The sequence below is a fragment of the Thermobia domestica genome, chromosome 12 (genome assembly GCF_964235325.1).
Source record: "Thermobia domestica chromosome 12, izTheDome1.hap1.1, whole genome shotgun sequence".
Lineage (NCBI taxonomy): Eukaryota > Metazoa > Arthropoda > Insecta > Zygentoma > Lepismatidae > Thermobia > Thermobia domestica.
Window position 1 is genome coordinate 26,758,205 of NC_137465.1, and position 288,358 is coordinate 27,046,562.

General features: G+C 35.8%; 1 protein-coding gene, 1 long non-coding RNA gene and 2 other non-coding genes across 4 annotated transcripts; 1 reads left to right on the forward strand and 3 right to left on the reverse strand.

The window, feature by feature from the left end:
- Positions 1 to 38,568: 38,568 nt before the first annotated feature.
- Positions 38,569 to 138,403, reverse strand: LOC145665690 (uncharacterized). Its single transcript, XR_014127596.1, has 3 exons — positions 136,520 to 138,403; positions 42,598 to 42,703; positions 38,569 to 39,449 (listed from the first exon to the last, which is right to left on the reverse strand). It is a non-coding gene; the product is annotated as an uncharacterized LOC145665690 (long non-coding RNA).
- Positions 43,831 to 43,904, reverse strand: TRNAN-GUU (transfer RNA asparagine (anticodon GUU)). The gene has a single exon. It is a non-coding gene; the product is annotated as a tRNA-Asn (tRNA).
- TRNAN-GUU (transfer RNA asparagine (anticodon GUU)) lies at positions 46,672 to 46,745 on the forward strand. The gene has a single exon. It is a non-coding gene; the product is annotated as a tRNA-Asn (tRNA).
- LOC145666376 (uncharacterized) lies at positions 88,859 to 118,000 on the reverse strand. Its single transcript, XM_081733558.1, has 2 exons — positions 117,509 to 118,000; positions 88,859 to 90,886 (listed from the first exon to the last, which is right to left on the reverse strand). Exons 1-2 carry the CDS (start codon positions 117,511 to 117,513, stop codon positions 89,239 to 89,241), a joined length of 1,653 nt encoding a protein of 550 aa, XP_081589684.1. The 5' UTR covers positions 117,514 to 118,000; the 3' UTR covers positions 88,859 to 89,238.
- Positions 138,404 to 288,358: the final 149,955 nt, after the last annotated feature.

Consider the following 288,358-nt stretch of genomic DNA (forward strand, 5'->3'; position numbering starts at 1 on the left):
TCATGTAGCAATTGATTCGAACAGTGGCCAGATATATGTGGAACTGGGACTACAATTCAATGTGAGTGAAGAAACCATTCGGCAGCACCTCCATCAACTTGGGAAGCACTACAAGTTGGATCGATGGAGCCCACATGATTTGACTCTGGGACAGAAGGCAACGAGAGCAGACACCTATGTTTCTTTATTGTCTGTCTGAGGAAGGAGATATTTCTGGACAGGATGTTGACATGTGATAAGAAGTTGGTCCTGTACGAAGCTCCACGGCGCCGTCATCATTAGTTAGCATCCCATGAACCGGTTCCAAAACAGCCGAAACCACCACCGCACCAGAAGAAGGTCCTCCTTTGTGTTTGGTGGACTGCTCGCGGCATCGTGCATCGGGAACTGCTACCAGCTGGTCAGAGCATCAATGTTGGATGGGAAACACTATTGCATTTGCCATACTCCCCGGACAATGTGTAGTCCGATTATCACCTGTTCCATTCCTTGGACAATCACCTTAGAAGACGCCAGTTCAAATCCCTAGTAGAGGTGCAAAATGCAATTGATACCTTGTTTGTTTCACTGCCCACCAATTTCTACCGCGATGGAATCTATGGCCTTCCAGAACGTTTGCAGAAGGTCGCTGATGCTGCTAGGGACTATTTTTTTATCCTCCAGGTACATCTTAGGTGGCATATCGATGTTCGAAGGTGGTGGGTAAAAGGCGACAGAACTTTATTGGTTACATTTATAATTAGTGGACTTGATCCCCTAGAGCACTCAACGCACCGTATGTTTCGTTTTTGTAATTTTTTGTTATACTCTATTATAGAATTGTGAACTCCACTGCATTATAACCTCTCCTGAGTTCAAAAGTCTACATCCTCCATGTTTCTGCATTTCCTTTCACTTTTACACCTTCCTATATTTTTGATTGTTACAAAAATCACTAGTTGATTCAACGTCGCATTGCAGAGTACTTCAGAAAGGTCTTTTGAAGTAGATGTTATGATAATTAATCCTATTAGAAACGTCTCGGTAGTCCTATATGATTCAGCAACTGACATTTTAACGTTCTGTCAAAAGAAGAGGGAAAATGAACTGCAGAAAAGGTTCAAAGACCTGTAGAATGAAACATTTCTACTTAAAATGTGATTAAAAATCACAGCGCTCGTATTCCAGTGTGGTTTAGTTTTGGTGCACATTTTCTGATCATTGTTTAAAGAGTCATGCTGCGTATTCTACAAGGGAGGAAAGTTATCTTTTTCTTTCTTTTTTTTAAATTCCAATTCAAGATTTTAATCGCCTTGGTGTTCGCCAATTTCAATCCTAACCAACTGTAATGGTTGTTAAATTAAATGCACACCTGTTTAGGGAAAATCAGATTTAATTTCTTCTAAAAATAGAAGTTTCTCTCTAGTTCTTAGACGCATTGAAAACCCCTCCCTTAAAAGTACAAGTAAGTAAATAAAAGCAGACGCCACGTTTCGTGAAAAATCTAATTGATCTATCCGTTTCACAAAATCTCACGTAAAATTTATCCTATTTTCATGAAGCTTAAAATTACCCTCTCCAACCTAAGGCAAATTGCTATTGTTTGTAATTTAAATTCGCAATGAATAAAAGGATAGAAGAGTGTAGTCAAGTTTGTGTCTATGCATAAACAGATAACAAACCAATTTTAAAGTATAACGTACGTGAAGGTTATTCAGTTTGTTTGCTGAGTGATTCGAATGTTCCACTAGTAATTGTTCATTGGAAGTTTTATTATACAACTTTTAATATTTCACTTGATTTAGAAAGTTTATATTGCCCTATTTTGTAATTGATGGAAGAACTTTTTCAAAAACCCAAGACTTTCAGTGTACGGTTTTCTTGAGTTTGTTAAGAAGGAATACAATCCGGATTAGTTAAAAATTGTGTGTGGTTACATATTTGAAAGGGGTCAATTATTTCTGAAGTCTTTTCCTAAATCATTATATTCTTTTTGATATTTTATATAACATTATTTTATATAGATTTTGTAGTTTTTTCATACCTTAACATCTTTCATACCTCAACATACCTTATTTGCAACATGTTTACCTTTAAACCAAATGTTTCTATCGACGTCGGCAATTGTAACTAAATTTTGATCTCGTTATTTTTTTTAAAAAAAACTCATCTTTCTATTATTTTTTTTTATAAGTAACTGTCTTCATTTGAGAATTCAGTTTCAGCTTTATTGTATATTGATTTTATATTCATTTAAAACAAAAAATACCGATAATTACCATAAAAATATTAAACCTAAAAATCTTTATTCATTACAAATGATTAATTATATTTAAATATAAGGTTATTAAAAATATAACCTTCACTCAATAATTTATAAACTTTAATACAAAGATATCCGCTGAATTAAAATCTTGCATGTGATTACCTTTATGAAATATGTTTTCAGTTCCAAGATATTGCAATTATGGTTTCGGTAGCACACGTCCATACGAATCAAACATATTTAAGGTGGATCACTAGGTGTCCTCGGTGCTATGCTAAACACTGTTTGAATAGTGCAGTGTTGCCAGGTAGTGTCGAGTGTTTACTAGTACCAGATAATAAAGGAAGTAATCTTGAAATTCTGCTTGGATACGTACTGTAGAAATTAGTTTTCAACCCTTACTGCCAATTCACAGCTAAGTTCCGCTTCTCGAACTGCAAAGCTAGAATCCAGGAATTAAACGTACAAATTTGGCAACAACGAATTATGGCGTTCTGGGCAAGTTTCTTCTCAAAATCTATTTCCTTTAATGTAAATTAATATTTAAATACTGTAAAATGTGAAACATAACAAGAAAAACGGTCAAACATTATATCTATTTCGTAATAAGATCCTTACTTTAAAATACTTTACACATACAAAAAAAAAAATCATAAAATTGAGCATTTCTAGTAAGATCTAACAGCAAGTGCCATCTTGTGTGCTCATTGTAAAACGAATCAAATATTTTCTTTTATTTGTTACCTTTTCCATATCAGAAGACACAACCAAATGAATCAGTGTCTTGTGTTGTAGCTGAAACAATACTCTATCTTATAGTACAATATGTATAATATGTAACGTTTCATTGCGCAGTAGTTAAGGAAATGAGCTAAAATATGTACTGACTTCCGGGTGGTGATCCACTTAAACATTTTTGCTTTTCCAATAACATATCTAATGCGTTCCAATGTTTTCAGATTTATCCAAGTTCACAATATCATACTCTCGATCATTAGATTTTTTATGGTAATTAATCACTCATAGATACTCTACTAAAATATTTTATCTTTAATTTTTCACCAACATCTCTATATTAGATTTGGTTAATGGCTTTAGTTGTTTGAATTTCTTGGTCTCTAACTTTTCGGCCTCTCTTTCTTTCATCACTTAGTTGTGCATTTTTTGTTCTTCAATTCCTGTTTATTGTTTCTCGCATTAATCACGTCTTCAGTAATAGCTGTTGCGCCTCGTACTAAAGACTGAGCAGGTCCTAACGATGCAAGAATACCAGTTATCGTAAAAATAAATCCACCAATATGTTATTTTAATGAACTTTTGACTCTTTTTATTTGTGTTGTATTTAAAATGATATTCATTCCTTTACCTTCTGTCATTTCCTTAGCTTTATCGTTAGGCAGTTTGTTTTGTCAGTATATGGTCTATTTTTAAAGTAATCAAGTCGTCGAGAGGAACAGAAAACGAAGATCTTTTAACTGAGCACATTTTAGACAAAATATTTATGAAAACATCTATAAAAATTAAAATTTAACAAAACATAAACATATTTAAAAATTCCATTCTGATTTTAATCTTAATTCTAATTTCACTTCACCTTTCAGCGTTAAAGTGGTTTCTGAAGCAGGTTATTTTTCAGTAATTAATGGTGCATCTTTAGCTACTACTCTTCCCTATGCTTTTTTCTAATTCTTTGTCTGCAATATGTCTAAGAGATGTATCTTTATTATCTCTATACTATATATATCGTGTTCTTTATTAGCTTCGTTTAATAGATTAATACCTTTATGTTCTATTTCTAGTATTCCTTGTTGCTTGATTTAAAGCCTACAAAACCTAAATACTGGAATATGAAACTCAGTCATACCTCTCATGTTTAAAATGTTATTCAATAATCCTTTATCATATATCTCATTTGATCCAAAATATTGGTGGTAATGTGTTTAATATTTTTATATAAACTATATTATAAAATTGAAAGTCAATATGTTCAAGACTCTTAATCTCTTGAACTATCAGACCGATCGCGATCAACTTTCAACATAGATGAGATTCGAGCCTGGGATGGTTTTTATCATTTCACTTTGACGGTAGGGGAGGAAAAAGAGACAGATATTTAAAAATGATCAAATATGATCAATATTAATGTCGAATCTATAGTTTTTGGTGTCGCAGAGAAGAACAGAGGCAATTCCGATGCTGTTTAAATCCAAATTCAGCCTCGCAACTTGGAGGAAGGGAAGTTTTATATAAATGATCAAAAACGACTGATATCAGAGAGCGCTTAGTAAATAATAAAAAGTGACTGACTAACGGAACATATTACTAATTTCTTCTTATTTTGACCCAGTGAAGCATATTATTGACACTAGTGACCTTAATCTTTTGGGTCGTTTGGAAGAAATTTTGAGGGTTTAGGATTGATCATGTCTACTATACCGAATTTTTCGTTGTAATATTTTTATTTCGTTCTTTTTTTCTCTCAATTAATAAAGATTACGCTATCTATTAACCTTTGAACATCATTCAACCAAATATATTCTTTTATGAATTCTGTGTATTGTTTCATATCTTCATTTGTGTTTATTTTCTTGGTGAGTCTTTCTTTTCATTTCTTTTTTTATTTCATCCCAAATATGTTTAATGTATTTATCGTATTTAAATCCAAAATTAAATTTACGTATTTTAGTTGGATTATTATTTTGGTACACAGTGTTTGTCAGTAATACGATATCCGTATTGCTTTGTTCATCTTCTTCTGTGACAATTTAAACTCATCTTTATATCTTGCCTAATTTTGGTTTTTAATTACAACATTAAGTCATGTACTGCTGTAAATACTTAATCATTAGCAAATGTATTATTACGTTCTATCTGTACCTCTCTATCTCAAATTGTATAATAACCAATTTTCCCTTGAATTTCTTGTTAACCAAATATGTAAGCGCGTTTTTGTTTAAGTTTTTATTTCTGCAGAGACTGAAGATACAGCTTCTACTTTTGTGTATCTTATTTTCTTTTAAAGTGGAGATTTCATGTTTAAATAATTCTCGTTCAAATGTCGTTTCTGATGGTGTTCTAGGGTAATATACATTTTCTCTTACAACCAGGGCAAGTTTTGTTTTAGACTTTTGCTTTGCTCTCATTTTCTAAAGTGTAAATAGCATCTGTTAGAGCTGTTCTTGCTTTCTGCATTTATCATAGATTCCTTTTTTTATATCTTCTTTGAAATCTTCAATAAAGAACCTTTTCAACTTAATGTTTCTCTCATTTGGTTATCATGCATTTATTATATAGGAAATCTTCGAACGTTAAATATTTGGATGCTATATGTTGAACGTTGAATGTTGATTGAACGTTGAACGTTGACTTCTGGATTGGAGACGTTGACGTTTGCACGTTGAATGTTGGCGTTCACTTTTGAACGTTAGACATTTGCACGTTGAATGTTAGATGTTTGGATGTTAAACGTCTGAACGTTTAGAAATGTTTTTTATAATAAATACCAAAAACGTCTAACCATACATTAAACCATACGTTACATATTTATAAAATTCTTAATCTTGTTTCTATATTTTCCGTTGTTCATTTTCGTTGTCATATCAAATTTTCCAGCAAGTAGAGTATATTTCTTAAATTTCTCGTGAGATATATCTCCCCCAGCACCACTCATTATATACATGTTTAAGCTTAGTATTTTCTTGACTAAATATACAAAAGAAATTAACGTTATGTCTTACTAAACGTTTTTGTACTTTTGAATATGTTTGTACAAGATGAAAGAATCTAAAAAATTTTTGTCTTCGTCTTGTAAAATCATCTCTAACGTTGTTTTGATTTTCTAATATAAAATCATCAGAAACAAAACTTGAGTATTTTTTTACATTCATCATTAGGTACAATTGAATCATTACTAGTTTAAAATATTGATATTGATCTTTAAATTTCTGCTTCTTAAAATCGTTTTTGCAGATGTTATTTAGGCTGATTCATGGTTTAGGAATATAATAAAAATAATTGAATCGTTGAGTTCGAAAACCGGCAATCTCCATCAAAGCTAATTTGAGAGGAGCGACAAACAAAACTAAATCAATCAACATATATCTGACATGTAGAGTTGTTTTCATTTTCGGACCGTAGAACTGTCATTTTTCTACGGTCCAAAAATGAAAACAGTCCTATATGTCAGATATATGTTGATTGATTTAGTTTTATATGTCGCTCCTCTCACATTAGCTTCGATAGAGATGACCGGTTTTCGAACTCAACGATTCAATTGTAATTTAACCAGCCTGGTTCTAATAAAATGTTGAATAAGAGAAAAGTTTTACCACGTCCAGATGGGTATATAATATATCATGTATCATCAGATAATAATTGTACAATTCTCTATTTGGTTAACTTTTATGTAATCATCTCTTCTACGTCGCAATTAAAGTTTTTTTTTTTTTTTAAAGTTTACTCATTTATTTAGAGAAAACCTTTTAAGTGCTCATTTAATTTTTCTTTGCTGTATCTTATATATCTCCTCGTCCATATCTCAGTTTAATGTTATTCTCATTTCCAATCGTTCTTTCAAGGAGTTAATACAATGAATATTACTTTCAAAATCATCTTTCTTCTAGCTAATGTTTAATATAGATGATTGGCCGGTTATTACCGCACTTCTTGTAGCGAAAGACGTTTTTGTAATGGAATAAATAGTGACAGAAATAAATACATTAATAAAACCAATAGTTTCAGATAATAATGATACAGATAAAGTTATTAAGCTATAATGAACATATTTAACAACTCGTATTTTCTTCTTTTTCTTTCATAAAATTGTATTTCAATTCTGAATTATACCTTTAATTAATTTTACTACTTTCTCTCTCAGAATAGTTCAGGCAAATCAAACCCATTTATTTGTTATATAATAAATGATGAATAAGGTTTCCAAATAATAATTAAATATAAATAAAAGATTCTACTATGAATTAGATAATAGTAATTACGAATTAAAGTTAGGTTTGGTCGATTTTTACAGTACATAAGTGACCCCCAACATTAGAGAAAGAAGAAATCGTTTTAAATATGGATAATAGAGAAATTGTTGTTCTAGAAGGACAATAATATAGATTAAGATATCTTAACGATTATGTTGTATTTAGAATCTCAATCTATAAACATTACACCATCAGAAAATAATTTAGAAACAGAATGGAAATAAAAACAAACCGTGAAGATGTAACATTGGATAAAAATAAATGCTGTTTTTGGTTTTGAGCACGAAAATGTTTTAGAAAAGAATACAGTACATATTGGAGACAAACTATCAAAATTTCATCATTTCGACATAATAGATATTCATTCTAATGTAGCTGATGGAATGTTTGTTAAAAGTCGTAACTGTGCACACAGAGAAACGGGAGTTATAAAATTATTTACAACAGATGCAGAGTTTAACCATAGGGTTGTATACAAACCTCTTTATTTGTTATCTTTACCTGTAATAAGAGACAAGATTAATGAAATTGAAAAAAAAATAACAGATGATGATTATAATTCGATTGATTTTGGCGTAAGAACTACAACCGCGGTTTTACAAACAAAAATTATCCGTATAATAAATGGATAGTTTTGAAAATATTCAGAACTATAAATTGCACTGTTGTACATCAAACAGGCGAACATTTAATCATTTCAATGAGCCTAATAAAGACACAGAGTATGACACAGAAGTTAGTAATACGTGTGTCTATCTTCAGAAAGGAGATTGCTATATGGAATTTGAAGTTCTAGGTGACAGGAAGCCGAAAAAACATTCGGTGGAAGTGATACGAGAAAATTTACAAATAATTTATTTCTATTCATGTTTTCACATAATTCTAAAAATGATTATTTTAGTCCTTGACATCAAATGACCAGCTAATGACAGCAGATTGATTGTGATGATTATTTTAGTTCTTGACATCAAATTATCAAGTAATGACAGAAGACTTCTTGTGATGATGATTTTCGTCCTTGACATCAAATGACCAGCCGATGACAACACAGTGTTTATGATGATAATTTTAGTCTTTGACATCAAATTATCAACTAATGACAGAAGACATATTGTGATGATGATTTTAGACCATGACATTAAATGACCAAGTAATAACAAAATGTTATGATGATTATTTTATTCCTAGACATGAAATGACCAACTAACGACGGCAGAATGTTTATGATAATGATTCTAGTTCTTCATATCAGATGACCAGTTAGTGACAGCAGAATGCTAATGGTAATGATGGTAGTCCTTGACATTAAATGACCAGCTAATTACAGCGGAATGCTTATGATGATGATTCAAATTGTTGACATCAAATAAGAAGCTAATGTCAGCAGAATGCTTATGATTATGATTTTAGTTCATGACATTAAGTGACCAGTAAACAATAGCAAATTACTTACGATGATAATTCTAGTACTTGACATCAAATGACTAGTTAGTGACAACACAATAGTATTGATGATGATTCTAGCCCTCTATTTAGAACAAAACGATGAAGCTAACGTTTGAAAAAGAATGAGTAATAATAAAAGCTTAGTGATATATTTTTCAACGTCTTCGAAGAATGTCAAAAATACAAAAATGTTGTTTTCTAATAAAGTTTTTTTTTAACTTCTTTATCCTTATGATCTAATTATCACTTTCCTCAAGTTCATGACAATAGAAACCCTTACGCCAGACTTAAGCCATCCTTATCCACCAATATATATATGAGAAAAGGGAAAAGAAAAGCCTTCTTGTATCCGTCGGATAAAAACCCTTGGATTTCCCAGCCACAATGTTGCTTGGATACTTCGTTGCTAGGCAACCGTCCTTTTCCAGGGTTTATGCTTACCTGGCTTGAGGGTGGACGGTTCACAATCCTAAATATCTAATAGCAGAACACTCAGTCCCTCTTCAATTACATTAACTGACATGTGGATATACGGGACAACTGCATTTAAAAAATTACATGAAAAGATTTAGTAAGATAACACAGTGTGAGCTTAGAGAAAAATGACCAATGGATGTTTAATTTTATCCTTAGATGATGTGTGTGTGTGTGAGAGAGAGAGAGAGAGAGAGAGAAAGAAAGAGAGAGAGAGAGAGAGAGAATAAAAGCAGTCGAAGGAAGATGTTGAAAGAAAATTCTACAATATTACACGTATTAGCATTTAACGGAAAAGTTTTTGTCCACAGCTGATACATATACCAATGTACAGAGGCGGATATAGACCGGGCCGGGGGGCCTAGGTCCCCCAGTTTTTTTTAAATAAAATAAAATGAAATATTTGCGATTCACGTCTAACGGTTATGCCGGATAGGCTAAAGAAGACAGTGATTATGACAAATGAATGAAATGGTGGTATGAAGAAACTAGGAGGAAACGGCAGAACTCCGAGAAAAACCCACGCACACGGTGTTTTTCCAGCACAAAGCTCACTTTTCGCGAGCCCCACTTTTTTGAGTGACAGATATAATTACAACCATCTTCGCAAATCTGTCTTCAACATTGCGTGGGGGGCCTCTTTTTTTTTAATTTTATGCGATGTTCAAAATATTCATGAAGTTGAAAAACAGTGCTGTGGAGCAGCGTTGTCTTCAACATTGGGAGGTGGGCAGATTTAAGGCTTATTTTGGGGGTGGGGATGAGAATCATATTACGGTAGATGAATCTGATTTCTGAGGTAAATCTGTTATATATTATACAGCATGGGACATCACAGGGCTTGAAAAATCTTGCTTGCAAGTACTCGCCAGCGAAAAAAAAAATCTAGTAGCCAGACTATTTTGCTATTTATTTATAAAAATAAACAGTATTTATACAAATAAACAAAAGTCACTTTGCGACACAGTAAACATATTAATACATTTTTATCTTGTTTATTGGCATGTCTCTTTACAAATAAAAAAAAAGAGTGACATCTGCTATTTATTCTGGAATTTATGTTTTTGATTGATCGAACTTTACTCGCCAAATGTAAAAATATACTCGCCGCTGGCGAACAGTCGAGTGGATTTTTCAAGCCCTGGACATCAATTTCATCTTACTTTCCTTTGTGGCAGTCTGACACAAATCATCACATTACTCCCCCCCCCCCCAAAAAAAAACTCATTTCATATCGGATTATTGAGGGGAGACAATCCCTCAGTTACAAGATTGGAGGGGACATGTCCCCCTCATCCCCCCGAGATTTGCGCCAGTGATTACAACTATTATTTGTATATTTTTGAAAGTTTAAAGTAAGCGTTGCCTTTTATTCTTTGGATTTTTTTTTAAATATTAGATATAGTTGGAGATATTGTTATGCAATGTGTAAAACAAAACTTGAAGTCCAAAATATCAAAGTCCAACCTAGCCATAATATCCATTGGGAGAGAGTTAACTTGGAAACTTGTTCAGGATCCATGAAAAATTGTGAACTCATGATATATTTCAACGATAACATTTATATACAGGGTGTCCGAGAATTATCTATACAACTTTACGACGTTATATTTAAAGAAGTTAACGTGATATTTACATGCGGTTTGTTGCATTCAATGCAGAAAGTCTTACATTTTTTCTTTTACAGGCGGTTTTGTGCATTCAATGCAGAAAGTCTTACAGTTTCTTCTTTTGTCTTTTACAGGTTAGCAAACAATAAATGAAGATGTGGACACCACAAGAAAAAGCACAGTGCATAGAAACGAAGTCGGAGACTCAGGTGCAGCGGAATGTAAGGAGCAAGTATGTACGTGATCCTCCAACCAGAGCTACAATCAAAGCTTGGTATAAACAATTCATGGAAACGGGAAGTGTTCTGCACCAGAAAGGAGCTGGAAGACCGGTGTCCCGACAAAACGTACCAGCGACAAAACGTACCACTTGAATTTTCGCGACAAAACGTACCACTTTTGACGACCTGTCATAAATGACAACCTATCATGGATAAATTAAAGCATTTCTGATATTTATTCCACGACAAAACGTACCACTTATATAAATTACAACCTGTCATGGACTAATTAAAACATTTCGGATATTTAATCCGCGACAAAACGTACTACTTCATGTTAAGAAACTACTTCCTCATGAGCAGGTAAAACAACGGCAGTATGAGGTTGAGAAGAACATACAGGTAATGTATCGAGTTGTCAAAGTGCAGAAACTCATTGGTAAAAAGGGGCTTATTTGCCGAGAAAATGTAGCAGCCTATAAACTGAAAAACACAGCTATAGATCATGGAAACTTTTTGGATATTATTCCTTTCTTAAGCAAATTTGATCTTCCGCTTAAAAGTAATTTAGATAAGGTCACCGAGAAGAGTCATATACGAGGAAGTAAGCAGGATAGTGGTCGCATAACTTTTACTAAACACGGTGAATTATGTTTTGAATGCCATCAGCACACTTATCAGAGAAGATATTTCGAAAGAAGTCTCTCAAGCTTCAATAGTTTCTGTTCTTTTAGACACTACTCAAGGTATAGTAGTTTCAGGCCAGTGCTCTGTTGTTTTACGGTATGTTGTTAAAATGGTTGTTAAACAAAGTATTGTTGTCATTGTAAAATGCATATCTACCACAGGCCAGTGTCCTTGCGGTTTACTGCTGGAAATTCTGCAGAAGTTGAACCTTGATATTAAGAAGTGTATTTGAAATTCAACCGATGGCTCAAGTAACATGCATAGACAATATTCGGATTTTTTCAATTCACCTATGATTAGCTACACGTGTGATTCAGTTGATTTTGAGTTTAACGGTCCTTTTAGCAGCGAGGCTATATGAGACGGGACATACTGATTTACGGGAAATCCGAAGCACATGAGCTTCCGCTAGGGATGCATTCGAGTCGAGTCGAGACAGAATATTCCTGAAAAAATTCGAGTCGAGACACAGCTCTTCCAATAGAAAAGTATATATTTTTCGAGTCGAGACATCACTTTTACAGCACATTTTCGAGACGAGACAGTCTCAAATCTTGTCTCGTGCGCATCCCTAGCCGCCGGGAATCGAACCCAGGTCTCCCACGACAAAGGCGCATACGCTAACCGCTTAACTACTAAGAAACTCAGTTACACGTGTGGTGTTACGCTCATATACTCAATCATGTCATATGTGATCTGACAAAAAATTGCATTGATTCTGTGTCATTGTTCTGCTGAATGACTGTGCAATATTTATGAGTGAGTCTTATAAGCGAATGTACATTTGGAAGATCAAATGCTAACAAAGGCGTCTTACAGTTATTGCGGAAACAAGATGGTAGAAAACACACTGTTTTTCAGAAAAAGTGTGGTCATTTTTCGAACCCAAAAAGTGCTTTGTATATAGAGTTGACAATAACAATTAAGAAAATTGCTTCTACAGAAAATGTCAAACCAAAAGCTAGGTGTAAAACGAAAGGATATATAAAAGATCTTCTCAAGTTCAAAACAATTTAGACAGCAGAAATGTTCCTTAAGATATTTCAAGTGACGACCTCTCAGTCAAACTATCTCCAAATAGAGGGTGTTGTTAGTGTAGTCCCATCGGATGGTGCAGACTACTCTGTTCCAACTGAAAGAGTAGAGAGATGATTTTGAATCCGTTAAGAATGCAGCATTAAGCTTTGCAGAATGGGCCAATAACAAATTTGAAGACTTAGAACGTGATTTCTTTTCTTCTATTGACCTATCGACAATTCGCCTTCAGAGATGGTCAAAGATTTTTCCTGTGAATATGAAGATGATGTTGCTTCTATCAAATGACCAGGTACTGCATCGAAGCATTCAACACAATATTGGACATGGTAGTTTTGAGCATTTCTTCAAGATTCAAGAAGCAATGTACTTTATGGATTATTTGGACCCTAGCCACTTCAACCAAGTAACAGAACTTCCAGACGTGCCTTTCGATAAACTTACATATTTTCTGAAAAACTTCAGTTAAGAAGTTTCCAAGGATACTATAAATGTATTCTCTTGGACTTTTGAAGGACGTGGATATCCTTGAAAGTCAGTCTTGATGACGAGCACAACCGAGAAAAAATAACTGTGCTGATAGTGCAAGTGATTCAGAATTAGGAGAAAATACATTTGTTTACAAGGAAAGCGAATGCAAAACGTGTTGCAAAATTGTCCAATGTGCTGCTTTTTAATTTTGCAGAATTGTAATTTGTGCAGTAATACTTCTCCAGGTTTCCAGCATACAAATTTTTATTGACTTTGCCCGTAACTCAGGTAACATGTGAAAGAAATTTTTCAAAATTGAAATAAACTGTACAACGAGATACTTTGTATCGGTTGATAATTACTTGTATCTTGGGCAGAAAGTGCTTCTACACAAGCACTATACCTGATATAATGTTAACTAAAGATAACAAAAGAAGAATGTTTTAATATATGTAAGAAATATACATTATTATATAGTTGGTTGCTATGTAGTTGTTTATAGATACATAATTAACATGTATGATTGCAAGACAGTTTGTGTGAATATACGTTAAAAGAGAATCAACGAATAAATTATCTAACACTTATCATGGACTTGTAATTTCAGCAGAAAAGGTGATAATACTAGTGAATATAATTACGGAAGATATTTTAAGGTGTAAACAATTACTGTCACTAAAAGATATACTTATATTATTAGCCGAACCAGGGTTGACGACTACCTTTGGTGAGTCGTTGTAAAATTTTTGGTTTACCTCACCCGGGATTCTTGTAAATTCATATCCCGAAGTCTAAAGTAAGGGTGAATTTACCTCAGTAAGAAGGTTCATGAATACGAACTCAACTATTCTCAGAAGTGGCAGAGTAATCACAAGAAAAATTATGATCGGTGAGATAGTAGAAAATGAAACTGTTGACAGTGTTAACAACGAGCAAAATATAGCTCCCATTACACCCGAAATGTTGACATTAGAAGACAAAATTTTAATGGCATTACAGCGACAGGAACAAAGCCGAAAAGACGATTTAGAAGCCATGAAGCAAAATTTGGCTCAGATGTCCAACGAATTGTGTAAAGGATTAGAGCACATAGATCAAAAGTCAGAAGAATTGAGTAGAAGATTAGAGCAAATAGATCAAAAATCAGAAGAGACGAAACAATCTGTTATCCAGGCGGTGAGAGACATCACATTACAGTTTGATGAAAAGCTAAAAAGATTATCTGAAGATTGCCAGGATAATTACAACCATGTAATCCAAGAAGTCAATTGTGTAAAAAAGGATTTGGAAGTAATAGAATCTTCTGTTCGTCAGCAAAAGATTCAGGTCACAGATAATTCTAACCAAATACGTGCAAATACTCAATTGATATCTACTTTACAAGAGGAAATTAGGTTAATGATCGTTTGGAGTTCCCTTGTTCACAAGAGATGACCTCGCATTCACCCGCAGCAGATCAACGTGGACCTTACGTTATCTCTTCTTCAAGTAATCCATCCGATGAGGACATTATTTTGGAAAGAATTCATCCAAGGAATACAGATGGGCGGAAAAGAGATGGTGGAACCACGCATAACGCAGTAGGTAGAAATTGTCACTCAACGCGAACACGAAATGGTGAAAGGAATGTAAAGTTAAGTGTAAAGATGAGCGAAATACGTGCTATGAGTAAGTTTAGTGGTAAATGTAATGAAAATGCTACTTCTTTCCTAGAAAAATTTCAGGATGAATGCAGTATAATGTGTATAGATAAATTCCAATATATGAAACTAATCCCTCATTTATTACTCCCACCATGTTCTTTATGGTTTAAAGCAGTACGGGATCATGTCAATACATATGAGGAATTCAAAGCCGCGCTGATTGCAAATTACGAAAACGACTTTTTACTTGCAAACAGAGATGCCACGATTAGAAACCAACATTTTAATCCTCGTTTGCACAAATCTGTTGTTGATTTTGTTGTAAATACGTATAACGAATTAAAAGTCGTAAATCCACTGCAATCGGAATCTAGAGTGATTGCATCTATTCGAAATTTACTACCGTTTAAATTACAACAGATCCTGTTTTCTACGCAGTGCATGAGTTTTAATCACTTATTAATGCTTGTCCAATGTTATGAAACTCAATACCAGGCACTGAATCAGCAAGCGGGAGTAGGTAAAATTAAAAACAATTCAGATCACCTTGTACCTGTTCGTAATCTAAATATCCGTAATGTGAACAATACGGAACATAACCTGATTCGAGCAAATTTAAACAATCAGAACGATCAAAATAGGCAAAGATATGATGGGAATCCACCTAACCTAACCAATCGTGACAATAATTATGTTAGATCACTTAATCGAGGTAGACTCAAAAACAGTCGAAATACATGGCGAAATTCCAGAAATACAGTAAACTACATGGATAGTCGTAATCGTAATTCAAGAGATGGTACTTCGTATCAAAATCAAAACAATGACGCAATTCATGTACAAAATAATGCGGAACATAATCACGATTGTGCAGTACAATGTACTTTATTAGAATCATATGCCAGTACGAATTTAAACTGACTGCAGTTGATGTAGTAAGGGTTAAACCCATATCAGCTATAGATTCTCATGAACATTTATCTTCAAATTTATGCGATAATGTCAAACCCATATCAGCTATAGATTCTTATAAATATTTATCTTCAAATTTATGTGTTAATATTAATAATGAAAACAACCCTTATGACTTTTAGATACTGTATCACGTTTGTTTCAACAAATGATAATTTTCAAATGATTTTAATTCTTTCTTATTAATGTGAATAATTATAGTTCGATTCATAATTGATTAAAAGCAAAGGTTATTTATATTATATTGATTTGTGTTGAAACTTAATTGTCAAAAGAATATGTTAAGTATAAGGTTCATTCTATTAAGCTAATTATCCGACGACTGTCTACATGCGCCACCTTATATGTTACTCGCATAAGATTCTTCTGTATTATGACGCCTTATTGATACGATGTATACTGTAAAATATCATCTAAAGTAATTACTATATAATGCGCCCTAGAAAGACCAAACATTGTTATCATCACTGTTTTTAATAATGATTGAAACTGTTGATCATTGTAATGTGTTTTAAAATGAAATTATTTCTTACGTTTTTGACTTCGCACCCTTCGTTGATTATATTAGTAAGCGACGACGTTTTTATAATAAAAGATAAATATTAAAGGGATAAAAGACTTATTATAAATGTATTTATATAAAGGAAACTTAATGAAGTTATATACGAGGGGCGATCAAAATGTAAAGGACACAATTAATATAATACCATTATTATAAACGGACCAGTGGTTCTTAAATATAAAAATCAAGCTACCTTGTAACTTTTATATTCAGTCCCATCATCGGGCGACATTTTATACAACGAGATACTTTGTATCGGTTGATAATTACTTGTATCTTGGGCAGAAAGTGCTTCTACACAAGCACTATACCTGATATAATGTTAACTAAAGATAACAAAAGAAGAATGTTTTAATATATGTAAGAAATATACATTATTATATAGTTGGTTGCTATGTAGTTGTTTATAGATACATAATTAACATGTATGATTGCAAGACAGTTTATGTGAATATACGTTAAAAGAGAATCAACGAATAAATTATCTAACACTTATCATGGACTTGTAATTTCAGCAGAAAAGGTGATAATACTAGTGAATATAATTACGGAAGATATTTTAAGGTGTAAACAATTACTGTCACTAAAAGATATACTTATATTATTAGCCGAACCAGGGTTGACGACTACCTTTGGTGAGTCGTTGTAACTGAAATACATTAAAAATAGGCTAACGAGTACCATGTCTCAGGAACATTTGAAAACATTTTGTTGATGTCTATTGAAAAAGATTTATTAAAAAAAATATTTCGAATGCAAAAGTGATAGATACAGTAGCATCAAAAACTAGTACACTAAAACATCTGCTAATTTTGTAATATAGTATACATTCTCCTTGAACTTCATATAATATTTTGAACAATTCAGAATAATATACTGATGAAAGAATATCAGGTTTTAATTGTAAATTGTTAATACTATTGACTTACTGTAGAAAGAAAACTGCAATTGATTTGTGACATTGAGATGCTGGTGGCTCTTGTGGGAGAAAGCGCCAGCGCCCCTCTAATAATCCGTCTCTGGTCCAAAGCCTGGATAAAGTGTGATGAAAATCAGCAAATATTCAAATATTGCAGATGCAAAATTCTTGCTGGTCTTGATCTGGCGAGAATCTTGCAGGCATGGTCTTAGTCTTAGCCTTAGTCGTAGTCTTGGTCTTGCATATGTATATTTCTCAACACCAATCTGTTGAACTTTTAACCTTATTTTGGCCGGTTTATATATACTTATCTGCTGTCCTATTAAGTGGTACATTTTGTCGCCTGACATTAATTGATGGTTGATTGGAAGACTCTTCGCGAGTAGCCCTCCAGGCAAGTGGTACGTTTTGTCGCTTGTCATTATTTAAAGTGTTTTTAGAAAACCCTTCACAAGCAGCCCTCAGGGTTAGTGGTACGTTTTGTCGGTGGTACGTTTTGTCGCTAGTACGTTTTGTCGCGTATTCGGAAGACCAAGTACCAGTTAGGAAGATGTGGAAAGAGTGAAACAGGCCTTTGTGCGTAGTCCAACAAAATCTGTTCGCAAAGCGGCGAGAGAATTGAATATGCCCAGGGCGGGATACGGACAAAATCTCGCGGCCGAAACATCGCTGCCCAAAATCTCGCCGCCCAAAACCTCGCGGGACAAAATCTCGCAGGACCAAAACCTCGCGTGGCCAAAACCTCGCCGCCCAAAACCTCGCCAGGCCAAAACCTCGCGTTGCCAAAACCTCTCCGCCCAAAATCTCGCCGGGCCAAAACCTCGCCACCCAAAACATCGCGTGGCCAAAACCTCGCCGCGAATGAAACTTTTCTTTAAAATTTACCCAATGAGTTTCTTAATATGCAATTCCACATTACAAATAATAATAATAATAATAATAATAATAATAATAATAATAATAATAATAATAATAATAATAATATACAAAACATCGTGTGCGTGGGCTTTCTCGGGTTATTCCCGTTTCCTTCCACTTTCTGTATTCGATCATTTCCTTCACCCTGGTCATCTACGTCTCCTTTAACCTACAGGACATAATCAAGGGAAGTCGTAAAAACTCATATATTATTTCATACTTTCATAAATATTATTAGATTTTTGTTAAAATTTTAAGTTTTTGGATGTTCCAAAGTTTACAAAACTACTTTCTTTATGCAGACTTTCTTTCCCTATAACCAGTTTAAAAACATCCTGTCGCCCTACCTTCACATTGAAATCCTTAATACAGAAATAGAATTTTCATATGGTATCGCGGGACTTGGTCAAATACCCGTGATACTTCTTCTGAAACAGCGTCTTTTAAACCGTCATCCTTATCATCTGTTGGAACATTTACATTTTGGTCAGGCGAGATTTTGGGTATGGCGATATTTTGGGGTGCGAGGTTTTGGAAGACGAGGTTTTGGCCCGGCGAGATTTTGGCCCGCGAAGTTTTGGGTGGCGAGATTTTGGCCCGCGAGGTTTTGGGCGGCGAGGTTTTGGCCAGGCGGGCTTTGGCCAGGCGAGATTTTGTCCCGCGAGGTTTTGGGCGGCGAGGTTTTGGCCAGGCGAGGTTTCGGCCCGGCGAGATTTTGGGCCGCGAGGTTTTGGGAGGCGAGGTTGTCGCCGCGAGGTTTTGTACCCAAACCGCCCTGGGCTACGGTTCATGATGTTCTTCATAAACGGCTGAAGCTGCACGCCTACAAGGTGCAACTCCTTCAGGCCTTATTGCCAACCGACAAACCCAGACGTACTGACTTTGCTTGTTACATGCTGAGCCGCATTGAGCACGATAACCAGTTCCTGCAAAAGATTTGTTTCAGTGACGAGGCAACATTCCATGTGTCTGGGAAGTTGAACAGGCACAACGTTCGCACATGGGGATCCGAGAACCCTCATGTAACACGTGAGATGGAGCGCGATAGCCCTAAGGTAAATGTCTGGTGTGGGTTAATGCATAATCGCATTATTGGACCCTTGTTTTTCGCTGAAAATTCAATCAAAGGTCAGGTCTATCTGGATTTGCTCCAGCTTTATGTGATTCCGCAGTTGGAGGATCTGCAACCAAACATTCTGTTTCAACACGATGGAGCTCCGCCACACTGGACTTTAGAAGTTCGAGAATACCTGGATGAGGTGTTTCCCAATAGGCGGATTGGTCGCGACGGTCCGATATCATAGACTCCACGATCGCCGGATCTGACACCACTAGACTTCTTCCTGTGGGGGTACCTTAAGGACATCGTCTTCGCTACGAAGGTAGCAAACCTTGAACAGCTAAAGCAGCGTATCCTTGCTGCTTTTCAGACAGAAACTGATGATTTGCTGCAGCGCACATGGGCTGAAATTGATTTTCGTCTGGATGTGCTTCGTATCACACATGGTGCCCACATGGAGGTGTACTGAACAGGTAAAAAAACTTTAAGACTTTCTGTATTGAATGCAAAATACCGCATGTAAATACCACATTAACTTCTTTCCATATAACATCGTAAAGTTGTATAGATAATTCTCGGACACCCTGTATATCTAGTTACAGGGCAAGAAGGACATTAGTCCGGTACTTTATGATAACAAATGGTGTCACCAGACTTGTTTAAACTTGTTTTCTTTATGCTGTTAAAGATATAATAAGTGTGGAAGCCGTAGTAGATTGAAGTGTATTTTTAATTTCTGTGAAATGAATGATTAAGGAAATACAACATTTAAAAGTAACAGAAATAGTTTAGTTTATTGAAATTATTATCGTGGTAAGTTCTGGTGGATATGGAAGTAATTTAAACGAACTGGGACCTCAATATTTAATTATATATATGTGTGTGTATTAGGGTGTACCGAAAAAAAACTTTTTCTCGAAATGTTAAGGTGGGTACTGTGGAAAAGTGGCCATTTGTGACCAAAAAGACGCCAGATTTTTTGGTGATCGTTTAGGTGGCGCGCATCGACTTTGAAGTTTTTGGTTATGCAACCACGCACAACAATTTCACAAAATAATCATTTTGCCTTTTTTTATGTATTTATTTCTACTTTAAAATCGTGTTTCTTTTGTTCATGGCAAATAAATTAAATTTGTGCCTCAGGGAAAGGGTTCTATGTTGTTTATATCGGTAAAGCGTGAAGAAAAGAAAATAAGAAAAAGTAAAGCGACTTAAAAAAAATACAGTAACAGATTTAGGCGGGGAAGGGATTGTGTTATCATTGTTGGCCAGAGAGAGAGTAGGAGAAGGGGTTGATAGTGGGAAGTAAACTTTGGTACTTTTGTAGGGGTTACAAGGGGGTGGGCAGCAGAGGGGTTTGTATGTTTTCAATAAGAGACGCTTAGTCTGACTTGAGTTTTGCGGCTGTCGACTGCTAGTGTTCTGCGTAAATCTGCAAAACGTGCTTCGACTCAAGAAAAACTACAACGTTTTAGGGATAGTGGACACAAACTCTTTGATATTTGTTCGTGCAAGTGTACCGACCCAGAAAAGTTGTGTAACTGTGAAAGAGTGAAAAAAATGCCAGAAGCAGAGAAACCATTTCTTATGGACCAACGGACGAATAGAAAAATGATAATTGGAAAAGTGGATCCTGAAATGGCGAAAATAATTTTAAAAAAGGCTGAAAGAAGAAAGAACATGTCTGCATCAGAAACAAGTATTTCAGATACTAGTATGAAGAGTAGGAGGACCGAATCTCCGGTAAAAGAAGACTCTTCAAGTGCAACTGATATTTCTGGAGCAAGTGATTCGGAGTTTGAGCCAGTGGCATCAGCCTCAAAGTCAGGAAAACCACAGAAACGTCTAGATCTAAAAGCCGTTGCTTCAGCTGCTTATAGAACAGGGGCTTCGAGGAGACAAGTTGCTCTTATAGTATCTGCTACTTTGGACGATGTGGGAATGATTTCACATGACAACAAAGATAATGTTGTTGATAAAAACAAAGTGGCGCGAGAAATGAAAAAAAACTTCGAGCTGAAATTGAGTCTACATCAAAACCAGATCAAAAACCTATCAGTGGACTTTACTTTGATGGGCGTAAAGATAAATCTTTAGCAAAGGAGCAAAAAGGAGATCGTTTTTACCGAAAAGATGTCTTTGAAGAACATGTGTGTTTAGTAGAAGAAGTAGGGTGTGTTTATTTAGGGCACACAACGCCCTCATCTGGAACTGCCGAGGAGATTAAAAATATTATTTTTCATTTCATTGTAGAGAACAACATTGATTTGTCTGATATACAAGTGATCGGATGTGACGGCACACCGGTAAATACAGGATGGAAAGGTGGAGTCACCCGTTTGATTGAAGAAAAAGTCGGCAAACCACTCCAACACGCAGTTTGTCTTCTTCATTTGAACGAATTGCCGTTTCGTCCCTTATTTACAACATTAGGTGGCGCCACGAAAGGTCCGTCAAAACTTTCAGGACCAATTGGAACAGCCATACAAACCTGTGAAAATCTTTCAATTTGTAAGTTTGAACCTATCACAATCCCCTGGGTGAAAGAAATGTCAGGTATAACAGATTTAAGCACGGATCAACAATATCTGTTGGATATCTCTTCAGCTGTTTCGAGCGGCGTTTGTCCTTACAGTCTAGCGAGGAAAAAGCCTGGGCCACTTGTCCAGTCACGATGGTTAACGACAGCATGCCGTGTTCTTCGGCTGTATGTAAGCACACCCCACCCCTCTGAACAGCTGCAACTTCTTGCAAGGTATATAATGAACATGTACGCACCGGTGTGGTTTGAGATCAAGAAGAAACCATTGATAACTGACGGAGGCCGACATCTCTGGAATATGATCCACTTGTCCCGATTTCTTCCAGACCACTTGAGAAATCTGACTGATAGGGTCATTCAACAAAATGCATTTTTTGCTCGCCCTGAAAATCTTCTGTTGGCTTTAGTAACGGATCAAAATCCAGACATCAGAAGTCTTGGCTGGAGAAGAATTAAGAAAGCAAGAGGATTGACAAAAGGCAAGAGAATACGAACTTTTGTTTTACCAGTCATCAATTTTAATGCAGAGCAATACTATGAGATGATTGATTGGGCTTCATGCTCCCTCCACGAGCCTCCGCTGACCAAGAAGATGACAAATGAAGAAGTAGATGAATACATTAAAAACCAAAAAATAGTAGAATTTCAAGACTTCCCTTGTCACACCCAAGGTGTAGAGCGACTTGTGAAAATTGTTACAGGGGCTGCTTCTTCCGTTTTCGGTGCCAACGCACGTGAGGGCTACATCAAAGCAAAATTGAAATCTAGAGGACATATGCCGACACTTCAAACAGAAAGTGACTATAAAGTTAAAGGAGAAAACTAAAAGAAAATCCTGGCTAGCCTCTTAGTAAACTTCTGTTTACTATGATAATTTGGAGTGGGTGGGTGGGTGGAGCTCGCAGTCCAGCTACCTCCTCGTGATGAGCTCTGGGTTATTTTCATAGCACAATTAGCAATGAAAATAAACGAAGAGCTGGACAGAGACTGAGAAACGGTAATAAATTTGAACGCTGGAAAACCGTGTTTTAGTGTTTTATATAGAGAAACTATCGAAAAAATCAAACTGAAAAGAAATTAGAAAAAATCCATAGAAAGAAAGGAATTTTAGCCGAAAATCACTTTTCTAGCCAAAAATAATACGTAAATAACATATAGGACACCCCCTTGAGGCATAAATTTAATATATTTGCCAGGAACAAATGAGAAATTACTGTAACCTACAAATAATTATTTAAAATAATCAATTATTAAGAATTTTGTGAAATTGTTGTGCGTGATTGCATAACCAAAACTTCAAAGTCGATGCGCGCCACCTAAACGACCTCCAAAAAATCTGAAAAAAAAAATCTGGCGTCTTTTTGGTCACAAATGGCCACTTTTCCGCACTATCCACCTTAACATTTCGAACAAAAGTTTTTTTCGGTACACCCTAGTGTGTATTTAATATATACGATGCACGTCCAGAAAGTAAGTTCCGTTTGGTAATAAAATTAAATTGTGTACAGATACAGAAAAAAAATTTTATTGCACAAAATTCTACAACTCTTAAACTACTTTTCCACATAACTGCCGAAATTTTGCAGGCATTTTTCACAGCATGGCACAAGGTTTTGTATACCTTCTTCATAGAAGTTTGCCGCCTGTGTCTTCAATCAGTTGGAAACAGTTTCTTTCAGCTCGTTGTCATTGTTGAAGTGTTGACCGCCAAGGAAAGACTTGAGATGAGAGAACAGATGAAAGTCGCTAGGAGCACTAATTGTAAACCTGCGGTTTTTCTGGATCTTGTCATTAATCGCGTGAACCAGTTCTTCTGTAAGCAAAGATGGACGCCCACTTCGTTCTTCATCGTGCACGTCACTACGTCCTTATTGAATTGTCGGACCCATCTTCTCACCATTGAATCACTCATCGCATTTTGTCCGGAAACATCGCAAATTTGCCGATAAATTTCACTTGGTTTCACTTTCCTCGCATTCAGAAAACGAATCACCGCTCTGATTTCACAAGCGGCGGGATTTTCAATCAACACCGACATTGTAAACAAGCACAACAAAGCGTACGTGACTGACAGCGATCTCCAAATGGCGCACGTTTCTTCTCCTTGATACAGAGCGTCTACCGCGCATGTGCGGAACTGCGATCGCAGCGCTGCAGCGGAGATAAATTGAAACGGAACTTACTTTCTGGACATGCTATGTATTATAGAGTAAAGGGGGGCAAGAGTACGCGGGGGTTAAGAATACGATTCCCTAAAAACGGGGGAATATATTCGCGCATCGCAATAATGCGTCACGTGGAGTTTGATGTTAATGGCGTCTAGTACCTAAACAAATTTGAGTGTGCTGCGGAAAACTACAAGCTATCTAGGTAAGTATTTATGTTTTCCTAATAGTTTGATATAATATTGGGACATAAGTACTTAAGGAATAACTTACACAATTTTTATAAGGATTTCAAAGTACTGTAAAGCATTAGTTTCTAACATATCCATTGTTTGACAAGATGGAGTAAATTGACTTTGTTCCAACAGTTGGCTGTGCAACATCAGGGGAAAGTCCATTGTGTAGTTAGGGGGTAAGGGTACACAAATACCGACGGGGCAAGGATACGCGTGCGTACTCTTGCCCTTTCGTTTTCAAGGAAAAAAAATCCAATTTAATTTACGTCTAATAATCAAAAAAGAATGTAGATTCCGTTGTAATAGACAGTGACAGCAAGTGTTACGAATACTGATTCCCATTTGTAGCCTATAACGTTAAGAATTCTGAAAAATTCTGATACTTTCTTATGTACGAGGGAAAAATTGTTATTCTAAATACCACTCCTTACACAACAATATCTAAAGGAAACTCATCTAATTTTATTTAGCCTGAAGTGAGTAAAATGAATACATAACGCTTGCCATTAGAGACATTGGGCAAGTCAGGAAGACTATCTTCTGAGCAATCGTAACGCCCCGATCGCGTCAGTAATGCATCAACATAGTGTAAAATTAATACATTTAGGTGAATTATGGATACGACAGGGGGCCTACGATTGCTCACCAGATGATCCTATAAACTTGTCCATTTAGAAGGTGTCTCTTACGGTGTAAAATAAGACTATATATATATATATATATATATATATATATATATATATCTTTTCAGATCATGGTGCGCAATTATCAGAAGCAAACAAATAGGCGGCTTCTTACGTAACAAGAGTTTACAGAAGAGAGAGAGAGAGAGAGTGGAGTGGGCGAGAGCAAGAGGAGCTTCGTTTCAATGTTACCTTAGTAGTTGACAAGCATTCTTTAGAACAAGAAACTGATTAAATAAGCCTAAGTTGGAAAATATACTTTTATAAATGGTCTAAATATTATCTGATTTTTTGTATCCTATGCGTTCTCATTACTGATATGAGGAGAATTAAGGATTTTTCCTTCCTTTGTTTTTCTCAGGGAGAACCTACAGCGTCTTTGGGCACAATGAAGTCAGTATTTAACGAAGGAATGGAGAACGAATTAGTTGAACATATCACATTACTGGAGCAACTCTTCTATTGATTAACTTTAATGATCTAACAGTAAGAAGAATTGTGTACGATTTTGCTGAACGTAACCAGTTATCAAACCCCTTTAGCCAAAGAATCGAATGGCAGGAAAAGATTGAACATTTCCGTCGTAGAATTCAACTATTGCTTTGTGACAGCCTTCAAAGCTGGTCTGGGAAGAGCTCGTGGTTTTAGCAAGCCACAAGTTGAACGCTGTTTTAATAGTCTACAAGATCTTGTAAGAGAAAATGGTTTCCCTCCACAGGAGATCTACAATATAGAGGATCTACATAAATACGATTCCTCATAAAGTTCCAAAAGTGTTGTTGACTAAAAGAAAATCAGTTGTGAATAAAATTTCACGTAGTGATCATGGAGTTACTACCACAACTATTTGCTGCGTGAGTGCATCTGGTTCCTTTATTCCACCTGCATTGATATTTCCCAGAGAACGAATGAAAAAGGAGTTACTCGATGGAGCGCCGCCGAGTTCTGTGAGAATATCTGATTCTGGTTTCATCAACTCACAACTTTTCGAAGAATGACAGCATCATTTACACCAACATGTCTGATCGAATTTGGTCACGAAAAAGGTATTGTTACATCTTGACAATCAGTCCTCTCACATTTCAATCGAGGTGATTTATTTCTGCAGGTAAAATGGGATTGTGATGTTAAGTTTACCACTCCATACCAGCCTAAGTTGCAACCGTTAGATTGCTCCATTTTTGGCCACTGAAATCCTGGTATTCAACAGTGTGTGATAAATGGATGAGGAATCATCCATTCCGCCTAATTACACAATTCCAAGTTGCGATTTTGTTCACTGAGGCTTATTACAAAGCTGCAACCATTAGTAATGCAGTGACCGGCTTTCAAGAATGTGGAATTGTCCCACTGAACCCAGATGTGTTCACTGAAGATTTTCTTCCTTCTACTGTTGATGTCGTAGACCTAAATGTAGAAGCGAGCTCTAAAGATGAAAGCATTCCTGAAGCAACGAATCAAGCAGAAGACCCGAATAGAGTCCAAAACCTTTTATCAGAAGATTCACTGGAAGTACACTGGAACACATGCGGTGCTTCCACATCAAACACTTCTCTGCCAGTTGCTTGTTCTCCATCTGTTACCAAACCTTCAGCTACTAACGCTGGATCCTCACTACAAGCATGCAGGAGTTCATGCGGACTGTCCATTTCAAACAGTCCTCTGCCGGTTGCTCATTCTTTCTCATCTGTTACCAAATCTTTAACCAGTAATGATGGATCCTCACTAGAAGCAAGCAAGAGCTCATGCAGACTCTCTTCTTCAAACACTCATCTGCTGGTTGGTCGTTCGTCTGTGTCCAAACCTTCAACCAGTAAATCTGGTCCTTCACTGGAATTAAACAGGAGTCACATCCTACACTCTTCTGGTGGTTGTCAGTCCTTCTCTGTCTGCCACCAAGCCATCAACCAGCAAATCTCTATCTTCTTGAGGTTAATCTGAGATTTTGACATCCTTTTCTTTCAAACAGAACTTACTTCTGAAATGGCACTCTCCAAACACCAAGGCAAACGTCAACTTGCACTAAAGAAAACTACAATCGAAGAGAACTCTTCAGGTCAATGAGAAACTAGTGTACGAGTGTCCATTATGCAATATCATCTACAGCGACTCTCCAACAGAAGATTGGATCCAGTGAGCAATATGCAATGAATGGTGGCATGAACAATGCACATTATATGCAGAAGTTTGCACCTTCATCTGTGACAAACCTTCAGCTACTAACACTACAAGATCCTCACTACAAGCGCTCAATTGTTAATGTTCAAGGAGTGGGCACAATTGTTATGCTCATTTGGGTGCGTATTCTTGCCCCTTTGATTTCGTACTCTTGCCCCACATACAGGGGCAAGAGTACGAATTTGAATACTTTCATTTTACGAGTTCTAGTTCCTTCAAGCATAGAAGTATACAAAAGTTGAGATCACATTTCTTAAAGCAAAGTTCAAGTTTTGTGTTAAATGTAAAAGTTTTCCGATGTAGCTATTTTTTACCAAAATATATAAGTTTAATTGAAATTTGCGTACTCTTGCCCCCTTTCCTACCATATCTGGGTTCTTGTCCCCCCCCCCCCGAAGTTTTACCTTCTACCTAGGTAGATCCACTAATGCCAATGTATATGATAAATCTCATTGACATGAATAAAACGGCATGCATAAGTATAAAACTTCATGCGCAGTTTTCGAGAAAACGAACAAAAGCTAATTTCTTTTAAAATCAAAAAATCTTTTGCTCTACGTGATTCAATGCCATTTATTAAGATGACTCTGATATTTCAATATATTCTCATTAAATTCTCAATTTTGACATTGGCAACATGAGAGTACGTAGTATGGTTAATGAGCTATACTCGTATATAATATTTAACTCTTAGATCTTAATTACTGTTTCTCTAAAATATTGTCCAAAGAAAAGATACATATGTTAGTACGTTCGATACCAGCTCGCGCCAAGTTAACTTTGGGATGGACAAACACCGTGTCCGTGGGTATTCTTGGGGTTCTTCCGTTTCCTCCCACTTTCTTCATTCCACCATTTCATTCATTTCTCACCATCACCGTCTCCTTTAGCTTAGCCGACATAACTGTCGGACGTAAAAAAAAACTATATGTTTTAATTAGATTTTGACTTTTGCGTAGCAAAATGCGAAACAAATTTAAATTTGCATAGCAATGTGTAATTTTATATTGCACTCTCCTCAGCCAAGAAAAACATTATTATTATTATTATTATTATTATTATTATTATTATTATTATTATTATTATTATTATTATTATTATTATTATTATTATTATTATTATTATTATTTTATACAGTGAAATAATAAACATTTTCTATGCATCACAAACAAATATAATAATGAAAAGCGAAGTAAGCAAACAGTAACAGCAATATTTTAAAAAAGTTTTAACTTTGACATTCTATAGATTGTTTAAGCTGGTAGCTGTTCTCAAATATGTCCATATAAAGCATTTTTTAAATTAAGTTTTGAATCCGTAATGACTTGAAGAAACGGGTAATTGGAATTACGCACCACCAAGTCAACTTCATTTTTTACGATAAAACAAAATAACTTATTTCACACAAAGTCCAGTTTCTATTTATACTGCAACTCGGATCCAATTCGTTTTCCATATTTTAAACATTTTAAACGGAACACTATTTACTTCGTAACTTCAATTAAAATAAGCGAGCATAGCAAAATAGGTATATATTTCTAGGAAAATACTATGAAACAAATATGAAACAGTAAAAGGGCAGAAAAGAGTATTACTAAGGTCCCGAATTTTAGCTAGTAATCTAGTTTTTGAAAAGTAAACTCAAGCCATGGATTTGAAGAATCGATTGATCAACTTTCTTTACAGATAGAATAAAGCGTCGAAGAGGATATGGTCTCTGTTATTAGTTCTACAGTCTGTTTCCAATAATTTGGTTTGTAGTCAGCAGAAGATTGTGTTCTTGAGAGTCAGCCTCAAAGGTAAACATCGGGTGTCCAGGAAGACTAATCACAGCCTCAACTGTATGTAAGATCGAAAGAGATCCATTCTATCATAAAGGAAAGGTATGATCAGTGGCGTATTTAGGGGGGTGGCTTCCGGGCTTAAGCCCCCCCCCCGAAATCTTACTTAGTATAGTAAAGTAAATGAAATATCTTGCAGAATTTTCACATTTCCAGGCAAAGCCCCCCCGAAAGTTAGCAAAGCCCCTCCCGAAACAAAATCGTAAATACGCCACTGGGTATGATTAAAGTGTTTTCTTTTGGAAAAATAGCCAACTTCGGTAATAAATCACGATCATAGATGCATCACATTTTAATATACAATTTTTGGTTTGCAACGCACTTCTAGGATTATGTGTAGCACTGCGATGCGATACCACTTAAATAAAAGACACATACATACATACATACATACATACATACATACATAAAAAATATATATAGTGTTAATGAATTATACCGATAAACTGTAAGAGGTGACTTCTCACATCAAAATAAGAGACAAAGCTCATGTGGACTTGTGGAGAAAAGTGCATACTTTCATAGCTAGGGCCGTCCAAAATCGTGGAAAAGCTAATTTCAACATGTGTATTTCGATTTCGAGAAATCGTCGAGTGGTAGTTCATATCAGCGCAACGTAAAGAAAGTCATACATACGCAATTCAAAAATGCATCTTTCATCAACGTGCAATGGATATGCAGAGGATTCTTCTTAGATAATATAATTCTTAGATACGTATGCTATCAGTAGAATTTTCAGATATGCTCTGACTTTAAGATAAGTCCCAAGTAGGCAAAGCAGACGTTGACAGCAGGAATGCTTCGGTGGGAAGTGGGAAGTGTTAGGGATCCTCAACATCATGGTTTCTGGAATAACGCATGCTGCGATGTTTTCTTTCATGCTTTCGTATAAGTAAAAAAAAAAAAAAAAGGCCTTGGTGGCTTAGTGGCAGAGCGCTCACCTCTCGTGCATGAGGTCCTTGGTCAGATCCCACCTCGCGCCAAGAGAACTTAGTGGTGGACAAACACCGTGTGCTTGAGTTTTCTTGGGGTTTTCCTGCCTCATCCCACTTTCTTCACGCTACTATTTCATTCATTTTTCATCATCACTATCTCCTTTAGCATAACCGTGGGGCGTAAAACTCAGAGATTTCATTTAATTTTCAATGTAAAATATACCGCCAAAAAAGTACATCGCAGTACCCGTTTTTCCGGACACGAGGAACAGTGAAACAAGCAGTTCCTAGCACTTCCAACTTCCAGTCAACGTATTCCGTACCTAGTGTTGTCAAGCCTAACCTTTTTGCCTACTTGGGCTCACCTTAAAATCAAAGCGTGTCTGAAAATTCTATTGAGAGCATGTTTGGAAATTATACCCTCTCTATATAGGAATTAGTCGTATAGCTATTGCATATTGATGAAATGTGCATTTTTGGATTGCGTATGTATAATTTGTTTTACGCTAATACGAACCGCCACTAAACGGTTTCTCGAAATCGAAATAGCGGGTGTTGAATTTAAGCTTTTACACGATTTTGGATATCCTTAGTTCTGAAACTGTGGACTTTCCTCTACACATCCACATGAACGTTTTCTCTTATTTTGATGTGAGGAATCAACTTTTGCAGTTTGTCAGTATAATTCATTAACACCCTGTATATACCAATAGAGTTAGATAACACCAAATCGAACAAACTAACGTACATTAAGGTAAACTCTTATGCTTAATTTTTGAGAAAATGGAATTTAAAAAAAATATCTTTTACGTTTCCAGTAATAATTTACAGTTTTATTTTGCCTGGAAGCAGTGGCGAATCTAGAAGTTAATAACTGAGGGGGCAACCAGAACTCAGACTATGAGAGGTATATCATGAATTTATTATAAACTTCCAAAATTATATAAATAATAGTTTAAATTATTTTTGTCACTCAAAAGACTGAGGGCCTAGACCCCCGACCCCGGGGCTAGATCCGCCACTGCCTGGAAGAAATTTTAGTTTATTTATGTACTGCATGTAGCAAAGTGGGACACTGTATAGCTACGAGTTTAGTCGAACCCATCCGATGCGGATCAAAACAACATGGTGGCAGAACTTCACTTATCATAAGACCGTGTGAAATATTATGCTATGCAGGGTTAGAGTTCCCGAGTAATGAGCGGTCAAATTTTGCGCCATATTTTCAAAAATTAAAATCCCATCTATATGTAAAAATTCGATGGGAACCAAATTTGGCATGGTGGTGGACCTTTGTCTTTTTTTGAACATATCAAATATTACATTGGGCAGGTTGTTTTGATTCCCTAATTATGCACAACCTAATTTCTAAATGACTTGACATAATACAAGCAAATACGGTTTAAATAGGAATCAAAGAACTATCTTGGACAAAAAAAAAAGAAAATACACAGAGAAAAAAGGTATATGGCGTACGTTAAAACGTAGTTTAACTAGGCGTACGACTCGGTTAGGAGAGAAACATTGTACAACGTTCTTACAGAACTTGGAATACCGAGAAAGCTAATTAGATTAATTAAGATATGTTTAAATGAATCCCAAAGTAAAGTCCGGGTACGAAAATTTTTGTCCACAAGCTTTCACGTCGAAAATGGCCTGAAACAAGGAGATGCGTTGTCGCCATTATTATTTAACTTCGTTCTGGAATACGCTATAAGGAAAATAAAAAATAGCAACTAGGGCCTAGAGTTGAACGGCATTCACCAGGTTATGGCATATACTGATTATGAAAATTTAATAGGGGATGATAGAAGAACAAAAGAAAGAAATGCAGAGACCTTATTAAACGCTTGCAGGGACATGGGTTTAGAAGTAAATGCAGAGAAAACTAAATACATGGAAGTGCGTCGGAACCGTAATACAGCAAATTATGGATGCGTTAAAATATTAAATAATACTTTTGATAAAGTGGATAGTTTCAAATATCTAGGATCAATAGGGTATATTAACAGAGGAAAATCATATTCACGAAGAAATTAAATGTCGACTGAAAGCAGGGAATTCGTGTTACTATTCGGTTCAAAATCTCTTGTCGTCGCTAATTCTGTCGAGGAATTTGAAGCTTAAAATATATAAAACGATAATCATGCCTGTTGTTCTGTATGGTTGCGAAACATGGTCGCTTACTCTGAGGGAAGAACATAGACTGAAAGTATTTGAGAACAAGATCCTGAGATGAATATTCGGACCCAAGAGGAACGGGAATGGGGAATGGCGGAAACTTCATAACGAGGAACTACATAATTTATACGGTTTACTCAACATTGTTAGGGTCGTCAAATCTATAAGGCTTAGGTGGGCAGGTCATGTAGCTAGAATGGAAGAAAGTAGAAATGCTTTGAAAGTCTTGACTGGAAGATCAATCGGAAAACGACCATTAGGAAGACCTAGGCGCAGATGGGAGGACAATAATAAGATGGATCTCGCAGAGATTGGATTACAAAGTAAAAACTGGATGGAGTTAGCTAAGGACAGAAGCTAGTGGAGAGCTTTTGTGAAAGCGGCATTGAACCTCCGGGTTCCATAGGCCATAGAGTTAGTTAGTTAGTTAAAACGTAGTTTACGTGTGTAAATCCTGTAATTTTTGGGCTTAACGTACGACACGCCTATATGTAACATTCTACAGCAAACATACAACTGAAAATGTTTGTTTTAAACGTATTTCGTATGTGTTCCGAATAAATGTACTTTCCTTACGATAGAAAGAACTGTATATAGGTAGTCAGGATCTCATACAGATGGACATATATAGCATATACTTGACGTTTGTAACTTTGTCCCGTGCCTATTTTTGCCCATTGTAATTTTTAGGAAGTGGAGAGATATCATAGATATTTTTGGAAAGGGGGAACGATGCTCTCCGCGTTCCCCCTCACTTTTACCCCTGTTGTAGGTAAGAATTTTATTTTCAACACGAACAAAGTTTTTGTACCAACTTTGACTTCGTAACAATAATAGTGACACAGTATATCCTACTATGAGTGCTCTTTGCGATATTAATAATACGACTCGTAAACATGTCTTAACAAAATGAAGGCTCATCATCGCTTAATACTGTATTTGGAATTCCAAGAACGAATTAGAAATAGTAAACTTGTTACGTTTCCCGAAAACTCTCGCTCTTTCCTTCTATGGCACGAGACCTAGGGGAAACGTCCGAATTGCCTCACCACCAGAGGGCGGTATTAGCGAATATTTTGTGAATTGGAGAAATCGTTATTTACAAATACTATAAAACAATGATGAAACCCGCATTGTTTGTTGCTGTGAGATTGATTCTCTTCACACATTCACCCAGAGCGAACGAGTTGATAATAGAAAGAAGTTCTATTGGCAAAAATCCGTTGAGTGCGACTGCTCAGCAAGCAACTCGCGTCTCCTGAATTGAAATACTCGGCTCCAGTTGCTCGTTCACAACACGAGAACCAAACCAACCAACCAGTCCGGCGCGATTTCGATTTTTGTGCTGAAAGGTCAGAGGTCACTGTCCTCTATATCTCGTGTCTGTTGCTTGCACAAAATACTCTGATAAAAATAAATAAGTGCATGAAAAGTGTCACACTATCCCCCACCTTCACTAAAGAACATTATCGATAAGAATTCGCTGCATTTGTTTCGAAAGTTGTTTACTTAAAAAAGAAAGGTAGTTTACGAGGAACAGAAGTTCACTCAACATATCTTAAACTACTTTCAAGTGGTGTAAAGATTTATTTTCGAAATCATATATATATATATATATATAGGGTTGCCATAATCATCATCATCATCATAGGTATTCTGCCTTTATTGGCAGGTCACTTGCCGCAGCTGAGAAGCTTCCATGCTCCACGGTCCTCCGCTAACCTTTTCGTCTTCGCGTATGATCTTTCTGTTTTAATATCATCCATTAATTGTAGTCTCTTTCGCCCCCTCCCTCTCTTTCCCGTCACCATACCCTCTAGGACGTCCCTCATAATACAATCTCTTCTTAGGCAATGTCCCAACCAGTTTCTCTTCCTCTTCCTAATAATATCTAAGTTCTCTTCCTCTTCCTAATAATATCTAAGTTGCCATAATGCTTTGATTAAAAATACGGACAAGCCTTAAAATAACGACCCATCAAAGATACGGTGTCCAAACACAGAACAAATATTTTGAGATTTCTTACCTAAAAATCTCTTTTACAGGTCATCACACAGTTGTTTACTATAATACTATTGGAAACTAACATGTTTTATATTTTTTCACTAACACAAATAAATCATGTCATCAAGGGCGCCCATCAGGGGGGGCAAGGTGGGGCGCTTGTCCCCTAGAGGAAATTGTACTTCAGAATATCGAAAACCCAAGAGAATTTTTACATTAATTACAGCAAAATTTGAACCTATATTTGAAACGTCGCTTATAGTTGCCCCCCTTGGAAACCACAACATGGGCGCCCTTGCATGCCATTAAAATGTATATTAAATTTAACCAAAAGAACCCTGGAATGGAAAAATGAGACACTTTTTAAAAATATAACCTATTTTATTAATAGTAACTAAAATATAAGTTACATGATGAAAACAATTCTTTTCGCCCGAGATTTTAGCGATTCCCGACTCGGAAATTTTCGGCAGCTCCAAAATGTGTCAAATACGGACATTTTTCTATTTCATGCTTTGTACGATACGGAAACGGACACGGACCCAAAAACACAAACATTCCGTACAAAATACGGACATATGGCAACCATATATATATATATATATATATATATATATATATATATATATATATGTAGTTATTTAGTCTTGTTTTGAAGTATAGAACAATGAATTGGTTGGTAGTTTCAGGGTTTATCGTCCCCTTTTTCTCTACTATTAAGGTTATGGGAAACATGGATTTAGAGCTTAACGTATGAGCTCTTATCGCAAATATAATCACCTTTACACCGAAAGTTTTAAGCATTTCATCACAAGAGAGCCTTAGTTTCTGGGCGTAACTACAGAGGGCAAGGTTATATTTACATTCAAGGTGCACCACCTGATCGTGACGCGGTATTAATCCACTTTGCACACACAACTTTATTCATAAAAAAAAGTGATTTTCTTACGCTACGAAACATTGCTGAGCGAGCGTCAGCAAGCGAAGGGAATTAGAAATCCCGCAGGACTCGTTTCACTCCACCTTTACCACAATTTATGGACCACTTAACATTACGTCACAATAGGATGGTGCAACTTCAATGTGAATTTAACCTCACCCAAGTACAGGATTACTGGCTGACAAATGTCCAAGGTACGGTACAATTTTTATTTATTTATTTATTTATCTAAGAAACCGTCCTTGACATTAGAGATTAAAAACAAGGTATGCATTTCTCTAATTATATAGGCCTTTATTAATGCATGGCATCTTTAAATCCTAAATTATGACAGTAACGAATTCATAACATTTTCGCGAGGAATTTTGAGTAATTTATTCGATTGGTACTTAGTAATGAGGCCTCTAAAGTGACAACAATCAGCGAATTGATTTTCAGTGTTGCCACAGTCCTAGCTCTGCAGTGGGCTGAAAAATAGTACCAAATTGAAACAAAAAGGGCTGAATTCATTATTTTATTCTAGTGTAATACATGGCTCTATAACACTAAACTAAAAGAGTTGGAGCTCATGTGTTTCGGATTCCATGTTAATCAGTAGAGCCCGTCTCATATAGCCTTACTGCTGAAGGGGATGTTAAACTCAAAATCAACTCAATTAAAAGAGGTAAAGTTCTATTATGGCCATATTATAATAAAAAAACGGTATTATGGCCATACATCATAAAATATATAAAACAAGGAACAACTTAATCATCTTTGAGTTTGTGTGTAAGCAGTACGTTATAATAAAATATTAAAATATAAATTATTGCACCTTATTCTCGCTTATTTTAAGACCGAAGGAGAATAATAGACTGTAAGAATATAATGTAAGTAAACTGACATTTGTAAAAAATGTAAAACCGGTCCAGGGTCCTATAACCTTCCCTGAATGACATCACAGCACATTATTAACAATTTTAAGCCATAATAGTATCTATTATTCGAAAATGTGACAAGTATTTGTTAAATGGTGTTGAATTGGGTAGATTTGTACCAACTTTTTCACAAAAGGAGCTGAAAACACCATCGTGGTACCAGTGGGCCGATGAATAACAAAAAGGGCTGAATTTGGTACAATTGTACCAAGTGTGGCCCCACTGCTAATTTCTCATCTAGTGCAAAATCACTTGTTTCATGCAGGTTTCCGAAAGTCTAAGCTTTCATGTTGCTTCTCTTTATTTCTCAGATTGGGGAGGTTCATTTTCCACAATTAAAATGACAGTTATAATATCAATAAACTATCTGAGGAGTACCATTGATCAAGAAAGATTGAATGGATTAACACTTCTTTTCATCGAGTAGTACTTGAATAGAAAACTGATCTTTGAAGAAGTAAAGATAACTTTGCCAAAGTCAAAGCAAGAAGGAAGGAATTTTAAAATATGTCTGGACACTTGTTAAACGGACAACTGAAAAGCGCCCCAGGCAAGAACAATAAAATTTTGCTGATTGAAGTGCCATCTCTGGGTCAGGCTTAAAACTTTTCACCCCGCCCTCGTATAGGGAATACAATAATACATTTATAACATTAAACTAGTCAATTTTAAATATACATTATACTGTATTTAGAGTTAAGTATTTCTAATTTGCACGGTATGAAAATAATTAAGTTATTAGAAAATAAAAATCTTTAATTAAGTCGGTCCTTTTTTTTAACATGCACCTCTCATATTTGTTTTTATGCATTTCCACCAAATTGCTTGTATTGTATCGAAGACAGTGGTATCCTGTTAACAGTATACTTCGCGACGTTAATAATATAAAGTTACAAAGAATGTCTTAAATGTGATCGTGCATCTATTTTGAATTGCAAGGATGTATTATACTTGCTACTTTTGTTTGAAGGCTATCGCTAACTCTTTCCTCTTATAGCTCGGAGCTCCTCGAGAGCGGGAATTGAAGCAACAGTACAACTTGATCCACTTACGAAACAGCTCTGGATGTACACTTTAAGGTGCATTCCGTAGCAGACTGATTCATGTAAGTCATCGCTTGGTGTTACATTACAAATAATTCCTTTTATCCAAGTTTATTGCTGTTATAAGACGACCCGCTCGGGAGAGTAATGTTCCCGGAAGTACGTTTTTCGCGCGCTACTCTAGCCAAATGTTTTACGCGCTATCCTAGCCAGTTGTTTTAAGTTGGTTACAAAATTTATATCATGGAGTACAAGGGGAACAAAACGAGCTCTATATCATGGAGTACAAGGGGAACAAAACAAGCCCTGCGGGGCTTGTAACCCGTTCCTACTACTACTACTACTTATTTGTACAAAAGTAAGTAAATCACTTTTTTGAGTATTATTTTCATATTATTTTAATTTAAAAAGTGTTGTAAAAAATGTAGAAAAAAAAACACTTTCCTCGGGCCGGGTTTGAACTCACGCTAAAAGAGCTTTTCGTTACTAGCATATAGTGCTAGCCAACCAGTTTGATTTCTGCTATTTGAATGCAATGTGGCAAGAAATAGATAACGCCAAACAATCAGAACTGGGTTTTTCGTTCCTACTTCCGGGAGCATTACTCTCCTGTTATTCTTTAATTTTATTAGTTTAATTTGTTGAGTTTTATAAGGCAAAGTGTACACTCTGCAGATAAATATTTTTTGAACTATAAAAACATTGGTCAAACTGGACCATGGTTTCTCTATCAGTATACACTTGATAAGAATAAAAGAAGAAAATAATTTAATTTCAAAGAAAGGAAGTAAAATAAAGGAAGAAGCGGATATTGCGTGGACCAATGAACACTTCATGCAAAACCCACTGACCCACTACCCACCGTGACCCACTCGTGAGATACTCAATTTTTCGAAAAAATTCGGACCCCTACTCCCCCTCTTAGGATATATATTTTAATGAATTCAAAATATGATAACACCCGTTGGAATTCTAGCCTTACTATATGCCAAAAGTCATTTCATTTGACTTTGACATTTGTTCGTGATAATCGCGAACACATAGCTACAAGTACATTCAATTTTTTATACTTAGGTATAATAATTCATATATTACAAGTGATTCAAAAGTATTTTTTTCCAGTAGTCAGGTCCTCAAAAAACGCACAGGATGTCTCTCGAAAGCCAAGTATTGAATTCTATTATTATTATTATTATTATTATTATTATTATTATTATTATTATTATTATTATTATTATTATTATTATTATAACAATTACTATTACAAATATCAATATTCAACAGTGCCTAAAGTTCTTTTTCACTTAGATATACTGTCAGGTAATAAATAGAAACCAATAAAAACGGGAGAAAAATCGAGGTCTTGAAAGTGAAACGTAGACAAATTCACCAGTGTTCAAAAGATGCTGTCTACAATGCACTAAGCAGAGTGGGTCGGTGGGTCTGAGTGGGTCATGGTGGGTTGCAGTGGGTCACATCCTGTTGACCCACAACCCACTGACCCACTCACAAATCTTGATTTACTTGACCAACTACATCTTTGGCAAAAAGGGATAAGATGGTGCTATGATAACAAATTCATAATCAATTTAGTTTTTGAATTCAATTTTTATTAAAACATTATATTTTTACAATTTTTTTGAAATGGTTTTATTTTGTATATAGTTTTATATCATGATATCCAGTGTCAGAATATTAGTACTTTAACAACTATTCGCTGTTGGAACACCTAACGTAATGACAGGCGTGCCATTTCATCTGCAGTATGAACTGAAAATTGTGAACTGAAATCAATTCAATACATAAAAACAGTTCTTTCATAAAATCATTTTCAGTTATATGGTCGATTAAGCTTTACAGCGGCAACCGTAGTTATTATTAACCACTAGATATAAGAACACATGACCATTACGCTAAGTGATTTATGCACAAGACAAGAAGTAAATAAAAGTTAGTTTTTCAAATATCACATATATTTCAAGGTGAAAAGAAAAACTGTATTTGTATAAATTACTGTAAAATAAGGACAAATAGTGACAATTTTATTCTGAAATTACCATCTTAAAAACAACATTAATTATTCACGCTGTAGTATCACTTAAGTAAAATATTTATTGATTCAAATCGAATTTGTAACGCCAGAAATGAAATTTTAAATAAGCTCCCACATTCCAACAATCACAATGTATACAGAAATTATTTAATTTAGATTTCTAGTCTCCTTTTAGATTATTCTTGTCAGTACGAGTTATTTCAGTCATGCCGATGTATACTTATAGCTATAGCCAGTGGTGGATCCAGGGGGGGGGGACGATCGCGGCGACTTTCTTATTTTATATATATAAATAAAACCCATCCCAGTTTGGAGCTCTTAAAAGTAGCTCTAAGTAGCAGTATTACAACTCCCTTTCCCCCCGCCCCAGAAGTCCGTCCTGGATCCGCCCCTGGCTATAGCTCTTGTAGACATCGCTGCTGGTTATCCAGTTATTATTAGGATATTTGTGTAGTACATTTCGTGTGCTACCGCTGACGTCACCTGAAAGAAGCAAAACAAGATAAAGTTAATTATAATTAATAATTAATAACGTTATGAAATATTTAAATATATGAGCTTTTAAGCATCGTAGGAATATGTATAAAGATAACAAAGAAAGTTATGTTGTTTTTTTGTTGAGGTCGGTGTTCAATTGCCCCTCACACCGTGAGTTGAATGTGAATGGAGATAAGGTGAAGGCCAGTTGTTGGTGTGCATATTCAACATACTTCCTGGTTGTGGCAGTTTAGTTACACTATGAACGTGCGTAAGGACACAGTGAACATGGGATCTCCACAGCATCATAAGGGCATATATGCTGTACGAGTTCAAACTGGTCAAATACCGCTGCAGCGAGGTAGAAGATATGTCAGGCATTTGGTGAGGGTATCGTGAGTACGCAGACAGTGCAGCGGTAGTTTAACAAGTTTAAGAACGGTGACGAAACACTCGAAGACGCACCACGTGCCGGATGACCAAAACATGTACAAAATGAAGATCTTCAGGCAGCAATTGATGCGAACAGTGACCAGACATATGAGGAACTGGGACTACAATTCAGTGTGAGTAGAGAAACCATTCGCCAGCACCTCCTTCAACTTGGGAAGCACTAAAAATTGGGTCGAGGGAGGAGTCCCACATGAATTGACTCCGGGCCAGAAGCAACGTGTGCAGACACCTGTGTTTCTTTGTTGTCTCGTCTGAGGAAGGACACTTTTCTGGACAGCAGGGCCAGAGGGGCTTACGGGGACTATAGTCCCGGACCTCCAAGTTGACGGGGTCTCCACTCTGATCAAAATTTCAACTGACTGTCTAAAAAGAATCATGCAAGATACAATCATCATCATAAGATAAAAAATGACCAAAAATGAGAAAAATAATTCCTTAATATTCCTACTGTACTTTCACAGAAATGTATTGGGCGAAGCCACATATCCCCTTTAGGATCCCATGGTACAATTTGTACCATACGGGTGTTTCATGGTACATTGCGTTATTTCTCTTCTATTTGAGCTTTTTCGTCCGTTTTTTTTTTCAAGTCCAGAGGCCTTGTAGAAGACATTACGTATGGTTTCAGACCGTCCTGCGTCCAGACATAGGAGGTGATGACGTCACAATTCAAAAATTTATTTTCTCATTTTCTAAGCCTATGTTCAATATTTTTTGGCGGGCTTATTTTTCTACGTAGAAGATTGAAATTTTGCACAAACATTCAGTCCACTGAGTAGTATTTACCAGATTTTTTGTTCCGATGTCAGTGCTAAAACAGGGGAAGAACCAGAGGGCAAAGGGTTAAAAAAGGGATTTTTTACCACAAAAATCCCGTATTTCGTCATTTTCCCGCCTCACATACATGATAGGACCACGTGAGTCATACCGTCTAAAAGGCAGTTCCATTCTGAAGAGAACGACGGTCGAATTATTATTCTAGGGTAATTAGGGCCGTCTCAGTGAATTTTTATCCAAATATACTTCTGTATAGGGGCATGGTAGGGAAATTTTTTCTGTTGGGCCTATTTTTTCACGTAGAAGATTGAAATTTTGCACAAACATTCAGTCCACCGAGTAGTATTTACCAGAAGTTTTTTCCGATTTCTGCGTAAAAACAGGGGGGTCCAGAGGGGCAAAAGTTGAAAAAAGGGAAATTTTGCCCCAAAAATCCCTTTTTTCAGGAATTTCCCGCCTTAGATACATGATGGAGACATGTGAATGGTACCGCCTGAAAGACAGTTCTATTCTGAAGAGAATGATTGGCGGATTATAGTCCTAGGGTAATTAGGGATGTCTCGGGAATTTTTTCCCTGAGATCATAGTGTTTTATGGTACTTTGGGGCATTGTGGGAATTTTTGGTACAAATTCTTTCGCCCTTACTATTCAAGATAGAAACTTGAAATTTGACACACACATTCAGTATACCAAGTACTATTTATCAGATTTTTTTAGATGGCTACGATCACATAGGGGGGTCCAAGGGGGGCCAAAGTTCGAGAAAAAAATTTTCCCTCCGAAATTTTCACTTTGGCATTTTTTCCCGCTTCTGGTATATGGTATGGGCACGCAAGTGATACCATTTGAAAGCCAGCTCTATTCTAAAGAGAACGAGGTATGGACCATGATCCTAGGATAAATAGTGACGATGCAGTAGCTGCTTGACTGAAAGTCTAAAAAATAGCCCAAAATGCCAGGATCCTAAAAGGGATATTTTTTCTAGCCCCGGGCCTTCAGATGGCTTAATCCGGCTCTGCTGGACAGGGTGCTGACATGCGATGAGAAGGGGTCCTATACGAAGCTCCACGGTGCCGTCATCATTCGTTAACATCCCATGAACCTACTTCAAAACAGCCGAAACCACCACTGCACCAGAAGAAGGACATCCTTTGTGTTAGGTGGACTGCTCGCGGCATCATGCATCGGAAACTGCTACTAGCTGGTCAGAGCATCAATGCAATTGTGTACTGCCAGGAGTTGGGCCGTTTTCAAGATAAACTTAAAACTCTGGAGCTAGCACTTCTGAATCGCAAAGGACTCCTCCTGTTACAAGACAATGCTGAACCCCACATGGCTGGACGACCCGGGACACCATTCTACATCTTGGATAGGAAACACTATTGCATCCTGCATACTCCCCGGATATTGTACCGTCCGATTATCACCTTTTCCATTCCTTGGATAATCACCTTAGAGGACGCCAGTTCATATCCCTAGTAGAGGTGCAAAATGCATTGGATACATTTTTCGCTTTATGGCCAACCAAGTTCTACCGCGATGGAATCCATGGCCTTCCAGAACGTTGTCAGAAGGTCGTCGATGCTGAGGGGGACTAATTTTGATTTTCCAAGTATGTCTTAGGTGACATATCGATGTTCGAAGGTGGTGGGTGCAAAAGCGACAGAACTTTCTTGGTTACCTTTATAGTTATGCATTTAAATCTAACTTATGAATCTAGGTATGCACCATAGAAAAGAAGGAAAAGTTAATATTGTATAAGGATAGACACCTGTACATGTTAAAATCCAAATAAACACATTAGGGATTGCAAATCGGACACCATGCATCATAAACAGAATGAACACTCAATAAGCTATACTTAATCTATCCTAACCTAATACCTACTGTAAAATCTAATTTACTATCTAAATTTATACTTACCTGGAAATGCTTAACTTGATACTTGCCAGAGGATTCCATTTGGTTACTTATCGGACAAGTGGTCTACGTCGGATGTTTTCTGTGGCTGTACATCGAACATCTGCAACTATAAAGAAAGATAATATTAAAATATTTGACATAAACTTAATATTGTAAACTATTCTGTATTAATCCATGTAATTAAAATTGTTGATTTATGCTAATAATACCATATTCTCTCTCAGCACGATTCAAACTTCCTTTTTCCATTATACCTAGGTAATATTATATCGTGTAAGCTCACCGTTGTAGATGTACGAGTTTATGGGTGTACACCATTGCTTCGAAGAATATTTAATTATTCTCATTCAATAGGTGCGAGTGCCGACCTGAGTATTATGATGTCACCTCACGTTATCTTATGGGAACACGTGGGGTGCTATTACCACAAGATTTTGTAAAAATGAAATCTTTAAGGTACGTTCCACGATTATGCCGGCTAGGCTAAAAAAAAGACGGTGATGACGAGAAATGAGTGAAATGGTGGAATGAAGAAAGTGGAAGGAAACGGGAGAGCCCCTAGAAAATCCACGCACACGTCGTTTGTCCACCGCAAAACTCACTGAGCTGAGAACGAACCAAGGACCCCATGCATGCACCAGAGTGAATGCTCTGTCACTGAGACACCGGTCCAAGATTTTGTAGACTAACTGCATGTAGATAGTATTAATGTCGATGATTTCGTCGCGGTTAGTGTTCGAAATGAAGGCTACGCTGAAAGAAGATTTTTGCAGTCTGTCCTCCATCTTGAGAGAAAGATTAGGCCATCCGTAATGCTTTTATACCGGAAATCGAACCCAGTACCATATATTTCAAAGACTCAGAGGTAATCATTAGATCAGCTTCGAAAGCTACCATTAATTCTTGTTATAAGTAATGTGATTTGCTGTTGTTGTTGTTGTTTTACAGACTTATTTAAGTGAAAACCCTCACTTAGATTATCAATAAAATTGAAATCAAGAATGTTCACAGAAAACTGTTTCACATGCGTACTTAGCAAGACAAAGCCTACTGGTTAGCTATTCTTATCTGAAAACAGCACACATCTTACTGTTAAGCATAACAACAATTTACATTTAAAAAAGAAATATTTCCTATCAAGTTTACTTTTACGTTCCTGTTGAATTTCCTTTTGCGTTTTGTGAACATTTAATGTGGGTTTTGCTATTAAGTTGTCGAAAAAGAGTAACTACTCGCCCCCAGGGGGGCTCGAACCACCAACCTTTCGGTTAACAGCCGAACGCGCTAGCCGATTGCGCCACGGAGGCCTGCAAGAGTTCTTCTTGAGGGAGCTGAGTGTTGAAGACTTGACCAACTTATTACTGCATGTGACAGAAAATGCGAAAAACTAACCTGAACAAGTGGGTTTTTAAGACGCAGTATATTTGGTTTCTTTTCTTTCTTTCTTGTTTATTTAGTCTCTGATTTTGAAGTAATAGTTCTCGTATAGTAGTTCTGTAATCAGTAGCGTACCCAGGAATTTATTTCGGGGGGGGTTCAAACTAAATATGAAGCTATTTTATATTAAAATTGCTAAAATTGCCCCTAAAATTAGGCTAAATTTTTAAAAAGTCGAAATTTCGGGGGGGGGTCCGGACCCCCGTGTCCCCCCCCTTCCGTACGTCCCTGTCTGTAATGTCATCTTGGTGTTTGCAACATGCTTTGTTTCGATACAAATACGGGTCAATGATTAAATGGCGTTCAAATTCGGGGTCAGTGTCACTATTTTGCTACGTTATGCCTCATCTATCAGGGATATCCCGCTGGAAATTTTCGGAAAGCTTTGGCTGAAGATCGAAAAAATAAAGACATATCGAATATCGAATTTTTATTTCGTAATCAATAGTCTATTGTAAACATATAAGATTTTGAAGATTTTTTCTTCGTTTTGGGCTTGATTTTAGATGCCTTTGTGATTTAGTACTTTTTTTTTTTTTTTTTGACGATGTACATTTAGCTTTTTCAAAAAATTAATTGATGTAGTCTAAAGCTTCATTACGAAGTATTTTGTAACTAATTTGTCATTTAATTAAGTGCATTTGCCAGTTTCTTTCTACGTTGCCTTTATTTTTTTCACAGCACCTTTGCAACATCATGAAGTAATCATGACGCATCAGTGTTGTTGCTAGAGACACAAAATCGGATTTCGGTTAGAAGAATCCAAGATTTATTAGCTCGTTTTCGATATCCTAACCTGTATGTCAGTAGAATCGCAAGGGATCTATTTTGGCCAGGGGATCTTTGACTAGTGAAAATTCTAAAGTGGAAAAACGATATATAAATTACGTGTTTCCTTGTTAACTTTAAGGCCCTTCACAGACTACGACACTTCGTATGTCGAAGACGCGCGACAGGCTGTATCGTCGATTGCTGATACTCGACATACACCCGCGACGCGACGGACGTTAGATCTTTCTTCACGTGTCGCGGGAATGTGACATTTTTTTAAAACCAGAACAAGGGGACAATGCAGTAGCCTGAAGATGGCTGTTCCCCTTCAACCGCAGACTAAATCCGGGGCCTAGTCAATATATTGCTAAATCCACCACTGACTACGAGAGGAATTACCTTCATGCCTCGCGGCCTCTCCTTATAAATTTCATTATGGAGTGCCATGAGGCATCAGCGTTATATCTAATGCTTATAAGACATTATTTTTCATATGTTCGTACAGTATATATATTAAATACACAAAACATATAAAAATAACGAAATATTATAAAATTGCATATTGGTCCTGGCGATCGCAGTTTGTGAATATGTAAAATATATTTAAGAATATCTGGTCATTAGTGCTATTTTTACAGTCTAATTTGAAATAGTAAAGTAAAGCGATAAACAATGCAGTTTTACTGTGTGTTGCAATTTCCGCCAAACAGTTCATTGGCTTGGTACCGAATTTTGGAAAACGTAAGAAAGAACAAAATGTACTTACCGTTACGATTCTTCTCTTTCGATGGTATATCCATGAACTACTGTGAATGCACAACACACTTTTCCCCATGCTTTCGTCTTTTCAATTCTATTGCTATAGGAATGACTGCTGGAGTTCCGTATACTATTAGGTTGTGCCTGAATTTCTGCAATGAAAGCATCTGTATCGAAAGCTTCCATTGAGCTCATCCAGCCCCGTATACAGAGGTGTCTAGGGGGCCGGCCCCCCTAAATTTTTACTGGCCCCCTCTAAAATGTTCACAGTAGGCTTACAAATGAACTATAATATGGTGTTGAACTATATTTTTTGATCAGCCCCCTCTAGCTTTCATCGCCCCCCCTGCATTTTCGGGCTGGCTACGGGCCTGAGGTCATCTTTCAGGATTGAGTATCTGGTTGCTGAAAAGATAAATTGAGGCGCATCTTCGACACACGAAGTCGCGTAGCATGCGAAGGGCCTAACCAGAGGCATTATAATAAACATTTTTATTGTTTTCTTCCGATATATATATCCGGAAAAGTGACGCTCCTTACACCAGAATTTTCACTAGTCAAAGATCTCCCTGCCAAAATAGATCCCTTACGAGTCTACTGACATACAAACCAGGACATCAAAAACTAGCCATGAAATCTAGAGTCTTAACCCGAAATCGGATTACCTCAACATGCTGCCAAAGGCGGAGCAATAATGTTACTTTGTTAGATTTTTTTTTTAGTTGATGAGAGCTGAGTCTATTTTTAAATTAAAAGATTTTGAAGAATGTTTAAACTAACCGTGTCAAAAATGCAAATTTTTAAAAGCAAAAGAAAAAAATGTTGCAAACGTTTATATATATGGCCGTTTATCATTAACTCTTATTTGTCTCGCAATAAAGGATGTTACAAACACCGAGACCTTACGGAACCACTATAGGAGAACTGTTACTTCAAAATCAGAGACGAAATAAAGAAAGAAGATAGAAAGAAAAAAGAAACCAAATATACTGTGTCTTATTCTCTTAATAATCCACTCTTTCAGGTTAGTTTTTCACATTTTCTAAATGCCATATGCAGTGGTCAAATCTCGTGCGCTTCCGCTCCCTCAAGATAAAACTCTCGCAGGCCTTCGTGGCGCAATCGGCTAGCGCGTTCGGCTGTTAACCGAAAGGTTGGTGGTTCGAGCCCACCCGGGGGCGACTGTTTTATTCCTTTTTTTCTTTAGACAACTTTGACAAAATTCGACTTTGACAATATGACAAAATTCGTATTAAGTGTTCACAAAACGCAAAAGGAATTTCGAGAGGAATATTTTTATTTAAGATTTTCTTTTTAATGTAACGAAATTATTGTTATGCTTAACAGTGAGATGTGTGCTACTTTCAGATAATATGGCTAAGTAGTAAGTTTTGTCTTTCTAAATAAGCATATGAAATAATTTCCTGTGCAAATTGTTGATTTTCAAGTTATTGCTAATATAAGTTAGGGTTTATACTTAGATCTAAATAAGTTTCTGTAATTAATTGTAGATTTTCCCTTGAAATTAAGTACTTACGTGCTCTGGTTATGTAGAAAGAATAAACTTTATTTGATAATGCTCAAAAACTTATTTTCACTGTCAAGCGTTCTTTTTTAACATTGAAGTTTTAGGGGGGAATATACTCCTTCTTTTCCGCTGATTTGCTTCTGTGTAGATTAATTCACTAGGCGTTTAACGTGAGTAATACTCTCTACTCGTTGATACTTTCCTCTATTACACCAACGGCCTCCATGAGTGCACCGTCACCATTATGATGAAAACCAAAGAATACAAAGAAATTTCACTATTGAAAACCAATAACCCAAATATACAAACAATCAAGTGCTTGTCTCATTAAGAAGGCCAACACACCAATAGGGATGGGCACGAGCGAGTTCGAGCGAGTTTTCTTTGAAAAGACTCTGCTCGAAACATCTTTAAGCTCGACTCGAAACTCGGCTCGAATTCGGGTCGAGTTGCGAATCGAGTCGAAACCAAAACGAGCCAAATCCTGTTTGTAGTTTCAAGTGCTCTCTTCAAGTATCATACTTAGACAATATAATTATTATCAATACTACTACTACTAATGCTACTTATTATTATTATTATTATTATTATTATTATTATTATTATTATTATTATTATTATTATTATTATTATTATTATTATTATTATTATTATTATTATTATTATTATTATAACGCCCTGTAAAAAAGCTGAAAGATAGTCTGTTTGCATCTGAATACTGAAAACGAGTTGATTGTCGACCTCGATATAATAGTCGTGAAGTCTAGGAGGCAGGCCATCACGCACGAGGTTCCGGGTTTTGAGTTCCGGAGGAGCAAGTATTCAGGCTCGAGCCAAAAATTGTTAAAGTTATAGGGCGCCGGCCAAACATATCTATTCAAAACTGCTCGCCCCGAGCGAGCCGAACTAAGCCGATGACTCACCCTAACAGAGTCCAACCGACCTGATGGCTTACCTCAACCAAGCCGGCTCGAGCCATCGTCTCAATTGAGCCGAGTCGATGGCTCATTCCAACCGAGCCGGTTCAAGCTGTTCGCTCAGTTGAACCAAGCTGAGCCGGTTGACATCACTATCCGGGTTGGGCTTCTGCTTGGTCTCAAAAATCGATCGTATAGGTCTCAGCCTTGATGGTAAGAACTACAGCATATACTTATATTGGTGCTCATAACATTTGAGACTGTATCGTTATAAAAATCTATTGTCTCGTTATCGAGACGAAACGACATGAGAGCAGTGTCTCCTCTCGTGAGCAACACTAAAAGTATTCCACATTACTGCTTACATTTCTCATGGCTTTCGCTTTCCAGTCTAATCAGGCCATGATTTCAAAACGAGTTAAAACGAGCTGAACGAGCGAGCTATTTATCAAGCTCGACTCGACTCGAAACTTGACCTCAAAAACACTGGCTCGGCTCGGAACGCGACTCAAGAAAAATCCTTTTACTCGACACGGAACTCGACTCGAATTCTAGTCGAGTCGAGTTTTAGCTCGACTCGTGCCCATCAATACACACCCACCAACCTTTGCAATGCTAGCACTAGCAAGTAAGACACAGAGATTAACGATGCTTTCCTTCTGAAAGTCCCAGTATGACTCCGCTTATACTGTGGCACAAAATCAAATTGGAGCGTCATTTGCTAATTGGTCAGAATATTCACGTGATTGGTAGTTTTCCTTCAGATATCAAAAAATTGATCAATGATTGAGATTGCTTCCCATCACTTTGCCAGACTAAAGTTAGAAGTGCGTGAGAATATAAACTTTTCTAAAATGCTGAATAAAGAAACCTTTGTTTTAAGTACAAATGCACTGGACTTTATCAAATTCAAGTGGCGCCAGAGTTGCTGCTTCGAAGAAGCTTAATGCTCACAATATAAAATTGAAATGAATGTTTCGTCCATAAAGAAAATATAACTGAATAATTTTTACAAATTCATGTTTTGCTGAAAATTTGGGGTTATGGGCTGTATTATATACTTGGGACAATGAGTCGATTGCAAGAAACCGCATCTCGATATCTCTTACCAGTTTTGCTCTATAAAAAAAATCAGCATTGAAACCGGAAGTAGTAGTAAATTTCAACTATTTCCGGTTTGGGGTATAGTGTTGCGGGTTATGACGAGATGCTCTCTTGAGACATTGAATCGATTGCAGAAAACAGCTTGGCTCTATTTTTGTTCTAGCAACATGGCAACATGGAGATAAGCGTTGAAACCGGAAATGGATAATTTGAACCACTTTTGGTTTGAATACAAGGTTAATAAAGAGGATAGAATCTATTCCTGGGACAAGAATCGATTGCAGACAACCGTTTCTCGATATCTCTTATTGTTTTTGCTCTGTGAAAATTAGTATTGAAACCGGAAGTAATATTAAATTTGAACCAGTTCCGGTTTTAATAGAGTGTTTGAAATAATGATAGTACGTTGCCTTGAGACACTGAATCGTTTACGGGAAACTGTCGCTAGGTTTATCTCATATCTTTTTTGTACTATTACGATAAACGTTGAAACCGGAAATGACTAATTTGAACAACTTCCGGTTTGAATAGAGAGTTAACGGTGGAGAGAGACTTACTCTTGTGACGGTGAATTGAGTTAAGAAACCGAACCTCGATTCATTCATTTCTCATCTTCACCGTCTCCTTTAGCCTGACCGGCATAACCGCGGGACGTAAACTTCAAAGAGTTCATTTCATTTTTTCGACTGTATCTTCCTGTTTTTGCTCTGATACTTGTCGACAGACAGACGAACGGACAAAGTGGTTCTATAAGAATTCCGACGCTTGTGTATAGCATAGTTTAGAAGCCTAATAAAAAGCTGCCCTTTCTTCTGCTTTAGTAAATTCGATTTCCTGTAAGAGATCATTCAATGCATTACGGTGAACGCATTCAACATTCAACACTTCACTAACAAGCTAGCAGAATGGGTTTCCCGCCATTAGTGTGCCTTTAATTACCGAACTATCGCTATCATTAATAAATTATAAAAGTTCATTCCTGAACCAACGTTCCTTCCCGTCAGCGACTACTACAATAGAAAGCTCGTTTCGTCTGTTTCTGCCGAGTTTCCTAATTAACGATGTCTTGCACAAAGCGTTTTCGAACCTCCATGCTTTTCTAAAAGTCACTGAGCATTATCTTCACAAACCGTCTTCCCTTCAAGGTCTAGAAGATGATCCATCTCAATCTGCCACAGAGCATTTCCGTTCCATCCACCACGTACTACAAAATGGGGTCTATTTTCTCTTTCTTGTTCTTTTTCTATAAGCTGAAGAAAACAGTTCTCATCTTTTTTTTTTTCAGTGTTTCAGCTTGAATTTTTAAACTTAAAGTTATGTGAAGCCTTTGAAGTTGTTCTTAGTTCTTAATCTTTATCAATAATGCATGGCGTTCTACCTGATGCTTCCTGCAACGTTTTTGGCTTCTCTGTTGTTTCTGGCTCCTATTTATAACCATAAATATTCTAGCATCAGTTATAAGTTTCCATTGTACTCCAATAATCTCTGACTGGTTTCAAAACTTATATTTATTTTCACTGCTGCTCTACTTTCGCTATTTTCGCTAACACTTTCTCATTAAATAGATATTCGTTCCGTCGCAAAATTTTATCATCATCATCATCATAGGGATTCTGTCAGTATTCATGCTCCACAATCTTCCGCTAACCTGTTCGTTTTCAAGTACGATTTTTCTGTTTTGATATCATTCATTAATTGTACTTTCCTTCACCCCTTACCTCTCTTTCCTGTCACCAAACCCTCTAACATTCCCTCATGATGCAGTACTTTCTTAGCCAATGTCCCAACCAGTTTCTCTTCCTCTTCATAATAATATTTAAAATTGTTCTTTTCCCCTTCACAATTTCTAACACCCTCTCATTCGTTTTCCGCTCGACCCAACTAATTCTCTCCATTCTTCTCCACACCTACATTTCGAAAGCTTCCAGTCGTTTTAACATCATTTTTACGCAGTGTCCATGTTTCTGATCCATACAGTACAATAGCCCAAGGAAGCATTTCATGAGTCATTACGAAGACACGTAGGGTGTTGGGTGTTGAGGATTACATGCTACAGTTAAATTTTGAGCTTTGTCGGCGGTAGTTCACTTTCAGAAGTGCCACTCCTCCTGAATTGGTCTAACTGAAGTTGCCAGAAGAAGAATATTCTTGGAGAAGGCAGCATTTCTCCAGTACCCAAGTTGGCGGAAATGATAGTGATTGGCACAACAACTTGGACAACAGACCCAGGCGTGGTTAGACTGACTTTAACGGCTGAGATACTGCGGGGTGGAAGTCAACGGGAACCATCACTCTATTTTTCTCTAGTTTGCTGACAGCAGAAAGAGAAAAATGTTAATTAAAAATATTAATTTAAATATTAATATTTAAAAAATAATTAATTACGTTTTTGCTTCAGAAAGTACAGATTTTGCATTGTTTGGCCCAATTCTCGTTTCGCCTAACTGAGTATCTCATGTCACAACGACAAATAAATAAATAAGATTTGTGTCCGTCCAGTGGTGCTATTCTAATTTTTTAACAACCGGTTCTCTCTCTCTCTCTCTCTCTCTCTCTCTATATATATATATATATATATATATATATATATATATATATATATATATATATATATATAGGTGTCAAAAAGATAGTATAATTACCAAAATGGGATAACCTGGGAACAAACAGCGGCATACAGCCGTCATAGAACAGTGGGATCAGAACTGACCTTGCCATACAGAAGAAAGCGTACTGAAGGTCATACCACAGTCGGTTGCCCAGTCGTGTGCAAAGCAGACGTATTGACATGTTAGTGCGTCGTGAAGGCTTCAACATGCCACGAGGACCCACATTAGACCCTGTCTTGCGGGGCAGGATAATCGAACGGCTGGAAGCTTGGCAAACACAAATGGAGCTGTCCAGAACACTGAATGTACCACAAAGTGTGATCTCACGGCTGTGGCACAGGTATCAAACCACCGGCAACATCGCACGTGCACCAATTCCGGGTCGCCTAAGAGACACAACCCTTCGACAGGACCGGCATCTGTCGGTAAGAGCACGTCGGAATCGGTCGATGTCTTCACAGCAACTGTCATCAGAGCTTGCAGGTGCTACAGGAGCACGTGTTTCAATACAAGCGAAGTACCGGCGAATGCATGAGGTTGGTCTTTACGCAAGACGCCCAACGTGTGTGTCCTTCTCTCTCGTATGCAGCGCAGAGCCCGCTTGAGGTGGAGCCAAGAATACAGGCACTGAACCATGGAACAATGGGGTCACGCTCTGTTCTCGGATGAATAGCGATTCAGCTTGCAGTTAGATTCTCGACTGACACTGATAAGGAGAGAACAGGGGATGCGCTACAACCTACAGAACATCATTGAAAGGGACCAATTTAGTGGTGGTGGGGTGATGGTTCGGGCGGGCATCATGCTGAATGACCGTACTGACCTACACGTCTTTCAGGGAGGGACTTTGACTGGCCAGAGATACCGTGATGAGGTGCTGGAACCGTATGTGAAACTGTTTCGGGGTGTAGTTGGACCATTATTTATATTCATGAATGATAACGCACTTTGTCATCGGGCAGATGTGGTGGATGATTTTTTTGGAGGAGGAAGATATTCTACGCATGATGTAGCCTACACGACCTCCAGACATGAATCCAATAGAACATGTCTAGGATGCATTGGGAAGGCGGATTGCAGCCCGAAAGCCCTCACCACGAACGATTCCGCACCTGTGTACTGCCCTTCGGGTGGAGTGGCCAAGGATACCGATGGACCTCATCAACAAAGTGATCGGAAGCATAGAACGACGTTGTGCAGCCTGTGAAGCCGCGCGGGGTGACCACACGCCTTACTGATGCTCTTGATCCACCAGAAACTCATTTGTCTTCTCGCCACATACATTTGGTCATTTTCAACTATGGTAAGTTTTGTCAAATAAAGGTAGGTATTGGGACTGTATATTGTGTGTTTTCTTCTTCCCTTACACACTTTTGTCACGCAGGTGTTGATACCACATGAAACGTGCTGACTGAGTTTTATGCCAACGATTTTAATGGTGAAAGATACTACTACATGTGTTATGAACTATATAAATCCACAAGATAAAAGCTGGAACAAAACTAGATGTTGCAGAATATTCTAAACCTTAAAGTGTACCAAAAACACTTTATAAATGTTAAATATCTATGTGTACATCCAACCAACTATATCCTTTACTCATACTTCTTCTTCTTTTTTTGTCAGTGTTGCTAATCTTCGAATTCTAAACTAGTTACAACTAAAAGACATTCCTACCATACTCCCCCTCTTGATTGGACACAATCAACATTTAAGGAATGTAACACAATGAATTCATACAATATATTAACAAAAAGGAACCAATTTGGTTATTGAACGTTTGTAAGTCCCAGATTTTGTTCTGATTTTCACTACTCTTACAAGCTCGTCTTGCCCCTTGTACACCTCGTCGACTACTCCCAACTGCCAGGATAAAGGGGAAAGATTGTCTTCTTTCACTAACACTATAGTATTTGGTGCGTTGTTGCAGTCCATGGAGATAGTCCATATGTATTGTTGCATCTGTTGGATACGTTGCCACTTAGAGAGATAAGTTTCCTTAATATCGGTTATATCAGGTTCAGGCAAACTCATTAAAGGTGAACGAATAAGAAAATGGCCAGGACTGAGATAGCTAGGGTCTATAGGATCACTCGACAAAATGGTGATAGGTCGCGAGTTGAGATATGCTTCTATCTGGGTCAATAAGGTACTTAATTCCTCATATGTGAGTGCAGTATTTCCAATCACTCGCCTTAGATGATATTTCATTGATTTGACGGCACTTTCCCAGAGACCACCGAAATGTGGAGACCTCGGAGGAACAAAATGCCATGTGATGGCTTCTGAGGCAGCAAATTCACTAATATAATCTTGAAATCCTTCTGAAGTGAATAACTTGTATAATGAATTCAACTCATTATTTGCCCTGACAAAATTGGATCCATTATCACTGAAAATATGGGAACACCTTCCTCTTCGAGATATAAATCTTCTAAGTGCTATTATGAATGCTGATGCGGTTAGATCAGTTACTAATTCCAAGTGAATAGCTTTAACTGCTAAGCAAATAAATATGGCTATGTATGCCTTGCATCTGATACGACTTCTAGGTGCACTCTTCAAGATCACAGGACCAGCATTATCAACTCCGGTGTTACAAAATGGACGTGAAGGAGTCACTCTAGGTTGTGGAAGTTGACCCATCAATTGTTCTGACGTTACAGCCTTCAGTTTGAAACACGACAAACATCTGTGTAGCACTGCTTTGATAACTTGTCTAGCACGTGGAATCCAATATTCTTCTCGAAGAGATGCTAAAAGTAATTGTGGTCCAGCATGCAATAAACGCAAATGTTCTGCTGTAATGATAAGTCTAGTTAAATGATGATCAGGAGGGAGGATCAATTGGTGTTTATTGCTATAGGATAAATTAGAATGTTCAAGTCTTCCTCCTACTCGCAAAAGACCTTGATTGTCAATGAATGGATGTAGATCTCTCAATGAACTGTTTTTGGATACGGAACATCCTGATGACATATCTTGAATTTCTTCATTGTAACAAGTACGTTGAACAATACGAACACACGTTTGTAAGGCTGTCTTTAGCTCATAAGCTGATAATGCATGATTCCTTCTTGTAGATTTATGTGTCACATTGTAAATGAATCTTTGACAATACGCAACAACTCTAAGCAGCTTTCCTAAGGTGGAAAACCTTTCCATAAAGTTCGTTATATTATTAATATTCACCAATACAGTCTTGGACGTTATCCACTCCTCTGGAATCCCTATTTCCATCGACGAATCTTCATTATGCCATGACATTGAATCCCTTAACCATTCAGGTCCATGCCACCATAATTTGGAATGCTGTAAAAGTGTAGAGCTTACTCTTCTGCTGATGAGATCTGCAAGATTTTGTTGTGACGAAACATGTTATGTCGATTGTGTTGTCGATGTTATGTCGGTTGTTGTGACGATTTTGTTATGTCGAAACTTTACTAATATTAACACCTGTAAAATTCTCTATATGTGCAATGTTAGGCCTCATCTTGAATATTGTACGGTAATTTGGAATATTGAGGCAAAATATTTTAGTTCTTTGGATTGAATCAGTTCAAAATTCATTCCTAGCCTGGTTAAAATTGAACTTTAAAAAAATAGAAGAGGCGAGCTTGTTAGACATAAGGGTGGATCTTAATCTTATCCTTCTGTCTGACAGGCGTCGGCTTTTGAATTGAATTTTTTAAATGTAATTCTGCATGGAGATTTTGTTCTGGAGAACTTTTTCTCTTTAAAATTTACTCACAGAAACATTAGGAAATTTGTTCCGTTTATTAGTAAATATCCAATTAGGTCTTCAATATATAAAAGTATAGAAACAGCTAATAACTTTTATCCGGTTCTTGATTTGTTTTATAAGAGTTTCAAGAACGTGCGTGAATTATTTTTTAAAATTTTTAAAATAAAGTATGAAATGTCTCCGTATTTTTAGGTTTGCAACTGATTGTCTTAATTTTGTTTTGTATTTTCACTAAATACTGTATGGATTTGTTATATATATATTGTATTTTTTTAAAATCAAATTGTAAGAACCTTTTTAATTCTGTACAGATACACATGTGTGTTCTTATTTTTATTGTATTTTTATTGTCATTTTTGTAAAGTTTGAAAGGTGCCATTTGAAAGATCCTTTTGAGTTTTGTTAGGTTTTTATTCTCTCGTCTTTTATTTTTCTATCATGTTTTCTTTTCTTCTATGCTTAATTCCTTCTTTACTATGAATACTGTACTTTTTTATCTTGGTCATGGATTTTTTATTTCTGTCATATGTAATTTTCATTTTTTTCTATGCTTATTTTATTTTCGTCATTGTTACTAGCATTATGAATCAGTGTATTTAACTTGATTTCTTTAACTTAGAAATATTTATTTTCAATTTGTAATAGCAGCTACATAGTGTCTTTCTGAACTTGGTTTTCTTTTAATATTTTGTAAACTGTTACAACTACATGGTAAATAATAATCTATTTTTGTATTTTATACTGTATACTTATTCTATATGGTATACATTTTCAATATGCATGTTAATTATGCTTATTTTTTTAAATATTGCTATTTTTGTATTTCCCAGTTTGTAACAGATGTTCATGCTTTTATGTTATTTTTCTGAACTAATATTTTATCCATTTCACCTATTTTTGTATGAACAGTTGCATGTTGTTAATTCTATTTCAATGCGCCCTATGATTGTAAAAACATTTAGGGTCCTTGTGGCTGTAATGCTGTTTGCTTCCAATAAACCTATTTCAAACACTATTATTATTATTATTATTCACGCACTTTTGAACTTGCACGGCGAAATTACTCCAAAATATGTTTTATTTCTCTATTTTTTCCTTGATTGTATGTTTTTCCTTTATTAGTCTGCACTAATTTCTCTCTAGGCCGTCGAATAAATGAATTTCGTTGTGCACTTTAGTTCGTTACAAAGATCAGGGCTAAAGTTTGTAGTATTTGACTTGTAATTTCAGCTGGCATGATGGTGTAGGGGTAACGTAATAGCCTTATGAATAATACAGCTAGCTAACATAGGTTCAAATCCTATTCACACCAAAGCTAATTTTTACAAAGTGATTGTGAAGAATCGACTTTTCATACTGAACAAGCAATAAATAAGAATGTGGAAGCAAGCACCTCTACCATGACAGAAACGATTTACGAATGTTAGTTGGGAGACGGCAAGGGAAGTACCAGGACATTCCAAAGACATCATTGATCTGCAGTATACACTTTTCATGTTATTGTTCTCAGAAAGAAACACTACACCATTTGTTAAACAAAGTTTGGCTAAAGCAATCAGTGGTGTAGTGGTAACGCGCTAGATTTCCAAATGGAAAATCTAGGTTCGATTCCCCATCAGGTAGTATGATCTTTCGCATAAAATAATAGCTAGAAACAGAGATTCATCTTCTGATGGAGAACTTACAAGGCATCACTGGTAATATTTCGAGTAAACAGTGTGTGCGTTCTCTATCATACACTGCAATGATAAATATGTTTCGTATTTATATTTGTGCCCCCCTCTCTGTCCTTCTTGACGTTTTCCTATCCTGTTTTTGCATATTTCACTTCTTCTCCTCTCTCTCTCTCACACACACACACGCACTTCATGTTCCAAAGTTAAAACGGAGCAAGAGCCCGATATACCTGGTCGGTAGAATCTAATTAACTGGGAACTACGGTGTCATGTTTTTCATGCTCTGGGGATAACATTTTCTGACAGAAATACTGTTTAAACGCAAGTAAAATCTCTTTTTTTATCCTCTGGGTTACAGAGTCTGAGTCGAATTACCGGGGCCCTACGGATTTGAATCCTCGACCCAGTGATGGTCTATAACCCAACCAACATCATTCGACTGACACGATGATCCGTTTGAGCTCTTAATGTGTTCATTCTATCTGTGCAAATTACGTTATATCCGGAAGAGATGAAATCAATGCTTGATGTTTGGAACAGATAAATCTTCGGAAAGACTAGAAAATGGTAACCTCTGAAATTGTTATTTGAAAACAAAATTTTATTTATACTAGTTCGACACTTGTTCCCATCTTATAATTCAATGTGTTTTATTCACGTTGAAATTTGAAACATGCTACATCTATGAGGAACATAAACTTTTCCTTTCGAACATTTGTAATTTTTCATTACGACTTTTAATATAGGGTATTTCTGATAGAAATTTAGGAGTAAAAGAGAACTCTTCAATTTTCTCTTTCTTTCTTTCTCTTTCTTTTCGTTTCGTTTATTATTATTATTATTTTTGATTCAGTATGCATTAGTAGTCTGAAATAGAGAATATGACTGGGTATATTAGAATGTATTTTGGATCAGTACGTCTAATGAACACTGCTGAATTTGCAATCGAACCACGCGGAAAAAAGCAAGTTTTGACATTATCCTAGATGTGTCTCGGAGATCTGCAGTTTAACTTGAAATTGAGTATGCTATCCATTATGAAAGTGACATAATGACTGTTTAAAGCATCGTTTATATATTCGAATAGTTCTGAAAAATATGTGAAAACAAACGTTATTTCTATATTACTGTTGGATTTCTTGAAACGGAACTTTATAATGTTAGGCTGTTTTCTTACTACGTTTCAATTCGACAGTTTTATATATTCTCCCTTTTCTTTTTCTTCTTCTCTCTTCTCTCTCTCTCTCTCTCTCTCTGTTTCATTTCTGAATCTCTGTGTAATAGGCATTCATTGGTTTCAGTTTTTCATTGTGTTGTTTCAGTTTTTCTCTACATCAACCTATGAATCTTGTTTCGTCTCGGTTTTGTTATTTCATTTTATCGAAACTAATACTTGTGTAGTTTGAAATTAGAATTGCGCTTATGTTGTTAGCTAATTTTAATATGGGAGAGAAGAAAGGAAGAGAGAGAGGAGGTCTCTTTACCTGACATGATTTTGGGATAAGAAGGTGTATATTGTGTGGCCTAACTGCACGGCTTTTGTCGCAATTTTTTTTTATGCGGAGTGTACACTTAAAAGAAAAGGAAAATTCCATACTCATGAACCCATAGATAGCACAGTATGCACCGGATATTCTATTATACGTATTTCCGGATTATCTGTATTCTATATTATAAAATTGAAAGTGACTATGTTTGTGACTATTAATCTCTTGAACCACTGACCGATCTCGATCAAATTTTCAACATGTATGAGGTTGGGACCTGGGAGTGTTTTTATCATTTCATTTTGACGGTAGAACTTGAGAAAGGCGGAGGAGGGGAAATTATAAGAAGTAAATAAAACTTAATAACTTTTGAACCAAACGACCAATCTCGATCAAATTTTTAACATAGATGATGTTCGTGTCTGAGATAATTTTGTCATTTTACTTTAACGGAGGAAGTAGGGTTCGGGGAGGAGGGGAAATCAATATAAGGTAACTGCAGGCATATACGCCAGTGCAGCTAAATACGCCAAGTGTTTACTGCTGGGACGTTTCTGACGAAATCCGCTAGCATGCCCCTCCAATATGTACCAGTCCGATTTGACGAATACTCCGGGAGAAAGTGCTGAGACCGCCTCGCTGTGCAGTGTTGTTTGCTTCGGGAAGGTTCCGTGGAAGGATGTTATTATTTCAACAGAGGTAAGAATCCGTTATTAGTGCCGTGCTGACTCAGAACATTGCCGATTTTTTACAGCAATGTATACACTTTATTTCGTGTCCGTCTAGGAACACTTCGTTTTGTAAGTGTATCTTCAGTATTTGCGATTCCTTGGCTACTAAATCAATACCAAGCATGATGCAGCGAAATACTTGTACGCCATTGCTTATGCAGGACTCACTGTAGAAGACAAAGATGTTTTCATTTATCCCACTTGTTCATGTAATATCGGTGTAGTTCTTTTTAAGTCACAGTACAGTGACACTGTTTATCTTCTTACGGACTAAAACTTTTCAGTTTGGAACTTCATTTCAACTTTGGAAATTATCGTTTTTACATTTTATCATTTTATCTTCATCTTGCACTTTGGTTATTCTATTTTTTGCTTCAACCTTGTTGTGTAGTAGAGGTCTACACGAGCCGGAACTTTTACCCTGGGCCCGGCCCGGCCTGTGAATTTACAATTTGAGGCCCGACCCCAGTCCGAAATATGTTTTAGCATTTAGGCCCGAGCCCGGCCCGAGCTCGTGTAATAATCAAATGAACCCGAAATAAGCTCGAATTACAGAAACTTAATAATTAATGCAAAATTGTATTTATAGCAATTAAAGGTTTAATTTTGCAGTTGTACTTTAAAAGTTCTCCAGAAAGAACGGTGTAATATATATATATATATATATATATATATATATATATATATATATATATATATATATATATATATATATATATATATATCTTTGTACAGTATATTTACAAACTTAGGCCCGAAAAGGCCCGAGAAATTCTATTGTATATTTAAAAATACGGCCTGAGCCCGGCCGGGGTCAGAAGACATATATGCTTTGTAGGCCCGAGCTCGGTCCGAGCCCGTGCAGACCTCTATTGTGTAGTAATATTTGAGTTCGTATAATACAGACCACGTAAGTAGTTGCAAAATTTATAACAGGTTTCTAGTAGCATCCTAGATTTGGCGTAATTACCTGCACGTGTTGGTAAATACGCCACTTTGTAACACTTTTTTTTCTTTTACCTTAGGTACAAAATAGAAGTGAGTCATATCATTGCCACATTTTTCTACACGCATAAAATTCTTCTCGGCACATGTCTTGTTCTTTGTCTTTCATGAAAATTAGAGCCATAAAAAATCAAACACACTTAACATGGCGTATTTACTTGCACCTCCCTCATTTAAAAATAAAAGTGACTATTTTTGTAAGTTAATAAGTATTGAACCACCTGATCGATCTTAATCAAATTTTCAACATAGATGAGATTCGGAACCAGAGTGGTTCTTATACTATATCACTTTGACGGTAGAACTTAGGGGCAGAAGAGTAAGGGAAAGGGAGAGAGATTTAAAAATAAATAAAACTTAATAAGTGTAGAACCACCCGACTGATCTGGATCAAATTTTAAACATAGATAAGGTTCGGGCCTGGAAAGCTTTTTATATTTTCACTTTGACTGCAGAACCTAGGGGAGGAATTTATATATAAAAATAAATAAAACTTAACTCTTGAATCACCCAACCAATCTCCATCAAATTTTCAACATACATGAGGTTCGGGCCTGGGATAATTTTTATCATTCAACTTTGACAGTACAAGAGGAACGGGATATATATATATATATATATATATATATATATATATATATATATATATATATATATGTGTGTGTGTGTGTGTGTGTGTGTGTGTGTGTGTGTATGTGTGTAAAAAAATGAAAGTGACTGCCTTTATGACTTCAGTCTTGAATTAGCTGAGTGATCTCGATCAAATTCTCAACATAGATGAAGTTCGGGCCTGAGATGTTTTTCTTTTCTATTCACTTTGACGACAGAACCTAGGGGAGGGGAACGAGAGAGTTAAAAATAAATAAAACTTAGTAACTCTTGAACCAAACGATCAATCTCGATCAAATTTTTAACATAGATGAGGTTGGGGCCTGAGATGTTTATAATCCTTTCACTTTGACGGTAGAACTTAGGAGATGGGTTGGGAGGGAGAGACACATAAAAATAAATAAAAGTTAATCACTCTTGAATCAACCGACCGATCTAGATTAAATTTTCAACCTAGATGAGGTCCGAACCTGAGATGATTTTTGTCATATCATTTTGACGGTGAGTGAGGGACAGGGAGAGAGACATTTAAAAATTATCGAAAATGACCAATATTAGTGTCGAATCTGACTGATATCGAAGACAGTAAAGTAATAGTAAAAAGTGACTGACTAACGGAACATATTGCTATTTTTTCTTAATTTAACCCATCAAAGCGGGTAATTGATGCTAGTATAATAATAATTATTATTAAAACGATGTCGTAGTGCACTTTCAGAATTAAAGAAATATGTATATGTAACATATCGTTGTATAACTTAGGAAGCCTATAGAACAGACAGCGTTGAATTATTAACAGTCTAGGTCATACTATATGAAAAGATGTGTGTTACGTGTTTGTTTGAATGGAATTCGGAAGCACAATTCCGGCAACAGCGCTTCGGACATAAATTGATCATGTCTGAGTTTATACAAATACTTGAAATCACTGATTTTATGACGAGTGCCAGATAGCATAATATTTAGTGTTTGTAATAGTCCGTGTTTTGTCATCCTCAAGAGTGCGAGGTACTCTGAAGTGCACCAGGAAGAAGTTTAGAACTGAGTTCAGCTATTGTGCTATTGTCCAAATACGTAAACAATATTCCATTTTAGGAGAAATTATTCTTTTGAAGAACGTTGCTAAGAAACAGAGGTTCCATATTTCTGTTGATCTGTACAGAAGCCCTAGAAGACACATTGATTGCTAGTGATAGTGTTTATATTCTGTAAACTTTTGTTTTGTCTCAAAGTTAACTCCGAGATCCCTACAACTATTGATTCTCGTGACGAGCGAACCATTTCTATTGTACGAGGGTCATTCGGAAAGTAAAGAACGTTTTGCGCTAGCGCGTGCGCGTGTTCCCCCACCCCCGCTACCGCTGGGTTATTGACCTGGGCATGCTTTAGCCTCAGTCTAACACCAGCTGCGATCCGGTACGGTCCGTTATTGCTTCGCTGTGCGACTGTAAAATATGCGATAAAATTACTGATCCCGCCAAGTGTGAGGTTCGTGGTGTGATAAGATTTTTGAATGCAAGAAAAGTGCGTCCGATAGAAATTTATAGACAAATCACTGAGGTGTATGGAAATGTAATGAATGAAGCATCAGTTCGTAAGTGGTGCATTATGTTTAATGACGGACGGACGAATGTGCACGATGAGGAACGCTCGGGCCGGCCTTCTGTTGTGACTGACGAACTCAAAGGAAGAATTGAGCGGAAAATTCAAGAGGATAGGCGATCCACTATTGATGGGCTGCACGAATCTTTCCTAAAATTTCAAGAACTGTGTTGTACGAAATTGTCAGTGGTGAGCTTGGTTACAAAAAAAAAAATAGTGCAAGGCGGGTGCCTCGATTGTTATCGGAGGAACAGAAAACCAAGCGAATGGGAGCCGCATTGACTTTTCTCAGCCGTTACCATAAGGATGGCGATGGACTTTTAAATCATATTGTTACTGGAGATGAGACGTGGATTTCGTACATCACTCCAGAAACAAAGCGCCAATCCATGGAATGGCACCACTCAAATTCTCCGAAAAAGCCGAAAAAAGCCAAACAAATTTTGAGCACCAGAAAGGTTATGGCTACGGTCTTTTGGGATCGTAAGGGTGTTTTGCTCGTCGACTACATGCAGAGAGGTGAGACCATAAATGCAGCTGCCTACTGTCAGACGTTACGTCGACTTCGCCGCGGTTCAAAACAAAAGGCGCGGATTGGTGACCAGCGGCGTCATCCTCCTCCACGACAATGCCCGTCCTCACTCCGCGGCATTGACGAGGGACTTGCTTCAGCAGTTTAAGTGGGAAGTTTGGGAGCATCCTCCCTTTAGTCCAGACTTAGCCCCCAGTGACTTCCACCTATTCCCAAAGTTGAAAGACTTTTTGGGTGGAAGCCACTACGGCAGTGATGATGAACTTAAGGAAGCTGTTAGTGATTGGTTCAACAGTTTGGCGGCAACTGTGTATGCCGAAGGCATAGAAAAACTTGTATCACGGTATGACAAGTGTTTAAATTACACGGCGACTATGTCGAAAAGTAACTTAAGTATCACATAGTATGTAACACAAATTTCGACTTTGTATATCAGTTATTAAAGTGTTTATACAGAAACGTTCTTTACTTTCCGAATGACCCTCGTATAAGGTGTGTACAGCCACCAGCAAAAGTATCTCCCCCCTAAGTGCTCTGATTCCATTGGTTGGGGTTCAGCTCACTTCAAGTTGTGAGAACGCCTGGACACATGCAACCCAACTAACATGAAATTTTCTCGGTACTGACAGCAGTCGATAGCACTGAGCCAGGTGTTTATGCAGCTAAAACTGTAAAGTGGGTGACTAACGAAACAGTTCTCCATTCTGAGATGAATCTCTATGATTCGGATCGTGTTGTCCAGTGAACACCATATATTAATCTCATTATTGCTGTGTATGTAATGTATTATTTCGTTATATACTGCATGTTAACAGAAATAAAGATACTGAATCAGAAAATGTTTCAAAGTAGGTGAAAATATCAAATCTAGAACAATAACTGGAAATAAGTTTGTAAATGATTGCCTTCATTGACAGAACTTCTCCAATTCTCCTCATTCCAACATCTTTTCTTTCTGGAGAGGAGAAGGTCGTGCTTGTCACACTGAGTATGCATTGAAATTGATATTGAAACATTTGAAAAAGTTTCAAACTGCCGAGGTTTGAACCTGGGTCCGCCGAACAGAATAGTTCAATACGTTAACCACTTAACTACCGCGCCACTTTAAATTCCACCCAAACTATTAGCTAGCTAAAATCGTTGCATGTAAGACTATACACAAGATACTAATGATCGTATAAGGAGACGTTCCATATGTGAGTGTCACAATGACTTACTCCAGATTTCCTTCTTTAACTCAAAAACAAGTTATATAGACCTTCGTCAATGAGGAGAATATCGCGAAACGTTCTTCCAAGTTGAAGCTACCTCATCATTTTTAACGATGGTTTCGATTTACATTACTACCCTTCCTCACTCTAATTTGTAATTTCCGAAGAAAAAATGCGACAGACATTATTTTCTCATTCTTTGAATTGTATCAGCACGTGTAGAAATATAAAGTTCTAATTTTGTCTTGCGTAACTACTAATTTACTTTCTTATTTTTGTATGAGGAATTTTTAATAGAGTGGTAAAGTATGGAACTCCTATGACAGAGATCTGGGTTCGAATCTCATCGTGGCAATTATGTTTTCTTTATTGGAAAGTATAAATTGGTGATTGTAATTCTGTTATTCCTGTATTATTATTATTATTATTATTATTATTATTATTATTATTATTATTATTATTATTATTATTATTATTATTATTATTATTATTATTATTATTATTGAAAAGTTGAGACTTCGCTACATATCTTACATTTTTTGAAGTTTGATTGGATTTCAAGTCTTTTTGTTTGTATGGAACATATATGGAACGCATCGGAAATAGTGAATTACTTAAAACATTCATATTTCTAGTACTAAAATAAGCATTAGAAATTTATAAGCAGTTGCTGGCTTTGTTTTTTGTCAGTCATATTTTTGACGCATACTAACAATACGCCTTACGTATTCATCAATTGTTCGCTAAACACGTTACGTTTCCAGGTAGTACGAAACAAGATTATACGGCTGACGTCATCTTGTAGTTGTGTTTATCCATTCACTTTTCTATTGCGAGTGTACTGAAGAAAGTCACCTTAACACTACGACCGAGAGAAACTGAATATTTTCCATGTTATCTTACATTAGATGTATCAATATTACAAATGATAAAAATTTCCTTTAATTATCCACCGCGAATCGAACCCAGAACCACCGGGATGTGAAACCAATGCTTATTCCACTATCCTAACAGATCGCTGTTAATTAAGCGGGGAAAATTTGGTTTTAAGTGTCTTCAGCAAAGTGCACACTTTCACAATGCCAATGTTGTAAAACTCTTATTTCGGTCATAATAAAATAAGAAAGTATTATGTAGAAGCAATAGTCAAAAGAATTCAAATCTAAATTGTCACCATGTATTAATGGAATATTCCCATTTAGCTATTTTAAAGTGCAGTTCATACTTTTTCTGTCTGAGATTTGCAGGGGGGATAAGGGGAATTTCCTCCTCACTTGCTGTTTTCACATTTTGCATATTTGAAAATGGAGGCAGAGAGAAAGAAATTGTATTCTTACCATTAACTGTCAATTTGGATAAGTGTTCGTTACTTGCATCTTCTACTTTAAAGTACGTGCAATACTGCATTTAATTAATGCATCACGTGATAATGACTTCACCAGAAATGTTAATGCTCAGAGGGAACTTCATTTGAATCAAAACAAGATATTTAATATTGTATTCTACGCAGTGGCATATTTAACGGAGTGGCTTTCGGGCTTAAGCCCTCATCAAAATTTTTTATCGCTACTTTTTTATTGTTTTATATACTATATATTGCAGAATTTTCACATTTCCAGGAATAAAGTTAGCAAAGCCCCTCCCGAGAAAAGCAAATACCCCCGAAACAAAACCGTAAACACCCCACTGATTCTATGAAATGAAAAACTCAACTAACATTACACACAAATATTATTTTATCCTGTACGGTAGTGTTTGGCAAATTTATACATATGTTTAATGTATCAGACATATTCTACAATCTATTATGGACAAGGGCCCATGTAGAAAAAACAGCTGCTCTGAATGACTTCTGAATGTACATACCTAAATTAAACAAGTTGTCACCAACAGAAATACATAATCTCACACAAAAACTTCTTACTCTGTGTTAAGGAAATCGTTTTATAGCATATTTGCACTGAAAGATGCCTTCAACGTTGCAACTCCCAGAGGCGAGCCTTCGCACCTTTCGAAGAATGCATGCAATTTCCAGCGATAATATCTTTACTCCCTAAGCAGCATAACCTGTAAGCCTGTCTAGCGGTCTGGTGAGGCTCAGACAGAAGGATCTCCGAGTGTTTCCAACCTACTAATTTGTTACCAAAGAAAACGAAATGTTGAGTATTGACTTTATTTTATAAGAAACCAAAGATAAAGATATACGGTAGAAAAGAGGGTAGGCCCGGCCTCAGAGCCTTATACTACGCTTCGTCACTGATTCCAACAGAGTAAAGTTTTAAATTCATATTAACAACTTTTAAAATTGAAACAACTACTAAACCTCAGACTTTGATATTTAACTGTTACTAAAAGATGGGTACGTTCTTAAGAAAGTCATTTTTGGAAGGACACTGCTTTCATTCTTTTAATTATTGCCCGTAATATGATACAAAACAGCTCAAGTGGCCCAATCGGTTCAAAACAAAAGAAAATAGAAAGTCTAACTACAATCTATCCACTAGAAATGTTCCAAAATATTGGTTAAACGGTTAATCGGTTTCAAATCGACTGTGTCGGTTTATTTCAGAAACCAAATCATAAGTGGTTCTGTTCAGATTGAAACATACACTGGATTGAACTTTCTGAGAATATTCTTATATATTTCGAAACAAAGCCCGAACTATATGGAATACTTTCTTTTTAGACCAAGTAATTGTGGATCTGCTATTTCAAGTACGATTTCCCATGTCGTTCTCTTAATAACTTACTTTGGAAGAACACGTTAATAATCAATAAAAATGCAACCAAATTTTGGTTCGGTTTGGTTTCGGTTAATCGTTTGAAACCGGTTGATATTACAAATCGAAACGACGGTTTACGATTTCTCCGTTACGATTACGTTAAATTTCTCATATCTAAATGCTGCAACAACATTCACAAGTACTCATCCACTAATACTTCTATTACTCATTTTCAACAACTCACTTTGACAATTTAGATTTGAATTCTTTTAAATATTGTTTCTATATAATACATGCAAAGTGACATGCAAAACACAACTGCGATGACGTCAGCGTATCAACCTTGATTGGAACTGTCTGGGAACGTAACGTCTTTAGCAAACAATTAATTAATAAATACGTAAAGGATATCATTAGTATGGGTCAAATACAATTGATCAAAAACAAATATTATTGTTTCCCAAATATTGATGTTTCTACTACTTCGGGGGCCGCGGTGGCTCAGTGGTAGAGTCACCTCTGGTGCTTGGGGTCCCGGGTTCGATCCCAGCTCCCGCCAAGTGAACTTTGTGGTGGACAAACACCGTGTGCGTGGGTTTTCTCGGGGTTCTCCCGTTTCCTCCCACTTTCTTCATTCCACCATTTCATTCATTACTCATCATCACCGTCTCCTTTAGCCTAACCGGCATAACCGTGGGACGTAAAACTCACAGATTTCATTTCATTTTTTCTACTACTTCTATTACTGCTAGAAATATTAATGTTTTAACCAAGTCACGAGTTCAGATACGTTTCTTGTCAACAAAAAGACTCGAAACTGAATAATCAAAAACTTCAAAAAATATATGTAGCCAAGTCTCGACTTTCCAATAATAATAAGAAGAAGAAAAAGAAGAAGACGAAATTAGACTTACAATACCAATTACATAAATAATACCTCCTTATAAAAATAATTGCCACGATGGGATTTGAACCCGGCTCTCTGCTGTAGAAGTTTCATTCTTTGCCACTCTTTTTTCTTTTTTAAATTCCTTCCAACCGTTGTATTGTTCGTCAGTGGTACCTCAAGTATTTTCGACTTATTGCAAACACGACAGGGACACAAACACAGAAATATCGAGGACAGTTAAAATTCCGATCTTGCTCTTCAGAGTGATTCGAACCGCTAATGGGCTTCATCTCACAATCTTCAGTAGTATGCCACAAATTACTCATACAAAGATAAGAAAATAACCTAGTTACGGAAAATAAAAATAGAGCTTTCTATTTCTACACACGCTAATACATGTAGTGTACGCAGATTCGCAAATTCTTTTTTGCTTTATTTTTTCTTTTTTCTTTTTGCATTTTTTAAACTGCAACAGAATTCGTATTTCATTTACTTCTTTTAAAATACAAATTCGTGTTGTGTTTGTTGTTTTCTTTTAGTTAGAACGAAAGACTTTTGTCTTCCCGTTCCTCGCATCTAATCTCCCCCTCCGGGGTCAACCACCTGGTAGATTATAACATCCCCTCTGTAACAGATGGGATGTCTGGCTCTGTGTCTGACATATATGTAGTCTTATATTAGTTATATTATTATTATTATTATTATTATTATTATTATTATTATTATTATTATTGTTATTAATACTATTATTATTATTATTATTAGTGGTAGAAAACTTTTAACGAAGTCCATATAATCTGTATGTTTAAAATCTTTTCGTTTCTAAAAGATTCTTTTTTCTGTCCTCAAACTGCAGATGTTATATATGTTATCTTAGAAGGATCTAAAGATAAATTACAGTAAGAAGATCCTTGGTTCAAACATATATAAAATCTTTGTTCTTTAGTAATTGAAACCATTTATGTTCTATGTTTTAAGTGACTCAATGTATGAATATTAAGTGATTCAATGTATGAATATTGTATATCTCGAAGTATACCACTCTTCCAGAGTTTGGGGACCACACATCCAATTACATGGAGTGCATATACACGCATGCGCGCCAACATAATCTTCTCTTCTCATTTAGCGCCGCCCAGGCACCCTATTGTAAACCAATCTTGGTATTAGGAGCATGACGTGTTCCAATCGCTTTTCTCTCCGCCCCACGGAGAAGCACTTTTCTCAGCTGACTTTGCCCTTAGTGTCGTGTGCACACCAATCAGCTTTCCTTTCAGGCTGCTGGCTACTCTTGGGTTCCTCCCCAGGGAACTTTCGGACTACCATGCATGTCTAACCTCTGACCTCACGGTCCGAGTGCAGTGTCTGCACACGCCACAATCATGCACCCGAAACGTAAATTGGTGCCGTACGCAAAGCCGATCGAGCCCCTTAAAAGCTCGTGTTTTTGGCTCGATCGTCGGACAACGTCCCTTTCCTGAGGCCCCTCAAAGTGGTACTATCTAGACGGAGTCCGCAATGTCTTAGGCACGATTTAGCCCAGGATTTTCGAGTAAGCTCCTAGTTGGTCCTAGCCGTCACTCTGCCTCTTACTCTCTCGGCTTCTCCGGAGGCCTCCCTACTCTCTTGGTTACCATCCATACCTTATCCTAGTGGCTAACTTGGCACTCTGTTTCTGAAAGCTTGACGACAGCCAGGGGTCAAAGTTACCTCCTTCGAACTTGGCAATCTACTTTTGAAAGCTAGCTCCAGCCGGGACTTGTGCGCCCAGAAACTGCTAGCGAGCTTAGGAAGTTGATGGTCTAAGTTCTGTCACTCCCCTATTTGATGTGTGCTTTGACAGACTCTAGGTCCATTGCCTAGCTGGCCTAAAGCATACCTATACGATCAAATAGTTACACCTGTGCACCTATCCTTCTACTAGGACTGACTCGTGCCCTCCAAGTCTAGTGAAGTTTTGTTTTATTTTGTGTGTGTTTCTCTGTGCAGTTGATTATCGATTGGAACCTGCCACGTAAGTCAAAACTCTTTACAAACACATAATCACAATTAGCGCCCCAGCTCGTGGACTTGTAATAACATTAGGAACAATAAACTGCAGGCTTACTGCAAAAAAACTTTATTTCTGAGTTTTGCTTTAGAGTGATATCCCAAAGGCTTGGTAACTATCAAGTTTTCGTCGAGATAACGATTCCACCGTTCTCTAATTAGAAGTTAAGTCTTCGGACGTACTTTTGTTGGTGACTGTAAATCATTGAAAAATCTTATCGTTAATTGAGTGTGCAAAGACTCTAATCCTCATAGTAGGAGACCAATGACTTGAGAGAGCCTTTGAGAATATCTTCCCCTCCATCCTCGCGCCGGTTTATGTCTTCGGGGATATTATCGTATCCATTTCCCATATGGTCCCGTAAATTTATGGGTGTGACAAGTAAACTACATGAATAATAGTATTTAAAAATTGTTACATGAATAATAGTATTCTTTACGTTTTTTAATTGATTATATAAATCTTATTCATTTCCCTTAGGTCTACCAAGTATTTATACGAGGAGATTCCGGAAATAAGTTTACTTAGGCGACTATGGACAGAGCTGGGAATGCAAGACCAAAAGTAGCATGTAACATTAAAGATCAGTCATCCCGGAAATTTCAGAGTTTTGCATACGGAAGAAGCGCCGAACAGCTTCTCTGACTTCAGCATTGTTTTAATCACGTCATCCACTCTCCTGACATTTTCGTCTGTAGTGGCCGTACATGTCCTTTCATGTCTCGGCGTGTACAGCACTCGCCCCTCCGTGAATTGATGATACTATCTCCGCATCATTTGTTTCGAAATCACATCAGCCCATAGACTAGCACGAGGCGGTTATGGACTTCTGCTTCCGATACGCCACGTGCCCATTCATAGCGGACAACCGCTCGCACTTTCTCCTTTGACCACGACATCAAATGCTCCTTCTCTCCATATCTACCAGGCTCAGACTGAGAGCCTCATCTTCAATTTGCGCAGGCGCTGCGAGGCGCCATCTACAGGATCGCGAGCGAACGATACCCACCTGTGGCTGGAGGTGTTGCGCGTGCAACCGCAGCCTTATTTTCCCCATTGGCGTTGGCTTTTCTGGGGAAAACGAGAGGGGAAACTTATTTTCGGACTTCCCCTCGTACTTTGCCGTAGAATTAGGAGTGGATTAATCAGTTCGTAAATTTCTAAACGGACTAAAGTTTCTTCATTTCTTATGCAGACGCTTGTTGGTTGTCACCAATATTTTCGTAACATATATTGATCTTATACTAACTTAAGCGTTTGGGCTCTTGCTACAAAACTCCTTGTGATGCAGGAATATGAATAATATGCTCAAATGAATATCTAGGTAAAATGGACCATGGCTGGTGGCATGGTCCTATAATCCAGCTGCCTTAGAGGAAATATAGTGTAATCAGGAATGGTCGATATATTAAACGTTGATCTTAGATGATGGACCAGATTCAACCCCAAGTCGTGGTTCTGAGTTCATGGTAATAATGTGTCCTGTCCTTCATAATCCCAGTGTTGCATAACGATGTTTACAAAGAAACACGAATAGAGTTAAATGAACATTCCAATTTTGCATTCCACGTTTATGTTCTTTAGGCTAAAGGAGATATGTGACTAAGGGAAGTGAATGATGGTATAATTGATGAAATTGTAATATAGAGGGAAACGGGAGAATCCAGAGTACTCGTATCACCAAGGATCGAACCAGGGACCCCTTGCACTAGAGGTGAACCCTCTACCACTGTGCCACTATGCCTCCCTACCTCCACACGTGAGAATTTAAAAGAAAAATTCTCATTATTTCTCAGTTTCTATATACGTGGAATCGCTGATTCTAATTTCTATGCTATCCCTTGAATACTAACTTACTAACTTCTACTTTCTCACAGTATGAAATTATTGGGAAACATACAGGCTATATTTAGCCATTCTGTAAAAAGAATTAAATCTTTTGAGTTTTACATCTCACAGTTATGCCATATGGGCTAGAGAAGACGGTGATGATGAGGAATGAAATGGTGGAATGAAAAGTGGGAGGAAATGGGAGAACCCGTTTGTCCACCACGAAGCCCACTTGCCGCGAGGTGGAATCGAACCAGGGACCCCACGCACAACAACTAAATGTTCTACAACTAAGCCATCGTGGCCCTAACCAGTGCTTCTTTCAAAAAAATGTTCCGGGGAGGCACTGCTGGTATTATTTATTATTATATTATGCACGCATTATTTTGGTATTCTCAGAGCTCCAGGGGGGCAATGCCCCCCAAAAACATGTCTGGAAGAAACACTGGCCCTATCCATTCTGATTTTCTCTAATGGCGTGCCAGATCTCGCTCGGCAAATTTTATAAAATTTTCCCTCAAGCAGAACACTCATACACAAACATATACATTCACAATGTTCTATTGATCTATCTTCAATATGTAAATATTGTTAGTTTATTGGTTATGTTATGTCTAATATAGAATATTGTAAATCATTGTTGATAGAATTGGAGTTTCCATTCTTGTGCTCACTGTTATCGTTACAATTCACGATAACAATTACAATCACGATAACGATTACAATTCGTGAAAATTCAGTGTAGCACCCAATGATTTTTGAATAACACGTATACAGACACAGCTCTAATAAGTAAATATGACAGACTGGAAGAAAACTTCTTTCCTTGGAAAATTTGAGCAATCATTTCCTTATATTGACGACGCGCCATTGGCAATCAGCTACAAGCGAAGATTTACAGAATACCAACGGCAACTTAATAGGGTCTATATACCTATCGTTTCGATGAGGAAGTTGTAAGACCATCCTTCATATGTACTGTAACTGGTTTTGATGTTTTCTAGTTCTCGCTTGAAGACCTGAAGTTTAAGGGAATCCTTCCGTACGTTAGTGTGAGAACCGATCTTCGTACATTTCGTGAGCTACATAAAGACCCCCTCAATGTAGAGAGTAGAATCTGATCTGTCCTCCACACACTGAGTGGCTGAAGTCATGTGAACTTAGCAGGACCACTGATAAATTTCTACAAATTTGATTATTTTTCTGTACCAATCGTTTATACTACGTTTGTACCGGATTGTACCGTAAACATGTTTTGTGCTGGTCTCAAATTCGAAATAATCGAAAAATAAAGTTGTCCTGCTAAGTTCACGTGAACATAGCAGGACCAGAATACAAATTTCTGCAAATCTTAAGATTTTTCTGTTTGTATCATTTGTTCTACGTTTGTACCGGATTGTACCGTAAAACATTTCGTTTGCACCGGTCTCAAATTCGAAGAAATCGAAAAACAAAGTGATCCAGCAACGTTCACGTGAACGTATCAGGACCAGAATACAAATTTCTGCAAATCTTAAGATTTTTCTGTTTGAATCGTTTGTTCTACGTTTGTACCGGATGGTACCGTAAAAAATTTCGTTTGTACCGGTCTCAAATTCGGATGGTCCTCCAAAGCAGGACCACTGATAAATTTCTACAAATCTTAAGATTTTTCTATTGGAATTGTTTGTTCTACGTTTGTACTGGATTGTACCGTAAAAAGTTTCGCTTGTGCCAGTCTCAAATTCGAAAAAATCGAAAAATAAAGTGGTCCTGCTAAATTCACGTGAACATAGCAGTACCACAGATAAATTTCTACAAATCTTAAGATTTTTCTGTTTGAATCGTTTGTTCTACGTTTGTACCGGACTGTACCGTAAAAAGTTTCGCTTGTGCCGGTGTCAAATTCTAAAAAATCAAAAAAAGTAGTCCTGCTAATTTCACGGGAACATAGTAGGACCACAGATAAATTTCTACAAGTCTTAAGATTTTTTCTGTTCGAATCGTTTGATCTACGTTTGTACCGGATCGTATCGTACAAATTTTCGTTTGTACCGGCCTAAAATTTTAAAAAAATCGAAAAATAAAGTGGTCCTGCTAAGTTCGCGTAAACATAGTAGGACCACTGATAAATTTCTACAAATCTTAAGATTTTTCTGTTTCAATCGTTTGTTCTAGGTTTGTACCGGATTTTTTCGTATAAAATTTCATTTGTACCGGTCTCAAATTCGAAAAAATCGAAAAATAAAGTGGAACTGTTAAGTTCACGTGAACTTAGCAGGACCAGGATAGAAATTTCTACAAATTTGATGATTTGTCTGTTTGAATCGTTTGTTCTGCGTTTGTACTGGATTGTACTATAAAACTTTTCGTTTCTACCGGTCTCAAATTCGAAAAAATCAAAAAATAAAGTGGGACCACTGATAAATTTCTACAAATCTTAAGATTTTTCTGTTCGAATCGTTTGTTCTGCGTTTGTGCCGGATTGCACTGTAAAAATTTTCGTTTGTACCGGTCTCAAACTCGGAAAGATCGAAAAATAAATGGTCCGGCTAAATTCACGTGAACATAGCAGGACCACTGATAAATTTATACAAATTTGAAGATTTTTCTTAACGAATCGTTGGTACTGTGTTTGTACCGGATTGTTTCTTAAAATGTTTCATTTGTACCGGTCTCAAATTCGAAAAAATCGAAAAACAAAGTGGTCGAGCAACGTTCACGTGAACGTATCAGGACCAGAATACAAATTTCTAGAAATCTCAAGATTTTTTCTTAACAAATCGTTTGTATTGCATTATCTGTTGCTAAAACGCTAGGAGTCAAACTATGGTACTAATTTAAAGATTAATTAACGATGTGTCGCTCACGATTGAGCCGAATCTTTTGACTACTTTTTTGGATGAGCGAGTGACTCGTCTCTGACTAGGAATGATCAACGATTCTTTATGAGTCGTGTTTCTTCGTGATTCGTGTATTTTCAAGAGTCGTAGTTTTTAAGGAGACGTGGTTCTTCTAGGGTCATGGTCTTTGGCAGTCAGGTTTCTTTAGGAGTACGGTTTTGAGGGAGACAGAGTAGTTTGGGATTCACAATATTTGTAGCATATGAATCTCGTACAGCCAGTAACAATATTAAGTATAGGTTGGAGCTTTTATTCTTTATACTGGTACCTCCAACCTATACCTTATATTGTTTCTCACTGTATATTGCTCATTCGCGAATCGCCTCTTGCTTCTCGATCTTCGTTGGTCCAATCAGTTGCTGTTTTGGAAAGGTGGTTTCAATGATTCGTGCGCCTTCTCAGCAGTGTAAACAGATTGGGCTAGAAGAAGCGGATTGGGCAATTTTTGATCCCAAAAGTTCCTACCAAAATATCAAATTGGGCGACCCGTTAAGTTTTCGACTACTTGTAATTATCTGCCAGTTTAATTAAAAAAATACTCTACTTTCTATTTTTATATTTGAAATCACAAATTTATATTATACAATATAAATTTTGTTTGTTTAGTATCCTATTCACAATGAACAATAGTTTTACTGAAACTAACACGTTTGATATTAGCTCAATTCTTGTTTTAGTAGATTTTAACCTCAAGATCTTACAAAACCAGTCTTTTGTTGACTTTGTGCTGTAGGAGTATCACTGACCGTGTTTCTGTATTCAGTATTCTGTATTCTGTATTCAGTTAATGCCCAACCTAATGCCCAACCTCACGTGAACTTAGCAGGACCACTTTATTTTTCGATTTTTTTTATTTTACACCGGTACAAACGAAAATGTTTACGGTACAATCCGGTAAAAACGTATAACGATTCAAACAGAAAAATCTTAAGACTTGTAGAAATTTATCAGTGGTCCTGCTATGTTCACGTGAGGTTGGGCATTAGGTTGGGCATTAACTGAGACAGAAACACGGTCAGTGATACTCCTACAGCAACGAAACGAAACGAAAAATTTTACGGTACAATCCGGTACAAACGCAGTACAAACAATTCGTACAGAAAAATCTTCAAATTTGTAGAAATTTATCAGTGATCCTGTTAAGTTCACGTGAACTTAGCAGGACCACTTTATTTTTCGATTTTTTCGAATTTGAGACCGGTACATACGAAACTTTTTACGGTACAATCCGGTATAAACGCAGTACAAACGATTCGTACAGAAAAATCATCAAATTTTAGATTTTTTCAGTGGTCCTGCTAAGTTCACGTGCTTAGCAGGACCACTATATTTTTCGATTTTTTCGAATTTGAGACCGGTAGAAACGAAATTTATTACGGTACAAACCGGTACAAACGCAGTACAAACGTATGGTGTGCAAATATTTATAATTTTCAAAAATGGTTCTGCTAAGTTCACACTCGCATTCAAGTAAGGCTTTTGTAAATCCATCCCCAGATGGTTCAGTTGAGATGTAAACACATGTGGATACCCTTGCAATGAAGAGAGTTATTAATTTTCCAAAAGAAAGCGAAATTTCAATGGATCTGAAAGAGAACGAATACGACGAGCACTGGTTGAAAATACGAGCATCGTTACAGCGTTGACAAGAATGAAGATGGAAAAGCATACTAAGAAATAATTTAGATGATTTATTGAAGTACCGTATATTATTGTCCTTCGTATGTTTAGATAAATATTCAAACGAAAAACTAAGGCAACAAATTAATAATTGTTTTCCGCAACTGCTATCATGTTAGATGGAATAATCTGCGATAAATTTGTCATTTTTATTTTGAATTTTAAGAAGTACTAAAAAACATACGTTGCGTTAACCTGACTTATTATTCATAATGCTTTTGAAATTATAAAAACAAAGGGCAAATAATTTATCATTCCATTGTATAATATAACAGTTGTTCCCAACCTAGGGTTCTCAACCTTTGTTTAGGGGCCTCGGTGGCTCAGTGGCAGAGCGTTCACCTCTGGTGGATGTGGTTCTTGGTTTGATCCCAGCTCACACCAAGTGAACTTTGTGCTGGATAAAGACCGTGTGCGTGGGTTTCTCAGAGTTTTCCCGTTTCCTCCCATTTTCTTCATTTCATTCATTTCTCGTAATCACTGTCTCCTTTGCCTAGCGAGCATACGCGTGGGACGTAACACTTAAAGAATACATTTCAATCTGTTTACAATGTTGAAAAGAAAACAGTAAAATTTGATTAAAAGTTTCAATGATGAATGACGGACAAAGGTTTTGATATCCGGCCCTCACTTAATGTAAATAGATCGTTCAAAGGCTTTGCGATTTTTTTTACCATAACCATTTTCATAAACAAGTATTTAAAAAATCGACAAATTACACCAAATTAGCAGTTGTTCCTGTCTCACTCACTAGATAGCTCCCAAGATAGAATTTAGTAATTTAATACTATTTCTTATTTCAAATGTAAGCATCATTCGTAATCTTTACTTATATTGGAAATTTCTTATGTAACTATGAATTTGCATATGTTGAGTTGACGTACAGTTACGCTGCTGAAGGAATATGCTGTCTTTATACCTACCATCATGCCAGATTGCAAAAAACTTCACTTTGAAGCTAGAGAAACGAATTCCGCCGGCGGCCATTTTGTTCCCCCTTCCCCTCCTGGATCACTACAACATTCTTCGACTTGACACCTGATACCACATGATTAGATAGCTCCTAATAAAGATATTTTCTCCCTACACGCAACATGTCTTCAAGCAAAAACCCACGAACTTATAAAGACAGGGTTCGGACAAATTTTTCAGGCTCTATTAAAGTCATAAAGTACTACACTTAACAGCACAAAAATAGGCTAGTTCCGTTAATTTTAAAGATACAAAAATGGAACATACCTCTTTGGAAACCCCTTGAACTGTCCAACAACGTTCATTTAAGGGTAGTTCAATCCATTTTGCCTACATGTGGTAATAAAAAGTTATTTGACTTTAAATACAAAGAAATTGGATTGAAAATACGTAATTTTGGGATTTAAAGACGCCATATTCAAAATATGGCGTCACTATGGAAATATACTGTAGTAAAATGAAATGTCCAATATGTTACCTAAATATTCACTCAATTACAAAGTTCTCAATTAAATATTTGTAGAAGTTATAGCACTTTAAATCTAGAGAGACGTAGTCCGCCGGCGGCCATATTGCTTTTACGCAAACGGGCCAACAAAGGTCAGCCTCAGCTTGTTTGTGGTACTTTTTGAAAATCTTATGTCTATACCTAACACCATGCAAAATTGCAAGAACTTGTCACTAAGTGCGCGATTTCACTCGATATAAGGATATTCCCTCTCCGCTACACTGCAGAAGCAAATGATATTAGGTTTGTTACAAGAAATTGTTGGGCAGCTGAAGCTGCACATGGAACTATGAAAGAAAAGTATCGTCTGTTGAATGGTTCGTATCGGCCCGTATTATAGAATTGCTAGTTCTCTACTCAATAAATTTTCCATACGTTTGACACCAGATGAAAAAAAACTCCGGAACCACAGTAATCATGAAATTTACGAAAACTTCAGGAAACGAAAACATCTTTGCAGCCTTTGTTGAAAAGAAGAAATTGCGGACAAGAGAACTTCCGTTTACATCTATTTCTTCACAGGATCTTGAGGATTTTCCGCGAATGACCAAAATATATTTGAAAGGATTGTTTTGAGGATCTTTCCAATATAAACAGGCTATATGTTATTTGGCTGAAAGTTGGATAAAAAAGGTGACATTAACATGCAGTATGATAAAGATAACGACAAGATATTGAAAACGACAAGACCTACGTAAAGCAAGACACACAAATACCTCATCTAAAACCAAGTACAGAATGTTACAAAAGTGTCATTGGGAATTGTTGTGACTGTGCAAATGGATTGCAAAAAGATGGTTCTTGCTCCCATGTTGCAGCCATTTTGATTACCTTAGTTACGGAAGATACTTGTCGATGATCCCAAAACCAGCAGAAATATTGAACAAAATATTCGATCACAACATTTACGAAGTCATAAAAAAAACAGTGAGAAGGACAGGGTACTACAATGTTCCTTTCATCCTTATTTGTTTCATATATTGAAATACTTGTACAGCCACTAGCAAAAGTATCTCCACCCTAAGTGCTCTAATTCCATTACTTGGGGTCCAGGTCATTTACAGTTTGTAAAACGCCTGGACAGATACAAACCAACTTACCCGTAACTTTTCTCCACACTGACAGCAGTTAGTAGCACTGAGTCACGTCTTTATGCAAGTAAAATTGTAAATAGATTACGCAAAAACATTTCTCCATTCTGAGATGAATCTCTATGGTTCAGAGCGTGTTTTCCAATGAAACCATATATTAATCTCAATATTGCTGTGTATGTAAAGTATTATTTCGTTATATACTGTATGTTCAAAGAAATAAAAACACTGACCACGCATGAATCAGAAATTTCTTCAAAGTGTAAATATTAAATCTAGAACAACTGCCGGAAATAAGTTTGTAATTCATTGTTTTCATTGACAGATCTCTAATTCTCCTCATTCCAACATCTTTTTCTTTCTGGAGAAGATAAGATCTTGTTTGTCACACTGAGTACGTATTGAAATTGAAACATTGGAAAAAGTTTCAACCCGGCCGAGATTTGAATCCGGCTCCGCCGAACAGAAGTTCAATGAGCTAACCATTTATCTGCCTTTCTTTAAAAAAAAAGTCAATCTCCCATACCTTAGTTTCCTGAGAACCCGAGTTTCCTGATATACAAGATTTATTTAATATTTACCATTCGAAATGGGCACGAACACATACACTTACAGAAGAACTAAAATTCCAAAGGTTCTCCCACCGGCAATCGAATCCAGGACCCCGTACACCAAAAGCTGACGTGCTAGTTACTACACTAGCGAGGAGGGCATCGTGTCACATCAGCTTTGACTCGAACTTTTAGCTAGTTAATATCGTTGCATGTAAGAATACAAACAAGATACTAATGATCGTATTAGAAGACGTTCCTTGTCTGAGTGTCACAATGACACTCAAAATTTCCATCTTTAACACAAAAACAAGTTATGTAGACCTTCGTCAATGACAAAATGTCAGAAAACGTTCTTCAAGTTGAGGCTATCTCATCATTTTCAATGATGGTCCCGATTTATATTGCTATTCTTTCTCACTCTAACTTGTAATTTCCAAAGAAGGAAAGACGGCAGACATTATTTTCTCATTCTTCGAATTGTATCAGCACGTGTAGAAATAGGAAAAACTATATTTGTATCTTTCGTAACTACTAGTTTATTTTTATATCTTTATATGAGGAATTTCTGACAGATTACTGACGATTGTTAGGTGAATCTCATTGGAGGTTCCGATCACTCTGAAGAGCAAAGTCGGAATATTAGCTGTCCTAGATATTTCTGTGTTTGTGTCCCTGTCGTGTTTGTAATAAGTGGAAAGGACTTGAAGTGCAACTGACGAACAATACCACGGTTGGGGCGAATTCAGAAAAAAAAGCATTAGCAAAGCATAAAACTCGTATAGCAGAGACCTGGGTTCCAATCCCACCGTGGTAATTATTTTTTTCTTTATTGGAAGGTATTGTATGCGTAATTGGTATTGTAAATATGTTATTTTATTATTATTATTATTATTATTATTATTATTATTATTATTGTGAAGTCGAGATTTGGTTACATATTTTGTTGTATGAAGTTTTTGATTATTTAATATCAAGTCTTTCTAGTTGATATACAACGTATCTGAAATAGTGAATTGCTTAAAACGTTAATATTTATATCAGTAGTAGTGGTAGAAGAAGTAGTAGAAACATAAGCAATTGTTGGAAAAAAATAACCTTTGTTTTTAATCAGTGGTATTTTTGACCCATACTAACGATATGCCTTACGTATTCATCAATTGTTCGCTAAATACTTTACGTTCCCACAGTACCAATCAAGGTTGATACGGCTGACGTCACCTTGTCACTTTTCGTAAAGTGACACTTTTTTACAAGTGTTTCGTAAGTCACTTTTCTATTGCGAGTGCACTGAGGAAACTCATCTCAACACTAACACCGAAAGAAACTGAATATTTTTCATGATATCTTGCATTTGAAGTACCAATATTACAAATTATAAATATTTCCTTTGATTACCCAGTGGGAATCGAACCAAGAACTACCGGGATGTGAACCCAACGCTTATCCCACTACTCTAACACATTGCTGTTAATTAACAGGGGGGAAACTTGGTGTTAAGTGTCTTCAGAAAAGTGCACACTTTTACAATTCCAATGTTGTAAAACTCTTGTTTACGTGATAATAAAATAGAAAGTATTATGTAGAAACAATAGTCAAGAGAATTCAAATCAAAATTTAATAATAATAATAATAATAATAATAATAATAATAATAATAATAATAATAATAATAATAATAATAATAATAATAATAATAATAATAATACAGAAGTATCAGAATTCCAATATCAATTTCGTAAACAATATCTTCCATAAATTAAAAATAATCACCACAACAGGATTCGAACACGAGTCTCAAACATAAGAGTTTCATACTTTACCACTATACTAGCAATTCCTCAAACAAACAAGAAAATGAACTACTAGTTATGGAAGTTAAAAATATAAATTTCTATTTCTACACGTGCTGATACAATTCGAAGAATAAGAAAATAATATCTGTCGTCTTTTCTTCTTTGGAAAATTACAAGTTAAGGTGAGCAAGAATAGTAATGTAATTGGGTCCATCGTTAAAAACTATGAGGTAGTCTTAATTTGAAAAACATTTTCTGATATTTTTCTCATTGACGAAGATCTATAACTTGTTTTTGAGTTAAAGAAGGCAATCTTGAGTAAATCACATAAGGATCATCTCCTTATACGAGCATTAGTATCTTGTGTATAGCCATGATACGACGATTTTAACTTGGTAAAAGTTTGAGTGAAAGCTGAGGTGACGCTGTAGTTAAGTGGTTAGCGCATTGAACTTCTATTCGATGGACCCTGGTTCAAATCCCGGCCAGGTTGAAAGTTTTTCAAATGTTTCGATTTCAATTTCAATGCATACTCAGTGTGACAGGCAAGCTCTCCTCTCCAGAAAGAAAAATATGTTGGAATGAGGAGAATTGGAGATCTTTCAATGGAGGCAATCATTTACAAACTTATTTCCACCAGTTGTTCTAGATTTGATATTTTCATCTACTTTCAAGTCTTTTCTGATTGATGCGTGGTCAGTATTTGTATTTCTCTAAACCTACAGTATATAACGAAATAATAAATTACATACACAACAATATTAAGAATAATACTTGTATATGGTGTTTATTGGAAAATAACACACTCTGAATTATAAAGATTCATCTCAGAATAGAGAAATGTTTCGTTAATCACCTCTTTACAATTTTAGCTGCATAAACACCTGGCTCAGGGCTACCAACTGCTGTCAGTGTTGAGAAAAGTTTCGTGTAAGTTGAGTTGCATCTATCCAGGCGTTGTCACAACTGCAAATGAGCTGGACACCAAGTAATCTAATTGTAGCACTTTGGTTGGATATACTTTTGCTGGTGGCTGTAAAAAATGTTCGTACCCGGAAAATGTTCTTACCGGTATTCAGTTCAAGGCGGCATGCCTTACACCAAGAAGAAAAGTTATCTAGTCATTTTAATGGACAAATTCTAGTCAGGTATTGTCAATCTTACTTGTTATTAGTTAGATGTCTTATTATTATTATTATTATTATTATTATTATTATTATTATTATTATTATTATTATTATTATTATTATTATTATTATTATTGTTATTGTTATTGCCTTATGTTATATTTTACATTTGTTAGATATTCCAGTGTAAACTGCCGTTCAGCTGTATCTGAAATTATGTTAGTAAATAAATCAATATTATTAGTGTCTATTGAAAAGCAATGTCCAAAGATGAAACATATTAATAGGTTTCAGTAATCTGAATAAAGTGATATAGTTAGGTGTATATTCTTATGCATAGTTTTAGAGAAACTTGAAACTTGTAAACCTAAAAATGAATGTTGTACGATAACCACACTACCACTTAAGATGAAACTAACACTGAAACATATACTAATTAATTGAGTTTAGCTTATTTTGAGTTTGCATCTCGTTCAGCAGCGAGGCTATATGAGACGTGGACCTACAGTTTAACGTGGAATCCGAACCACATGAGCTCCCGCCGGGAATCAAACCCGGGTCCCCCACGCCAAAGGCGCATACGCTAACCGCTTAGCCACGAAGGAGCTATATATACTACTTAAGTATTTTCATTCTAGCACTAGCAAAACGATACTGTACAGTATGGGTAATGGAAAATGGCATACAATTATGATCGAATCTCGTCCAAAGTTAAAACATCTCTCAATCGATAGACAATACTCGTATCAAGATAAACAAACTAACATATGCGTAGCTTCCGAGCAAATCGATGTTTCTTTCATTCTAAAGCTAAAAATGAGATATATAACAATTACGTTTCTATAACAATTACGCTACCTATTAAAATTAGTGACACTGAAGTCAAGCTTTTTATTATCATACTGAAGTATACTCTCATCAGGCTTTTTATTATGATACTGAGGTATATACTCATCAAGGCTTTTATTATGATACGGAAGTATATACTCATTAAACTTTTATTATAATACTGAAGTATACAATTATCAAGCTTTTTATTATGATACTGAAGTATACACTCATCAGGCTTTTTATTATGACACTGAGGTATATACTCATCAAGGCTTTTATTATGATACTGAAATATATACTCATTAAGTTTTTTAGTATGATACTGAAGTATACTCTCATCAAGCTTTTATTATTATACTGAAGTATACAATTATCAAACTTTTTATTATGATACTGAAGTATACTCTCATCAAGCTTTTATTATTATACTGAAGTATACAATTATCAAACTTTTTATTATGATACTGAAGTATACTCTCATCAAGCTTTTATTATTATACTGAAGTATACAATTATCAAGCTTTTTATTATGATACTGAAGTATGCACTCATCAGGCATTTTATTATGACACTGAGGTATATACTCATCAAGGCTTTTATTATGATACTGAAATATATACTCATTAAGTTTTTTAGTATGATACTGAAGTATACTCTCATCAAGCTTTTATTATTATACTGAAGTATACAATTATCAAACTTTTTATTATGATACTGAAGTATACTCTCATCAAGCTTTTATTATTATACTGAAGTATACAATTATCAAACTTTTTATTATGATACTGAAGTATACTCTCATCAAGCTTTTATTATTATACTGAAGTATGCAATTATCAAACTTTTTATTATGATACTGAAGTATAATTTCATCAAGCTTTTATTATTATACTGAAGTATACAATTATCAAGCTTTTTATTATGATACTGAGGTATATACTCATCAAGGCTTTTATTATGATACTGAAGTATACAATTATCAAACTTTTTATTATGATACTGAAGTATACTCTCATCAAGCTTTTATTATTATTATACTGAAGTATACAATTATCAAACTTATTATGATACTGAAGTATACTCTCATCAAGCTTTTATTATTATTATACTGAAGTATACAATTATCAAGCTTTTTATTATGATACTGAGGTATATACTCATCAAGGCTTTTATTATGATACTGAAGTATATACTCATTAAACTTTTATTATAATACTGAAGTATACAATTATCAAGCTTTTTATTATGATACTGAAGTATACTCCCATCAAGCTTTTATTATTATACTGAAGTATACTATTATGAAACTTTTTATTATGATACTGAAGTATACTCTCATCAGGCTTTTTATTATGATATTGAGGTATATACTCATCAAGATTTTATTATTATACTGAAGTATACAATTATCAAACTTTTTATTATGATACTGAAGTATACTCTCATCAAGCTTTTATTATAATACTGAAGTATACAATTATCAAGCTTTTTAGTATGATACTGAAGTATATACTCATTAAGCTTTTATTATAATACTGAAGTATACAATTATCAAGCTTTTTATTATGATGCTGAAGTATACTCTCATCAGGCTTTTTATTATGATACTGAAGTATACTCTCATCAAGATGTTTATTATGACACTGAAGTATAACCTCATCAAAACTTTAATTATGATACTGAAGTAAACCATTATCAAGCTTTTTATTGTATCACTACCAAGGCGACAGTATATAGGACGGTTAATGAGGCATAACCCAACATTTTAATTAATTCTCAAAAAAGATAAGACATTTATCAGTCGATGCATTACATTGAGATAAACAAACTGACATGTTTGAGGGTGAATTATTATGCGTAGTTTTTTTTTTAAGAAAATCGGGAGAAATGAATTTTTGTACGTTAAAATGAATACCGTTCATTACCAAACTGATGCAATTGATAGCTTCTGCTGGAGAAAAAAGTATTATTTATGTACAGTGTAAGAACAAATATGAACCATTAAGTAACGGATAATATATATTTATATTGTTGTTTGATTTCTCATAACAGTAACGTTCAGACTACTTGCAGATAGTTCTATAAATATTTATTGGCTAAACAATTGTTTTGATAAATATGAAAGTCTAAAGAAGTATTAGTGAAAAACTTTGAGTAACATTTAAAACGTTAATATTACTAAATTACCTCTTTTTACGGGGGAGATATAAAGAACTATAATTTTAAAGGCAATTAACAAGGTATTAAAAACTTTTGTAAAAGGAAAATTAGAACTGAATATTAAATATAAACTATTTGAAGCAAATATTACTCAAATTATTTAAAAAACAAATAAATCTTGAATTAAGAAGATAAGTTTAAATACAAAGTCGTTCTGTAAAACTTTCGACTTTCGACACTTACTAGGATAAATAGGAAGTCTAATATTGTCAAAATGTTTCTATCACTAAGATAGTGCGAAAGTGCGTATGATACATTCGCTCTTGTTTTTAAATAAATTATATCGGGCAAAATTTTCAAATATTTTTATTATTAATATCTAAAGACTAAAATACCTTTGATATTTACAAAGAAAAATTCTATAGAGCATCGAATGTATGGCGAAAGCTAAAACTTTTAAAGGATTACTTCGTCTTTTAAGGTAGGGATGTTGGAACAGGTAGATAAAGGTACATGGATGGTCAATGGTCAAGATCTTTATTTAAGGTAGTAAGACGATAGGACATAACCGTACAATATTCATAGTAAAGAAGAATGTTAAATAAAATCTTTAAGTTTTACGTCCCACGGTTATGCCGGCTAGGCTAAAGGAGACGGTGATAATGAGAGATGAGTGAAATGGTGGAATGAAGAAAGTGGGAGGAAACGGGAGAACCCCGAGAAAACCCACGAGCACGGTGTTTGTCCACCACAAAGTCCACACAGCGCGAGCTGGGATCGAACCAGGGACCCCAAGCACTGGAGGTGAACGCTCTACCACTGAGCCAGCGCGCCCCCCCCCCCAAGAAGAATGTTAAGATGTAGAACATGAACGGTAATAAAAAATTTGTTACTAAACTACACTATTCCTAGCAGTTTCCTGTACTATTCCTCAGGGATGAGATGAAATAAGGTGCGAATCATCCCACAATACATAGGCAATGTTAGAAGACAAATGAAGACCACAGGGGGAAAAGAAGGTAAGTGAAGAAACAGTCGAAAATGAGTTAACAACAGAATAATGTAGCCTGAAAGGTGTAGTTTGCATGGACTAAATTCCACAGTAAGAAGAAGGTTAGTCACTAAGAAATTTAATACTAAAAAGTTTGCCTACAGGGGAAGAAGTAGGTCAGTCGGTGGAAAACACGACAATTGTGTAAAATTATGAAAAACTGACTTACCTCCTTTTTACCCTAGTCTTCAAATAAGACAATCTCTAGGGACGGCTCTAGGCCATCAGGGGTGGAGTGGGTCAGTGGGTCAACAGGACGGGACCCACTGCGATCCACCACCAACCATGACCAACTCTGACCCACCGACCCAGTCTGCTCAGTGCATTGTAGACAGTATCTTCTGAACACTGCTGAATTTGTCTACGTTTTACTTTCAAGATGTACATTTTCTTCCTTTCTCATTTATTTCTATTTACTTACCTGAGATGAGTATCTCTAAGAGGAGAAAAAACCTTCATACAATTTTGGATACTGATATTTGTAATTGTAATAATAGCAATAAGACTTACTATTTGACTTTCGAGACACAGTTGAATTTTACACTTTTTTCCTTTAGGTTGTTCTACTTTAACTTGATTTTAGACTTTTTAGTTTCATCCCATTTTCCTCTGAAAAGTATCTGTAATTCATCAAGGAAATAATTATATATGATAATTAAATTGAAATTTATTGTAATATGACCAACACTTTACCATTTTATATCATAAAGGTCAGATCCCTGGTATTGTAACAGAGCGGTGCTTGAGCGATTGACCGTAGACATTCAAACTCCGATTAATGATAATTTCACAGCCTAATGATAATTACAAGTGTAAACTCTTTAGTCGGAGGAGGAGGGTGTGGATCATGAATCAGAGTTGATGACGATGGGTTTTGGTGGGTGGTGGGTCAGAATGAGTCACGGTGGGTAGTGTGTCACGGTTGATCGTGGATCCAAGGGGTCGTGTGTCACGTTGTGTGGTGAGTCAGTAGGTCACGGGTCAAGTTTCCACTGACGCACTCTCTGTAGGTCATGCTGTGGACAGAAGCCCATGTTGGTTATAGAAAGGAATCCCTGTGCACTATAAGTTGAGCTGCCCTGGCCCGCACAATCTCTGAATTTTAACATAATTTAACATCCCTGGTTCGTTCGGAAGCACAAATAAAGCGTAGATTTCCACCTTGATCCTCTCTCACAAAACTGAATGATGTATTGCATAAGAAATAGTGTGATATTCCACTAGTTACCATCCACGATCTCTGTGACTGCATTTCATCAGAGCTGTTCTGAAGGCTGAAGGTAGTCCAACGCCATATTAATCTTATAAGTTGCCCTTTTGCAAGTGCTTCTATTAAATTAATATCATGAACGATTCCTCGTGACTTGACTTCAAGTATGTATATAGATACGTGTTCCCCCTAGTTCCGCGAGTCCATAGTGAAAAAGAAGGGCTTTTTATGTACTAATGAAAGATGCTTGTGCTAAATGTATTGATCAGTAGAGTATACTAATTGGTTGCTCAGTGAAATTTAATAACGTAATTATTTTACAAAGCACTCCCACTTTACTGTTGCATGTTTTTTACAAAATCTAGATTCGTCGAGAATAACAATGCAGACTATAATTTGTCTCTCCTTTTGGAAGCACGGAAGGGAAGAACCATTAGGGCAGTAACTTGTGCGGGGGACTGCCACCCCCCCCCCCAGGGAAGCTCCCGCCGTTCGAGGGAGGCCCATTTTAAGTCAAAATTTTCTTACTCCATATTCGATACGAACATGGAATTATAAATGAACCATCAAACAGGTTCACTACATTACATATACAATACAGTACACAAAAGGTAAATAAAACAAAAATGAATCATGGACCCATTTCAGTAAAAAATGTCTACTATTAGGGGCCCTGGAAATAATATTTATTCGTATGGCTTTGAGATTTTTCAATATTGTCCCCTTAGCTATATTGTCATGTATAGAACGGGCCCAGGGGCATAACTAATGGCCCCGCAGACCTTGCCATGCGGGAGGGCCCATAAATAGTAAGAGAAAGATGGAGAGAGGGGGTCCAAGAATTAGAAAACAACTTTTTCTAGGGTGCCCAAATACACATTTTAATGCTTGCATTCCAGAAAAAATCTAAGTTACGGCGCTGAGCACAATTAGTCAATCAGATCTATGAATAGCTGAAGAATACAAATAGCTTTGTTTGTTTCAGTTTAGAAGAAAGAGAGAACAGAGAGTAGTGTTGTTAATTCTGTCTTGCCATTTTTATTAGTCTTCTGCTGGTAGGTACAGTACTTCGTTTCGAGATAGGTTTAAGATAGAAATAAATAATATGGTTTCGAAAGTTAATAAAATGGAGGAAGTTATGGTATCTACGAATAGAAATCAATAATAAAACACTATTTTCATTTATTATGTATATATATATATTTATTTATGTAAACCAAAAATTGTTTTCTTTCCTGAAATAACTATCAAAAAGAGAACTTCAATGTTATACTTCTTAGGAAAGGGTGAAAAATACATGATACCTTAGAAACATGACGATAAATATAAAAGTAACATAGTTACATTACGATTTAATTATTGGTTTTACAGTACATAGTATTTCCATTCCTAGCAACAATTGGACAACGCCAGAACATTAATACAGACTTCATTTCACAATGAAGTATCGAGACCTTTTGAAGTATTAGAAAAATGAAGTTTTTTTATGTTAACGTTGAATACAAAGTTAATAAAGAAATCAGTATCTCTATTTCTTTCCGCAGTTTGTTGCATTAGAAATGCAGTTTCTATGGTCGTTTCCTTAATTGAACATCCACATTTGGTCCCAGACCTAATTTGTCAACTTCGAAGTTGACATAACCTATTGACCGTATTTGTTGGTTAGACAACCAAAATTTGCTCACATGACTGGGATTGGTTAAAATGTTTCCGCTCATAATCCCCCAATACTTAAGCTGTTTCGATATAGAACCATCACATAAACTCAAAAGAAAATCATCTTCAGCAGTGATACTAAAAAACTTTACTTTCTCCAGACAGATGGCACTTTTAAGAAACATTTTTGAAGCCACTACTGACACTTCAACTCCTAAGGTAGCTTCCTTTAAGTGTTTCATAACTATAGGATTAATCTCAGGACCCCACGTTATTGTCGGTGCCAGCAGAACCAATTTTTCTAAAGTCGGGCAAGATTTCAAGATACAACTAAGCCCTATATTTTCTTCTACCATGCCAGTGCAGACTACCTTCAACTTGCGCAAATGCTGACCAACTGACACCAAAAGGTTATATAAGGATGAAAAATCACTTATATCTTGTCGATAAGTGAAGTCTGGAAAATTCAGGATTGAGACTGAAGTAAGACTGGTTAATTCAGCCATTGAGCATGCTATTCTTAAAACCTTTAGTTCATTAAGTGATTGACAATACGTTGTGATTGTTTTTAAACGGTTTGAAGTCAATTCCAAGAGAGAAACATAGGATAACTTCAGGGTGGGGAACCTTTGTTGTTTTGCATAGTATTCTTTGTACAAAATATCGAAAAAGGTATCTAACTTAGTGCCTATTTTTTGCAAATTTTTGACAAGCAATACTGTCGGTACTAAACCTTTACCAGTGACATCGGTACCAAATACCTTGAGATATTTTAATGTGACACAAACTTTGTTCTCGTATCGTATGAAAGAACACACATGATCTGGATTCTTTGAGTATTGGCAAGGTTTCACATAGTGACGTGTATTTGCCGGGAAAATCATTGCAACATTGTCTGCAATTTCTGCACCTGAAAAGTGAGATTCTCCGCGACATTCCACAACGTGAGTAAGGTAACACAGTCCTTTATCACTAACACAAGAATGAGAAACATCCAAATATTGTAGTTGGCAGCATGCTTTGCCTATCAAACGTAAAATCTCATCATTACACATTTGTGAAATCGTCAAAGACGTTAGACATGCATTACTAGTTACTATTAGTCCTACAGAAGTTACTAAACTGCAACTTATTTCTTCATGGTTCAGTCGCGGTCTTTCATGTGACAATCCGAGAATCCTAAGATCCCTTGAATTTCTTGAAAGGAAACCAAATAACTTTTCTAAATGTTGAATAGGAAGATAATTTGTGTTCTTGCAGAATAATTCCCTCATATCCTGTGACATTAATACCTCGATCAGATATACTTGAGGTGGGTATATTAGTTCTGTAGTAAACATATCTTCTGGATTCGATACACTAAACAACGGTAATCCTATCTTCAGCAACTCTGAACGAAGAATAACAGGTAACTGCTGGAAATATTCCCGTATTTCTCCAATATGTTGGTGGTAGTTCGTAATCGATTTCATATCATTAAGTATTTCGGTGCAAGTTAAAGATCTCAACGATGCTGGCTCACGTAGCCGTATGTTTGACTTTTCGTTAGACTGTGCCCTCCTGCAGAAAGAGAAAATAGTCATGTTAACATATAACAAAAAATAAGAGGTGTGTCAATTTAATTTTCGGAAAGTGCTCAACTCAATACTATGATTTGAATCACAACCATTAGGACATTGTTTTGGTATGTTTAAACACGCGGTCGATTGTATCGTCAGTGTTACCAACAGGAGCAGTCATAAAGTAACCAAATTACTTATAGTATAAGGCTAAAACAGCCAAATTCTCCTGAAATTATGGCTAAATTTATAGTTAACATAATTCAAGAATATAGTAAGTAAACAATTCTACAATTTCACTGTACATATCTCGATTGTAAAGCATACTGTAATATTCTTCCTAATCAAACACTTTTAAAGTTCATTTCCAACAGGCTAAGGCTCACAGTACGTAAAAGGTGCCACAGTTCAGATTCTCAAGACATGTTTGGCCATACATTAAACAAACAGTGCAAGAAAATGCATAAGACAGTCCTTATCCCCGATTAGTCATTGAAGGTGAAGTGGATAATACTAAAGTTATGAAAATCTGGCAACATTGTAATGACATGAAAGAGAGAACCAGGCACTGTTAGCGCTGCAGTCATTTAAGAGGTACCTACTGCATGAGTAAGTGACGGAAACAACGCACAAGAGACGTGTCAGAAGGCACGTATTTGTTCCAAGGTAACTAAAACACAAAATTTTCGTTTTCAATAGTGATGTGTAAGTTATCATTGGTGTATATATAATTATATAACACGATTTAGAATTTATTTAGGCTTTTAATCTCAGGCTTAGGCTGGGAGAGGGGAGGGTTAAGGATGTGGGAGCGTGACGGTGATTGCTTGCTGCAGCACTGTGGACATGTTCCTTCCTCCCTTTGCTATATTCAAAGAGAAAACGTTGAGAAGCGAATTTCGTGATGGTTTACCATCAGGTTCGCACGTGGTTAAGACTGATTCCGGTTACGATAATGAGGCTACAACTCTGAATTGACTGAAACACTTCACTCAACTAAAGCCACAGGGACCTTGTTTACTTGTCATGGATGGCCTGCAGCTCATTCGAAGTTATTGGAAGTGCTTAATATTACAATCAACAAGAAATGTCACACGACTCACGAATTGCAGTCTTTGTATAAGGCTTTCTTCCGACATTTCAGTGTGTTCTTTAAGCAAGTATGCAACCAGTGGCTATTCTCACATCCAAATAGATTATTAACTAAAGTTCAGTTTGGTCACCTACTAAATGAAATATGGGGAAAGGCTGTGACAGCTGCTAACGGATTTCCACTAAAGAGATTGGCCATATCCGATTATAAACTTTTTACAATTCAGTCAACGGATGCGTGTAATTAAGAAGCTGTAAGTGCTGTTCAGGAGCTCGACAGACAAGAATTATCACCAACAACAGGAGCACGAGCACGATTCTATCTTCACCTCGCAAGAGACTTTCAGTGGAGAAGAGAAAGAAAGCAATGTAGGAATCTAAGATTTTGACATCTCTAGACTATATTGCGAAATTAAGAGGGACAAAATCTAGGATGTTTCTTCAGTCTGAACGTCTAGACAATAACATTATGAAACTGAGCAGGAAAAACTCGAGGAAGTCACTTTACTATGAATCCTCGCGTACAGAGAACACTTCTATAGAACACATGCGGGTTCTGCAGAAAAATCTTTCACCAGTGCGACGTCCAGCAAATTTCTCGACTGGAATATACTGCCAAGAATGCGGTGTTTGGTATCATGAATACTGTGTTGGTACTTCTAATAAGTTGCCGTGTTAGTGTGGCACATGTTGACTGTTGTTTTATTCCGTACTAACCCCTTGTCTATTTCACCCTACAGTTTCCAGTGGAGAAGGATGCATGTGGGCTTTGTATATGAAAAATATAAACTTTTGTTTCGGCTATGCTAGTGTAAGGAAAAACAACTCCAGTTCACATTGTGTCGAGAAAATGTGTCATTTTTCACCTATGTAGTGGATAAAACATTACAATTTATTTTCGAAGAATTAATAGCATTTGTCACATTGTTATCCATAGAATTTCGTTCTTAACTCAAACTGGACCTAAGGATTTCTATCTTTACTTGAGCTAACTAACGTCTGGTGGAAAGTTCTCATTACAAACTTAAAGCTATCTTTATACCCACTTCACGCCATGCACCTTCCCTCTTCACCTCGACATTCGGGGTGAAGTGAGTAATTCAGACGTGAATATTTCTGGTTTTTTCTCTGTCTTATCTTAAGATATCTTTGTATTACTCTACAAGTATTTTTTTAGCAGAAAGTTCAAAGTATACGAATTACTAATAAGTTTTCAGTTGAATACAAATATACACAAGATATGATGCAATATGTTTGAAACGTACCCACTTCACCCCCAATGACTCTATCTGACCTTTTGATTTGATTGGAACTCTAGAAAAACATACAAGTATTTCAATATGTGATATTGCTATTTTGTATTGCTGTTATTTACATTGATAATATAAATATGAAAATAGAAGTATGTATGAATTATGTATAGAAGACAAATTAGCTGATAAGGTGATACCGAAAAAGGAGTTGTGATGTGAAAGACTAACTAGGGAAGGTCTCGAAGTGTTACTCTGACTTCATATCGATGCTATGCTCAATCGACTCATTTTTACATATGAAACAATTATGTAAACGGAGAAATCGTTGATCGGAAGTGTGTTCCAGTTACGAGCGCCAAAGTTCAAAATTGAACAGATTTTGTGCATAGTTGAAGTTACCATTTTTTGAGATAGACGCTTCATTTTTGGTATCGGGGGGTTTTCTTGGTACCCAACGCATTTGTGAGATAAAAATATATGCAGTTTGCAAGATAAGGGCACTTATTGGGGAGGGAGCAGCTTCGGACTGGCCTAGTGATGGGCAGTGGGAATATTCCCGGTGGGAAGAAATTTAAAAATGGAAATATTCCCGTTTTTTTTCCTGGGTTATGAATTCCCGGGAAGGAATTTATTTCCATTTCTTTACTTTATCTTCCAAATTATAAGAACCATACGACTAATTACTTTATTTTAATATGTTATGATTTACTTGTAGGTTTTAAAGAATTTGGAGGTTAAAAAATTTAAAATTATTTGACGGTACTTTATATAGCTAATAATATGATTTTTTAAGTTCCATTTCCAATTGCACTAAAAAGTAAGGTAACTGTTTAGTATTGGGGGGCCAAAACTAGCAAAAAGTAGGATGATTTACGGAAGAAATGAGTTGATAGTGATGTTCAAGTAGTCAAGAAAGTATCGAACACATTTCTTTGGGGCAGTAGGGGATTTATACAAAACGGAAAGGTAAGTGGATGTGATTTATGTGAGAAAAGAAAGTGAATTGTTGGTAACGAAGATTTAAAACAACGTGCCATGCGGGGCTCTAACCCACCTTCATTCGCTAACGCTTGCTCTGCAATGCTGTCTGAATTTAATGTTGGTAACGTAATTTAACGTATGAAACCATAAAACAATCGCATCGAAATAGAATATCGCAAAAAAGTAGGTGCAAAAGCTGGCCCCCAATGCTAAAGAACAGCCAAAATTAGCAAAGCACTAATTTACAAATGATGAAAAGGAACCATTTTGTAAAGTGATTTAGAATTAAGTAGAAACAGAGATGAAGTGCTATTAATAAACCCTGAACCATCATTAGTAATAGACGTCGCTCTGTCTCCTCTCTCTGACTCGAATTTCTGAAAACGTACTCGGACTTCTTTTACATGTGAAATAACGTATAGAATTTCGAGAAATAGATAGAATGAAAGGTCCTGTATGGCAATGTTACGTGCCAAAATATAAAGATAAGTATCTGGCAAATTTTGTGAACATAAATATGTATGCGCAAATGTTGATAAATTGGTGAGACATGTATCTTCTAGCATTTACCCAATCTAATTGGTTTATAACATTTATAAATTTAATGTGTTTATAATGTCAGTAATAGAGTCAAATTGAGCAAATCCACTAACATATAAATTTAAACTATTACTATATAATTTTTTCACACATATTTAATTGATAGAACATATTGTAAATAAATATACATTTAAGCGTATTCTCTAAATATAATAAAGTGTTAATAAAGTAGCATAGTACCGTTCAGAATATACATTTTAAAGAATCCTCTGTGGACAACAGTAATAATATGCTGTGATATAAAAACTAATTCAACTTTGAAATCATAATATAGTAATAGAATGCAATTTTCTTTCTGATTGTACATAAATTCCCGGATAAATTCCCATTTTGGGAATATTCCAGGGAATCTTCCCTGGAATTTACCCATCACTAGACTGGCCAGGGCAGGAGGGCAAGGATGCCTGTCGGGACCCCTCTCAAAAAATATATAAAAAAATAATGAATATTGAATAACATGGAAAGTAAGATAAAACATGTCTGCTGTGTTGGAGCATAGGTACTCCTTGTAATTTGTTCCGTTCCCAGAGTTCGGTGGCCCCCAGCATTAAATATAGTCTTGGCGTTCCATTATTGGAATGAAACTAACAGTATTATTAGTTCCAGTTTGCGACCCTTTGTTTGTGATCTAGTAAGAACATATTTCAACAATATAAAGAATGGGACCCCAGTATCATATTGTCTAAATGTATATTGGGGCCCCATGAATGCTCCTACATGCTACATGAGCAGAGAAGGTGGGGCCATCTAAGTGTAACTCCTGCCGGGGCCCTATACCCCCAGTCCGTGCCTGGGAGGGAGAGAATGGCGTCTTGCAACTTGCAGATTTTCTCAACATATTATTACGAATGCAGGACAAAATCCAAGAGGACAAAACTCAAAGAAAATTCTGCAAAGGACATAATCACAGGCGCAACCTAATAAAAAAATGATTATTTTTTTCTTCAACTGTCATGTATCTAAAATGTTATATGTTATATGTATATGTTATCAGCATTTCAGAATTAAAATAAATATTTACACAAAGTCAAACTAAAAGACTGCTAGGTCCTATATGCTACCTCATAAGGATGAACATTAAAAAAAAATAAAAAATCACAGTTACTTTTCGTAACTGAAAAGAATGATCTTACAGTAATGTGCTGAAAGTATTCCAAATATATTAAGTCTATAGTACTTAGGAGTATCTAGAACTTTCATATGAGTATATGAAAGGAATTAAAGTCCATCTGCCTTTTATTATCATTTTTACGTTTTATTGGGTTTTCAGTATTTTCAAGGAAAGAAAAAGTTATTTTAGTATATCGAAAAAATACAGATAACATTTTAGAATATCTGATAATTGAAGGAAAAAATAATTATATAGGGTGTGCACTGGTACATGGAATATATACTCGTATGATTCTGTCCCTTGGATTCTGTCCGCCTTGTCAGAATTTTCTTTGGATTTTGTCCCCGTCCTCGTTATTACAGCCATTATATATCTACACGATTTCAGATCTGCATAAAAACATGCTAGGAGTCAAGCATTCCGGTGCCGTATTTCCCTAAAAAAATTCCACCCCGCAAAAAATCAACTGTCTACAAAGATTAGGCAGAACGGGAATTCCTTTTCAATTGTCTTTTAGCGAAAAATAAATATTTGCCCAGTTTTGCGCCCCCTCAATCCTGTGCCCGGGACAAAGTCCCTTTCTCCCCCTAGTTACATCGCTCATGGAGTACGCATTCAGTGGAATTTGTTTTCTGTACGCGTAAAGAAAATGAACTAGCCACAATTGATGACGTGGTCCTTCAATCTACTTCCTTTGGAGACGAGATGGTGCGGTGAGAATGCCGGTTAATTTGAGCTTGGATGATAGTTTCAGCACTGGATTCAAAGCTCGATCATGCTTTGGAGCCCACGTTAATACAGTAACGCTTGTTCTGTAATGTAGTGCCTTTTGCAGGCGAGATAGTGCGGTGGGAAAGAGTATATATTATAGCGGGTGATTTCAACTTGAATGAAGTTTCTGCACTGGATTCAAGGTTCGATCATGCTTTGGAACCCACGTTAACATAGTAATTATTCTCCTGTAATCGAGTTCTTTTGGAGGCGAAATAGTGCGGTGGGAAATAGCATATACTTTGCAGGTTGATTTGGCCTTGAATGATACTATCTACAGTGGATTCAAGTCTCGATCGTGCTTTTGAACCCATGTTAATATAGTAATTATTCTCCTGTAATCGAGTTCTTTTGGAGGCGAGATAGTGCGGTGGGAAATAATATATATTATGCCGGTTGATTTGGACTTGAATGATACTACCTACAGCGGACTCAAGGCTCGATCATGCCTTGGAGCCCACGTTAATACAATAATTGTTGTCCTGTAATCTAGTTCTTTTGAAGGCGAGATAGTGCGGTGGGAAATAGCACATATTATGCCGGTTGATTTGAGCTTGAATGATAGTCTCTGCACTGGATTCAAGGCTGGATGGTGCTTGCAGAAAACCGACATTAAACTTCGTTATTCAATTGATCTGCTTTCTCTGGTCACTATGCAACTTTCCTCTCTTCGCTCATTTAAAATGCAGCACTACGTTTTAAGCATCAAGGGTATAGTTTCCTATAAGTATTTAAAAAAAAAGAAAAGAAAAAGAAAGAAAACAAGAAAGAAAGAAAGAAAGAAAGAAAGAAAGAAAGAAAGAAAGAAAGAAAGAAAAGAAATAGTCGCTGTTAAAGTCTAGTATTTAAGGTGATAGGAAATAATTTTGTATATATATTTTTGTGTATAGATAGAAAGAAAAAATGAAATGAAATCTTTGAGTTTTACGTCCCACGGTTATGCCGGTTAGGCTAAAGGAGACGGTGATAATGAGAGATGAGTGAAATGGTGGAATGAAGAAAGTGGGAGGAAACGTGAGTACCCCGAGAAAACCCACGAGCACGGTGTTTGTCCACCACAAAGTTCACTTGGCGGGGGCTGGGATCGAACCCGGGACCCCAAGCACCAGAGGTGAACGCTCTACCACTGTAGATAGAAAGATATAGATATATAAATGTAAATGGTATTTCTAGCAATGATAATATGTCGATGTATTGACAATGTGTACGCTAGAGGATGATAGAAATGCTTCTGGTATAGTTTAATTCAACTTCATTATATTCCAGAAGTATTATCACCTTTGACTTTCCTTGAATCTATGAATCTATTCAATTCAGGAGTTTAATATCCCTAGAATTATTTAGTGTTAAAAAATGAAAATGAAATCTTCCGGATTAACGATTACACCCTTGAGGCTAAGGGAGGCAATGATTAAGGCAAGTGAATGATAATGGAAGAATTGGCGAAATGAGAAAGTGGGAGGAAACGGAGTACCCATAGAAAACCCACAAACACGATGTTGTCCATCACAAATTTACTGGTCCAGAGATCGGACCAGGTGCACTGTGCACCAGAGGAAGCTCTTTACCAGTGAGCCACCGTGCCCACGTTTACTGTTCAGAACTAATGAGTCCTGTAATATTGATGCAATGCACCGAACTTTCGATTCTCAGAGTCATATTAATTTAATCTTTACATTTCACTAAACTTGAAGAAATTTTGTTTAATATGTATTAATCAAACGTTTCAATGTGTTGCCCAACTTGAACCAAATTATTAGACACTGACAAGTTTCTATAACTGAAATGCAAAATTTTATTAATGTTGTAAACTGTCTCGAAATTGAAATAAAAATAATATAGTGGGTAGATTCATTACCTTATGCATTCATTTTCAAGATATGTTTGCCAGACGTCAGTAATGATGGCATTGCATTGGTGTAGAATATGCCAAATTATAGCATACCTACCAGCAGTGGCGTATTTATGGGGGGGCTTCCGGGCTTAAGCCCCCCAGAAAACTTACTTACTATAGTAATGTATATGAAATATCTTACAGAATTTTCACATTTTCAGGCAAAGCCCCTTCTCCCGAAAGTTAGCAAAGCCCCTCCCGAAACAAAATCGCAAATACGCCACTGCCTACCAGTAATGTGTGGTACTAGTTGCGGGTTTGCTGCGGGCTGATCAATTTTTCTTTTTCAGAGTATAAACTATGGAGTGTCAAGTTGAAAAGCAAGGTCAATTTCGACATGTTCTAATATACGAGTTCAATAAAGGTTCTAGTGACACAGAGGCATACAAGCATATCTGGGGCCGCGGTGGCTCAGTGGTAGAGCGTTCACCTCTGATGCATGGGGTCCCGGGTTCAAACCTTGCTCCCGCCAAGTGAACTTTGTGGTGGACAAACACCGTATGCGTGGGTTTTCTCGGGGTTCTCCCGTTTCCTCCCACTTTCTTCTTCATTCCAACATTTCACTCATTTCTCATAATCACCGTCTCCTTTAGCCTAACCGACATAATCGTGGGACGTAAAACTCAAAGACTTCATTTCATTTCATTTGCATACAAGCATATCTGTGCAATATGTAAGAGGATATTTCAAAGACTACCTGGATATTGTTTGACAGGTTCTAAAGTCGAAATATTGACCTGAACAATCCCCTATGCTTTTTGCTTTTCCATTCGACTTTAATGAGGATCATCTTAACAAACTGATCCACCGTGATCCAGTTCAAAACGCCCGGAAATTGGTCACGGAGATAGGCATAGTATTACGAGACACTTTGTAACTGATTATTAAGCACACATTTTTTGTAACCCCTGCTTCAGACTCAGGGTCCTTCCCAAAGGTCACTGACCTAAGGAATTCTAGGACACCCTCTAAATTTTGGCAGACCAAAAGGAGTTATTCAGGATAAGTTAAAAGATATTAAAAATTTTTCTAATTGGTCTGCAAAAGAACAAGCAGTTGCAACAGGTATTGCAGGTATGATATCTGGTGTAGCAGTTATGGTTGTAGCAGAGCCACTTCTTAAATTTTCAGAATTGTCAAAATTAGAATCCTGGCATGATAGTATAAGACCGAAGCATATACTTCAGTAAGTGTGGGTGGTCCAACTCGTTCCCTTTTATGGATAAAAGATTATCAAAAATGTGAATTTGAGAGGGTTTGACCTGTTTTATCCTCTTTGATGAGTCTTCATAACATTATATGTTTGAGGACAGCGCTCTATTCTCTTTCATACGACTTCAAGACAAGATGACAGTTTAATATTATGACAAGTTCTTACCCATAAAAGGAAACGAGAAACCACAGTAGATGGGCGACACCTGACTCACACTATCCTAAAAATCGCCCTTTTTTTCAGGGCCTCCCGATAGCAACGACTCAATTTTCCACTGTTGCACGATACGCCATGACCCACATACCGTCCAACCATGGAAAACCCCGAAAACTCGTTCTCTTTTATGAGGGTGTACTCGTTCTCTTTTATGAGCACTTTTTCAACCCCTATTTTAACATAGCAGACTACGAACATGTAGCAGAACTGATAAAAGAATATGGCTTCTTTCAACCACTATTTAACATAGTACATATTACATAAGACTATGAACACATTTTCCAACTGCATATTTAACATAGCAGACTACGAACATATCAGAGCTAATAAAAGACTATGAACACATCTTCAATCTCCTATGTAACATAAGACTACGAACACATTTTCTAACCCCTATTTTAACATAACAGAAATTACATAAGACTACGAACACATTTCGCAACCCCTACGACCAACTTTTTAACAATTCTTTAACATAGTATAGGAGTGTACTCGTTCTCTTTTATGACCACTTTTATCAACCCCTATTTTAACATAGCAAAAATTAAGTGAGACAATGAACTCAGAGATACAAACAGCACTCCTATGTAACATAACAAAGACTACCAACGTAACAGAGAATAATGGGGGTGTACTCGTTCCCTTTTATCAACCCCTATTTTAACACAGCAGAGATTACACAGCATTTGTAACATAGCAGAGCTGATAAAAGAGTATGGCCTTTTTTTAACCACTATTTAACATCGCACAGATTATATAAGACTATGAACATATATTACACACCCCTATTTAATACAGCAGAGAATATGAACAAATAGAAGAAATTACACAAGAATTCATCTAGTACTACATGTCGCAAAAGTACTGACCATCGAGGTCAAAAGTCGAATAACTCGTAAACGGAGTCACATACAGAGGTTGTTCAGTCCACACTTGGCCAATTTCGACTTTGCTAAAAATTTAGAAGAATCCATGGCGCCAGGTCCGTAAGTGCTCGATGTGTTTCCCTTGGTTCCTAACAATAGCCCGACAGCGTAATTTCCACTGTAATAGGCTTCTCTGAAGAACTGGGAGGGGAATCTTGTCCCATTCCCTTTGCACAGCTTTCCAAAGTCCTTCCACAGTTGTCACACGCCGTTTCCCCATTTCAGCAATCCAAATCCACAATAGTGCATAGGACTTGCATCTGGAGGTTTAACAGGTACCTCAATGAAAGGTATCACCTGTATACCACTTGCCTCCTCCATCTCCCTGTAGAATGCGAGGGACGATCGTGAGGTATGTGATGAGGCCTTGTCCATGTGAATGCGCACCAGATTGGCGTCATTTCCATATAAATTTTGGAATCTCATGCTCGTAGATCGGCCGCATGATCTGCTCCTGAAAATACTGCGAATTTATTTTGCAGTTCTTCACCACCCTACGAATCTTCAGTTTACCTCGGTAACAGTAGTCAGTAACGACCACGAACCCTTTTGGGAAGGATTCTTTACAGACACGGACCCACCTTCTGAAGTTCCTGCCGCCTTTCTCTCGGTACATGATGGTTCTCGGTTTGCCGCAATCAGAAAGGTAAATCCATGCTTCATCGAGCTTTACGACGTACATCCACCTTTGTTTTGCCAGATGCCGTTCGTACAGCTTCCGGGCGTTACACTTTCGTTCCTTTTGGTGGGCATCCGTGAGAAGATGGCCGCGAACTTTCATGACCTTTCTCCAGCTTGAGTTGATGGTGTAACGTCCGGCTCACAGTCCCCAAAGAAATGTCAAGACGATTAGCCATACACCTTTGTGTTGGCGGATTTTCTTGCATTGACATTTTGCGAAGTTTCCTCTGCATGGTGGAGGTGGCCTTGGTGCATTCCAGCTTCCTAGGCTTCGTTGTTGATCCAAAGGGTGGAGCTTCGTTGCCCTTGTACTTTTTAATAACATTTTTTATTCCACTTAAACTGATGTTGCAACCATTCTTCTTGCACTATTTTCTAATGACAGAAATACTGAAGTGGGCGTCATAAAGAGCTGCAACATAGCCTTCCCAAAACCGAATTAGCTTGGGCGGCATTTTGGTCACAGAGCGGAGACCCACACACTTGGAAACAAATTTAATACAACACTCACAACAATGGTCCTGTTTTGTGCGTTATTGTCGTCCGCGCTGAAAAAAACTCCGTTCTCAGGAAGCCACTGCACAACACTCCAGAACGCCACTAGTCAGGTCGGGTGAGTCCATTCTTCCAGGCAGGAGGAAGGAACGAAATCGGCCAAACATAGGCTGAACAACCGCTGTATTGAGGTGCCCTTTCCACATTTAGTAATAGGTCATCAAAACTACATCTCTCAAAAGTAGTGACCATCGAGGTCAAAGGACAATTAACTCGTAAACGGAGCAACGTATTGAGGCGATGTTTCCACATTTAATAATAGATCATCAACTACTACATGTCCCAAAACTACTGACCATCCAGGTCAAAGGTCAAATATTTAAACCTGAGTAACTTGTAAACGAAGCAACGTATTGAGGTACTGTTTCAACATTTAGTAATAAGTCATCAACTACTACATGCCCAAAAGTACTGACCATCGAGGTCAAAGAACAAATATCTAAACCCTAATAACTGGTAAACAGTGAGAAGTAAGGAGATGTCCTTTCCACACTTACGAGGAAGGTCCATAAACCGTGAGAGTTGAATTTCGATGAAAATTTGTGACAAGATTCAGTTCGAGTTGCTAATTAACGTAGTAATAGTCACTCGATGCGCAAATGCTTCGTTGAGCTGCTACACCGACGCCATCTTGAAATCCTGTCCAATGTCCAAGAATACCCTTTTAGCACAAAAATGAAAACGCTTTTGATATATCTGACTTCAGTATTGTAAACCAAGGTAGATCATCTATATGCGAGAGTACTTCCAGTGCATGATCGCCATCTTGAAAGGCGCCATATTAAATCGCCGTCAAATATGATAAATGGCAAGGGGGTCATGTGGGGTATCAAATAGCACTGGAATTTACTCCTGAATCCATTTCCGTAACCAAAGTTTACGTATCTATTTTCACTTGAGAGTTAAGAGGTCTTTTACCCACAGGAACATATAAAAACTGTGCGAGTTAAACTTGTGTCATGAAACACGGTCGTGCGAGCACTTACATGATTTTAACTAATGCAGTAGTTAATACAGTACAATAGCCACTATACCAATCAGATCTTGAGACTAGTAAGATAAATCCTTAATTAAATTGAAATTTCTGTAGTGAAAAATGGAATATCAGCCTGCTACAAGTTATACCTATTTCAAAGTGCGATGGAATAGACTGTTGGTCGATGAAACACAGGCCTAATAGTACTGACAAGCAGAGAATACCAAAGGGATTGTTCGGATATATATTAGAAAAATTATATAAACTGGTGCATATTAGTTGAACGACCAAAATGGTTCGGATTCCACTATAATCAGTAGGTCCACGTCTCCTTTAGCGTAGCAGGCGTGTGGGACGTTGAATTGTATCAAACCAAAAATCTCTTTTAGGCAATTTTACGTGGTCCATTATATTGTGTTAAGTTTCATTCTCCAATCTAGAAACCTTACGCAAAGACCATCATTGTTGCAGAATATTGCGTTCCTTTCCAATACTCATATTTGACGACCTATAATTTACCGTGCATATTACGAAGTTAAAATACTTTAATGTATTTATTGACAGTTTCTCTAAATACAATCGATTTATTGCTGCCACATTGAACAATGAAGGAGATTTAAATTATCAGTTCACAGCCAATTCTTAGAAGATATACCTGGAAACTTAGAATTCACTTTTCTTGTGTCTGTTCTGCTATTAGTGATAAGAGAATGCACGCACACCTGCTAAGAATATGTGGCAGTAAAGATTATTACAAGATTCAATTCCAACTTACAAGCCTCTTTCTTCCTTTTCCCTTCAATATAAAATAATTAAATATCTGCATTTTTCCACCTTGAACGATAAAACACTTGCTTATAATAAGGGCAAGATTAGTTTTCATATCAAAACTGTGATAAATAACTGATTGTAGCAGGTGTTTACTTGTTCGATGTACAAGTTATATGGCAGAATTTTCATAAAGAAAATGCATTCTGTTGTGTATCATCAATTTTGTGCGCGTCCTAAAAGACATGCTTGCATATGCATGGCAGAAATGTGATTACGTAACAGGAGCAATAGTTGGTTCATTTACAAATGTTCTGAAGAGTAGTAGAAAATAGTGTCTGTGATCATGAAGATTGTGACGAAAGTGCATTTGTTAAGTGTTTGCACTGCTCCATGATGCTGTGTGCTAATCACTTCGTTTTGAATCTCCGTTATCACAACTGAAGGTCAAAAGCTTAGTAGGTTATTATTTGCTTATGTGCACCAGTTTATATTATTTTTCTAATAATTTTTCAGTTATTTTTCTATCAATTTTCTAATAATATCAAGACATATTTTTGTAAAGTCATATGTGCCATTGCACCTAACTTGTATTACAGCATTTAAATGCTATGCATAATCGCAACACACAGAGACTCATATATATAGCGATTTTGAAATAGGTATAATTTGTTACAGTGCTGCTATTCCATTTTTCACTACAGGTATTTTAATTTAATTAACGATATCTCTCACTAGTCTCAAGATCTGATTTATATAGTAGCTATTGTAGATCAAATAACTACTATTGCATTAGTTAAAATCATGCAAGTGTTTGCAGGACCGCATTTCATATCACAAATATCACTTGCTCAGTTTTTGTATGTTCCTGTGAGCGAGGGAGCTCTTAACTCTGAAGTAAAACATATATCTAAATTTTGGTTACGGAAATGAATTCAGGAGTAAATTCCAGTGCTATTTGATACCCCACATGACCCCCTTGCCATTTATCATATTTGACGACGATTCAATATGGCGCCTTTCAAGATGGCGGTCATGCACTGGAAGTACTCTCACATATAGATGATCTACCTTGGTTTACAATACTGAAGTCAGATATATCAAAAGCGTTTTCATTTTTGTGCTAAAAGGGTATTCTTGGACATTGCCTATAGGATTTCAAGATGGCGTCGGTGTAGCAGCTCAACGAAGCATTTGCGCATCGAGTGACTATTACTACGTTACTTAGCAACTCGAACTGAATCTTGTCACTAATTTTCATCAAAATTCAACTCTCACGGTTTATGGACCTTCCTCGTTAATAAAAGATCGTCAACTACTACATGTCCCAAAATTACTAATCATCGTGGTCAAATGTCAAATATTTAAACCTTAATAACTCGTAAACGGATCCATATATTGAGGTGCTGTTTCCATATTTAGTAATGGGTCATCAACTACTACATGTAACAAAAGTACTGACCATCGAGGTCAAAGGTCAAATAATTAAACCCGAGTAACTTTTAAACGCAGCCACATATTGAGGTTCTGTTTCCACATTTAGTAATAGGTCATCAAGTACATGTCCCAAAAGTACTGACCATTGAGATCAAAGGTCAAATATTAAAACCCGAATAACTCGTAAGCGGAGCCACATATTGACATGGCATTTCCACACTTAACAATAGGTCATTAAGTACTACATGACGCTAAAGTACTGACCATCGAGGTGAAAGGTCAAATATTTAAACCAGAATAACTCGAAAACGGAGCCAAATATTAAGATGGTGTTTCCACATTTAGTAGCAGGTCATCAACTACTACATGTTGCAATAGTACTGACCAGCGAGGTCAAACGTCAAAGATTTAAACGTAAATAACTTGTAAACGGAGCGACGGAGAAATTTGTATAACCTGATCAGTTTTGTAACAAGCACAAAAAAGTGAAGAACGAATAAATTTTGGTGTCCTATTTACTTATGTACCAAACATTGTATCATTTTGTACTACTCAAATAAACGAAGGAAGAAATTTGTACTAACCAGAAAAAGCGAAGAAGAGCCATTTTAACTATCTCACACTTTTATACCATTTTGTACTACTCCAGTAATAGAAAGAATAAATTTAGGTGTTCTACGTTTTATGCCCACGAAAAAATGAACTTCCATTTTAGCTAGCTTAGTATTTAAATAAAAAAGGAATAAATTTCTACTAACCAGAAAAAGCGAAAAAGAACCTTTTAACTGCTTCAGTAGTTTCAATACCATTTTGTACTATTTAAACAAACGAAGGGATAACTTTTGAGTGAGCTATTCAATTTTGTAGCAAGAAGAACCATTTTAATAACCTCAGAATTTAATATTTTGTACTACTCAAATAAACGAAAAATAAATTTGGATAGAGTGTTTAGTTTTGTACGAACTAGAAAAGAAGTGAAGAATGAATAAAATTTAAGTGGACTATTTCCTTATGTACCAACTGGAAAAATTGAAGGCCCATTATAGCTTTTGTCTTATTCAAGTAAGCGAAGGAATAAATTTTTACTTATCAGAGAGGGCGAAGAAGGGTCGTTTTAACTATCTCACCATTTTATACCTTTTTGAGCTATTCAAATAATCGAGGGAATAAATTTGAGTGGTCTATTTAATTTTTGTACCAATCAAAAGAAAAGCAAAGAAGGTCCATTTTAACTAGCTTAGCATTTGTACCTTTTTGTACCATTAAAAAACAGGATAATTTGAGTAGTCTATTTTATTTTTATACCCAATTAGAAGAGAAGCATAGATGGACCATTTTAACTAGCTCAGCATTTTATACCTTTTTGTGCCATTTAAAGAAGCGAATAAATAAATTCGGGTGTCCTATTTCATTTTGTACCAACGAGAAAAAAAGCAAAGAAGGACCATTTTTTAACTGGCTTTGAATTTTATACCTTTTGTAATATTTAAACAAACGAAGGGTAAATTTCTGTAACGTATGTAGTTGTGCACCAAACAGAAAAAAAGCTACACAAATAAAGAAAGGAATAAATTTAGGTGGCTTATTTAGTTTTGTACCAATCACGAAAAATTCAAAGAAGGTCCATTTCAACTAGCTCTTTCTGGGAGATTCAAATAAACGAAGGAATATATATTTTTTTGTGGTGCTAGATTTTGTATATTGTTGTATCACCCAGAGAAAGAGCCACTTTAAAGTAGCATTGCTAAAGAAATTTTATTGCCTCTCCCGTGACGTAAAAATTCACTATATAAGGAGCTTTTGCCTATGAAATTACACTAAAAAAATTATGTTAATAGACGTTTGCCTTCCACACTAGTAAGGTGCCCTATGTTATATAAAAAAAATTGCGCTCAATAGACTGTATCTTAGGACCCTCACTATACCAACAATACAAATGTTAGGTAACTCATTCGGAACGTTCCTTTCTTATTTCATTTAAAGTGTATTAATATTGAAAATTTTAAATATCTGCAGCGACAGAAAGAATAATAGTTTTGAGAGTTGAATAAAACTGTTCACAACTAATAATTCAAACACTTTTTATACATGGGGTGAAACATGGAACTTTGAAAACTTTTCTTTTCCTTGGTGAGCTGATTTTTACTCCGATATGATCTCTTCTTCGTCCGGTTTTCCTCCTGCCTTTTCCTCTATCAGCACTGTGATCCAAAATGGATGGCAGACCGTTTCTTCTTTTTTATTATTGTCATGATTCTTCGCAAGGGCGCCGATCCTGGGGGACCGGGCCTCCCAAAGCTGGTGTGGGCCCCCTATTGTATTTATGAATATACAATATTTGGCATAATTTGAATGCAATTTGTCTTAAAATACTCATATATATACCTTCTGCATCTGAATGACCCCCCCAAATTTACAGAGAAATCGGCGCCCTTGATTCGTCGTCCTTAATCAGTTTTCTTTACTACGTCTTCATCCCTTAATAAAGCTAATTGCTATGGAATCTATTCTACAGAATTAAATTAAAATTGAATTATAACGCAACTCTCTTCTAATTGAATATTTTTCGTCTGTAACCAATGGCAGCTCTCGTTGGTTAAATCTCACGTTCAAATATTTAGTTAGTGACCGGGAAACTTTGAACTTTAGCGTCGCCGTTAATATTTTGCCAATCTATACTAAATGTAAGACAATTCGCGAAACACATGTCCATTACCCATAGAACTATGAGCCTTACCTAGTGACGGGAGAGGCAATAAAAATTTCTTTAGCAATGCTACTTTAAAGTGGCCCATTCTCTGGCTGACACAACAATATACAAAATCTAGCACCACAAAAAAATAAAGCACTCAAATTTATTCCTTCGTTTATTTGAATCCCCCAGAAAGAGCTAGTTAAAATGGACCTTCTTTGTTTCTTTCATGGTTGGTACAAAACTAAATGGGCCACACAAATTTATTCCTTCGTTTATTTGAGTAGCGCAAAATGATAATTCTTTCCTTTTTTATGCTTGCCACAAAATTGAATTGGTCACACAAATTTATTATTTCGCTTATTTGAGTATTACAAATGATATAAAATTCTGAGTTACTTAAATTGGTCCTTCTTCGCTTTTTCTGGTTAGTACAAATTTATTCCTTCGTTTATTTGAACAGCACAAAAAGGTATAGAAATTCTGAGCTAGTTAAAATGGCATTTCTCGTTGGTACAAAATTCAATAGGCAACTCAAATTTATTCCTTCGTTTACTTGAGTAGTACAAAATGGTATAAAATACTCTGTTAGTTAAAATGGTACTTCTTCGTTTTTCCTTGTTGGTATAAAAAGTAGAAAACCCAAATTTATTCTTTCGTTTATTGGAGTAGTACAAAAGCTACAGAAATTCTGAGCTAATTAAAATGGACCTTCTTCGCTTCTTTTATCTTGTTAATACAAAAGTAAAGAAGTGTTCACTTTCTTTTCTGCTTGATATAAAATTGAATAAGTCACTCAAATTTAACCCTTCGTTTGTTTGAATAGCACAAAAGGTATAAAGTGGTGAGTTAGTTATAATGGACCTTCTCTCTTTTTCCCTGTTTAACCATTCGTTTGTTTAAATATTATAAAAGGTATAAAATTCTAAGTCAGTTAAAAAATGTTCCTTCTTCGCTTTTTTTTCTCGTTGGTACAAAAGGAAATAGGACACCCGAATTTATTCATTTCTTTAAATGGCACAAAAAGGTATAAAATGCTGAGGTAGTTAAAATGGACCTTCTTTGCTTCTCTTCTGATTGGTACAAAAATAAAATAGACTACTCAAATTATCCTGTTTTTTTAATGGTACAAAAAGGTACAAAAAGCTGAGCTAGTTAAAATGGACTTCCTTTGCTTTTCTTCTGATTGGTACAAAAATAGACCACTCAAAGGATGAGGGTCCATAAGGGGGGTTTTTTGGCTCTAAGGAGTTAAATATTATGAGTTGTGTATTTATAAAGTAGGATCGTTAGTACAAAAAATATACATAAATTACAGCCAAAAGTTTATAATAACCTAGCTGAATACACTGAAAAATTCTTAATGCAACAAATCACAAAAATGTAAAAAAATCGCTGTGGCTTGTACAATAACCAAATTAACTATGTGAAAACCTAAGCAGTAAGTAGTCCGAGCCGCCTTCACAGCTTTCTCCACTTTCAGACCAATGAGAAACGTCAGTATTCATGACATAGGCCTAGGAGGCTTGTGGAAGTAAAGAAGACCTGGTGCTTGTAAATATCTTTGATAACCCAAATACCATAATACAGCACTATATGTGCACAACACCCAACCACCCGTGCACCAACCTTGCATTCGCAATACCAGCCACGAATTGGAGGTGAAACACCATTGTGGGACTGAATTCATGCGTTGTATATTTTGAAAGACGTGTGATGTGATTGTAGTTGGGCACGAACAATATCATCTCTCTCTCTTTGTGAACAAATAGTTCATAAAGAAAGACCCAATTCATTCAAATCCTTCTCTGTATAAAACTTGGCTTGCTTAATTTGATACCCCAAGCGTCATTTCACGCAACTCCTGAATGGTCAATCTTGGAAAGTTCATTGAAGTGTCAGCGGACATCTTGTGCCAAGTACTCTTACAGTTTTCCCAGTTTTCGGATTCTACTAGTGTTTGTAAATGATTAGGTTGGTTCACCAAGGTTAGAATTCGTTCGGCTATGGTTTCGTCTTCCGTATCACTTGAGATACGAGGTCGAAAAACATTGCACATAACACAAATAATTCGAACAAACTCGCCGATCATGGGTATATCTGTGTTCGGCATTACTTCTCCTAGAGTTTTGCATTGTTTGATTAAACCATTAACAGCTTCGATCACCCATCTAATACATGTAACGAGTCGTGACTCATTCGATTCATTTGCGGTATGCTGTTTCTTGCTTTGTAAGAAATATGGTAATTTAGAATAGGTCTCCCTTGACTCTTCAATATTTTGTACCACATCTCTACAACTTCGCATAAAGTTACTACAGTGCTTTCTGTTCTTCTATAAGCACTGCATGGACCTTCTTTCTCTCACAAATGCACCTTTCGTGTGATCAAATGCGGTTTCGTTTGGTCTTCACACGCAAGGTTCTGCTACATGACGTCAGTGCAGCAACTACCTACTGGTATGCTTTTTCTTTGTTATGAGCGCAATCGTGATACACTTTGTTACTTACATATTTTATGTGTATTTTATGCTTAGTATATTATATAAATAAGAAAGTGAATCAACGTTGCGCTCATAATTTAACAAGCACGAGACTAACGAGACCAGTCAGCAATTTTTGCAAAAACCCCTAAACTACTCGAGTTTGGAACTCTAAAAGAAACGTAAATATGAATAGCGTGAAACGAATATTTATTGCATCCTTATGTAGGTATGTTCTATATTTAACACCGGTAGTTAGAATTGCTGTAGTACTCATTTCATATTTTTAGAGATTTTCAGAGCCGAAAAACGCCCTTTATTCCCTCAATTATTTGAATAGCACAAAAAGATATAAAATGCTGAGTGTGTTAGTTAAAATGAGCCTTCTTCGCCTTTTCTAGTAAGTAAAAATGTATTCCTTCGCTTATTTGAATAAGACAAAAGCTATAATGGTCCTTCACTTTTTCCAGTTGACACATAAGGAAATAGTCCACTCAAATTTTATTCATTCTTCACTTCTTTTCTAGTTCGTACAAAACTAAATACTCCATCCAAATTTATTTTTCGTTTATTTGAGTAGTACAAAATACTAAATTCTGAGGTTATTAAAATGGTTTTTCTTGCTACAAAATTGAATAGCTCACTCAAAAGTTATCCCTTCGTTTGTTTAAATAGTACAAAATGGTTTTGAAACTACTAAGCCAGTGCAAATGGCCATTTTTCGCTTTTTCTGGTTAGTACAAATTTATATAAAATACTCAGCTACCTAAAATGGACGTTCATTTTTTTCGTGGGTATAAAACGTAGAACACTTAAATTTATTCTTTCTATTATTGGAGTAAAACAAAATGGTATAAAAGTGTTAATTAGTTAAAATGGTCCTTCTTCGCTTTTTCTGGTTCGTACAAATTTATTACTTCGTAATTTGAGTAGTACAAAATGATATAATGTTTGGTACAGAAGTGAATAGGACACCCACATTTATTCGTTCTTTACTTTGTAGTGCTTGGTACAAAACTGATCAGGTTATACAAATTTATCCGTCGTTCCGTTTACAAGTTATTTACGTTTAAATACCAATATTTGACCTTTTACCTCGCTGGTCAGTACTATTGCAACCTGTAGTAATTGATGACCTGTTACTAAATGTGGATACACCACCTCAATATGTGACTCAGTTTACGTGTTATTCTGGTTTAAATATTTGAACTTTGACCTGGATAGTCAGTACTTTTGCGTCATGTAGTACTTGATGACCTATTGCTAAATGTGGGAACAGCACTACAATACGTTGCTCCGTTTACGAGTTGTTTAATTATTTGACGTTTGACCTCGATGGTCAGTACTTTTGGGACAGGTAGTAGTTGTTGACCTATTATTAAGTGTGCAAAGAGCACCTCAATATGTGGCTTCGTATACGAGTTATTCTGGTTTATTGGAAAATGTAGCAGTAGATGATCTATTACTAAATGTGGAAACAGCACCTCAATGTGTGGCACTATTTAAAAGTTATTCTGTTTTAAATATTTGATCTTTGACCTCGATAGTCACTACTTTTGGGTCATGTAGTAGTTGATGACCTGTTACCAAATGTGGAAAGAGCACCTCAATATGTTGATCCGTTTACAAGTTGTTCGGGTTTAAATATTTGAGCTTTCATCTCGAAGGTCAGTACTTTTTGACATGTAGTAGTTGGTGACCTATTACTAAATCTGGAAACACCACCTCAATATGTTGGTCCATTTACAAGTTATTCGGGTTTAAATATTTGACCTTTGACCTCGATGGTCAGTACTTTTGCGTCATGTGTACTTGATGACCTATTGCTAAATGTGGTAACAGCGCCTCAATACGTTGCTCCGTTTACGAGTTGTGTTTACATATTTGATGTTTGACCTCGATGGTCTGTACTTTTGGGACAGATAGTAGTTAATGACCTATTACTTAATGTGCAAGCAGCACCTCAATATGTTGCTCCGTTTACGAGTTATTCTGGATTAAATATTTGACCTTTGACCTCGATCAACTACTACTTTTCGGAAATGTAGCAGTAGATGACCTATTACTAAATGTGGAAACCGCACCTCAATATGTGGCACTATTTAAAAGTTATTCTGGTTTAAATATTTGATCCTTGACCTCGATAGTCAGTACTTTAGGGTCATGTAGTAGTTGGTGACCTGTTATGAAATGTGGAAACAACACTTCAATATGTTGCTCCGTTTACAAGTTGTTCGGGTTTAAATATTTGACCTTTGATCTCGAAGGTCAGTACTTTTTGACATGTAGTAGTAGTTGGTGACCTATTACTAAATCTGGAAACAGCACCTCAATATGTTGCTCCATTACAAGTTATTCAGGTTTAAATATTTGACCTTTCACCTCGATAGTCAGTACTTTTGGGATATGTAGTAGTTGATGACCCATTACTAAATATAGAAAAACATCTCAAGGTGTAGCTTAGTTTACGAGTTATTGGAGTTTAAATATTTAACCTTTGACCTTGATGGTCACTATTTTTGGGTCATGTGGTAGTTGATGACCTATTACTAAATGTGGAAACATCACCTCAATATGTTGCTTCTTTACAGGTTATTCGAGTTTATATATTTGAGATTTGACTTCGATGGTCTGTACTTTTGTGACATGTAGTAGTTGATGACCCATTACTAGTGGATCCGTTTACGAGTTATTTGACCTTTGACCTCAATGGTCAGTACTTTTGGGACATGTAGTAGTTGATAACCTATCACTAAATGTGAAAACAGCACCTCAATCCGTTGCTCCGTGTACGAGTTAATTGTCCTTTGACCTCGATGCTCACTACTTTTGGGACATGTAGTACTTGATGACCTATTACTAAATGTGGAAACAGTATCTCAATATGTGAATCCGTGTACGAGTTATTTGACCTTTGACCTCGATGGTCAGTACTTTTGCGACATGTAGAACTAGATGAATGGTTGTGTAATTTCTGGTATTGGTTCATATTCTCTGCTGTATTAAATAGGGATTAGTAATATATGTTCATAGTCTTATATAATCTGTGAGATGTTAAATAGTGGTTAAAAATAGGTCATACTCTTTTATCAGTTCTGCTATGTTACAAATGCTGTGATCTCTGCTGTGTTTAAATAGGGGTTTATAAAAGGGAACGAGTACACCCCCATTATTCTCTGTTATGTTGGTAGTCTTTGTAATGTTACATAGGAGTGCTGTTCGTAGTCTCTGAGTTCATTGTCTCACGTAATTTTTGTTATGTTAAAATAGGGGTTGAAAAAAGTGCTCATAAAAGGGAACGAGTACACCCTCATAAAAGAGAATGATTTTTCGGGGTTCGATTTTCCATGGTTGGACAGTACGTGGGTCATGGCGTATCGTGTGACAGTGGAAAATTGAGTCGTTGCTATCGGGAGGCCCTGGAAAAAAGGGCGATTTTTAGGGTAGTGTGAGTCAGGTGTCGCCCATTTACTAACCACCCAAACTTACAGAGGTGTGTTCTGCGGTCCTATACTACCATACTAAATTTTTACTTTTGGCAATTTCCAAAATTTAAGAACTGATTCTACGCACCCCCTCAAAATTTGAGAGGATGGGCCAACGTACTTATTGCCAGAATTTAAAGGGGTAGTTCTAGTTACTCCTAGATCACGGATTCTGAACCAGACATCCTGACTCCAAAGGCAGGAGCCACCAAAACTTTTGCTGACTTATCATCCAAAAAGGATCTCGTACTAATTGCATTGACAGGCTCTGGTGCGTGACACGTTCAACGTGTGTGAAAGGTTCGAAAACTGGTTTTGTGGGTGCCTCATTCACTCACTGCACACAGAAATAACCCACATATTGTCATATTTGGTTTTCTTGCTTACCCACCATCGCGAACCTTGTCGCCAACATCAGCCCTTTCTATCATGTATTGTCACTGGAGATGAGTAATGACGCCCGTACGTTAACTTTAAGCAGATAATGGAATGGACCAAACAGAAAAGCAACAATATGTCCGAAGTAGAATTTCCATTTCAAGATGACAATGTTGTTTGCTGCGGAATGGAAGGAATTATCTACAGTCAACTCTCTGCCCAGTAATCGTACTATCACTGCTGTATACTATGATCAACTCCAACGTGCTCATGCATTACTTAAAAAAAAACAACCGCATAAACGATATGACATCACCACCCACATAAACAATGCTAGACCACATGTGGCACAATTGACAACCGTTGCTATACAGCAGCTTCAATGGGAGGATTTCCTCATCTAGTGTATTTCCCAGATCTAGCTCCTATATATTACAATTATCTTTCTCATTCCTCTCAGTCACATTCCGTGGCATCCCCTTTGCATTCAAGCTGCTGATTTCTTTTTCGTCCAACAAGTCTAAACGTTGGGTACAGATTGGGGACAATGCAACGGAATACATCAGTGATCTGCTGACTAACTGGTTTTACCTTTAAACAAGAAATGTATCTTTAAAAAAAAATAAAATAAAATAAAAAGCGACATAATTAATGAATCATCTCAATGTTTTTGGAACAGATTAATTGCATATTCAGCTTCTTTATGAAATGAATTGTTAGTATCTTTAAAAATTGTTTCTTACGAGTAGAGTTACATTCTTAAGTGTAGATTAAGAATAAATTGTCATTTTAAAAAAATACTCCACCTTTACGCTTTTAAATGATTCTCTGACATTCTGCTCTGTTATTTTATTTGTGCATGCGCAAATAATTGTATACAGATTGAAAAAGTTACTGCAAATTGCTATGGTAAAGTAGAGTACGTTAGGTTAAATTACTAGAGTACGGTTTGATTAGGTACTAGATTAGATTAGATTAGGTTAGTAGAGTATAATAGATTAAGTTAGTTTAGTTTATTAGAGTAAGTTAGGTTAAGTTAGTACGGTAGGCAAGATTAGGTTAGGCTAGTGCTTGTATGTTGTATTTACAAATACCTTTAATGTGGCTTTCGTAGTCACACGAGTTCATAAAGCATTTGTTACTATTTCACAATAATAGTCCTACACTTATAAAAATATAAACAGAGCTTTTACACACTATACTGAAATACTCCGCCGGTGGTAATAAATATCTAATACTGCCAACGGCACCGATTTCTCTCTAACTTGGGGGGGGGATTCATAAAAAAAATGCATACAGCAATACATATAACAATAAAAAATACATATAAAAACATATTCATAAAAATACATGGGGCCCACATGAGCTTTAGGAGGCCCGGGCCCCCCAGGATTGGCGCCCTTGAATACTGCCCACTTTTATACGCACTCGCTTTAGCCGTCATAAAGCAACTGTCATGATTTAAGACAGTAGCCCTATACTGTACTCGTAAACATATAGCAGAGGTTATCTACGTATCTCAGATGTAAAATTTGGATTTGGGTTAATTCTAATTGCGGGTACCCAATACAAACTATGAAGGTAAATACGGATGGCATTTAGAATCTCTCCCAACTCGTTTCGTGGTTCCAGAATCGAGTACCTTGTTTGGTATAAATTGTGATAAAGGTAGAAAACAAGGAGCCCTGCGGGACTTTTAATCTCCTTAGCTCGCTCAGCTAATTTTGTAAAGTAATTAATTCTGCCCCCCCCCCCCCGTAATTAGAATGTATCCATTGGATTACCTACACAATGCTCGGACAATGTTTAGCATAAGGGGTCCAGTTATTTTTCTAAAAAGTGTTACAATTTTGGTACTTTCTGTTCACATTAGGTTAGTTTAGGTTACTTCAGGTTTAATTTAGGTTAGGTTAGGTTAATTTAATTAGTTTGGTTTAGATTAGGTTAGGTTATGTTAGGTCTAAGTACCTGCATCTTCCATTTCTCCATTTTTTTTTTTTTTTTTAACGTTCTTCTGGACCCCTTCTGCTAAACATTTACACAATGCTTTTTCAAATCAATATTATACGTTTCGGATTAACTGCTGTATAGCCGGACCAATTTTAGGAAATCTACTAGGTCAATTGGAGAATTTATTTAAGTATGTGATGAAGAATGAATGAGTCAGGTAAGGGGAATAGTAAAAGTTAAGAAAGTGGTTGTATTTGTTGGTTGTTTTTTATGTTGTAAACGGCACTGTATGTGGAAGCAGATGGACTATTTCGCGGAGAGCTACAATTGTTTTACTATACGGATCCATAGATTGTAAAATGTACAGAAAAATTTGGGGAAGTTTTTAATTTGCTCATTTCATATCGAGAACAGAACCAACCAACCCCTGCGGGGCTTCTAACCCGTTCCTACTATTACTACTAATCTTATTCTTCTTCCTCCTACTCCTCCTCCCACTACTACTACCACTACTGCGACTGCTGCTCCTTCTACTACTACTACTTATACTATGGCTCCGTATAGTAAAACTGCACGCCTAATAACGTAATCTAACGTAACTTAATGTAATCCAACCAAATATAACCGAATGCAGTGTATATTTTGGTACTTTATTATTAATTTTTTTTTTTTTCGATTTTCAAATTGGTCCGGCGATACAGCAGTAATGCCCACGTTTTTTTTCTACATTTTAAAAATGTATAGAACCGTATTGCAAATTGACACCATATTTTATTTACACGTTTTTCGATAATTCAATTGATCCCAATGATGATTTTCACTTGTTTGCTGTATAATGAAATATCTCACTGGTTTTACAATACCTAACACACTATTCTAAGCAAATTTTAGAAACCTTGCTAATTAGAAGGAAAACTTTTTTTACGTTAGGCAACGAGTATACAAAGAGATGAAAATGTTATAAGTTTTCATATTCTACATCGATGCTAACTCAAAGTGAAATTATTTTGTTAGCAAGTAGCTTATATGAAACTTAATAAGTAACACTACCGACAAAATAAAACGTAACATGCAGTAAATTACTTGTTATCAGTCTACAAATTTCGCACAACTATGATAATAATTATTACATTTATAGCTCACTCAGCAATTTTCAACTTACCTCATTTTAAAGTTGTTATTCTAATATTCTTCAGATAAGAAGTTCATGTATCTTATAAATCTACGAAACTTCCCTCCCACTACAGAGGATCACAAATGAAACCACGTGACCACTTTATATTTTACATAGATAGCAATAAAATAGATGGAGCCGTTCTCAAATGTGTTACAACCTTTGTCTCTGTTGTCTGCTATGTTTTTCTGAATCAATAATTGTAGGATTAAATTCCATCCACCGTTGGAAAATAGAAGCTAATTTTTCACACTAGTAACGTTACACGTGTAACCACAAAATATTGCTTTGGTAAACTGTACAGAAATATTTCACTGGTGGAAAATAATATCTAATACAATCAACTTTCATACCCACTATCTCACTTATTTTAGCAGTCGTACAGCACTTGTAATGGTTTTACACTAGTAACCGTGCCTTTGTAAATACAAAATGCAGCCGTATTGCAGTGTGCAAAAACACTCCGTCGCCGAAAAGTAATGCGCTGGTGTAGAAAACGTCATTTCCGTTTCCTGTTTACTAGTCGTTACAAACAAACCAGCTTTGAGCGGGCTATATAAAGAAGTTGACATGGTACTCGCCTCTGAAAATAATTCACTTTCTGATATAACTATAACAGTTTAAGAGATACATGCATATTTTTTTCGTTTTCCCAAGAATGAGATTAGCAATATTGTATTATATTATATATTCAAGAGAAACAATAAAAAAGCCACACTGTACAACAAGCGATGTAATGATATTTATTGGGCAAACACATATATCTGAATCTTTTTGCAGGACACTTTCTCTCCTTGCGTATTTTGCCAGAAAGAAATTAAAATACACATACCTGTAATTTACCGATGGCTCCCTTACTCTTCCTTTTTTGTGTGACATTTTTAAGGCTAATTTCGCAACTGCTTAATATATATTAATACTCAGAACACTGCAATTCGTTTCTTAGTAAATTAATAACTGAATTAAACGTTTAACGACATAATCTTCGAACAGTGCCTGCCCCAGCGTGGAGTGTTACTCGCCTGCCTCTGCTCTTTCCCAGCGTCACCAGCTCAAGTTCGATAACAAATGGTAACATATATGTGTAAAAGTTTGAAACTCTTAACACAATGAGATTTGCAGGTAATGGATGATTTTAAAATTGGTAAATCGGCGTTACACATATATGTAAGACAACCGCATTTAAGTAAGCACAAGTTAACCTAACTGTACCTTACCGCATATGAATGTTGGTAAGAGTATAGTACAGGCAATATAGTAAATTTTAAACCGAACTTGTTAATTTGTTTCATTTCGTTTTGGCATAAGCTATAATTGTTCCATCCTATCGATCTACGCTAAGTGCGCATGAAGAATGCCGGATCATTTTTTTTTTTAATTTATGTATAAAATTTACGTCTAATCTACGAAAATAGTTCTGTGCAAGAAAATTATTTATGTAGAGGGAGAACATAGAAGCAGCGTTAAAAAAAAGTGTCATTGTTGCTAAGAAATTGAAATGCAAATCCACTTGTAGTGATTACTAGCTCAGGCTGGTGTATGCTTTTCGTATTTGTCTTTCTTTCCACGCACACCCAAACTTCACTGATCCGCCTGCACCGTACACATGCATCCTTACACGCACTCGAGCTTCATACTGCTCTGAATCATCATAGATATAGTGTTACATGAAGTGACCATCCAGCGTAAGTTGGTACATGTTTTGCTTATGACTTTTAATACATGTGTATGCTGGCCAGGGCCGTAACTTGAGGGGAGCAAGGGGCAACTGCCCTCTAGGGAAGCTCCCCGCCGTTCGAGGGGACCCATTTTCAGGCAAAATTTTCTTATTCCATATACGATACGAACAAACCCGCAACTAGAGGGGGCTAGGAGGGCCTGCCCCCTTAAACTTTTCGTGCCCCTCCAGGCCTCAATACAAATTTCTATCATTAATTCAAAAAACACAATTTAGATATATGTAGTGTTGCCACGAGACGAGACGAGACGAGACTTCAGGCTGTCTCGTCTCGTCTCGTGCAAAGCATGTCCCGTCTCGTGTTTCGTCTCGAAAAAATGTGCTCGTCCCGTCTCGTGTCTCGTCTCGAGAGGTTCTGTCCCGTCTCGTCTCGTCTCGTCTCGTCTTGTCTCGTAAAAATATAGCAGCATACCATGGGAAGGAAAGTAAAATGTAGCAGGCTGCACCATGCTAATCAAAATACAACTAACAAGGAAAGAGAGGGAGATTATATATCGAAGTGGAAGGTGGTTTATATACCAATCGAAAGCACTAATGACGCCTATTACGAAACTGTAGTAAAAATTTTCCGAATGCATATACTGTGCGAGTTATATGAATATACAGGGTGTCCAGAAAATCCGTTTTCACCCCTTGAAATCGCAAACGATGAGACAGATGCCAAAACTGGAAAACGCGTGCTTGATCATTATAAAAGTACAATGTATCAAAGCAAACATTTTTGTCCCAGGGCCACCCGCAGAGTCCCAGGCGGGGTCCAACTCAAAAATTACAAAAGGTAAGGGGGTCAAGTAGTATATCGTTCGAAACTTCTTGGGAAATGAAAGAAGACGAACAAGTCTCAATACTCTAAAATTACCTTGTGCAAAATGGCGGCCGGTCAAACTGTCAGCAAAAACGTCATTGTAGAGTCTATGGCCACCCTCCAAAGAAAGAAAAAAACTGAAACGGTAAGACAGATGTCAAAAAAGAAAAACATGTGTGTCATCTTTTCAAAAGTACAATGATTGAAAGTAAAAATGTTTGTCCCAGGGTCCTCCACAAGGTTCCAGACGGGGTCCTACTCAAAATTTTTAAATGGCAAATATGGTCAAATAAAGCTGTTGAGAAATAAAAGAACACGGAACCAGTCTCGATCCTCTAAAATTACCCTGTGTAAAATGGCGGTCGGTCAAAATGTACATCTTCATTTCAATTTTCTGAGCACGTTCACTTTCCATTTTGCAATCGGCACTTGTTTTCATTCTGAGACATTTGTACGTGTTTACTCTTCCTGGTGCAAGGAATTCTTTCATTTGAATCATTTTATAATTGATAAACCAGATAACGAACATAAGTACCACTGTTGTGCAGTCATAAACATAATTAAGTAGAGGTAAGAGTCTTTACTTCTGATGGCTCCAACCTCTACTTATTTATGTTCGTGGAAGTACATTATATGTTAGCTAGTCAGTTCTATACTCAAAGATGTCAAATGTTGTCGTTTCTTTTCTTTATGTCTTAATTTGCTTTTATTTTATTATATATATATTTTTTTTATTTATTTAGATATTACTGGGCTCAAAGAGCAGAATCTCACAGTAGGGGTATTTCCTTTCTTTTCGTTGAGTACAACAATTAAAGTGAAAATAAACTAAAACCCGGTTACAGAAAGAACAACTAAAATGCAAGATGTTTGCACAGTATTATCGTAGAGCGTCCATACTTGTTCTATCTGCTTTCATTTAATAACAGCTTTAAACGATGTGCTACTTGACCTCCCCTGCCATTTGAACAATTTGAGTATGACCCCGCCTGGGACATTGTGGAGGACCCTGAGACAAATATTTTTACTTCCAATCATTGTACTTTTGAAATGATGACACACATGTTTTCCTGTTTTGACATCTGCCTCACCGTTTCAGGATTTTTACAATGACGTTTTCGCTGACAGTTTGACCGGCCGCCATTTTGCACAAGGTAATTTTAGAGTATTGAGACTTGTTCCGCCTTCTTTCATTTCCCAAGAAGTTTCGAACGATATGCTACTTGACCCCCTTACCTTTTGTAATTTTTCAGTTGGACCCCGCCCAGTACACTGCGGGTGACCTTGTGACAAGAATTTTTGCTTTGATACGTTGTACTTTTAAAATGATCAAACACGTGTTTTCCAGTTTTGGCATCTGTTTCATCGTTTGCGATTTCAAGGGGTGGAAACGGATTATCTGGACACTCTATATATTCATATAACTCGCATAGTATATGCATTCGGAAAATTTTTATTACAGTTTTGTAATTGGCGTCATTAGTGCTTTCGATTGGTATATAAACCATCTTCCACTTCGATATATAATCTCCCTCTCTTCCCTTGTAAGTTACAAGTATTACCCAGAACACACAAGACAAGAAATGTCACGCTAGCTACACCGTGAAGCCTTCACCTCTGGTGTATGTGGTATTCGGTTCGATCTCGGTTAGTGCCATGTGAGCTTTGTGGTGGACAAACATTGAATGTGTGTGGGGACCGCGGTGGCTCAGTGGTAAGGCGTTCACCTCTGGTGCTTGGGGTCTCGGGTTCAATCCCAGCTCCGCCAAGTGAACTTTGTGGTGGACAAACACCGTGTGCGTGGGTTTTCTCGGGGTTCTCCCGTTTCCTCCCACTTTTTTCATTCCACCATTTCATTCATTACTCATCATTACTGTCTCCTTTAGCCTAACCGGCATAACCGTGGGACGTAAAACTCAAAAAGATTTCATTTCATTTCATTTCATTTTTCGAATGTGTGTGTGTTTTCTCGAAGTTGTCTAGTATCTACCACTTTCTTCATTCCACTAATTTTCCCATCATCATCCATTCGGACAAAGTTGCCTAAAGGTCTTAAAAATAAATTCAAATAAGCTCACAAGGCAAGGACAAATAGTTTACAAGATGATATATCTCTGCTGTTAGTTGTCTGAGGCTTCTCGACCCTGGCTTTTTATCTTTTTTCTTTTTTTTTTTTTTTAATTCTAAAACATTGAAAATTGTTTCACCAGTTTCAATACACTAATATACAGTAAATTGCTCATAGGTACGTCGAAGATGAAGACACTAATGTCAAATAATGTTTACACGACAAGCAAAGTTCGATGTAAAGGTGTCATCATCCACGACAGTATCGTATACTATCATCCCACTTGCTTTATAGTGTCTGTATATATATATATATATATATATATATATATATATATATAGAGAGAGAGAGAGAGAGAGAGAGAGAGAGAGACAGACAGACAGACAGAGAGATGGAAAGATATATAGGTAAATAGAGAGATAGATATGTGTGTATACTTTGATTTCATATATTCCAGCCTTTAGGTTTCACAGTGTTAACCCATAACAATCCAAAAACTACTTTCCATTTTAGCATATTTAGATTTGTTGCAATTTTTTTTTTAAAAAAAGCTCGGAACCAAATAATTTTATTGAGTAATGGAAAGTATTTGATTGAAATTTTATATGTTACTGCACACTAAGCTCTACTTAAAGTGCCATAGTAATGGGAGCTGAACGACACATCGGACGAAAGAATGCTTGGGGCCAGTCTTCACCTCCATCTGTTCCCATAACCGCGGAGTGTGTGCTACTATGTGGTGGTTGCCCCGTTTGTGTAACAAACTCATGACAGTACACCCAGATTAAATAGTGGCTAAAAAAATTGATTTTTGGGTGGCCATTTTGGATTAAAGTTTCTTATATTGTCGGGATCTATTCGCAATCATACAACGTACATCTTCATACCAAGCCGAGCGGTCTGCGGCGATAGACCATCGGCTTGAAGGCCCGGGGTTGAGTCCCGGAAGGGTCATGTGTATGGATTTTAACAACATTTGTTTTTTCGTATTGTGTCAGGGGGGAAATCGTACGGGATAAAAGGATTTCAGTCTGAAAAAATGGAGAGAATATCCTCCCCAGGATACTTTCATGGGAGTAAGGAATTAGTAAAAATATAGGATATACATTTTATAGCAGGTTTAAAAATATGGTTTGGGTGTCCTATTTCTTTTCTGTTAATTATGTTCTTCAATGTTGATCTTCAATTTTGATCATTCTCATGATATTTTCTGCTTTCAACGGAGTTCCATGAATATTATACCAAATGTTCTTTAAACTTATTAAGTTCGAGAGGTTTTATATGCCTGTAAGAAACAATTTCTGAAGATAATTCAGGTCCTAATGAATACTATTCAGTAGGAAAGGGAAGGATTCCCCTCCTCTCAACATGAAAGCAGAGGGCAATTTCGCACTCTGGTCAGATCAAACATTTCCGCGTAACGAAACGAAGGTCCCCCTGTAAAACTTCTTTACCTAAAGTGTTATTATTATCATACATTTGCTGAAAGCAAACAATTTGAAGGGTTCGTCGATAATATCTTTGCTTCTTTGTCCTCCGCCCGGCTTCCAAACGAAGAGGTGAATTTTACAACATGACTGCTGTATAATAAGCGAGCGATTGGTGAAATGGTAAAAACTGTTTTTATGTGTATGTGTATGTGTGTGCGTGTGTGTGTGTGCGTGTGTGTGTGTGTGTGAGAGAGAGAGAGAGAGAGAGAGAGAGAGAACAAAATTTTAGTTGCAAGATGACATACTTCAATTGCTGTTTTCGGTTCATATAGCAAAAAGAATACCGCCACCAGAGAATAAAGACAAGTGTAGTCTGTTCTGTTCTCTTCCGCCATCTCAGCCAGAACTTTCAACTACAGCCTGTAATGAGTGTAGACCTTACCCAGTTTTCAAATTGAATAGATGGTGGTGGTAGTTCGGTTTCTTGACCTTGTAAAAATTTTCCCTGTCTTTGATTTTGTTTGTCATCATTCCAGCCAGAAAAAAAAGAGAATTACTCAGTTTACAGCAAGGGGAATTGGGGACAAGTCATTAAGGATGATATTCCTGGAAGCTCATCTATCACGATTGTTTCATTCAATAGACAGAGGACACTTTTCTATGAAGGCTTTTCAACATGTTTTCTCACAAAGGGGATTTTCCTTTTGCAATCTATATGACCACTGGAAATTTCAATCTTGGCCATTCCCGCCAGCGTTTTCATTTTCGAGACACGAGACGAGACGAGACATTTCAGGAGACGTCCCGTCTCGTCTCGTGTCTCGTCTCGTTTTCGAGACGGGACAAGTGGTCTGTCTCGTCTCGTGTCTCGTCTAAGAGGGTTCTGTCCCGTCTCGTGTCTCGTCTCGTTTGCGAGACGAGACGAGACGAGACACGAGAAATGTCTCGTCTCGTGGCAACACTAGATATATGTAAGATAATTTTTGGCGACTTGGCCCCCTAACATACTCATGATCCAACCAAACCTCTGTGGCTGGTTGCGGGTCTGGACTAGGGATGGCCACATTTCCGGAAAAGCGGACAACGGAAAATATTTTTCCGGAAACTGGAAAATTGAAAACGGAAGACGGAAAATTTTCCGGAAAAACGGAAGACGAAAAATTTTCTGGAAAATGAAAATGTTCACTTGGAATAGTGACATTGGTCGTCTTACATTAAGAAAAATAACGAAAAATGCTACGCGAAAACAAGTAAATGAGGCAATGCTCTTCACCATCTAGTGCTATAGAAACGCAACTCAAACTTAACAATGGATAGGAGAGGAAAGGTCGAGTAAATCAACGACGAAACATTCCTTCCTGCTACATCTATTTGTACACTTGCTTAATCATGTACTTTTTTTGTTTACGTGAAGGCTTGCGGATCATTCGTTTGCACCAGGAAATTCCGATCATGTGTGTGTTTCGGGGAATTCCCGATTATGCGTGTACCTGAGGGCAGAACCTTGGCAGTAAAGAGAGCTGGCAGTGTGTTATTAGTACAACTGGTATGTTTATATTCCAACCATTTCTTCATTGCTTATCATGACCACGGTGATCTGTCAAGGACACAGATCCTTTGGGGCCGGGGGCAGCCCCCTCAAATTTCATGTGGACTCCGCATTGTATTTATAAATATACAACATTTTGCACAATTCAAATTCAGTTTGTCTTAAAACCCTCATATATACCTTCATGGGCGGCGATTAGGGGGAACAAAGGGGGGCAGTTGCCCCCGCACTTTTTTTAAGTAACCAATTAATGTATATAGTTTCATTTGGAAATGTAACGATTTTGTATGTGTTACTGATTAATAGGAAAAAATGCTGCCATATAATATTTGCTGTTGCGTGAATACGTATTGGTTGTCTTCCCGTGGAGTAAAGAAAGCTACAGTAATTGCGTTTTAATCGCCACAGAAAATAACCCCAAAAAATAACCTATTCGAGCACAATTTCAGCATACTTTCATTTCTTCTTACAAGGGCTCGATATGTTAGTGAGCCGCTTTGAAGCTAATCGAAAGAACATTATGCAAAAAATTAGGGCCTATTTCACAAGTTATTCTTTAATTGCACAAAAATTGACAGTCCTAAAATGTCTTTTCTTCTATCTAATGTAAGGAATATCGATTAAAAAGAGCGTGATAAGAAACAACTTCTACCTTTTCCATTGTTTTGTAGTGTAATATACGAGTGAAGTGTTGTGTTTAAGGATGTACGAGTGTATATACAATAAAATTTAGTAAATTGAACATAATTCTAGGTTTTAAGTTTATTTTATATAACTGAAGTGTGGATTGTAAGTATTGTGTTTTGATGTGTTCCAAGAAAGTGAAATCTGCACCTAATGGCAACGAACATATTTCAAGAAGTTGCAAAAGCAAATATTTCTTTAAATGTCGTAGCATATGCTTGTAGTATTTACTGTCTTTCACTTTCTAAAAGTAATAACATGCATTTAATAGCATGTGTGGAATTAAATATTAAGTTTTTCATTAATCCTCAGTTTCAATATAACTTTTGCAAAACAAGCATCATTATTCATTACTATGATTAATATTATCCTTTCTATTTATTTGTTTTGCAAATTTATTAAATAATCTGATCACACAATTTTCCAGACAGAATTTTAAGATGTTCATGAGCAAGGAATCAAATCTCTTCTTACACTTTCGTTGTTTAAGAGTACAAAGGGCTAGTATCTACTTGCGTTGTTCTTCTCAATTTACTTAATAAACTATTATATACGATATACGGCATTTTAACTGAAAATATAGTATCCTATTAGTTATACAACCTTTCGTCAAACAAAATGTTAGAAACAACCAGGAAAACTAACATTTATATACAAATATTCAGATCATGTCTTGCCCCTTCACTTTTAACGTCCAACCGCCGCCACTGTATACCTTCTGCATCTGAATGGATTCCCAAAGTTACAGAGAAATCGGCACCCTAGATTCTATAGAAGCCACACGCAGTAGTATTGGCGGGAGTACACTACGGATTCCAACTGAGCTCAGGCGTTAGAACATCGGATTAACATTCAGAAGACCGATGTTTCCTCGTCGCCATAAGTGCCTTTACATCGCAGTGACGGGTATGTGACCGCGCAGTACTCCAAGGAAGGGATGGTTGTATAAGAATTTGTGATTAATTTTGAAGAGTTTTTATTTTGACTAGGGAATTAACATAGGTGAAGGGAGTAAAGACACAGATTTGAAGCATCAGTTCACTGTTATTGAAGCATCAGTGCACGAAAAGATTCGTATTCTCAGTTTTTCTATTTATTGTTTTATATGTTAAGTTAAACACCACAATATGTATCACTGATATCGCAGATCGTATTATTTTTTAAAATCGTGTTTGTAACCTATTGTCAAAACATTCATCTCCAGACATGATGTAGAGAGAAGAGAAAGAGATACGACATCTGTAATATATGTATATGTAATTCACTAAGTAACTGTAGAAATTAGTTAAAGGACAGATAAGAGAGCGAAAAGGAGCTCTAGGAGTCTGAACTTTTTAGAAACGTCCTAGATAGGTGAAAATATAGTTAAAAATTGCAAAAGGAATCATGTAAATTACCTCTCTTTTCTTATATTCTAGTATACTTTTTTTTTCACATCCAAACATCTCTATTCAGAATTACGAGATAAAGGTGGAGAGAGAAACATTCCCATTTCAGGAATTATATCAGGAAAAAAATATTTTGACTTAGACTAGACTCGAACTCGCAACCCTTGAATCCATGGCTCAGCGCTCTACCGATTGAGCTAACAACTACTGTTGGAAAAGTCAGATTTCTACAACTACCGGTTGCTGAATGGTGTGTATTAACCAAGTTTGCCGAGATAATTGCTTCATATAGCTATAATAATAATAATAATAATAATAATAATAATAATAATAATGATAATAATAATAATAATAATAATAATAATAATAATAATAATAATAATAATAATAATAATAATCAAGTAGAAGAAGAACAGAATCTAAAAAGTCACATATGTTAAAAGTTTGACGTGCAGAGTAAGTCCTAATATGAGATTTTATTAATTATATATAATAAATGTAAGCGTGGTTTATTCGTGCGTGCTACTCAAACTGCGCAACTCACTACCTAGTCCCATAAGGGTTGTACGCTTATGGTACAGTAGCCTTGCGTCCTCCAACCGTGAAGAATGTTTCTGTTTGAACCTATGCGCGTCCTAAGAGGAAGGAGGAGATTGAAAGAAAGAAAAGTGGTTTAGAAATTATGCAAACGTAGAATATGTCACGAGGCGAGGTGATATAGAGTTCAGCGTGTCTTTCAGCTACTACTCTATACAAGACGTGCATCTACGACTTAACGTGGAACCCGAACCACACGACTCCTGACGGGAATCGAAACCCGTATCACCTCTAGTTCTATCATGGGAGACACAGGAACATGTAAAAATAATCGATAATGAACGATATTAGTGTTAAATCCATAGCTTTTGAGTGCATGAATTATGTATGATACCCTCTATATCGTTCACATCAAATTTTAGCATTATCTGCATAGAGGTTTAATAGGAGGGGTGAAAATTAAAAATTCCTAATTGAAATATATGAGTGTCTATTCAATAGCTTTCGGGGTCACTGAAATGCATAATTACACTCCCGATACTATTAAAGCCCAAAGCTTTACTCTTTCGTTAGCGGGAAGTTTATTCATTTACTTAACTCAGGACACCTTAAAGTTAAGGATATGAAACTCGATGCATATATTTCTAATTCAAAATTATTAGATACGTATTGTAGCTTAGACTTCTAAGGAGGGGAAGGGACAATTTACGCAATGATTTCCTTCACATTCGAATAAAATACTGCCTCATTATATTGCAAAAACTCATTTCGAGTGGTGTCATTGCTAATAGTTTTCCGTATTTGTTTATATCCCTACTCATTTATAACAGTATCTCACTTTTCCTGTGACGGGAGCAACACCTAAGCGAGCATTCAGTAAAGTAAATGCCATTAAAATCTATATTCATAGCACAGTGGTGCAAATAAAGTTGAGCTCTTTGGCAATCTTTAGCATGGGAAGCGAATAAAGCCACCACATTGGAAAAGCAGCTAATGAATTCCTCTCCGAAAAAGATCACCCGCACATTTATTTTACAGGTGGTGGTTTATAGTTATACTTAAGTTTGTTGCAATTGCTCCAGTGAGGCGAGACACTGAAGTCATTCGTAATAAGGGGGAAGGGACATGTAAAAGTAGTCAAATATGAACAATATTAGTATCGAAATCATAGTTTTCGTGGTCGAAGATGAATAGTGACGGTGTCGATGTTGCTTAGGTAGAAGTTAAGCCTTGGTTGGCATGGAGGTCAGAGTGGGAGGGTGACAGGCAAAAAATAAATAAAATAAAATCGAAACATCCTATATTTGTGTCGAATATATATTTTTCGGTATCTCTGACATAAATAGTAATATTCCAGATGTGGTATATGACCAAGGTCGGCCCCATTCGCATGTGGTTTCAGAGGAGAGAATCGGTGAAGATTTCAGAACAGTTCCTTTGACTTAAGTTTCAGTACACTGAGAGGGAAGAGTGGTAACACACAAATACTGGCGTCACATCCGGACCTATCAGAGGTATGATTTCTGGGGAACTGTCGTTGCTCCAGGGAGGCATTACCCCCTGATCAGTCCCTAACATTCTTACTGCTTTACAGGGGCGTAGGCAGGAATTTATTTCAGTGATCGAAAGCATTTTTAGAGGTAAATTGTGCACCCTCCAGGAGCCCATGTAGCATCGTACGTTCAACAGTACTTTTTCTGAGTCAAAACTTTCTCTCTCTCTTTCTCTCTCTCTCTCTCTCTCTCTCTCTCTCTCTCTCTCTCTCTATATATATATATATATATATATATATATATATATAGATAGATAGATAGATATAGATAACAGTAACAGGGGCGGTTGTAGACATTTCGTAACTGTAAGCAAATAATATTTAGGCGCCCCGCCTATATGATAATAAAAGAATTGAATGCTGTAATGGACAAAAATTCTTCAGATAATTGTTACAATTACAAATTTCTTCAATATATAATAATTCAGTCTTCCAGTGAGTATTAAAGGAAAATGGCAAAATTAAACCTAATTAACTGTGAATGAATCATGACCAAAGTTCCAGTTTTAATAATTTATATCTTTTTATTATTATTATTATTATTATTATTAAATAAGCACAGGAAACAACTAAAATGTATACGTAAGATGTATTTTGACAAATACAGTTGAAACATAAAAGTCGAAAAAACTAATGAGCTTCAAGTCTAACATTATCTCAGGTTTGATTTTGACAAAGAGATATGCTCTTACACTTCATTAAAAGCATATTTAAATAGTGTTTTCTAGTGATACAAATATGGTAATTAGCTTAATTTCTCGTTTTCTTTGTTACTGTAAAGTTCATGTTATAAAGACACTTTTCTGGCTTTCAATTTGGCAAAATCTCTTATTATTGCATCCATATCAATTTCATTCAGAATGTCATCTTCAATGGCCATCAAAGCTAGTCCATTTAATCGTTCTTGAGATATACTTGATTTCAAATAATTCTTTATTAATTTTAGTTAAACTAGTTCAATACACAACAAATGACAAAAGTGTGTCTTAATTTATATGTAATTTGTCCCCGATCAGTGGCAGAACTTTAAAATCACGTTTCTCCGCAAAAATTCTTTTCAGGGCCCCTTATGCCTATAGAACAATTCAATTCTTTTATGTTTCTTTCCAACATAGACGTTCGAAATCAGGCAGTAACACAATGTAAACACAAGTAATGATGCACCCATTGAGGTCCGAAAATTTTTTCGGAATAGTCTACAAAATGCAAATAATTTTGTGTATTTACCCCCTGAAATTATGCTAATTGGGGGATCCAGACTCTCAGACTGCCTGTTCAGTGTTTCGTCCACACATATTTTAGGGGGCCACTCCCCCCGGGAGGAGATCAAAATAATACGTCTATAATATAATAATAAATAAAAGAGTACCAGCAGTGGCCCTACTAACTGTACCCCCCGGAAGATGTTTTCTGAATAGAAAACTGCACCTATTAGGGATGCGCACGATACAAGATTTGTGGCTGTCTCGTCTCGAAAATGTGCTGTAAAAGTGATGGCTCGACTCGAAAAATGTATATTTCTCTATTGGAAGAGCCGTGTCTCGACTCGAATTTTGTCTGGAAAATTCTGTCTCGACCTGGCCCCTTGCGCATCCGTAGCACCTATGTCGTTACATCCCTGAACACAAGTAACTAATAATCAAAACTCTACTTTGCATTAGAATTATTACTAATTTAAAATATCGCTCCATCTAAATTTATTAGCAGAGAATGGATTAATAATTATTGTTATCTGTTATAATAAAACGAGCATCTGTATACGCTGCTGTGATTGAAAGTGAGAGTACTGAAAAAAATACTTGTCATCCAGCCTTTCGATTATAAAAATACCTTTCGTCGCTTTCGATTATATCCTTTCAAGTTCTATACTTATATGCCACGTGAAAACTAATTGTATTCAAACAAATTTTGAAATACATGAAATTTAATTCAGACCCGTAACCGAAATGACCGTATCGTTCCATTTTAATTCAACAATTAAATTACTGCAATCAGGTTAAAATAAATTTGTCAGCTTCAAAAGAATGTCGACCTGCAAATGCTTCGTTAACAGTGACTGATATTGACAACTCCCCACCTCAATATTTGTCTAATTTTGTCCAGCACTCGAAAGAAACTTTTTTAGAGCCTTCGGTTGCCTCTTATCTTCTTTCACGTTTTGTAGCTTTCTTTTCCGATAAAATGCTCACTTGGTTTTATATCGTTGGTCATTATTATTACATGAAAAACAAAGAACTATTAAAAAGTGAAAGCACACATCATTATAAATTAAAAATATAGACAAAAACGAAATGACTTAGGATAGAAATGAAAATGTTGACGAATGACAAATGACTAATAGATATTAACAAAGTGAGCATTAAGCACTGGACAGCGATTGTGAGTCATTAGGAACTTAAGTTAAAATTTCCCTCAGAAATGATTTTTAAAGAACCCATTTGTACCGCCCGTCTTTTCTTAGTATTCGCTCCACTCCCTGGACGAATAGACAAGAAAGCCTACTTGCTTGCATGGGGGCCCGAAGAATGTTTTTAGGGTGGTCATCTCCCTCGTTACTATATTACGTTTGGTATTTTTATTTGTATTAAGAAAATCTTAAGAAATTATACATATACATTATACTTGTCGTAAGCCAGGTGGGGCCTGGCCCTTTCGTCCCCTTTTGGGTGCCCATGCTTGCTTCAACTTTGATAATGTGCATTTCATTTACGGTGATCTTTCTCAACCCTTAACTGTTGAGAAAGGAATGAAGAGTCTGTTATATTTGTATTTTGTGCATATGGTGGGATTGTGGAAAAAATACCAGTCTTTAGCTCTACGGTCATAGTGCTTAATACAACATCTATTGGAAAGCTAAATTTACATTGATTTTATCTCATATTCGTAAAATATCCCTTTTCCCTCTTTAAAAGATCTATCCTGTGCCATGGAAATTTTCCTCAAACTAGCATCTCTTGTGAGTGTGGCATTGGCATCAATTTCTAGAGGATATCAGGCTTAGCGCCTATTTTGAATTCTCCCTGTATGTTGTTATTGTTCTTCAAACAAGAAATTGTAATTATTAAATAATAAAGAAGAGACTTCCCTATGTTGTCACCTCATCCCAATACAAATTCATGCTTACCATTCTCTTCCTAGTTTCCGTAACTTCATCAAAACAAGCTCAGCCACGCCGTTTCAGCAATTAACAAACTTCCCTATTGACCAAGATAATTGTGATGAGCTACTCATCCACGTGCGGAGCACCAGGAAGAAGCGAAAGCAAAGAAGTAGAACAAAACCAGGGGACACGGGACCCTCGAGGTGAGAAGTGTGACAGAAGCCGCCAGAAACACACTTTGGACCCCTATTCAGAAGAGTCGTCGTAGCAGCAATTGAAAGACGGTCGGCACGCCTGGGCCCTCACCAACCATTGCATGACAGAGGTGTCATTCTGAAGAGGCCAGGACATCTGGGAGCTGTTGCCCTGAGGTCGAGAGGTTCTTCACTCTCGAACGTGAGGTCCGGGATCGATACCAGACGGAAACACTCAACGAATTGGAGGATAAGGCTTCACCCGATATTTGAAGAGGCTCATCATATCGAAATGGCTGAGGTACAGTAAAACCCTTTCCTTTCCTAACCTTTGTGTCTCTGTGATTTCTTCTATTAGAAAACATGCATTTCATTTCATTCATCCCCAATTAATTACTTCAGCGCTGTACTGCTCAGATCCCCACGTACTTTCTCTCTTGCCATGCAAAGTGCTATCCCCACATTCTTTCAGTAAAGAACTGATAACACAGGGCCGCATAGGTTCTGTTGTTTTTATAATTTTGGGTGTTTTATATGTATTTGAATACCGAAACTGAAACCGAAACTGGCACTAGTTTTCTCATATCACGTAAGAATTTCTTACAATTCACGATTTATATATGTTGATTGCGGTATGCATGTTTAAGCGTAATTCAACTGATTGACGCTAGATGTCACAAGTACGTGGTGAAATTATCCAGGCGGTAATAAAAATGAATGTGTTTTAAATGTAAGGAAGTTTAATTTAATTAAATTAACTAAAATTTTGCCTGCATGAATATTTAAAATATTTCTATATCAAACCTTGTTATCTCATTTCAAATAAATTTCATATTTAATTCACGCAAACCTTAGATGCGCTTTAATAGTATGAAATGTTAATATCTTAGGCTAGTGCTTTCTTTTTGTAATTCGTTGAATACTGTGTTGCCATGGCATCTCGTGATTGTAAGAATAGACCAGATTTATTTTGTTACATCTGTGGTGAATTTGTTTAGATTTTGTATGAAGGGCATATTTCGGATACTTCCGTATGGAACTTGGAGATCAAGATAAATCGTGGACTCTACACAATCTCTGTAGATCTTGTGTGGAATCGTTACGAAGGTGGAGCACTGGAAAGCGGTCATCTATGCCATTCGCAGTACCAATGCTGTGGAGAGAACCCAAAAACCACAGCGACGATTGCTACTTCTGTTCCTGTGAAATTGTAGGACACAATACTCGCAACAAGACAAAGATAGTGTATCCCAATATTCCTTCTGCAATGAGACCTGTGCTGCACGGCCTAGACTTGCCTGTTCCGACACCTCCATCAAGTCTTGAGTCCGTAATGATCCTAGTTCGTACTGTGATTCAGTGGAAAATAGTGAAATTGAAGATGAAGTTTACAACCTCCCTAGCGGATCTCGTGATCCTATACCACTCACTCAACGCCAGCTCAATGATCTAGTTAGAGACATAAATTTGTCTAAAGAATCGTTGAACTTCTTGGTTCCAAACTTAATGAAAATAACTTGCTGGCCTGTGGAACATTTTCCTGGTACAGATATCGGGAAAAAGAATTTGTGCAGTATTTCTCAAAAGAAGGTTCTGTCTTGTTTATTTTGATGTGTCAGGTTTGTTGATCAAGTTAAATTTCCCTTGGCTTTCTAGTGATTGGAGATTATTCATTGACTCGAATAAAACAAGTTTAAAATTTGTTGTGTTATATAATGGAAATAAGTTCCCCTCAGTTCCTATTGCTCATTCTGTGTCACTGAAAGAAACATACGGAAATGTGCAATTTATTCTTAATAAAATTAAATACGACGTACATGGTTGTGTAGTGTGTGGAGATCTGAAGATTTTGAGCATTGTATGGGCAACAAGGTGGGTATACGAAAATACCATGTTACATCTGCGAGTGGGATAGTAGGGCACGAAATGACTACTGGGGAAGGAAACAGTGTCCGTTACGGAAAACACTGAACGCGGGATCAAAAAACATCATTCAACAAAATTTAGTCAGTCCTGAGAAAGTTATACTACCTCCCCTTCACATAAAATTAGGATTGATGAAACAATTTGTTAAGGCCCTCGACAAGGAAGGCGAATATTTCAAGTTCATATGCAACAAATTTCCTTCACTTTCATGTGCCAAAGTGAAAGAAGGTGTCTTCGTTGGCCCAGACATGAGGAAGTTAATGAAGGATAAAAACTTCGAGGCAACAATGACTAATGCTAAAAGGGATGCTTGGATAGCATTTAAAAGCGTGGTGGTGAACTTCCTGGGGAACCAAAAAAGTGCTGAATACAGAAAAGTTGTTGAGAATATGTTAGTTAAATTTCAAGAACTGGGTTGCAACATAAATCTCAAGTTGAGTTCTCATCTTGATTACTTTCCACCAAATCTCGGAGAATTAAGTGAGTAACAAGGAGAACGGTTCCACCAAGACATGAGAGATATGGAGAAAAGGTATCAGGCACTTTGGAGTGTTAGGATGATGGCTGACTACTCTCGCACACTGCACACAGAAACTTCAGAAGAAAATCACAAGAAAATTAGGAAAGCTTATAAAAGAAAGCGTGCTAAAAAGATGTAAAAAATAAGTATGTTATATGACTGTGTTGATTTCCATTTTACAACGTATATATTTATGTATATATTTCCATATTTTATATATATATATATATATATATATATATATATATATATATATATATATATATATGGAGTAATCAGTATGTGTAGAGAATCTTATTTTATATTCTTTTCTTTGTCTGTATGCATTCGCATCAAACAAAACATGTTCAGTTATTTAGCATAATAAGCTCTTTAGTCTGATAGGAGATAAGAAATAAGGTATAATATAGCAGTATTGAATACGGAAGAAGGCTCAAATTTTGACATTGATTTGTAAGAAAACCTTACGTGACAGGGAAAAACGAATTCATTATTCGTAATCAGCTAGGAACAAAGAATTAAGTTCACCTATTAATCAAAAAAACAACATGAACTTTTTTCCAATTTGCAGCCCTGTGTAATTTAGCAAATAACTGTGGTTGTAACTCCACAGTACAGTACAGCAAGAAAATGATGTGCGAGTCCATTTCATTTGTAAAGGGGTGTTTTACAGCCAACCAAGCGAAGATTCGACTTTATTGTCCTTTTGATGTATTTTATCTGTATCTCAGTCTGTACAATATGTATTCGAAGCTATATGAGGAAAATGTTTCATCATAACATTTTAAAAATGAATATTTACATTTAAAACAAAATTCATTTTTCTAATTTGGTGCCCTGTTCACCTGGCGCCTCCTGCGAACGCGTAGTTCGCAGGATTCAAGATCCGGCCCTGCAGTAACAATGGAATTCTGTATTACCGCCCGACTATCGTTGTTGTGAAAACATTCATCATAATATGACGTAGTGTGAATGACCCTATGGCAGTAAAGGGCCAAACTGTATGTGAAGAGCCCGTAAAGAGGATTCACTTGAATAGAGCATTTCACCTAGCCTACTACTTTATTGTGTTAGTGGGATGTACTTCAGAGCCGCCACTACACAATACTCAATTAATTAATACACTGTTTATATTTTCTTCATTGAGTACAGGGCTGAGTACTGACCTTTGGGAATCAGATAAAAGATGCAGGAGCTATGAAGCTGATATTAGATCATCAGAAGCAAGAGAGTAGCGTTAATGGTCATAAAAAATTTTAACAACATAGAAAATAAAAAGACTATACTATACTGCCAATGATACCGAATTGGTGCAAAATATTTTTTTTTTTTTAGTATCTCCCTTACTATATAGCTCCTGTGTCAATACTTGGGTTCTAATTTTTTACTTCCTGTGCCCCATTAGGAAGAAAAAAATACATACGGGAAACACTGAGAAGTCCTTCATACAATTTTCAGCTGAAAAAAAGAAAACAGGAAATGGTACATCTAAAAATCAGTGTACTCACCAGTTCCAGAACCTTGGGACAATTCAGTTATGAACCAGCCAGCCATTTGCTTTTTGATATGATTTAATAGCAATATTTGAAGATTTTTTTTTAAATTGGTACAATTCTTTCTGGATCACTTGAACATATTTCATTTTACACTTTTCCACTGTGCACAGGGATAATTACCGACCTTGTATATGTCTCTGCATATATTTATATATATAGTTAGAGAAGTTTTACTTAATAAAATGTTTATCTAGTTGATGTCGATATTAGTTTGTTAAGCGATTTTAGTACAGAGTTCGATTAAATAGGATTTGCACACAATCTTAATATTTGTATGTCACTGTTTTAAAAAGGATAAGTCAAAGTTCACTAAAAACCACATATATTCTTAGTCAGGATTATAGTCTGTTCTTAGTCATCTGCAAACACTGTCTATTTGGTATAAGATTTTTTTCTTTTTTTAGAACTTTTAATTGTTTGTGATCAACTAACAGCTTCGTTCTCCTTGAAGTTAACGATTTCTTTTTTTTTTCACTATGTGAATCCGCCAAAGATGTGTTATGTGAAGCAACACATTATTCTCCCCAAAACCAAGGGAGCTTCATTGCCCTGACAATGTCTGGTAGGCGTTAGTATTCCAACCGCCAGCAAGGTTGAGCACTTTTAAAAAAAAAGAAAAGAAAAAAAGAAAAATTCTTCAATAATACTCCAATAATACGCATTAAACTTGTGAAAAATATAGCACTGGTTCACTGTATTTAGTTTCTGTTTATCGTTCTTATCTTGCAGAAGCGGCGATGTAATATTTCAGAACACATATTGTTTTTTTTTTCACACGAATTATTTTACTGTGTTCACCATTCTCTGGCTCAAGCACTTATCCCTCTCGAAGACTCTCTTTCTCCCGAATCCACCCTACTTTTTTTTTAAGTTCAAAACAGGAGAAGTGCTCCGCCTCTCATGTCCACTCCAACCGTTTTTTTCTCCCTTTCCAAAGAATTTGTCCATAGCCGCTCCACAGGCAGATTCCACCCTCGCTTTCGATGGTCACTGTCCTTGAGGCGCTGTTAACGAATTTAGTTTCTGATGTGGTATATTTTTTTAAAAAAAATAAAGCAAACACTTTCAAGTTCGTATGGATATATAACATACTTCCATTTATGTTCCTATTCTCTTTTCCAAGATCACAATAATATCAAACACTCTTTTTAGTTTTACTATATAAATTAAAACAATATTAAAAATAACAATTACAGAAAAGAAAAAAATGGCTGGTTCGTTCAACTCCCTTCTGCCTCTCCTCCTACATGGATTAACAAAACTTCGCTCTCTCAGCGTATATATATGTGTGTGTGTGTCTGCTCTGTTAGCAGTCTGTTAAAACAGAACCAAGAAAGTTTTCAAATATTTTCTGGACACATACAAGTAGCATAAAAAATGAAAAATAGAATAATATACTAGCTATAAGGTATGGAGTCCCTATAAGGTAATATACCTGACATCAATATTTATTGTTCAAAAATGTGAAAAGTTTCCAACGTGCGGTAAGCACATGATTTTCTTCTGCACCGAACCCTGGCCCCCCTTCCGCCGAATTCGCATGAAGGGCTCTATAGAGAGATTTTGAAGAAATAGCAAGATTAACCGCTCTTGTAGGGAATCGCGTTCAGGATCCAACTTTAATTTCATTCGGAATAATTCCCAAGAATAATATTTTATATTTAATTCATACAAAATTAACATATTACCTTAAACTTGTTCTATGATTACATAATAAACAAAAATACAAAATAAAATACAGGTATGCAAATAGAATAATTTTTATATTAAAATATAAAAAAAAACTACTGAGTGCAGACTGCACTTCACAATTCCCCCCTTGGAAATGTGAAAGGTGGTAACTACAACGTTTCATATTTCCAGAGTACGTAAGAAGTGCTGGCATTAGATATGAAATACATTACATAAATATTTCCTAATTATATATATATATATATATATATATATATATATATATATATATATATATATATATATAGCGAAACAACATATTGGAAAGTACTCCACTAAATTTTCTCTTTGTATAAATCATTCTTATGCAATACATTTTCTGCTATTTACGAAGGTCAGCAGATGAGATGCAACTTCTGAATATTTCTGACTGGTGCGTTAATATTAGTGGCAATAGTCTAGAAATGAATTCCTTTCTAGGACCTTTACCGGTGTTGTATAGTTCATTACATGTATCACTTTTGCGGTTTAATTTTTGTAGTAGGTCCCGAGTATGTGTATTTTTCTTTTTGCAAAATAACACTTCTTTAGCCTTTGAGGTAACACAAAGAGATTCTGAATAAACATGAGTTATTTCGTTAGAATTTGTCATGCTAACAATAATGGATAGATACCTTTTTGCTTTCATAGGATGAACATCCGTTGTCACTTTTTTTTCATTATGTTTTACAAGCAGACTTGAAATCGAACAGTGCCTGGTACTTTATTAAAGGATTTTTTTTAAATTTCAATTTCTTGGTGGGAGAGAGATCAGTGTTGCTATCTGCATTCTCTTCTATATGTGGAATTGTTGCGTGGTTCTTACCTCTTTCCGAAGGGGATAAATTCGATTTGCCAGCTCAAATGTGGTTGGGTATATTTCATCATCCAACCTCAGCCTTGGAGATGCCGTATTTCTCACGGTCTTACTTTCATCCATGTTGGCTACTAAAAGTGGCATGGTATTACGTCCTTTATCCGACGTTGATACATTTTCATACTCCCCTATAGGAACCCACAGATTCTCGCAGTCCAATTCCCATTCGAAGGTATGCAACACTAAATCATTTGTCTCCACACTATCTCTAAACGATATTTCTGCATCTTTTCTTCATCAAAATATTTCCGCTTAACAATATTCTCACAAGTGCTACAATTTCCAGGTTCCTGTTCTGAAGTTTCAAATTCCTTAACTGAAGTTTCTTGGTCATCAGTGTTTAGTTCCCCTTCTCTATTACGCACACACTCGGGTTTTGAATTTGCAGACTCAGCCAGAGTATTCGTTAGTTTCACTGACCTACCGTCTTCCGAAACGTATGCGGGAACACCTCATTGCCTGGAGACAGAGTTCCCGCGACTTGTGGTGTCATGAAAATTATTTCCATTGTTCCTTTCTGTTGCTCTTCGCTCGTCATAGGCCTCAAGTACTTGTACTTGCTCTTCCCCCCTATATGTTGATCTCGCAGGATTGGAGAATGACCTTGTACCACCTCTCCGTCCTCTATTATTTCGTGGTGTGTCGTTACGGGAACCATTTCCTCGACTACGAGATGCAGGTACACTCACGTTTGCGTTGTCACTGCAAGAAGGACTATTTCTTCCGTTCTCATGATCGTCTTGTCTCTGGTACGGAACCCTCTTCCGGAATCTCCTGTTATTCCGTCGAGGAGAATTCCTACCCCTCTTGCCAGAGGAGACTTCAGGTCTGCTATCTACTTCGACTTCCAGCATGTGTACACCTTTCCTGTTGTTTCCATAATAGTCTTTATCTTTTATGGAGGTTTGAAGTTCTTGAACCAGATTCAACAGCTCTGTTATACTTTTCGGCCTTGAGGACACGATTGATCTGAAAAGCCAGTTTGGAAGCTGGCGAGGAAGTACCTTCAATAATGTCTCAGGTGACATAGGAGGTGAAAGTATGCTATTTTTATGCAGCAGTTCCAGCAAATAATCAGAAGGAAGTTTGTGAATCCGCTGGTCGTAGTGGGAAGTTAATATGGTGGCACGGAGGTTAGCTAACCTCTCCTCATTCAAGTACGCGTCACGGAAGTGTTTCACGAACTCTTCATATGTTTGAATCTTCCCAGCTGTCACTAAAAACCATTGTGCTGCAGTATTCCTCAGACACTTAGATACAAGATTAAGACGTAACTCATTCGGCACCCCAGTTAATTCGAAGTACCTCTCCAAGTCAATCAGGAAATTATGAGTCACCGTCTCACTCTCGTTTCCGTGGTACGTGGGTAGGGTAAGATCCCTATGCAAAAAGCCTAGTGCAGTTGCCAACTGTATCCGGTTTGAGTGATCATTTGGACAATTCTGTGACGTTGACGGTTGCTCGCGTCGCAGTGCTTCTTGGGAGTTTACGATGTTTGCAGGTTGAGAACCCTCCAAATCGCGTCCAGAAGAGAGATGATGTGCAGAGGACGGCGAGTCGGCTCTATGTGAGCTAGCTGACATAGAGGCGATTCTCCCGTCCACTATCTCAGCTGTCTCACGCTGCATTGTCTCTTTCCACTGGGTCAGTTTTCCCTCCAGTTTCTTGCACACACCATTTACCGTCTCTTGCATTCTCTGAATGCTGCTGTTGCACTCAGAGCGAATCTCTTCTAGAGGCGTGTCTTCGTGGATTTCTCCCCTGATCCGAGCTATCTCCGAATTAAAGTTTAATTCGACGCGCTTCATTTTTTCATGAACTCTTATCACCGAACTTTCCACGTTCATAACCCTTTCCGTGACGCCTCCAAGAGTCTGTTCAACCCGATTTGAAACCCGCTCCAAATTTTCTGATAACTCTACATAATTTTCATCTACCGTATTTGCAACCTTTTCGGCATTGTCTTCTAACTGTCCTATTTTATTGTTAATGTCACTGATCTGAGAACTCACCTCTTCCCTGGTACTTTCTAGTTTGTTTCGTAACTCGTTGGTATTTTGCTCTATTCTTTCCACTAGCTGTCGTTCACTCTGACCTAGCTGTTCTTTTACCTGGGCTAAACCTTGTTCCAAATTGCTAGTGCTGGTTTCTAACTTTTGTTCTAAATTCTTGTTACATTCTCTATTTTCTCTTCGCACCTGTTCGAGTCCAGATTCTAAATTTCTAGCGCTTAACTCCATCTTCTTAGCACTAGATTCAAGCTTTTCTTCTAATTGCTTTTGCCCCTTCAAGATTTGTTCTAAAATCATAGTTAAATTCAAGTTCCCTGTATTTCCTACTTCTAAAACTGTGCTGTTAATTTGTGCGTTTTCTGCATTTTGAGTAACCTCCACTGGCGTTTCATCGATGCCTGGAGGGGTATCATCTCCTTTCTCAACTTCAGAGAACTCATCACCTCGCTGTGCGAGTTCAAGCAACCTTAACTCTTGTTCCATTTTCTTAATCTGCAGTCGCGTTCTGACCATTTACTTTAGTGCTACTTGAAATAAAAGTATTCTTCCCCCCAAACACTATGATGCCTGATATACTAATTTTCCTGACACTCTAAAACATATAAATACAATGCAAATTTCAAACACAATGAAACTCATATTATTCTGGGAATTATATTTCTTAATTGGGACTTAACCGCACAAAATCCGTAAATTACTGATCGAAAAGTGTTTCCGTATGTTGTCTAATTTTCAACAAGTCAAACAAGTAAAAGCTTGTGACTATTGAATTGCCCCACGCTGGGCGCCAAATTTTTGTGAATGACCCTATGGCAGTAAAGGGCCAAACTGTATGTGAAGAGCCCGTAAAGAGGATTCACTTGAATAGAGCATTTCACCTAGCCTACTACTTTATTGTGTTAGTGGGATGTACTTCAGAGCCGCCACTACACAATACTCAATTAATTAATACACTGTTTATATTTTCTTCATTGAGTACAGGGCTGAGTACTGACCTTTGGGAATCAGATAAAAGATAGAATGCAGGAGCTATGAAGCTGATATTAGATCATCAGAAGCAAGAGAGTAGCGTTAATGGTCATAAAAAATTTTAACAACATAGAAAATAAAAAGACTATACTATACTGCCAATGATACCGAATTGGTGCAAAATATTTTTTTTTTTTTAGTATCTCCCTTACTATATAGCTCCTGTGTCAATACTTGGGTTCTAATTTTTTACTTCCTGTGCCCCATTAGGAAGAAAAAAATACATACGGGAAACACTGAGAAGTCCTTCATACAATTTTCAGCTGAAAAAAAGAAAACAGGAAATGGTACATCTAAAAATCAGTGTACTCACCAGTTCCAGAACCTTGGGACAATTCAGTTATGAACCAGCCAGCCATTTGCTTTTTGATATGATTTAATAGCAATATTTGAAGATTTTTTTTAAATTGGTACAATTCTTTCTGGATCACTTGAACATATTTCACTTTACACTTTTCCACTGTGCACAGGGATAATTACCGACCTTGTATATGTCTCTGCATATATTTATATATATAGTTAGAGAAGTTTTACTTAATAAAATGTTTATCTACTTGATGTCGATATTAGTTTGTTAAGCGATTTTAGTACAGAGTTCGATTAAATAGGATTTGCACACAATCTTAATATTTGTATGTCACTGTTTTAAAAAGGATAAGTCAAAGTTCACTAAAAACCACATATATTCTTAGTCAGGATTATAGTCTGTTCTTAGTCATCTGCAAACACTGTCTATTTGGTATAAGATTTTTTTCTTTTTTTAGAACTTTTAATTGTTTGTGATCAACTAACAGCTTCGTTCTCCTTGAAGTTAACGATTTCTTTTTTTTTTCACTATGTGAATCCGCCAAAGATGTGTTATGTGAAGCAACACATTATTCTCCCCAAAACCAAGGGAGCTTCATTGCCCTGACAATGTCTGGTAGGCGTTAGTATTCCAACCGCCAGCAAGGTTGAGCACTTTTAAAAAAAAAGAAAAGAAAAAAAGAAAAATTCTTCAATAATACTCCAATAATACGCATTAAACTTGTGAAAAATATAGCACTGGTTCACTGTATTTAGTTTCTGTTTATCGTTCTTATCTTGCAGAAGCGGCGATGTAATATTTCAGAACACATATTGTTTTTTTTTTTCACACGAATTATTTTACTGTGTTCACCATTCTCTGGCTCAAGCACTTATCCCTCTCGAAGACTCTCTTTCTCCCGAATCCACCCTACTTTTTTTTTTTAAGTTCAAAACAGGAGAAGTGCTCCGCCTCTCATGTCCACTCCAACCGTTTTTTTCTCCCTTTCCAAAGAATTTGTCCATAGCCGCTCCACAGGCAGATTCCACCCTCGCTTTCGATGGTCACTGTCCTTGAGGCGCTGTTAACGAATTTAGTTTCTGATGTGGTATATTTTTTTTAAAAAAATAAAGCAAACACTTTCAAGTTCGTATGGATATATAACATACTTCCATTTATGTTCCTATTCTCTTTTCCAAGATCACAATAATATCAAACACTCTTTTTAGTTTTACTATATAAATTAAAACAATATTAAAAATAACAATTACAGAAAAGAAAAAAATGGCTGGTTCGTTCAACTCCCTTCTGCCTCTCCTCCTACATGGATTAACAAAACTTCGCTCTCTCAGCGTATATATATGTGTGTGTGTGTCTGCTCTGTTAGCAGTCTGTTAAAACAGAACCAAGAAAGTTTTCAAATATTTTCTGGACACATACAAGTAGCATAAAAAATGAAAAATAGAATAATATACTAGCTATAAGGTATGGAGTCCCTATAAGGTAATATACCTGACATCAATATTTATTGTTCAAAAATGTGAAAAGTTTCCAACGTGCGGTAAGCACATGATTTTCTTCTGCACCGAACCCTGGCCCCCCTTCCGCCGAATTCGCATGAAGGGCTCTATAGAGAGATTTTGAAGAAATAGCAAGATTAACCGCTCTTGTAGGGAATCGCGTTCAGGATCCAACTTTAATTTCATTCGGAATAATTCCCAAGAATAATATTTTATATTTAATTCATACAAAATTAACATATTACCTTAAACTTGTTCTATGATTACATAATAAACAAAAATACAAAATAAAATACAGGTATGCAAATAGAATAATTTTTATATTAAAATATAAAAAAAAACTACTGAGTGCAGACTGCACTTCACAGTAGGAAAATGAGTTACATTAAGGTCTAAGATCTAATATCAAAGTTGAAACATCGCAAGTAAAACAAAAACATATAATAGCAAAAAGTTTTGAAAATAATTTCAGTTTAAACTAGCTGCGACTACATTTAATTCAAAATTGAACTTCTGGAGCGCAACATATGAGCGTAACTAAAAGAAAAAATCAATAAGAACAGTCGGGATTTGAACCTAAAGAAAACAAGTAGGAGTCCCTTATACTAACCATTCATCTACTATATTTTGTTTACTAAACATATTTTCCATGCAGCAAAATGCCATTTCACACTGAAACATTAACAACATAAGAACAAAGTTTTCAAGAAAATTTGCCAGAGCTTATGTATTAAAAGTATCCCGGTATTCGCCCAGTGGTACTGCAAAATCACTAGTCAGGATGCCTCGTATCGAAATTTGAACCTGGAGACTTCCAATTACAAAGGTCAACGCTAACCAGTAACCTATGTTCGCTCAGTAAATGTCATGAAATTACTTTTCTGTAATTATTTTTGGAAAATGTTTATTATTTTCATGAAGCAAAGAGTGCATCTTCTACTTGGGTTGAGAACTATACTTCTAAGAGTCAACTAATAGTTGATGTTTATTATTTCCGTCGATTTTCTACGTCTGCTAAGTTATTTCAATTTTTTTTTAAGTTTTCCCTTCCGGTTATGACAATGATTAGAAATGAAGAGTCCTTTTCTTATACAATTCTTGATCATTGTAACATTTTTTAGTCTAAATTCTGAATTATTGAAAATATTTAAATTAGTTAGAATGAAGAGGATAATACTAAGAAACATGATTAGAAAAAAAGAAGAAACATTGTTGTTTAACGAATTGATGGAATCAAGCTTTTTCAAAACATAAAAAATACTGTATGGTATGGGATGATCATGGAAAAAGTAAAAATAGCCATCGAGGACACACTAACCAACCACTGTACGCAGGTAAGTCAAGGTTCGTTAACTTGAAAATGAAATGAAATGAAATCTTTGAGTTTTACGTCCCTCGGTTATGCTGGTTAGGCTAAAGGAGACGGTGATGATGAATAATGAATGAAATGGTGGAATGAAGGAAGTGGGAGGAAACGGGAGAACTCCGAGAAAACCCATGCACACGGTGTTTATCCACCACAAAGTTCACTTGGCGGGGACTGGGATCGAACCCGTGACCCCAAGCACCAGAGGTGAACGTTTTATCACTGATTCGTTAACTTGGTTATATGAAGAAATCACTAACAGAAAATAGCTGATAGCTTTACGCCTAACCATCTCAGCGACCTCGAAACTATGAACTCTACATGAACATCGGTTGTCATTTTCGATCATTTTATATGTTACTCCCTTTCAAGGTCGCAAGGTGTCTTGCCCTTTATCCTAATGCATGAACAGCAAATAATATTTTCGCCAGCCAGGGGGCATTTTTGCCGATCCCAAACGTTTCAGCATTCTTGCCAATTTGATGTCGAGAACATAATCCAAACAACCCCTGTGGGGCTTCTAACCCGTTCCTACTACTACTACTACTATTACTACTACAACATTAGCTGTGGATCTATATAGTACAAGGGCAAACGTACTACTACTACTACTACATTTGCTGTGGATCTATATAGTACAAGGGCAAACTTATTTTAATGAAAGAAGTTTAATGAAAATATTAAAACAATGATCGTTAAATCACTTTTTGAATATTATTTTTAATTTTATTTTAACGAAAGAAGTGTTATAAACATTTTTAAAAGTAGTAAAAAAAACTATCCGTAGGAAGGATTCGAACCCTCGCCAAGAACATTTTTGTTACTAGCATGTCACGCTAGACCACTCGGCTACCAAAGCCGACAACAATTTTCATTTATTTTGTGCTATATGTAGATCATGTCTTGTGATATCGCATCTGTATCGACCAATCAGATAAGAGGATATGCTGAAACGTTTGGGATCCGCAAATATGCAGCCAGGGGCAGGGAAGGAAGAACGCACACAACTCGCTGTATAGCTTTAGGGCAAATGCCTAAAGGCACAAGCAATAAACCACTTGACCAAGAGCAATGTTGCGAAACACAAGGCAGGGTAAGCCCACGCTCAGCCTGTTCGACACAAAATCACTGACCCTTCGAACAAGATAACATTATTGCGCTCTCAGAGTCAGGTTTTAATTGCATTTGTGTTGAAGTACGTTTTCTTTGATTTTTAAACATTTGATGAATTTCTTACACACTGTTGTGTATGATATTTTCTATGTGGAATATTATTGAATATTTTCTACTGTACACATTGTGTAAATAGAACTCATCTGTATTTCTTACATTGACTTTGAAAACTTTAGCAATGCCCTCATGCGCTGTGTACGGCTTTAAAATGAACACACGAAATAGAAAAGTTGGTGAAGCGAATGTCAAGTTCCGTTCATTTCCAAAGCAGGGAGATTTACAGCAATTGTAAAGCAATAGGGGTGTAATTTTGTCATCTGTGGTTGGACCCAAAAAGCCGTAGGTCCACGCTGCTTATGCCCTTAGCAGAGCTGAGCTGATTTTGAGTTTAACATCCCGCTCAGTAGCGAGGCTATATGATATGTAGACCTACTGGTTAACGTGGAATCCGAATCACATGAGCTTCCACCGGGAATCGAACCTGGGTCTCCCACGCCAAACGCGCGTACGCTATGCTTGTGCCCTTAGTTTTATGAATTTTACCAAATGAATGAATATCTACATATTTTAACACAGTATATGAGTTCTTTGCTATATTGCTTTTGTAGTAATATTTTTGTCATTAATTTGCTTATTATGTATCTTTCTATATAAAATAACAAGTTCTGGCTGGCTGATTGATCAACGCTAGGCCAAACCGCTTAACACTAGAAGCATCACAGGGGTCATTTTGACCCGTCTCGACGATTAATTTGTTATAATTTCTAAAGTTATGAAAATATTGGCACTAGATTTCTTGACTTTTTATCACTCCACAAATACTCTAACTTAATCACATTTTGACACTTAAGAATATTTATATATGTCGCATATTTTATATTTTACCTAGAAGCCTCACAGGGGTCATTTTGACCCTAATGCCTACAACGCTGATTTTTGACAATTGCAAAGATTATGGTACCCAATATTTTTGATATACTAATTAGTATCACGTTTGCGACTGATATAATTTACTACATGTTTGTTCTAACTGGTTGTTGTTAGTGTTGTGCATGATGAGTGCTGAGAAAAAAAACTTTCATCGTAAGAAATACTACAAGAACTATAGACTATTGATGGAATCGACTAGGGTGCTGACCATAATGATAAAAGTGACGATGAATAGATTGGTGATATAAGAATTGATGAATTATCAGATGATGAAAGTGTTTCTGCGAGTAATTAAGAATTTAGTGACAGTGGAAGCATGGGAAATGAGGCAGATGCTGAAAATTTTGAATTATCCAGATTTCAGACAGTTTGGGTCGAACAAACCTGTGCAAATGTTCGCGGAAGGGTTAAACATCATAATGTGTTACGTAAAATTCCAGATCCAACCCCATATGCTCTTCGGCATGTCAACGACACAGTTTCTAGTTCTTTCAAACTAATAATAGATAAAACTGTTATGCGACATATAAAGAACTATACGGAAGTCGAAGCTCAAAGAGTTTTGAAGGACCCAACTTGGTCAGCTTCACTTCAAGAGTTAGATGCCTTCATAGGATTGTTAAATTTCGCGGCGCTTTAGGAATGAAGGGTATTAGCATGAAGAGTTTTTGGTCAAAGAAATAGGGATCGCGAGTTTTCAGTGATACAGTGTCAATAAGAAGATTTAGAGAAATCACCCGGTTTGTGAGATTTGATATGAAAAAGTACTAGGATAGAAAAGTATCAATCTGACAAGTTTTGTATGATTTCCAAGGTTTGGAAAATTTTTATTGAAAACCCTCTAAAGTGCTACAATCCAGAACCTTATTGTGCGGTTGATGAACAACTGTTTCCAATGAAGAGGTGACGCAAATTCACACAGTTCATGGGCAACAAACCAGACAAATATGGCGTAAAATTCTGGATGCTAGTAGAAGTGCATGAAATACATAATAAATGACTTCCCATATTTAGGAAAGGATGATGAACGACCAGCAAACACACAGTTTGGTGAATTTTGATGTATAGAAGCTTGTGAGACCTTTTGCAGAGTCCGGATTGAATTTCACATGTGACAAGTTATTCACATCCCTATGCCTCCTCGTGATCTCAAGAAAAATATCAGTTTGGTAGGAACTATCCGTTACAACAGGAAAGAAGTTCCAGATTCAGTTAAAAAAAAAGTCGAGGGAAATTACCTATACAGTACAACTGTACTGAAAACTGAAGATGGTATCACGCTCACGGCATGTCATGCCCTTCTTTTGAGTAGCCTTCACTCTCGTGTTGACATCGATATCAACCAAAGAAGAAATAGCCTGAAACAATATTATATTACAATAAGCAAAAAGTTGGATATAATCGACCAGATGGCACGCAAGGACTCCGTGAAAGCCGCGAGTTGAAGATGGCTAGTACAAATTTTCTATGACATCCTTGATTTGGCAGCTATAAACGCTTTCGTCCTCTACAAGCTGGTAACAGGGAAAATATCACTCGCTATCAATTTATTTTGGCATTAGGAGAGAAACTGCGTTCGGAAGTGAAGACACTAAATGAGGACTTTAATCGTCCCGAAGAGTGTACCTGGATTGCTTCAACCAACCAAGCGGAAGAGATGTCAAGTTGCTGAGTACAATGGAAAAAAGACACAAAATGAATGTTTCCACTGTAAGAGGCATGTCTGTAGATCCTGTACAAAGATCACCAAAAGGTCCGTTCTATGTACAAAATGCGATCAGTAAGCATGTAGATGTGAACGTTATAAAACATGTCTACTTGTAAAGAAATTCGTGTTGTAATTCATTTGTTATTATATTTTAATTCCTATTGTGTATGATGTTTGAAAGAAAACTAATAAAATGTACAGTAACAATAAGTAGTGTTAATTATATTTGCTATATTATGTAACTTCAATTTAAATAGCTTTATAGATTAAAACATTTATAATATTAAAATTATTTACTAAAAGCAATAAAAAATGTAAAACAAAGAAAGAAAATAATGATATGTGAATTTATAATTAACAAAAACCCAACAATAAAACCAAAAGTATACAAAAAGTAAAGAGTAGGACTGTTTAATGTGTATATTTTTAAGTAGGGGTCAAAATGACCCCTTCGATGCTTCTGGTATAAGCATAATTATGATGCTCCTAGTGTTAAGCTAGAAACTTGAAGTTTAGAAAGGGCATATGATTTGTAATGTAAGGTTCCACTAAAAGAAGAATATTTGGAAATTTGAAGGGAAAAGGGAGAAAGAGGAGTGGCAATTATCTTAAAATGCCCATACGTTGGAATCTTTGAGTGTTAACGACATGAAATTTGGTATATGGACTTCTCATTTAAAATAATTAGATATGTATGTAAGCGTTTTTATGATTTTTGCCCTAGAAAGGAAGAAAATAGGGTAAAGTTAAAATTGTTATAATTGGATGGTCATAACTCGAAAATCGTTAAGGTTATTGACATGAAAATTGGTTGAGTTGATTTTGAGTTTAACGTCCCATTCAGTAGCGAAGCTATATGAAACGTTAACCTACTGATTAACGTGGAATTCGAAATACATGAGCTCCCGCCGGGAATGAAAATTGGTGTTTAGGTTATGCAAGTAAAACAATTAAAGACATGTTTCTGCGTTTTTTCATTTTTCCTTAGAAAAAAAAAGGTTTAAATTGTAATTGGTAAAATAGAATGACCATATTCCAAAATTCCTTAAGAGTAGAAACATCTTGATTAAAGATGTATTTCAGCGTTTATATATATATATATATATATATATATATATATATATATATATATATATATATATATATATATATATATATATATATATATATATTACGGTTAGAAGAAAAACAGCAGGAAGTCTAAGTTGGGAGTTGAAATTGTTACAATAAGATATCCATATCTCGAAACCACTTAAGATCAGAGGTCTTAGGGATATGAGAAGTGAGAGGTCGGAGAAAGAGCAAATGCAAGCGTCTGGGGGCGGACTCCCCGCCTAGCCGAAAGCAAGTTATGCAATAAAAAAATTTGCATCAGTTAGACTTTACACGGCGGTTTCTGGGTGTTGGTTGTTTAAAAGTTAATCACATAACTTCAATTTACGTCTTTATTTTCTAAAATTCAGCAGTTGTTTATAAGTGGGTATTTTGGACTCAAATTTTACATTTAAATTCATATGTTTTTTCGTTATTTCTATCTGGTATCAACTTTGTTTTCTTTATCAGAAAGATAGAAGAAATTTTCGATTATTTTTACATGTTCCTGTGTCTCCCATGATAGAACTAGAGGTGATACGGGTTTCGATTCCCGTCAGGAGTCGTGTGGTTCGGGTTCCACGTTAAGTCGTAGATGCACGTTTTGTATAGAGTAGTAGCTGAAAGACACGCTGAATTCTATATCACATCACCTCGTGACATATTCTACGTTTGCATAATTTCTAAACCACTTTTCTTTCTTTCAATCTCCTCCTTCCTCTTAGGACACGCATAGGTTCAAACAGAAACATTCTTCACGGTTGGAGGACGCAAGGCTACTGTACCATAAGCGTACAACCCTTATGGGACTAGCTAGTGAGTTGCGCAGTTTGAGTAGCACACACGAATAAACCACGCTTACATTTATTATATATAATTAATAAAATCTCATATTAGGACTTACTCTGCACGTCAAACTTTTAACATATGTGACTTTGCTTTATTATTATTATTATTATTATTATTATTATTATTATTATTATTATTATTATTATTATTATTATTATTATTATTATTATTATTATTATAGCTATATGAAGAAATTATCTCGGCAAACTTGGTTAATACACACCATTCAGCAACCGATAGTTGTAGAAATCTGGCTTTTCCGACAGTAGTTGTTAGCTCAATCGGTAGAGCGCTGAGCCATGGATTCAAGGGTTGCGAGTTCGAATCTAGTCTAAGTCAAAAGATTTTTTTCCTGATATAATTCTTGAAATGGAAATGTTTCTCTCTCCACCTTTATCTCGTAATTCTGAATAGAAATGTTTGGATGTGAAAGAAAAAGTATACTAGAATATAAGAAAAGAGAGGTAATTTACATGATTCCTATTGCAATTTTTAACTATATTTTCACCTATCTAGGACGTTTCTAAAACGTTCAGACTCCTAGAGCTCCTTTTCGCTCTCTTATGTGTCCTTTAATTAATTTTTACAGTTACTTAGTGAATCACATATACATATATTACAGATGTCGTATCTCTTTCTCTTCTCTCTACATCATGTCTGGAGATGAATGTTTGGACAATAGGTTACAAACACGATTTTAAAAAATAATACGATCTGCGATATCAGTGATACATATTGTGGTGTTTAACTTAACATATAAAACAATAAATAGAAAAACTGAGAATACGAATCTTTTCGTGCACTGATGCTTCAATAACAGTGAACTGATGCTTCAAATCTGTGTCTTTACTCCCTTCACCTATGTTAATTCCCTAGTCAAAATAAAAACTCTTCAAAATTAATCACAAATTCTTATACAACCATCCCTTCCTTGGAGTACTGCGCGGTCACATACCCGTCACTGCGATGTAAAGGCACTTATGGCGACGAGGATTCAATTCGAGCGCCCTACCGTCCCGATTGTTTTTTTTTTTTCTGTAAGTTTATTATTCAGTTACATCCGACCTGTGCCATAGACTTTTTAACCCTAAGAGAAATTCAATTCTACTTATGTAATTCAATTTTACACTTTACCCTAGTGTTACCATCTTGCAAACTATAAGCGTCACGAATTCCAAATAGCGGTACTATTGACTATAAATACCATAGTATGTAGCACTACTTGAAACTAGCGCCAGCTATTCATATAATGATCTATTCCACATAATTCTCTTCGTAACTTTTTCCGCTAATTTCTCTTAAACTAAAGGACGATTCCACCTAGTCATCGATACATCAATTCAGTTCTCAATGCTGACTTATTATCTATGTTTCTGTATGCATTTGATAATTTTACTTATTATTAGAGCAACCCAAAAGCATACAAAGCATAAAAAGCATAATAGCTATTTACACATATGGTTGGTACCTTGAACATGGTCGTGGCTGTCTAAGGGCCAGAAGAAACTAATTTTAAAAGCATAATAAAGCATAATTTTAGAAAATAAAGCATAAGGCATAATTTAAAAGTTATAGCACAATTCTTTAAAAATCTTTTTAACTACAAGTTTAACATTTTGTATTAATATTTTTAAAACCAATATTTACAATGCAAAATCTTTGAGAACATAACAATGCAACAATGAAAAGCTTATTTTTATTTCTGTAAACTTTTTGGTCTAATCTTTCGACGTGGAGAAAAGGAAAAAGGACAAGAAGAAGAAAACTTGTACACAAGATGAATAGTACACAAGAACTCCAGACTATATTGTTATGTGTACCTCTTGAAGTTGAGCACTTTCTGTACTTTTTGGTGGCATCTTTTACTTTCCCTTTCTGTATATATGCACCTCTAAGGCGCACACAAGTGATTTTAAAAAAAACTGACTCGAGTAAAGCATCTCTTTACAGTGCATTAGGTAGAAAGTTCATTAAATATGAAAGAAACTGGTTGCATAAAATATTAATAAATAGATCAAGATATTTAGAATATTTAATGTATAGTAAATATTATACGTTACACACGATTAATGTAAAACAATGATTGAAATTAATAATAAAGCATAATTTGGAAAAAAAATAAAGCATAATTAAACAAAATAAAGCATAATGTGGGTTGCTTTACTTATTATTCTATATTCATGTTTTGTTACTAAATTGTGAACTCCTAATGCAAAGTGTTTTTATTATTATTATTATTATTATTATTATTATTATTATTATTATTATTATTATTATTATTATTATTATTATTATTATTTCATAAACGTAGATGATAATCTAGGTGCTGCTACCTCTATATCTCAGATTATCGCTTCACCTGGCGCACGCTCAAATGCATCTAAAGTAACAGAAAGATCTCAAAAAAAAAAAAAAAAAATGTTTTACAAATAAGAGAACATAGTAATACGTAAGAAACAGAAAAGAATTCTGTCTTATCTCAGAGACCCTAAACCTTGTTCTTCCGCAAGAGCAGAGGTGCTTGATATTAAAATAAGTAATATGGTACCAAAGGATCTTCTTCCTTTACCTTTCGTTGAAGCAATTCGGTTTCTTGAGTTTATGAATGAAGTAGAACCAAGTTACCACTCACCATCCAGACAAACTGTGACTCCGTATTGAGGCCTTGTTTTCTAGGGAGAAGTGTGGCTGCGGAATCGATTGATTTGACAACAGATACCTGGACCTCGCAGGCTACGGAAAGTTATATTACAATCACAGCCCACTATATGCTTCCATCTAAGTTCAATAAGTTCAGTCCTTCAAATAATTTAAATAGAAGTGAGGCACACAAGGGTAAACCAAGGTGACCAGAACTTTTACTTTCAAAAACGGGACGCATACGGATCGGCGACGGGGCGGAAGGGAGGTGACTTCCACATTGCATTTTGGGACTCAGCAGTGTTTTCAATTTACAAAATACACGAATAAGGATGATAACACAGCATTTCTAACTTAAGTACAGCCCAACAATACTTTTAACTACTTGAACACTCAGAATTCCCACTCAATTCCCACTTGAATCACAAAACACTCAATTCTCATTTGAATATTCAGAAGTTCTAGGCACAGCTGTACCTTCCCAATGAGTGTTAGTAAGGAAAAGTATAGAATTTGAATTGACCATTTATATTTTGAATAATAATTACGGAACACCTGGGTCATGTTTGCTTAAAAACGGGACATTTAGGGGTCCCGTTTGAGAATCAGGAAAAAACGGGACAACGGTTGAAAATAAGGGACTGTCCCGGCTAAAACGGGACGTCTGGTCACCACTAGCGGATCCAGAAGGATCGTTTGGGGGGGGCGGTTCGCTTCCTGGAAGATGAGCGTAGCCTCAAGGTGACCAGAATTTTACTTTGAAAAAATCGGACGCATATGAATGCGGGAATTGAGGGGGTATCTAAACCTGATTTAGCTAAATCTGATTCCCAGATTCCATTTTGATACCCGAATTTGTAATTTTTTTTTTAAATGAAAGTATTCTGAAGATTTAAATTAAATGCGCACTTTCATTTCGGAGACATGGCGGTGTCATAATTTACTAGTCACCGCAATATATCAGATGCGCTGTCTTGCACAGTGCTTGCACAAAAGAAAATACTGTATTGACTATGGCATTCATTTTAGCGGAAAAGTGTACAATTGCTCTAATCATTTATATTTTGAATAACAATTGCGGAACAGCAGTTGAAAAACAAAACTACAGATTCGGTGCACGCAAAAATCAATATCAAATGTATACATGCATAAAGAATAATACAAAATGTCAACAAATAACAAAATACATTATGATATTTCTGTATACGTTTCTTGGTAGCTTAAAAAATACGGTACATTAATTATAAAGTGATGTTTAATAGTATGTGACACACAGTGTTCAAAGAAGCCAAAATATAGGGGCGCAATCTTTACATATTGCTTTCATTACTGTTTATATCAGATATAATTCAGCAAATCGAAAATTGAAAAGAAAGAAATATAATATTCAAACTGAACTCCATCGATGTTTAGTGGCTCCGTGATTATTCCTCGTGGTAGTGATTGCCCGAACTTGAATTTCGTGGCTTTCCCCCCGAAATAAGGATGTTATGGTTTTTGCCTTAAAAGAACTATGGCCTGCGCTTTCAAGGGCACAGATCACGTACAGGAGAATAAAATGGATATACTTTCTAATACATAATACTAATCATAGCTGCATTTAAGCATTGTACTGTACTACTAACAGGAATCCAGAGCGACGATTTGAAGTTAACCTACAGCATTAACATACAAAGGAATGAATTGTGAAGATAAATCTTACATAAATATAATATATTGCAGCACTCCTTAACAATATAAATCATTACGAAGATAAACGCACAATTTATTCAGTAAAATACTGCAAATAATGTAATAACAAACATATCAATATTAAACTTTCTCTTACACAAACTCAACACAAATTTTGTCGGACCTAGCACGAAATGTGTATAAATTTTACACGAATTAAAATTATATAAAATAACAATATAAGCTATTATAATGTATAACTAGTAAAAAAAAAAAAAAACTGAAAGATTAGCAAAGTCTACAACAAAATGAACGAAAGAAGATCAGAAATGTAAAACCAAAGTGATGTTTCCGTTCATTACAGCATACAAACTATATTTCCTAAAACATACTGACTGGCGATATTATTTGACAATATCAGATATTTTTTAATGCAAATTAAAATTTAATTTTGAAAAAAATTATCACCTTTAAACGAAATTACCAATAGAGAATAAAGTACGTATCACCTGTTTTTCTTTCATCTCAGATATAATAGGGACCCCGTTTGGTCTAATGGCTGACACGCTTGCCTTTTGTGCGCCTGATCCCGGATTCGATTCTCGGTGGGGGTACAGTTGAACGAAAAAGTGGTTCGGATTCCGCTATAATCAGTAGGTCCACGTCTCCTTTAGCCATTCTGGCACACACGTGGGACATTAAAAAAACAAATATCATATGTATAATATATAATTGTTTATTAGAAATATAATATAGCCTATATACCGGTACACATCTTTTACGATTGTGGTTGTGCCCTTTTGTTTCAGTTAAATACTTTTAAAAAGCAATTTCAGAAACTTTTTCGAGTTCGTTCATCTTTCTTGATTTTGTTTGCGATTCAGATACATCCAAAGAGTTCAACTTATACCCAGGCTCATGACTTTTGTGGAGTACCCACGAGTTGAAAATAATTACGAGCAAATACCACGACGGGCGAAAAGCAAACAACAGCCTTAGTCACCTTGCAGTCCATCTCTGTGAAAGTTACAGCACAAATCCAAATCTACGCCCTATCTTGTTCCTGGCAAATCTGTCGATGACACGAGCGTAATCTACGTTTATCTTGGTGCGTATATAGTAGTGCCAGGTCGCTAAGTCGATCTGCACCCATCCAGGACCGTAGCCATGTCTTCAACCTCTTTAGTGTTAAAATGTTCTTTCGGCTGATGCCTTGTATAGGGTATTTTGTACGAATACACTCCCTCTTTCGCAGTGGTATAATTGAGCACGTAAAGAAAATAAAAGCATTATACCAGACTAGGAAAACGGGGTTGGAAATTGGCTCTATTAGGTAATTTCTTAAATGTAGTTGTTAGAAACATAATATAATTATAGCTATGCTTACACCAATAAAATTATATTATACTAGCCTTCGCCTTAGGGCTTCGCCCCCAGACCCCAATTTGCTCTGCATACGGCCTCACACAGTATAGCAAATGCTCCTACGTTTTACCGTGGCACAATTTTCGCGTTCTTCCTTCTACGTATCTCTTTCATATAGCATTGGATTGAGCTAAAGCTCTGTCACGAAATTCAAACACCTCGTAAGGCATTTTAGTGAACGACCCCCACCTCTTTTCCCTCTCTTCTACGTTAAGTGGCAAAAACCGCTCAAATATGTTTAATTATTTTAAATGAAAAATAAAACTACCAACTTTCATGCCTCTAACCGTAAAGGATCCCGATTTATGAGCATCTTATGATAATAATAATAATCGTCCCCTTTCTTTCCTTCTAGGTAAAATATCAAAAACGCTGAAATACATATTGAATTATTTTGAGTGAGAAGTACATCCACCAAATTTCATGTTTCTAACCTTCGAAGATTCTTAGATATTGATATCTTATTTTTATAATTGCAAACCCCGCCCCCTTTAATTCCCCTTCCTTTTTCCACATTTTACTAAAGTATCAAAAAACGTTGAAACGCGTGTCAAATTATTTAAAATGAGAAATCCAAATACCAAATTTCAAGTCTTCATCCTTAAAGGGATTCGGAGAGATGGCCTCTTCCCTTCGAATTTCCAAGAAATCCTTCCTTAGTGATACCCTACGCCAGAAATCTTATCTACAGTCCGAATTCCAAGTTTCTAGCTTGAGCGGTTTGCCCTGTGCGATCAGTTACTCATTCAGGACTTCGTCTTTTATATAACAGCTTGTGTTATTTCCCAAGAGAAGATGAAATGCCATTAAAAGTCACAATAAATCCCTGGTCCCTTCCTAATGTTTCCGTGTTTGAACCCCAAAAGTCACAGCTCTCTTCGTTGATCTAGTAGCTACCGAACGTATTTTTGATCTTTGATACATGACGTTCTGTGATTTGATCCCCGGTGAATACATGAAGTTGGTAGAAGGCACTATAGTTGTTCAGATCCAACTTTAAACTCTAGTTTTCGTTTTGTAAAGCATCGCTTTTGACAAAAGAAGTAAATACATATCAATCAATCAACCAACCGAAAAGTCTCAGATTCAGACAGCTTTTAGGTAAGATTCTATATTTCTCTTTATTCAAGGTACAGGTACTTGAAGTTTCGGAATACGAATTCCATTTCCATATCCTTTTTCTAGGACACAATTTTAAAATATATCTTTTTAGTTCAAAGAGTGAGGAGTCTTACCCTCCTTCCTACAGCTGTTCGTCCAACGAATGAATCATATTCTCACTCCTTTGGGGTTTATGGTGTCCGCCTCAAGGAACTAGGGACATAAGTATTCACACTTCAAATTTGTCTGTATTAAATAGTACTAAGTACCACACATTTTGATTAGAATTTGCTAGGCTTGTCACACAGATTGAATCGGTCGGGAAAAGACCATATTTGTATTTTTCAACGATAAATGCTGGAAGTAAAATCCAGGCCTTTGGGGGGGGGGGCGGTCGCCCCCTTCGCCCCCCCCTTGGATCCGCCAGTGCTGGTCACCTTGGGGTAAACCTAACTCAGCACTTAGCACATGTTGCAGAGTAGTGGAACATTTCAGATAAAATACATGCAATTGTCTATGACAGTGCTAATAATATCACAAGTGCGGTACGAGAACTTCTGTATGCAAGCATATGTTGTTTTGCTCAGACCCTACAACTCTCTATAAATAAAGGTCTTGCAATAGAAAAAATTTAGAAAATGTTAAGTGTTGCAAGTCGGATGTTTCCCACTTTAAACATAGTACGTTGGCAACGTCAGAACTGGAAAAACAGTAAAGGTTATTAGGATTGGCAGTACATTTCCTTATACAGCAAGTTGAAACTCGGTGGATACATGGAATGCTTGAGATTGATAGAACAAAGAAGAGCTCTTAACAATGAATTATCAGATAGAAATGTAACAAAAGCATCAGATTGCAAGAAGGAAACCCTTTAAGGATTTTTACTTTCTGACGTAAATTTTAGACTTTCACTCAAACAGCTACTGGTTCCTTACTATTTATCGTAGGATCATGGTTCATGCCTCGTTTTTCTCACGATAGAGCATACTTACCAACGGTACCACGTGTCCGTATCATAAAGCTTAACCGGAAAAATCGGGAAAAAACGGAATTTTTCTGAAAAAAAAACACCCCTTCGTAACACTTGCGCCCATCAGGCCCGGCCCTGTTGCACGTAGGGATCTAAAAAAAATTGTTAAATACCCAAAGGTACACACAATCCTTATGCAAAGTTTCAATATGATATCTTGAAAACTAAAGGCGTGAAAAAGTTTTGAAATTTGCCTTAAGAAAAAAAGTCACGTCCCTTCGTACCACTTGGCGCCGCCAAGTTGACCATCCGGTTCCAAAACGCATTATGCGGTGTTCTTTGGTCCATCCTTGACTTGAATAATAAAAAAATCCCGGCTTAAATACCTGTTATAGAACCTAAATAAGCGGTCAAAGACGATAGTACGCCATGGTATATAAATATACCAGAACTCTTAAAAAGGTTAAACTTCCTACAGACTAGGGATGACCACATTTTCAGGGAAAACGGAATATAATTCTTCCGGAAACTGGAAAATTAGAAAGGAAAGACGGAAAATCTTCCGGGAAAATGGAAGACGGAAAATTTTCCGAAAAATGGGAAGACGGAAAATTTTCCAAAAAAACACAAAAACCGAAACCGAAAATTTTCCGGAAAATCGGAAACGGAAAATTTTCCGGAAAATCGGAAGACGGAAAATTTTCCGGTAAACAGAAAACTTTTCCGGAAATGGCCATCCCTAGTCTGGACACGAATATGAATTTATAAATGAAGCATCAAACAGGTTCACTACATTACATAACCAAAACAGCATACAAAAGGTCAATAAAACAAAAATGAGTCATGGGCCCATTTCAGTAAAAACTGTCCACTGTTAGGGGCCCTTGAAATAATATTTACTCGTATGGCTTTGAGATTTTTCAATATTGTCCCCTTAACTAATTTGTCATGTATGGAATGGGCCCAGGGGTAACTAACGGCCCCGCAGATCTTGCTGTGCGGTAGGGCCCACAGGCTGCGGGGGCCCATAAAGAGTATGAGAAAGATGGAAAGGGGGCCCCAGAACTAGAAAAACTACTTTACTAGGGGACCCAAATACGCACATTAATGCTTTCCCCCCAAACAATGAAATCTGAGTTACGGCACTGATGCCGCTCGTGGTAGTCGAAAAAAAAATAATAATAATAATAATAATAATAATTCAGATAACATTAGGACATTAGATAGGATAGTTAGAGAATTATACCTTTTAAATAATTATTTCTGGGATGCCTTTCAACTTTACCAGTACCAAGCAGGAATGGACACCCGCAAACAAAAGAATGAAGAACAAATTACGAAATTATTTCCACGAAGACATGCTAAGTTTCTGAGATCAAATATTCGCAATTGTATGTTCTAAAATGGATTCGTTATTTTAGCGCTATACTCCTTTGCTCCGAATATCTGATTACTGATTTTTTTTTTTTTAATATAGTTTTTCTTCCATAATAAACATTTTCACTGAAGCTTAAAAAAACAAATATGTCAAAAGTATATAGCATAACAATTTTCAATATTTTAAATTAAACTCAATCTAAAATTATTATTAAGGGGCGCCCATGTATATGCTTGGGATTGTCACTTACTTGTTGTCCGTCAAGTTATCTGTGATTGCCGTAATTAACACTGGCGCAAATCCCGCGCGGATGAGAGGGAAATGTCCCCTCCAATCTTGGAACTGAGAAGACTGTCCTCCCCAATAATCCGATTTGAAATTTGTTTTTTGGGGGGAAGAAATGTGATGATATATGTCCGATTGTCACAAAGGAAAGTAAGATGAAATTGATGTCCCCCAGAGTAAGCCTCAAATCTGCTCGCCTCCCAATGTTGAAGACAACTCTGCTCCCCTGATCCTCCACAGCATTGTTTTTCCACTTCATAAATATTTTGAACATATATATATGGGAACGGTCTTACCCGTCCCCTCCCCCCAATGTTGAAGACAGATTTAGTTAAAAGTAGAGTAATTTTGTTTGTTTCATATTATGGTAAAAGTAGGCTTCCTATACACATAGAATAAATATATTCATTGCTATTCGTGAAAAATTTCGCCTTTTTTCATAATTTTAAGTTCGTCTTTCACAAGACTCACAGGTGCTACAAACCACGTCATTGAAACTGCCTTAACAACCACCCTAGCAACAGTTTGTTTTTAACCAATATGGCTGTGCCCAGTAAAAATTAGAGCAGGCGACTTTAGCAGCTAATACCGAATATAGTCCTCTTTCATATGCATTCATTCATTTTAACTGTAGAATTACCATTTTTTTATGATGAACTATGTAAACTGCACCATCAAAATCGCATATCTGCATCAAAATTGCCTGCAAATGCATTTGAAACCCATTTAGCATTTCATTGGCATCTACACTCCAAGTTCATATTTATGATTTACAATATGAGTGCAAACGTGGAATGACAACAAACGTCATTTACAAAAAAAAAAAAAAAAAAAAAAAAAAAAAAAAAAAAAAAAAACTATTATTCCAATATCTACTAGGTATGCCTGCACGAGGAGCAGGGGTGTCATTAGGGGAAAGCAGGAGTCAAATGTCCTCTCTGAATTTCAATCAAGAGAATAATAATATGCAAATGAAAAACATGAAATTCTATGGATATTGGAACTTTTGCCCTCTCTGCCCAGGCACGTAGCCAGGATTTCATAATACGGAGGGTCCGTGACATGAAATACTGTGGTTATCACACCAGGGGTTCGATAATTCTAAACTATTTTACTGGCAACATATATTGGTTCGTTTAGCCAGGATTTCGTAATGAGGGGTGGAGGGTTGTGACTTGAAATACTGTGAGGGGCTCAATCAATCTAAACTTTTTTACTGCCAACATACCGGTACCCATATTAGTTTATTAGGACAATAAAATGAGGATATGTTAATCTTTTAATAACAAACTATAAAGAAATCTCGAGTAAAAGAATATTTAAAAAATATTAAAAAATATACAGTCTTCCGAGGTCATTCGAACTCGGTTCTTGTCGTCTTCTTCCTATTTCTTTTTCTTATCTTCGATTAATGCCGTCAAAGATAGCAACGAGATCTCTTTCGGCGGTAAACACATCCTATAAAATGGATTAGTGTTGCCGCGAAATTGAAAATTACTTTAACAAGTGTAACTGGAATTTATGTTACCAAGCTCTACCTGATAGAACAGGTTTATCGATTGTCATTTGTCCATAGAATTAGCATTGAGCTAAATGGAATTCAGAACGGTCCGTTCAAATAATATCAATTTTTAGATTGAACCCCTTTCGTTTCCTCCACACAAAATTCCTCATAAGAAAAAGTAACCAAACGTTTGCTGTAGTTTTATACTTTTAACCCTGATTCTTCTTTTTCTAGTCTCTTTTTGTTTCATCCTTCCTTAATTTTTTTTTCATATATGGTCTCAAAGGTGACCCTTGGCTACGTGCCTGCTCCACCTCCGAAAGAAATATATATATATAGCGAACACCGAAACCGAATTTCACTTTTGAAAAAGGGATACTGAAAATCGATTTGGACAGCACTAATTGAAACTTTGAAGCGTTGGAATTTTTATTCAACAAATAGCTTATTCGAAAGAACAATAAATAACAAGTTGACTCGAAAAGATGTGTTCAGTATATATAAACTGTCTACTTTCTGCCGTCATGTCGTCTAAAACAACAGAGGGTGTTACCTTATCATCGTTCCCTTCCCCTGGAGCCACCAATGATCACAATATAACTAAAAATTTCCTACAAGGAGGAATTCATGTTCTACAAAAATCAAAACCTGCCTCGTGTTTGCGTACACAATTCTCTTTCTGGTTTACTTTTTGGAAATTATGATTTTGTTTCTATGTCACTGTTCGTGTACCTTTTTGTTTTTTATTGTGTACGATCCATTTTCTACTTTCCTCCCCCTCATTTCCCGCCTCTTCTGCATGCCAAACATCCTCAACTTTCCTTTATGTGTTTTAAGATTTTAATAAGGCTGCTAACTCAACTCAACGTTCTTCTTGCTATGCGCCGAGAGCTTCTAACTTACTCTGAAGCATATAGCCTCGCTGCTGAACGGGACGTTAAACTCGAAATCAACTCAACTCATTATCCTGGAGGCACATTACGTATCAGTGTTCGCAGAATGCTCAATTGCAACTCAATACAAAATATACGTTAAAAAGTTTTGAGGTGAGCCTGTGTTCCGTTATTGACATCACTTTAGAAAATGAATATGTAACAAGATTAGCGCAAATTCAAACGCAAATATTGCAAACCAATATGATGTGTTGATGGAAACCAATATGTAAAGAGGACCCTCATTCCGTAATTTAAAATTTTGACATCCTTACGGATCAGTCTTCGCAAAAGTTGCAGATTTATATAACCAATGTATAACTGCTAAGACTAGCAAACTAATTATAGGAATTAGGCCTAAAATAGCATAGCCTACCACTTTTTATTAGTGATTTTCCTGAAAAGTTATAACGCAAAAGAGTGCGAATTCAAAGTTATATTATTTGTTATATACATTGTTAAACATGAAGTCCGAACGTGAAATAAAAGCAAGGATAGGAATGGCGAAAGAAGCCTTTAGGAGGAAGAAAAGTCTGTTTTGTGGGACCTTGAAGAAAGAGTTGAGAAAAAGACTCATAAAATGCTTCGTGTGGAGTGTTGTACTGTATGAGGCGGAAACGTGGGCATTACGTAAAGGTGATGAAAATCGACTGGAAGCCTTCGAAATGTGGGTGTGGAGAAGGATGAAAAGAATTAGTTGGGTCGAGCGGAAAACAAATGAGAGAGTGTTAGAAGTGGTGGGTGAGAAAAGAACACTTATAGATATTATTAGCAAGAGGAAGAGAAACTGGTTGGGACATTGCCTAAGAAGAGATTGTATCATGAGGGACGTCCTAGAGTGTATGGTGGCGGGAAAGAGAGGGAGGGGACGAAGGAGACTACAATTATTGGATGATATAGAAACAGAAAGATCATACGCGAAGACGTAAAAGTTACCGGAGGACCGTGGAGCATGAAAGATCCTCAGCTGCGGCAAGTGACCTGCCAATAAAGGCAGAATACCTATGATGATGATGATATACGCTCCAGAAAACAATATTTAAAAAAATGATATGCTTAAAAAATAGTTGATCTCAATGTGACATTTTAGGTAAAATGACATACTAATAACTGTTACAGCCAAAGATATGAAATATACAATTACATTTGAATTCTAAACATTCCTAAACAATATCCGCTTTTCTAAACAATGTGCTGCAACTCAATAAATAATATGATCTGTAAAAGTTTTATATTAAGATATAGTGGAAATGATTTTACGATAGATAAGAGAATAGGCAAAATTATTTAAAACAATGGTTAATTGAATACAATATTTTAAACGAGTAACATCAGCTCACAAACATAAACTTTTGTCTTTTTGAACAGTCCAGTTGCGCGAGCCCACTTCCGATGGGTCATACATTGAAGCCAGTCTTCTTCTGGGCGAGGCAATGAATATAGTTCATTACAATACAGACAAGGAGAATCACTATCATCATCGCTTAACACTAGTCCTTCACATTCATATTCCTCATCAAAAGTTAGTGTTTTCTTAACTTTCTTTACATATGTTTTCCACAGATTAAATTTGTTTTCTTCGGCTTCTTCTTTCTATCATTTATATAGGTGCTTTCAGTAAGAAGGGTGAATTCTTCTGTTCCCTTTCTTCTCTGTTTCGTTGTCTGCTGAGAAACACTTGGAACTGGAGAGATCTGGTCTATAGATCTGGTCGTACTATTCCATTTTGCCCGGAGGGGAGGTATGCCATTTTACTCTTGGCGCCATATTTACGTTTCATTGATTTTCACTTGTTACTCACGACGTATTTGTCGGTTTCAGCTTTAACATGTTTTACTGTAAATATGTCGTTATGTGTAGCAGTAGTTTGCATATTGCTACAACGCGATCGCTTAAAGAAATAAACTATTTTATCAACAATCAAAACAATTTCAACCAGTTACTTTTCAAAATTATATTCCCTTTACGCAGTGGAGAGCTCTATCGTGTCGCCATTTACACAGATTCAGTGCTGCCACAGTAGTTTTCAGCACACGTGTTTTCAGCGTTGCCAAATGTACAATTCCGCCAGAATCCACCCTATGCCATTTTATCCTAGTATGCCAATTTAGGCACAATTACTTTATAGCTAATTAAAACGCAAATTTTTGCCTTTTTGGACACAAACTGATACGTAATGATGCCCATGCTTAGAGTGGATTGTCTCTTATATCCTTTTGTTATAGTTCAACGTTCGGTTTTCACCTTCGGTGTTATATGAGACGTGGATCTACACTTTATAGTGGAATCCATATCGTAATTTGTTCAAATTTTAGTGTTCTCCCATCGGGAATCGAATCTGGAATTATATGGATTAAAGGCTCATACACTAGCCATTGTACCAATGGTCTATATATTCCTTCTATATGGGTCATGGAATCCCACAACTCAGATTGTTTTTCTCCCTGAAATGATAAAATGTGAAAATGAAATACAATTTATGCCTTTATGTCCTATACGATTAAAAGCTAAAATAGGTAGATGACGAATGAAAATGAATGTTTATCAAAGAATTGGTGGAATGTGAGTGTGAGAGGAAATGAGAAAACACCGATAAAATCCACTGACATGATGTTGTCCACCACCATAAAACCTACTTGACCGGACATCCAGGGATCGTTCGCTACAGACGGTTAGCGCTCTATCATTTATCTACCGTGTCCTGCTCAAACGGCAGCTGTAGTAGCAAAACTAGACTTAAGAGTTTTGTTAGTTCTGTATTAGATTTATTACATTACATTCACAACATTTCCAAAATGGTTGATCGAAAAGAAAGGTTACAAAGCCTATTATGTCTTACATATGTGTGAAACATAGCTGTAAGATCAACACACCTAATGATAAAGTGCACTCAACAATAGTTCTCGAACAGTTTTTGTTCAACAGCTTATCACACAACGACAAATAAACTTTTCTATATCATTTGCATAGAAATTCGCGTCAAGTTCTCGTAGCCACCGTGAGACACTGGTTCTGACATAATCACATGCCAGCTAATGGTGGCCAGGCATTTTTTACTTTAGAACAGGGAAAATGTGACAGTCACTATTGCTAAATGAGGGCTGTAGAAGGATTGTTCTAGTCGTTCTAAGCATAACATCGATGGTTGAAATACAGGGTGCGGCACGTAAAACCGGCCCGTCGTAATATTCTGGTATATTGTGTTTCTGGCAACACTTAAATAATCTACCTTCCTACCAAGAGATGGCGTGCAGCCGCAGCCAGTGAAACTTTCAGCAGGACGGTGCAACGTGCCACACATCAGCTGCATCATTCTCCCTTGTGCATGAGATGTTTACACCAGAGAGGACAATCAGCAAAGGCTTGTGGCCTCCTCGGTCACCAGACTTGTCCACGTGTGACTTTTACTTATGGGGACTGTTAAAGGGAAGTGTATACGAAACAAATCCACACACAATTGAAGAACTCAAGACCAGGATCCAGGATCTCACCAATAGCATTACAACACAAGAACTGACAAGGGTATATATGAATCTCCTCAATCGTGCTCACATGTGTGTTGAAGTGGGCGGAGGACACTTTCAGCACCTGCTCTGAGGGCTGCTGTGAAGGTGAGTAGTCATATTCAATACATTACAATTCATTTATGTGTTGTAGTTAATCATATTCAATCCATTACATTTCATTTTATGTGTTCACTTTACGGGCCGGTTTTACGTGCCGCACTCTGTACTACGTCTACGATTGTGTCCAGAGTTTCTTTAACAACATTGGACCGTCTTTCTGTTACGGCACACCACTTCCCTATATGTTGCTTTAAAATGTAGCCCTCCCCATACACCTTTACAATCTCGCTATCAATGTCAGAAGGTGTAGTATTTTTGGCCCACAGGAACCACACCATTGGCCTCACTTCTACTTTTGACAAATTTTTTAGACGTCATCATTTTTAATGTCCGCTTTTAGGGTATACATTATCAGAATCCGAAGTCTTCAAACTTGCACCAAGACAGACATTTTATTAACCTAGAAATAAATTTTCGTTCAGTTACAATGAATAACATGAAAGTTTTATGCTTTATAACCTTTATTTTTCGATCATCCCTCGTAATAATTTTAAAATCAACATTACTAATACATGTTTTCAACTACTCGTAGAAGTTAAAACCAATCAACATTCGTTACAATTTGTTTCCAAATTAATACAAGAAAAGATAATACTTGCTTTATTATACTGCATATACTGTGAATAAACAAAAATACCACATAGTTTAAACAAAAAAAAATCCTGAGATGTACTGTACAGTAAATTTAGCCTGGAGGTAGTTTTTTAATTATGCAAGGTGATTTGTTAATTATGCACTTGAAACACGTTTGTGTATGAAACACATTTTGAACATCTGTGAAAATAATGTGTGCTGTAATTATGTATCCACACGCTCTTTGTTTCTTCATTTCCTCCCATAATTAAACTTCCTCTGCAATTAAAACAATTATTATACACTGTTCGAATTTGTACACAACTTCTAAAATAGAAGAAAGAAGCTTGCAGAATGTGAATAGACTAGTGTTGTTCCTTGCTGATTCGTCTCATTATAGAGAAATTGTTCTCGTTTCAAATTTGAGTGTAAAATTCGGGAATTTTTTTCTTTTATATAAATGTCCGTTTACTTGTAAATTCTGTCTTTGTAATGCAAAGTGAGTAATGTCATTATTTTTTGTTGGGCTTTTTTGGTTTAAGATCCCACGGTTACAATACCCTTTAGGGTAAAGAAGATTGTTGATTAATTAAAGTAAATGATTGTGGAGTTAATTTTTATTTAGCTTCTCCATCGGGAATCGAACTTGGAACATGGTTCACCAAAAGCATACACGTTAGCCACAAGACTAGCGGAAAGGTTCTCTCTTTGTCATCCTGAGAACATATTCAGAATTTTTCTAGCTCGCCCGGCAGCTAGCGTGGCGCATGACGCAGGTATGACTGGTGATAATGATTCTCAAAGGAAGATTTTGCATTAAGAAGAGGAAAGAAAATTTGGAAGAAAGTCAGTCAAAACATATGTATTAAAGGTATTATCACGGTCTTCACAAAATGAGATTCAGGTGTAGACTATTCTGGAGAAACTCAAGTCAGAAAAATCGAGTCGGGATTCTAACCCTGGACATTTAGATTACGGAGCGCAAATGGTAACTTTTCACCTAGGATGACTATATTATAGAGGTCAAGGTGACTCAATGGAAGAGCGTTCACCTCTGATACGTAGGATCCCTGGTTCGATCTCAGTTCGCGCCAAGTGGGCCTTACAGACTATGTGCGTGGGTTTTCTCGTTTTTTTTTTTCGTTTCTTTCTACTTTCTTCATTCCACCTTCCCATTATAAATTGATTTATGTAATATTTCTATTATTTGCTTGTGATTACTTTCTTCTAATATTTGTTTTATTTCCTTATAAATTCTTACCTGTAATGTAAAATTTCTCTGATTTGCTTATAAATCTTTTCATGTAGGTTTTCTTTTGTTTGCTTATAAATTGATTTATATAATGTTTCCATTATTTGCTTGTAATTACTTCCTTCTAATATTCGTGTTATTTCCTTATAAATTCTTACTTTTAATGTTCCTGTTACTCGCTATTGCTTTATAAATTTTATTATGTATTCTGATACTTATTTTCGATTATTCCCTTATTCATGTCATTTGCTTACCAATTATTTTCCTAAAATTCTAATTTTTGGATGCTACTTGTTCAGGAATTAAGAGTTAATAGTGTTTTTACAAATTGAGTACCATAATTTTGAAAGAGTATAAAATATAAAAATGAAAACTTTATGTTAACATATCCACAAGTAATAGTCCAAATACAAAGGCAGGGAAGAAATTTAGTGTCGGCATCCGGAAAAGAAATGTTGGTGGGTTTAAAATTTCTAATATACTTTAATATTGTATTAGTTACATTTAAAGCATACATGCAAGCTTAGGGATTTTAATTTTTGCGTACAATACTTATACTATGTATAAGTATGTTTGATCTTATGTCAACGTTTAAACTATTAATGTGTTTCAGATAATAACATGCATACATAGAACCAATTTTTCATGACATACAGCTTATGTGACAAGATCGCAAAGTTACTTTACAGTAACATAGATATAGAGATAAACACAATGAAACACTATTGTATGTAAATCTTTTAAACCAAAAATATAAGGATACTGCACCAACAATATATATTCACGTACAGTAATTTGCAATTATAATTCGTGTCTGTTTTATTTTTAAAATTTTCACTTATTCAGTTGTGTATATATGATTCTGCCTACAAACGTGGTTCAATCTTCTATTTAAATATTGATAAAGGCAATAAATTGTTTGAAAGTGAAATATCTCAACAATTCTTATGATAATAAGAGGAAAATCTGCCACATTATAACCATTTAATCAATAATTTCTTACCAAATAAAGTCGTTTTGTCCAAAATAGAAGTAAGTGATTAGCGTAAAGCGCTGATTACAGAAGAGGACGTGGAAGAAAGCGACTACACCCATTATAATAAAAAAAAAAATGTGAAAGCATAATTTTAGATTAGGTTCAATAACCTTGTGTTACTTGTTCAAGTTATACTATATTCTATATAATGGGCGTAACAAGAACCTCCCTCTTGAGTTAGAATCTGTAGGGAGGGAGGGATGTCAGAATTTGATAATAGTGGTTCTAAGCATTCTGTGTGGATGAACAAATAATATATTGTGTTCCTTTTATTTAAAAAGAAAAAGCTCAGGTTAAAAGTTGTCTCACCAGATTTTTATTATGAATTTCCGACTGCGGAGAGAACTATTCAAGTACCAGACTGGAATAATGTCTATAGAATTTACTTCTTTGTCAGATAAGAAATATTGATAGAGCAAAATTTGTTAACTATACCGGTAGTTGTCAGTACCATAGTTTTTCTCTGTAGCTGAGAAATTGGCTATATAACGTTTAGATATATAAATGAGACAGGTCCCCCAATAAAGATGTTCCACGGATAAATGCGAATATAATCACATATCATTTCGTGGTGAATACTTACGGTATGTCATGTTGTCTTCCTATGTGGGAGGCACCGAAACTATTTATGTATAGTTTAAGAAAAGGCCCATTGAAAACGTGTTTACCAGTTTTAAGGTGACGTCATCATGAATGTCTATATTCGGTACCTAATTACACGAAAACATGAATACTGTTAAAGCGTGGGTGAGTTTGCGATGTTTTAAAACTGAATCTCTTAACGATAACCTAGTGTTGCCAGATCAGAAGATTGAAAAGTAGCGTGGTTGTGCTTTTAAAGTAGCGGATTTGAACTATTTGTAGCTCAAACATAAAACTGAATTACTTTGCAGTTATTTGCAGCTAATATATAATAGAACCCCTCTAATCCGTCACTTTTGTAACTGGGGGTATGGTCGGGTCGCAAAATAAAAAGTAATAATAATATTAAAGTCAGATTATCAGAAAATACGGAAAAATACGGATTTTCAGCATTAAATCAACAAACAGTAAAAACTACACAGTACAGTACAGAAAACACGCACAACGGAAGAAACGATATAAAAGATGACAGAGCACTCGTCATGGCAGTAAACGACAATGGGCCTCGTGAGTCACCGACGAGTCGGGAGTAGGGCTGTTCCGATAATCGAGTAATCGATAACAATTCGATAAGATTTGAAAACCGTTTCATCGATAAAGAATTTTAATTTTATCGAATTATCGAACTTTCGAGACTCCCGAAATGTTCGAGACTCTCGAAATGATCGAGACTCTCGAAATGATCGAGACTCCCGAAATGTTCGAGACTCTCGAAATGATCGAGACTCCCGAAATGTTCAAGACTCTCGAAATGTTCGAGACTCTCGAAATGTTCGGGACTCCCGAAATGATCGAGACTCCTGAAATGTTCGGGACTCCCAAAATGTTCGAGACTTTAGAAGTGTTCGAGGCACTCGAAATGTAAGAAACATTAGACGACTTCGAGACACTCGAACTCTTCGAGAGTCTCGAATTGTTTGAAAGCAGCAAATACAGAAATATATCAATATGATTGCATTTGTCGAGTCGCTTGAATAGTTTGAAAAGTTCGGGATTATCGGAGTGTTCGGAAGAAACAATGAATTCGAGGTTATCATAGTTGTATATAATATGTATTACATATATGCAGAGTGTTTATTTTAAAACTTCTCTCCTTAGCAATGAAGTGAAGGAAAAGTTTTTTTCCCCACAGATCTGTATAAGGTTTAAGCAGTCTGTCAGAAGAGAGAAAGAGGAAGAGAAAACATGCATCACCTGAATGGAATTGGAATCCAAGACACCATTAGTCTACTAATAGTCACTTTGCCGATTGCGCCAATAACGGGGCAGGCAGAAAAATAATTTTAATATGATTTCGAGGGTTTAATTTACAGTTCTGTATAGAGATAGCTACTGATATAGGTAGAGGTAAGGAAATTCGATAAGGCTGAAGACTTATCAAACTTTCGTTTCGAAAATTTACTCTCCGGCGCTCGAATGCCTACGAGTATTTGAGATTGTCGTGAAACAAACCTTGAGAATTTTGGGTGCAAAACTCCCTATTACAGGCCGTCCTGTCTGTCTGTTTGCATGTGGCATCCGACGATAACTTTCGAACGGATTGTCCGATTTTGATGGAACTCATTTTAAAATGCTCTCGTTTGCTTTCACCAGACACCTATTGTTTTGGTTGCCATACCACAAGGGGATTTTTCCCGAATTCAAGTATTTGTTCCTACTTTGAGCTTATGCGTGTGAAAGCTACGATAACTTTCGAATGAATTGTCCGATTTTAAAGAGGATTGGTCTAAATGCATATGTCAGGTATCTGTTGCTCTTGGTCACTTTACGATATTTGATTTTGTGCATAAGATGCCGTGCGGCTCTGGGCATTACCAATCTCAGATTCAATGCGTACCTGGGAGGGGGATGCGGCCGAAGCGTGGTGCCGACAACACCACATTCATCTACGACTGAGGGCATACTCCCTACATGCCCTCATGGCATGGTGCTATGCACAAGGGAGAACTTTACATATGACAGAACGAAGACTATAGGAAAATGAAATGAAGTGAAATCTTCCAGTTTAATGACCTACTATTATGTCTGTTAGGCTAAGGAAGAAGTATGATTAAGGCAAGTGAATGATGATGGAATAATTGGTGGAATGGGAATGTGGAAGGAAACGGGAGTACGCCGAGAAAACCCACGGACACGATGTTGTCCACCACAAACTTACTTGGTCGGGGATCGAACCAAGGAGGGACAAAAGGGATGAAGGGGAAAGGGGAGAGAAACACACATCCTCTGACTTACATTTCAATGGCTCTGATTCAATTTCTACATGAAATTAAAATAACTTCCGATCACTTCTTAAGGAAAAATAGAAAACATTATTTCCTCAAGAGTTCTCTCAGCTGCTTCGTATATTGTTGCAAACAGACTTTCCAAGAAAGATGGTCATGCAGTTAATTGCTTTGCAGTTGTTGAAAGAAATATTAGACCCTATCTCTCCTGTCGTGTCCTGCATACAATAGACTACTTTTCACTGTTTCTTTCTTTTCCGAAACAAGAAGCCAATGTCTTTGAAATCGATTGCGATTACATTGCACTTCGGTTGTAATCAGATTTTTCTATGGGAAACAAGGTTATACTGCTAATTCAAGCTGAAACGGTGCTGGAAAGTGTGTTTAAGTTACTGTAGTGAAAATGTCAGCGAAAAGATCATGTGGGATATTTGGATCATTCTGAAACTTGGATATTTGGATAGAGCACATACTAGTTCCTAGATGAAATCTTGACCGGACTACGGTAGATCATATAGTATTGGAGCTATGGACCTATAAAGTTCATTTATTCATGTTTTCGGCATCCTATAACTCCAAAAGGAACCATTTGTGCACCCAGGTTGGTCTATACTTTTTGTTTTATCTTGGTCTCAGGATAAAGTTGCCATATTTTGAAATTAGAAAAGCGGGGGATTCTAAACCGTAAGTACTGATGTGCCTTGTGTATTACAAATACTGACGATCCTTCTATTTTTTTTTTTAGCGATTTCTTTGTTAAGTGACACTTCCAATGTACTTTTCTAACAAAACTAAAGTAAAGAAAATTTAGTTTTTGCCTTTAATGTTTTATTAAGTTGAACAAATGTGAGTCTCGAATTGTAAAGTAAGTATTATATAAGTATTACAGTAAAATATCTCTAATAAGGATATCTGTAAGACAAGTTAAAAAAAAAAGCGATATATGGCAGATGTTGTTCATACGGTTTTCTCTCTAAGGAATACAAAATAATTTCTAAACTTTTATCGTAAGAAAGCTAAAACATATTTAGGAGTCTTGGTCCATCTCATAAAATTTCTCATCATTTTCAAAGATTCCTACTTGAAATCATACTAACATACGAAAATACCACAGTTTCACAATATATGAAATACAGTATAAACATTTTAAAAGAAAAAGATACTAATAATGAATCTAATCTAAACAATATGCTAAGGATCCGTAGGTTCAATTTGCAATCATTTCTGAGTATATAAAGACTAGTTGAACATATAGATTACGTAACAACATAGACGTGTTCAGTTGAACTGGACAGAATGTTATCAAAGAAATACGCACCCATGAGATCATACATTAGTATTCATAGGTTGAACCAAAATGTGTATGATTATGCCAAATTTTTTTTACATTTTTCATGCCCTTTAACTTCCTTTAAGAAATCTCGATGGCATAAAATATTATCATAAAATTCTACGCAGGGGCGGATCCAGGACCGACTTCTAAGGGGGGGCGGTGGGTCGTCATACTGCTACTTTTAAGGACTCCAAACTTTGGGATGGGTTTTATTTATATGTGTAAAATAACAAAGTTTCCTCTTCTGGGGAAGGGGGCAATCGCCCCGATCGCCCCTGGATCCGCCCCTGATTCTACACATGATACGTCTTTCATATTGTACAAAACCAGTAGTAATAATTTGACAGTTTTTGCGTTCATCTTGTTTCTGTCATCTGTCCATTCGCGATTGAGATTGACACAGAAATATAGCGGTTTACGTTGAATATAACAACACTTTATCAACAAAGTCGTCTTAGATTTTTCTCCAATCCAAAAAAGCGGGTGGTTTTTCGTGATTAAGAGATGATTAAGCGGGGGACGAATATAAGACCTGAAAATCTGGTGGTATCCGCTAAAATTAGGTAATGTGGCAACCCAAACGTTGGCGGTGTTGTTTTGAAACACTCTATATAAAATAATGCACCACGTTATTCTAAATTGATGCCAAACTCTTACGTTTTTAAAACCTACATTATTTGTCCAGGAAGCAATCTGTCTTCACCAAAGGGCGCTTCTGGATCCGCTAGTGTGTGGATTCATCATAATGTACAAACCAACTGTATAGAACATATGCTACACTGTATATTCACTGTCGAGGAAATAGATTTATTCCGTTTTTCACCTTCATTAAACTTAGTGATGATTTCAAGGTTTCCCCAGCGTAGTCTTATCATACGTCCTAGATTCAAGCCCGATCCGGAAAATTGTCTGGGATTAACTAATGCCCGAAATTTTAGGGAAAATGGAAGACTGGGAAATTTCGCTGTGTTTGGTCAAGTGCTTGGCTTGCAATTCTGTCTTGTGCTGATATTTATGAAAAAATCAATAACGATAAGGTGTTCTTCGCAAGAATACTTTACTCAGGAAAATAATTAAGACAATAATAGTCTATATATAAAAAAAATATATTTTAAGTATAGAAAATGAGCATAAGCATTTTAGGAAGTTAAGATTAGACTTTTCTTAACTTCTCAATAAACACACACACCATTCTTAAAAATATTCAGAAATTATGGTAATCCTACCCCGGGAGATTTTGAATACATGGAGGGTGAAAGTAGCAAAAATACTGGTAAACCACGGTGAACATGATCAGAGATATGTTTGTGGGGAAATATTCCTCCTGAACAACCCCCTGAAATCACCACTGATTTGACTAACATTTATTTTACTGAAATTCTAAAGGGGGGTTTGCGCCCAAAGCATCATTATATCTGATTGCGGCAATGTGTGAACTAGTGGCCATTAAGAGAAAGCAAACACGACAGAAGATAACACATTTGGCTTAAAAATAAAATTTTGCTATAACATTTTAGCAACACCGTACGTGATTAATATGGTTGAGGTGTTGGGCGTATACTATATCGTATGAAGAGCAAATTACCCTATTTGTACGTTTAAGACCGTATCTCTGCCAACACTAATACACTAGCTGTTAGCAAATAACAAACAAGAGATAAAATTCAAGAAAAAAATGAACGCTTTGTGTGTGGGGGAGGGGACGAAAAAGCAATCTCTTTCTGCACGCTTTCCTTTCTCCTGACAAATATAACTTTGCAATAACTTACCAGATGAAAAAAGTTGTTTGACTAGTTTGGCTGCAAGAAGGAATCATTGGAGAGGTGAAGGAACCGAACTGTCCATCACTACTTTTGATAATACCCGAAACTTCGATAATACTCGAAATTCCGATAATACCCGAAACTTCGATAATACTCGAAATTCCGATAATACCCGAAACTTCGATAATACTCGAAATTCCGATAATACCCGAAACTTCGATAATACTCGAAATTTCGATAATACCCGAAACTTCGATAATACTCGAAATTTCGATAATACCCGAAACTTCGATAATACTCGAAATTTCGATAATATCCGAAACTTCGATAATTTCAAATACTCGAAAGGTTTCGAGTAACCGATGACAACTCGATAAATTTTCAGTCCCGAAGTTCGATAGGTCCTCAGCCTTATCGAACACCCCTAGTCGGGAGAAGTTCGGCTAGAGCATGGTCGGATCAAGCGGAGTAACGGACCAGGCGGGGGTGGATGAGAGGTGTTCTACTGTATATATGTATATATAATATTACATACGTCAGTTGACTGAGTTGACAATGGTAATGCGGCAGCTACGGTTTCGGTTGTTGCATATGACATACTGTGTAAAACGCAACGTACTAGGCAGACGGCCATAGTATAAAATGGGCGATCTCTTCTGATTTCCAAGGAGCCATTTCCTTAAGACAGTTTTGTGGGCTCTGAAGTATACTTCATAACGTTTCACTGTAATTTTTCACTGTTATTCTCCACTTCTTTAATTCATTTGCTAAATTCTTTATCTGGAAACCATGAATTTTGGTAGTTTTTTTATTATTATTATTGTAGCTCTACTAATTCATTCTGTTAATATAGATGGTACACCAAGACTTAAAGGGTCTTTCCTAGTAAGATAGTGAAATCGGCCCTTGATCCAAATTGGGTCGCTATTGACCCAAAAGTTTACCCTTGACCTAAAACTACTTCAATTTTTTTACCCCCACCCCCTCCCCTTACCGAATTATCCTATCATACATGCTCAAAATTGAATATATTTTTTTAAAAATTTTGGTGGGGGTGATCGAAAAATTTTGAAAGTTTCACAGATTGTAAATACTATTTAGATGTAAATGTGGATTTTTTTTTCAAAATCATCGATGCGTATTTTCTTTATTTTTTACGTGTTGAAAATTTCAAAAAAAAATGTAGGAAAAAAATTTTGGGAGGACACGTCGCTGATTTTTTGGTTAAAAATTTTTATACTCTTAGGTAGAGCCTACAACATATATTTTTTTCGGGGCGTGAAAGTGATGGCAACATTGTCAAAAATAAATAAAACTGAAAACAAACGTGTTTTTTCGGGCTCAAAAAACCTCGCGTTGGCTGAACGTATCTATCAGTGCTTGCTTCACTGGCCGCACACAATGGCGCTATCTACCGGTAGCGCTCTCTACCTCGAGCTGAGTGTAACTTTGTTGTGCAAGAGTCGTTGAAGTAGAAGCACTGTTACGGAGATATATTTGGTGTTTCTATTCCGAAATGGACCCAATCGAAGCAGCCGAAGAAGAACAGAAGCGGAAGGGACGCAAAAGAAAGGAAAATTGTGAACTTTGGCAAAGGATTGTTTGAACGGGCCCTCACCTTCAGGACAATAAAATGGTGGAAAAACTGTGCAAAAATCACGTTTGTTTTCAGTTTTATTTATTTTTGACAATGTAGCCATCACTTTCAGGCCCCGAAAAAAATGTGTTGTACCTAAGGGTGTAACAAATTTTTAACCAAAAAAATCAGCGACGTGTCCACAATTTTTTTCCTACATTTTTTGAAATTTTCAATACGCAAAAAAATAAAGAAAATACGCATCGATGATTTTGAAAAAAAAATCCACATTTACATCTAAATAGTATCTACAATCTGTGAAACTTTCAAAATTTTTCGATCCCCACCAAAATTTTTAAAAAATATTCAATTTTGAGCATGTATGATACGATAATTCGGTAAGGGGAGGGGGTGGGTCGTCAAAAAAAATTTTGAGGTAGTTTTAGGTCGAGGGTAACCTTTTTGGTCAATAGCGACGCAATTTGGATCAAGGGCCGATTTCACTATCTTATTAGGAAAGACCCTCTGTGATGTTCACTTGTACACAGGTTCGTACAACTATTAGGACTAGGCAGTAACTGCGATAGCAAGACGTTCAGTGAATAATGCAACAATGTGAAAGTAACAAAAGTCTAGTGTTGTCAGATCTTGAGATTGAAAAGTACTAAAAGTATTTTACTAAAACAAGAATTAAACTAGTATCGAACATGTTCGTTTTAGTAAAACTATTGTTCACTCTGAATATAATACTCATCGTACGAAACTTTTATTGTATTACAGTGAAACCTCTACTAACGGACACTTCTGTAAAGCGGACACCTCCCGTAACGGACATTTTCTAATTCCCAAATGCTGTAATAGGAAAAAACACATTGGCAAACCTCTCTAAAACGGACACTCTCTAGTACGGACACGGACAGTCTTTTCTGTCTTTTATAGGTATTATTTACCTCCGTATTACGGACACTTTCTCTAGAAACAAGTTGAAAAGTTCAGTAAAAATACATTTTTAGTAATTCATACATGTGTCACCAAGAGAGCATTATGACAGCACTGTGCCTTCTCAACTGTCTGCTTCCAATCCAGACGAAGCGCCTCTGTTTAACAACACTCTCATGTCTTTTGCTTGCATCCCACTCCCACCCAAGCTGTTTTATACACAAAAGTGATTGATAATTGTCCGCCGTTTGGAATGACATGTTATTCTCCTGTCCCACTGGAATCTCTAACCAAGCAAAAGACAAGTTTGGTATTTTTGCCCTCGGGCACGCATATTGTCCCAAAAAAGAAACTACTGGACTGTAATTAACCGCAAATAAAAGCGACATACTGAAAACGTAGTAAAGTTATAAATGTAAAGTGCAGAGAACTATATCATCTTATTTCCATGTTATCCCTCGAACATAGAGTATTGGATGGCGGAGGATAATGAAGGTACAGTAACATTTTGGCAACATTCGTAAATATATGATTCATGCAAAAAATATTTGTTTGGAATTGCATATTACCTTCTTTACTCATTTACGTAAGAAAATATTGAAACCTCCCTAAGGCGGACACCTCTCTATAGCGGACAATTTTTTATTCCCCACGGCTGGCCGCTTTAGAGAGGTTTCACTGTATATAAATTCAATAATTAAAGTGGTTTGTACGAAAATAAGATAGTAGCGCATTCTTAAGAGTTATAGCCTCCAGAAAATTTGAAGTAGCCCAACATGTAGCGTGTCGCCCAATATGAAATTTCGGTAGCGAGGGCACTTAAAAAATTCGCCCTATCCGGTACTTGTAGCCCAATCTGGCATCACTGCGCTAACTCTTGAAATCGTAATAAAAATTTCTAGTGATCTTACAACTTAACTATGAAATCATTTTTGGCATTGAATCGTCTCACTAATAGTGTAGCCAAAAATTTTCAAATTTTAAGTTCGTTTTTCTTCTTCTTTTTTTAAGTTCAGGTAGTTACCATGAATTTGGTATTCTCCAGATTTCTTCTTGCTTTTGGTATCAACTTCGAAATTGTGATTTCGGGATCCTTACATTGCAAAGGTTAAACTGTGTGAGAGAATGTCCTTATTTTCCTTGGCAATTACAATTAGTTACCTTTTGTTTTACCTTAATTTCCACTCATCAATCATCATGACATGAGCTCATGGATGACTATATTAAACAATATTTGAGTTTTAAAAAAATAATACTAATCGTCCTCATTGAACAAAAGTATCATTTAAAGAAAAAACACGCAGAGAGAGAACATTAAGAGAAAAAATAACTTTAGTGTTCATAGTTTACTTATGCAAATAACACGTAAGTATTGTTTCAATGTTTTCTGGTATTAAATTTGTTCTTTTGTTGGTAAGTATGCCATTGTAAGAAGAGAGAGCCCGCTCTACATTAACATTCGAAACCGATATGTACTGAAGAGACACTTTCCAGCGATTTCTGAATGTTCACCTAACATATCCCGCAACATACCGTCCACACTATCCATTTCACCAGTAGATACCGCTTGGAGCTCTTTTTATAACTGCATGTAAAATTTCAAAACTTCATGGTGGTCTATTTTCTCAAAAATGAGAATTTTCATCACATTGCTAGAAAACTTACCATCAAGTTTGGAAGTTTGAGCTGGGGAAGATTAAATAATGACGTCAATGTCTTAAAGATCTCACCAGCTGGACTCACTGTCAAGTATGCAGAAGGGAGAAATAATGGTAATGTATAAATCATAAAAAAAAGTCGAAAAATGTCACTTTTGCGTAAATTTCGTGGAATATTGAGATTTGTTGCAAATTTTGCTAATTCGACAAAATTTCGCGTTTAATCTTAGCGTTATATATAGTGAAAATAGTGAAAAAATATATATTTTAGGTACACAACATTTTCATACAAAACGGATACATTTTACGTTTTCGCGTGTCACCAAAAAATCGTGTCTCTACCTATTATCCTAATGAACATGAGTGCACAAGTTGTTCGTGTAAGTACAGGCGGCCTAGATGAAGTTGCTCTACGGTTCAACTGAGATATTCATATTCAGTTTTGAACAGTGTACGCTTTAGAGGAAGTAATGTGTTCAGAACTTTACCTTTCTTGAGGATACTCGTGGAAACCACAAACTGCTAAAAGCATCTATTTCATTTTACCTTTCTTTTACCAAGCGGGATTAATTACCCGAACGTCGGTTTTTTTTATATACTTTTCACAAAAAATATTTTAAGAGAAATGTGGTTTTCTTCCCATATGTTCTTTATTCTAGTAAGAATCAAACACTTTAGAATGCTTATTAATATACTAATTATTGTTTTGGTTATATCAATATATAGTTGTGAGGTAAATCAGTTACACCTGTTGGTGCATTACGGATTATGTTTTGGATAGTTACGGAATATTGTTGGCATAATACGTAATATGTACAGAGAGTTACAGTCTCGGACTGGCCAGGGCAGGAGGGCAGCGATCCCTGCCGAGGCCCACTCTCTCTCTCATATAGATGTATAAAATGAATATTGAATAATATGGAAAGTAAAATAAAACATGTCTGCTGTGTTGAAGCGTAGTTACTCGTTGCAGTTAGTTCCGTTCCCAGAGTTCCGTGGCCCCCAGCACTGAATGTAGTCTTGGGGTCATATTATTGGAATGAAACTAACAGTATTATAAAGTCGTTTGGAGCTCTTTGTTTGTGGCCTAGTAAGAATATATTTCAACAATATGAAGAATGGGTCCCAGCATCATATTGTCTAAATGTGTATTGAGACTCCATGAATGTCGAAATGAGAGTGACTTTTATAAAGTCCTGCTGGGGCTCCGTATTAGTCGTTTGACAAATTATTGCAATACCATAAAGAAAGAGAAGAGGTCCCTACCCCAGGACCCCATTATTACGCGTAATTGAAGCTGACAGCTTCATGAAGAAAATTCAAACACCCCGCTGTCCCCATCGCAGAGGTTTTACAAGACTCTGTTTAACTTGTACTACCAATAATAATACTCGATGTTCTAGTTTTAACTCTAATTTCAGGTTATGCTGACAATGTTTCAGTTAGCATTTTATCAAACCCACACTGAAAAGAGTGTTATTAAATAAGCAGAATTAAAAAAAAAAAAAAGATGAAACTTGGTATAATTTGTGATTCTCCTACATGCTACATGGGAAAAGAAGTTGGGACCCTCTAAGTAAAGCTCCTGCTGGCAAGGGCGCCGATCCGGGGGGCCGAGGGCCCAGGGCCCCCCAAAGATCATGTGAAACCCCGCATTATATTTATGAATATACAATATTTGGCATAATTTGAATGCAATTTGTCTTAAAATCCTCATATGTATGCCTTCTGCATCTAAATGGGTTCCCCCAAATTTGCAAAGAAATCGGCGCCCTTGCCTGTTGAGGCCCTATACTCCCCAGTCCAAGACTGCAGAGTTGAGAAAAGCACAATAAAATGTTTATCTTGCGGGGAAAGTGACTGTCAAAAGTAATAGTAAGTAATGGAATAATTGAGTGGTAGGATATGTTGTGATAAATTACTTAAAAATACAAATAGTGTGTAAAATAATTTAACATACGATAAAACAGTAAATCATGTAGATGGCTTCAAACTTTACTTTCCCATATGAAAATAGAACTTACTATAATATTAATTTAATATTTTCTTGGTTACCCATAGTTTGCCGATAGGATCTTTTCCACTTTCCATTATTTCATTCTCTCGACTGCATTTGTGATTGTTGTAAAAGATAATCTGTAGTTTGATTAGTCATCATTGGTTTCTGCTTGTTATGTACAATTTATACTGTATTTTTAATTGTTACAAGAATATGTAGTATGAGCATAAAACAGTGTGTGTTTGTCACCGTTGGGAAAATGACAATCAATATCTAATAGATACAATCTGCTAGTTAACAGTATTTTTGCTTTATATACAGAACATAAATAAATAGCCATTTCGTCCAGAAAAAAGTAACAAATATATTATCGACAACGAATTATTGAGATAGCAATTTCTCATAGCAAAATAAAAACTGAGAATTATATCGGCAACCAACTTTCGTAATATTAATTTCTCATAGCAAAATAAAAACTGATAATTATGTTATTGGGAACCAACTTTTGTGATAATAATTTCTCATAGCAAAATAAAAACTGACCATTATATTATCGGCAACCAACTTTTGTGATAATAATTTATCATAGCAAAATAAAAACTGACAATTATGTTATTGGCAACCAACTTTCGTGATAATAATTACTCATAGGAAAATAAAAACTGACCATTATATTATTGCCAACAAACTTTTGTGATAAACAATTTTTCATAGGAAAATAAAAACTGACAATTATATTATTCGTAACCAACTTTTGTGATAATAATTTCTCATAGCAAAATAAAAACTGACAATTATATTATTGGCAACCAACTTTTATGGTAGACCCTACTCTTTAGTGTCACAAAAGTTCGTTTTTCCCCTCCTCAACTTTCTCTACAACTACGTATTAGAGTTTACTACCAAGTATGTTAGTTTCTTTAGCTTGATGTGTTCTATCGACCTAACGTCTTATTTTCGTACGATATCATAGTTAAACAAAAAGGAAAGCTTTAGAGTTAACACTGCGTTGGTCGCGCCCTCCACTGTTACGTGAGTGGTCGCGCGTTCTACTATTGTAGAACATCATTATTTTTCTATAGTGTTTTGACTTTTAGCAATATTCGACCTTGGGTATGTTAATTATATTATTATATAGCTTTTAAAATACTTTTAAATTATTTTATTTGATTAATATCAGAATATTGACAAAAATAAACATTATATATATATATATATATATATATATATATATATATATATATATATATATATATATATATATATCTTATTTAACATATCAACAATTTCGAACAAAAATCTAATAAATGTTTAGGTATAAGTATTGAAATAACAGCATAAACCTAATTCTATGATAAATCATACAGGTAGAATGATTTGATGTACTCTTTCTGAGTGATTGTCTACTCCAAGCAATTGTCACACACGCTTTTCTGGTGGTCTGGGCACACCTATCTCTGGCTTTTTGCACAAGTTTTTTTTTCTTGTTGACTTCTTGCGAGAATGGCCACAAAGGAAACATTTTCTTGCCCCTGAAGCCCTGTCTTGTGGTAATGGAACACCTTCGCTGAAGCCAAGCAGAATTCTTCCTCTGTGTCGAAGCTCTTTCGCAAAGGATTCCATGGCTAAACATCGGCTATTTGCTGGCTTTATCAACTCAAAAGTTAGATCCTGCAGAAAATTCTTGCATCTGACATTTTCATCGTTCTTATTTGCTCCAAATATATTAAGAGAGCATTAACATCAAGTACATTCATCACCAATTAGGCATGAAAAAATGCCTTGTAGGCCAAGCCTACGAAAAGCTAGTATTATATTCAAATTGGGAGTTCGTGAGTTTCTTGGCGTTGTGAGATCTACATACCAGCGAGGAGGTTCTAACTTTTTCCTCTACCGATATAAAACGCACGTATGTCGACAAAAGGTTGTGTAGTAGGACCCGTGACTTCAACACTAGCTTGAACTAGAATGTTTTCTTCTTCTTTCGGTATAATGTCTGGTACATTTTCGTATGGCTGCACTCAACTGTTTATTCAACAAAATCTTTCTCGAGCTCCTTCATGTCTTGGATCCCAAGTACACTTTCATAGTCACTTTCTGCCTCCTCTAACCAAAGAAGCATCTGTTCTCTGTTATGTTCTGACATTTAAAATATATACAAGCACGTATTCCAGAAAAATAATGGGAAAATGTAAAACGAAATAAATCACTAATACGAAACAAACCAGTACGCCAATAGTCGCGCGATCTACAATACTAGAACACTAATGAAACCATGTTAACAAATCGGAGCAGGTGCAAGAATAAGGGCTGAAGATACACTGAAATGTACAAAAGGTTGTCGGAGAAAGGTACATAACAGCTTAAGGTCGAGTGTGTTGCCAACTGCTCAGGATTTCAAAAATAAAACACCTGTTCTACAATAGTAGAACGCGCGACCACTGCAGTGTTAACCATAAGTTTGGATTATATCTCATTAACTACAGTATATCTCATTAACCATGAGTTTGGGCTATACCTTACTAACCATAATATCTCATTAACCGTAGTATCCATGAGTTTGGGCTTTATCTCATTAACCACAGTGTATCTCATTGACTATAGTATATCTCATTAACCATAATATGTCTCATTAATAACAAGTTTGGGCTATATCTCATTAATCATGGTATAACCATAGTGTATGTCATAGACTATAGCATATCTCATTAATCATAGTATATCTTATTAACCATAAGTTTGTACCATATCTCATTAACCATAGCATGTCTCTAACCCTTACGCTATATCTCACTAACCGTAGTACATTTCATTCACCATAGTATATCTCATCAACCATAGTATATCTCATTAACCATAGTATGTCTCGAACCCTTAGTTTGGGCTATATCTCACTAACCATAGTACATCTCATTCACCATAGTATATCTCATCAACCATAGTATATCTCATTAATCACGAGTTTGGGATACATCTCATTAGCCATAGTATATCGCGTTAACTATAGTATATCTTATTAACCATAGTATATCACATTAGCTATAGTATATTTCATAAACCATGAGTTATGGCTATGTCTCATTAACCATAATATATTTCGTTAATTATGAGTTTGGGATATATCTCATTATTCATACTATATCTCATTAACCATAATATATCTTATTTACCATAGTATATCTCATTAACCATGATATGTATTATCATCTTGCTAGCATTATAATATAAAGCTAAATAAGAGTGTACTTCAGTATCAGTTTGATCCTAATAGATCCATAGTTACTTGAAACCTACAATTTTTAGGTTTTCAAAAATAATTTTTCTCGACTTTGTCAAAAACTGCGCATGAGGATTTACACTCACCGTATTATTTTGTACAGTTCAATTAGATCTATGAATTGTCTCATCTTTGATCAATTTATTCTCCGTCAAAAGCCAATAATATTGTAGAATTCGGTGCGGGATATGGATATTTTTTTAAAAAAGAGATACGGTTAATTTTCTAAAACGAGTTACCTGTCAATCGTGGTACCACTGTATTTTGCTTGGGAACAGTGACCTTATTAAATATGTCTTACTTCGGAACATGCAATCCTGTGTAATACAATGTATAAGGTTGAAGTTGTCCGTATTTTTTGGCATTGAAGGCGCTGTCTTTGCTAAAATATTCTATTTCATATTCTCTGTGAAGCGCATTGAAATTTCATGCGACTACTACGTCTTTGGAGAAAGTTAGTTTCAAATTCTTGATTCACTTTCCAGGAACTTGTAGACATTTTGTCAATATTTCCCAAACTTCTTTCTTGGCTTTCAAAAACGTTTTCTACTAAAAGTTTCGATTGAAAAGGAAGTTTTTTTGTACGTGCAATATATTTTTGATTAATACAGACGAAGAAATAAAACTATACATTTTTAGGTATATTACGTAACCAAATAAAAAAAAATGAACTTAAAAAAAGCTACTTACCTATACATTGTTCAGCGTAAGTTCTAAACTCCGATAAACAAAATATTTGTATCATTCCGCTTGACACAAATACGATTGGCTAGTGATGTATCACTCCCACTCCCCACGGGGAGGAGCAAATTATACACGTGCATTTTGACAATACTGTCTCGTGTTCTCCAGATACTTACAGCAGCAGCAGAAAAGAAAGAAAAGAAACTCGAAAGATTAAAAAAAAAAAAAAAGTATTTGAACTTCGCTCGTAAACAATTGTTGCTTAGTGAGTAACGGTTTGCTTTGTTGGTGTTTCACCACACCACTCGCGGAACCGGGATTCATGCCAGCCAGCTTTCAGACTTTAAAAGCAAAACACCCGTCCATAGTTGAGTTGGCGCCATAACTACTGCGCATGCTTAGTGTTTATTTCTATTATTTCATTAGCCACACTCGATTGCAGTATTATTAGATAATCCGTATTATATTTTTGTCATTTATAATAATATAGCAATTTTATATGAAGCTTCATAGTAAAAGTAATAATGCAATCACATGAACTATTTTGCGGAAGAGTACAAGCGTCGGTAGGCCAACAGCAAATCAGCGAGACTTAGTTTCACGTGGCTTTGTTTATCGCAGTTTAGAGCTTACGCCGAACAATGTAGAGACATAAGTTTCATGTTACAACAATACTGCTTCACATGTTTCCTCCTATTGTGATATACAGTATACTTTCACTAATCCGGCACGTATCAGATCAGGATAATGGCGAAATATGGACATCGGTGAATTCATGGAAAGTTTTCGAAGGAAACGCATTTACACAACATAAATTACTGTTTACACTATTCCACTGTATTCTTATTACCAAATTGTAAATAAAACCAGAAAATAAACAGTGGTTTCAAACATGAACACAAAAGAATAAGGGTCACAATGGCTTATTGGTAGAGCTTTCACCTCTGGTGTATAGAGTCCTTATTTTGATCCCAGTTAGCGCTGTGTTTTGCTGTAGACAAACAGTCTCTGTATGCATCGCTTTTCTTGGGGTTTCTCCCGTTTCCTCCCATGTTATTCATTCCACCATTTCTTCCATTCTCATAATCAACGGCTTCTTTAACCTGTACGGCGGAATGTACAATCGAAGGATTTTATTTCAATTTCATAAAAAATTAATCAACAAAAATAACCTCAGTTGTGATAAGTGCTTCAAAAAATGAAAAATTACTGCTATATTCGATTGGAGCGAAAAGCAAAACTTTCAATTATCTTCTGTTTCTTAGTCTTAAATTACACTTTACCGCTTATCCTTGAAGTATCGTTTGAAGCTTTCCTGTTTGAGAAATCGGGATTATTGGATAGGCCAGAGTAGCGCACAGCTGGATTATAGAGTGTACTGTATTTATCGGTACAAATAGTGAGTGTATCGCTGTTTGGTGTATGCAGTGGCGTATTTACGATTTTGTTTCGGGGGGCTTTGCTAACTTTCGGGGGGCTTTACCTGAAAATGTGAAAATTCTGCAAGCTATTTCATATACTTTACTATAGTCAGTAAGATTTCGGCTGAGGCTTAAGCCCGGATGTCCCCCTAAATACGTCACTAGGTGTATGTGTGTCATTGTTAAGAGAATCTGTATCACTGTTAGGACTGTGTCATTGTTATGAGTATCTGTGTCATTGTTGTAGTATCTGTGTATCTGCTAGAAATGTGCATGTGTCACGGTTAGGAGTATCAGTGTCACTGTTAGAAGTTTGCATGTGTCACTGTTAAGAGTATCTCTATCACTGTTACGAGTATATATGTCACTATTAGGAGTATCTGTGTCATTGTTGGTAGTATATGTGTCACTATTAGGAGTGTGTGTCACTGTTAGAAATGTCTGTGTCACTGTTAGGAGTATATATGTCACTGTTAGGACTATCTGTGTCACTGTTAAGAGTATCTGTGTCAGTGTTAAGAGTATATGTGTCACTGTTGGACGTTTCGTCACTGTTAGATATGTCGATGTTACTGTTAGAAGTATCTGTGTCACTACTAAGAGTTTGTGTCACTGCTGGGAACATATGTTGCACCGGTAGGGGAAGAGAAACAACAATTGATACAATCTGCTAGTTAAGAGGCCTCATCACGGCGAAATTAAAATACCGCTAACTTTACAGTAATTATGTGATATCTTCAAATAGATAAAAGATAATGGAAATGTGGAACAAGATCGCTCTAGAAAATATTATTTTACATGAAATGCCGTTATCACGACTCACTTATCTGCATTTGATTTCCATCCATTTAGAAAATCGACATTTATTTTCGCGTTTCTAAATGGCTGTAAACGGAAAGCTACTAGGTGACTCATGATAACGATACCACATGCAAAATAATATTTTCTAGGGCGATCTTGTTTCACGTTTTGATTTTCGTTCATCTATTTGAAGAAATCACATAATTACTGTAAAATTAGCGGTATTTTATTTTCGCAGTGATAAGGCCTCTTAAAAGACATTTACAGTACATAAATATATAGTCTGTTACAGCAGAATAAATAGTAAATTATTACTGATAATGCCCGACATATTTTTGAACGTAGTTTCTCTTAATTTTCTCTGAAACTACGCATGAGTTTATCTTCTAGCATATCATTTTCTTCAACTCAACATGATCTATTGAATGATATATGTATCAATATCTCAATTAAACAGAAATTAAACTTGAAGAGTAATTAACAATTTAGGTTATACTTCATTAACTCTCCCACGTACTGTCGTTTTTGCTGGTCATAATCAAAACCTTCACTGAAGATATATGCACTTAAATATCAGATTTATCTTAATAGGTGGCGTGGATGTCGAATAGCATCAATTTTTAGATCAAGGAAAATTGGTTTTCCTTAAAAATTACGAGTCAGAATTTAACCCTTTATTGGGGCGTGTTGATCTTAAAGCGTTCTATTGTATTGCGTTATCTGCACGAATTATAACTTCAGTAATCATTTAATTGGCATTATTGCTTTCATACAATATTCATATACATGATTTGCGGGTAGCTTGTTTAGATATTTCAAATCTTTCTCAACAGAAAACAGTCAAATTTAGTATTGTAGAAGCTTTATCTCCTACGTTCCGCGAAAGTTTTATTTATTTATTTATTTTATTTGTGGTTTCTTGCTCTGTAGGAAAATATTTCAGCGAAACTGTTGGTAATTACTGAGAATATTCTTGTAATATTTTACCATAATAGGGCAATGTTGCTCAGTAGCTACACATAAGACCTATTTTATGGCAATGTTGCTTTGAAATAAACATCTTGTATTTTGTAACCAAAGTACAAAAATACATTAAAAATTACGAAATTATGATCAGAAATACGTGGTTCAACCATAAAAGCAAACTAAATATTTTAATGGTAATGCTGTGAATGTTTGCCCATTAAAGGGTTAAAGTCACGCACACCATCTTGGTCACCTCCATGAGATTTGTCAACTGTTCTTTGCTTCATGTTTGGACACTTATTTCGTCAAGCTCTAACAATATAGCAGAATTTAAAAGTTTCTTTTATATTACGCTGATTTCATAAAGCTTTTTAAATACAATATATAAATTTAAGGCATTTATTCCAAAGTTGGGCGTCCGCTTTCGTCAAGTTTTTTCGCTGTCTTCTTTCCACACTTTCTGCAATTTGTTATTAGGTTCATTAATCCGTGTTCTTCACAAACTTTTAAAAGATTTTGCTCGTTATCAACGTATTGCTTCACAAATGTTAAGACTGCTAGTTCATTGCCCTTGTACATTCGCCATGTTGATAACATAAATGCTAGTTTCTTTCCCACAATGCAACTGTTCGGTTACCTTGCGCCAAGTAGTTCCCTCCGCTCGCCGTATAGTCCCATGTTTATAACGGCTTATATATAACAAATAAACAGATTTTTCGAGACTCTTATATAGCTATTATCAAGCACACAAACGATCAAATTATCCATATCTTTCCTGTAAATTTTAAAAATTTCGCTGGAAACGGACGCCCAACTTTGGAATTTAACCCAAATTTAATACTACTTTTTCATTGTGCCCTATTAGTAATAACTACAGGTGATTGGAATGACAAAAGGCCAAGGGCCCACCCGTGACCTGGTACAATTTATATTTTACTAATACACTGGAAAATCTAAGTGACCCTGAGTTTTTATATTAACCTGATAAATTCGCAGAAATATACAGCAAAGCATACAACGATAACGTGTATTTGCTTCATTTTATTTTATTTGTATTTAGGGCAAAATTGCTATTTTAACAAGTACTCGCTACTTATTAGAAGAAGAGAAAATGTTATAATTAATGTTGTAATAGCGGACTTAATGCAAAGTGGGTTCTGTGTATAAAATTGTTCGTGTCTGGTTCCTTAGTTGCTATTCACATTAATGTCATGAATAATGTTGATTTGTAAATGTTTATTTTTCGGTTGATAGGTAGAAAGGTTTGTGTACTCGTTATGACGTTATTTTATATACCTTGCGTTATGACTGTGTAACACGTACTTGTTACTATGTACTTATTTATATATAATTATTAGGATGTAACTCAACAAGACGTCGTATGATATAGATGTGGGCTTGTGTATAGCCCGCTCCCCCCAGTTCCTTTGTCACCGGAACTGGAAGAGTCACTACTACTACTACTACTACTACTACTACTACTACTACTACTACTACTACTACTACTACTACTACTACTACTACTACTACTACTACTACTTATATCGGGAACAGAACCCAACCAACCCTGCGAGGCTTCTAACCCGTTCCTACTACTACTACTCAATCCCAATTGACAATTATTGCGAAATATAGTGTGTTTATGTGATTGGAACTGGCATGAAATCCTTAAATAATAATCGTAGTAAGTAGTAAATAATTTTATATGGATGAGATTTTAATAATTCGGGATTGAATATAGCCCCCAGTGATTTTTAAAGAATCATAGAGATTCTAACGATTCATATTAGTTCATAATGAATCGGAATTGCATGTTATAAAGATTTAAGATGTAAACACGTAGTAAGGAAGCTTTATATAAGTAGTGGTAGTAGTAGTAGCGTAGCGGTAGTAGTAGTAGTAGTAGTAGTAGTTGTAGTAGTAATAGCAATTGTAGTAGTGGTGGTGGTAGTAGTAGTAGTAGTAGTAGTAGTAGTAGTAGTAGTAGTTACAGTAGTAGTGACTCTTCCGGTGACAAACAACTGGTGGGAGCGGGCTATACACAAGCCATAATTCGAACTGGAGGTTAACGTTATAAGTAATTCCTCAACATTCTCGCGTAACATTTTAACCAACACGTTTGAAATGAGATCTCCAAATTGACAAGAATCAGTAAAATAGATTTTCCTGTTATAACGAAAAATCATTTCATTTTGTTATGGTAGTCGGTTGGCTCGCAACTGCGCCTTTCCCTGATGTCATACATCGAAGTTGTCCGAGACCCATATTGGTCAGAGAGATTTATATATATCGCATATTATACTGGTCGTTTTTATAGTCTCATTTAAGTTCGAAAAGGCATCGATTTGAGCCTAACACTCAATTACAATCTTTACAGATCTCCCCAGTTTTTATCCGCCCATGCCCGCCTGTCACAACTTTCCAACGTACTCGTTCCAGAAGTCAGGAGGACATTGCATTCTTATATCATCTCATATGGGAGAGGCACGATTGCGCAATATATAAATTAGAGAATACACAATCCTACATGAAGGTGTCTTATAACCAGGATTGTTTTGTTTAAAACGAAATATTTAAAACAAATGATTAAAACTTGTTTTAAACAATTGATTTTGTTTAAAACAAATTTTATGTACATTTTAAACATTTTGTTTTAAACACGTATATTTTTAAGATTTGTTTTGAACATATATATATATATATATATATATATATATATATATATATATATATATATATATATATATATATTTTTTTTTTTTTTTTTTTTTTTTTTTTTTTTTTTTTTTTTGTAAAAACAATCTGCCAAACAAAATTGTCAAAAAATGTTCCCCATTCAGAAGGCTATTTTCTTCCCGTGTGAATGTTTTGATTTATCGTGACTACAGCAAGTCAATGTGGTGATCTACAATTTATTTTGTATCTTTTTCCCCTTGTTTTCAGCGTTTATTGTATTGTTTAAATGCTTATCAGTTAACTTGCGGGAAAGTGTAGAAGTTGGACTACTTGCAGAAATGATATTAAAAAATAAATACAAGAATTACCTTGGAAAGCTTTTGTGTTGTATTCAAAAATCAAACAGAGGTTTCTTTGCTAAATTGCGATTCTGAAATTAAATATCGCAGGCATTCGTTGATACAGTACAGGCTGGCTATAAGTCTCCGTACAACTTGGAATCGTTTAACATGAGTTTTTTTTTTTTTTTTTTTTTTTAAGACATCATCAGCAAACGTAGTATTTTCGTAGCCAAGAGTCCGAAATAAATTAAACAAAAACCATGTAAAAGAGTGTGATGTGGGCTAGAGTTTCATAGGACCATCGCTAGACAAAGGTGTTTCTGGAACGGGGGAACAGTGGGTTAATTTCTCTCTCCCTGCTTATAAATTTGAGATAATATTCTGTGTACGCTGCAGCGTGGGAAAGTTTAAGAAGTCAAGCTCGAAATGACATAGTCGATTATACATGTGCGTCAAAAAGAATATACCGACGGAAAACGTCATATATTCGCAACCACGAATCCGAAACGAAAGAAAGAAAAACCACGCGACAAGTTGCAATCTAGAGTTCTATATGATTGCTGCAAGCGAGGGGAGCCCGTTTAGAGATCATCCGCCCCCCTTCCCCGAATTTCAGATTCTGGGGGTAGTAATGCATTTTTAGAAACCTTTTGCTGAGCAAAGTCCAAAAGAACAAATTTTAAATCCTTACACCGAATAAGTACGGATTTTTGACCAGTTATAATCCATTTCAATTGGCCGCAGGGAGCTGTAGGCCTATATTGCTCTTTTTCCCCAAGGATTCAAAAGATGTCTCTACTTTCGAGTTCTGGGCCTGTTAAAATTCTGGAAATTGGGCCTAAGCAACTTTCCAGTTTTGATCATCTCTATTTCCTCTGTATTTATTCGGTGTAAGGACCTCAAACTTGTTCTGTTGGACTTTGCTTATCAAAAGGTTTCTAAATCTGTCTTACTGTCCCCAAATTCTGAAATAAGTTTGGGGTGGGAGCATTTCCCCTCCTGCTCCCTGCTGACACCCTTGTCTGGTGGTTGCCATATGAAACTAGCCCACGGTCTTTCACGTGACTTTATTTTCAATTATTTGGAATTCTTGACTGCTAAGATATTACGTTTTGAAATAGAATTCATTTGCTGAGCAAAACTGAATCTTATTATAATGGACTTGATCCATTGCGCTCTGAATGTCCCAAATCTTACTTCAATACAATTATTGACTTTAAAAAACAACCAATATATAGGCTTGCAAACAATATTCCAAAATCGCTAGTCCTACAAAAACGAAATTTGATATATTAAGCTGCATTATCATTAGTGGACTACGAATATATATATATATATATATATATATATATATATATATATATATAAAATCATCTTGAATTCATCGTATGGATAACACAAACGTTCATTAAAAAGAACTTTATAAAAGCCATTGCGCTAACAGTATGTACAGGATGAATCTGTAATACCGGTTACAACTAAAGAGCAAAAATTCTTAACAAATAAGTTATTACACGATTTTGAAATATATGTTTATAATAATGTTTTAAACTGTTCAAAATGTTTAAAACGTGTTTTTTTGTGTGTTTAAAATATGTTTGAAACAATTTGAACATCTTTTTCTTGTTTTAAACACATATTTTGTTCTTTTTTTTTTTTTTTTTTTTGACTTTTAACTTTTCTCAACCCTGTTTATAACTAAATACTTACGAGAAGAACATATCATAAAATATTTAGTCTATTTGCTACTTTTATTACTTCAGTTTTATTACTTCTCTTTATTACTTCTTTATTATTTCTTCCTCAACTTTAGGAAGAGCTCCTGGTGCTTTTAGTATTAGTCCCATTTCTTCATTAGTAAGACTAAAAGCATTGTACGCAATTTAATGTTCAAATGATGTCCCTAATGGGCATAAAAAAATTTAACTTGTCAACTTTAGAAACAGCTTTTAGTCCTACTTCTTCATTAGCAAGACTACAACTATGGGGTGCGATTTAAGGTTTAAGTGATGTCTCTAATGTGCACAAAAATTTTAGTTCCTCAACTTTAGAAAGAGCGCCTAATGCTTTTAGTCTTAGTCCTATTCCTTCATTAGTAAGACTACAAGCATTGTACACGATTTAATGTTTAAATGATGTCTCTAATGTGCATAAAATAGCTTCTCAACTACAGTTAGAGCGCCCAATGCTTTTAGTATTAGTCCCATTTCTTCATTAGTAAGACTAAAAGCATTGTACGCAATTTAATGTTCAAATGATGTCCCTAATGGGCATAAAAAAATTTAACTTGTCAACTTTAGAAACAGCTTTTAGTCCTACTTCTTCATTAGCAAGACTACAACTATGGGGTGCGATTTAAGGTTTAAGTGATGTCTCTAATGTGCACAAAAATTTTAGTTCCTCAACTTTAGAAAGAGCGCCTAATGCTTTTAGTCTTAGTCCTATTCCTTCATTAGTAAGACTACAAGCATTGTACACGATTTAATGTTTAAATGATGTCTCTAATGTGCATAAAATAGCTTCTCAACTACAGTTAGAGCGCCCAATGCTTTAAGTATTAGTCCCATTTCTTCATTAGTAAGACTAAAAGCATTGTACGCAATTTAATGTTCAAATGATGTCCCTAATGGGCATAAAAAAATTTAACTTGTCAACTTTAGAAACAGCTTTTAGTCCTACTTCTTCATTAGCAAGACTACAACTATGGGGTGCGATTTAAGGTTTAAGTGATGTCTCTAATGTGCACAAAAATTTTAGTTCCTCAACTTTAGAAAGAGCGCCTAATGCTTTTTGTCTTAGTCCTATTCCTTCATTAGTAAGACTACAAGCATTGTACACGATTTAATGTTTAAATGATGTCTCTAATGTGCATAAAATAGCTTCTCAACTACAGTTAGAGCGCCCAATGCTTTTAGTCTTAGTCCCATTTCTTCATTAGTAAGACTAAAAGCATTGTACGCAATTTAATGTTCAAATGATGTCCCTAATGGGCATAAAAAAATTTAACTTGTCAACTTCAGAAACAGCTTTTAGTCCTACTTCTTCATTAGCAAGACTACAACTATGGGGTGCGATTTAAGGTTTAAGTGATGTCTCTAATGTGCACAAAAATTTTAGTTCCTCAATTTTAGAAACAGCGCCTAATGATTTTAGTCTTAGTCCTATTCCTTCATTAGTAAGACTACAAGCATTGTACACGATTTAATGTTTAAATGATGTCTCTAATGTGCATAAAATAGCTTCTCAACTACAGTTAGAGCGCCCAATGCTTTTAGTCTTAGTCCCATTTCTTCATTAGTAAGACTAAAAGCATTGTACGCAATTTAATGTTCAAATGATGTCCCTAATGGGCATAAAAAAATTTAACTTGTCAACTTCAGAAACAGCTTTTAGTCCTACTTCTTCATTAGCAAGACTACAACTATGGGGTGCGATTTAAGGTTTAAGTGATGTCTCTAATGTGCACAAAAATTTTAGTTCCTCAATTTTAGAAACAGCGCCTAATGATTTTAGTCTTAGTCCTATTCCTTCATTAGTAAGACTACAAGCATTGTACACGATTTAATGTTTAAATGATGTCTCTAATGTGCATAAAATAGCTTCTCAACTACAGTTAGAGCGCCCAATGCTTTTAGTCTTAGTCCCATTTCTTCATTAGTAAGACTAAAAGCATTGTACGCAATTTAATGTTCAAATGATGTCCCTAATGGGCATAAAAAAATTTAACTTGTCAACTTCAGAAACAGCTTTTAGTCCTACTTCTTCATTAGCAAGACTACAACTATGGGGTGCGATTTAAGGTTTAAGTGATGTCTCTAATGTGCACAAAAATTTTAGTTCCTCAATTTTAGAAACAGCGCCTAATGATTTTAGTCTTAGTCCTATTCCTTCATTAGTAAGACTACAAGCATTGTACACGATTTAATGTTTAAATGATGTCTCTAATGTGCATAAAATAGCTTCTCAACTACAGTTAGAGCGCCCAATGCTTTTAGTCTTAGTCCCATTTCTTCATTAGTAAGACTAAAAGCATTGTACGCAATTTAATGTTCAAATGATGTCCCTAATGGGCATAAAAAAATTTAACTTGTCAACTTTAGAAACAGCTTTTAGTCCTACTTCTTCATTAGCAAGACTACAACTATGGGGTGCGATTTAAGGTTTAAGTGATGTCTCTAATGTGCACAAAAATTTTAGTTCCTCAACTTTAGAAAGAGCGCCTAATGCTTTTTGTCTTAGTCCTATTCAGGCCCGTAGCCAAGGGGGGGCTAGGGCGGGCTCAGCCCCCCCTAAATTTTTTGCAGCCCCCTAACTAAAGTCATAGTTCGAATTAACGGGGGATGCCGGGGAAATTCCCCTTCGGTAAAAATGTATGTCCGGCTCGTATCACAGAAGTAACATAACATCCATTTCTGGGATAATTTTTGCCTTCTACATTTACAGCAAAAATACATAAGCATCCCCCTCTCGTTCGAAAGTTTAATTCGAACACTGACTGAAATGTTGGAAGAAATTGTATTTCCAAATGTACTTTAGAGTGCTAAATTAAAATTTACTTTTATTATCCTCATTTAAAGTATTGGCCTATTTATGCGCTACGCTTCTTTGAATTGCTAATATTTTTTTGAGCGTGAGACTTTTTATTTATTTTTTTTAATGCTTCATGTGCAAACGACCCTCGCTGCAGGAGAAACATAATTTATGGTTATTCTATCGGCAAACATGCATTTGTGTTCGGAAACAACATAGTTTTACCTTAATCTTTGGACGAAGAGTTTACTTCTTCCTGTCCTTCTTGGAATTTGCAACTGAAAACATCCTTTTGCTGTGAGTCATTGGCTTTCGGTCAATATGCGAGAGATTGAAAAGACAGCATCCCTTAACAGGGGGTCGCTACTGCTTCGCTCTAATCATCACACAGGTGTATGGATTTGTTTTGTGTATATTGGACATGGGGAGGGGGGGGATTTTGACTACGTTTTATGTCACGTGATAACGGAGTAAGAAAAGTTTCCTTTTCTGAATTGTGTTTACTCTTGTTGTGTTATGAGTTGAACATGGTTGTAATTGAAAGTTGATCGATGCTGGTTTCTGAAGATGCACCGAAGTTGACTTGAAGAATGAGAATTGTAGTGTATCAGCAACTTGACTATTTGTTAAATAACTTGGAATAGATAAGTAATACTTTTAATATATCTTTAAACTAAAAATAAGTTCGATTCACTTAATCTTTTTCGGGGATGAATTATCAGATACTTTATTAAAATAATTTAATAATTGTTGCCAATTTTTGGTGCCAGAATCAAATGTTCATGCAGATCATCAGACGTAAGCCTAATCATCCAAAGTTACTATTTTGTAAAAGAATACCTTGTAATCTTCTGGTATGTAAACAAAAAATGTAGCGGACTAAACAGAGGTAGTAGTTGCACTTATAGGAAAAACAGAATTTTCAATTAAAAATTGAACCTTATTGGATGATAATATGTATAATGCTTTATAAATTTGAAATTTGATCTTTGACTTAAAACAGGGTGCGTTGGGGAGTTTAGCATCCCTCTTCAGCAGGGAGGCTATGTAGACACGGGACCTATAGCTTAAAGTAACATCCAAATCACTATCGGTTTGAATCCGAGGACTCCCAGTACGGTTTGAACCTGAAACCAGACGCGCCAAAGTCGAGCGCTGTGCCCATGAGGCTACGGGGTAGCCCACAAAAGTAACAATTTGTTAATGTAGTTTCATTTTGAAGAAGAGATATCTTCAATAGAAATAAGTAAATAGCTGTTTAAATCATTAGTTCTTAACTTAAACTTTTTTAGTACCGGTACCTGCGAAAGCCACTGATTTCGAATTCTTATTTGTACAATGTAAAGAAGAATTTCATGTATACTTTGATATGAATTGTACTATACAAAGAAAATTTAATGAATTGTTACTTCTCTTATCAATTTCGTTTCGAGAAAGAAGGTAACTGCGCTAGAACAGGGAACTTTTTTGGAGTTATTTCTTATTTGAATGCTCGAGTACCAAAACATAACAGATTATTTTTACTTAAATGACTTTAGTAGCAATCGTCCTAAATGATTGTTGATAGTATGTTCCAAAAAGTCTAGAGCAGTGGTTTCTAAACTGGAGTCCGCGGACCCCGGGGGTCCGCTTGACCTGGCTACGGGGTCCGCGACGTCTAAAAATTGAAATGTGTTGTGATAAAATGGAACTCACAGCTGTTATGCAAAATGTATTTTTTCAGTTACTAAAAAGAAAGCAATTAGAAATTATATCTACGTTTGTAAATTTGAATATTTTCTTTACTAAATTTCTGCTCTGAAGCCGGTCAACCGTTATATAGGACTACTTCAGGTGAGAGGAATTCCTTCTTTGTTAGGGCATTTTTTCAAAAGGAGTTGTACATTAACTGCACCGTGCCGATCTTGTTTTGTTGAGTTACAACAATGACATCACCAGAAATCTCGATCTGGACACAATTGTTCTAAGATTAACAGCATCCAAAACAAGGAGACTTATACTGTGATTGTGTTGTTAGTGATTGTTCAAATGTTCAACCTGTTTCTACTATAGTGTGCCAACATGAGGAGTTTGCGTGTTGTGTTTGTGTTTCTTAATCTTATAAAATTTATAAATTTGTAGATAGCAAAAATCCATAAACATATCATTATTTTTTTCGAACATCACTATAAAACCTGATCAAAAAATGTTTAGAAGTACAAGTGTAAAATAAAGCGCGTAATATTTGAAGAAATATAAAATTTCGTATCTAAGGACATGTAAATAATAATACAGATAAGATGTTAATTTCATTTTTCCAATATGCATATATTTGTTTAGCCCACATGTATTTCAAAATATTGATTTAAGATTTTGAGACCCTTCTCTGTAGAATCTCTTTGAAGATAGTATTAAATCTCATTACTCTCTAAATATTTTCGTGTTTCACAAATATTGTTTCAGTCCATCAAAAATTTAAAAAGGTATTTCCTGTACTAATTCTTTGGAAATTTCAATGATTGGTTCGTTCGGCCAACTATTTTTTTAAAATATTTTTTTTTTTATTTCCTTGAAGATGAGAAAACGGAAGAAATATTTTGTTGCCATAACAAATAAATAAAAAGGAAACACATAGTATTCTAGCTTTCAGGTACAATTCTACTAACGCTATAAGGGTAAATTTTAATAGTAATTCTTTCACGCTGTAGTTTTAGTTTTAAGATCATAAGAAATTATTCATAATCACACACAGAGACAGACATTATATATATATATATATATATATATATATATCTTTGTGTGTGCCCACCCTAATTTACATTTAGCCCCCCCTAAATTTCGAGGCTGGCTACGGGCCTGGTCCTATTCCTTCATTAGTAAGACTACAAGCATTGTACACGATTTAATGTTTAAATGATGTCTCTAATGTGCATAAAATAGCTTCTCAACTACAGTTAGAGCGCCCAATGCTTTAGGTATTAGTCCCATTTCTTCATTAGTAAGACTAAAAGCATTGTACGCAATTTAATGTTCAAATGATGTCCTAATGGGCATAAAAAAATTTAACTTGTCAACTTTAGAAACAGCTTTTAGTCCTACTTCTTCATTAGCAAGACTACAACTATGGGGTGCGATTTAAGGTTTAAGTGATGTCTCTAATGTGCACAAAAATTTTAGTTCCTCAATTTTAGAAACAGCGCCTAATGATTTTAGTCTTAGTCCTATTCCTTCATTAGTAAGACTACAAGCATTGTACACGATTTAATGTTTAAATGATGTCTCTAATGTGCATAAAATAGCTTCTCAACTACAGTTAGAGCGCCCAATGCTTTTAGTCTTACTCCCATTTCTTCATTAGTAAGACTAAAAGCATTGGGCGCAATTTAATGTTCAAATGATGTCCCTAATGGGCATAAAAAAATTTAACTTGTCAACTTTAGAAACAGCTTTTAGTCCTACTTCTTCATTAGCAAGACTACAACTATGGGGTGCAATTTAAGGTTTAAGTGATGTCTCTAATGTGCACAAAAATTTTAGTTCCTCAACTTTAGAAAGAGCGCCTAATGCTTTTAGTCTTAGTCCTATTTCTTCATTAGTAAGACTACAAGCATTGTACACGATTTAATGTTTAAATGATGTCTCTAATGTGCATAAAATAGCTTCTCAACTACAGTTAGAGCGCCCAATGCTTTAGGTATTAGTCCCATTTCTTCATTAGTAAGACTAAAAGCATTGTACGCAATTTAATGTTCAAATGATGTCCTAATGGGCATAAAAAATTTAACTTGTCAACTTTAGAAACAGCTTTTAGTCCTACTTCTTCATTAGCAAGACTACAACTATGGGGTGCGATTTAAGGTTTAAGTGATGTCTCTAATGTGCACAAAAATTTTAGTTCCTCAACTTTAGAAAGAGCGCCTAATGCTTTTAGTCTTAGTCCTATTCCTTCATTAGTAAGACTACAAGCATTGTACACGATTTAATGTTTAAATGATGTCTCTAATGTGCATAAAATAGCTTCTCAACTACAGTTAGAGCGCCCAATGCTTTAAGTATTAGTCCCATTTCTTCATTAGTAAGACTAAAAGCATTGTACGCAATTTAATGTTCAAATGATGTCCCTAATGGGCATAAAAAAATTTAACTTGTCAACTTTAGAAACAGCTTTTAGTCCTACTTCTTCATTAGCAAGACTACAACTATGGGGTGCGATTTAAGGTTTAAGTGATGTCTCTAATGTGCACAAAAATTTTAGTTCCTCAACTTTAGAAAGAGCGCCTAATGCTTTTAGTCTTAGTCCTATTCCTTCATTAGTAAGACTACAAGCATTGTACACGATTTAATGTTTAAATGATGTCTCTAATGTGCATAAAATAGCTTCTCAACTACAGTTAGAGCGCTCAATGCTTTTAGTCTTAGTCCCATTTCTTCATTAGTAAGACTAAAAGCATTGGGCGCAATTTAATGTTCAAATGATGTCCCTAATGGGCATAAAAAATTAACTCGTCAACTTTAGAAACAGCTTTTAGTCCTACTTCTTCATTAGCAAGACTACAACTATGGGGTGCGATTTAAGGTTTAAGTGATGTATCTAATGTGCATAAAAATTTTAGTTCCTCAACTTTAGAAAGAGCGCCTAATGCTTTTAGTCTTAGTCCTATTTCTTCATTAGTAAGACTACAAGCATTGTACACGATTTAATGTTTAAATGATGTCTCTAATGTGCATAAAATAGCTTCTCAACTACAGTTAGAGCGCCCAATGCTTTTAGTCTTAGTCCCATTTCTTCATTAGTAAGACTAAAAGCATTGGGCGCAATTTAATGTTCAAATGATGTCCCTAATGGGCATAAAAAAATTAACTCGCCAACTTTAGAAACAGCTTTTAGTCCTACCTCTTCATTAGCAAGACTACAACTATGGGGTGCGATTTAAGGTTTAAGTGATGTCTCTAATGTGCATAAAAATTTTAGTTCCTCAACTTTAGAAAGAGCGCCTAATGCTTTTAGTCTTAGTCCCATTTCTTCATTAGTAAGACTACAAGCATTGTACACGATTTAATGTTTAAATGATGTCTCTAATGTGCATAAAATAGCTTCTCAACTACAGTTAGAGCGCCCAATGCTTTTAGTCTTAGTCTCATTTCTTCATTAGTAAGACTAAAAGCATTGGGCGCAATTTAATGTTCAAATGATGTCTCTAATGGGCATAAAAAAATTTAACTTGTCAACTTCAGAAACAGCTTTTAGTCCTACTTCTTCATTAGCAAGACTACAACTATGGGGTGCGATTTAAGGTTTAAGTGATGTCTCCAATGTGCACAAAAATTTTAGTTCCTCAACTTTAGAAAGAGCGCCTAATGCTTTTAGTCGTAGTCCTATTTCTTCATTAGTAAGACTACAAGCATTGTACACGATTTAATGTTTAAATGATGTCTCTAATGTGCATAAAATAGCTTCTCAACTACAGTTAGAGCGCCCAATGCTTTTAGTCTTAGTCCCATTTCTTCATTAGTAAGACTAAAAGCATTGTACGCAATTTAATGTTCAAATGATGTCCCTAATGGGCATAAAAAAATTTAACTTGTCAACTTCAGAAACAGCTTTTAGTCCTACTTCTTCATTAGCAAGACTACAACTATGGGGTGCGATTTAAGGTTTAAGTGATGTCTCTAATGTGCACAAAAATTTTAGTTCCTCAATTTTAGAAACAGCGCCTAATGCTTTTAGTCTTAGTCCTATTCCTTCATTAGTAAGACTACAAGCATTGTACACGATTTAATGTTTAAATGATGTCTCTAATGTGCATAAAATAGCTTCTCAACTACAGTTAGAGCGCCCAATGCTTTTAGTCTTAGTCCCATTTCTTCATTAGTAAGACTAAAAGCATTGTACGCAATTTAATGTTCAAATGATGTCCCTAATGGGCATAAAAAAATTTAACTTGTCAACTTCAGAAACAGCTTTTAGTCCTACTTCTTCATTAGCAAGACTACAACTATGGGGTGCGATTTAAGATTTAAGTGATGTCTCTAATGTGCACAAAAATTTTAGTTCCTCAATTTTAGAAACAGCGCCTAATGATTTTAGTCTTAGTCCTATTCCTTCATTAGTAAGACTACAAGCATTGTACACGATTTAATGTTTAAATGATGTCTCTAATGTGCATAAAATAGCTTCTCAACTACAGTTAGAGCGCCCAATGCTTTTAGTCTTAGTCCCATTTCTTCATTAGTAAGACTAAAAGCAATGTACGCAATTTAATGTTCAAATGATGTCCCTAATGGGCATAAAAAAATTTAACTTGTCAACTTTAGAAACAGCTTTTAGTCCTACTTCTTCATTAGCAAGACTACAACTATGGGGTGCGATTTAAGGTTTAAGTGATGTCTCTAATGTGCACAAAAATTTTAGTTCCTCAACTTTAGAAAGAGCGCCTAATGCTTTTTGTCTTAGTCCTATTCCTTCATTAGTAAGACTACAAGCATTGTACACGATTTAATGTTTAAATGATGTCTCTAATGTGCATAAAATAGCTTCTCAACTACAGTTAGAGCGCCCAATGCTTTAGGTATTAGTCCCATTTCTTCATTAGTAAGACTAAAAGCATTGTACGCAATTTAATGTTCAAATGATGTCCTAATGGGCATAAAAAAATTTAACTTGTCAACTTTAGAAACAGCTTTTAGTCCTACTTCTTCATTAGCAAGACTACAACTATGGGGTGCGATTTAAGGTTTAAGTGATGTCTCTAATGTGCACAAAAATTTTAGTTCCTCAATTTTAGAAAGAGCGCCTAATGATTTTAGTCTTAGTCCTATTCCTTCATTAGTAAGACTACAAGCATTGTCACGATTTAATGTTTAAATGATGTCTCTAATGTGCATAAAATAGCTTCTCAACTACAGTTAAAGCGCCCAATGCTTTTAGTCTTAGTCCCATTTCTTCATTAGTAAGACTAAAAGCATTGTACGCAATTTAATGTTCAAATGATGTCCCTAATGGGCATAAAAAAATTTAACTTGTCAACTTCAGAAACAGCTTTTAGTCCTACTTCTTCATTAGCAAGACTACAACTATGGGGTGCGATTTAAGGTTTAAGTGATGTCTCTAATGTGCCCAAAAATTTTAGTTCCTCAATTTTAGAAACAGCGCCTAATGCTTTTAGTCTTAGTCCTATTCCTTCATTAGTAAGACTACAAGCATTGTACACGATTTAATGTTTAAATGATGTCTCTAATGTGCATAAAATAGCTTCTCAACTACAGTTAGAGCGCCCAATGCTTTTAGTCTTAGTCCCATTTCTTCATTAGTAAGACTAAAAGCATTGTACGCAATTTAATGTTCAAATGATGTCCCTAATGGGCATAAAAAAATTTAACTTGTCAACTTCAGAAACAGCTTTTAGTCCTACTTCTTCATTAGCAAGACTACAACTATGGGGTGCGATTTAAGATTTAAGTGATGTCTCTAATGTGCACAAAAATTTTAGTTCCTCAATTTTAGAAACAGCGCCTAATGATTTTAGTCTTAGTCCTATTCCTTCATTAGTAAGACTACAAGCATTGTACACGATTTAATGTTTAAATGATGTCTCTAATGTGCATAAAATAGCTTCTCAACTACAGTTAGAGCGCCCAATGCTTTTAGTCTTAGTCCCATTTCTTCATTAGTAAGACTAAAAGCAATGTACGCAATTTAATGTTCAAATGATGTCCCTAATGGGCATAAAAAAATTTAACTTGTCAACTTTAGAAACAGCTTTTAGTCCTACTTCTTCATTAGCAAGACTACAACTATGGGGTGCGATTTAAGGTTTAAGTGATGTCTCTAATGTGCACAAAAATTTTAGTTCCTCAACTTTAGAAAGAGCGCCTAATGCTTTTTGTCTTAGTCCTATTCCTTCATTAGTAAGACTACAAGCATTGTACACGATTTAATGTTTAAATGATGTCTCTAATGTGCATAAAATAGCTTCTCAACTACAGTTAGAGCGCCCAATGCTTTAGGTATTAGTCCCATTTCTTCATTAGTAAGACTAAAAGCATTGTACGCAATTTAATGTTCAAATGATGTCCTAATGGGCATAAAAAAATTTAACTTGTCAACTTTAGAAACAGCTTTTAGTCCTACTTCTTCATTAGCAAGACTACAACTATGGGGTGCGATTTAAGGTTTAAGTGATGTCTCTAATGTGCACAAAAATTTTAGTTCCTCAATTTTAGAAAGAGCGCCTAATGATTTTAGTCTTAGTCCTATTCCTTCATTAGTAAGACTACAAGCATTGTACACGATTTAATGTTTAAATGATGTCTCTAATGTGCATAAAATAGCTTCTCAACTACAGTTAGAGCGCCCAATGCTTTTAGTCTTAGTCCCATTTCTTCATTAGTAAGACTAAAAGCATTGTACGCAATTTAATGTTCAAATGATGTCCCTAATGGGCATAAAAAAATTTAACTTGTTAACTTTAGAAACAGCTTTTAGTCCTACTTCTTCATTAGCAAGACTACAACTATGGGGTGCAATTTAAGGTTTAAGTGATGTCTCTAATGTGCACAAAAATTTTAGTTCCTCAACTTTAGAAAGAGCGCCTAATGCTTTTAGTCTTAGTCCTATTTCTTCATTAGTAAGACTACAAGCATTGTACACGATTTAATGTTTCAATGATGTCTCTAATGTGCATAAAATAGCTTCTCAACTACAGTTAGAGCGCCCAATGCTTTAGGTATTAGTCCCATTTCTTCATTAGTAAGACTAAAAGCATTGTACGCAATTTAATGTTCAAATGATGTCCTAATGGGCATAAAAAATTTAACTTGTCAACTTTAGAAACAGCTTTTAGTCCTACTTCTTCATTAGCAAGATTACAACTATGGGGTGCGATTTAAGGTTTAAGTGATGTCTCTAATGTGCACAAAAATTTTAGTTCCTCAACTTTAGAAAGAGCGCCTAATGCTTTTAGTCTTAGTCCTATTCCTTCATTAGTAAGACTACAAGCATTGTACACGATTTAATGTTTAAATGATGTCTCTAATGTGCATAAAATAGCTTCTCAACTACAGTTAGAGCGCCCAATGCTTTAAGTATTAGTCCCATTTCTTCATTAGTAAGACTAAAAGCATTGTACGCAATTTAATGTTCAAATGATGTCCCTAATGGGCATAAAAAAATTTAACTTGTCAACTTTAGAAACAGCTTTTAGTCCTACTTCTTCATTAGCAAGACTACAACTATGGGGTGCGATTTAAGGTTTAAGTGATGTCTCTAATGTGCACAAAAATTTTAGTTCCTCAACTTTAGAAAGAGCGCCTAATGCTTTTAGTCTTAGTCCTATTCCTTCATTAGTAAGACTACAAGCATTGTACACGATTTAATGTTTAAATGATGTCTCTAATGTGCATAAAATAGCTTCTCAACTACAGTTAGAGCGCTCAATGCTTTTAGTCTTAGTCCCATTTCTTCATTAGTAAGACTAAAAGCATTGGGCGCAATTTAATGTTCAAATGATGTCCTAATGGGCATAAAAAATTAACTCGTCAACTTTAGAAACAGCTTTTAGTCCTACTTCTTCATTAGCAAGACTACAACTATGGGGTGCGATTTAAGGTTTAAGTGATGTCTCTAATGTGCATAAAAATTTTAGTTCCTCAACTTTAGAAAGAGCGCCTAATGCTTTTAGTCTTAGTCCTATTTCTTCATTAGTAAGACTACAAGCATTGTACACGATTTAATGTTTAAATGATGTCTCTAATGTGCATAAAATAGCTTCTCAACTACAGTTAGAGCGCCCAATGCTTTTAGTCTTAGTCTCATTTCTTCATTAGTAAGACTAAAAGCATTGGGCGCAATTTAATGTTCAAATGATGTCTCTAATGGGCATAAAAAAATTTAACTTGTCAACTTCAGAAACAGCTTTTAGTCCTACTTCTTCATTAGCAAGACTACAACTATGGGGTGCGATTTAAGGTTTAAGTGATGTCTCCAATGTGCACAAAAATTTTAGTTCCTCAACTTTAGAAAGAGCGCCTAATGCTTTTAGTCGTAGTCCTATTTCTTCATTAGTAAGACTACAAGCATTGTACACGATTTAATGTTTAAATGATGTCTCTAATGTGCATAAAATAGCTTCTCAACTACAGTTAGAGCGCCCAATGCTTTTAGTCTTAGTCCCATTTCTTCATTAGTAAGACTAAAAGCATTGTACGCAATTTAATGTTCAAATGATGTCCCTAATGGGCATAAAAAAATTTAACTTGTCAACTTCAGAAACAGCTTTTAGTCCTACTTCTTCATTAGCAAGACTACAACTATGGGGTGCGATTTAAGGTTTAAGTGATGTCTCTAATGTGCACAAAAATTTTAGTTCCTCAATTTTAGAAACAGCGCCTAATGCTTTTAGTCTTAGTCCTATTCCTTCATTAGTAAGACTACAAGCATTGTACACGATTTAATGTTTAAATGATGTCTCTAATGTGCATAAAATAGCTTCTCAACTACAGTTAGAGCGCCCAATGCTTTTAGTCTTAGTCCCATTTCTTCATTAGTAAGACTAAAAGCATTGTACGCAATTTAATGTTCAAATGATGTCCCTAATGGGCATAAAAAAATTTAACTTGTCAACTTCAGAAACAGCTTTTAGTCCTACTTCTTCATTAGCAAGACTACAACTATGGGGTGCGATTTAAGATTTAAGTGATGTCTCTAATGTGCACAAAAATTTTAGTTCCTCAATTTTAGAAACAGCGCCTAATGATTTTAGTCTTAGTCCTATTCCTTCATTAGTAAGACTACAAGCATTGTACACGATTTAATGTTTAAATGATGTCTCTAATGTGCATAAAATAGCTTCTCAACTACAGTTAGAGCGCCCAATGCTTTTAGTCTTAGTCCCATTTCTTCATTAGTAAGACTAAAAGCAATGTACGCAATTTAATGTTCAAATGATGTCCCTAATGGGCATAAAAAAATTTAACTTGTCAACTTTAGAAACAGCTTTTAGTCCTACTTCTTCATTAGCAAGACTACAACTATGGGGTGCGATTTAAGGTTTAAGTGATGTCTCTAATGTGCACAAAAATTTTAGTTCCTCAACTTTAGAAAGAGCGCCTAATGCTTTTTGTCTTAGTCCTATTCCTTCATTAGTAAGACTACAAGCATTGTACACGATTTAATGTTTAAATGATGTCTCTAATGTGCATAAAATAGCTTCTCAACTACAGTTAGAGCGCCCAATGCTTTAGGTATTAGTCCCATTTCTTCATTAGTAAGACTAAAAGCATTGTACGCAATTTAATGTTCAAATGATGTCCTAATGGGCATAAAAAAATTTAACTTGTTAACTTTAGAAACAGCTTTTAGTCCTACTTCTTCATTAGCAAGACTACAACTATGGGGTGCAATTTAAGGTTTAAGTGATGTCTCTAATGTGCACAAAAATTTTAGTTCCTCAACTTTAGAAAGAGCGCCTAATGCTTTTAGTCTTAGTCCTATTTCTTCATTAGTAAGACTACAAGCATTGTACACGATTTAATGTTTAAATGATGTCTCTAATGTGCATAAAATAGCTTCTCAACTACAGTTAGAGCGCCCAATGCTTTAGGTATTAGTCCCATTTCTTCATTAGTAAGACTAAAAGCATTGTACGCAATTTAATGTTCAAATGATGTCCTAATGGGCATAAAAAATTTAACTTGTCAACTTTAGAAACAGCTTTTAGTCCTACTTCTTCATTAGCAAGATTACAACTATGGGGTGCGATTTAAGGTTTAAGTGATGTCTCTAATGTGCACAAAAATTTTAGTTCCTCAACTTTAGAAAGAGCGCCTAATGCTTTTAGTCTTAGTCCTATTCCTTCATTAGTAAGACTACAAGCATTGTACACGATTTAATGTTTAAATGATGTCTCTAATGTGCATAAAATAGCTTCTCAACTACAGTTAGAGCGCCCAATGCTTTAAGTATTAGTCCCATTTCTTCATTAGTAAGACTAAAAGCATTGTACGCAATTTAATGTTCAAATGATGTCCCTAATGGGCATAAAAAAATTTAACTTGTCAACTTTAGAAACAGCTTTTAGTCCTACTTCTTCATTAGCAAGACTACAACTATGGGGTGCGATTTAAGGTTTAAGTGATGTCTCTAATTTGCACGAAAATTTTAGTTCCTCAACTTTAGAAAGAGCGCCTAATGCTTTTAGTCTTAGTCCTATTCCTTCATTAGTAAGACTACAAGCATTGTACACGATTTAATGTTTAAATGATGTCTCTAATGTGCATAAAATAGCTTCTCAACTACAGTTAGAGCGCTCAATGCTTTTAGTCTTAGTCCCACTTCTTCATTAGTAAGACTAAAAGCATTGGGCGCAATTTAATGTTCAAATGATGTCCCTAATGGGCATAAAAAATTAACTCGTCAACTTTAGAAACAGCTTTTAGTCCTACTTCTTCATTAGCAAGACTACAACTATGGGGTGCGATTTAAGGTTTAAGTGATGTATCTAATGTGCATAAAAATTTTAGTTCCTCAACTTTAGAAAGAGCGCCTAATGCTTTTAGTCTTAGTCCTATTTCTTCATTAGTAAGACTACAAGCATTGTACACGATTTAATGTTTAAATGATGTCTCTAATGTGCATAAAATAGCTTCTCAACTACAGTTAGAGCGCCCAATGCTTTTAGTCTTAGTCCCATTTCTTCATTAGTAAGACTAAAAGCATTGGGCGCAATTTAATGTTCAAATGATGTCCCTAATGGGCATAAAAAAATTAACTCGCCAACTTTAGAAACAGCTTTTAGTCCTACTTCTTCATTAGCAAGACTACAACTATGGGGTGCGATTTAAGATTTAAGTGATGTCTCTAATGTGCATAAAAATTTTAGTTCCTCAACTTTAGAAAGAGCGCCTAATGCTTTTAGTCTTAGTCCCATTTCTTCATTAGTAAGACTACAAGCATTGTACACGATTTAATGTTTAAATGATGTCTCTAATGTGCATAAAATAGCTTCTCAACTACAGTTAGAGCGCCCAATGCTTTTAGTCTTAGTCCCATTTCTTCATTAGTAAGACTAAAAGCATTGTACGCAATTTAATGTTCAAATGATGTCTCTAATGGGCATAAAAAAAATTAACTTGTCAACTTCAGAAACAGCTTTTAGTCCTACTTCTTCATTAGCAAGACTACAACTATGGGGTGCGATTTAAGATTTAAGTGATGTCTCTAATGTGCACAAAAATTTTAGTTCCTCAATTTTAGAAAGAGCGCCTAATGATTTTAGTCTTAGTCCTATTCCTTCATTAGTAAGACTACAAGCATTGTACACGATTTAATGTTTAAATGATGTCTCTAATGTGCATAAAATAGCTTCTCAACTACAGTTAGAGCGCCCAATGCTTTTAGTCTTAGTCCCATTTCTTCATTAGTAAGACTAAAAGCAATGTACGCAATTTAATGTTCAAATGATGTCCCTAATGGGCATAAAAAAATTTAACTTGTCAACTTTAGAAACAGCTTTTAGTCCTACTTCTTCATTAGCAAGACTACAACTATGGGGTGCGATTTAAGGTTTAAGTGATGTCTCTAATGTGCACAAAAATTTTAGTTCCTCAACTTTAGAAAGAGCGCCTAATGCTTTTTGTCTTAGTCCTATTCCTTCATTAGTAAGACTACAAGCATTGTACACGATTTAATGTTTAAATGATGTCTCTAATGTGCATAAAATAGCTTCTCAACTACAGTTAGAGCGCCCAATGCTTTAGGTATTAGTCCCATTTCTTCATTAGTAAGACTAAAAGCATTGTACGCAATTTAATGTTCAAATGATGTCCTAATGGGCATAAAAAAATTTAACTTGTCAACTTTAGAAACAGCTTTTAGTCCTACTTCTTCATTAGCAAGACTACAACTATGGGGTGCGATTTAAGGTTTAAGTGATGTCTCTAATGTGCACAAAAATTTTAGTTCCTCAATTTTAGAAAGAGCGCCTAATGATTTTAGTCTTAGTCCTATTCCTTCATTAGTAAGACTACAAGCATTGTACACGATTTAATGTTTAAATGATGTCTCTAATGTGCATAAAATAGCTTCTCAACTACAGTTAGAGCGCCCAATGCTTTTAGTCTTAGTCCCATTTCTTCATTAGTAAGACTAAAAGCATTGTACGCAATTTAATGTTCAAATGATGTCCCTAATGGGCATAAAAAAATTAAACTTGTTAACTTTAGAAACAGCTTTTAGTCCTACTTCTTCATTAGCAACACTACAACTATGGGGTGCAATTTAAGGTTTAAGTGATGTCTCTAATGTGCACAAAAATTTTAGTTCCTCAACTTTAGAAAGAGCGCCTAATGCTTTTAGTCTTAGTCCTATTTCTTCATTAGTAAGACTACAAGCATTGTACACGATTTAATGTTTAAATGATGTCTCTAATGTGCATAAAATAGCTTCTCAACTACAGTTAGAGCGCCCAATGCTTTAGGTATTAGTCCCATTTCTTCATTAGTAAGACTAAAAGCATTGTACGCAATTTAATGTTCAAATGATGTCCTAATGGGCATAAAAAATTTAACTTGTCAACTTTAGAAACAGCTTTTAGTCCTACTTCTTCATTAGCAAGATTACAACTATGGGGTGCGATTTAAGGTTTAAGTGATGTCTCTAATGTGCACAAAAATTTTAGTTCCTCAACTTTAGAAAGAGCGCCTAATGCTTTTAGTCTTAGTCCTATTCCTTCATTAGTAAGACTACAAGCATTGTACACGATTTAATGTTTAAATGATGTCTCTAATGTGCATAAAATAGCTTCTCAACTACAGTTAGAGCGCCCAATGCTTTAAGTATTAGTCCCATTTCTTCATTAGTAAGACTAAAAGCATTGTACGCAATTTAATGTTCAAATGATGTCCCTAATGGGCATAAAAAAATTTAACTTGTCAACTTTAGAAACAGCTTTTAGTCCTACTTCTTCATTAGCAAGACTACAACTATGGGGTGCGATTTAAGGTTTAAGTGATGTCTCTAATTTGCACGAAAATTTTAGTTCCTCAACTTTAGAAAGAGCGCCTAATGCTTTTAGTCTTAGTCCTATTCCTTCATTAGTAAGACTACAAGCATTGTACACGATTTAATGTTTAAATGATGTCTCTAATGTGCATAAAATAGCTTCTCAACTACAGTTAGAGCGCTCAATGCTTTTAGTCTTAGTCCCATTTCTTCATTAGTAAGACTAAAAGCATTGGGCGCAATTTAATGTTCAAATGATGTCCCTAATGGGCATAAAAAATTAACTCGTCAACTTTAGAAACAGCTTTTAGTCCTACTTCTTCATTAGCAAGACTACAACTATGGGGTGCGATTTAAGGTTTAAGTGATGTATCTAATGTGCATAAAAATTTTAGTTCCTCAACTTTAGAAAGAGCGCCTAATGCTTTTAGTCTTAGTCCTATTTCTTCATTAGTAAGACTACAAGCATTGTACACGATTTAATGTTTAAATGATGTCTCTAATGTGCATAAAATAGCTTCTCAACTACAGTTAGAGCGCCCAATGCTTTTAGTCTTAGTCCCATTTCTTCATTAGTAAGACTAAAAGCATTGGGCGCAATTTAATGTTCAAATGATGTCCCTAATGGGCATAAAAAAATTAACTCGCCAACTTTAGAAACAGCTTTTAGTCCTACTTCTTCATTAGCAAGACTACAACTATGGGGTGCGATTTAAGATTTAAGTGATGTCTCTAATGTGCATAAAAATTTTAGTTCCTCAACTTTAGAAAGAGCGCCTAATGCTTTTAGTCTTAGTCCCATTTCTTCATTAGTAAGACTACAAGCATTGTACACGATTTAATGTTTAAATGATGTCTCTAATGTGCATAAAATAGCTTCTCAACTACAGTTAGAGCGCCCAATGCTTTTAGTCTTACTCCCATTTCTTCATTAGTAAGACTAGAAGCATTGGGCGCAATTTAATGTTCAAATGATGTCTCTAATGGGCATAAAAAAATTTAACTTGTCAACTTCAGAAACAGCTTTTAGTCCTACTTCTTCATTAGCAAGACTACAACTATGGGGTGCGATTTAAGGTTTAAGTGATGTCTCTAATGTGCACAAAAATTTTAGTTCCTCAACTTTAGAAAGAGCGCCTAATGCTTTTAGTCTTAGTCCTATTCCTTCATTAGTAAGACTACAAGCATTGTACACGATTTAATGTTTAAATGATGTCTCTAATGTGCATAAAATAGCTTCTCAACTACAGTTAGAGCGCCCAATGCTTTAAGTATTAGTCCCATTTCTTCATTAGTAAGACTAAAAGCATTGGGCGCAATTTAATGTTCAAATGATGTCCCTAATGGGCATAAAAAATTAACTCGTCAACTTTAGAAACAGCTTTTAGTCCTACTTCTTCATTAGCAAGACTACAACTATGGGGTGCGATTTAAGGTTTAAGTGATGTATCTAATGTGCATAAAAATTTTAGTTCCTCAACTTTAGAAAGAGCGCCTAATGCTTTTAGTCTTAGTCCTATTTCTTCATTAGTAAGACTACAAGCATTGTACACGATTTAATGTTTAAATGATGTCTCTAATGTGCATAAAATAGCTTCTCAACTACAGTTAGAGCGCCCAATGCTTTTAGTCTTAGTCCCATTTCTTCATTAGTAAGACTAAAAGCATTGGGCGCAATTTAATGTTCAAATGATGTCTCTAATGGGCATAAAAAAAATTAACTCGTCAACTTTAGAAACAGCTTTTAGTCCTACTTCTTCATTAGCAAGACTACAACTATGGGGTGCGATTTAAGGTTTAAGTGATGTCTCTAATGTGCATAAAAATTTTAGTTCCTCAACTTTAGAAAGAGCGCCTAATGCTTTTAGTCTTAGTCCCATTTCTTCATTAGTAAGACTAAAAGCATTGGGCGCAATTTAATGTTCAAACTAATATGCAATATGCATAAAAACTTTAGCTCCTCAACTTTAGAAAGAGCGCCCATTGCTTTTAGCTTTAGTTCCATTTCTTCATTAGATAGACTACACTGTTAAAAATGAAACATCATTTAAACACTTTTCGCACAGTTTTTGAGAAGAAATTGATAAAATAGTGTTTTAAAAGTGTGCTTCGCGTAACTAGAAAGCGTTAATTCACAAAAACGGTGTCTAGTGTGACATTAAAAACACTTTCGCTCAGCAAACACTTTGAAAACAAAGTTGTTACATCCTGCAAACATATCTGGGACATACTTGGAAAAAAACAGTATCTAAAAGGGGGTGAATATGTGTCATTCAGGGGTGTTCAAAGGGAGTCGGTAACCTGTAAAGTGTCCTAACTATGTTTGAAAGTTGTTTCCAAATATTTTGTAGTGTAAAAGCATTGGATGAAACTTCATATTCAAATAATGTCCCTAATGTGCATAACGTCTAAATCTCTAGCTCCTCAACTTCAGGAAGAGTGCACAATGTTTTTAAGTCTTAGTTTCATTTCTTTCATACAAGGCAGGGTACCCAGGTGTAACACAACGATTGTGATAAGATTGCACAGACATAAAGAACATCGAAAAAGAAGCGACACGTATTTTTTATATCGGCCAACAAGCGCATTGAAAGGGTCAAATAGGGGCATAAAAATGGGGTCAAAATGAGATTATGTGGAATATAGCGAGAACGAGAAGAGACATCGGAAAAGGTTAAATGTACGAAATACTACCCATAGTCGACACAATTCAATGAGGTAGAACGCACCCATGAGAAGAGAGCAGAACATCCGGAAATGGACCAATCACGTGTACAACATTGTCACAAGTATTACGGAAATGAGCGAAAAGGGTGATAAGGAGCAGGAAGAAAGAAGAAACGAAAACAGAAAATACTTGTTTTTGCTTTGGGTGCATACATCACCCATATGCAAAAAAAGTGGGTTGCATATATCGGGTAATGGGAACAAAAATTCATAGCACAGTGGAATGTAATAGCAGGTGGTCCACATACGTAAGATAAACAGCAACATTAATATCAGCACCACACATGAGTATCAACATTATATCACTACGAAAATACGCGTACAACATAACAGTAATAGTAACAATTTTGTTTTTGTGTTACTACTGCCTACACACATTTTCGTTTCCAACATCCATCTCATTGTTGTTTTCATTACGCGATATATGCATCCCACCGCACAGTGTTGTCTCACTGGGTGTCTATATGAACGGCGTTTGCATCCTTCCTGCGTGTTATCCCATCTTCGGGCATTGAGATAAATCTGCGTCTCTTTCGCATACGGGCAACATATGCACCCAAAGGAAAAACACATATTTTCTGTTTTCATTTCTTCTTTCTTCCTTCCCCTTATCACCCTTTTCGGTCATTTCCGTAACACATTGTAACAATGTTGTACACGTTATTGGTCCATTTTCGGATGTTCTGCTCTCTTCTCATGGGTACGTTCTACCTCATTGAATTGCGTCGACTATGGGTAGTATTTCGTACATTTAACCTTTTCCGATATCTCTTCTATATCCCGCTATATTCCACATAATCTCATTTTGACCCCATTTTTATGCCACTATTTGACCCTTTCAATGTGCTTGTTGGCAGATATAAAAAAATACGTGTCGCTTCTTTTTCGATGTTCTTTATGTCTGTGCAATCTTATCACAATAGGCGTGTTACACCTGGGTACCCTGCCTTGTTAGTAAGATTAAAGGCATTGAGTGACATTTAATGTTCAAGTGATGTTCCTAATATGCATAAAACCTGTACTCCTCACCCTTAGGAAAAATGCCCAATACTTTTAGTCTTAGTCCCATTTCTTCATAAGTAAGACTAAAAGCATTGGGCGCGATTTAATGTTTAAGTAATGTCCCAAATGTGCATAAAAACTTTAGCTCCTCAATTTTAGAAAGAGCGACCAATGCTTTTAGTTGTAATTCCATTTCTCCATTGGTAAAACTAAAAGCAATGGGCGCGATTTAATTTTTAAGTGATGTCCCGAATGTGCATAAAAACTTTAGACTTCAACCCATTTCTTTATTTTACCTTACCAAGAACATTTATTTTCTTCTTTTTAATGAATTTTATAAAAAAAATATTGGTTTTAAGTTTTTTTTCTACAATTTAGTACTAAAAACAAATTCTCTTATTATTCATCAATTTCATTTTATGAAGAGGACTGAAGTTATTAAAAATGAAAGGCAAGAGACTGAATATCTAAGATAATCTGAAACTCATTAATCTTAATGAGTTTCTTAGTTAAAGGAACAGGTAATTTGCTCCTTACTCTCTCTGCTACTTTTTTCCAGGTTGCCATATAACCAAGAACAGTTCCAGACGATAATTATGTTCCAGATAATTAATTCTTGTAAGTTTCAGCGAAATAACACAAATTTCTGTTACGGCATCCCATGCCACAAAAGACGAACCTAGTTTATTTTGAATTTATAATTACTTTTTTTTAAGGAAAAATAATTAATTACTCTGAAATTACAAGATTCGTACTCATATTGCTTTCAGGCAGGACATTTCAAAATATGAAAAAAAAAATAATAAAAATAAACAAGGAGAGTTGTTAGGTTGTTCGTTATCTATCCATACAACTGTAGGAAAGCTCCGTAGTTGATTCGGTAGCCATGCGTGGAAAGTTGTTTGTTTTCGTGGGGATTCAATACTTTCTGAATTTGGTTTGAATCCCACCATTTGAGTGATTTTATTAATTGATATTTTATAACTTTTCAATCATTCTTGCCGTACAGTTTTATATAGTATATGTAACTCTGATTGACAACTATCTAATCTATCGGAAAGTATGAAGTCCCATAGGCCTAAAACATTTTCTATATATCCCAATGTGATTCATTCTTAGTGCAAGTCACTTCTTACATTGATCCCCAAGGTTTTAGTAAACCTGAAAATAAATCTGAAGTTCTAGTGTTCAAGAAATCACTATCAGCCCTAATAACTTCTTCATCACTACCAGAACGTACTCCATTGATATTATTATTATTATTATTATTATTATTATTATTATTATTATTATTATTATTATTATTATTATTATTATTATTATTATTATTATTATTATTATTATTATTATTATAGGGAACAGAAAAAGGATTGAGGATAGTAAATTTGGTAAGACATGTTATTTCTTCGCTGTTTCTTGTTATACCGATTAATTTTATGTTGTCTTGGTGGATCAGAACGATGCTAGACAGGTTTCCATAATAAAACGTTCCTTAATTGTGATACAAAAACGAAATTATAAATTTAAGAACTTATCCAATCCTCCGGACAAGAAATAAAGACAGAAACACTTTTTAAGTGCGAAAAACAATAAAAAGTAAAAGTGGAACCGATCGTATCACACATGCCAACTTTCATTCCAAAATAAAATTAAAAAAAAAAACATTTTACTTAACAAACAAAGTAAAAGTGTAAACAGTGAAAAAAGGAACAAACAAGGTAAAAGTGTAAACAGTGAAAAAAGGAACAAACAAGGTAAAAGTGGAAAACACGGAAGGCCTTGGTAAAAATAATACTGCTCCATAAACAACTCTTTTCTTATGACCTTTAATTTCCGCAAATATGAAATAATAAATAGAAAAGGAAAGTGTGAATGTTTGTAAGAAAGGTCTATAAAAACTTTAGCAAATTCTATTAGAGTATCATTCATTCAAATCTCTTTCAGCAACATAGATTTAGCGATATTCACTCAGCGAGTAACTGACGAACTGAATCTTGTGTTGGTGGCGTGCACGAAGTGTGGCATACGACCATGAACCTTAGTAAAATATGAGTACGCTCCTACGTTTTAATAACGATCTCACATTTTATTTTTATTTTTTCAATTAAAGGCCTTTATAGTTCTCAATAGTATACTCCAGTTACGTATCACCGTTTGCCCTTAAAGTTCCATAAAACATCGGCCATCACCATAACATGAACAATCTCACATGAGTATTTTGGGAAGTGTGCTTTGTACCAAAGATGGACACTTTTGCTAACCCTCACTCATACTCACCCTCACCCATACTCACCCTCAATCGACTCCCTCACAGTCACCCTCAGCCACACTCACACTCATCAACCAAAATTAGGGTGAGGGCAGCCTTCTTGAGGGCAGAAACGAGTGAGGGTGCCCATTGTACTGCTTTCAAACCTGTTTCAGGTTCAAAGTGGTGCACGTAAGTTATTCTAAATGTAAGTAAGCCTGAATTACGAATTTTACTAAAAATCTGCTTGTATCCGTCCTATGAATTTCTATAACCGTATTTACTCTATAACAATCACCGTTAAAACCAGCACTGGTGATTTCCTGCCACAGGAAAGCGCTTTTCGCTATCTGTTACGGCTTTTAGGGAGATAATGACAATCAACGTTAAATCCGAAAGGTGTTGATATCTGAAATTTTCGTCTTCAATACAGGGTTAAGAAAAAAAGATATTTCCTATTCTTAGAATGCTAAATCGATTTTCAAAACAACGCTTCTCGCTATCGCCTATCATTTTCGGTCTGTGTAGATCAATATTGAAACCGGAAGTTGTAGTGGACTTTTACTGTTTCCGGTTTTAGTAGAGAGTAAAGGATATGGATGAAATATACTTTTGGAACGCTTAATCGATCGCAGAAAATACCGTTTTCGGTGTATTGTGATCGACGTAAAAACGGGTGCTTATTTATTTCTATTATTACTAGTTTCAGTATTGTATCCGTAATTCAACTCGATTTCTAACTTTTTACCCTCTACACACTGGTTCATCAAGTAATCATTGAGATATTTTCGTCTTGTGGACGAACGGACACACCGACAGGTTAAATATATAATGGAGGTTTTGGTAAACTAATATCTTAACAAGATTTGTTCGTAATTGTAGTACTTTCGTCTACAAAATGATGATACCGCATAGCGTAGTCTCTAACGCTCGCACCGAAGGTTGCATTCACTAATGGAATAGGACCTGATTATTTCAAACAGCAAACATCAAGGTGTGTTGGGAACACTTCACTACTCTTTTTCTTCTTGTGACTTCCCTTCCTATTACTTTGAGTGCCGAACTCGCAATTTTTAAGGGACTTGGAAAAGTTCATATGAGGAATTACATTTTGGAGAAGTGCACTTTTACACTGAGTCTGACTCTCAGGATTTGTCTAGGTTGAAACAGATTGTTCTTGCATAATTTATATATTTTATTAAATTATGGAGTATTACTAATAAATAGATGAGTTAAAATTACAATGGTCTAAGTTACTTTTTCAAAGAGAAAGACGTAAAGCACAGAAACCAGATTTAGATAAGTCGACCTGTTGCCAAAAAACTTAAGTTAGAGCTTCATTCAATTGCCAACAGATGGCAGTGGAAGTTCTAGTGATATAAAAAACAGCTAATTTACACCACTGTGTTTGAAAAAGTTACTCTAATTTTAATCTGTCAAAATAAGAGGAAAGTTCGATTCCCATAACAATAAAATATCGAATTTATAATTAAATTTGGATAATTACTAAGTTAAAACCAAAACTCCATGGTACTAAACAGTACATATAAACAGTGATAATATTATTTGAATTTTCAAAAAGGTTAAATTCTGTTCAATTGACTAAATTAAAGCACTGCAACTTGTAATAGGTAATGCTGAAATATCTTACCTCCAATAAAAATCTATGGACATTACGCAAAAGTGATGAAAAAAGAATCGAAACTTTCGAAATGTGATTATGGAAAAGCATTGAAAGAATTAGCTAGTTCGAGAGGAAAATGAATGAGAGGGGGTTGGAAATGGTGGTGAAGAAAAGAATTATTATAGATATTACTGAAAAGAGTAAGAGAAACTGGTTTGGACATTGGCTAAAACAGAACTTATCATTAGGGACGTGCTAGAGGGTATGGTGGCAAGAAAGAGAGGGAGGGACGGAGGAGACTACGATTGTTGGACGGTGTCAAAACGTCGCATGAGAACCAGAGAAACGTAACTCCAAAAATGCGATTTCCGTTTTCTTCATGTTCGGACATAATTTTGAAAGCCCCATTTGGTGTAAATGGAACGTAACGCCATCTGTTCTCCTTGTCGATCATCTGTTGTAGCTCAGTTACTATCTTATTAGAAACACATCTTTCTAAGAAAATAATATATTTTTGTCCTCTCGTCTGTTAACCTACGAAAATGGGGTTACGTTCCTCTAGTTCTCAAGCGACGAAAACAGAAAAATCGTTCCAGAAGACGACGAGGTTAGATGAAGACCGTGAAACATGGAGGCTTCTCGGTTGCGGCAAGTGACCTGCCAATCATGCCAATAATGGCAAAATACCGGTACCTATGATGATGAATTAAATTATAAGACTAAATAACATGATGACTATATTTTCCTGTAGACCTAAAAACTTGTCATGTAAACACTGGCGCAAATCCCGGGGGGACTAAAGGGGACCTGTCCCCTCCAATGTTTAAACTGAGGGCACTGTGCTCCCAATAATCCGATTTTAAAATGTTTTTTGGGGGGAAGAAATGTGATGATTTGTGTCCGATTCTCATAAATGGAAGTAAGATGAAATTGGTGTCCCCCAGAATAAACCTCAAATCTGCCCCCTCACCAATGTTGAAGACAACTCTGCTTTCTAATCCTCCACAGCATTGTTTTTAAATTTCATAAATATTTTGAACGTCGCTTTAAAAAAAAATGGTTATGGGGACGGTCTTACCCATCTCCCCCCTTGAATAAATAAAAAATAATGAATAAATAAGAAAATAAGAATAAATAAATAAATAAATAAATAAATAAATAAATAAGAATAAAATTATATGACTGGGCGTGAATCCTACTTTGACGACCTTCTGCTTATGCCACTGTATATTATTATTATTATTATTATTATTATTATTATTATTATTATTATTATTATTATTATTATTATTATTATTATTATTATTATTATTATTATTAGTGGCGTATTTAGGATCTTGTTTCGGGGGGGCTTGAGAACCAGTATAAAACATTTGTGTTATGCGTATAATTCGAAAAAATAATAATGAAATTATTTCGGAGGCTTGAGCCCGATCGCTACACCCCTAAATACGCCACTGATGATAACGATGATAATCATTTATTATTATTATTATTATTATTATTATTATTATTATTATTATTATTATTATTATTATTATTATTATTATTATTATTTATTCCAATGTTACTAGTAAGAAAGTCTAGGATTACGCCATTTAGCGTGGTTTTATTGATAGCCTACTTTGTTAGCAAATTCACCAAATGTTAGATTAAGGCCACAAGGGTATTAAGGGGGATAAAATTTTAAGATCCGGATCGGAAAACTTATATATATAACTTATATAGGCCTATATTAATATCCAGTTCTGGTTGAATGACATCACTCGGCCTATGCACTACAAGGGCTTCGAAAGTTCGCCCCAACGTTTGGAACGCGGACTGCTCATGTGTGAGAAAATCTTGCAAATTTCCTTCCTCGTAGCTCTAATAATGAATGATATGGCTACAGGCAACCACAACCAACAGCAGTGTTGTAACTTCTGAAAAAAAGAGCTGTGGGGCTTGACAAGTTAAAAAGAATCGAATACACCATTAAACATTTTATTGAATGAAATAAAATAAAATAAACATTATAATATAATATTGTTTACATGTGTATATCAGTATAATTTACATAAGTACTTTCTTTGGTAAGCTGAATACAATCAAAGAAGAAAAATGAAATGAAATCTTCGAATTTAATGTCCCTACAATTATGCCCGTTTGGTTAAGGGAGACGGATGATTAAACGAGGCAAGTTAATGAGGGAAGGTCATGATTGCAGAGTCGGTGGAATGAGAATGTCGAAGGAAACGAGAAAACATATGGAGACAATGTTGTCTAGCACAAACTTACTTCGCCGGGGATCGAACCAAGAAGTCCATATAGCAGTGATAATACTCTACCACTGAACCAGCGTGCCTTCCCACAGAGAAAAGTAAATATTTGTTTTTCTTATTCTGCTCGCGTCAAAACGTTTGCTCGAGTAGGAAAAAATATATATTAGTTATATTGAAGAAAAATATGGATGGTTCCGCTTAAAATTTTTTTACCTGCTGACGAAACACTTGCAATATATGAGTTAAAAGTGTCAGGAAAGAAGTTAAAAAAACATGACTTTTTTTTAGAAAGAGAGACGAAAGTTTTATAAACAATCTTTCTGAACTCTCAAAACTTCCGACAAACTCCTCAGAGTTTTTTAAATTCTGATATAAATAAAATGGAAATATGCCTTATTCCCTCAACACACGAACAGGCGTACTACATTTTACTTAAATAACAAAAATGAAAATAACATTAGAAAAGTTTGGAACTTGTTTTATACAATGTTTAAGAAGTTATTTTTTTGTATAATCTCTATAAATATAGTTTAATTGGAATTGTAAATACGTAGTATTGCTCTGTATAGGAAACAAATTGTTTGAGTTGATTTGATATGTGCCACATAATAGAGATATTAATGTTAGAGAGAAAAGCTCGAAAGAAAACAGTTTTTTAAACCCTTTATTTGGTACTGTTGCTTTCGAGCAACATCGCATTCTATTGCGTTATCCGCACAAATTATAACTTCAGTGATCATTTCAATGGCATTATTGCTTTCATACAATATTCATATACATGATTCACGGGTCACTTGTTTAGATATTTCTAATCTTCGTCAAAAGGGGAGAGACAAACTTAGTATTGGAGAAGCTTTATCAATTACCTTCTGTGAAAGTTCTTTTTTTATTATTTTTTTTATTTGTGGTTTGTTGCTCTGCAGGAAGATATTTCAAACAAACTGCTACTAATTAATGAGAGTATTCTTATGATATTTGACCATATTAGGGCAATGCTGCTCAGTAGCAACACATAAGATCTGTTTTATGGCAATGTTGGTTTGAATTAAACACCCTATATTTTGTAACCAAAGAACAAAAACACTAAAAATTACGAAATTATGATTAAGAAGACATGGTTCAACCATAAAAGCAAACTAAATATTTTAATGGTAATGCTATCCCAGTTAAAAGGTTATATAAAAAAGGGGGTTTTCTTGGCTTTATTTCATGATAAATTTTGGACTTTAAAAAATGTCAATTTCAGTGAAGCTCCATCTTTGTTTTATTATTATAACAAGAAAAAAACATTTAATTACTGCATTCTGAAGAAAAAATACTGGAAAAATTAAGAATTAAAGAAAATCGATCAATTGATCATTCAATAGCAAAGAAAATGTCCACATGGATGGAAATGGGTTTCCTATTTCCAACAAATTGTTTATAAACTATAAAATTAACGTGTAACAAGAAAAATGTTTTAGTGAATATTCTAATAGTTAACAACAATTGTTATGAAAATATAGATTTTGTGAAACAAAATTGTTGTTAAAATGAATAAGTGAACTAAAACGCCACTATAACTATTTGGAGTCTCTAAAATGCCAGGGGAAGAATGTTTAAAACATTATCCAAAAGTTTCTTATCAAAAATGTTTCACACAATATAACAGTAAAGGGAGAAGAGACTCTGTGAATAATGATGTTAAACTAATATTATACGCAAAATGGCCTTTTATGGGTTAGATTTTGTAAACTGAAGTCTCCAAAGCTCAGAATGAAATACTTCCTGAAAGGAAACTAGGGTGAGTTCATTTCATTTTCATTTCACTTGCCTTAATCATAGTCTTTCTTAGCCTAAATGGTACACTGAGAAAAAAAAAGGACTAGGATTTCTGTGTGGATACATCGTATTTACGCAGGAGCGCTCCTTAAGTAATGTAATTTCATGTATAAAAGTACAGCAGGTGGGAACACCATGCCAAGTCTGGAGTTCGGCGTCGAACTAGACTCGCTGTGATTGGATAATTTCATTCACATGATTGATTTCGTGTTAAAAACTATTACTCTCGTAAGGAAGGGAGTCACAGATTTAGAAAGAACCAAGAGGGGACACTCGTAGGAAGGTAGTAACAACATTATATACCTAAGTTACCACCGTCGGAATGGGTATGGCGTTAATTCTAGATTTGAAATGGTGGTCCCACAATACAAAATTTTCGCTGGACGGTGGTGTAGATCGTACTAAGACGCGCGTAATCTGGTAAAAATAGCATTTACATGCCGACTGGATTATGCATTTTTCTCCGTGGCATTCCTATTAGCGACAGGAACTGTTATCTGTCCTATAAGCGACCGATTCATTAACATTGAGATGATGGAAGATGATATGATTCCCTCTCGTAAAATATGTTTGCCTCTGGCGTTATTAGCTTCCGAAAAATCTTGCTATGAAAAATGTAGGTGCACTGATACTGTTTGTCAAATATACAGTATTTTCCCTCTACTGTGAGTGCAAATAAAACTTATCTTAATTTTAAGTTAGATTTTACATAAAACATACCAAATAACTTAACAAGACAACAGGCATATTTCTGGGAGATCCGAGTTCGTTTCCCGGCGGGAGCTCATGTGGTTCGGATTCCACGTTACTCAGTAGGTCCCGTCTCATATAGCCTCGCTGGTGAAAGGGACGTTAAACTCAAAATCAACTCAAGAGTCATATTTCCATGAAAAATATATTCCTATACAATTAATTATTGAACATCTAATTGTAATATCCCCTTTCTTCAAAAGTTCTGCATTCATCAATTTAATTTAAATCTAATTATTCATTAAGCAAATATATTTTATTTTTGAAAACTTAAACGTGTAAAAGTTTCACCAACTATCTACTTTTTAGACTTCCTAAGAGACAATGAATAAAATAAAAACTGCTTACTAAGTTGATAATTTTGACAAGGAAAGGAGGTATCATACGTATATGTAGAAGTGAGTTTAACAGAAGATGAACAGTATAAGTATAAGTATGATAAAGACAGTTGCTCATGTGTATAATTATGTGTATTAGAGAGATTATTTATTCTGACAATTCCTGCTTTCCGCAACTTTTAAACATGCCAAAATCACAATCAGTACGTTGCCAGTCCCAAGCCTGGATAAAGTGTGAGAAGTAGTTAAGGAAAAATATACATCACATTCTTTAATAATTTGTTATTAATACTTGCATGCATTGCTTATTAAAGAACGCTTTATACTTATGAATGTAAGGGTAAGGTGACATCTGAAAATTATGATTAAGCAAGAAGAATGCTAAGGATGTATGTCCCTTGTAATTATGAAGCGGCTGGAAGAAATGAGACCTCCAGGAACTAAATTTTTCATAGTACATTTTGCTAGGTTCTAAATCACACTAGCGTGAAACAAGTTAAAGAAGACGGAAGCTTATCTTTTCCCATTATCTTAGTATGAAAAAATCGGTGACTCATAGGCAAGGGCGCCTATTCTAAGGGTGGTGGCGAGGAGGCCCGGGCCTCCCCAAAGCTCATGTGGGCTACCTCATTGTGTTTGTAAATTTACAATATTTGACATAATTTGAATGCAATTTGTCTTAAAATCCTCATATATGCTTTCTGCATTTGAATGCCCCCCAAATTCTCAGAGAAATCGGCATCCTTGCTCATAGGCCAGTTAACAGATCGAATCGGTCGCTCATAAGACAGTTAACAGTTCCTGTCGCACATAGGACTGTCGCAGGTAGGACGATCCCCAAATTATTTTCCTTCATAACACAGATAAAATCAAACATGATAATCGCTTCAAATCTACTACATTACATTTATAGATGATGCGTACAATTTATTATACCAGGAATTAGGGCGGAATACTGGTGTATCAGTGTGGCGATAAAACAACCAGTTTTAAAACTTTGCATGTCATTATTTCTAATTCAAATGCAATCGTATTCTGAATAGAAATACTCGTACTATGTAGATTGGCTTTCACAAGGAAATGTACCAAGGCAGAATCACGTACACAGGAATTGAACGTATATATATCTCACTAATTTTTAAAAAATTGTAGGTGGCGTATTTAAAAAGATAGATTACATGCGTAATTCCTGTAGTTTTTGTACTTAACTTACAGCAGACGTATAACTGAAAACGCATGTTTTATAATACTTTCTGTATAAGTGTTCCATCTATACGTACTTTCCGTATGAAACAATATAGGCGGTAAGGTTCTCAAATACAAATAGACGTATATAACATATAGCTGACGAAGGTAACATAAATATATGCATGTGATATACGGAAAACTGTTAGATGTCAGACATCCTGCAACGGCATGATGTAACATCCAAGGGCAGTGCCTATGTACCATATGGATAACGTATGCTCCATACTGATTTCTGTAGTAAGCAAGAGGATTCCATATATTTGTGGAATTACCACTGTTCGGAGAACGGATTTTTCTCAGTGCAACAAATCAGCTACGAATTTAATTTAATCAAATCAAAAAGGGAACCGCGGTGGCTCAGTGGTGAAGCGCTAACGCGTAGGCTCACTTGTTCGATTCTAGGATTGCCAACTCTGGAAAATAAAAGAAAAACCGAAATCCCTTCAAAATTCCCTATGATATAGCCATAGGTCTAAGTATGAAGTATCTCTGTTCGGACTCATCCATGGGAAGCAAATGTACTATCGTGAACAAAAGTGCAATAACACTTGTGTTCTGCATATCCTTAGTACATTCACTAATAAGCTTAATACATACATTGTGCTATAAATGGGAAACTGAAATCGACATTGATCATTTTATTGTATTTACCAGTAACTGCCACTTTTTTAAAATTATGGGAACAGATGAACAAAAGTATATTAATCCTTGGAAAATGAAATTTATTCTTTAAACTTATACTTTAACTATACCCAGACAGCACAATGCACGTACAGTACCCGTATAGTATATGTACAATTGCACGGATGCAACATGTGCATCATCTGTATAGATGCACGCCTGTACATGTGATGCACATATACATCACAAGTTCTATTCAACATCTTCACGTGCACAGGACATGTGCAATGCACACGTACATGTCCTGCACAAGTGATTTACACCTACCGCGTAGGTGATTTACAAGTAGCACATATGCGATTTACATGTAGTGCACAGGTGATTTACAAGTAGCACATATTCGATTTACATGTAGTGCACAAGTGATTTGCATGTAGGACAGAGGTGATTTACAGGTAGCACGCAGGTGATTTACATGTAGGACAGAGATGATTTACACATAACACACAGGTGATTTACCTGCAGTACCCAGATGATTTACATGTAGGACAGAGGTTATTTACACGCAGTACCCAGATGATTTACATGTAGAACAGAGGTGATTTCCTCGTAGTGCAGAGGTGATATAAAAACATATTCGAGATGCAACGAAGAAAAGAGTTTATATATTTGGCGCCTTACACAATAACATCATATATAACACCTAAGACATCGCCTTCAAAATATATCACAAGTAACTAGTAATTGTGAGTGAGAATTTCACTTTTGGAGTTCATTATTTACAACGAGTAAAGCTTTAGATAGTATATTTGACATGTTTCCAAGTAAGAAAATAACACAACATGTGCTGTAATCAGTCACGAAAATAATTTTGTAAACCTATGAACTGTCAGGCAGTAGTTACATCAGTACAGTGCTGCCACCTGTTCATCTTGTATCCTAGCTCAGCGGACGTTACGCAGTTTTTTACAATCATTCAGCTGATATTCGTCGAAAAGTCTCTATAACACCGCCTGAAGGAGAAACGACACCTACCAAAAATGGAGGTTACTTTATATTGTTGATGAGAATGAGAGTAAAAGAATGAAAGTAAAAGTATACACTTGCACGGTATTATGGATGTGTCATACACATGTGCAGTAGCCGGCCAGTTGGCAATCCTATTCGATTCCAGCTCACGCCAAGTTGGATTTGCGTTGGACAAAAACCGTGGGTTTCCTCGCGGTTTTCCCGTTTGCTGCCACTTTCTTCATTCCAGCATTATCATTCATCTCATCATCACCGTCTTTCTTGGCCTGGGTACGTAATTGTGGGACGTTAAACTAAAAAAAATCAAGTCAAAATCAAATATGTAATTGCAATTTAAAGGTATATATTCAATGTCACAAGAGATAATTCGAACACATTTCTTTCACGTGCGGAAGGGACAATAAAGAGGTTATTATTGCATTGTATGTTTTCAAAAGATATGCTTATTTCTCAGCCAAAGAATTATGTTTTATTAAATTTCACAAATGTGGAAAACACAAACATATTTTTTTAAACCAGTTTAATACAATCTATAATGATCCTAGATAGTTTATTTCATTAGATTAACTTTGTAAATATAATTTATCTCCAAACGTGTTCATTATTTTCCAACATATCTTCTGAATAATTTATTTTATCCCATAATTTATGCATACACCTGTTTGTTATATTGATATATTAAGATCAGGTATAATACAAATATCTTAGCTTGTAATTTTGGCATTGAAAGCTTTTAAAACGAAAATATTGATGTTTTATTACAATAACCAATTATAATAGAAACTGTATGATGACATATCACAACGAAAACTATATTTAAAAAAAAAAATATAAGATATATATATATTTAAACAAATAAGTACCTAACAAGTAACATAATTACAGTATCTTAGAAGGGATATATTAATTATAAAATGTTCATGAATGAAATTTGTGGACTTTGATTTGTCTTACATTATTTTATTTATTAATTTATTTTTATACTCATAAAATGAAAACTTAGCAGAAAGATTTTACTACTTATGAGATATTGTGAGAAATATGCCCCCACGGAACGTATTTGGGACAAAAATTAGGGGAAAAAATACTTTTACAATGGCACTCCTTTGCCACGAATAATCATTTCATCACAAATTAAAAATGGCAATTTTTTAAAGCTCGGACAACTGGCCATAAAAATGTTATCGTTATATCTTGTACAGAAGTATTACCTGTCAGTTTAGTTATTCAGAACGTACTTTTCTTTTCAAGTACAGTGTTTCATATATCATTCTTATAGAATTAACGTTTATTTATTGATTTTCTTTTTTTGTCCCCAAAGACGGCAAAACCTTAAACAAGTTTAAGATCCATAATAATTTGGTTGTATATTTTCCATCGGATTTAGGTCTCGGTTTTCCACAGTGTATGTACTGTATATCGCTATTTAACGTTCGACTATTATGAGTCTGACCTCATTCTAAAAAACCAGTCTGTGTGCATCTGTCTGTCAATATAAAAAGTTATTTATTGACAGGACCTGGTGCTCCCTGTTTCTGTGAATCAGAGCGAAGTTTAAAAGGGAAAAAAATAATAATAATCGCTGTTGATTCGGTCCAGTGAGTAGTTGAGCAAGTCATAACCCAAACAATGACGAGAAGTTCCACCGCTTTTGATGGATCAGATAAAAGCAGTTACTGTCGTCAATACTGCTTTTTTTATTTTTTTTATTGTTGTTTTATTTTTTCAGTGCAGAGTAGCTACGATGAATCAGATCAGAAGAAAAACAGAAAAAAAGCAAGCAGGTATTGAGATACTGTATTAAAGAAAGTTAGAACACAGTAATCAGTGTTTTTTGAGATTAACATATATTACAGGGGCGTCATTTAGGGGTTAGGATGTGAAATTTCTAGTTTTACATTTCATGATTATGCGTTGAGCCCAGGCACACACCCAGAAATTTTTGTTGGGAGGGGTCCAAAATTTGGGAGGGGGAGGGTCCATTACTATAAGATATTCAGATACTCAGTGTATCTAGTATTGAACCAGTGTTCTTCTACACTCGAAAAAACGATAAATAATGGTTAAGTGCTACCATCTACATTCTCAGAAGAAAATACGGAACTAGATTGTTTTTATAAGTAAAGAAAGAGTACAAGTGAAGTGTAACATCACATTATTATGCTGCTTTAAACATTTCTCTGTTTAAAAGGTATAGTTTTATTAAGAACTTGTACAAATATGTGTCTTGTTATGATTTTTTAAGGGGGGGGGGTTCGGATTCGGACCTGGTGGACCACCGCCTATGTGCGCCCTTGGCCTGAGGCTAAAGGAAACATGAATAATGAGAATGAATAAAGAAAGTGGAGGGAACGGAAGAACCCCGAGAAATCCCACCCACACGGTGTTGTCCACCACATAGTCCATTTGGCGCAGGCTGGGATCGAACTGGGGACCCCACGAACCGAAGCTGAGCGCTGTAAGCGTTATATGTGTGAGTTAATCAAGAAAAGAATAACCATATAGGATGTCCTCATATCATAGGAATATCTAACATTACCAGTTTTGATAATTACATGTTTGGACTTAATAATAATAATAATAATAATAATAATAATAATAATAATAATAATAATAATAATAATAATAATGCTTATTTCTGTGCTATAAATAGCCTAAATGACAAAAATACAGCACCTTATCAGACAAAAATAAACACATATAGCATACAATGTAACCTACAATCTGTATTACCTACTGAAACAATAATATTTTTTTAAAAATTCAAATAGTATTGGATTCAACAATAATTTCTTGTCAAATTAACCACTTCCTGCATGTTTTTTTTTCTTTTAGCGAAAAAAACTCACTATTGAAAATCCTCATATGGGAACTTGAAAAATGAATTAAAACTTGAATTTTAGATTTTTCACTTATTTCCAACAAGAAATAAGTAAGTGCCATATATGACACACAACTCCCAAAGAACATGCCGGATGACACCCAAATCTCTTATTCATGCACGTCAATATCTCACACAGCAGACAAAACAGTCATTTGATGCCTTTGATAAATCACAAAAAAGCTAAAGTGAAAAAAAGGTATGTGCCATATATGGCATGGCATGCGGTAAGGGGTTAATATCATTATTTTTTGGTACCAAATAAATTCATAGTCAAAAATACTACAACTAATGTTCGTCGAACTTTAAAAATTATGCTTTTGTATTGATTAGAAATTGATATTTCAAATTAGATTAAAAGAATCGGTCATTCTTCTTAAAATTATAGATTTTGGTTTCAAGGGATATAACGTTGATCCATTTCTTATAATTGGCATCTTTATAACTATATTAAGTAGGCAATATTCGCTATGATATCTAATTACTGTCTAGTATTTTCTGAATGAAATATCTTTCCACAAGTTTTCTTCTGTCTCTTAAAGCCTGTAATTCCCAAAATTGATTCCAATATTCATTACTACGTGAATAGTAGTTTTTATTCATTTTACGACATAGGAGCCTAATAAAACATTTTTGGACTGGCTCAATTTTGTTTGACAATGTTGTACATATGTTATTTCGAACTAACTACACCAATCTCTACGCTTGATCTTGTAAGTATCTTATATAAATATACATATGAGCTGACAGTATAAAACTCAGGTCATTGTTTGGAAATGAACCCTGTTATTCTTCTAGTCCTTGGACTACAATTATTAGTGTGATAGCTAAAGTTCATATTTCTGTCAAATACTATACCTAAACCTTTAATTTGTTCGGTTTTGTGCAATGTTACTCCATTAACTATAACTATTTGCTCACATAGTATTGGGTATTGTTAGTATATAGTATACATTGTTTTTGTTTTTTTCGCTGAGTTAAAATAGAAAAATTTAGTAACATGTTCCGTTAGTCAATCACTTTTTACTATTTCTGAAGCACTCTCTGATATCCATCAGTTTCGATCATTTTTATGTATCTCCCCCTCCCCCTGCCCCAAGTTGCGGGGCTGAATTTGGATTTGAACGGCATCGAAGATCTTCTAATCGACCCCGAAAACTACAGATTCGACACTAAATATCGGTCATTTTCGATCATTTTTAAATATCTCTCCCTCCTTCCCATCCCCTAAATTCTACCGTCAAAGTGAAATGATAAAATCTATCCCAAGCCCGAATCTCATCTACGTATGTTGAAAATTTGATACAGATAAGTCGGGTACTTCACGAGATTAAGAGTCACGAATATAATCACTTCCAATGTTATATTAAAGAAGGAAATACGATGAACCTACATTATTACTCTGAACTTTCATTCGACAACATTCATTCAACAGATAGTAGAAATCCATAATCCTTTAATATAACAAAATTTAAATACATTAGTAGGTCATAACAAGACACAATTAAAAACGAAAGAAGAAAAAAAGGATACGAAAATACCCAACGGAAATTGGATATCCAATTCTTTTTACATTTCATTTGACGACAATATTTAAAGAGAAATCGGTACCTCCAGGTTCCCTACACTTTAGATTTTATTTAATAAAGGGAATTGGTTTCTCCCAAATTCCCAAATGGTATATTGAGAGGTATTGAAGATTGGAAAGCAAAGAATGGAGATTATGTAGTCCTCCCAACGAAAAGGACTAATTATTGCTATCTTCTAATATCGTTGTATTTTTGTCCATATCTCTACGCCTTACATTAGTATATCATTTTTATAACTTAAGTTACGCTTTATTTAGCAAGTTAGCAAGACGAGTTACGCCCTATCGGACAGAATATTTTAGAATTCCAGGTGCGTAGAAATCCTGAACCAACAACGTCTTTTGCGATTTCATTTCATTTGTCAGATTTTCAATTTTAACTTCAAATTGAAACTCCTCTTGGAGTACTCTATCAACATTCATCTCTTCGAAAGATGTTTCAAACAGCGGCGAAAATCTGTCTTTAACATTGGGGGGACGGGGAAGAAATGAAATGAAATGAAATTTTAAGTTTTACGTCCCACGGTTATGCCGGTTAGGCTAAAGGAGACGGTGATAATGAGTAATGAATGAAATGGTGGAATGAAGAGTGGGAGGAAACGGGAGAACCCCGAGAAAACCCACGCACACGGTGTGGGGACGGGGAAGACAGTTTATATATATATATATATATATATATATATATATATATATATATATATATATATATATATATATAGAGAGAGAGAGAGAGAGAGAGAGAGAGAGAGAGAGATGTGAGGCTTATTCTGGGGACATCAATTTCATCTCACTTTTTTGTGGCAATCGGACACAAATCATCACATTTCTCCCCGAAAATCACATTTTAAGTCGGATTATTGGGGGGACAGTCCCCCCAATTTCAAGATTGTAGGGGACATGTCCCCCTCATCCTCCCCAGGATTTGCGCCAGTGGTTTCAAAACATTAGTAAACTTTTCTCGGATTTCCTTCATTGAGGCTCTTGCCACAGTGAAATAAATAATAAAATAGTAATTTCAATTTAATTTTTGTCATGATTTATTTATACGGTACTTATAACTTCGAAATATTTTTCCTAATACACATTCAATATCAGCGTTTTTCTTTTTTAGATTATGCTTTCAAATATCTATGGTCAATATTAACAGACGAAAATCATATTAACGAAGAAATTAAATGTCGACTGGAATCAGGGAATTCATAGTATTATTGAGTTCAAAATCTTTTGCCGTCCTGAATTCTGTCGAGGAATTTGAAGCTAAAAATATATAAAACGATAATCATGCCTGTTGAGGTTCTCCTGTATGGTTGCGAAACATGGTCACTTACTTTAATGGAAGAATGCAGACAAAGCATTTGAGAATAAAATACAGAGACGAATATTCGGACCCAACAAGAACAGGAATAAGGATTGCCTAGGAATTGCAAACTTCGTAACAAGGAACTGCATAATTTATACAGTTTACCAAACAATGTTAGGGCCATCAAGCCTAGGAGGCTCAGGTGGACAAGTCATGTAGCCAGGATGGAAGAAACTAGCAATGCTTTGAAAGCTTTTATTGAAAATCCAATTGAAAAACGTCCATTAGGAAGACCTAGGCACATATGGGAGGACAATATTAAGATAGATTTCTCAGAAAAAAGGAACACAGAGTAGAAACTGGATCCAGTTGACTAAGAACAGAAGTCAATAGAGAGGTTTTGTGAACGCGGCATTGAACCTTCGGGTTCCATAGGCCATAGTTGTCTGTCACTGAGAAGGCTACGGAATTCAATCTTCGTCACCCTTCCAGCTCAGTTTCTCCATCCATTGCCGACTCTGCAGACTTTTTACAGGATGGCCAGTCTTCTATCTAAATTTCCTTCTAGAAATCAGAAATCAAGGAAACAAGAAAGAAGCAAATAACGAAATGGTTAGAATATAATGCCATTATTATTATTATTATTATTATTATTATTATTATTATTATTATTATTATTATTATTATTATTATTATTATTATTATTATTATTATTATTATTATTATAGCAGTAGTAGTAGTAGTAGTAGAGATATAAGTACTCTCAAGCAACACCAGAAACAAAATTCATGACGTGAAGTAGCTAATTCTTAATAGATTATTGGGTTCAACTCTTCATTTCTATTCATATTTTCAATCTCGATAAGGTAATTTTGTTGAAATAGGCGCAAGCACTGGGTAAATCCATTTTTTGTCTAAAGTTGAAGATAACTCTTTTACGAAACTATCTTTGCAGTTACCTGAACTCAGTTTCTTGAGCGAAGTTCGTTGATGTAGTTAATCGTTACTATAAAAGGAAAGCGTCTCAATTTGTAAGTAACGCTAATTCCTAATAGTTCACAGTCACAATCAAATGCTAATAGATGTCGCTGGAGTGCAGACAAATTGCACATTCAGAATTATTGTGACGATTTAATTGCAACTTAGAAACTGCGTTTTTCAATAGCAGTTTTGGTACTATTGGCACTTTCGTCTAATCTAAACAGAAGTTCTGAATGGTATCTCGTATCACAAGTTTATCAAATTCATCAGAATCTAATTTGTATCCTACAGAACGTGGTTGTTTCTTACCTGGAGTAGTTTTACGGCTTCACGTTCCTCTTTCTGAATTTTAGACACACTCCTCACTAATATTCTAGTATAATTAGACACACTACAAATTAGGTTGATGCAATAAGCATTTTAACCGTTTCCTACTTGTTTCTTCATCACATTCATCTAGTACTTTTCTCACAACTTCTCTACCTTTACTGTGAATAGTTTGTTCCTTCCTACAAGCTGAAGCCATTATTTAAGCGAATGAAATTATCACTAAACAGAATCTAATAAGATGACTTATCTTTTGCCATATTCAGACTTAATTTACAAAACAAACCCGGGTTTCAAGAAATACTGCCATTTTTAGAAAAAAAAAAATAGAGAAAGAAACTGACTTGGCGGAAATAAGTGAACACTTCAAACCAGGCACATAGCCAGGATTTCGCAATAGGGGGGGGGGGGGTCCGTGACGAAATACTGTGTTTATCACACCAAGGGTTCGATTATTCTAAACTATTTTAGTGGTAACATACATTCGTTAGTTTAGCCAGGATTTCGTAATGGAAGTGTAGGGGAGGGGAGGGGTGTGTGACATGAACTACTGTGGTTACAACACCAGGTGATCGATCAACCTAAACTCTTTTACTGACAACATATCCATATTGGTTTGTTAGGACAATAAAATGAGGATATGTTAGGAAGTATTTTAATTAAAAAACTATGAAGAAATCTTGCGTAAAAGAATAGAAAAAAGTATTGAAAAAGACATAGTCTTCCGAGGTCATTCGAACTCGGTTCTTCTCGTCTTCTTCTTATTTCTCTTATCTTAGTTTAATGCCGTCAAGGATAGCAACAAGATGGCTTTCAGGAGTAAAGACATCCTATGAAATGGATTAGTATTGCCGCGAAATTCAATATGGTTCATATTATTGGTAATTCTGGTATTGCTTAAGTTCTACCTGAGAGGCTATCTGACCGAACCGATTTATCGATCGTCATTTGTAGTCCATAGGGTCACTGGCGCAAATCCCGGGGGATGAGGGAGACATGTCCCCTCCAATCTTAGAACTGGGGAGGACTTTCCTCCCTCAATAATCCGATTTGAAGTGCGTTTTTTTGGGGGGGGGAGAAATGTGATGATTTGTGTCCGATTGCCACAAAGGAAAGTAAGATGAAATTGATGTTCCCACCCCAGAATAAGCCTCAAACCTTCCCGCCTCACAATTTTGAAGACAACTCTTCTCCCCTGATCCTCCACAGCATTGTTTTTCAACTTCATAAATATTTTGAACGTTCTTTAAAAAAAATTATAGAACTGTCTTACCCGTCCCTCCCAATGTTGAAGACTGATTTGCGCCGCTGCATAGGGTTAACATGGAGCTAGATGGAATTCGGAATGTTCCGTTACAATAATATCCAATTTCAACTTGACCCCCCCCCCTTTCCTCCACACAAAGCTCCTCATAAGAAAGAGTAACCAAACGCTTATTGAAGCTTTATATTTTTGAGGCTGATTTATCTCTTTCTCGTTTCTTTCTGTTTCATCTTTCCTTAATATTTTTCATTTCTGAATCCGAAGGGGGGGGGGTCCGGACCCCCCGGACCCACCCCTTGGCTACGTGCCTGCTTCAAACATTGCACTAAGTTTGAACAAATGCTATCCACTAAGATGAACCCACAAGTAGGTAAATTTATTTCGTGAAATTGAAGGGCTTCGGGAGAAACGAGGCAACGGATGCGGTGCTAATAGATGAGTGCTTGTCCATTCCCAGCATGAAGGATAATCTTTATTGCCAAGTTTCCATACAAAATACCCTACAATACAGAAAAACGAACAACGGGAACTTGTTTGTTTCGTTGGACCGAGACCTTAGTGTTTTCTCTTTCGTATCAGATAAATGCTGAGACTAACACATAAAAAGCTGGAGGTGCCTTCTCCTCATTTTATGGCATAAAATGTAACCAAGTATTTGGGGTTGGGATAAAAGCATAGGTGCAAGGTGCTAACAAGAAATACTTCACATGAGGTCTAGTCCAATGGTATTTTGACGTTATTACATGCGAATTCTCTTATCTTTCTATACATCAATTTACACATAATAATAATAATAATAATAATAATAATAATAATAATAATAATAATAATAATAATAATAATAATAATAATAATAATAATAATAATAATAATAATAATTGCTAATGGTAATAAGTCGATAATGAACGCTAGCCGCGAGAACTGAACTAGTGGTTATGCAAGGTGAATTGACTTACAAGTTTATTTTCTAACTAGAGATGGACATATCGAGACTGAAAAGAATTATGTCAATAATTTTTAATTATTATTTAAACAATTTCTTTAGATTCTCCCTAAGATCTTGTAATTAAACTACATCGAAAAGAATAACATATTTACTCTAAAATACAATAAACTCATTGATAAGTTGTCAAACTTTTTTTTTTTTTTACTTTGAATGACCATACTGATATGGAATGCCGCTGTTCGCTAACTGCTGGATAGAGCCATGTGTTAGTCACTTCCGTACGTAAATTGACTTCCTATTAGTGTCAAAGATCACAGTGCTTCACAGAAATAAAATGACATTACTTTCATGAGCAGATTCCGAGATTCAGGGCATTTTCATTCTTCTTCCCAATGGATCTCCTATTCTTCTGAGTATTTCATCATTGTCTTATTTTCTCGCTCTATTCCTATTTGAGAATGTTTCTCCATAACCACATTTCAAACATCTCTAGACCTAGTTTCTGATCACCCTCGACTCACAACCATACAAAACTTCACTCCAAGCATAATAATCTGTAAGTTTCTTCCTCATACTTATAAGTATTCTTCTTAATATTAGCATATTTTTACCTTTTCAACATCTCTTTCTCCCATTGTTATTACACTTCTTATTTCTCCTATATAACTCCCATTACATGTTGAACTCCCGAGGTGTTTCAAGAATTTGATTTGCTTTACTCTTCTTCCATCTATAATTCTAGGTATATTTGTATATTTATGACGCCTTTCTTCTTACTAATTCCCATTACCATAGTTTTATTTCTACATTTTATATTTATTCCGATTTCTTTCCCAACTGTTACAATACAGTCCATCATTTGTTGCAATTCATTTTCTTGGTCATCTGCATCTACTTGCGTTCATAGAAAAACAAAATGATATCTGTAATTCTAACGTCTCCCTTTAGGTTTTAAAAGAAGATGGATAGTTAATGAAATTGAAGATTGTGAAAGGATGAGAATGTGGAAGGAAATAGAAGAAACTCGAGAAGACCCATTGATACGATGTTCTTTACTACAGTCACATGACCTGGGTTCGAACCAGGATCTCTTGTGCCACAGGTGAACCTTATGACACTTTTCACTTGATTCGTCCCAACCTAATTATGTCTCCATGGTCCTCTAATAAATCTTATTATGTATTCTACTTAACCCAATATGCTCGGAAAACGAGCATAGAAACTTAAAGCATGCGTGTTTGGTTGCGGAAGATCTGGGTTCAAATCCCGGAGGAGACTCATGTAGTTCGGATTCCACGTTAAGTTGTAGGTACAAGTTTCATATAGCCTCTCTGCTGAAATAGTCGCTAAACTCCGATCCAACCAACAGAAGCTTAAGAGGACAGTAAAAAAAAATGACCATGCTCTTCAGAGAGGTCTGAGTTCTCAATGGATTCGCCTTATAATCGTCAGCCTATGCTCAGAAGGTTCGACTACAGCACATTGGATGTAGGCCTACCACTGAGCCACCGTGCCCCCCCCCCCCATATCATCATCATCATCATCATCATGATTTAGAAGATATTCTGATATCAGTACCTACAATTTTAGTTCGGTATCGTGGGTATGTAGATGCAGGTAAGCAAGATGAAAAAAAAATGGAAATCGCATGTTATATGTTAAAAGGTAAAGTAAATACGACTTTTTTTCTACCATTAATCACTAGCTAATGAAATCCCTAAAATCAGCTGCATCCATTAATAATCTGCTGCTACCAATTTGCAATTTGCTTGGACACGGCCAGAAGCCTTTGATTTGTTGAATACGTTAGTTACTCCGTCCGTTGGTTGTGGAATGCGCAATTTCCTTGATTGAGTTATGACCTGAAGCTCGTAGAATATTGATCGAATAGGAAATTGATGAGGTTAACTAGCTAAATTATTCTGTGAACACTTGCATATGTCCATGAGTAAACAACACTATGACACGTTAAACTCTTAAACTTTTTCGATGATTTCTAACAAACAATCGACTCGGTTGTGAATTTTCTAGATCTTATAATTCATAGTTACTTTTGGCACACCAAACATCTATATGTTTTGAAAATGCGACATGTAGGCCTATATGCAAGAAATGTTATAGCATGCATAGTAGCTCAGTGGTAAAGCTCACCTCTGGTGTGAGCGATATCTGGCTCGATTCTCTCCTATCTGAGTTTGTGGTAAATATTGTCGTAACTACCCTTGTTTTCGAATTTTCCAGTCTCCTTCTGCTTTTGTCATTCATAAAGTCTTTCATCTTTCCTCTCTCATAGTTTAAAGACGTTTTTAAATTTTATTTTTCACTTTTATCTCAAAGTTATACTATTTAGACTAAAGAAAATGATGAGAACCATAGAAAATTGACCTTGGGAGGAAATTGACCAAGATGAACGATTTAAAAGGACCATTCCAACATTTATCTGAAAAAACAAGAGAAAATCGAAAATTGAACCTGAGTTTTTCTCTACCAACGTCTTGCTAATTCTAAATTTAAGAAATGCCTTGCTAAAATTAATAGCCCTATCTCAAAATTAATTTATTTCGTTTCATAGGCTACTTTTTATAAACATTGATTTATTTTGTTTCATTAAGTTCCTTTCAATCAACACTGGTTTATTTTATTTCACTGCTCTACTTTCATCAACATTTATTTATTTTGTTTCATTACCCTAGCTTCTATCAACATCGATTTCTTTCATTAGGCTACTTTCTATCAACATAGATTTATTTTATTTTATTATGCCACTTTCTATCAACATTTATTTATATTGTTTCGTTTTATTTTGATTCGTTAGGCTACTTTCTATCAATTGATTTATTTTGTTTTTTAGGTTACCTTCTATCAACATTGATTTATTTAGTTTAATTAGGCTGCTTTCTATCAACATTGATTAATTTTGTTTCACTAAGCTTCTTTATATCAACATTGATTTGTTTTGTTTCATTAGGCTACTTTTGTCAACATTGATTTATTTTGTTTCACTAGGCTACTTTGTATCAACAATGATTTATTTCGTTTCATTAGGCTACTTTGTATCAACATTGATTTATTTTATTTCACTAGGCTACTTTGTATCAACAATGATTTATTTCGTTTCATTAGGCTACTTTGTATCAACATTGATTTATTTTATTTCACTAAGCTACTTTGTATCAACAATGATTTATTTCGTTTCATTAGGCTACTTTGTATCAACATTGATTTATTTTGTTTTAAGAAACTACTTTGTATCAAAATTGATTTACTTTGTTTTGTTAGGTTACTTTCGATCTAACTGTTTAACCAAGTTTAGAATCATAGGCGGCGCCATAATGGGTGCAGCAGGTGCAGCTGCACCCACATTAACTTCGATTTTGAGATTCCCTACATTAATCCTTTCTATTTTGTATATTTTTTGTTTCCTATGTTTGGATATATTTGAGTCACTTCTTAAATCTCTCATAAGTTACGTGCTATCATTCAGTGTTTTTCTAGTTTTTTTTTTTTTTTTTTTTTTTTGGGTAAAACTTAGGGATTATTTTTGAGATTTTATGGCTTAATAGTGCAGAGCGTTCTGGCAACAATGTTAAGATGTGTTGTCCCATCCTAGCCTGCACCCACATTACCAAAATCCTGGCGCCGCCTGTGCTTAGAATAAAACTTGATGTACAAGTGCCGATGTGCCGTACACGAAAATTAGCTATTCCTAGAGCACGGCACTGAAAGATTCAGTCTCTGAACGTCCTAACCATTTTCAAGAAAATTGTTTCGTTCACAACACACTGGTAAAGACTCTATTTTGAAGAGAAATATATTGAAAAACTGGACATTCGAAGTTCGAATATAAGTATCTTAAAAACAAAGATGTATTGATGTATTCTATCAGATGTATAAATATTGAGTATTCTAAGCTTGAAGAAAATGATGTTATTAGTGAGGACTGGACAGAAATATCGTCAGTGAAAGGAAAAAATAATTTAAGTTTCAACCTTTCTCGTAGGCAGGGCCGGCCCTAGGCAATTTACTGCCCTGTGTAATGGCATCATTGCCCCCCTCCACCTTTCTCAAGAAAGAACAACTCTTGAAAGCCACGCTTTTAAGTATGCCACCCCATCATTAACAACGGGGAGGGAAAGTGCACTCCCACTCAGATAGGCCTAACAGTACAAATACGATCTCGTTCTATTTCTGTCTTTAAATGATAATATATTACATTAATGAAAGATAAAGCTAACACACCTGCAGAGGAAAGATGGTAATCCTTTTTATAGAATTCAATGTAGAGCTTTAATCTCAATATATCAGTTTGCAATTCCAGTGCAATTAGTTCTTTTATCGTTATTTTTTGGTTCTCCTTCTACGCCTATCAATTAAAAAAAATGTTCCCACCTTCAATGATAAGGAACTTGTTTATGACAAAGACAAGACTAATTTTCGTATCAAAAGTATAACTAACTAGCTGGAATAGGTACTCGCTACTGTTCGAGAATTGAGATCTTGTATTTGACAACAATCAAGCTGAGATTTGTATCATCATTTGCTTTAGTACTGTCCATGTGACCTTAAATTAATGCGACCTAAACATGATCTGCGAATGTAGCATTCAAATAGAAGGTCAGTTTAGTAAATTTAACTACTATCATTTTGAAGTATGCTTCCAACAAGAAATGTTTAAGTAATTTAGTTGTGGCAAATTTTATGTCAAAAGAGGAATAAATAAGAACAATAAAACGAAAATAAAACTTTCTTGTCCATTTAGCAACATTTTGTTTTACTCGTTCTAATTTTCGTATTTATAATTCTGTTCCTATGAAATTTACGACAAATATACATTTCCCAATTATATACATAGTAACAGTATTAAAAGTACCCTGCAAAATCATTATGAAATTATATTCTTACAAGAAGACAGTTATAGATATGCGACAATCATTTTGGGCATGAGTGTACATAAGGTAGAGCCCACCCTGCTTGTAGGCAACTTCACTCACACAAGCAATTGAATCCTTGTTTTCCTCACAGAGGGCTTGTATGGTCACCATATAGCCAAGGAGCTCAAATAAGCCTAATAGTGAAACGTAATACGATGTCGAACACTTTCCAAATGCACTCTTCTCTGTTATTTCTTCCTGTATTGAGTTTTCCTCCCATCCACAGGTTCACATATGAGCTTTTATATTTCCTCAATCCTACATCACTTATTCCCTTAACTTCATCCCTATGTATGGTGATATCTCATTTCTAAGAAATTTCAGCCACATATAGACTCCCTTTTAGGATCAGTTTTATCCTCGTAATTCAGCCATCCCTTTACTATTGTTAGCGAATGATAAAATTAATCTTCCATTCTCTTTGTGACAAATTGGCGCTAATTCTCAGGTGATTCTATTGTAGTATACAGGAGCCATTGGTATGTGATTCTATCACAATTAGTTATAACATATCCAATTCACGTAGCATTTTGTGGAATAAAATATTTGTTGCAAGAGATAATTAGAAAACTGGAATCACCGATACGAAACCTCATATTTTCCAGTCTTGACGTAAAGTTACGCAAGATCTTAATATAAAAACATAACATATTACCTGGTCAAGCAACTGTCGGCTTTCAGATCTTTTTTTTTTTTCCGTGGGACGAATCCTAAACAAAGTAGATCTACTGTCTACTAGTGAGCGTTTAGATCAAATATTTCATGTTGTGTGAAAGTAACTTTCTTTACTCAAGGTTATTTCTACACTATATAATCTACATTCTACGAACATTCAGATTAATCTCACGTTAAACTACACTTTTATTATAATTTCATTTAGTTTTTGGATCAAAAGATCCAATATATTTCAAGCAAAAAGCTTCTTGTACGCCTTGTATCTGGAGAACTACATGCAGTGTAACCAAACCCAAACGATCACTTAACTCAGTATAATGTGCTTATTCCGTTAAAAAAAAAAAAAAAAAAAAAACGAAAACACGATTTAGGGGCCGTTCAAAAATTTTGTGGATCCTGATCCAAAAACTAATTATTGGCGAAGATCGCAATATTTTGATGCATTTTTTTGGATCATTCCTAAAATTCTTGTTGTTATTAGCAGGGCCCGGATTTTGTTGACAAGTCAACTTTTTTCTATTACGCATAGGACAAGGCAAGTTGAAATAAAAACGTTATTCATCAACTCTAGGTTCTAAAAATATATCTTATTATGGTCAACATTTTGTCACTTTTTGCCGTTTTGAAGTTTTAGGTCATTTTTTAATATTTTAAGGCAACTTTTAGGTCACTTATTTTCTTTTTCTTCTACATAAAGAAATCTTAAAATGAACACTGTTTACGGATTTGAAGAACACGAAGTTAAATAATCTCTTTTCCTGTTTCCTGACTATTGGGGTGGAAAAACTGCATTCCTAACAAGCTAATGAATACTAAGCTGTAGATGGTTGACGAAGGGTGGGAGTTGGTAGGTGGTGAAACAGATGGGTTTGGATTGTTGACCAATATGATCAGTGAATAACTAAAAATAAATTGAAAGGCGTTCAAATATTTTAAACTTTTTTTTTTATCTATTATTCTCGTGTATACAGTCTACACTTGCGAACTTTGATTCCTAGTTTCAAACTTGTACTGAACTTTACTTCCTAGTTTCAACTCGCGAGTGAATTGACACTTTCAGTACTTAGAATACAGTACAATGGACTGATCATTGAACACAACATTTGGTCAATGGACTGCAGCTAACTGAAACAAAACTTTTGAAACTGACAGAAATGATATTTAAAATCCAATAGATATTCAAAAAATGTCCATGTTTAACGAAGTAAAATTTTTTAAAAACGCAAGTTTAAAGTCAATTTTTGTGAATTTTAGGGTCATTTTACAGGAATTTTAGTGTCATTTTATAGGTCACTTTTGAGAAAAGTTTAGGTCAACAAGATCCGGGCCCTGGTTATTAGTCAAGTTTGTCATATGTTCAGTACAATCGTAGTAAGTCAATTACATTTACATTCCGTTTTTAAATTATAAGGACGTGTAATATTAGTATTGAAGTATGATTGATATAGTGACTGACCGTTACTATCATTGAGTGTTATTGTAGCTTGTAATATTAACCGTTATCATCGTTGTTAATGTGGTGTCATTGTTGTTGCTTTAATATCTCAGTAATCGTCTCGTTTCGCGTTCCTGTAATTGCATTACAATAACATAGGCAGACCTTTTTCTTGGGATGTCCATGCAACGATAACATTTATGTATATTTAGTTATAGGACTACGAGGATAATAGTCCGGTTCCTTATGATAACAAATGGTGTGGCCAGACTTGTTTAAACTTGTTTTCTTTATGCTGTTAAAGATATAAGAAGTAAGGAAGCCATAAGTGATAGAAGTGTATTTTTAATTTCTGCAAAATGAATGATAAGTACTAAGGAAATACAAAGTTTAAAAGGAAAAAAATAGTTTAATTTATTGAAATAATTATCGTGGTACGTTTTGATGAATACTGAAGTAATTTGAAACGGACTGGAACCGCAATATTTAATTGTATATGTGAGTTGCATCCAGAATCCTAGGATGGATGATCCGTGGGAAAATGAATTCTTAAGCAGAAACCTGAAAAAATTAAAGACCAAGATTAAGGTAACCAAACATGCCGTTTTAGTCGGGACAGCTTTTTTTTTTTTTTTTTTTTAACCGTGTCCCCTTTTATCCGATTCTCAAACGAGGTGCTTAAATATCACGTTTTTGAGGGAGAAAAAAGAACGAAGTATCCCTTAATTGTTATTCACAATGTAAATGATCAACTACAGAAGGTACACTCATGTCCAAAATGATTGTCGCATACCTATAACTGTCTTCTTGTAAGCATATAATTTGATAATGATTTTGCAGGGTACTTTTAATACTGATACTATGTGTATAATCGGAAAATGTATATCTGTGGTAAATTTCATAGAAAAAGAATTATAAATACGAAAATTAGAATGCGTAAAACAAAATGTTGCTAAATGGAAAAGAAAGTTTTATTTTCGTTTCATTGTTCTTATTTACTGCTCTTTTGACATGAAATTTGCCACATACATGTCTTTGCCGATTATACACATACTAACATTATAAGAAACCCCGGGCGGACTCGTTATCACATCATATTCCTACAACAATATATTTATAGATATGCGACAATAATTTTGGACATGAGTGTACATTTGCATATCACAGAGTGCAGGATTTTTAGACTGTAATCCGAAACTTGTCCAGTGTGTTTTCGAACTAAAATTTACGTGCGGTCGTACAAAAGGACAAGTTTTGTGGAAAATGGTTTGATTCTATTTGCATTGTCCGAAGTACAGTTTTATTTACAGAAATCTTGTTGTGTCTCTATTATGACTGATGCTTGAAATCCTAAGAAGACTAAAATATTTCTGTTACTGGTGAGGTATTTTTTCGATACTGACGATATTCGGATTAAATTATTAGATCTCAAACAATTGAGGGGTTTCCGGCAAAAAAAAAAACAATAGCAAAGAAAATCACAATGTTGAGAAAGTGAAAAAACAACATATATTCATCCCATAAGCACTGAATTTTGTGATATTGAGTCTAAATACTCTGTAGGCATCAGGAATTTTATTGGAATTCATTGAATGATACCAAATGGTATGCTCTGGCTATAAGGATGGAAAATGCATAGGACAAGTGGGGTTTTTGTGGAATTAAATAAAATCCCACTATCCAATGCATATTGATACTATTAATAGTGGTTCTACAGACTTGGTGCCTGACGTTAACAAACTGAAAATGGCGCCTCGGAGACTGCATACCTGTCATTTTGAAAACAACCTGTCATTTCGAAATTGTCCATCCGATCGCCACCAAACTCTATAAGACAAATTTAGAATAACTCATGCTTCTTCCCACAAAATTTAAAGTACAGAAAATGGCTCCCTGTAGCCTAGATGCTCGCCATTGTGAAAAATTGCCGCCATTTTGAATTATTCTGTCAGATCGCTCTCAAAAGCTATACAACTGTTGAGAGTCTCGTGCTTCTATCTTCAAAATGCCCAGTTAAAAGAATGAAAATTCCGACATGTAGTGTGCATGGCCGCCATTTTGAAAACAAGCCGTCATCTTGAAATGTTTGTCGGATTGCCGCCAAAAGCTATAGAGCAAATTTCGGGTGTCTTCTGGTTTTACCCTCAAAATTTCAAGTTTAAAGACTGACAATTGCGCCCTTTAGCCTGGTATAGACAGGCAAACAGATAAACGAACAAAAATGTACCGGTAGATCGAGTCGTCCTAAGAGTCTCGTGTCAAGCAGAGCGTTCTCGCGGCAACTGCATGAAGCACCACTGACTAGTGGTATTCTTGCTAGAATCGCTTCATACTTTTTTTTTTTTTTTTTTTTTTTTTTTTGCCGAATTGCCGTATTTTTACAGACTTCTAGAGTATGGCCTGTGGTATTTGTGATTAAATCGGTTGTTTAATCCTCTGCGTAATGCTGAACACTACATGGTGCCACCTCTAACTCTTTTCGACTTTTTTTTTTTTTTTTTTTTTTTTTTGCCGGAAACCCCTCACTTGCTGGAGAAGCAACTGAAATCTTTATTAACAGAACATTTGGAAGAAGTCAAAGACAGTTTTAGCTATATATGTAGATAACTCCAACTGTAACTTGTGTGTATATTGTCATGGGCGCTCGAAGAAAATTTTCTAGGGGAAGCCATCTTGCTGGTTGCAATATTACGTTTGGTATTTTTTTTATTTGTATTAAGAAACTTTTAAGAAATTTGATACATTTTCGTCAGCCAAGGGGCGCCGGCCCTTCTTGGGCGCCCATGTATATTGTATCTTAAAATCACTGCTGCGTTTAAAACGTACAATCTGAAAAACAGACGTTTACTTTCCCCCTCCTTCCATTCATATATACGTCCCGCTTTTGAAAGTTGAAATTTTGGTCATTTTCAGCAAAATGAGTGCACAAATGCGTTATTTCGGAACTAAAGCGTACAGAAAATTGATTGGAACGATAAAATAGAGGATCCTTGTTCGAAAACGAATTAAAGTCAAGTAAAGAAAAAAAGTCGTCTTTCTTCTGACGCTAGATTCAATTAATATGTCAATGGATGTGAAACAGGTGGGGAAGGTGGGACAGGATGCGATAAAATTAATGAAGTCTTCCAGAGACGAAAAGTACTAGACTGCCGTAATTAATATCCACTTGTTTATTAATGAAATCCAGGGACAAAATAACCATTCAAAACAAGCATTACATTCTTTCACTCGATTTTCATCAGCCTTTCTTTGTCGAATGGCACTTTTTTCTCTCTCTCCCGCCGATCTTCGGCCAGCTATAGCTTTGAAATGGTGCGTTTGCGCACTCATGTTGATTATAGGCCCCTAAATAGAGAAGTATTTAATTTTACTTGGGGCGTTCAGAAATGATTGGCGCTACAATTAATTTTTCACAGGAACCGTTTATTGAACAAACGATTACAGTTTATTTTAGAGGTATTCCCCGGCAATGTCTATGCACCTTTGCCACCGTTCTGGAAGCTTCCTTATTTGTGTAGCAAACCATTCTTTGGGTGTATCTCTCTGCCACTGGCGGACAAATGCGTGGAGTTCATCATTTGTGTTGAACTTTTTACCTCTCTTGCCCTCTTTCATTGTGTCGAATAAAGCCTTCTTTGAATCCAGATACCCAACGAAACACGGTTCTGCGACTTGATGCTGTGTCCCCATATACGGCTAATAATATGTTGTGGATGTCTGAAGTATTCACTCCTTCCCTCCAGAGAAACCACCGTTGTCCATGTGTGTCTGCTTCCATGCTGCCTTTTCGCTGTCCACCAGCGTCCTGGCAAGTTGGAACAACTGCTGCTAGAATGTGCTACCTACGGAAAGAAATAAAATCACTTAGTGGGGTTTGATAGTACTATAGTCTATCTTAATGCATAGAAAATACATCTACAAACATTTCAAACTGCTGCTTGGCACCAGTTATAGGGGGGAGTGCCAACCATTATTGAACGAACTAAATAAATGATTTTATCATTAAAATGTATACATAGCAGAGTTGGCGTGGGTCAATGAAAACTTGACCCACCACCCACTGACCCACCACCCACCATGACCCACTCTGACCCACGACTCACCATGACCCACCACCCACCGTGACCCACTCTGACCCACCACCCACCGTGACCCACCACCCACCATGAACCACTATCAACCACTGTGACCTATTCTGACTCACCAAAATCCATCGTCATCAACTCTGAACACGATCCACGGCCTCTTCTTTACGACCAAAGAGTTTACACTTGTAATAAAACAAGACTGTGAAATTGTCACTAATCGGAGTTTAAATTTCTAGTCAATCGCTCAAGCACCACTCTGCTACAATAACGGTGGATCTGACCTTTACGATATAAAATGGTAAAGTGTTTGTCAGTGAGGAAATTGAAACAGTCCGAGGTGGGGAGAAATTAGTGTGAGCCTAAAATATACTTGTACTAAGAGAGTATTTTTGCAAGTGTTAATTTCAGAACGCATTCCACAAGAAACTTCTATTCGCAGGAAAATACCCCTGTACAATATGGAAAAGGTTATGGTTTCTCAGTTCACAGTATTTTTCTCACAAAAGACTTGAAAAATCAGTTGTTCATAGGGTATAAAAGTGCTCCAGTGCCCTATGTGAGAGCACCTCCATAAAGTATGCTCATAATTGTAATTTGTGTAATCACTAAAACACCACGTTAAATTTAAGTTACAAATATGCATAATTGCAATTATTGTGAATATTTATTCAAAAGTAGCTTACCTAAAGCAAAGAAGAGAGTTACTAAAAAGTAGGTACAAAGTTGAATAACACAAATAAGCCATTAGTAATACAAGTATACATTTTCCGTAACTCGTAATTTTCCACCTTAAAACAAATCTGAAATCGGATTTATTTCTTGTTGGTAACTTTTTGCCGGTAAATCATCCGCAGTAGAATGATGTCCATCCTTCAGCCAAGATATAACTAGCTCGTCTACTTTGAGCTTGTCTAGGGGTGGACCATTGACACTGATGAGCAACAAGTTAGACAAAGTTTGAGCACTTAATCTATTTCTAATATCAGTCATCTGTAAACTCATAAGGGGAAATCCCCGTTCGCACTCTGTCGTGGAAATTGATAATACTTCTACCCGATTTCTGCAACTTCTCATCGACAATCTACTTGTTAGACTTAAGTCTGATAACGATTTTTCTTGGTCAGGTTTGAAATACTCAGCAAGAAGTATCATCTCTCTATCACTATACAACATATTTTCCATATCGACCATGTCAGTTGGCAATATCGACCCATATAGAACAGAAACTTCATCTACCACGCCTTTGATAGGGAATCTTGTGAATAAATTATCAATTAAAGCCTGATAAACTGATGATTTCTTATTTGTTTATAAATTTAATTTTTGTAATTACACATGAAAGTTTGATACCATTACCAAGTTCCCTCCCTCGTCTAGAAAGCGAAAGGGAACGGGGTTTCTGGAAAGTATTCAGAGGTGAATGAGAATTTCCCTCCTTCTTCAACTTCAATTACCACACTGCTGTTTGCCATGTGCCAAATTACGATGAATTTCAATTAAAATATCATAGTATAATTATTTCCTTGTTGAATTATTAATACTTTTCAGTGGAAAAAAGGATGAAATTTCAAAGTTCCAAATCAAAGTGAGTAGACCAACGTAAAGGGGAAAAAAAAGGTAAAATTTTCCATACAATTATGCGTACAATCCAAACTTCAAATTTCCGTGTAATTAAGCTTACCAGTACAAATTTTATGCCTATTTTTCTTACAACTTTGTGGGTTGATTGCCCTGTGCTGTGAGCGCTCCATATAATAAACATAAGCTTCAGCAATTATTATAGCAGAAAGCAATGGATATATGAAGCCAAGCACTGTATTTTTTGTTTCTGATTTTTTTTCTGAAATAACATCGATCGTTTTCGATCCTTTTTACAAACCAACTCACTACCAATTTTCCATATATAAAAAGTGCCCCCCCACACACACATAAAGGAGAATTTTAAAAAATGCTAGGACACATTCTGTTTATTTTCAATAAAGAATTAATACACTGAATTTCAGCTCCGTAAGTTTAACAGCTTGCGAGATACTCATTTTTTTTTTCCGCAAAAATTCGGATCCTTACTACCTCCTTAGGATATTATGCATTATAATAAAAGCAATATAACATCCCAATTTGGATTAAGGCTTAACTATATACCAAAAGTAATTTCTTTTGACTTTGCAATTTGACCGTGATGATCAGGCACACATAGTTACATTCAATTTCTTATAAATAATTTATATACAGTGATTCAAAAATGTATTTTTTCCAGCAGTTAGCTCTAAAAACCCACAGGTCTCGAAAGCCAAGTTGTAGTGTAAGTCCTATTGCTATTATTACTATTAAAAATATCAATATCCAAAAGTGCCCGAAGTTTTCTTTTCACTTGGTTAGATATACTCACCTCAGGTAAGTAGACAGAAACAAGTGGAAAAGAAAGGGAAAGGAAGGTCTTGAAAGTAAAACGGAGACAAATTTACCAGCTTTCAGAAGATATTCTCTACAATGCAGTAAGCAGAGAGGGTCGGTAGATCATACTGAGTCGGTGGGTCGCAGTGGGTCACGGTGGGTGGTGGGTCGCAGTGGGACATGGTGGATGGTGGGTCGCAGTGGGTCACGATGGGTGGTGGGTCACAGTGGGTCATGGTGGGTTATGGGTCGCAGTGGGTCACGGTGGGTGGTGGGTCACAGTGGGTCACATGCTGTTCACCCACGACCCACTGACCCACTCAGAAAATTTGACCCACTGACCCACTCCATCTCTGATACATAGTACTGCATTACAGTCTCACTTAATGTGTACTTTAAATAAATAACTAAAAATCTCTAAAGCAACCTGGAACATAACTTAACATTATCACTTAATGTTTAAAAAACTGATAAAGTCGATGAAAGGAACTTGTAATACACCTATAGCATATTTTGTAGCATTTTTGTACCGAGTCAAAATTAGGCTGCTGAAGACAGAAAACGAGATTTGCCGATCCCTCTGTGATCAAAAATAAAACTAAAACAGCAATTTTGTTTCAAGTATCTTCATTTCAAATAATGGCTTATGTGGAGAATTATATGTGATTATATATGTATATGTGAGAATCTCTAGCAACGAAGAACTATAAACAACATAATACTTGCCTCTTTGACTTCATATAGCGCCACTCCAAACCTGTACCCCATGTGGTTCAGGAGCTCATGTGGTTCGGATTCCACGTTAATCAGTAGGTCCACGTCTCATATAGCCTCGTTGCTGAACGGGACGCTAAACTAAAATCAACTCAACTCCAAACCTGTACCACCATCCTCTTCCCATGGCACCATGCCAATGTCTCTACCACTGTTCCTTTCATGGGGCCAGTCCAATTCTCTTCACACGAGACTTACAGGAATTCTAATATTTCACTTGAGATGTAATCTAATTTACAAATCCTGATATTTTGTTTTTCTAAATTATTTCAGTTTTTTGATATCCTTGTTTACTGGGTTAAAAGGCTAGGGGGACAATTTAGCGATAAAAATGTTTAGTTAACGTCATGATGTTCAGTTTACTCAATGTAATCGAGAACAGCAATTACAGAAAATTGAATGACACGATTTTAACATTCGTTTTCCATTCCGCACGAAATTGGACGTCACTTTTAAATGTAGATTTTTCCTTAAAACAAGTTCTGTATTTCTTTCACTTTCGTTATTTTCTACATTTTCTTTCATGTTCGTTATTTCCTACACTTTTTTTTTTTTTTTTTTTAACTGAAAGCTCTGTCGTCTTTCAAAATCTAATTCTTTCTCAAGCGGAGAGCATTCCCATACCCACCAGCTTTTTCCCTTGCGACGCAAATTTAATAACTTAGTCAAGGTCCTGAAATAACTCCTTTGGTCGACAGATTGCACTAGCGATGCGTGACACGACAGAGAATTGTCTTTGTAGAACGAAAAAAAAAAAAAAATCAGATACGTCTGCATCTTGATTTGAATATAAATTCGTCTTTACCGTCTGAATTTTGCATTCATCAATATTTCCCTCTTTTTTTTCCTAGAGAGAAAGTAATGACACTAATCATATAATCTGATATATAATCAGTAAGACTGATTTGAAGCGAACCAAAAAAGGCCTAGTCATAAAGAATTAATTACCGAAATTGTAATAAGATCTCTTAGAAATAAGTAATAATTATCTGATTTGTTTTTTTAATAGTTTTAATACTTTTAAGAGAGCATTAAAGACAAGAAGAATTTATCTTGTTTCGGATGAGCATTCTAGGTTTACTCATAATATAGTACCTAAAACAGGAGTGAAGTGTCTACCTTTTTCAAACATTTTTTTTTTTTTTTTTTAGAAAAATGTTCCGGGGTGGGGGCACTTAGTATTCGGAGAAGCACATATTATTTTCACATAGTACTATTATATTTATTACTATATTATAGACGTATTATTTTGGTATCCTCCGTGGGGCAGTGACTCTCAAAAGCATATCTGCAAAGAAACGCTGTCCCCAAGAAGGGCGCAATCGTGAAAAATTTGAATTCGAGGTATCAAGATGAAAAAAATTTCCATGAGATATATAATTACATGTAAAAAAAAAAAAGTTTCGTTTTATATGAGTCGGTCTCTTCATTCATTCGTAGTTGCTCAATTTTATTCATCACCACAGGTCTTATATATCCGTGGTTTGGACTTCACATTGTTGAACGTATATCGAGACCAAAGAACTATCACTTGTGCCAATGATAAAAGTATATCACGCTTGGATACATTTCTATTTGTACTTTTCGTACTGATTTGAGAAGCGTCGGCTCTACCATATGTGCAACACCTGCATTTGCACGGGGCGACAAAATCTATCATAACTGAATTACTTAAAATAAATATTTCTTGTTGGAAACAGACTTCATGATGATGGTAGTTAAATTTGCTAAGCTGACCTTCTATTTGAATACTACATTCATAAATCATGTTTATGTAGCATTAGTTTAGGGTCACATGGACAGTACTAAAGCAATGATGATACGAATCCCAGCATGAATTACTTGATTGTTGTCAAATACAAGCTTTCAATTCTCGAACAGTAGCGAATACCTATTCCAGTTAGTTAGTTATACTTTTGATACGAAAATTAGTCTTGTCTTTGTCATAAACAAGTTCCTTATCATTGAAGGTGGGAACAATTTTTTTTTAATTAATAGGCGTAGAAGGAGAACCAAAAAATAAAGATAAAAGAACTAGTTGCACTGGAATTGCAAACTGAAATATTGAGATTAAAGTTCGGTATTGAATTCTATAAAAAGGATTACCATCTTTCCTCTGCAGGTGTGTTTGCTTTATCTTTCACTATTATTCAAAGTAAAAGAAATAGACACAACGAGATTGCATTTGTAGTGTTTAGGCCTTTCTGAGTGGGAGTGCACTTTCCTTCGCCGTTGTTAATGATGGGGTAACATACTTAAAATCGTGTCTTTTAAGATTTGTTCTTTCTGGACAAAATAGTGCCGTCAAATTATGCCATTGCACGGGGCGTCAAATTGCGTAGGGCCCGCTCTAGATTTAAGGGCGGCCGAGGCCAAGGAAACTATTTTTAAACACATGCGTTCATGGGCTTACGAGAGAAATTATCTCAAAGTTGCGATACTTATTTAGGGGAAAGCAAAAAATATCTTAAAACCTTAGCATATGCATACTTTTTCATAAATAATATACGAACACTTGGTTACTTTCATAAGGGATTACGCAGAGATAGCGCGTTGTAGTAGAGAAGGAACTGATTAATTCTATAATCTGGCAACGTGCAGAGAAGGAAGGCTTTTAATTTATTGCTACATTGAAGGGCAGCTTCGAAACTCTCTAAAATCAGTGATGGACTATTTATGATCACTGTGGCCAAGGCAAAATAATCATATTTGAGGACATCTTTTTTTTTTTTTTTTTTTTCTTGTTCCGTGAGGCGACTGTTTGATGAAGGGCGTAAGTGATATATTTTCTGAATCTTTCTTTTATTCTTTCATCTGTGGGGCCGCGGTGGCTCAGTCGTAGAGCGTTCACCTATGGTGCTTGGGGTCTCGGGTTCGATCCCAGCCCCCGTCAAGTGAACTTTGTGGTGGACAAACACCGTGTACGTGAGTTTTCTCGGGGTTCTCCCGTTTCCTCCCACTTTCTTCATTCCACCATTTCATTCATTTCTCATAATCATCGTCTCCTTTAGCCTGACTGGCATAATCGTGGGACGTAAAACTCAAAGATTTCATTTTCTTTCACCTGTCTAGGCAAATTAGGAGTGAACCACGAAAATATGAAACCTGCACGTTTTCTAAAAATCAGACCGAGTATTACCTCTTGCAGAATGGGCTTGGTAACCAAGAAATAGAAGAAAATATTTCATACTTGGAAAACTTAAAAGTCAAGTCTCCATTAGGGTATATTATGGTCAGACACGCACCCACAGGGGGCTACCGGGTCTGGAGACCCTCCTCTAAAATTCCTAACTCAACATACATGTGTACACTTTCTCAATAAAACTTACAACGATAATGTTTATAAATATGTATATGTTGGTATGGACAACAGTCTGTAACGTATGATATCACTTTCTCCTATGGTCAGACCTGAGCATTTAAGTTGTTAAGGTTTGTGGCCCGACATTTATAAGCATGTTTTTCCATACAGTTCTGATATAGTACGTAAAGGGGTCATTAATATTGGATGTATTCTCAATTATAAAGAAGGAAATTTGTAAAAATAGAAAGGTAAATGCATAAAAATCTACGGAAAACACATCAGTTTAAATATATGTTATTTAGTGTGTTATCATTGAAATATTTAGTGAGTAATCTACATGTTAATTAGTTGCAGAAATTCTGACATTACGAACTTAGGGAAAAATAGATGTTATGAACTATACTTATTTAACAGGGAAATTATTGATGTAGTATAAACATTTGATCTTACATTTCAGTTTATACTCCTCTTATAAAAAGAATCTAGTTTTTTTTTCTTTTTTTAATGTAGCTAGAAGTATTTTACAATTACTTATCGTTTTTTCAGCTGAAAAATAATACCCGTTTAATGCTACATAGACGTAGTGGGCCTTATGCAGATTCGTTTTGACGTATGATTAGCGTCAGACTAAAGGTCTGACTACTGGAAGAAACATATATTAGTCGAACTATTTAGTATGGCACTAATCACACGTCAGAACGACTTTGCATAAGGCCCAGTGGCTTTAGTATTGGACCCCACTAAAGCTTGGATACCTCTCAACAAAAACTTCTGGGTGCGGTGTTCAACTACAGTGTTCCTCTTACGTGTGGAGTTATTTTTTAAAAAAAGAAAGGGACAAATCATACATTTTTATTTGTATTCTCATCGCTGCTCTAGATAATTGAAACTTACATAAACGCGTTTCCTGAGCAGTAAATTCACTTCTAACGTTTTCCATTAGGCATGCGCACGAGACGAGTCGAGACAGAATTTTCCTGACAAAATTCGAGTCGAGACACAGCTCTTCCAATAGAAAAATATATTTTTTTCGAGTCGAGACATCACTTTTACAGCACATTTTCGAGAAGAGACAGTATCAAATCTTGTCTCGTGCGCATCCCTATTTTCCATTAATTTTGTCTGTTAAGAGGCGAATACTTCTGCTAGTTTTTTCATAAAGTATGCACTGAACCATATATTTGTCCTTGTACTTCAGGACACTACAGCACCTCCGTCATATCGGAAATGTCATGTCAAGCAAATAAATAGGATATTTCTTTAATCTTCGAAACCAATCATTACAAATAATGCACAACATACGCCAGTAATTTCCTTTGCATTACATTTTATATATAAAGGATATGACGATACATTTCCATCAATTTTATAACGAAAGCGAAAGGCCACATTTGACGTCACCTTTCTACCTACACGCATAATACAATAAGATTAATATTAAGCTTCCTTCATGTTCCATCTTGCTTTTGATTTTTCCTTTTCCTTTTTATAAAGAAATAAAAGGTAGGCATTTCGAATACTGAAAGTTCATCTCCGCTTTTCGTCTCTGAACTCAATAATATTCCACTAACGGGATGCAAACACAGGATGTGTCTCCATGGGAACAAATTCAATTCTATTCAGCCGCGAAAAGATAGGAAGGAAGTCCTTCTATCGTCATATGAATATCTATTTTTACAGATCCTGAATCTAGATGATGTCAGGAAGAAAGAAACTCCCGCACAGCTCTCCAAAAGCAGAAACCACATTGTGATTAGTAAAGCGTGTTATTTTAAAAGCTCCGGCTAAACTTCAGAGGATCCGCAACATTACAAGAGAGATTTGACAAAATTCTGGGTTGGAGAACAAAGGGAAAGCTGATCCTGCTGTCACCTTTGACTAAAATTATATTTTAAATCCTTTGTATGAGACAAGAAGGTTAACAGCTACACCGACAAGATTCATATTTCAGATGAATTGTAGTCTACATAAAGCATATTCATAAAAATCTTTTGGGTAACATGATTTTATTTAAAAGCTGATTACAACCAGAGGTTAGTGTCGCATTATATCATTAATTAAAAAAATGTACACCATGTTATTCCAAAAAGAGCTTTAAGAACTTTGTTTTATTACGTTTCATCATGTGTATGGTTTCATAAAGTATAAAATTGTGTATGGTTTCATTCAAGACCACACTGAACTAGTCTATTTTCTTTTCAGGACCCTCAGGGTTCGAATCTCCACAGCTCCGAAATTTTTAATGTGCTTCAATTTCAATTTCAATCCAAACTCTGTATGGTTATGCAAGATCTTTCCCTATAGAGAAGGAAAATGCTGTTCAAATGACGGGGAATTGGAGTAGGTTCCTTAAATTGACACAAAGATTCACAAACTTATTTCTTTCAATCGATCCAGATTTGATGTTTTCAGTTAATTTCAACCATTTACTAATTCGTGTATAATTAGTGTTTTTTTCTTTATTTCTTCTTACATACAGAATGTAGAGAAGTACTACATTATCCATACAAGCAATTATAATGTCATTGATATCTGATACTCATTGAAAAGTACGCTCCAATCAGTAGTGTAAAGTTCTAAATAGTGTAAAGAGTTCCGAGCAAAGTAAGTGGGCAGAAAAAGAAGTTTAGAGCTCCGAGCAAGCTAGAGGTTTTTGGGTTAGATAGTTTCCAGAGCTCAAAGCAAGCTAAGGGAGAGAAGGTGACCAGTTGTAGACTGATACCATATGTAAAATCCTCGTTTCATCCTAGTTTCATAGCTGCTCCAGTATGGCGGTGGCTCTGGTGGTCCTTCTTCGTCACATGTTAAGAGTCATCATCCTGGTGAAATTAAAATACCGCTAATTTTACAGTAATTATGTGATATCTTCAAATAGATAAAAGATAATCGAAATGTGGAACAAGAGCGCCCTAGACAATATTATTTTACATGAGATAGGCTATCACGACTTACTTATCTGCTTTCCATTTCGAGCCATTTTGAAAATCGGCATTTATTTTCGCGTTTCTAAACAACTGACAATGGAAAGCCGCTAGGTGACTTGTGATAACGGTATCTCACGCAAAATAATATTGTCTAGGGTGCTCTTATTCCACATTTCAATTATATTTTATCTATTTGAAGATATCACATAATTACTGTAAAATTAGCGGTATTTTAATTTCGCCGGGATGAGGACTCTTAAGTAGTGTCGTAGGTGTTCCTGTCATGTGCAACTATACTAACTCGCGATGGGACGCACATGGTGGACGTGTTGATTGTTTGTAAACAGAACCATGTGCGCGATATTACAATGGATATTAATTTTAAAGTGTAGATTTTTTGTGTGTGTGTGTGTGTATCAACTTCACAATAAGTGCCTGTTTGAGTGCTTCACAGAGGCTTATGAACTTATGCCTGCTCATTGAAATGTTAGGTGTAAATTGGATTCCATTTAACCAGGCGTTTGTAATCGCAGGAAAAGTATGGACCTAACCTAATTGAGTTATAGCAGTCAGGGATAGAAGGTGATGGAGTCATGAACTGAAATCCAGGATTTAAAATTGATGAATAGTGGAATAAATTACTAAGGAGCTTTAAAAGTTAAATTAGTTAATCGTACAGGATTATTTTTTTGTAAATTTAGTATTTATTCATTTAATATTATTGCGTAGTATTTATGTAGTATTTAACAGGGGGAAGGGAATTAGCGATTTTCCTTTCTGTTTTATATTTTGGTTTGTGATGAAAGGGATTGGCAGCAGTAGCCTATGGAAACCAATGAGGAATCAGGGATTATTTTTTTCGCTGTCTCCTATATTAAATCTGTCACTACCTGTGTATTTATAGTGACTACTGAAGCCAAAGTTGATAGTTGACAAAACTGTTACACATTAATATATATATATATATATATATATATATATATATATATATATATATATATATATATATATATATATATATATATATATATATATTTCCAATAAATGTATTGTTTTGCTTAGCGAGTAGTTTAAATCGGATTTAAGTCTGCCAAATGCAAAAGTTTGTACAGTGAAAAATATTGCAGTTAGGGAGGAGATATTTTTGCTGGTGACTGTACAAAGATGCGTTTTACAGACCCAAGTGAAGGACGTGATGACTTACAATGAGGAATAAATTTTATAGATGGTCGGGTGTAACAAACTTCGAGAAGTGATAAATTATGCTAAATGGAGATATGGAAACATTTTTTTCTTATAAATTCATATTTAAGTATTCCTGATTGCAGCTCAACAGCCCTTTGAAGTTGCCATCATGCAATAGTTTTGTTATTCGGATTCGAGCAAAACCTCTGCATTATCCGACAGTCCAGTATACGTAGCTCTTCTATTGTAGTTACCTTACAGAATGATAATAGCAGCGCCCTGGCAACAATGTTTATCATATGTACTCAAAGTGACCCCTAAAACATTGAATAGAAAAATAAAGACACTTTGAACATTTGAATGGAAATTGGCAAAGCTGTTAGTATTACAATTTATGTTATAATAAAGTATCTAGTGTGTCGCGATGTCATGAGCTTACTATGAAAGTTGTCGCCAGTCAAAAAAGTTTGAAAATTTCTGGGTTAGAAAATAATTTCAACCCAACAGAATGAGGGTTGCATTCATAAAAAAGTAAACTCATTCCAGTTACTACAAAATTACCAGCTGCTCATGACAACCTATTCAATCTGCTATGCTGCCAGCATAAAGTCACAACAGAAAGGCTGTACCATATGTAAATACTGAAATGTGAGATGATTTTTTGAAACTTCCTTCGTACTATCAAGATAATATTTTTAAAACATGGCCAGCTGTTTATGATCCAAAAAAAAAAAAAAAATTCTATAAATGTGAAATGAAAGTGGAAGAATGATTTATTCCATTTTTTTCTGAGTTTTCTCTTTTGCTTTTAAATGAAAGTGAAATAAAATGAAATATCAAAACGGCATTCTTGGGTTATAGTGTAGTTAAAAGTATATATATTTTACATATCTTAATACAGGATACGGACTGCCAACATTTCTTTTGTAATAAAATGCAAATGAGCACAACTTATCTTTAGACTGGCGAACATTATCAAAGAAAAATGAACAGGATATATTGAGAACCTGTTTCCCGTGTTTATTCGCAATTTTAGAAATTTATTTTATTCGTTAACTGGCTCAAATACGTCATTTTCACTCCCCTGTGCCTAAAATTTCAATCACGTAGTTTGCGTAACTATTTCTCTTGTGGACATTCTTCTTAGTGTACCCAAAGTTTTAGTAGGAGTATTAATTAGATATCCATAAGATAACCATTATTTTTTTTTATAATTGGATGGACATATCTCGAAATTCGTTAAGGATAGAGATATAAAGTCTGGTAGAAGGTGACCAAAAAAGCTTTTGCCGTTATAGAGCAATGATAAACAAAGAGCAATACAATTTGGTTTCGAAGTAACCTCCATCAGCATACAACACCTTTTGCTGCAGCTGCACAATATCCTGGGGATAGAATGCGATGGTCGTGGATGCAAAAATGTCCGTGAGTGCGTTCTTTAGATGAACATCATTTGCGAAGGATCTTCCACGGAGTTGTTTATCGAGGGTAAGAAACAGATGGTAATCTGATGCCACAAGGTCCGGTAAATATGATGTATAAGGTGCATGGTACAGTGTCTCCGAGCCAAGTTGGTGAAGGGTCTCCCGGGTCTTCTTTGCAACATGTGGCTTGGCATTGTCGTGAACGAACAGCATGTCCTTGCTATTTAACAATGGCAAGTCCTTCTGCCGCAATGCACGATATACGCTTTGCAACTGCTGAAAGTAGAGGTGGAAGGAGCTCGTAATGCATCACTTGCCGACAATTCCACCATAAAGAGAGCATCATCTTTCTTGGGTGCAGAGATGATCTTTAAGTGTTAGGAACAAGATCACGTGGCCACAAGCAATGTCTGGTATGTCTCATAAAGGATCCACTTTTCGTCACCACTGAGCAAGCGATCAATAATGGGTATGTTCAAATGCCGAGTGAACAAGAACAAACGGCTTTTCACTCCTTGTCCCTTGTTCGCTGCCACTGCTTGATATGTGGGATTCCCAGTTGCTTAACTTATATGACTTTCCTATCCCATGCTGGTGCAGTCTGACTGTTTTAGCGGAAACATGGAACCTTTCTACAAGTCCATCACACGTTAGACCACTGTCCTCCTCTCTGTCTGTTTTCAGGGCCTCGTCATCCAACACCCGTGGTCATCCACTGTGAGTTTCATACGAAAGGCTCATATCGCTCGAATGGAATTTCTGGAGCTAATGTCTGGTGGTGCGTTCGTTCACGGAATTCTCTCAAAATGAATGGCATATGCGGCGTCTTGATGCGGCAGCCCACTTTAAAGTCATACAACAAACACATGCGAACAAATTGCTTCGATATCTCCATTTCTTTTAGACATTGAAGAGCCACGACGATTATGAATGCTGTATGTGCGCAACGTATCTGTATTATTGAAAGTCAATTGTCAGACTAACTCGCGATTACGTGGTAGGCACGTGCGTGCATTTCATTTCTTCTCTGTAAGAGCATGATTAATGGGACGTCAAAACAGCAAAAATTCTTTGATTATTTTGTATTTACATTTTTCATTTTTAAATAATTAAAGACGTGTTTCAGCGTTTTTCAATATTTCCCCTGTAAGGGAAGAAAAAAGGTGGGAAGAAAAAAGATTTGGGGTTGCAATTGTTAAAATAAGATGGCTACGTCTCAAATTAGTTCAGGTTAGATACATGAAATTTGCTGTTTAGATTTTTCATTTAAAATAATTGAAGATTTGTTTGAGCCTTTTAAAAAATGTTTTCCTTAGAAGAAAAGACAAAGGCGAGGGTTATAATTGTTATAATAAGATGGTCATATCTCGAAGTCCTTTAAGATTAGAAATATATTAAGGATATAAGAAATGGGGCCGTAGGCCGAGTGAATGCGGTGGTCTAGGGGCGAAGTCCCCAGCTAGTCGAAAGCTCGTATACATACATATAAAGTCTGGTCGTTCCTTTTCCTTTAAATTTTTCTATTTTTACAACCGAATGCCGAGCAACTTTGTATTTGGCACCAAATGAGGATCTTAAAGAAGAAAATAATAACCTATTCATTTACATGGAGTACTTCTGCCTATGGATAAAAGTGCAGGGATTTGTAAAGAGATAAGTGGTTAGATATTTTTGAACTAGACTGTACTTTGTTGTATCTTCTCGTACATATACTTCCATACAGATTTTCATTTAACTCCCTTCCCTATCTAATCTCGGACAATATAGTATAAAGATGGTAACTAACAATGCGAAGGACGTATTGTATATTTTACCTCATTCTTTACATAGAAGAAATGATTATTTTTAAAAAAAATACTCAGGAATGATGTAAACAGAGGCGGATCCAGGGGGTGATCGGGGCGATCGCGCTCCCCCCCTAGAAGGGGAAACTTTCTTATTTTACATATAAATAAAAAAAACTAATCCAAGAGTTTGGAGCTCTTAAAAGTAGCTCTAAGTAGGAGCATTACAACCCACCGCCCTCCCCCCAAAAGTACGTCCTGGATCCGCCCCTGGATGTAACTGCTATTAATAGTAAAAAAGAGAAAGCATATGTAGTGAAATGAATAGTTAAAAAAAAGTAGAGAGAATGATGTGATTAATCATGTGAAGAGCGAGAGATGGGGAAGAGGGAAAGGGTCTTGCAAAATCCAATTTAGAAGATATTTCTGTCCATTTGTATGTGTGTGTGTGTACATCGGTGGACAATGGAATCCTCATTTGTGGCCAGCGCCGTTGACATTAATTTTTCAAAGTGAAATTTATTTCAGACGAGAAGAGATAACATCCAGACCACTCGAAGCGAAACTAGTCCATTGGGGTTGAGCAAACTGGTCAGAGAAGCTAAAATAGCAAGAAATATTATAGAGGAAAAACCAATCAATTTTTCCTCCAAAAAGTGGTAATAAACTTTACACAAAGCAACGCTTACAATTAATTTTGTTTTGTTGACTTACGTTTCCGCAATGGGAACTAATTTGAAATTTCTTAACGTATCAGTCCACAAAGTATTACGACTGTGCAAGATGGAGCAAATTTGAATGGCTGATTCGTAAAGACCTCCTAGGTCTCAACAATCTATGATCTATTTCTGTCTTTTAGATAGAAATCCCTTTATCTCTTTATTCAATCAGTCATCCAAACGCTAAGCGATGCTGCTGGAACATCTATCAGAGAGCTCCCTCTTGGTTACGCGGATAGCGTACGCGCTTTTGGCGTGGGAGACCCGGGTTCGATTCCCAGTTAATGTGATTTGGATTCCACGTTAAGCTGTAGGTCACGTCTCGTATAGCCTCGCTGCTAAACGGTACGCTAAACTCAAATCCAACTAAGTAACTAACACCTATCAGGAATAGAGCTCCGAAACAACTTTACAAAGCAAAAGATACTAGCCATTTGGCTGTACAATAAAACACGTGGTTGGGGTCAGTGATATACTCTTCTAGTCCGAGGTATAGAGATCCAAAGTTCGAGGTCCGAGGTCCTCTTTTCAGAGGTGTGGCGATGTTCGAATCACATATTAATAGCAACTACTGTCCTTCATAGCCACGCATTACACGTTAATAGGAGCTTCCGTCTTTCATAGCCTCAGGCCCCCCGTTAACAGTACTTCATGTCCATCACAGCCTAAGATCCTACGTTAATAGTAGCACCTGTCGTTCATAGATCTCACGTTAAGATTAGCTCGAGTTCTTCATAGCCTCGGATTCCAGGTTAATAGTTGCTTCCATGCTTCTTAGCCTCGGATACCACGTTAATAGTTGTTCCCGTCCTTCATAGCCTTGGATCCCACGTTAATGGTAGCTCCTGTTCTTCATAGTGTCAGATTCCACGTTAATATTAGTTCCTGTCCTACATAGAATTCGATCTCACCTTAATACTAGCTACCGTCCTTCATAGAATAGGATCAAACATCAATAGTAGTTCCTGTTCTTCATAACTTTGGATGCCACGTTTATAGCAGCTCCCGTCCTTCATAGCCTCGGATCCCAGGTTAATATTACCTCCTGTCCTTCATAGCCTCGAATATCACGTTAATACTAGCTATCGTCCTTCATAGCATAAGATCGCACATTAATAGTAGATCGCTTCCTTTATAGCCTCGAATCCCATGTTGATAGTAGTTCCCTTTCTTCAAAGCTTTGGATCTCACATTAATAGGAGCTCCTGCTTTTCATAGCCTCGGATCCCACGTTATTAGTAGATTCCATCCTTTTTAGCCTCGGACCCCACGTTAATAGTAGTTCTCCTCCTTCATAGCCTTGGATCCCACGTTAGTAGTAGCTCCTGTCCTTCATAGTGTCAGATCCCACGTTAATGGTAGCTCCCATCCTTTATAGCCTCGGATCTCATATTAATAGTAGCTCCAGTAGTAGGGGTAGGCGTTGGCGCGAATTGACCTTTGTGACGTCATAGGTCAAAGGTCAATGACCTTGGCCCGAGGTCAATGACCTAGGGGTACCTAGGACCACCCCCTCTAAATTTTGGCAGGGGTACCTTGGTCCACCCCCTAAATTTTGGCAGGGGTACATAGGACCACCCCCCTTAAATTTTGGAAATTGCCAAATCTAAAAATTTGGTGTGGTAGCCTAGGACCACAGTATGTACCTCTATTAGTATTGGGGGTCTATGTCGTTCCCTTTCATGGGTAAAAAATTGCCAAAAAGTCAAATTTCGGGGGTTTTTGACCTAATTTATCCCCTTGGATGAGGTGTTATTACCTTATATAGTTATATGGGCGTATACAGGGGTCCATTCCCTTTCATAAGACATGGGTATATTAATGCACCCCTTGAAAAATTTGGTAGGGGTACCTTGGCCCACCCCTTAAATTTTGGAAATTGCCAAATCTAAAAATTTGGTGTGGTAGCCTAGGACCATAGTATGTATCTCTATCCGTATTGGGTGTCTATGTCGTTCCCTTTCATGGGTAAAAAATTGCCAAAAATTCAAATTTCGGGGGTTTTTGACCTAATTTATCCCCTTTGATGAGGTATTATTACCCTATATGGTTATATGGACGTATACAGGGGTCCATTACCTATTATAAGACATGGGTATATTAATGCACCCCTTGAAAAATTTGGGAGGGGTACCTTGGCCCACCCCTTAAATTTTGGAAATTGACCAAATTAAACATTGGGTATTATAGTATAGGACCCTAATATGTATTATGATAAATTTGGGTGGTCCACCTCGTTCCCTTCTAGGGGTACAAAATTGCCAAAATATAAACGTAAGCAATACGTTATACCACGTGGTTGGTTTTTGGTCGATTTTATTCCCTTTGATGAGGTGTTATTATCCTATATAGTTATATGGGCGTATACAGGGGTTCATTACCTTTCATAACATATGGGTATATTAATGCACCCCTTGAAAAATTTGGGAGGGGTACCTTGGCCCACCCCTTAAATTTTGGAAATTGACCAATTTAAACATTGGGTATTATAGTACAGGACCCTAATATGTATTATGATAAATTTGGGCGGACCACCTCGTTTCATTCTAGGGGTACAAAATTGCCAAAATATAAACGTAAGCAATACGTTATACCACGTGTTTGGGTTTTGATTGATTTTATCCCCTTTGATGAGGTGTTATTATCCTATATAGTTATATGGGCGTATACAGGGGTTCATTACCTTTTATAACATATGGGTATATTAATGCACCCCTTGAAAAATTTGGGAGGGGTACCTTGGCCCACCCCTTAAATTTTGGAAATTGACCAATTTAAACATTGGGTATTATAGTACAGGACCCTAATATGTATTATGATAAATTTGGGCGGTCCACCTCGTTCCCTTCTAGGGGTACAAAATTGCCAAAATATAAACGTAAGCAACACGTTATACCACGTGGTTGGTTTTTGGTCGATTTTATTCCCTTTGATGAGGTGTTATTATCCTATATAGTTATATGGGCGTATACAGGGGTTCATTACCTTTCATAACATATGGGTATATTAATGCACCCCTTGAAAAATTTGGGAGTTGTACCTTGGCCCACCCCTTAAATTTTGGAAATTGACCAATTTAAACATTGGGTATTATAGTACAGGACCCTAATATGTATCATGATAAATTTGGGCGGACCACCTCGTTTCATTCTAGGGGTACAAAATTGCCAAAATATAAACGTAAGCAAAACGTTATACCACGTGTTTGGGTTTTGATCGATTTTATCCCCTTTGATGAGGTGTTATTAACCTATATAGTTATATGGTCATGTATAGGGGTCCATTACCTTTCATAAGATATGGGTACATGTGTGCACTCCTTTAAAAATTTGTGAGGAGTACCTTGGCCCACCCCTTAAATTTTAGAAATTGCTCATTTTATATATTTGGTATTATAGTACTGGACCCTAACATGTATTATGATAAATTTGTGTAGTTCACCTCATTCCTTTTAGGGGTACGAAATTGCCAAATTTTAGTACAACCACGTGTTTGTTTTGGCTCAATTTATCCCCCTTGGATGAGGTTCTATTACCTTATATGATTATATGGTTATGTATATTGGTCCATTTCGTATTATAAGACATGGGTATATTGATGCACCCTTTAAAAATTTGGGAGGGGTACCTTGGCCCACCTCTTTATTTTGGAAATTGCCCAATTTAAACATTTGGTATAATAGTATAAGACCCTAATATATATTACTATAAATTTGGGTGGTTCATCTCGTTCCCTTTCATGGGTACGAAATTGCCAAATTTTAGTACAACCACGTGTTTCGTTTTTGACCTAATTTATTCCCTTGGATGATGTCCTATTACCTAATATGATTATATGGTCTTGTATAGGGTCCATTTTCTATCATAAGACATAGGTACATTGATGCACCCCGGGAGGTGTACCATAGCCAATCCCTTAAATTTTAGAAATTTTTCAATTTAAGCATTCGCTATCATAGTACATGACCTCAATATGTATCATGATAAATTTGGGTGGTCCATCTTGTTCCCTTTCATGACTAAAAAAAATGCCAAAATATAAACATAAGCAATATGTTGTATCACGTGTTTGGTTTTTGGCCCAATTTATCCCGTTTGATGCGGTCTTATTATCGTATATGTTTATATGGTCATATATATAGGTTCATTTCATATCATAAGACATGAGTACATTGATGCACCCTTTAAAATTTGGGAGGGGTATCTTGACTCATCCACTCAGTTTTAGAAATTGTTTAATATAAGCATTTGGTATCTTCGTACAGGTCTTCAATATGTACCACTACAAATTTGGATGGTCCACATCGTTCCCTTTCATGGGTAAAGAACTACCAAAAATCAAATTTCGGAGGTTATTGACTCCTATTTAGCACGTTATATGGTTTATTACCTCTATATGTTTATGTTCTCTTTTAAATTTGGGAATTATAAAATAACATAATTTGGTAAACGTTTTCTAGGACCCATTGGTGTTTCTCTTATGGCCAAATATTCAAAATTTAAAGGTTATTAACCGGCTTTATTATTAAATGAGTACAGGATTTATTACTTTTTCATAAGACACAGGTGTATTTGTGTACCAATCTTAAATTTTGGGAGGGGTACATTTCTTATTGTCATATCAATAATTGGTAATTGTTCTTTGGGTAAATCATTGTGATCACGTGATCAGTTATTGACCTATGATGGGATTAGGAGTCCAGGACATTGGAACATTGAAACTTTGTAGGATAATTTGAGAATGCGTCATTGGTATTGATTATTACAGCCAAATATAAACGTAAGCAATACGATGTACCACGTGATTGACCTTGATGAGGTAGTGTACAGGGATACATAGCTAACCTTATTGAATCTTATGACTTATAGTCTTAAGGGAATACATGCTACAACACTGGCAAAGTTATTGTTGATGTAATTTGATTGGTTGATCACTATCTTTCGTGCAATCTGATTGGCTGATCACTATCTTTCGTGCAATCTGATTGGTTGCTGATTTTCAAATCTTTGCTGCATTCAGTTTTAAGTTTTGTTTAACATTTAAAAATCTTGGTTTCGTTCAACATTTTGGACTCACTGATAAATATGATCAAAACCGTTTATTTGTTAATCGAATAGTTAAAAACCGGATAAAGTTTGACGGTTAACCGTGAAACGTAAAATTTTTTTAGTTTGAAATTTTTTGTTTGAATTTTTTTGTTTCAGAATTTTGTTTGAAATTTGTTTCAAAATTTTTTGTTTGAAAATTTTTTGTTTGAAATTTTTTGTTGCAAAATTTTGTTTGAATTTTTTTTAGTTTAAAAATTTTTGTTTCGAAATTTGTTTCAAAATTTTTTGTTTGAAATTTTTTTGTTTGAAAATTTTTGTTGCAAAATTTTGTTTGAAAATTTTTTGTTTAAAATTTTTTGTTCGAAATTTTTGTTTTGAAATTTTTCGTTACCATTTTTTTTTGTTTAAAATTTTTCGTTTGAAAATTTTGTTTCCAAATTTTTTCGTTTCAAAAATTTTGTTTGAAAGTTTGGTTTGACATTTTTTTTAAAGATTGTGCACTCATTAGTAAAGAACCGGAACTGTTTAGAACAAAAACCTTTGTCAATATTTTTTTCATGATGCAATAGTACACGTCAGAATATGGGGTTGTACTTGAAATGAAAAAAACACAATTCATTGAAATGGATCATTTTATTACACTCCACATACATCCATACCAGATAGTGGTTCTGGATATTGTCGATACAATGTATTTTGAACTTCTTGCACTAGTTTGTCTTTAGCGTATAATTTTAATTCCAATTGAAGTCTTTTAAGGTCTATTGCGATATCAATTGGTGGAAACTCAATGTTCATTTGATCACAAATAAACTGTTTATCAATACAGGTATGCACCCACGAACGATGTTGACAACCATCACAATATCTAGATACATGTTGTACAATATGCATGACACATTTTTCAAAATAGTACTTTTTCAGGAATATACTTGTTTTGTTGCACACTTCCACTGCATGTTTCGCACACTGAAATACGCTGATGAATTTGTTCCATTCTGTTTGTGTTAGATACACCATGTTGCGAGGGACATGAAATGTACTCTTTTTACGTAACAGCATCATCTTCTCTTCGAGGACTGTACGCATCACAACTTCATGATTTGAGCCTAATGATTTGACTATGGTCACATTTAGCTCATCATGAAAATAATCGTTCATTTGGTCGATTCGTGGCATTCTTCACAGGTCAGTTGTACACCAAATTGTTCTGCTTTGCCCAATCGAATCACTGGTTCAAATGTTCTAGCACTGATACCAATCATCACATGTTTTGTTTGAAATATATTTATTGGATAATAGCTTGCGAAGATGAATTCTTTATCGTTAGAAGTACACATCTTTCCTCCTGAAAAGCACTTGCTCAAATGATTTCACGGTATTGGTTGATTTATAGAACTACGGCTGACGTCATGTGCTGACGTTTGAATTCATGATTTCATCACAGTTGCTGACGTCATGCCGACCAACCAAATTCATACAACTATGTCTGATGTGCTGACGTTTGAATTCATGATTTTGCTGCCGAATCTGGCTGTGTACTAAATTCAAGTTGATGACTTCGACCCAAGAGTCTTTTATAGCATAAAGATACAGATCCAGTATTTAAGAAACGCAGCAGTTCTTCTTGTTTTGATGCTTCCATGGGTAAATATCTTGCTGGTAAAATTATATTCTTATCATTTTCAAGCTTCACTACGATTCTTAATCCAAACTTTGTAGGGATCATTTGGCTAGCTAAGATTCTATAAGGTACATTCTGTTGTAAATCAGTAATCTTGGTAAATGATTTCATCACATCACGTGTGTTTAGAAACTGCAGACAAGTAGCCATGATGATGTTATCATGAATACTAACTCGAACGATACTTATATATGATGCAAAACTGATGACGTTGCATTATCATGTTCTGACGTGTACCACAATGTTGCCAGAGGTTTTTGCTCTAAACAGTTCCGGTTCTTTACTAATGAGTGCACAATCTTTAAAAAAAATGTCAAACCAAACTTTCAAACAAAAATTTTGAAACGAAAAAATTTGGAAACGAAAAATTCAAGCAAAATTTTGAAACGAAAAAAATCGAAACAAAAAATTTTAAACAAAAAAATTTGGAAAGGAAAAATTTCAAAACAAAAATTTCGAACAAAAAATTTTAAACAAAAAAATTTCAAACAAAATTTTGCAACAAAAAATTTCAAACAAAAAAATTTTCAAACAAAAAATTTTGAAACAAATTTCAAACAAAATTCTGAAACAAAAAAATTCAAACAAAAAATTTCAAACTAAAAAAATTTTACGTTTCACGGTTAACCGTCAAACTTTATCCGGTTTTTAACTATTCGATTAACAAATAAACGGTTTTGATCATATTTATCAGTGAGTCCAAAATGTTGAACGAAACCAAGATTTTTAAATGTTAAACAAAACTTAAAACTGAATGCAGCAAAGATTTGAAAATCAGCAACCAATCAGATTGCACGAAAGATAGTGATCAGCCAATCAGATTGCACGAAAGATAGTGATCAGCCAATCAGATTGCACGAAAGATAGTGATCAACCAATCAAATTACATCAACAATAACTTTGCCAGTGTTGTAGCATGTATTCCCTTAAGACTATAAGTCATAAGATTCAATAAGGTTAGCTATGTATCCCTGTACACTACCTCATCAAGGTCAATCACGTGGTACATCGTATTGCTTACGTTTATATTTGGCTGTAATAATCAATACCAATGACGCATTCTCAAATTATCCTACAAAGTTTCAATGTTCCAATGTCCTGGACTCCTAATCCCATCATAGGTCAATAACTGATCACGTGATCACAATGATTTACCCAAAGAACAATTACCAATTATTGATATGACAATAAGAAATGTACCCCTCCCAAAATTTAAGATTGGTACACAAATACACCTGTGTCTTATGAAAAAGTAATAAATCCTGTACTCATTTAATAATAAAGCCGGTTAATAACCTTTAAATTTTGAATATTTGGCCATAAGAGAAACACCAATGGGTCCTAGAAAACGTTTACCAAATTATGTTATTTTATAATTCCCAAATTTAAAAGAGAACATAAACATATAGAGGTAATAAACCATATAACGTGCTAAATAGGAGTCAATAACCTCCGAAATTTGATTTTTGGTAGTTCTTTACCCATGAAAGGGAACGATGTGGACCAACCAAATTTGTAGTGGTACATATTGAAGACCTGTACGAAGATACCAAATGCTTATATTAAACAATTTCTAAAACTGAGTGGATGAGTCAAGATACCCCTCCCAAATTTTAAAGGGTGCATCAATGTACTCATGTCTTATGATATGAAATGAACCTATATATATGACCATATAAACATATACGGTAATAAGACCGCATCAAACGGGATAAATTGGGCCAAAAACCAAACACGTGATACAACATATTGCTTATGTTTATATTTTGGCATTTTTTTTTTAGTCATGAAAGGGAACAAGATGGACCACCCAAATTTATCATGATACATATTGAGGTCATGTACTATGATAGCGAATGCTTAAATTGAAAAATTTCTAAAATTTAAGGGATTGGCTATGGTACACCTCCCGGGGTGCATCAATGTACCTATGTCTTATGATAGAAAATGGACCCTATACAAGACCATATAATCATATTAGGTAATAGGACATCATCCAAGGGAATAAATTAGGTCAAAAACGAAACACGTGGTTGTACTAAAATTTGGCAATTTCGTACCCATGAAAGGGAACGAGATGAACCACCCAAATTTATAGTAATATATATTAGGGTCTTATACTATTATACCAAATGTTTAAATTGGGCAATTTCCAAAATAAAGAGGTGGGCCAAGGTACCCCTCCCAAATTTTTAAAGGGTGCATCAATATACCCATGTCTTATAATACGAAATGGACCAATATACATAACCATATAATCATATAAGGTAATAGAACCTCATCCAAGGGGGATAAATTGAGCCAAAACAAACACGTGGTTGTACTAAAATTTGGCAATTTCGTACCCCTAAAAGGAATGAGGTGAACTACACAAATTTATCATAATACATGTTAGGGTCCAGTACTATAATACCAAATATATAAAATGAGCAATTTCTAAAATTTAAGGGGTGGGCCAAGGTACTCCTCACAAATTTTTAAAGGAGTGCACACATGTACCCATATCTTATGAAAGGTAATGGACCCCTATACATGACCATATAACTATATAGGTTAATAACACCTCATCAAAGGGGATAAAATCGATCAAAACCCAAACACGTGGTATAACGTTTTGCTTACGTTTATATTTTGGCAATTTTGTACCCCTAGAATGAAACGAGGTGGTCCGCCCAAATTTATCATGATACATATTAGGGTCCTGTACTATAATACCCAATGTTTAAATTGGTCAATTTCCAAAATTTAAGGGGTGGGCCAAGGTACAACTCCCAAATTTTTCAAGGGGTGCATTAATATACCCATATGTTATGAAAGGTAATGAACCCCTGTATACGCCCATATAACTATATAGGATAATAACACCTCATCAAAGGGAATAAAATCGACCAAAAACCAACCACGTGGTATAACGTATTGCTTACGTTTATATTTTGGCAATTTTGTACCCCTAGAAGGGAACGAGGTGGACCGCCCAAATTTATCATAATACATATTAGGGTCCTGTACTATAATACCCAATGTTTAAATTGGTCAATTTCCAAAATTTAAGGGGTGGGCCAAGGTACCCCTCCCAAATTTTTCAAGGGGTGCATTAATATACCCATATGTTATAAAAGGTAATGAACCCCTGTATACGCCCATATAACTATATAGGATAATAACACCTCATCAAAGGGAATAAAATCGACCAAAAACCAACCACGTGGTATAACGTATTGCTTACGTTTATATTTTGGCAATTTTGTACCCCTAGAAGGGAACGAGGTGGACCGCCCAAATTTATCATAATACATATTAGGGTCCTGTACTATAATACCCAATGTTTAAATTGGTCAATTTCCAAAATTTAAGGGGTGGGCCAAGGTACCCCTCCCAAATTTTTCAAGGGGTGCATTAATATACCCATATGTTATAAAAGGTAATGAACCCCTGTATACGCCCATATAACTATATAGGATAATAACACCTCATCAAAGGGGATAAAATCAATCAAAACCCAAACACGTGGTATAACGTATTGCTTACGTTTATATTTTGGCAATTTTGTACCCCTAGAAGGGAACGAGGTGGACCACCCAAATTTATCATAATACATATTAGGGTCCTATACTATAATACCCAATGTTTAAATTGGGCAATTTCCAAAATTTAAGGGGTGGGCCAAGGTACCCCTCCCAAATTTTTCAAGGGGTGCATTAATATACCCATGTCTTATAATAGGTAATGGACCCCTGTATACGTCCATATAACCATATAGGGTAATAATACCTCATCAAAGGGGATAAATTAGGTCAAAAACCCCCGAAATTTGAATTTTTGGCAATTTTTTACCCATGAAAGGGAACGACATAGACACCCAATACGGATAGAGATACATACTATGGTCCTAGGCTACCACACCAAATTTTTAGATTTGGCAATTTCCAAAATTTAAGGGGTGGGCCAAGGTACCCCTACCAAATTTTTCAAGGGGTGCATTAATATACCCATGTCTTATGAAAGGGAATGGACCCCTGTATACGCCCATATAACTATATAAGGTAATAACACCTCATCCAAGGGGATAAATTAGGTCAAAAACCCCCGAAATTTGACTTTTTGGCAATTTTTTACCCATGAAAGGGAACGACATAGACCCCCAATACTAATAGAGGTACATACTGTGGTCCTAGGCTACCACACCAAATTTTTAGATTTGGCAATTTCCAAAATTTAAGGGGGGTGGTCCTATGTACCCCTGCCAAAATTTAGGGGGTGGACCAAGGTACCCCTGCCAAAATTTAGAGGGGGTGGTCCTAGGTACCCCTAGGTCATTGACCTCGGGCCAAGGTCATTGACCTTTGACCTATGACGTCACAAAGGTCAATTCGCGCCAACGCCTACCCCTACTACTGCTCCCGTCATTCATAGCCTCGGATCCTACGTTAATATTTCCCGTCCTTTATAGCCTCGGATCCCACGTTAATAGTAGTTCCCGTCATTCATAGCCTCGGACCCCACGTTGATTGTAGCTCCCGTCCTTCATAGCGTCGGACCTCACGTTAATACTAGCTCCATCTTTCATAGCCTCGGATCTCACATTAATAGTAGCTCCCATCCGTCATAGTGTCGGATCTTATGTTAATAATAGTTCCCTTCCTTCATAGCTTCAGATCCCATGTTAATAGTAGCTCCTGTCCTTCATAGCGTCAGATCCTACGTTAATAGTAGCTCCCGTTCATCATCCAATCTCACGTTAATAGTAGCTCGCGTCTTTCATAGCCTCGGATCCCACGATAATACGAGGCGCATTCAGAAAGGAATTTTCTACCAATCGTCCCATAGGTAAGTGTGTTGCGCGAAGCGACTGCGTGGACGTGAAAGTAAGGTCCTAGTATGGTGCATGCGCCAGTATAGTCCTCTGAGTAGCGTCGTAGCAGTAGTTGAAGATGGACGTTCTTATTCCAGCTCCCGCCGCGTGCAAAGTGCGGGCAGTGATGAAAATTTTAAATGCACATGGCATAGCGCCGATTGAAATCCATTGTCAGCTATGCCAGGTCTATGGTACTTACGTCATTAGTAAGCGGGGGTGCGTTGCTGGTATAGACAATTTGCGGCAGGTCGCCAAAATATGCATGATGAAGAGCGCAGTAGGAGGCCAACCGTCATCACAAACGACCTTTTGGACTTTGTTCGGGAACGCATCATACAGAATCGTCGCTTCACACTAACGGAACCCAGCGTCAATTCTCGCAGATTTTCCGCTTCTCATTGTACACCATTGTCACAGAACGCCTTGTGTTCAAGGAGTTGTGTGCCAGATAGGTGCCGAGGCAACTAACTCCAGCACACAAAACAAGGCGCATGGCGTCAACATTAACATTTTTGCAACAATACCACAATTAGGGAGAATAGTTTCTGCACCGGATCATCACAGGGGAAGAAACGTGGATTGTTTATAGGACTGATCATGTACATTTTGGCGTCCTACTGGAAACTGTCTACACCAACAACGCACTATCTGCTTGCTCATGACGTTATTCCCATAGACCTACCACAGCTGACGATGATTTCAATCGGCGCTATACCCTGTACATTCAAAAATTTTATCAGTGCTTGCACTTCACATGTGGCGGGAGCTGGAATAGGAACATCCATCTTCAACCACTGCTACGACGCTACTCAGAGGACTATACTGGCGCATGCACCATACTAGGACCTTACTTTCACGTCCACGCAGTCGCTTCGTGCAACATACTTACCTATGGGACGATTGGGAGAAAATTCCTTTCTGAATGCGCCTCGTATTATCGTGGGATCCCATTATCGTGAATAGCTATTAACATGTAGCTGACGAAGGTAACATAAGTATATGCATGTGATATACGGAAAACTGTTAGATGTCAGACATCCTGCAACAGCATAATGTAACACCTAAGGGCAGTGCCTATGTAGCATATGGATAACGTATTCTCCGTACTGATTTCAAAGATTAGCTATTCATGGTTGAAAAAAAAAAAAGAAATCTGACGCCTTTAGAGTGTAAAAATAATTTTTGCAATTCATGGTATTTCAGTAATCTGTGCCGTCTTAATTTTCTTTCATGTGTCTCAGGGGTAGCCTTCCCAGTTTGGGAACCAGTAGAATATTTGATCTGTTAAAAAATATAAAAAGATTACGAAACATTGTGATTTATAAGTAGTGAAGCATGGGCATCCATTGATAAAAAGTAAAGGTTATCGCCTATGTTGTGCGCTATCATCATACTTACACGAAGGTAAATCATATTACATTTAGAACCATACATTGTGTTTCCGTTACTATTGGTGCATTGTAGAATTTATTACCACTTATATACAGAATAATATTTATCTACGAAAAACATAAAATTTCTTAAAATTAAGACTTGCAAGACTCTTGCAAGCAAGACCAAGACCAAGACCAAGACTGGGTATATAGGACCAAGACCAAGGGTTCCAGTGCAAGACCACCCGAGTCTTGGTCTTGCTCTTGCATTTGCTCATCACTACTGAGGACGTTTGCTTCACAACACCAGCGCCTATAACAACTCGATTACTCTTTCACTGCTTTTTCTAAACAGAATTGAACCCTGCTAAGGACTCCCCTGTATGTATAATGTATGACTGCAAATACTTTCCCAATATCATAATAGTTATAGTGATTCAATGTAACACAATCTATGAAGAAAATTTTACCATAACACTTCTTGGCAAAAGTCACTTTCCTAATTTAACCGAGTGGATGACAAAATCCCTTTTAACCGAGAATTGAAACAAACTAAAAGCTTATTTCTTCATTTTTCTTTGCTAAACTAGACGAATAAGTTGATTAAAACATTTTTTTGCCAATTTTCTCGGTAACTAGTATTGAAAAATAGGTTACAACAGCAAAGTATGATTTAACCTACTACTGTTCAGTTATTAGTTTCCAAAGTTCGGTTATTAGTTCTGCCGTGTCGTGACAAAACGCTGTAACTTTGCCGGAGAAGTTTTGCGAAAATGAGCCGTAAAGTTTTCATTCGAAAATGTGATCTGTATCGTGTAGAACCAGTGTAATTAGGCAATAATGGTCAACCAATCAGTTTTCACCAAATTTAATCACACAACATGCATTTACGTAACATTACATGTAACCACGTGTTTCCAAAGTCAAGATACACTGGTTCTACACGATACAGATCACATTTTCGAATGAAAACTTTAAGGCTTATTTTCGCAAAACTTCTCCGCCAAAGTTACAGCGTTTTGTCACGACACGGCAGAGTTATTAGCTTGTCCTAACCGAGACTTGGCTACTTGAACCTTCATTCGGGAAGCGAAACATGCCTCTGTTTTTTTGTTTTTTTTCAATCAAACATTTTTTCGTTCTCTCTTTCTCTCTCTCTCTCTCTCTCTCTGGTCTTCGTTTTATAAAGACAATTATCAAGTTAGGAGACTTCGCCAGCTGTGCAAGAATAGTCGAGTGTTATAGGCGCTGGTGTTGTGAAGCCAACATCCTCAGTTTAAGAACACTCCAGTGTGCACTAATATTTTAAAATTTAATTTGTTCTTACACGGTGAATGATAAATTCTCTTTGCTGAAATTTCTCCATGTTAGATGAAATGCAATAAATAATCATGCACATGTTAACCTAGAGAATGGAGATAGATTTTATTGAAATATAATCAGGAACAGTAATCCATTTTCATATTTGATTATGTTTTTGTTTATTATTCTTTCGTAAATTACTAGTTTTCGTTTACTTAGAATATAGCAAGAGAAAAAAATGAAATGAAATCTTTGAGTTTTACGTCCCACGGTTATGCCGGTTAGGCTAAAGGAGACGGCGATGATGAGTAATGAATGAAATGGTGGAATGAAGAAAGTGGAAGGAAGCGGGAGAACCCCGAGAAAATCCACGCACACGGTGTTTGTCCACCACAAAGTTCACTTGGTGTAGGCTGGGATCGAACCCGAGATCCCAAGCACCAGAGGTGAACTCTCTACCGCTGAGCCATCGTGGCCCATAGGAATAGTGAATGGTACATTACAGCGTTCTACAAGAGAGAACTTGTCATCCTTTGATCTTGTAAATGCTTCTAATGGAGACATGCATGTATTATTAAATGGAGATTAAATTACACAAACTACTGTTATGTGTTCACAAATACTCAAACATATACATTTGAAACGTATGATTCGATTGCTATTGATGTAATGGTTTTCACAAATTAAAATGTCATACACTATACATTTAGTTTTTACTTTCTTAGCTTGTCTATTTGTCTTTTCGATTACATTTTCCGAACATCCTGAAAACTAACAGTAGAACAACAGAAAATATTCTTGTTAGCTTTAATTTGTAAATAAAATTATAATAATCATTAATTTTTTTAAAAAAAAAAGATATGATGGTTTTGTGCATAGAAGAAATTTTCGCAAAACAAAAGTCAAAGTCAGATCACGCGATGTGATATTTTTTCATAAAGTATCAGTAGAGATATTAAAACTAACAAAAGTGAAGATAATATTGAAACGAATAATGTAAAACATTCAAAGATTTTTATAAAATATTGTTTGACGTGAAACTAAATTAAAGTTTGAACAAATTGATTTTTTCTTGGTAAGTCTAAGGTTAAATAGGGTCACTTTGTAACTGTCTCATATGAATCGCTCTGTACATAGTAAATTATGTGTTCTTCTCGATTGCTTATTCGTTGCAGGGGCATGGATTTTATTCTACTTTTTTACAGTTAGCTTCATTGACATCTTTTGAACAAACTAGAGCACTTGTAGAATCTCCTTACCTAGTTCTCAACACAGCCAACATCACTGCAAAGTTGGTTGTCTAACGTTGAAGGAAGAGAAGAATCGTAGTGTGAATGTACTTTTGTTCGCATTCATACATAGAATGAAATTTTTGAAAATCCGAATGAAAGGAGTCATTAGGAAATCAATAGAAAATACGATTAGGAAGATAGTCAGCGAGCAGAGGAAAGTGTTAGGAATATAAAAGAACATATTGAGCACTTGTATGAAAGTAGATAGACGACAAAGTCTAGTAGATGAAAAGAAAAAGAACTCTGTATTTTTTCTAATGGAAGGTGATAAGGGCTTTACGATACTTCCTGACGAGGTTGAGAAAGCGATATCGGAGATAAGAACTAATCGGCCAAAGGCTTATACAGAGAAAGAAAAAGGTGTATGTAACGTTTATTCACCGAAAGTATTGTGAATTATCAATGGGAATTCTAAACAAACAAACAAAATCAAAAAAGGTTAGAATGGAAATTCTAAAGAAAACAGCTAGGATGGAATGAAAGGAGCAAAGACTCACAAGTAACTTATACATGAACAAACGGATAAGACTAAGAACATGGGAAGAAATACAAGAGAAGAGAGCAATTGGAAGGAACGTTTGATTGATATTTCTCACCGGCATACCGACAAGATCTCGTGGCCAACACCTCGCAGACCAAAATCCTATCATAACGATATACGTATGTAAGAGTTTCTGAGATCAAATTAATAGTAATGATAATAATAATAATTATTATTATAAAAGAAGAAGAAGAAGAATACGAAAATGCTTTATTTAGTCACTAGAAGAGAAAAATAAGTAAACGTTCAAAATGAAAGGATACATAATATATTGGGTAGATGAGTGCGGTTCTTATAGGTATTTTATTTTTATTCTCCTATTCTGTTAATTCAAATACAAATACAACATAGACATGTTCTACGAGCGTAACAATACATTGCATACATTTTACTGTCACTCACATTAACTCACAATCACTCAGTGATGTATTAACCTCTACTATCTACGACCTTCTGCCAACGTTCAGGTAGCAGTTCAATGCCTCACCTGTAGAAAAGTTTTGGTTTTGATTGGAAGAAATCTGTTAGCCATTGGTCAAGAGAAGCTTCATCAGGAAACACTTGCCCCTGAATATGATTAGAGAGAGAGCTGAAAAGATGGAAATCTGAGGAAGCAAGGTCAGGGAAATACAGGTAATGAGGAAGTGGTTCCCAGCCAAGTTCAACAATCACATCTTTGGTCAATTTCCCCGTATGCGGACGAGCATTATCATGGAACAATAAGACTGGTTGTCCCGATCTTTTGTTTCCAACAGCAACAGCAAGCCATATTAGCTGGTCACTATACACAGCAGCGGTAACCGTTACGTTTTTTTGGAAGAAGTTGTATATGTCGTATATAACTATGAAAATAGACATGGATAAATTTTAAATGTTTCATTGTCACTATCTTTTTGTTCATTTCACTTTACGATGTACTGATATACCAGCCATCTTGACTTTCACAATAATTTATGAAATATTTTTTGTTACAGTTTGTATATGTGATTACAATATTACGATGGAATCAATTTCTCAACATCTAATACAAATATCGGCGTACTTCTGGTGCAGTACAGGCTTTCCACAAACGTATATAAAAAGTAAAATTTCTCTTTCTGCGAAACAGAACACACACATTAGATTATTTTTCTGTTCTTTGAAACATGGCAACGCTGAGCGTGAAAAACCACTTTGAACCCCTTTCTGTGAAACAGGATTCTTCGAACCAGGAACACAGTACATATCCATCACCAAACAGTGTTAAACGCTTTGAAGAAAAGCGGCTACAAAAAGAAGCTCGACATTTGGGTACCACATGATCTGACTGGAAAATATTTACTCGATCGAATTTCTATCTGCGAGTCTCTACTCAAACGTAACGAACTCGAGCCATTTGTGAAGCGGCGAAAAGTTGATAACCTACGAGAACAATCTGCGAAAACAATCGTAGTCGAAGTGAGAAGCTCCATGGCCTGTGGCAAAGTGCATGCTGACGCCCGGAAGACTATGCTGTGCGTTTGGTGGAATTGAAAGTGCATCGGTGTATCTCGAGCTGCTGTTGCAGAGCAAGATGATAGATACGGACCTGCACTGTCGATGGTTAGCGCTAATGCAGCTAGTATGTCAAAGAAACGTTCGGAACTGTTTATTAGAAAGAGTGTCGTATACCCTGCTTACAATGCTAGACCTCATACATGTTTAACGATCACTCAGGAATTGAGAGAATTTGGTTGAGAGGGTTTAATGGGTTCACCTAATAGCAGTGATTTGAAACCGTCAGACTATCAGATGCAGCAGTCTCATCATCATCATTGGTATTCTGCCATTATTGGCAGGTCACTTGCCGCAGCTGAGAAGCTTCCAAGCTCCACGGTCTTCCGTTAACGTCTTCGTCATCACGTACGATTTTTCTCTTTTGAATTAGTCCACCAATTGCAGCTTCCTTCGTCCCCTTCCTCCCCTACCTGCTACCATACCCTCTAACACTCCAGTTCCTTCTTACGAGCCATTGTCCCAACCAGTTGCTGTTTCTCTTCTCAATAATATATAAAATTGTTTCGTTTCTCCCCACAATTTCTCTCACACGCCCTCTCATTCGTTTTTCGTTCGACCTAACCCACCGCGAAATTTGTAACACCTTGTATTAAGACAACTCAAGGATGAATTTTACGAACTCCTTAGAAGAAGAAATGAAATAATCCATTTTCTTTGGATATTTTCGACATCACACCACAATCTATCAGGATTTGAAATGCTCTAAATTATAAAAATCTATAAAGTTGTAATGGAACAGAAATAACCATTATGACTATCCGACATCGTAAATAGATGTAATACTCACTAGCTAGTTCAGCTTTGCTGATCTCTCGTCATCTTTCCACTATCAGATATTAATTACAACTCCCTGAGTTTGTTCTCCGTACTCAATCAGCACAACCCTTTCCCGGGGTTCGGACGCTTCTTGGTTGTAGCGTAGAGCTTAGCTCAGGTCTCCTTATGAAATGGTTTACTTTGTTATTTCCTTATAGGATAATTTACTGTAACTGTGCTTTGATGCCTATGAGGGGGGGCTGGAAAATTTATGAATTCACCAAGAAGAAGACAAATCCTCTGTAGAAATTCATAAAACTTTGCAGGATGCTTTGGGGGAACACACTCTTGGATATACAACAGCAGCGAAGTGGGTGAGGCATTTTAAAACTGGTCATCGTGAGACTGAAAATGAACCTCGCTCAGGCAGGCCTTCAAGTGCAGTGACCACGGAAAACATCGACAAAGTGCATGACATGATCATGGAAGATAGGCGCATATCGATCAAAAACATTGCTGTGTGTGCGGGGATATTGCGTGAGCGTGTGGGTGTCATAATAGCAGAATATTTTGACATGCGGAAGGTCAGTGCCAAATGGATCCCAAAATGTTTGAATGCTGATCAGAAGAGAACACGGGTGCAGATGTCACAGGAAATTTTGCGAAAGTTTCAAAACCCTGGTGAGTTCTTGCGCAGTCTGGTGACAGAAGATGAAACATGGCTACACTACTATGATCCAAACACTAAACAGCAATCCATGGAGTGGCGCCACAGTGGACCTCCTCGACCGAAGAAGTTCCGAAGCCAAAGATCAGCTCGGAAAGTGCTTGTATCGGTGTTTTGGGATAAGGACGATGTCATCCTTATCAAATATCTTAAAAATGGTAAAATCATCAATGCTGGGGTTTATTCCAACTATTTTATTGAGCTGAAGGATACCCTGAAGAAAAAAACGTCGGGCAAAAGTGAGCAGGTGTTCAGTTTCTCCAGGACAAAGCACCCTCCCAGAAGGCTAATCAAACCATGCAATTGCTAGTGGATCTGAGCTTTACCTGTGTATCTCACCTACCCTATTCACCTGATCTGGCCCCCTCCGACTATCACCTCTTCCCACATCTCAAAGGCAAAGATCTCAATTTTTCAACCGATGAGGTACTCATTGCGGGGGTGGAGGGCTAGTTTGTACAACAGGACAAGACCTTATATTTGCAAGAGTTAGAAATGTTGCAACACCGTTGTGAAAAGTGTATTGAGCTTCGGCGGGAATACGTTGAATAGTGTATTAAAATGGTTCTTCCAGGTAAATTTCTTCTTGGTGATTTCATGAACTTTCCAGCCTCCCCTCGTACGTTATTTGTTTTTATTTTCTTAAACAAATAGTTTAATTATCACTTTCTTGTTTTACAATAAACAAAATAAATTACCAAAATACATGTTTCAATTTTGGGTACTTTACAGTATTCTCAATTTTGATCTCCAAGGGTCAATACTTTATAGACTATGTAATAATAATAATAATAATAATAATAATAATAATAATAATAATAATAATAATAATAATAATAATAATAATAATATCACAGATTTTGAAGTTTCTAGTAATGTTATTGGTAGATGTGAAGGCGATTTTCAAAATAAAAATATCTCCCTTCTCGGCTACTCGATTCCCCATGACGAAACCAGAGATGGACACCCTCACTCATTTTTTCCCTCAAGAGGGCCGTCCTCACCCTCACCCTCAGTGTGAGTGTGAGCGAGTTGATTAAGAGTGAGTCTGGTTGAGGGTGAGGCAGGCCCGTATCCACGGGGAGCTAGGGTGGGCCGGACACCCTAAATTTTCACTGCTCCCCCTAAAATTTTCACGGTAGGCTTGCAAATGAACTATAATGTGGTGATGAACTATATGGTTCTGCCGGCCCCCCTAACTTATGCCGGCTCCCCCTATATTTTTGGGCTGGCTACCGGCCTGGGGTGAGGCCATCAACAATATTTAAGTCTAAGGGTGAGTGAACGTGAGTGCGAGCGAATTGATTGAATGTAAGGGAATCGGTTGAGGGTGAATGTGAGTGAGGGTTAGGAAATGTGCCAATCTCTGGGCGAAACTAACATTATAAATTTACTTTTCTAAATTTTGATGTTGCATCGTTTTCACCTATTAGATCGATCAAATTGTAATAAAAGTTCAATTCTCATGAAACGGAAGTGTGCACAACCATGCTAAGCTAGATGAAGACCATATGATTTCACTCGAGGAGTACGATATTCATCTTTTTTTTAAAAAAAAAGAAAGTGAAATGAATAACAAGATAATAATAATAATAATAATAATAATAATAATAATAATAATAATAATAATAATAATAATAATAATAATAATAATAATAATAATACAAGAACGAGGCCTCTAAAGAGCGGAGAACCCGGCAACCGCCTGATTTGATGTTACCAAAGAACAGCCCTGAACACTATGTACTGAAGAACAGTGCTCCTTTAATTTAAAAAAAAAATACCCTACAACTTTTTTTTTTTAATTCTAACGTTTACTCAACGTTAAGTTCACAACAAATTCACAACGCAACAACACAAAACAAGACAGCCTGCTACTATCCTGCCTTTTGTTACTGCTAGAGGCACTTTCTGCTGTAATATTTATGTAATAAATCATGTACACTAACAGTGACTGTTCCTCCGTCTTTCAAGATTTGTCGCTGCCAAGACATGCCGTTGTCTTCCTTCGGCCGGAATGTTCATCACTCATGGAAGCCAGTGGACGACCCCCGCAAGTAATTTGTACAACTCAACAAAGGAAAACTACAGTAGCTTGTTTTTCTTATTTAAAAAAAAAAAATAAAAACTATGACATGTCTAGGATTTTATTTCGCAGGAACCAAAAAGCATATCTTGACATAAATAAATGCATAGCTTGTTAGCAAGCTTGAATTTGAACTACATCGATAAAGCATCAAAGCTAATAGTTTCTTCTTCTGAGGTCAGCAATCTTTTGGGTAGTTTGACACAGCTTTCCACTGTTCCACCGAGACAGATACAGTTTGCGAGAAGAGACATTACTTTCACGATACCTTTTCGACACGAGACTGACTCAACTCTTGACTCTTAGGGAAGGGGGGCACGGTGACTCACTGGTAGACCGCTTACCTTTGATGTGTGGGGTCCCTTGTGAGATCTCCGGCCAAGTAACTTTGTGGGGGACACTATTGTGTCCGTCGATTTTCTCGGGGTACTCCCGTTTTTCCCGCATTCTCATTCCACCAATTCTTCCATCATCATTCATTTGCTTTATTCATCGTTTTCCTTAGCCTAAAGAGCATAATCATGGAACGTTAAACTGTCATATTTCATTTCATTTCAATTTTTAGGTAATATAATTTTCTCACGAAACTTTTAAAATTCGAGACGAGTGAGACGAGATGAGAAATTTCACAAGTTTCGTGAGACACACTAGTTCACTCAAGTCTTCGATGTCAAACACCATTTCAATGAATCATTTACGCCTCTCCTCGTTAAAAATTTCAATGACACACTTTACATCATGAGCGTTTCCCTTCTTTTTTGGACACCCCTGTATACAACGCGCAAAATTCACCATGATCAGTGTAGTTTGGAGTTTTCCTTGGATATTTGAAGTACTAAGAAAACGCACAGTAGCAGTTGGCTGGTCTGAATCTGATAGAACACAGCAAGCGTGTTAGAAGCAGCGTGACATTCTCCAGCTGTGAGAAGCCATTGTATACACACACAGTTCCGTTTTAACAATCATAGTTTACGGTGGCAGTAAAATTTACATGAAACACAAAACACCACAGTGTGGGTCTGTGTGTATATATATACGTACAAAGAAGGAACAAGTATAAAAAGAAATGAAAGAAAAAAATACAAGGAAAATGCTGAAATAGATTACAGAGAATTAAAGATTTATAGGTTCCTTGCTATATTTGTCTACTACTTGCTTTCTTTGGAGCATACCAATGTGTAGGTTCCATAAGTTATTTGTATGAAATTAGGAACGCATGTCTTTATATACTTTCGTAACTTTCTATATTTACTACTAGCAGCGTTCACCCCGCTTCGCTGCGGTCACCCCGGAACGCAATAAACGTTGTTACTTAGATAATTTTTACTTTTTCGCTTTCAAGTGATATGATAAAAACCATAGAAGATTCCAGTAAATGTTAACATTATATCGCCTGTCATTTATGTTAACCCGCCCCGCTTCGCTGCGGTCACCCCGGAACGCAATAAACTTTGTTACTTAGATAATTTTTACTTTTTCGCTTTCAAATTGCAGTAAATGTTAACATTATAGCGCCTGTCATTTATGTTAACCCGCCGAGTGACACGGTCATGCGGGTTGCATATAAATACGTTTATTTTTATACCTATGATGAACTAACAAAGGATTTGTACGTATGGACACTTGAATGGTCAATTATCTCAAGACACTGGTAATTAAAAATTAAAGTGATATGATAAAAACCATCTAGGGTCCAAATCCTAATAACCCCCCAAAAATAAAAGAAATTGGTTCAGCCGTATTAGCGTGATGAGGGAACAAAGGATTTGTACGTTCTCTTTTATAATATAGATATTTACTTATGCGTGCAGATGCACGGTGGCAACGGCGCCGATTTCTCTGTAACTTTGGGGGGGGGGGGGCACATTCATAAAAAAATACATATAAAAATACATTAGGGGTCCATATGAGCTTTGGGGGGGCCGGGCCCAAGGCCCCCCCGGATCGGCGCCCTTGCACGGTGGCTCAGTGGTAGAGCGCTTACCTCTGGTACGTGGGGTATTTGGTTCGATCCAAGTAAGTTTGTAGTGGACAACATCGTGCCCGTGGATTTTCTCGGGTACTCTCGTCTCCTCCTACACTTTCATTCCACCAATTCTTCCATCATCATTTACTTGCCTTAATCATCTTCTCCCTTAGCCTAACGGGCATAATCGTGGGGCGTTAAACTCAAAGATTTCATTTCATTTTTTACTTACGCGTAACATTTATCAGAAATTGGAATAGTTTTAAACAATGAATTAGAAATTTAAAAATAATACTCTAATAATAATAAAAAACAATAAGAGTATATTGTGGTTTATAGTTCTTCAGCACTGCCTTTAGTCTAAGGTAGTGGTTCTCAATCTAATTCCTATCATGACCCCCATTTTATCACATCCTCTTGCCAGCAACCCCCTTATAATTAGGGTTGCCATATATTTTGATCCAAAATACGGACAAGCCTTAAAATACGACCCATCCAAGATACGGTGCCCAAACACAGAATATATATTTTGAAATTTCTTACCTTTTTAGGTTATCACACAATTGTTTACTGTAATATTTACTGTAATATTGGAAACTAACATGTTTTATATTTTTCATTAACACAAATACAATAAATCATGCAATTAAATTACATATATTAAATCTATCCAAAAAATCTCCGGAATGGAAAAACGAGACATTTTAAATACAATCTACTTTATTAATAGTAACTAAAATATAAGTTATAATGATGAAAACAATTCTTTTCACCTGAGATTTTAGCGATTCCCGACTCGGAAATTTTCGGGCAGCTACAAAATCTGTGAAATACGTATATTTTTGTATTTCATGCTTTGTACGATACGGACACGGAAACGAACCCAAAAATACAAACAGTCCGTACAAAATACGAACATATGGCGACCCTACTTATAATTTCTGGTTTGAAATGAACTTGTGTGGGATTTTTAATATACCTATCGCGGAGATCCAATAGGTAGATACCGTATGCAGTCTTCGTTAATTTCATATCGTACCTTTTTCATTTAAATTGATTTTTTAACTACTCGCACCTGTTGAAAATGTTTAGTAGACCTATTTTTTATTGTTCTTAACAGTATGCATAAAAATAAAAATATGGCTATCAGAACAAAATTCAAAATTAATATTTAAAAATGTTTTCCGGTATTAGATTCTAATTTTGTTTATCTCCTCCGCTTATCTCCGCGACCCCAATGAAACCCTCTTACGTCCCACTTAGGGGTCGCGACTCCCAGGTTGAGAAACCCTGGTCTAAGGAAACTATGAGAAATCCTTACTATAAAAGAACGCGTCTAATGATAATATCCTGGAATGTTATATAATCATGCTTAATAGATGTGTAATCTTGGTTGCAGGAAAACAAGGGGTAGAATTTCTTATTGTATGAAATTGTTATGCATAATGAAGTACTGTACTTGAATGACTGAATAAAAAATGGTATGCAATTTGGAATGTTTAGTGGTCAAACTAAAAACAAATAAATAAATAAATTTGGTAAATGTTCAGAATTCACCGTCATCATCATCATCATCATTACAGTTATTCTGCCCTTATTGGCAGGTCACTTGCCGCAGCTGAGCAGCTTCCATATTCCACGGTTCTCCGCTAACCTCTTTGTCTTCACCTACGATTTCTCTGTTTTAATATCGTCCATTAATTGCAGTCTCATTCGCCCCCTCCCTCTCTTTCCTGCCACCATACCTTCTAGCACGTTCCTCATGATACAGATCCTTCTTAGGCAATGTCCCAACCAGTTTCTCTTCCTCTTCCTAATACTATCTAAAAGTGTAATTTTCTCATCCACCATTCCTAACACCCTCTCATTTGTTTTCTGCTCGATTCAACTAATTATTTCCATTCTTCCCCACACTCACATTTCGAAGGCTTCCAGTCTTTTTTCATCATTGTAACATCATGTGCACAATTAGAGTTTTTAATTAAGCATGATTTTAACTTTTAGTGCACAGTGGTCGAATGCTTAGCTGCAATAAAGGAACAAATGGTGGATCAGTTTACAGAAGTCGTCAGCCCTGTAACTCAACAGTTGCGATAACTCGGACAGATTCGTGAGCAGTGACGACTCTGACGATGTCAGAGGCTGGTAAGGCGCCCAAATGGCTATGGCTGTTCTCCTCCGACTGCTTCTCCAGGCATGTTGTATTGTAAGAGGTCAAATAATATAAGACGGTATATAATAATAATAATAATAATAATAATAATAATAATAATAATAATAATAATAATAATAATAATAATAATAATAATAATAATAATAATAATAAATTGCTCCCCAAAGGAAATTTTTCTGCCCCCTTCACTTGCCCCCCCCCCAAAATTTAAGCTGGTATTATCTCTCCGTGACCTTGTTTGATATGAAGGAGACTCGTAACCTGAACTGACTCAGACAGATCCGGTGATCAACAATGACCCGCAGACCATGAAAGTTCATCATGAACACAGAGATCCGTCAATGCGCTAACGTATGCTAATAACACTCTTCACCCATATAAGATTATTACTTTTTTATTCGTATATTATTGATTGAAAATATCAATTTCTGAAATTCCAGTGGGACAATTGTCCCCTTTTGCCCTTCAGAAATGACGCCCTGGTCTCATGATTATGCATTGAGGCTAAGGGAGACAGCGATGAGTTAGATGATGATCGTGAAATGAAGAAAGGTGGAGGAAACGGGAGAATCCTTAGAAAACCCATAAACACGGTGTTTGTCCACCACAATAAAAATGTTCATATTCTGCACGCAATTTATGCCAATAACTTTTGTCTGTCTTAACAGCAATAAAGATATTTCAGGGTCCAACTATACTTTGTAGAAAAATGAAAAATGAAATGTTTCAGTTGAATGTGACACGATTATGCTCTCTAGGCTAAGGTAAACGTTAATTAAAGCAAGTGAATGATGATGGAAGAATTGGTGGAATGAAAGAGTGGGAGTAGACCTACCTCGAGAAAACCCATAGATACGATATTGTACAAAGTTACATGACTGGGGATCAAACCAGGAACCTCACGCACAAAAGAGAGAAAAAACCTTCGATTCGATACTGAATTTCTTGTCCTTAGTTAAGCATAACGGAATCATCTGCAGGAAATGTTTACTGAATACCTTACCCAGACTAAAAAAGTGCGACTTGATATGAACTCTCGTCGCACATTCTTTCTTGCACTTAACGAGAGACAAAAAAGGGAATGCATTGTAATTTATAGTCTGAAA